Source organism: Schistocerca gregaria, chromosome X (assembly GCF_023897955.1).
Source record: "Schistocerca gregaria isolate iqSchGreg1 chromosome X, iqSchGreg1.2, whole genome shotgun sequence".
NCBI lineage: Eukaryota > Metazoa > Arthropoda > Insecta > Orthoptera > Acrididae > Schistocerca > Schistocerca gregaria.
Window position 1 is genome coordinate 177,676,698 of NC_064931.1, and position 288,358 is coordinate 177,965,055.

The 288,358-nt window shown below is 41.1% G+C and overlaps 1 protein-coding gene and 3 non-coding genes across 5 annotated transcripts; all 4 read right to left on the minus strand.

Moving 5' to 3' along the window:
• Window positions 1-83,367: 83,367 nt before the first annotated feature.
• LOC126298850 (rab11 family-interacting protein 1) lies at window positions 83,368-204,602 on the minus strand. Of its 2 annotated transcripts, none has more exons than XM_049990360.1 (12): window positions 204,442-204,602; window positions 196,766-196,804; window positions 163,717-163,822; window positions 163,472-163,609; window positions 153,501-153,664; window positions 125,563-125,631; window positions 112,149-112,291; window positions 108,839-109,064; window positions 100,726-101,019; window positions 94,781-94,938; window positions 93,864-94,001; window positions 83,368-92,027 (listed from the first exon to the last, which is right to left on the minus strand). In XM_049990360.1, the coding sequence occupies exons 1-12, from the start codon at window positions 204,470-204,472 to the stop codon at window positions 91,980-91,982; spliced, it is 1,554 nt and encodes a 517-aa protein (XP_049846317.1). In that variant the 5' UTR covers window positions 204,473-204,602; the 3' UTR covers window positions 83,368-91,979. The 2 variants fall into 2 exon arrangements, with proteins under 2 accessions (XP_049846317.1, XP_049846316.1); XM_049990359.1 differs by having other exon boundaries at window positions 93,835-94,001.
• Trnas-cga (transfer RNA serine (anticodon CGA)) lies at window positions 173,481-173,555 on the minus strand. The gene has a single exon. It is a non-coding gene; the product is annotated as a tRNA-Ser (tRNA).
• Trnas-cga (transfer RNA serine (anticodon CGA)) lies at window positions 173,781-173,855 on the minus strand. Its single transcript has one exon. It is a non-coding gene; the product is annotated as a tRNA-Ser (tRNA).
• Window positions 174,081-174,155, minus strand: Trnas-cga (transfer RNA serine (anticodon CGA)). Its single transcript has one exon. It is a non-coding gene; the product is annotated as a tRNA-Ser (tRNA).
• Window positions 204,603-288,358: the final 83,756 nt, after the last annotated feature.

Below are 288,358 nucleotides of genomic sequence, written 5' to 3' on the forward strand. Positions count from 1 at the left end.
AAGTGCACGCTCGGGTGAGGGAAGGATGGGGAAGGAAATCGGCCGTGCCCTTTCAAAGGAACCATCCCGGCATTTGCCTGAAGTGATCTAGGGAAATCACGGAAAACCTAAATCAGGATGGCCGGACGTGGGATTGAACCGTCGTCCTCCCGAACGCGAGTCCAGTGTGCTAACCACTGCGCCATGTGCTCGGTGAAGAAAATTCACTTTCTAGATAAAGTGTGTATCTCTCTTCATGTATTAAATGACTGGCTGTGTACAGAGAGGCCCAAAAGGGCCTTTGAATACAGGCACCTATAAACAGGTAGTACTTCCAGAAACATATTGAGGAGGCCTCTAGCATTATAATCCCCATCCTCAGCGAACTCTACAAGCTGTGTATAATAAATATTTACCTTCACTCTGCAAGAGGAGGATGTGAACAAATAAAAAACTACATAGTTTTCAAAAAGACAACGTCATTTGTTGATAATCAGCTTCAAAATATTTGTACATTTCCTGAAGCATATATACACTGCAGAACCAAAGAAACTGGCAGACCTGCCTAATATCGTGAAGGGCCCCCACGAGCATGCACAAGTGCCACAACACGACGTGGCATGGACTCGACTAATGTCTAAAGTAGTGTTGGAGGGAACTGACACCATGAAACATGCAGGGCTATCCATAAATCCATAAGAGTATGAGGGGGTGGAGATCTCTTCCGAACAGCACGTTGCAAGACATCCCAAATATGCTCAATAAATTCATGACTGGGGCGTTTGGTGACCAGTGGAAGTGTTTAAGCTCACAAGAATGTTCCTGGAGCCACTGTGTAGCAATTCTGGACGTGTGAGGTGTCGCATTGTCTTGTTGGAATTGCCCAAGTGCTCCAGAATACACAATGGAACATAAATGGAGGAAGGTGATCAGACAGGATACTTACATATGTGTCACCTGTCAGTCGTATCTAGACGTATCAGGGGTCCCGTATCACTCGAATTTCACACGCCCCACAGCTTTTCAGAGCCTCCACCAGCTTGAAGAGTGCTCTGCTGACATGCAGGGTCCATGGATTCCAGAGGTCGTCTCCATACCCATACACGTCCATCCGGTCGATACAATTTGAAACGAGACTCGTCCGAGCAGGCAACATGTTTCCAGTCATCAACTGTCCAATGTCTGTGCTGAAGGGCCCAGGCAAGCCATAAAGCCTTGTGTCGTGCAGTCGTCAAGGGTACACGAGTAGGCCTTTGGCTTCAAAAGCCCACATCGATGACGATTCATCGAATGATTTACACGCTGACTCTTACTGATGGCCCAGCATTGAAATCTGCAGCAATTCGCGAAAGCGTTGCACTTCTGTCACGTTGAAGGATTGTCTTCAGTCGGCGTTGGTCCCATTCTAGCAAGATCTTTTCCCGACCGCAGCGATGTCGGAGATTTGATGTTTTACCAGAGTCATGATATTCACGGTACACTCGTCAAATAGTCGTACAGGAGAATCTCCGCATCGCTACCTCGGAGATGCTGTGTCCCATCGCTCGTACGCCGACTACAGCGCCACGTTCAAACTCGCTTTAATCTTGATAAACTGCCATTGCAGCAGCAGTAACCGATCTAACAACTGCACCAGACACTTTTCTTATATATGTGTGGCCGACCGCAGCGTCGTATTCCGCCTGTTTACATATCTCTGTATTTGAAAACGCATGCCTTCACCAATTTCTATGGCGCTTAAGTGTATAATCACTTTTGTGGCCGTCACTCTTTTTCCTGAGTCTCCAAATACCAGGCCAGTCATAAGCGTAAAGGTTTCTCATTGATGCATTTTTTAATATGTCATACAGTCACAACATAGACTTTGACATAAACTGTGCTGCCTTTATGATTGTAGATTCTGAGCGATGTCCCCATTTCTTCTTACTACAACGTATCATCATTCCTCCACTTTCCGTGGTGAAATTGAGTCAATGAAGCTGCTGTCTGCCGAGTCTTGGCACTCTGTATTGTTTTAACTGGTCTTGGTGAAGCGACAGTAGTGGAGAACATCATCAGTACTCATCCAATTTTGGTCAATGCAACGAATGCAACATCTTTAAACACAAGCTGCCGTGGACATTACAGGAATGTTTGCACTTCAATGGACCACCATAAAATGCCTTGGGTGTGAAGCAGCAGTGCTACATTTATGCTAATTGGTGTACTATTTGTATGAGAGGCGAGTAATTAATAACACAATCACGCAACATTAATCCATATGCGATTGTGCCTGGAGGAAAACTGTTTGGCGGTTCAAGATCAGTACGGATGTCTATAGGACCTGCCTTAATACTCTCGTTTTGCTCTGAACAGTCCATCATGACCTGGCGCTAATTCTTTAAATTTCTATGGGCTGGTCATTCATCTAAATTCATTGTCCTCGTATCAAGAAAAGCGAAACCTCGAGAATATATCATATAGTAGCCCAATATTTTCATTGTTTCAGTTAGGTTGTAGATAATTGTAAAAGGCTTCGTATGTTTGGCATATTTTTTGATTTAACTAAGGCATTTGATTGTGTTGATCACAATATATTGCTCCAGAAGTTGGACCCTTACGGAATACGGGGAGCAGCTCACCATTGGTTCACCTCTTTACTTTTACTTTAGCAACAGACAGAAAAAGGTCATTATTCGCAGTGCAGAAAATGGTTGTGATGTGAAATCTGGGTGGGGTATGGTCAATTGGGAGGGTGTCCCAGGGATCAGTGTTGCCGCCGCTTTGTTTCTTATTTACATAAATGATATGCCCTCTAGTATTATGGGTAACTCTAAAATATTTCTGTTTGCTGATGACACTAGCTTGGTAGTAAAGGATGTTGTGTGCAACACTTGCTCGGTTGCAAATACTGCAGTTGATGACATAAGTTCATGGCTTGTAGAAAATAAAATAACGCTAAATCACAGCAAGATTCAGTTTTTACAGTTTCAAACACACAATTCAACAAAAACTTAGTTTCACAGAATGGGCATATGATTAGTGAAACTGAACAGATCAAATTTATAGGTGTTCAGGTAGATAATAAGCTGTCGTGGAACGCCCACGTTCAGGATCTTGTTCAAAGATTTAATGCTGCTATTTTTACTGTTCGCACGGTATCTGAAGTGAGTGATCGTTCGACACGAAAATTACTCTACTTTGCTTATTTTTATTCGCTTATGACTATAGTATTATATTTTGGGGTAACTCTTCCTATTCTAAAAGAATATTTTTGGCACAGAAACTAGTGGTTCGGGCAATAAGTGGTGTAAGTTCACGAACCCCTGTTCTCGAGTCTGGGTATTTAGACATTGGCTTCTCAATATATATACTCCTTACTGACATTTCTTGTTAATAATACTAGCTTATTCCCAAGAATAAGCATGTTTCACTCAGTTAATACTCAGCATAAATCAAACCAACATTTGGATCGGACTTTCTTAAGTCTTGTGCAGAATGGTGTGCAGTATACTGCTGCATCCATTTTCATTAGCTACCACTCGAATTCAAAAATCTTAGCAGAAATCCATGTGCTTCCAAATCGAAACTGAAGAGTTTCCTCATGGGCCACTCCTTCTACACTCCTGGAAATGGAAAAAAGAACACATTGACACCGGCGTGTCAGACCCACCATCCTTGCTCCGGACACTGCGAGAGGGCTGTACAAGCAATGATCACACGCACGGCACAGGGGACACACCAGGAACCGCGGTGGTTGCCGTCGAATGGCGCTAGCTGCGCAGCATTTGTGCACCACCGCCGTCAGTGTCAGCCAGTTTGCCGTGGCATACGGAGCTCCATCGCAGTCTTTAACACTGGTAGCATGCCGCGACAGCGTGGACGTGAACCGTATGTGCAGTTGACGGACTTTGAGCGAGGGCGTATAGTGGGCATGCGGGAGGCCGGGTGGACGTACCGCCGAATTGCTCAACACGTGGGGCGTGAGGTCTCCACAGTACATCGATGTTGTCGCCAGTGGTCGGCGGAAGGTGCACGTGCCCGTCGACCTGGTACCGGACCGCAGCGACGCACGGATGCACGCCAAGACCGTAGGATCCTACGCAGTGCCGTAGGGGACCGCACCGCCACTTCCCAGCAAATTAGGGACACTGTTGCTCCTGGGGTATCGGCGAGGACCATTCGCAACTGTCTCCATGAAGCTGGGCTACGGTCCCGCACACCGTTAGGCCGTCTTCCGCTCACGCCCCAAAATCGTGCAGCCCGCCTCCAGCGGTGTCGCGACAGGCGTGAATGGAAGGACGAATGGAGATGTGTCGTCTTCAGCGATGAGAGTCGCTTCTGCCTTGGTGCTAATGATGGTCGTATGCGTGTTTGGCGCCGTGCAGGTGAGCGCCACAATCAGGACTGCATACGACCAAGGCACACAGGGCCAACACCCGGCATCATGGTGTGGGGAGCGATCTCCTACACTGGCCGTACACCTCTGCTGATCGTCGAGGGGACACTGAATAGTGCACGGTACATCCAAACCGTCATCGAACCCATCGTTCTACCATTCCTAGACCGGCAAGGGAACTTGCTGTTCCAACAGGACAATGCACGTCCGCATGTATCCCGTGCCACCCAACGTGCTCTAGAAGGTGTAAGTCAACTACCCTGGCCAGCAAGATCTCCGGATCTGTCCCCCATTGAGCATGTTTGGGACTGGATGAAGCGTCGTCTCACGTGGTCTACACGTCCAGCACGAACGCTGGTCCAACTGAGGCGCCAGGTGGAAATGGCATGGCAAGCCGTTCCACAGGACTACATCCAGCATCTCTACGATCGTCTCCATGGGAGAATAGCATCCTGCACTGCTGCGAAAGGTGGATATACACTGTACTAGTGCCGACATTGTGCATGCTCTGTTGCCTGTGTCTATGTGCCTGTGGTTCTGTCAGTGTGATCATGTGATGTATCTGACCCCAGGAATGTGTCAATAAAGTTTCCCCTTCCTGGGACAATGAATTCACGGTGTTCTTATTTCAATTTCCAGGAGTGTAGTATATTTACTGAAAGTAACTGCCTCTGTTATCCTGTTATCTACATCTACATCCATACTCTGCAAGCCACCTGACGGTGTGTGGCGGACGGTACTCTGAGTACCTCTATCGGTTCTCCCTTCTATTCCAATCTCGTATTGTTCGTGGAAAGAAGGATTGTCGGTATGCTTCTGTGTGGGCTCTAATCTCTTTGATTTTATCCTCATGATCTCTTCGCGAGATATACGTAGGAGGGAGCAATATACTGCTTGACTCTTTGGTGAAGGTATGTTCTCCAAACTTTAACAAAAGCCCGTACCGAGCTACTGAGCGTCTCTCCTGCAGAGTCTTCCACTAGAGTTTATCTATCATCTCCGTAACGCTTTCACGATTACTGAATGATCCTGTAACGAAGCGCGCTGCTCTCCGTTGGATCTTCTCTATCTCTTCCATCAACTCTATCTGGTACGGATCCCACACTGCTGAGCAGTATTCAAGCAGTGGGCGAACAAGCGTACTGTACCCTACGTCCTTTGTTTTCGGATTGCATTTCCTTAGGATTCTTCCAATGAATCTCAAACTGGCATCTGCTTTACCGACGATCAACTTTATATGATTATTCCATTTTAAATCACTCCTAATGCGTTTGTGACCTGTACTTTGAACTGTTGTACACAGAAATACTATTAGAGCGAAGAATAAAATTTGTGATCCGTACACTGGACTCGCATTCGGGAGGACGACGGTTCAATCCCGCGTCCGGGCATCCTAATTTAGGTTTCCCTTGATTTCCTTAAATCACTTCAGGCAAATTCCGGGATGGTTCCTTCGAAAGGGTACGACCGACATCCTTCCCCATCCTTTGCTAATCCGATGCGACCGATGACCTGATAGTTTGGTCTCCTCCCCCAAATCAACCTAACCCTCTTTTAATCTGAAAGGAACAAAAACATCCTTACATAGCGCTCCTCCCTGGTATGCAATGTTTGAATAATGTGTATAAACAGTAGGACGCACTGGAAAACAAACAAGAAAGGAGCACAATGCCTCAATTGTGCAAGAGAGAGTGTAGGGAACATATGTTTCAGCACCATAACGCCACCGCAAGGGTGACTTAACGATATTCTGTTAAGGTGAGCCGGAACAATCCATCTCCACCATGTTAATTTTAGCAAATAGAAGGAACATTTTTTCTAATACAATTAAACATATTGCTCTGGAATTTGGACTACATGTTCAGTGAATATTTCTCTACAAAGTTATAATGCCATGTTAAGAAATATTTATTGATCTTTGTTTTACAATTTTTTTGAACAGATGCTTATTTTTTCTCTAAAATTTTGCACTTTTTCTTCTATAAGTCTTGAACTATACAATTTTTTTGCAATATCTTATAAAAATGAAGGAAAAGAAGTAAACAGTATTGCGTATAAATTTCATTGATATACTGTGAGCAATTTTTGAGAAAATGTTCCACAAAGATGAAAATTTTAAAGTTATGGGAAATGGCTTCCAAAGTTTTTTTAATACATTCCTGCCTCATATATTGGATTATTAGCATCCTCTTCTCTTTCCAGTGTTAGTTTCGTTTTCACTGGTCTTTTCTTCCCTTTTGCTGCATGCTGTAGGCTTTTGTCTCTCCTTCCCGCACCTCGTAGTCTTTCTTCATCAAATAGGCGCACTGTGGAAATGGTGTTGTGTCCTGGTTGGAAACCTAAACGTTTCAACACGTCACATTTGATAATATTTCATTCATTGTATGTTACCACTGCATTATACACTCCAAAATGCAATGTTTTTGTCTGTACATACACTCTTTTGGGAATCCTAATCCAAATTAAATTTCTACACTTTCATTTGGTTTTTGTGTTTTCCCATATAAACACTTTTCCAATAAACTCAGCTGTGATAAATCTCTGAATACGGGCTTCGTTTCATCAATTACAGCATTTGGCAAACTTTTTTATGGGCATATTCTTTTCCTGATTGATACTTACACCATGAGTCATCACCTGTGGGGCACAGTGCATGTTGTCGGTGCTCATTTTTTGATGCAGTATGAAAAAATAATGCCCACACTGCTCTCCTCATATGCTCAATGCTTCTTGTATTTTGCCTAATTGCACACCCATAATACCTGTGCAGTCTATCAATTGCTTTGTCTGTCAATCTTCCTCTTCCTCCAAGGGTCTTACCATCACTAAGCTTCCGGGATACTAATGTCTGCTTTAGTTTGTGCAAGCAAGCCCACATGCGCTTCTGCACATGGCCAACGCACTCCTGTTTTTTAATGTGAATTTCATTGCCATAAGGTTTGAGTTCCTCTACAGCTTTATATCCCTTAGAATCAACATCTTCTAGATAGTTAATGTATCGTAAATTACACCACTCCTGTGAATGGAAAAAATTGCTTTCACTTCCTCTACTTTCATCGCTCCACTCGTGCCGTGAAAATTTGCTTCACAGCTTTCACTATGTTCGTCCTTGGTATTGCCCTTACACCTACAATGTTTTGAGAGAATAGCAACATCAGTTACTTTGCAACCGTCTCCACTGGTAGCTGTCATAACTCAATTTAGACATTAATGACCTCTACATTGCCATTATCCATCTAAAGCAACAGTTAAATCTCTACAATTTCCATTATCTGTCACAGCTTCTTCAACTGCTTTCTTCATTGTTGCTTGATCAATATCTTCAGCACAAGATCTCGCCAATTCATTATAAAATCTTAACTTGGTTGGTGGTTTTGGCAAGTTCATAATCCCTCATAACATTGTTCCTGCAGCACTGCCCTTGCCAATGCAATGCAAACCATACACTAGCCTAACATTTATATCATACACGTTCTTTCCACTATCACCACTACGATGAATACTGTTAGAATTAGAAAACGAAACTTCTGCAGCACATTTGTTAAACTTCAATAACATTTTATATTTCAATCCAATGTGTGAAGTTATTTTCAACTCTAGTCCTCTTTCTTTGCAAACTTGGCATAATATGTTATGTTTCAAACTATTAGAGAGGAAGGAAATGTTAATTATTTCATTCACATCATTACTGTCACTTTCATTGTTTTCAAATTTTTCTTTGCTGTCACAAAGTTTATTGCTAGAAGAAGTTCTATCACATTCATTTGGAGTAATTGGCGAGGCAGTCTGAGCAGCATCTCCCTTCATAACAGCAAAATATTTCTTCTTCCTCTCATTGAGCCTTTCCTTAAACACTCGATTGCTGAAACGGGGCATATTGATACCCACAAACCAATTATGTAAAACAGGTACGAGCAAAATTCGTCAAATACCCAAAATTGAACAGTAAACAACATAAACCAAGCTCCACAAGTCCACACACACGGTATAGCGTTTATGTTTACCAATATGAACAGTCACTTGACACAGAGATAAAGCCATACAACATTGGAAAACAAAACAGTGTCTAATTCCGCAAAGATATCCTGCTTGCAGCCAGAGAGCGGCGCCGTCAGAGGTGACACACCAAGTCGCTACAACCGTTTAAGCGTCGCGTCAACTTTGCAGCAATAAAAAACACACTTAGAATTTACGTAGAAGAGTGAAACTTGATTTGTTTCATTCAGAAAACTCCAAATAATTTTTAATTAAAAACACCAAAAAACGTTAATTTTGTCATTTTCATCGTTCAGGCTCCCATTAAGAGTTCAGCGTAGTAGCTACACCTAAAAACTGTGCAATAACGCCTTTCATACTGAAAACCTTGCATGAAAGAACGTTCTGAAGCTCTGAAACTAAATATTAGGATAACAGACAATGCTGACAGGCTCAAAAAACTGGTTACCCATGTGGTGAAGAATTACATCATTGATCACTATATAACTGACCTCTTCCTTCCACTCATGATTATAGTCTGCATCACTGATACCGATGAAAGACCATCTCCATTAGTTGCAGGATGACCTGTTGACATGTGATGAGACGATGCCAGCTGCTACCACATTGGAGTCTGCTTCTATGAGTCCCCAACCATCTGGCTCCCTGCCAGTCACAACAGTGACTGACTGAGGATGAGGGCCAGGCAGATGTTCCATGGATGAAGAACTAGCCGGCTGGAGTGGCCGTGCGGTTCCAGGCACTCCAGTCTGGCACCGGGAGACCGCTACGGTCGCAGGTTCGAATCCTGCCTCGGGCATGGATGTGTGTGATGTCCTTAGGTTAGTTACGTTTAAGTAGTTCTAAGTTCTAGGGGACTGATGACCCGAGCAGTTAAGTCCCATAGTGCTCAGAGCCATTTGAACCATTTTGAATCATTTGATGAAGAACTAATCTGTCTGACTGCAGGCTGTTTGAGTTGGAAGCACCGTGTGTGGTGCTGTGAATACTCAGCAGTGCATGCACTGCCTTACTAGCTGTACGCTGGGACTCCCCTTCAGTCAGTCCTCTGTGTCGCTGCTGGAACTTCCACTTACTCACCATGATGACAACTGTCGTCATGGGTACTCTGATTTCTAGCGTAACCCTAAGCACAACTATGTTCAGTGAGAGTGCTGAGACTACGACAGATGTTCACAGTAATGCCAGCCTGTGAGGCGATGCCGGCCATCGTTCCACCCTGCACGAGGCCACAGAACTGACTGCAGGCAGCACCAGGAGCTACATCTGCAGATTACACGATGGACACCAATGCACCACTCAGCATGTTCTTGTGACATAGACACATAATGGCTGCTACCAGGCCAAGCTGAGAAGGGTATGTTAATTTAATGCTGTCTCATTGATGCCTTGGGAATGACACTGGTCCTCGCCACCATCTCTTCACCCAACTGTCCTGAACTGTCATAGTAGGTCATATTCAGTGAACCCCTACTCGACACTGTAAATATCTCCATCGACCAGTTTGGCAGGTAAGATTTCTCGAACACAGTTTTTTATTTCAAAATACGTACCAGATCACCTACAATGGATTTCTTCTTCATGGATCCACCGTCTTCATATGACTGTATTTGTATTTAGAAGCTCATTGTCATGAACATCGTTAGTTCTCATTTTAATTTTGTGATGTTGAGCTCGATTGTACTTCCCAATAATTTGGAAGAATGCCTAATCACGTGTATGAGGCATGAAGATTAAACTGCATCCTCATACATTTTCTATAGTACTGTTCAGAAGCTCCACAATATTCACTTTCATATGGAAGAATGCTGAGTAATTTCGTATCGTTCCATTCCTGACTTGAAACACCGTAAAATTCGCCTCCTTGGTCGGTTTGTAGGTTTTTAGGACACCGATTCGTCCCAGTCTGCAGCAGTTGTTCAAACACCTGCATAACATCCTTCCCAATCTTTGCCTTCACCGGAAGGGCCCAGCCAAATTTGCATTACATGTCTATGATCATTAAAATAGTTAAATCATTAAATAATTATATCATTAAATAAATAAATTATCAAATAAAAAATCATATGTTTGAAACCTTTCAAATGGTTCAAATGGCTCTGAGCACTATGGGACTTAACATCTAAGGTCATCAGTCCAATGGAACTTAGAACTACTTAAACCTAACTAACCTAAGGACATCACACACATCCATGCCCGATGCATGATTCGAACCTACGACTGTAGCGGTCACGCGGTTCTAAACTGAAGCGCCTAGAATCGCTCGGCCACCCTGGCCGGCTTGAAACCTTTATTCGATTTGAATATTCTGTCATATCCACAATACTGGCCTGCCATAAACTATCCTAACCTGCATGAGAATGTTTTCTGAGGAGTGCTGTGGAGTTCAGGGACCACGTTTACATAATTATTATTCAATAATGTGTCTTTCTTAAAGCTCTGAAATGACAGACGTTATTTTGTTCGTGTGAACTGTATCTCCCGCGCTAGCTGATGCCGTGAGTAGTCATAGTCAATCCATGATTTCGTTGGAGTCGTCATAACACATGTACTCCAGAGGTAATGTGTTTAGTTTTTTATGCTGAATGTCAGTGTCTTTGCTATGCACACTGTTTATTGCTGGTCTAATAATGCTAATGTTTTTCCTACTGTTTGCGCCTTTTAATAGTCCTTTTGGAGCACAGTCTTGCCTATGTGAGTTCATCATATGTAATACTTCAGCATATGATTGCTTCTCTTTCAGCAAATACTTTCTGGGTTTCGAAGTTTTTTAAATTATTAGTTCCACTAAATCAGGTGTTTGCTCAAACTCCAAGCCTCCAGCCTGTATGGTGCCCTTCATTAAGCATATTGATAGCTTTCCCACCATATACAGTTTATTTTGACCGACTCCATATGTTGTATCTAATTCACTAGCACTGTCATGGTTGATGAAATTGGTGATATTACATACTTCTTCTTCTTCTTACACTCCTGGAAATTGAAATAAGAACACCGTGAATTCATTGTCCCAGGAAGGGGAAACTTTATTGACACATTCCTGGGGTCAGATACATCACATGATCACACTGACAGAAACACAGCCACATAGACACAGGCAACAGAGCATGCACAATGTCGGCACTAGTACAGTGTATATCCACCTTTCGCAGCAATGCAGGCTGCTATTCTCCCATGGAGACGATCGCAGAGATGCTGGATGTAGTCCTGTGGAACGGTTTGCCATGCCATTTCCACCTGGCGCCTCAGTTGGACCAGCGTTCGTGCTGGACCTGCAGACCGCGTGAGACGACGCTTCATCCAGTCCCAAACATGCTCAGTGGGGGACAGATCCGGAGATCTTGCTGGCCAGGGTAGTTGACTTACACCTTCTAGAGCACGTTGGGTGGCACGGGATACATGCGGACGTGCATTGTCCTGTTGGAACAGCAAGTTCCCTTGCCGGTCTAGGAATGGTAGAACGATGGGTTCGATGACGGTTTGGATGTACCGTGCACTATTCAGTGTCCCCTCGACGATCAGCAGAGGTGTACGGCCAGTGTAGGAGATCGCTCCCCACACCATGATGCCGGGTTTTGGCCCTGTGTGCCTCGGTCGTATGCAGTCCTGATTGTGGCGCTCACCTGCACGGCGCCAAACACGCATACGACCATCATTGGCACCAAGGCAGAAGCGACTCTCATCACTGAAGCCGACACGTCTCCATTCGTCCCTCCATTCACGCCTGTCGCGACACCACAGGAGGCGGGCTGCACGATGTTGGGGCGTGAGCGGAAGACGGCCTAACGGTGTGCAGGACCGTAGCCCAGCTTCATGGAGACGGTTGCGAATGGTCCTCGCCGATACCCCAGGAGCAACAGTGTCCCTAATTTGCTGGGAAGTGGCGGTGCGGTCCCCTACGGCACTGCGTAGGATCCTACGGTCTTGGCGTGCATCCGTGCGTCGCTGCAGTCCGGTCCCAGGTCGACGGGCACGTGCACCTTCCGCCGACCACTGGCGACAACATCGATGTACTGTGGAGACCTCACACCCCACGTGTTGAGCAATTCGGCGGTACGTCCACCCGTCCTCCCGCATGCCCACTATACGCCCTCGCTCAAAGTCCGTCAACTGCACATACGGTTCACGTCCACGCTGTCGCGGCATGCTACCAGTGTTAATGACTGCGATGGAGCTCCGTATGCCACGGCAAACTAGCTGACACTGACGGCGGCGGTGCATAAATTCTGCGCAGCTAGCGCCATTCGACGGCCAACACCGCGGTTCCTGGTGTGTCCGCTGTGCCGTGCGTGTGATCATTACTTGTACAGCCCTCTTGCAGTGTCCGGAGCAAGTATGGTGGGTCTGACACACCGGTGTCAATATGTTCTTTTTTCCATTTCCAGGAGTGTATATTCTTCTACACACATCAAAAAAATTTTGCGTCACCCCGGTTCCCAGGACTCCCGAATATAGACGTTGACTGTGGATATCGTATCACAGACACAGTCCCTTTGACTGTACATAGATGTCACTAAACCCGCCCAAAGATTTAAACAGCCATGCATGTGCAGCGCCTATTAGACGGAGGGGGTCCGACAGCCGATCAGTTCCAGTCATTCCACCAGGAAGGAGGTACACGGCTCGTGTTGTCTGTAGTTCAACCATGCCTAGATGGTCAATACCGCGGTTCGATCGCGTCCGCATTGTTACTTTGTGCCAGGAAGGGTTCTCAACAAGGGAAGTGTCCAGGCGTCTCGGAGTAAACCAAAGTGATGTTGTCGAGATACAGAGAGACAGGAACTGTCGATGACATGCCTCGCTCAAGCCGCCCAAGGGCTACCAGTGCAGTGGACGACTGGTACCTACAGATTATAGCCCGGAGTAACCCTTGCAGCAACGCCACCATGTTGAATAATGCTTTTCGTGCAGCCACAGGACGTTGTGTTACGACTCAAACTGTGGGCAATGGGCTGCAACTTCACTCCCGACGTTCATGGCGAGGTCCATCTTTGCAAACACGACACCATGCAGCGTGGTACAGATGGGCCCAACGACCTGCCGTATGGACCACTCAGGATTGGCGTCACGTTCTCTTCACCGATGAGTGTCGTTTATGCCTTCAATCAGACAATCGTCGGAGACGTGTTTGGAGGCAACCCGGTGAAGCTGAACGCCTTGGACATACTGTCCAACGAGTGCAGCAAGGTCGAGTTGCCCTGATGTTTTGGGGTGGCTTTGGGGCCGACGTACGCCGCTGGTGGTCATGGAAGGCGCCATAACGGCTGTACGATACGTGACTGACATCCTCCGACCGATAGCGCAAGCATATCAGCAGCATACTGGAGAGGCATTCGTCTTCATGGACGACAATTCGCGCCCACATAGTGCACATCTTGTGAGTGACTTCCTTCAGGATAATGACGTCGCTTGACTAGAGTGGCCAGCATGTTCTCCGGAAATGAACCCTATCGAACATACCTGGGATAGATTGAAAAGGGCTGTTTATGGACGACATGACCCACCAACCGCTCTGGGAGATCTACGCCGGATCGCCGCTGGTTAGTGGGACAATCTGGACCAACAGTGCCTTGATGAACTTGTGGATAGTATGCCACGACGAATACAGGCATGCATCAGTGCAACAGGACGTTCTACTGGGTATTAGGAGGTACCGGTGTGTACAGCAATCTGGACCACCACTTCTGAAGGTCTCATAGTATGGTGGTACAACATGCAATGTGTGGTTTTCATGAGCAATAAAAAAGGAGGAAATGATGTTTATGTTGACCTCTATTCCAATTTTCTGTACAGGTTCCAGAACTTTCGGAACTGAGGTGATGCAAAACTTTTTGGATGTGTGTACTACTATCCATTGCAGTGAGTGAGAGCTGTTTAATACTTTCTGGTATGGGCCTAATAACTTGAGAGAGACTGTTCACACTCCAGCTTTTCTGGTTTTAAGAGTCGTTGTTTGTTATGAATAACTTTCTGTGTCTCTGCTGTGACTTTGCGTTTTGTCGACATGATGTCACATATTGATCACTCTTCAAGAACGTGTACATAAAGTCTAATACACAGTTTTCTTAGTCTTGTCAATCATTTCATCTGGTACATTTAGTAACCTCAGAAGGGTTTCATTGCTTTATGCCTAAGCTTTCTTTCCGCAATACTCACAGGAGAAGATTTCATTAACCTTTAGTTACCACCTGCATTTCTGTAAGAGCATCAGTGACCTTTGCGATTCTCGCCTCGATGTACAATTGTATTTTGTCATTCAACTGCTGCACCTGAAATTCATCTTTCGTAGCTGCTGCCTTGATAATGCTATCCAAATCCGTTAACCTAGAGTCGATCGCTTGCTTACTTCACTGGATTCTGTAATTCGGCTGTTCCACCTGTGATTCACGTTTCACAGTTTCTGTCTTGACACCACTATCCAATTCCGTTAATCTTGCATTGATTGTCTTGATCTTTCTGTCAATGTATAAATGTATGTTTGATTTGTGCTTCATCCCATCAGATGAGCACACTGCATATGTGTAAATTTATCCATAGCCTACGACGTACTGACACAGCTACACATTGATGCGCTACCCTTAATGCATTATTTCCTGGAAGTTTCGTCTATATCGACTTCCATTCAAATTCCTCATTTTATCAATAACCAGAAAGCCATACTGCGAGTTACTCCATCAGTCCCGGCACACAGTAACAAATACATTGAATAACACGTTGGTTCCTACAGGGTGTTTCAAAAATGACCGGTATTTTTGAAACGGCAATACAAACTAAACGAGCAGCTATAGAAATACACCGTTTGTTGCAATATGCTTGGGACAACAGTACATTTTCAGGCAGACAAACTTTCGAAATTACAGCAGTTACAATTGTCAACAACAGATGGCGCTGCAGTCTGGGAAACTCTATAGTACGATATTTTCCACATATCCACCACGCGTAGCAATAATATGGCGTAGTCTCTGAATGAAATTACCCGAAACCTTTGACAACGTGTCTGGCGGAATGGCTTCACATGCAGATGAGATGTACTGCTTCAGCTGTTCAATTGTTTCTGGATTCTGGCGGTACACCTGGTCTTTCAAGTGTCCCCACAGAAAGAAGTCACAGGGGTTCATGTCTGGCGAATAGGGAGGCCAATCCACGCCGCCTCCTGTATGTTTCGGATAGCCCAAAGCAATCACACGATCATCGAAATATTCAGTCAGGAAATTAAAGACGTCGGCTGTGCGACGTGGCCTGGCACCATCTTGCATAAACCACAAGGTGTTCGCAGTGTCGTCTAAGGCAGTTTGTACCGCCACAAATTCACGAAGAATGTCCAGATAGAGTGATGCAGTAATCGTTTCGGATCTGAAAAATAGACCAATGATTCCTTTGGAAGAAATGGCGGCCCAGACCAGTACTTTTTGAGGATGCAGGGACGATGGGACTGCAACATGGGGCTTTTCGGTTCCCCATATCTGCCAGTTCTGTTTATTGACGAAGCCGTCCAGGTAAAAATAAGCTTCGTCAGTAAACCAAATGCTGACCACATGCATATCGCTGTCATCAATCCAGTGCACTATATCGTTAGCGAATGTCTCTCGTGCAGCAATGGTAGCGGCGCTGAGGGGTTGCCGCGTTTGAATTTTGTATGGATAGAGGTGTAAACTCTGGCGCATGAGACGATACGTGGACGTTGGCGTCATTTGGACCGCAGCTGCAACACGGCGAACGGAAACCCGAGGCCACTGTTGGATCACCTGCTGCACTAGCTGCGTGTTGCCCTCAGTGGTTGCTGTACGCGGTCGCCCTACCTTTCCAGCACGTTCATCCGTCACGTTCCCAGTCCCTTGAAATTTTTCAAACAGATCCTTTATTGTGTCGCTTTTCGGTCCTTTGGTTACATTAAACCTCCGTTGAAAACTTCATCTTGTTGCAACAACACTGTGTTCTAGGCGGTGGAATTCCAACACCAGAAAAATCCTCTGTCCTAAGGAATAAACCATGTTACCCACAGCACACTTGCACGTTGTGAACAGCACACGCTTACAGCAGAAAGACGACGTACAGAATGGCGCACCCACAGACTGCGTTGTCTTCTATATCTTTCACATCACTTGCAGCGCCATTTGTTGTTGGAAATTGTAACTACTGTAATTTCGAAAGTTTGTCCGCCTGAAAATTTGCTGTTGTTCCAAGCATATTGCAACAAACAGTGTATTTCTATCGCTGCTCGTTTAGTTTTTATTGCCGTTTCAAATATACCGGTCATTTTTGAAACACCCTGTACACGCACTTGGTAAATATGCTTTAAGTTCATATTGTCCTGTTTGAAAGCGATAATGAGGTTCACATTATCCTTAACCAATTACTTCGGGACCATTGAGTACGTGTGGTTCATGCAGAAGCCATCGGATATTATATGGCAACAAAAACAGATCTCATTCCTGTTTTCCACTGTGCTGTAGCCAAGTATGAATACACTGTTGGGCTTTACTTTTTCAGATAGTGGCATATCTGTGCTTTTACCGAACGTCTGGTAAATTACTCTGTTGCTGCCATGCATAATCTCGTCCAGCAGCTGATATTTTGACTGAAACGATGTTTTTGAAAAAGTGAAGCGGATCCACTCAGGATGTGTAAACAGTGGTAGAATAAGATTAGTCTTCGTGCAGTATGAATGTCCAACAATTAAAGCACATATCTCATCGAAAACTAATTATCCATTCTTTTTATTCTTCTTACAGTTTCCAGTTTCATTGCAGGAAGGGTCGGTTACTGCAAGACTCTTGTGACAGTGACGTTTCGTTTACTCCGTCATGACAACGATTACACGCTCACATTGACATACAGATAATTTCATAGACAATACATATGTAACTGTTAAACACAAACGTGACAATAGCTTCGACAAGAAAAAAAGAAAACCTCAAGGTGGTACATATAACCTGTGGCCACGAGCTCGACTCCAGTCCACCGCCAGCAGTGGAGAATGAAGCTTTGACAATGTCAGTCACTCGTGCAGCCAAAAGTCAGAAAAATCATCAAACAAACGTCGGCCAAAGAACCTTACATATTGCAAGGTATGTGAACAGACTTAAATACAGTCGCAGTTCTGTATCTACATCTGGCACACCGGGGTCATAAATTTCTACCTCTACGGACGTTCAGCATGAATAATAGAGCTGAGCTACGGTTTCTTCCAATGGGTGAAGAGTCTGGTGAGCTAACTCCAACAGATCACTCCTCAATGCCTCACAGAATAGGGACGATAGCCAACTTAGCCGACACTGCAGCACACCGTATTGCATAAATGCTGTAAATTAGGTTCTTAAACGTCCGCTCATGTAGATGTGAGCACTCTCTACTGTTAAATATTTTAATTGTTTAAGAGAAGTCACTAGCTGTGGCTGTATGATCTACCAGCATTACTGACGGAGAGTGAAAGTTTCGGTGGAACAAAGCAGAAATCTGCATTGACGTACCACATGGTCGAACCGACGGACCCATTCATCTTTGGGTAATATCACTTTGGCTAAATCATGGATTTCCGAACACAACCACCAGATAGAACTCCCGGTTCAATATCGTGCCCACACTGACACGTCTACAGACGGTGTTATTTACATCGTAGCTAACATTACACAACATAATTACCGCGTCAAGTGGCTGCAACGACTTCACCTAACCTGTTATGCATCCGAGATTTTCATCTTTTGCCGGTTCTCTCACCACTTGAGTGGACTATTTATCGATCTCTGTTCAAAAATAAATAAATAAATAAAGTTCAAATGTGTGTGAAATCTTATGGGACTTAACTGCTAAGGTCGTCAGTCCCTAAGCTTACACACTACTTAACCTAAATTACCCCAAGGACAAACACACACACCCATGCCCGAGGGAGGACTCGAACCTCCGCCGGGACCAGCCGCACAGTCCATGACTGCAGCGCCCTTTGACCGCTCGGCTAATCCCCACGGCCGATCGCTGTTAATATACATTATTTGCTGAAGTGTATGCAACTTTAAAAAAATTCTTGTCTTTGGTTTCCGTATAAAAGATGATTACGCTGGGACCTACTGCCACTTTATAGTCGGAATCACCAGGGTCATTGTCCTTTGGACATCGATGGTGCTCGTCGTACACTGCTTCAGTCACTTTTTATTTTGTTCACCACCACGTGTTTCGATAATTTTTTGTAAGGAGCAACATATCCTTACCATCTCTGGTGTGTGAAATTACTGTAGAAGTTGACCACGTAACATCCACTGCATTTCTAGTACTGTTTCTTCCTCGACGTAGATTAAGTCCGATGCACGCATGTCTCAACTCACTTCTCATTATAAAGTAGCCAATCCAGTGCTTCCGCTAACAAACAGTACCAAAGTTCGAAGTTCACTGTGAACGATGCGATCTTGGTCGTACCGGAGCTTTGTTTGCGCTGCGGTTTCCTGGCATAGCTGCTGTAAACACTACTACCGATTCCATAGTCAGTCCTTACTCCGAACTGTGTTTACTGTCTGTGTTTCTAGGTATTATCTTTTAATCGAAACACCGAACTGAAACCTATGTTATTTTATCATTCTCCTTTAATCCTTCCTTTAAATTAACTTGTAGTATTAGACAACGCTTAAACTATCTTGAGTGCTTGTTAAATCTGAATAAGTGATAGTTGTTCATTTCGAAACTGTCTCTGCCATTTGTCTGCAGTGTATAAGGCATAGACAACGATCTAATGGAAGGTGAAGGGGTGATATCAGGAAACAAGTAGAGTGTACTTGATGCGTGAAGTTGATAATCGTAGTAAAACGAAGGAAGATCAGGATTTCGCGTCCCGTCGATAACGAGGTCATCAGAGTCGGAGAGGGTCGCAACTTATAGAGAAATCTGGGAAGGGTCTTTTATCGAGAAGGGGATGAAGAATACTACTCACAATGATGATATTTATTTTGTGAGCCAGAACATTACGGCCGCCCTTATACAGCGTAAATGAGCACGGGTAGATGTCAAGGAGGCCCTGTAAAGCGATATGAAGAGTATACAACAGATGTCAAGGATGCAAAGAAGGAATTCGTTTGAGTCTGCGTGTGGAGAATGGGGAGAGATTCGGATTTAAATGAGTATCGGAAAAGGCAGACTGATTACGAATGCCTCTGGAGCGGCGAGCCTCGTCGGATTTTTACGTGCTGTCGGCATTAGCATTGGTAAAACTAGATGAATGTCAGCGAAACTTTTAATTGATTACAAGGGTTTGGACTTCCATAGCTCATCCAAAAACTCGGACATCGCAGAAATTTTCACTCTATACTGCATAAAAAGTGAAAGCCTATGACGGAACTGACAGTGAAAATTTCCTATTGCCTATTGATGCAAATGGAGCTTCGTACTTGTTAATGTTATATACGGTGTTTCTCAGCACATATCATCAGATACAACTGCAGTGAGCGCAGTGATTGAACCATGGACCAATGTCCCGAGAGAAATCAGGATTTCGCACAATATATGTGCGTACGTCAATATTTTTGCCGGCAAGCTGCAGCCTCTCCTGTTGTCGTCTTTCCCACAATTTTTTTTCCCCAGGACAACTTTACTTGTCAGAACGCCAGAATTGTACTAGAGTAATTTGAGGGATATAGCGATTAATTGTGGGTGATTTCCCACCCCCCCCCCTCCAAAAAATTAACTGCGTATCAGCCGTCACAAACATGTCTTTCACGTCATCTAGCGCTAACTAAGAGCTAAATATCCGACTGCTCGTAATATACAGGACTTCCGTTACCTGTGAGTGAGAATCTGATACTCTCTCTACGTGATCACGTGCCACGTACTTGGGGAGTTCATGCCACGAGAAACTGAATATGTATGCCAGTTGTACCACTGCGCTTTTAGGTGATTCCGACTGATCTGAATTAACGTCGGTACACATTCCAATGATATAACTTTGGTAAATGAGTGACAAATCAGTTCTGGTCTCTTTAAGGTGGGAAATAGGTATGGCCTCTACCTGAAAGTTCAATAGAAATCTACCGTCAGAAGCAATATAGGCCAGAGAAGGTGCCATGATGATAGTGTAACCTGCACGACACACAGGCCAAACTTATAAGTCACAATAAGTATAAAATGAACCGCACCTGCATGAAATCAAGCTAAAAATAGAGAGCTGCTTCTACATGTTAATCGTGCCCATAACTTCTCGTATAGCTACGCACCCTCACAACAGATATTTATTTAAACTTGCCCAAAGTATATAACCCAAGCAATGTCTGACTTTTCCATGTTCCAGTTTGTCAGGAAAAGAAGACGTAAGCCACACGAGATATTCTGCGAACTTAACAGCCATGCTCAGAAGTGTCTCACACTTTCTTATCACAGGCGCAGCAAATTTAGAGAGAATTTTCATTGTCGGAGTCCGCTTTTGACCTGAGCGCTGTGGCTCGAAAAAGCTTGGTCGCGATTAGACGTAATGACAAAATTGCTTGCGGCAGGCAGTAGACGCGTAGGCTTCGGACTCACTGCTGTAATATGTGCAGAGGCGCCTCGCTGTGCTCTACTGCACGTGTAGCAACCCACACTAAAACCTAGAGGCTTCGTAAGCTGAACTGACACGCCACAAACTGGTTAGAACCTGTCAGACGAGAATATTAACGATGAGTATTTTCTGTTGACCTTTAGCATAGTTAACGGAGATCCGGCGCTAGTGCCTAAATAATTTTTGCTACAATGTATGCTGACTGTTTTGGCAACGTTAGTCTATCGAAATTATCTATCACGTTTGCCTCATCGACGGAGGGGCATTTGAGACGGATCACAGTCTCGTTTAGGGCAAGGATGGAGAAGGAAATTGCTCGTATCCTCTTTTCCAAACGAAGCATCCAGAAACCTAAAACCCAAATGAGGATATTCGGACAAGTATTTGAACCCCCCTCCATTTTTCTATTAAATGTGAGTCCAGGGGGCAAACCACAGCGCCTCCTCGGTCTGGACGCGTTTGCAAGATGATGATATAGGAGGTAATACTGTTATAACATCAACAGATCGGAATAGTAACTTCTTTTGGATCTAGATTTGTCGGGAATAGTATAGCACTACAACTACTGACGCGCTATTAACGGTATATCTGCTAGAATTTACAATGATGGAGAGATGTGCACAGTGTTGGCTTAAAATGGCGGTGAAATTAGAAGAAATGCATGTTGCTAGAACAACATCCAACAAATAAATCGAGAAGTTCGTTAATACTGGTTGTCAATCAATCCAACAAAAAAGGGAACAGAACTTATCAACTCTCCCCTAATATAAAAGGAAGGCTGAAAATGAGTTATTTGATGGCATTTAAAGAAATGGTCCATTATTTGATACACCTCCGAAGAATCCGGGAAAGTACATAGACAGCTATGATTGCCGAGAAATTAGAAACCCAGAGCATATCATCTTGGTTTGTGCCAACAAACAAGACATCAGAAATCAAGAGACGAACTTCCTGCGAAAGAGCGCTGCCCACCAGACGCTAAATAAACAAGATCTTTTGCGCAAGTCTAATACTATTATTATTGTTCTCACATCAGAAGCACTTTGTACAAGATTAAATTCCACAATAAACCTAAAAATTATATAATATTTCTTTTAACCACCAGTTTACAACATCTAGTCCATACTGCTACGTCTGACACGTTTCCCGAGGAGAAAGAATGGAGAGCTGAACACTGTTTCATAGTACAGTCATCAACCATCATTTTGGGATCATTGTAGTCCCTTCTCACTAGGTTGGCTGTTTACTCGTCTACTCCTGTCCTCTGTCTGTTCGCAGATTTTTATACGAACTACTTTTCGTTGGAACCATGTAGAAGTGTTCCGCTAATGACATTTCCTGAGATTTTAGGTACCCTGATCTGCCAGAATCTGTGTTCTCTTGCCGTTTTAGGCGGTTCAGTCAATTGCTGTAATGTGTGCATAGTTGAATCTCTTAGTAGTGGGTGAACCTTTTCTCATTTAGACATCGTGTTGCATGCTGGGGTTTGGAGCGAAGTCGACGTTTTAACTTTTTCCAAAGCTGTTCCACTAGGTTCAAGCTGGAACTCTGAACAGGCCAGTCATTTTAGGAATGTTATTGTCCACAGACCACTATCTCACACGTACCGGTATGACAGAAGCAATCATCTTCTCCGAATTGTTTCTCCACTGATTCAGTACAAAATGCGCTGAAGTCTGTTCATATCCTCTGACCGTGTGGGGTAGCCGCGTTGTCCTGGGCGCTTTGCCATGGTTCGCGCGGCTCCCCCTGTCGGAGGTTCGAGTCCTCCGTCGGGCATGGGTGTGTGTGTCTTGTCCTTATCGTAAGTTGGTTTAAGTTATATTAAGTAGTGTGTGTAAACATAGGGACCGATGAACTCAGTAGTTTCGTCCCATAGGACCTTACTACAAATTTCCAAAATTTCCATAGCCTCTGGAATTTAGCGTTTTCTTAAGCACAATAAGGAGACCACACCCTAACGACGAAAACCACCCCCATACCATAACACCACTTCCTTTGTACTTCACTGTTGGCACCACACATGCTGGCATGTAACATTCTCCATTGCCCTTCCATTGACTTGGCACTGGATTAGTGTTATTCATCATGCCAAATCACTCGATCCATTCATCTACTGTCCAGTGACATGGCTCCTCACACCACCTCAAACATTGCTTAGCTTGACTACTGGAATGTGTGGATAACGAGGAGTTGATGATGATTGGTTTGTGGGGCACTCAACTGCGCGGTCGTCAGCACCCGTACAAAGTCCCAATTTTTACACAGTCCAATGTTTAACTCAGTCTAGTCTAGCAACTGTCACGAATGATAATGATGATGAGGAGGAGAAGGACGAGGAAATGATGAGGACAACACAAACACCCAGTCCCTGGGCAGAGAAAATCCCCAACCCGGCCGGGAATCGAACCTGGCACCCCATGATCCAGAGGCAACAACGCTACCCACTAGACCACCATCTGCGGACAGTAACTAGAAGCTGCTCGACCATTGTACCCCATTCTTTTTCACTCTCAATCCATAGTCATTACACTAGCTGGTACGCTGGGAGTAATCTGGATCTCACAAGTGATTAGTTCCGCTGATTTAATGCGATTTTTTACAGCCACCAGTATTGGCGTTATACCACTTTGACTGTAATGCGCCCATTTTTCTTATTGTGCAGACGGACAAGCCGCTATGACAGGGATCCTTATGTAAACAAGTCGCTCACATGTGCTCGTCAGTTATGTTTATGTAAGTTTAAAAAATGTTCAAATGTGTGTGAAATCTTATGGGACTCAGCTGCCGAGTCCCTAAGCTTACACACTACTTAACCTAAATTATCCTAAGGACAAACACGCACACCCATGCCCGAGGGAGGACTCGAACCTCCGCCGAGACCAGCCGCACAGTATGTAAGTTTAATTTATGATCAGATGCTTTTAGCTTTATCTGAACGGTCATAGTTTATGACCTAAGACACCATCTACTCTACTTCCCCACTCGTCTAGACCAATTGTCTGTTGAGAATGGGCTGAATTACTACAATTTATGATGCCATGGTCGCCTAAGACGTTTCCCCCACCACTCCTCCAGGTATGGTGAAACTGACTTTCATATTTGAATGTAAATATTGGTAATGAACTTATTATTGCATCATCAGTGTGTTAAAATACTTAGAACTGCACCTACTAAGATACTAAGAACTCTTCTACAGACAAGTATGCACACACACACACACACACACACACACACACACACACACACACACACACACACACACACACACTTACACACATCACTAAGTTACACTAAATCCCACGTTTTCTCAATTTCACACACTTGTGCTACTACCATAATTACTGGTATAGGACAGGTACGATAACATCATCCTTATTGAAAACAAGTAAAGTATGGGAATGTATCTTCCACGGTATGCTCTGTCTACACCATGCTGAACCTGCCCCACTTTGAATAGTCATTGCCACTGCAACAGCTGCACCTGCTATGACAGCCAGCAGCCACCGAATGCAATCACATCTTCTCAATTCAGATATGGAGTCTGGACTGATTTTAATAGCGTAACCAGCAGCATTGTGGGAGGATAAGGGAATGGACGAGGGGCTACTGCATGGACAGGTCGCCGCACCCACCAGCAGCATACCGTGGAAGATACATTCCCATACTTTGTTCCAGTCCACCAAGCACGCCACCTTAGGGACCAGCCCAAGACAGCATATAAAATAAGTTCTAATACTCATAGAATGCCATATAATGCTCAACAAAACTTAGTTGAGAAGTTGCTTCCATCTTAGTAATTTGTAGTCTACGTTCGGTATACAATATATGATCAAAAGTATCCAGACTCCTACTAGCAGAAATTAATATGGGGTGTGCCTACCAGTTGAATCGTACAACATATTTAAAATAATAAAATGATTACTGGGGGTGGAAAAAATATGTTAATTTGTAAACAAACTCATTACTTATTCATGTCGGATTTGTGACCATTTGCCTCTTACATGGGCCAAACTGAGAGTTAGTTGGACATATGAATTTGCTGTCCCCAGGCAAGTTTCTCATCTCCACAGTAAACGGGATTCCACGAAAGAACAACAAATTAGTTCTCTTGTAACTCTGTTGAGTAACTTTAGTGAATGGGACAATACTATATCCCACATAGAAGTTTAGAACTAAGACAAGAAAGACTAGAATGTGTGCATACAATCACAATTCTGCGTATAGGGCAGAAAAACCGCTAAAATATGTAACAAGCACCCTGTGCCATGTACAGTGATCTGAGGTATATATGCGGATGTAGATGAGGTGAAAAGTGAATTTACTACTTCAAGGTCTACATCGCTTAGCAATATTACACATAGAACAATGGGATATGTAAAAATTAATGGGTTTAATACAGACATTGCTCATTATCCCAGTTCACATTCAAGAGTCGAATGGCTTTGATATCAAATTTAAGGTAGGGTAGCATATATCTCATCCATCTGCTGCAGGAACAGAGAAGTAATTTCTTTAATAGGGTCATGATTAAATCTATTCCATAGATCACTTCGTATTCTTAAGACCTGTGGAATAATAGCATTTGTGGAAGTAGTAAGACTGCCTGTTTTTTTTTTTTTCTTAAGACCTACGGAATGGCAAGATGTGCACTGCTGATACAATATAACTACCCCCTTTTTTAAGCAAATCCACATAGTTATTTCATAATACCATTAAAACTACAGTCTTCGTAACAGCATATGCAACTCTCGTCTTCTGGATTTTGAAATGCAGGTTGCTTAGCATCATCAGCACTTCTCTTTCTGTAATTGTTACATCACAGTTTGGCAATCGTCCAACAATGTATTAATCCATCAGCTTTTTCTCTATAGTAGTAAAGTCCTTCCACAACTATTAAACTGGCAGGTTGCTATAACTTCTGCATCACAGAAAATAACTGCTATATTTTATAAAAGTTGGTCTGTACTTGATAGTAGCTGCCATTCCAACACCAAGGTCAAGGACGTATGATAAACTGACTGGCTTTCCCTCAATTAAGCTACAAAATGCTAACATTACTGCAGTGATAGGAGATTTGTAATCACATTAGTGTATCACAATAAGCAACCTACATGTATACTGTTGGAACTTAAATGAGATTCCACAGAAAAAAGACAACAGCTTCCCAAGATGATCCCACTGTCTATACCGAAAATCAGATACGTAACAACTTACGGTATGTGGTGGAAAGTACATCCAACATTTAACCATCATTTATGATAATTTTTATGAGGAAAGGTCCCTTGTCATCATCATTTTAAGAGGCACATGTGGATGGAAGTAATATATTGCCACAATATACTCTCTCGGATTTGCAACATCAAAACCACTCCATGATGCACAACACCTCTTTTGTAGCATCTACTACAGGAGTTGCACTGAGTAAACAATCGCCCACATGCTGCTCCTCGTTGTATCTTTATTAATCCAACCTGGTGTGGGTTCCAAAAATCTGTCGAACCAAGGGTCCTGCAGCATATGCTTTTGCTTTACGTAATCATTCCACCATAGATCACTCTGGACAGTTGCTCTCAGACACTATATAGCTGTTACTGTTTCCACCAATAGATTTCTTCTCCTATGAATGGGTGATATATTATCCTGCGACAGGACCTACATCCATGAAATTCAAAATAGCAACCTCTCCCAACACTCCATCCAATTTGTCCACCCTGGACTGATTGGTTTCAACTTGACATCCCAATCCCATCGCCCTTGACTGACGGGTTTGAGCTTGCTCCAATTTATCCTTCCTGTACCTCTGGTATCAACTTCATAGCCATCTCCACCACTCCAGACTGACATGGGCTATCAGGATTGGTAGACAGCAGCTGGTGTGTGTGGGAGGGGTGTTCACTCATCTAGTTAATTCTCAAAGTGATGTTGGTGTTGACAAGTAAATTTCATATGATTGCTTGCAGATCGAAATGTATCAGTGTTGAAATTATGTCAGACCTCGAGTTTGCCATCATAGTTGGATTAGAGAGTGTACAACAACTTAGAAATGTTTGTTATGATCAAATAAAGTGCAGGTACTCATGTGAAAATCTGCCAATCATCGAAAGTTATCTCACTGCAGAATACAATCCACACAAGGTAAACATTAATGTTTCCTCCCGCAGGGGCATCAACACCAACAGTGGTCATGTTACCACTTAAATAGTGAGAGTGTTCAGTGATACGACAATGAAACCACTGGTTTGTAGGATTGCACAGAGGATATGTTTAAAAAACCAAGGTGTTTCTAATATTTTAAGTGTATTTGATGCTGTGTATTTTGCCACAGACAGAATATTCCAGTTAACTGACAGAGTAAAAGAAGCATTCAAAAATGTGGTAGACTGTGTAATGCAACATGAAGTTTGTGTGGTCATTGAAATGGATGACTACATATTTACTTCTGAGTATGATCACATAAATGCAGAATTTTGTGTGCACAAAAGACAGTATTTGCTAAATATTGCTATATGGCGAATGGTTGTGATGAAAGAGGAAGAATAACCATGTACTTATAAGTTAGTATATATGTCAATAATAAAATTATTAATGATTTTTAAGTTACATCACATATTTAACTTCTAGTGACGCATATTAATATATTTACATTTATTACTTTTATATATGAGACAAAACTCCACATTATTATAAGGGCCAATCAAAAAGTTTCCGTTTGAGGGTGTTGTTAGAGTGTATATGCAATACAGCATGAGTATGGTGTGGGTATATAAGCACTGACTAGTAGCCAAGTGATTAGTGTGACATTCAAGTCCTTCTGAAGTATGTGCAATAAATGCAGAAATGTAAACTATGGCGCCATTACTACCAATGGCGTCCACACCATTCTGCTGTTATTGATCTCTTGCCTACTGAAGGGAAAACACCGGTAGACATTCATCAGAGAATGAAAAATGTATATGGGGCAGCATGTCTGTCGAGGACCTTGTGGAACAACTTCTGAATTTAAGATCGTGATAATGAAGGAAACTAACTACAGTCAATATTTTCTGGATATGTATCAAAATCTGAAAGAATTTCAAGATAGTGATTCCACACGGGCAAAGGTAAAGTTACACCTCACTCAGAGAAACAATAATAAAGAATGGCAACACTATAAATTTCATGAAGATGTGTTGATTTTTATAAGAATTTTCTCACTTATATTCGGTGTGTTTGTATACCTGCTGCATGTCAGGATGTTCTCTTCAAAAATGGTTCATGTGGCTCTGAGCACTATGAGACTTAACATCTGTGGTCATCAGTCCCCTAGAACTTAGAACTACTTAAATCTAACTAACCTAAGGAGATCACACACATCCATGCCTGAGGCAGGATTCGAACCTGCGACCATAGAACCGCAAGGCCACACCGGCTGGCTGGATGTTCTCTGATCTGTCATACTCACCACATTATAAACACACAGTTTGCTCACCTTTTCTAGTATAAAAGGTGAACAAACCCAGTGTCTCACACATCATGTGTTGAACTGCACAATGCCTTTGCTTCAAGAGATGAATGCAGGCGTATTTTCATTTTGTGCAGGCTATGATTATCATACATAAAACAGTTCAACATGTAACATTTGACTCATCACGGACTTAGTTTCACAGGTGTAACTCAAACATCTCGAACATCAACTATGTTAGAGAGACTTCCTTTCAGAGCTTCTTATGTACACTAAAGATTCCAGATGGTGACACTTCTGGTCACATGATCATGATGTTACTTCTGGTTACTGGTTCCTCCTTTTACAATTGCCTGTAAATGCATACCAACTGCAAACACCCAGCCCAACTGTGCTATTTTGTGAATGTGCTGGTGTGTCACAGGGGCTCCTAGGATACAGGATAGGTCTGGAATATTGTTTCGAGGAGGAACAATCTGCATTGTGTCCAAGGTAGCATCCAGAGATGGATCCACCAGCGTTACGTCTTGGATAGCATCTGGAGGTGGATCCATCGACAACGATAAGTTTGTTCAATGCGGACAAGCTCCAGATATAGAGTAAAGATACATACAAAACTTACATGAGAAATCACGAGTACAGCAGTGAGAAAAGTTGTCAGTAGCTGTTTTACCAATGTTTATAAAGTAACCTGAAACTCGGCTGTAGAGGCCGTCTCGAAATTAGACACCCCAAGGTCGCACCCGGTCCCTGCAGTTCGCTAGTGTTAAGTTCTGTGGATCGCCCGCCCCATAGCTTTTTGTCGTTAAGTACACTGCAATAGTTCAGTGGGTCAGTACCAACTGAATGTTGTGTGTTTCCGGTTGATATCACGTGTTGTTTCAATCTTCAATGGAACAGTGCATCAACGTGTGTTTGATAGTGAGGGAAATGCAGGAGCAAGGGCCTGCAGATCGTGCTATTCTGGTCGGTGTGTGTAAAGGGAAGAATGCAGTTCGAAAAAAACCTAGAATTTACCGTATCGAACATACTGAAGATTTTTTTTACTGATCTGTTCAACAGTGAAGAAACCAACAATAACATAAATTTTGCATAAGTTCATAAAATGACAACAAAACTTTGTGGTATTTCCGAATCGACTGTATTCCTTATTAACAGTGCAGTAACATCAGCAGAATCTCTAGACGTGAGCAAATGTTTTGATTCTCCAAAAAAGGAACATAAATCGAAACGGAAATTATGGAATTTGGCGATTTTGGCAAAAAGCTAGTGCATAGAAATACGACAGAGGAGAGTATTCGACGGCTGGTAAAATAGAGAGTTATCTCCATGAAAAAATTAATTACTCTGGCTCAGAGATCTCCGTTCTTTGTCTGCTTTGCGCGCTAGGTTCCAATCTGAAGATAATAGTCTCTTCGGATGCTTCGATAAAACTTGAGTTTTACAAAACCAAATATATATTTTGCTCCATTTCAACAAAAACGTTGGCCTGAAGTACCTGCACTTACTTTTGTATAGTGCTTATCGGCGATAAGGTGATAGGCACGGTGACAAAATATCATTAAGAGCTGCAAATAAAAAAATTTTTGGGACGTACGGAATACTATCAGTCGCATTAGGCGAGTCTTCGAAACTAAAATCCTGGCGGTGGCATGTAGGTAAGGACCCACACACAGCCGCGCACGAAGTCTCTCGTAAATAAAATGCGTTCATACAGGACACGATACAATAATGTTGTCTCAGATGTTACCAAAATTAAACTCATAGTTTTCTTAACAACTTTCTCTCTGGAAGTTTATACAGGGTCCGGCAGAACGCAAATTCATCAAAGATGAAATTTTTCGTTATACAGCAGAACAGTTCACACCTCTTACGGTATTTTATTTTTTACCCAGGAATACTTTTATGTTTTCATGACAAAATATGTATTACATGCATCTAGAAGCATTCAGACGTTTATATATTATTTTTAGTCAAAATATGTCAGTGAGTCCGTTTTTCCCACAGGTTAAATTAAAAAAAATTCTTCAAAGCTTCTTTTAACTTTAATTATTACTTTTATCGTTGCAGCTGGCATCAATTTCCTTTTGGAAAGTACTCCATAATGCACTAGACTAAACATAGAGATGTCTAATATGTCTTACACGAATTTTTACTGACATCTGAAATTATCACTAACTGGCAATGCTGTAGGACTGTGAGATGAGATTAAGGTGATTATTTTCATGATGGGCGCTGTAGTAAAAGATTTTACATCTTCCCTGGATAAATAGCATTGTATTATCAGAGCACAAGCTATCATTTATAGCTGTGGAATGGAATGCGCATGTTTGACCCTGTGGAGGACTGTCTAAATGCCAACAAACAGGTTTTTTTTAACATGCTATGCTGTGCTCTGTGCCAACCATGTCAATGTGGTGTAAATTATCAGATAGCTGATAAAACAGGTGCAGCACTGTATTTCACAGTGTTCTGCATTTTGTCTTCTGGCAGCAATAAGAGCACACAGAAGTTGACTGGTGTACAAGTAAATCTTCCACACAGTCAGGAACGAGAGAAGATTGTAAAATACACTCCTGGAAATGGAAAAAAGAACACATTGACACCGTGGTGTCAGACCCACCATACTTGCTCCGGATACTGCGAGAGGGCTGTACAAGCAATGATCACACGCACGGCACAGTGGACACACCAGGAACCGCGGTGTTGGCCGTCGAATGGCGCTAGCTGCGCAGCATTTGTGCACCGCCGCCGTCAGTGTCAGCCAGTTAGCCGTCGCATACGGAGCTCCATCGCAGTCTTTAACACTGGTAGCATGCCGCGACAGCGTGGACGTGAACCGTATGTGCAGTTGACGGACTTTGAGCGAGGGCGTATAGTGGGCATGCGGGAGGCCGGGTGGACGTACCGCCGAATTGCTCAACACGTGGGGCGTGAGGTCTCCACAGTACATCGATGTTGTCGCCAGTGGTCGGCGGAAGGTGCACGTGCCCGTCGACCTGGGACCGGACTGCAGCGACGCACGGATGCACGCCAAGACCGTAGGATCCTACGCAGTGCCGTAGGGAACCGCACCGCCACTTCCCAGCAAATTAGGGACACTGTTGCTCCTGGGGTATCGGCGAGGACCATTCGCAACCGTCTCCATGAAGCTGGGCTACGGTCCCGCACACCGTTAGGCCGTCTTCCGCTCACGCCCCAACATCGTGCAGCCCGCCTCCAGTGGTGTCGCGACAGGCGTGAATGGAGGGACGAATGGAGACGTGTCGTCTTCAGCGATGAGAGTCACTTCTGCCTTGGTGCCAATGATGGTCGTATGCGTGTTTGGCGCCGTGCACGTGAGCGCCACAATCAGGACTGCATACGACCGAAGCACACAGGGCCAACACCCGGCATCATGGTGTGGGGAGCGATCTCCTACACTGGCCGTACACCTCTGGTGATCGTCGAGGGGACACTGAATAGTGCACGGTACATCCAAACCGTCATCGAACCCATCGTTCTACCATTCCTAGACCGGCAAGGGAACTTGCTGTTCCAACAGGACAATGCACGTCCGCATGTATCCCGTGCCACCCAACGTGCTCTAGAAGGTGTAAGTCAACTACCCTGGCCAGCAAGATCTCCGGATCTGTCCCCCATTGAGCATGTTTGGGACTGGATGAAGCGTCGTCTCACGCGGTGTGCACGTCCAGCACGAACGCTGGTCCAACTGAGGCGCCAGGTGGAAATGGCATGGCAAGCCGTTCCACAGGAGTACTTCCAGCATCTCTACGATCGTCTCCATGGGAGAATAGCAGCCTGCATTGCTGCGAAAGGTTGATATACACTGTACTAGTGCCGATATTGTGCATGCTCTGTTGCCTGTGTCTATGTGCCTGTGGTTCTGTCAGTGTGATCATGTGATGTATCTGACCCCAGGAATGTGTCAATAAAGTTTCCCCTTCCTGGGACAATGAATTCACGGTGTTCTTATTTTAATTTCCAGGAGTGTATGTTCTGTCTGATTATAGTATTAATTAATTGCACATAAGCTATGTGGAGATTGCTAATGATACTCCAACAAAGATGACATGAGTATCATACACAGTTGTTACACAATTACAGAACAAAATCGCAGCACTAAAAAATAATTACACTACTGAACATTAAAATTGCTACACCACGAAGATGAAGTGCTACAGACGCGAAATTTAACCGACAGGAAGAAGATGCTGCGATATGCAAATGATTAGCTTTTCAGAGCATTCACACAAGGCTGGCGCCAGTGGCGACATCTACAACGTGTTGACATGAGGAAAGTTTCCAACCGATTTCTCATACACAAACAGCAGTTGACCGGCGTTGCCTGGTGAAACGTTGTTGTGATGCCTCGTGTAAGGAGCAGAAATGCGTACCATCACGTTTCCGACTTTGATAATGGTCGAATTGTAGCCTATCGCGATTGCGGTCTATCGTATCGCGACATTGCTGCTCGCGTTGGTCGAGATCCAATGACTGTTAGCAGAATATGGAATCGGTGGGTTCAGGAGGGTAATACGGAACGCCGTGCTGGATCCCAGCGGCCTCGTATCACTAGCAGTCCAGATGACAGGTATCTTATCCGCACAGCTGCAATGGATCGTGGAGCCACGTCTCGATCCCTGAGTCAACAGATGGGGATGTTTGCAAGACAACAACCATCTGCACGAACAGTTCGACGACGTTTGCAGCACCATGGACTATCAGCTCGGAGACCATGGCTGTGGTTACCCTTGACGCTGCATCAAAGACAGGAGCGCCTGCGATGGTGTACTCAACGACGAACCTGGGTGCGCGAATGGCAAAACGTCATTTTTGTGGATGAATCCAGGTTCTGTTTACATTATCATGATGGTCGCATCCGTGTTTGGAGACATCGCGGTGAACGCACATTCGAATCGTGTATTCGTCATCGCCATACTGGTGTATCACCCGGCGTGATGGTATGGAGTGCCACTGGTTACACGTCTCAGTCACCTCTTGTTCGCATTGATGGCACTTTGAACAATGGACGTTACATTTCAGATGTGTTACGACCCGTGGCTCTACCCTACATTCGATCCCTGCGAAACCCTACATTTCAGCAGGATAATGCACGACCGCATGTTGCAGGTCCTGTACGGGCCTTTCTGGATACAGAAAAGGTTCGACTACTGCCCTGGCTGCCTTGTCCAATGAATACTCGTTTATCATCTGCATTTCTTCTTGGGCAGCAATTTTAATGGCAAGTAGTGTAATTTAGAATAATGAAATCTAGGGATACATTTGCCTAGGTAACATGAGTAAGTGATTAACATAGCGCCGGCCGAAGTGGTCGTGCGGTTCTAGGCGCTACAGTCGGGAGTCGAGCCACCGCTACGATCGCAGGTTCCAATCCTGCCTCGGGCATGGATGTGTGTGATGTCCTTAGGTTAGTTAGGTTTAATTAGTTCTAAGTTCTAGGCGACTGATGACCTCAGAAGTTAAGTCGCATAGTGCTGAGAGCCATTTGAACCATTTGATTAACATTGCAAGATCACAGGTTAACGTAATCGCGATATAAGCCACTTCAAATGTGGAATGCTGGTACATTAATAACCGACTTAACCACCAGATGTTGAATGTTAGCTTGTAAATGTGTTATACATGTGCTGGATGTCAGTTTGTGGGATGGTGTTCCATGCCTGTTGCACTTGGTCAGTCAGCACAGGGACGGTTAATACCGGTTCAGGATGACGGTGGAGTTGTTGTCCAATGATGTCCCACATCTGCTCGATAAGAGACAGATCTGTGATCGAGCAGGCCGAGGCAACATGTCGACACTCTGTAGAGCATGTTTGGTTACAACTACGGTACGTTGCCGAGTGTTGTTTTGGTAGAAAACACCCCCTGGCATGTTTTTCATGAGTGGCAGCATAACAGGTCTAATCACGAAATTGATGTAAATGTTTGCAGTCAGAAAGCGTGGGATAACTACGAGAGTACTCCTGATGTCATACGAAATTGCATCCAACACCACAGCTGCAAGTATAGGTCCGACAGTTGGTTGCAGGCCCTCAACTAGCCTTCTAACCGACACACGGCCATCACTGGCACCAAGGTAGAACCAGCTTTCAACAAAAAAAACACCACAGACCTCCAACCTACAATCCAATGAGCTCTCGCTTGTCACCACTGAAGTCACAGATGGCGGACATGTGATTAGGGTCTCCCATCTGGTAGACCGTTCGCCGGATGCAAATCTTTCGATTTGACACCACTTCGGCTACTTGTGCGTCGATAGGGATGAAATGATGATGATTAGGACAACACAACGCTCAGTCCGTAAGCGGAGAAAATCTCCGACCCAGCCGGGAACCGAACCTGGGCCCTTAGGATTGACATTCTGTCGCGCTGACCACTCAGCTACCGAGGGCGGACCACAAATGGCGGTGGTTCGGCGTCAATGGAGTGCACGCTACAGCGCACGTGGCTCGGAGCTCTCCTTGAAGTAACCGATTTGTAACAGTTCGTTGTGTCACTGTGGTGCCAACTGCTGCCCAGACTGCTGCTGCAGATGCAGTACGATGCGCCAGTGCCATGTGCCGAACACGATACTCTTCCCTCTTGTTAGTGCCATGTGCCTGTCTGGAGCCCAGTCTTCTTGCGACCGTACATTTCATGACCATCGCTGCCAGCAATAATGTAGAGAGGCTACATTTCTGCCAAGTCGTTCCGCAATATCGCAGAAGGAACATCCAGCTTCTCATAGCCCTATTACACGACCTCTTTCAAACTCAGTGAGGTGTTGATTGTGGCGTCTCTGTCGCCTTGAAGGTATTCTTGACTAACATCAACTCGTCATATCCGATCTCAAAGGTAACTAACGCTCACAACTGTTACAACGTTTACTTAAAGCAAACTAGCGCCACTCTTGTGTGACTGGCGCGAAATCTGAGTAGACATGATCTTTCAGATCCAGAAACATGTGGCTGATCCCTGCAGAGGTTCGAGTCCTCCTTCGGGCATGGGTGTGTTTGTTTGTCCTTAGGATAATTTAGGTTAAGTAGTACCGGGTCATCAAAAATTCAGTATAAATTTGAAAACTGAATAATCACGGGATAATGTAGATAGAGAGGTACAAATTGACACACATGCTTGGAATGACACGGGGTTTTATTAGAACCAAAAAACTACAAAAGTTCAAAAAATGCCCGACAGATGGCACTTCATCTGATCAGAATAGCAATAATTAGCATAACAAAGTAAGACAAAGCAAATGTGATGTTTTCTACAGGAAATGCTCAATATGTCCACAATAGCTGTAGTCGAGGAATAATGTTGTGAACAGCACTGTAAAGCATGTCCGGAGCTATGGTGAGGCATTGGCGTCGGATGTTGTCTTTCAGCATCTCTAGAGATGTTGGTCGATCATGATACACTTGCGGCCATTCAGGTAACCCCAAAGCCAATAATCGCACGGACTGAGATCTGGGGACCAGGGAGGCCAAGCATGACGAAAGTGGCGGCTGAGCACACGATCATCACCAAACGACGCGAGCAAGAGATCTTTCACGCGACATCTGTTGGACATTTTGTGAACTTTGTTTTTTTTTTTTTTGGTTCTAATAAAACTCCATGTCATTCCCAGCGTGTGTGTCAATTTTTACCTCTCTATCTACATTATTACGTGGTTTATTAAGTTTTCAAGTTTATATTGGCTTTTTGATCACCTTGTATGTAAGCTTAGGAACTGATGACCTTAGCAGTTAAGTCCCATAAGATTTCACACACATTTGAACAGAAACATGCCTACCAACTTCCTTTTATGTCGCACAACTCCTTCTTGGCGTTGCGATTTTCTTCCCATCAGTGTATTAAATCTGGAGAAACATATATTTTCTCAATCCAGCACATCACACCAATTTCCCCTTCCACACAACCTTCCCATTTTTTTGAGGGGGGGAATACAATAGTTCGCAGCACAGTATTGCACTGCACTTAGTGGCAGGATAATGTGGATCTTTTACTGTTTTAGAGAAATTCCTTTCCAGAGCGGGTATACACATGTTAAGGAAAAGGTCAAGGTCTATGTAGTCCACAACAGATATATTTATGTGGGCATATGAGATCCGTTCTGTAATGCTGGCATGTGACTGACCTGGCCCAGTCCCAGTTCAATAGAATGGGCGAAGGAGCTATGGCTGGCCAGCTGGTGACCATAATTAGATGACCGCTGGCGAGGAGATGGCGTCGCAGATGGGGAACGAAGCCATGGTGATGTCACAAACAGAGTTTGCATCCATTAGGACCCTGCACACAGAGACTGCAACTGTGATGGTCTCACACGCGGGTAGTGCATCCTTGATGGTCCCAGGGGAAGTGACAGCACCATAAACAGGAGTGCTGCATCCATGATGGACACAAAAGAGGAGGGTGCATTGGTAAGGGGTATGAACGTCTTGGCGGCACAGGAGGCATTACCAATGGGTTAGGGGGCAGTGTTGTTGCTGACTCCAGTCTGCCTCTGGATCTATTTGTGGGCCACCTCAGAGTAGCATTGCCAGCTCATAATCACAACCATAACCATCACACCCTTACCGTTATCGAACACATACAGAAACAAAGGAACCTGTTACAAGCATTGCATTTAAGTATGAAAAGTTACTGCAGCCAGCGGAAGAAAATTACTCAAATTACATGAGGTATTTCTATAAAACAGAAAGCAAATGATATTGTGTAAGTACCACACATAAAAAAACTCAAACCCAGAAGAAGAGGAGAAATCGCATTAGGATGCAACATGTTGTGGAGCCAGGGGACTGCCTGCTCCCAATGTGTCAGCTTGCCAGGTGACCATGCTCTTGAGGCACTCAGCCATACGAGGGCTGGCTCGTCCTGGGCAATATTCGCCTCTGAAACTTCACTAAAAGGAATCTGCGAGGAAAAAGAAGAGAAATACGTTAGATAATCGTAGTAATATCCACACACTTATAAGTAGGGTGTTTTTTTTTAACTTGAGACAGCTAAAAACCTGGAGAACAACGCACTGTGCAAAAAAAAATGTTTAGGTGAAAAATTAACATTAGTAAAGAAGACATCTGTCTGTGCTACAACTGGCCACCTCCTAACCACCCTTCCTGTGTGAGATGAGTCAACTTTACATTTTCAAATGGGAACCACCAAATTTTATTACAAATTCGCATTTTACGACAAAAAATACATTTGGTTTACTCAAGCCATTGTTTTTCAGTAGTGTTAGATGGTGCTATTAACGAGAAATTTCATGTGTGCCTATTTTTGCAATTAAGAATCAACACATTTGATTATACATTCAATTTATGATGTAAATGTAAACCTTTGTAATCTAACGGTTGATATTTATGTTTGAAATTTTTCTTTAGTGTTGCAAATTTGATTGTATAGTACAATATGTTTAGCCATTTCAAGGCCTGGTTAGAAACTACGTTTAACATAATTCTAGAACAACAACGTGGACGTACAATAGCTTTCCGTTCCCGTCGGCATGCTTGATATCAGTGAGCCCCTTTCCTCTCATCATTGGGGTTCCTGATTTCGATGAGTCCTCTTGCCTCTCACCATTGGGGGCTTGTTTTCGGCGAGTATCCATGGCAGATGCGCCTGCCGCTATCACTTAATGGACATGCTACCCTATTACAATGGTTGTGGTTTGTATTCAACCAGTAGCTGCATAGTGGCCAACGATAGGGTTATAGCGGTTGGATGAGAACACACACCGAAATCAGTTACTCTGATGGCGAGTTTTGAGTGTGTCCACAGAAATCAAGCATACCGATGGTTTGGGAATTCACCACAATCAACCTGTAGGGAACAGAAAACCACGTTATCATACAGATAGCGTATTTGCCAGAAATTTCAATGTCTAGCCATATTATTTACACTGTTCAGTCACATTTTCAAGACTCAAGCAACAGTTTGAACATCAGTATCAACCGTTAGAACATGAGAGTTTACATTTAAATCGTAAATGAATTGGAAAAACAGGCACACTTGATATTAGTCGATTACAGCGCCATCTATCACGAATGCGACACATTTTTTTTAATAAACCATTCTTATCTTTCGGCATAGAATCCGAATATGCAATAGAAATGAATGATCTCATTTGAAAATACGAAGTTGACCCTGCCCATGTAGGAAGGGTGGTTAGCAGGTAGGCCACTGTAGTACAGACAGATGTCTCCGTTACTAATATTAACTTTTCACCTACAACATTTTTTCGTAAGATACTTCCTTTTTGAGATATTTAGTTATCTCAAGTTAAAACAATCAGCCTGTATAAAGATGTGCACTAAGCATTACAGAAGTCTCCCATTAGCGGTTCTTGAACTACAGATCCTAACCAGCAATGATCAAGTAAACAGACACACATGAAGCTCTCGATACATACCACCATCAGTGCAACCTCTCTTGCCTGTCTCTGCGTCAGAGGAGGGTCAAATAGACTGCTAACACTTCATCACTTCAAGTGGTTCTGGTGGCTGTTTGATCAAGATTGAAGTGTGGTCCCACAGTACGACCTATTAAGAGTACACTGCTGGGGTCACCTAGTGTCTGTGGTGGGGTCAGATCGGATCAATTGAGCTCCCCCATTACCATATTTTCAGCCAATCGGAGCAGAGAACGCTGTAATCAACGGAAAATTGAAATGATCATATGGCATCAGTGGCCGGGAGTTCCCTTGCGGGAAGTTTGGCCGCCAAGTGCAAGTCTTATTGAGTGCGATGTTACATTGGACGCTTGCGTGTCGACAATGGGGATGAAATGATGATGAGGACAGCACAACACCCAGTCCCTGAGGGGAGAAAAGCTCCCTCCCCAGCCGGGAATCGAACTCGGGCCCCCGTGCGTGACAGTCCTACGTGCTGACTGTTCAGCTATTGGGGCGGATACTGACATCAAATGTCCAGGTCAGTTAGAACAGAGAACAATGATGTAGCTGCGGGCTGAAACAGTTATTTTCGCTTTTTATATGTGGTACTGTACGATTATTATGATGTAGTATAGCCCAGATATGGGCATAATCTGTAGGTATAGTGCAGGTTTTGCACAACACATATTGGTCAAAAACAATCTGAAAAGCTTGTAAGGGTGTTGCAGGGTAGGTTGTGCTGAGAAATAATTGTTATGAAAAAATTCGGTAAGTTGTGCCATTTCCGAATTAATTAGTATCTAAATTAACGAGTAGTGCCGTTGCATGTGCAGATTCAAGTAGCCCACGAGAGATAGTGTCGCCAAACGTGTTCTTTCTTTGGTTTCCTTAAAGTGAACAAAAAGGCGATACAAAAACTGAACATTAGACAGGATAGAACCCAAGCCTAAGGGTGAACACTCTTGTGCACTATCATCTATGCTACGCTGAAGCGCCAAAGAATCTCCTATAGGAATGCGTATTCAAATACAGAGATATGTAAACAGGTAGAATACGGCGCTGCCGTCAGCAACGCATATATATAGGACAAGTACTTGGCGCAGTTGTTAGGTCGGTTACTGCTGCTACGATGGTAGGTTATCAAGATTTAAGTGAGTTTGAACGTGGTGTTATAGTCGGCGCATGAGCGATGGGACACAGCACCTACAAGGTAGCGATGAAGTGGGGATTTTCCCGTACGACCATTTTACCAGTGTACCGTGAATATGAAGGAATCTGGTGAAACATCAAATCTCTGACATCGCTGAGGCCAGAAAAAGATCCTGCAAGAACGGGATGAACGACGACTAAAGAGAATCGTTCAACGTGACAGAAGTGCAAGGCTTCCGCAAATTGCTGCAGATTTAAATTCTGGGCCATCCATCAGTAAGAGTCAGCGTGTGAACCATTCAACGAAACATCATCGATATGGGCTTTTGGAGCTGAAGGCCCACTCGTATACCCTTCATGACTACACGAAACAAAGCTTTATGCCTCATCAACACCGACATTGGACTGATGACGACTGGAAACATGTTTCCTGGTGAGACGAGTCTCATTTCAAATTGTATCAAGCAGCTGGACATTTACGGGTATGGAGAAAACCTCATGAAACCATGGATGTTGCATGTCAGCAGGGGACTGTTCAAGCTGGTGGACGCTCTGTAATGGTGTGGGGAGTGTGCACTTGGAGTAATATGGGACCCTTGATACGTCTACAAATGACTCTGTTAAGTGACCTGTACGTAAGCATCCTGTCTGATCGCCTGTATCCATTCATGTCCATTGCGCTTTCCGATGGACTTGGGCAATTCCATCATGACAATGTGACAGCCCACACATCCAGAATTGCTACAGAGTGGCTCCAGGGACACTCTCCTGATTTTAAACACTTGCACTGCCCACCAGACTCCCCAGACGTGAACATTATTGAACATACCTGGGATGCCTTGCAACGTGCTGTTCAGAAAAGATCTCCATCCCATCGTACTCTTACGGATTTATGGACAGGATTCACGGTTTCAGTTCCCTTCAGCACTACTTCAAACATTAGTCGAGTCAGTGCCACGTCGTGTTCCTTTACTTCTGTATGCTCGCGGGAGCCCTACACGATATTAGGCAGGTGAACCACTTTCTTCGGCTCTTCGGTGTATGAGAACAACTAATACTAATTGTATCCGGTGGGCCACTTGAATTTGCCTGCACAGTGGCCCAATTGGCCAGTGCTAAATAGCTTGTAAACGGCACAAAGTACATAATTTTTTTCTTAATAATTATTTCTCAGCATAACATACCTGACAACACCCTTAAAAGCTTTTCAGACTGCTTCTGACCGCCCTATACACTAAACTTACTATCAGACATACTGTCTGTGGGAGCAGACACATCTAGTGCTGGTACAGTGAGCACTGTGTGTGATATATAATAAATTTTATAGAAGAGAACGTCCACCAGAGCAGACACTGCTCCACACTGAAGTCCTATCCGCTATATAATAAATTTTTGTACCCGGCAAATACTATCTGCTAGCAGAAGACATGACTGGCACTGATGCACGCATAGTAGGGTACTCTGCACTATATGAGAAACATTTGTACCTCATAACGTCTGCCAGAGCAGATACTGCACCACCGCCAAGTCATGTGTTGCATAAATAGAGGGGTGGGGATAAAAAAGTTTCCGTTCGAAGCTCGTACAGTACAAAATCGGAATGCCAATCAGACAAAATCGTCGTAAGCATGGAGGCAATCATTCCACCAACACACCAGCTTGAAACTACCCATTTGGTAAAACATTGTGACCTACTGCGTGAAGAAGTCCATAATTGGCTGCTGAACATCCTCATATGACAGGAATTATCGACCCTTCAAGTTCTCTTTTAAGGGACTGAAGGCGCGATAATCAGATGGGGAGAGGTCAGCACTAAAGGGCTTGTGATCAAGTGTCTCCCACTTGATTTGGCGTAACTTCTGCATTACGACATTTGCGATATGGGGACATGTATTATCATGAAGGAGCTGTACCCCCTGTTACTCCATTCCACAGTGATGGGTTTTGACACACATGCTGCCCTACACGCATTCTTCATTCTCCGATGGATGTCTATATTTGTTTGTCCTTCAGCAGGCAAGAAAAGCATAACGGCACACCGGTCGTGTTTGGACACATTACGTAATAATGTCGCCATAGTTCACATTTCTGCACTTACTGCACGCATGTCTGTGCTTATATAACCATATCAGAGACGTGCTAGATTGCACATACACTGCAGTAATATCCTCAAATTGAAACTCTTTGATCGCTCCTTATAAATTTTGAGGCAGACAACCTCCACCAGAGTACAATGATACAGGAAGAGCAGGGTCCTCCAGTAAATTTTTGTACCAGACATACACAAACTCCATATGCCAGAGCAAACAGTGCTCCATACAGCACACTAACTGGATCTCTCTTATATTTATACTGGTGTGCATCTTGGCACAGTTGGACACGGTAAGTTCTTAAGGCGGACGCTGTTGATCATTTACACACACGTGGGCCCTCCTTAACGCTTCGCTGTGTATGTGATCTTAACGAATGCACTAGTCATATCTACACGTGACTACGAAGAAGTGATAAATGCAGTGCATGTACTGCTGTTATTCGGTACAATTACGTCAGCAGGATGCATCACTCCTTAACGAAAAGCAAATGCTGGGAAACGTGAAAGACGTACAGAGAGCAGTGGTCAGTGTGCTCCTTGCAGCCCCCTCGCAGTCTGTGCATAAAGCAACCGACTGTTCTAAACATACAGACATGTCTGCCCCGATGCAGCGCACTGCACCGTAAAAATAGCGGCCGCTGGCCACATGGTCACTGCGATGAACGCAGATAATTCACATGGTGGATTTGCAGACAAATGTAAGACAATTCAAGAAATGATTACTTGGTCATACATTACCCGGCCAGCTCATGTCAGAATGTGAGAAATACAAGCAAGTGACTGACTCTGCTTCGGAAAATGTATTAGAGAACTGTCTGAAATTCTGTCTCGAATTCTAGAACCAAACCACAGGCAGCACATGTGGTGGTAGTTACATACTCACCATTGAAATTCTGTTGGTGTAAGGGGAAGAGAATAAGTCAAATGCAAAATTTTGCTTAAAGAACTCATTTTTTGGTCACCCAACTTAAAACTAATTTCACAGTATTTGAAGTGGAAATAAAAGCATTGGTTTTTCCTCCCCCTTCTTCTCCATACATCTTCTTGAGTTGGAGGATTCCTGGAAACACATCCAACCCGAGATCGCGTATTGAAGCACATTTGAATATTTCCCCCATCCAACACACCGTCTCACTGCCTTTGATATAAACAACGCTATCGTTGTGATCGAAATTCCGAAACGTCGACAGTGTATGATCCAGAGACAGGTCAGGTTCATCCCAGTTCTTTGATTGGTGGTCTAGCGTTAACCATAATACAGACCTCTGAGCTTTAGCAGAGTTAATGGATTTGAACGGTTAGGAGCTTCAACTTTCGTACAGAATGTCGCTGTTACACGTCCAGTGTTCGCAAAAGCAAGTATGTTTGCAACAGTGGGTTTCTTTATAGAGATGCACAGACTGCGAGAGAGATGCAAGGAGCACACTGGCCCCTGCCCTCTGTACGTCTTTCACGTTTCACAGCAAGAAATGCCAGCTCCTTAAGCACGAACCGCTTGCATTCCTCGTAAAAAAAACTTAGTGCATCAGCAATAATGTTCGGTTCGCAATCTGAGATCCCATCGTGAAACGCCACGGATGTGATGCATCACTCGTTAATTTAAACTGCTCGATGTACTATTCCATTCAGTGGACAATAATTCACCACCCTATCATGCAACAACAATGTGCACGCGGCAGTTTGTATAGGAAAATTGTCTTAAGACTTAAATTCTATACAGACATCAACTGGTGTACCCTTAATGCGCTCGTTCTACTTCGAGGGATCTATAATGATAATAGGCGCTAATTCTTTAAACCTATTTGGATTCAGTATGCACCTGGATCCATCATCACCCTCATAGTAGAGGGAACGAAACTTCGAATACATATCGTATAATGCACTACAGGCCATTAAAATTGCTACAATAAGAAGAAATGCAGATGATAAACGGGTATTCATTGGACAAATATATTATACTAGAACTGACATGTGATTACATTTTCACGCAATTTGGATGCATAGATCCTGAGAAATCAGTAGGTACACAGGACAATCACCTCTGGCCCTAATAACGGCCTTGAAACGCCTGGGCAATGAGTCAAACAGAGCTTGGTTGGCGTGTACAGGTACATCTGCCCATGCAGCTTCAACACGATACAACAATTCTTCAAGAGCAGTGACTGGCGTATTGTGACGAGCCAGTTGCTCGGCCACCATTGACCAAACGTTTCCAATTGATGAGAGATCTGGAGAACGTGCTGGCCAGGACAACAGTCGAACATTTTCTGTATCCAGAAACGCCCGTACAGGACCTGCAATCCCTTAAAACCCACATCCTTTCGTCTTTCCCTCTCCTTCCTGAAGAAGCAACCATCGGTTGCGAAAGCTAGTAATTCTGTGTGTGTGTTTGTGTGTTTTGTTCATGTGCCTGTCTGCCCGCGCTTTCCCGCTTGGTAAATCTTCTTTTCTTATGTCTAAAACTCACTCAATCTCATCATCATCATATTTGCATTTGCTGTATTGATTAATCTCAGAATGGTTCTAGCACTTTCCTCCTGTGCATTTCTTTCCTATACAATGACAGGAAAAAGTTCTTTTTCTGTCTTCGAATGCTGTTTTTCCCATTTCATGGGTCTTTACAGTTATCATTTTGAGGGCCTGTGTCAATATTTGCATTTCTGGGGTATGATGTTTAAGAGTTTTGGTGATCGTTCCAAAAGAGCTTTTAAGACTTCTGTTTACTGCTTCAATTTTTGTATCAACAGATAGATGGATGTATGGCCTGCACATCACACCATCAGAATGAGTGCATGAAATCATTGTAAATATTGTCCATAGTGCAGCACCACTACCTAGTTTTAGGTGAAATTTGTAAGCTATTGTGGAGTGATGTGTTAGCTATCACTGGCTTCTAAGTGCATTGTAGCAACATGTAGATTATAGCAACATATATGCAAAAAGATTGCAAGATGGGCTAGCCATGTTCTACAAAACTTTCACTGGACAGTTGTAATAGCCAGAATGGTCAGGACTGTGTCCACCACAGCAGGGCTGGAAATATGCTATGAGATATATGACCAGATGCCAGGCATGGGTGTTCACAGTCAGAGGGTGGAATCAGGAGCAAGTTGGATAGCACTGCTGATGTCACAGCCTTGGCCTACTGGTGGGCCGCTGGCTCTCTTCCCAGTTCGGATGTCAGCATTTCTGGGTGCGGACACCACTACCATCCACCTGGGGAAGGGGCCAGCCGCCCTCCCACTGTCGCCAGCCAGCTGCATTGGAATGGAGCACAACTGCTTCTCATTGTCAATGGAGAAATGTTATAATTAAAAGCAATAAAGTGTCTTTTGAACTTCTAGTCTGTCACTGTGCCCCACTAGCCTGCCACTCAGTCCCACCCTAAGCCAGCCAGCCAGCCACCCCTACAACAGCAAACAATATACCAATGCAGCTTTGTGTCGGTATACCATCTTTTAAACAGAAGCTTGTGGAAGTCTCATCTGTTATTGATCATCATTCATTTTTCTCGTTTTGTCAGTTATAAGAAACCTACACTAGACTGATTCCAGCAGTCCCTACACACCACTATAAATTTATTGATTGCCATTTCAGCTGCTACAAGCACTTGAAAAATGTAAATTAAAGGGAGATCTCCACTGTCAGCTGCAGCGGGACATTATGTGGAATCAGCGGTGACGAGTGAAAATGTGTTCCACACTGAGATTTGAAACCAGGATCTCCTGCTTAATAGGCAGCTGTATTAACCACTGTACCATCTGGAACACAACATTATCACAACTACACCGACTATGATTGCACACCTCATGGATGATCCACATTCCCACCAAGTGCCACCTAGATGCAGTCCTTGTCCATTGACTCCATGTTTACTACTCTGAGATTCCACAGGAGATCAGATGTATTTGTGCATCCACACTGAAGAAGATGGTTCCACTGCCCAGCTATACATATCAATTATTTGATGGCACGGTGTCTGTTCCTTTGAACAGGACTGAAACAACAGACACCATGCAGAATCTGCAGCTGTGAAACATTATATCTAAATTAAAGGGGGATCACTCCTGTCAGTTGTAGCAGGACATTACACGGAATCAGCAGCAATGAGTGAAAATGTGTACCAGACATGGACTGGAACTCGGAATCTCTTGCTTACTAGGCAGGTGCATTAATCGCAGCACCATCCAGGACACAGTGTTATCACAAGTGTGCGGACTGTCATGGTACACCTCACTGTTAATCCACATTCCCAACGAGCACCACCTATGTGCAATCAATGTCCATTGACTTCATGTTTGCTACTCTGAGATCCTCACAGGAGATGGGGCGTATTTGTGCATCCGCACTGAAGAAGGTGGGTCCATTGCCCAGCTAGACATATCAATAATGTGATTGCATCGTGTCTGTTCTTTCGGACATGTCCAAAAGAACAGACATGGTGCAGTCATATTATTGATACACCTAGCTGGGGAATGGATCCACCTTTTTCAGTGCAGACGCTCAAATACATCTTATCTCCTGTGGGACTCTCAGAGTAGCAAACGTGGAGTCAATGCACAGTGACTGCGCATAGGTGGCACTCAGTGGGAATGTGGATTGGCTGTGAGGCATGCCACAATAGTCCGTGCAGTTGCAATAATGCTGTGTCCCAGATGGCCCACAGGTTAACATGCCAGCCCAGCAAGCAGGAGATCCTTGGTTCGAATCCCAGTCTGGAACACACTATCACTCATCACCACTGATTCTGCATAATGTCCTACTGAAGCTGACAGCAGTGATCCCCCTTTAATTTACATATAATGTTTCACAGCTGCGGATTCTGCATGGTGTCTGACCACTCCATCATATGCGTGATAAATGTGTTTCAAATTCAAAGGGTCCTGTTAGAAAACAATAATAAGATATGCATTATCCCTGAACAACTGCTTTAGATCCTTGAGAATGTTCAGCTCAAATAAAACACACTGACTTTCATTTGATGGCCAGAGCACAAATATTTTCAGATCTCAGCCTACTTTTCTGCTACAATGTTGTCAAATAGCTGATACTTGGGCTGAAATAACGTTTTCGAAAATATACACGTGTCCGAAGCAGACCTCCTTCCCCCCCCCCCCCCCTCTCCCCCCAAGACGTATTAACAGTGACAGAACAACATTAGTCTTCCCACAATCAGGTGGTTCAATAATTAAAGGATGTGGTTCATTTCTTTTTCTTCTTCTCGGTATCAGTGTCACTGCAGGACCAATCCATTATTGAAAAGTCCCTATGATGGGGATGTTTTGTCCATTCAGCCATGGTGATGACTAAAGGCTTACATTAGCATGTAAAGAATTTTGTAGAGAAAGAAAACACATATTGCTCTTGGACTTTTATTTCTTTATAAATTCTTACATATGCAAGGATAAATACGAATGCTTAAATTGGCTCATAGTTTGGTACCCATACCAGGCATGGCTGGTTCATACAAAATTCTGCATATCAACACACAGCATGCATCATAAAGTTCAGTAACAATTTCTTCTGACAGATTAGAAGTTTGGCACCCCAACTCCATCAAATTGGTGCACATTTTCTTGTATAATATGTACGTATATGGCTGTAAGCTTAGAGCATGCTGAATTGCATAACTGACATACAATGATTTTTTTTTTTTTACATGCCTGCTCTTGTAGATGAGAGCATTCACTTCTGGTTATAAATTTTGATCTTGCCTGGGAAACCTCCTGAGGCAACTGTATGGTTACCTAGAGTCACTGAGAGAGCTTGACCAATCCCATTGAACATGATGGGAACTGCATCAAAGGTTCACAAAAGCAAATCCATTCATTCAAGGATAATATGACTTTGGTATCATTATAGTGAGGATTTTCAGAAACCAGCACTGGATAGAACTCATGACCCAAGATCTACTCCACACTAACACATTTGCTGTCACTGATGTTTAAACTGTAGATGGTGTTATCCTACATAATCCCAACATCTGGTAGCTGTTGTGAAGGCTCTGCCTCACCTATGGGATGAAGAAGAAATGTTTTAGAAACACATATATGGTCACATTCTTCTACCATCTCCACCAGCACTAATACTCATCTGCCATCTGCAGCATGCAGGCATTGAGAATGTATGATTCGACATTTTCAAGGGGGCACACCTTTTTCTATTTGGAAATACCATATTGACTGTGCTAAACCAGAAGCATGTGTTTCAGCACTATGTGTTTGATATACATCATGCAGAGAGAAGAGAGAGAGAGAGAGAGAGAGAGAGAGAGAGAGAGAGAGAGAGAGACTTAGCTTGCTGCTGTGAGATTGGCTGATGTGTGTGTGTGTTTACTCAGGTGCCTGAAGAGGAGGAATGGAGCACGTAGAGTGACTGGTGGTAGTCTGTGCTGCCTGTGTAGAGCTCACTCCACTAGCTGATAAAATGCATAGTTAACCTATCCCAGTGTTGTTTACTATAACATTATAGTGTCAAAGTGTCAATAGTGTATTTCTGGTCCAGTATGACAATAGTTTGCTAAACATTTTTACACATGATTGTGGGTTATGCACCATGGCATTAGTTGCTAGATCCCATATTCTTGTGCAGGAACATTTTTACTATAATATTAGAGTGTCAAATCAAGAATGTATTATCAAGGCACAATGATAAGTTCCATATCTATATCTGAATTCTTTTTAAGAAATCGATAAATACCTTTGGGGTGCATTATTGTACTGGAAATTGCAGACTATTCACGATTTTACTAAAGAAAAGCACAGACTAAGAATGCCAAGTCAACCCTCAGGGCACTGGATACACTAACAGGGGTGGTGGGGAAAGGGCCAATAGGAGCACACTGCATCAGTGGGAGAGGGGAGACGCCATTTTGGGCCATACATTACCATCTTTATGATGACAGTTATCACTTTAGGATAAAGGCATTTGGCTATTAACTAACACATTGGTAAACATGAAACAAGTTCACGGCTCGACTGCCATAATGCCTATATAACTTATGGTAATTTTAATAACAGTTATCGACCATTAATGCTAATTGCAATGACAGTTATAGCCAGCCAATTACATTGTAAATAAACAAAACAAGAGCCCTAGAGAGCGGTTTGTTTACATAATAACTCTAAGGCAAATGGCTGGTTTTTTCAGTTAAGGAGAACAATGAACCCTTTGTCACTATACTGTCTTAGTGGCCACTGCAGATACTGTTGGGGGAAATATTCAAGTTAAACCAGAGAGATCATTGCAGTCATGAGTGTTTGATCAAGGTGACAAAGGAAGCAATGGTTGTAATGTCTCCTTACTACATGGCAATATTGAAAGCAGTTTGCAGCATCCACCAAAATGTTACCACACTCCTGCCAAAAACTATTCCTCACATTGCATTAAAATGGTGGCACTTTATCACTTGCATCATTACATATCACTGTCCACTGTCATGAACAGCACCCTGTAAAAAGACTCAAGGCAGCAAGAGCATGGAACTAAATGTGATGGCCATTGGTCTCTTCGAGGCATGCTATCTAACTGCAACCACTGATATCCAAACAGGAAGAATGGAGCTGAGACAATCGCGTTCCAGAGTTTTATGAAGTCAGGGATACCACTCCTAACTAAGCTCACGACATCAAAAAAAAAAAGGCCTCCTGTCAACTGCTGAGAAAGGCAGTCACCAAGTGCTACCTCCTGGGACTCCGAAAACAGATAATGCCTTCATTCCTCCCTAATTTTTCCAGCTTGCCTTGGCGCCAACCAAGGCAACGGTGGATATTACACCTTTATCAAAAAGGCGCCTGTTTGAAGGGTAAGGAGATGTTCATATTTTCAGGGGATTCTAACAATTGTTGCCATTTTGGAGAACTGTTACATTCTCTCATGATGATCAAATCATAGATCAGGTTCTGGGATACTGCTTTGCAGTATGTAGGGAATCTGGCTATGATTGTCTCTTTAATGTTTATTTTTCATTGAAATGGTCTTAGGTAGTAAAACCACAGCTCTAATCAAGCAAACACTAACCAACACCCATTCTAAAGTGAAATTTAGAAGAGAAATTTCTGGAAGTTCTGAAATCAAAACTGGAGTCAGACAAGGAAATCGTCTCTACCCACTGCACTCCATCTCTAAAGATGGCACTGTGAATGGGACATTAAACTGTACTCTTCCTTCCTTCCTTCCTTCCCTCCTTCCTTCAGCTCCTCTTTAATTGTGTTCTAGGAAAAGTCAAAAGAGAATTGAGACTATCAGATCAATGAGGGAGTTATATTAGGTTATAAAAGGAACAACCTACAGATAGACTGTATAGTGTCTGCAGACAACATAGTTGTTTTCTCAGACTCATTGTAAACAGCCACTAGACAGATAGAATTGCTGAAAAAGCAGGCTTACTAATCCCCTTTGAAGAAACAAAATTTATGACAAACATTAAGGCAGTTGCCAAGATAATGAAAACTAAATATGGAAAAATTGAGAGAACTAACAAGTCCAGGTACCTAGGAGAAGCAACTGAACAAGACATTTTGGCGAGAGAAGCCACTGAAACAAGAGTTAGTAACATGCAAACAGTGTACTACCCCACCAAGAATATAAAAAACAAAAATTTACTATCCCCCAATGCTATATTTAAACAATGCTGTACAGGAATTCATCAAGAAGTACTTTATGCAGCAGAATGTTTAAACAACAATACAATAATTGCAGCATTGGAAATCACAGAAAGAAAAACACTACAGAAAATTTTGGGCCAGTTAAAGAGTACTCAAAATTCATGAGACACCATAACAGTGAACTTCATACACAGCTAGAAAAAATTATGGGCATGTTTAGGAAAGGAACAGATTTCTATGGTGACATCCAAATGTATTCCGAAAGGCTAACAAAAAGGCTCTTTACTTGTTTCAATAAATTAAAAAATGGATGGCAAGTGGTGCAAACAAGTTGGAAGGGATGTGCAGGGCCAGTTTAAGGCCCAAACGACACAAGTTCCCGCTTAGGGTGTCGAGCTGAGAGCGGTGCCAGATGCACCCCAATTGTAAGATTTTTGAACAGGACATATCACAGTAGTCGCTTGGGGTGCCTATCTGACAGGGGTACCAATGTGCAAGATCTGTATACAGTGTGTGTTACAGTTTGTACAGAAAACTGACACTGTTGAAAGTACAAGGGTTGCCCAGAAAGAAATGCACCGCTTTTTTTCCTTCAACAGTTCTTTGTTGAATATACTGAGAATTACACATTTTATTTACGCACCTCATTTTTCCACATAATCTCCATCCCATTCTATGACCTACCTCCTGTGTGAAACATGGGCATATATGCCCTGTCTTTACCAATCCTTCTTCTGGTGGCAGAGCCAGTGCTTCACTGTGTGAGTCACCTCCTCATCATCCTCAAAATGTCTTCCATAAATGACATCCTTTAATGGCCCAAGCAAGTGGAAGTCCGAGGTGTCTACGTCAGGACTGTAGGTTGGATGGGGTAACAATGTCCACCCATGTTTTGCAAAGTGTTCAGCAGTCCTAAGAATTGTGTGGGGCCGAAAGTTATACTGTTGCAGCAAAACACCCCTGGGTTGCTGTGGCACCAAAGTCACCAGAAGCATGTCTTGAGTTTTGTTAATGTGTTGACATATGCTTCTGAATTAATCGTATTGCCTCTTGGCATCATATCAATGAGAGTCACACCTTCACAGTCCCAGAACGTTTTGATTGTCACCTTAACCAGCAGAAGTAGTTGCTTTGAATTTTTTCTTCTTTGGGGAGTGGGAATGGACCCAGTTCATCAACTGTCATTTTGTTTCACACTCAAAATGGTCACAATCCAGGACAAGAAGGCCTCCCCCTCAGCTTCAAATTTTTTTTTCTGTACCATTTGTGATCCACCGTTAAACACCAAGGGACCCATCTTGCACACACTTTTGAATATCCGATGGTGTGGATAACTGCAGCCACACTTCCTTTGCTCATTGACAGATGCAGCACCAATTGCCGAGTTGTAATGCATCTGTCCTCACGAATGACAATATCAGCTTGCTGCAATGTGTCAGGTGTGACAGCCATGGATGGTCTTCCCAACTGCTGCAAATCGTGGAGCTCTGCCGAACCACCTTCTGATGTCCTCACCCTCCGTGCCCAGTGACTAACTCTACTTCTGTTAACAGCTGATGCTTAACAGACTTTGCACAGGCATTTGTGAATATTCCCCACAGTTTCTTTCTTTGCAGTGAGAAATTCAACGACGACATGTTGCTTGTAACATACGCACCTACAGACGCTATTTTGAAATTGCTCTATGTTATCTGTTGGAAGTGACGGAAACTTGGTGCACTCACTCAGGAGACTTCAAATAATACATATGTAACATTTTGCATTTGTAGCATTGTTTTCAGCAGAGAAAACAAAATGCAGTGGATCACTTTCTGGGCAACCCTCATATATGACAGAAAATGGCAGGGGGGAGAGTGCCAAATGAAAAATCGCTTCTGTGGAAAAATGTCCTCTAACAGGCCCCAGGTACATGGACGAACTGTGAAATACTCCACACAGTATTTAGTAACACTTGTAACATTCCAATAGTTTCCATGAAGAACCTATCTACAAGTAATGTGAATGAAAACTGTGATTTTTCTTCAGCATTTACGAGAACTTACTGTCTCTCATAGTTACAGAGCTGATATGTGCACTATTACAAAGTGACCATCAAAACTTTTTTTTCAGGCCCAGTTGCCCACTTTTCGTGAGCAGCTTCTTTTACCTACGAAAAGCTGAACATTGTACCATTGTACCGACAGATTCATACACTTAATGTCACATGTGTTAGCCTCAATTTTTCTCCGACTGTACATTCGGTGTTAAAGAACAGAGGTATTCAATTACAATAGCAGAGTTCATTGTGGGATCATACAGCTCTGTTGTTTAATCAGTCGTTCATGATTCCATCCCCTCTGCTATGCTAGTTACTGGACAAGTTCTAGTTACTCGTTCGGAGAAATACGAGCCATGAAAATGTGACATTGAGAATGTGAACCAGTCTGGGTAGCATGCTTAGGTGGCCTTAGTGAAGCCGAGCACTTGCAGAAAGTGGAAAAAACTGAGTTCAAATTGCGTGTGGCACCAATGTCACATTTTAAATAGCGATCTCTGTTGTTTTATTATGTTATGTTATTTATTCTCTGTTTTCTCTCTTCTTGTTGCAGTTTTATTTTCTTTTGGAATGACAGCTGCATTGTTAGGTGCATAATTAGGTGCAGAACACTGCAGCTGTGCATAGAAGAGGAGAAGATTTTGGCTATAGTCCTGCTGATCACAACACACTAGGTTTCTCCCACAGTGTTATGTATAAATTGTGAAAAATTTAAAAGGAGCAAGAGAGATTAAACTTAAACGTGGCATCAAAGACGAGGTCATGAGGGACAGAAATCGTAAGACGAGAGGGACAGAATTGAGTCTGAATCCACCTCCTTCCCCTCTCAGGAAGAAGTATTGTTGTGATCTACTTAACTGAAAAATGCTTATACTCTGTAGTTTCTTTAGGTCATTCAGTACGTGGCAGTATCACAGGTTACTTTCCTATCTGAAGAGAACATGAGAAAAACCACCGCAAAACATGTAATTTCAGTATCTTGCTGCATGGTAAATCTAATGTAATTGAATATCAGCTTCAGAGCAAGAGTTCTACAGAAAGCTCAGAAGAACTTTGCGATGTAAATTAACAAAATGCTTTTAAAGTTTAGGAGTTTTCTTGTATTATACCAATCAATTCATGGAAGTGTCATTCGACATCCAACAATTAAAGAAAAGACACTGTGTGTAACAATACATTTTCCACACAGCAAAATAACTTCCAGAGTTTCTAAAAACTGTCAAGCCAGGTAATAATCCATCTGCCCATGGAATGTTTCCTATTGTGATAGCTGAAGAAAAATATTGATAGTGTCAATAAGAACAACAGATAACTTAGAGATGGAGAGTTCATCATTCAGGCATCTCACCAAACAGGATGGGTTGTATACTTACTAAAACTAGATGAAAGCAATTTTCAGCTAGCTGTGAGGCGTAAGAATCTAGAGTTGATGGTAAGGCTCATAATGAAACTTGGAGCATCTGATATCTAGGAGATTAAAAATGAATATGGTTTGGAGTATTTTGCATTGAGTAGTGCTCCATGGGGACTCAGGGTCTTACATTGGACATATTCCACAATTTAAAAAATGTTTGGCAAAATTAATCTTCTAGGGCAATGTTCACCTGACACAAATTGCTACTCTTCCACCGCCTCTGAAACTCTATGTAAACGTCATCCCAGATGTGTCTCCCCCAAAGGCAGTTTGAATAGAGATCCATCACTGAACTTTAGGGGAGCTGTCATTTGGTGACTTTGTCACTATAGATATCTTAATTAGGTAGGTTTAGATGAACACTGAAAACTCTAAGATGATGACAGATATTCACATAAAACATAAACACAGATTACACTTTCACAAAATGAATTCCACTGTGATATTAAATTTGTGATTCTGCTTGAATTTCATTCGATGCATCAACTACGACTAGCAAACTGGCGGAAAATATTGTCTTGCTGTATCTGATCTTTCGGCATCAACCACTGGTACTCTTTGAGCTCACAGGAGAATATATTTCCAACAGATCTGCAGATCAGAATAGGGGCAGTGAAATATTAGCCTAAGTAGAATTTTAATGTAGTTGAGTGAGGGGCCCAAGACTACAAATCGCATATAAAATGTGACAGTGTCTCGTAGGCAAATGAGGAAAGAGTGCCACCTGCACCAAATCATGTCCTGTAGTGTTTTTCTGAAGACTACCAAATCATGGGTGACAGACAATCAGAAGGAGCAATGGGAAACAATGAAATATCTGATTTAATTAATAAGATTACTGAAAAATCTAAAAAATGTCTGTGGACAAATACACCAGGAAGAGTATCTATCAGTAAGTGCAGTAGGGGCGAGTTCTTTGAGGGATCGCTAGAATCTTTGGTCGTGAGATCCATCATTGAGTTCTGAGTACAGGTTAAGAACATATGGTGAACCTGAAGTGATTTGTTAATATCCCCTGGCCTCGACAAGCTGAAATGACTGCTGAGATCTGTCCTTAGAATGAAATGCAAACATTAGCACAAAAGAGAAAGCAAGAAATTAAATTAATGAATTAAGACTCCATAAAAACTGGTTTATTTGCTTTATTGCTGTATTTTTTTATGTGCTGGTGATCCAGAGACTACTCCTGCTAGAGTGTGAATGTCATAGGACAGCTGGACAGGAGCAAAAGGTTTATCTAACTTGTATTTGTCCAGACATGCAAAGACTCATTAAAATTATGCAACAATAAATAGAGCCCAGCTATTGATGCCACAAGGAGGAGGATCCCTGCACTACATCACCAACATTGCTATTGAAATGAGGAAGCTCCAAGCGAGAGTGGGCTGAGACACTGCTGCCAGCCATCCTATATCATGATGGCAAAGGGTGCTCAAGGTACTGAGCTACTAGAGCTATGGCTCAGTGGATGTGCTCCATTGGGCCTGCCGGATCCCGCACAACCGCTATCGGCATCTGAAAGAAACTTGCAATTCCATTGCTATTGATGCTTGTGGGGTGATACCACAGAGATCATGAGCAAAACATAATATGTATGACTGTTTCTAACACTTTTTGGTCAGAAACTGTCGATACTTTGATATGTTTTGATCATTCATTACACACAATATCAGGCAATACGAAGCAACTGCAACAAATTCTGGTCCATTTCTGTGATACATGTGATGAAGATGAAAACTATCATCATAGGTGATGTGGCCCATTTCTACAAGTTTGATCCAGTGCAATGCTAACAATCATTACATACCTATTTATTAAAAAAAATCAGGTAAAAATTCTGTCCACTTCCATGGATGACTTGTCAGAATGAATGACTGTCACACAGAAGGCTGAGGTTCCATTCCCTGAAGCACAAAGCATTTTCTTTTGGATCTGGGAGAATTGGAACAAGTTCTACTCAGCCTCACAAGGAGTTACTTCAATGAGAACAAATGAATCTGGTTCTATATGGCACGATTAACAACTGAGAGATTGATGTACAGACCACATGTAACCCTAGTTCTTCCATCAACTGATGCCTCAGGCAGATGATGAATCAGCAGTCAGTTGGTAGACCAAGGTCCTGCAATGGACAGCAGCAGCAAGCAGTAAGGTATATAATTTGTTGGGGCCATAGCCCACTAGGTTATGTACCACACCTCTAGTATAAATAAATGCAGTAAGGAAGCTCTTGTAGCATGTAATTACTTTTGAGATAAAGGAGACCTCTAACTGAAAAACAGAAGCATTGAGTTGTCAATAGACACACATAATAGAAAGAAAATGAGCTAGATTTCAGAGTTATCCATTGACAAGTTAGAGTAAAACACACACACACACACACACACACACACACACACACACACACCAGGGTGCAAGACCTGCACAATCCACCCACCCAGCACCTCCTACTCCAGCCCTGTCACAGGCCTATCCTACCCCAGCAGAGGTTGCGTCACCTGTGAAAGTAGCGATGTCATATACCAAACCTGCCACAAACACTGCACAGCTTTTTAAGTTGGTATGACTACCAACCAGCTGTCCACCTGGACGAAGGCCAAACTGTTGTCAAGAACAAAGTTCACCTCCTAGTGGCACATCATGCAGCTAAGCACAACGTGCTCAATTTCAATGGTTGCTTCATAACCTGAGCCATCTGGATCCTTCCCTCCACTACCAGATTCTCTGTGCTATACAGATGGGAGTTACTGTTACAACACATTCTCCACTCTCATAATCGTCCTGGCCTCAACCTCAGGTAACCTACTGACCCTCCACACTACATTCAACCATTTCTCCTTCCTCTGTCCTGTCATCCACTACAAATTCATGCCCCATGTTGCCTTTACAATGTGCCACTTCCCACCAGTTTCTACGATTGCACCAGCCTATATACCTGCCATCCTTCCCTCACAATAATGAAATTAAGTCAGATTAGAGTTTAATTTCTCATGAAAACTCTGATTATTAGATGCAGAGCACTAGATCAGTTTAATAAGGATAGTTGGGGAAGGAAGACAGACCTGTTTGGCCTCAACATCTGCCTTAAGTGAAGAAGGATAGGAACTGTAATGTTATCAGTTGTAACAGCATACTGACTCCTTTGGAGACATGATAAAAAGAGGATGAGCATACTGTAATCTGATTTTTTAATTGTAAGGGTGTAAAATCAGCAGATATTCATCAGAAGATGAAGATGAACTACAGGGATTTATGAATTTTGCTGCAGCTGGTGTACAAGTGGCACAGAAAGTTTGAAAGTGGTGTGCCAACAACATCTGTGCCAATATGCTCTGGCCTCTACAATGTTGTGACTGCAATGTATGTCATTTCAAAGACTGAATGATGTAACAGATTCAACAGTTAAGAATGGAATTAAAATCTAGTTCACAATATGCTGAAATATCACAGAAGCCACTATTTCTGAAGAAGAAAATGGATTTAGATCAGGTTGTTCATCTACAGATGATGTGTTTGTAATTAGAAACATAGAATAACACAGACTATTTAATACAGAAAATCATATGGCCTTTATTGGCCTGTAGAAGGCTTTCAACCATGTGAGCTGTGATAGATTATGGAAGATTATGTGTGAATGTGTATACCCTTACTACCTAATAGAGGTAGTGAGAAGTCTTTGCAAGAATACATGCATTGTAATGAACACAGGTAGAAATCAATTAGAAGAAATAATTATTAACCAAGGTGTAGGGCAAGGGTGTGGACTATCACGTACCCTTTTTTATATTTACATTGACTTCGTTCTTCAGAAAGGAAAATGTTAAGTAAACAAAGGAATTACCATGAAGAATACCTGAATATGCTTTTGTTAGTGGATGATATTGTTATTTCTCAAAACAATGAAGATGACCTCCAAAGATCAGTACACTAGCTCAATAAAATATGCAATAAAAACAACTTTAAAATTTTTAGTAATAAAGGGAAATATCCTGCCAGATCAAAAACCATTTTGGGTAACTCAGTTTCAGAACATGTCTCTCAAATCTCTTATTTAGCTTGTGTTATAAGTTTTGATTTTGATTCTGATACTGAAAATAAAACACACAAATTCCAAGCTGTCTGTGGTATCATTAAAATTGGAGACCATACATCATGAGAGTTCCAGGTCACATTCTGAATTACAAGCTAAATGAGAAAAGAGACACTAAAAGACCTTGAAAAAGGTGGGAATGATTCTGTTTGTGAGTTTGGATCAGACAACAGCCTAATCCTTGACAGGAAAGTGGTGGTGAAATGCTAAAATAGTACAAAGTTCCTGACAGTTGGGTTATGAAACAATTTGTACCAGAATTAAAGAATATCATGTGAATCACTATGAAACTCTTCTACAACTTTAGAAGACTGAGTAACATTATTTCTTGCAGTTACCTGTGAAGACTTTTCAGTAAACTTTTATCAACCAAAGCAAAGAATCAAATAATAAGTTATGATTTTGCCAAAACCCTGATACTCTATTCAGCTCTTTCTGTTAAAAAAGTGAAGCTTCTGCTCTGTTTGGCATTTAAAAATGAAACCATGTAACCCGCTACTGACAGAATATGCACATTTAACATTAGTCATGTTGTAGCAATCTGAGACTAGGATCTGATCAGAATGTCAGTTTGCTGAGCATAAGCATACTGTTGCAGCATGATACTGAAGCACACACAGAGCTCAATTAATGGCACAATGAACACAAGATCTTCATTGATAGCCTCTACCACAGACTGCATATGAGCAAAAAATTCTGGAACAGTCCTAATTTCGTGCCAATGGTTCATTGGAGCAAAATGCAGTTGATACACCTGCATAAGCCTGTACTTAATGTGTAACTGCTGGAAGTTTCATTGTTGTATGTCTGTTAGTGATTGTTCAGTGCTGTATTGAAAACAACGTTGTGTCGCACAGTTTATGAATTTCGAAATCGCAGAGTTAGAGGAGCGATGAGTCTGCATTAAATTTTGCGTAAAACTCAAGAAAACCTTTACAGAGACACACAAAATGATGTATGAAGCCTATGGTGATGAGTATTTAGGCCATACTTGGTGTTGCAAATGGTTCACATGGTTTAAAAATGGCCAGATGGAAGTTACAAGTGACCCTCATTTGGGATGCCCTATGACATCTATAGATGATGCTCATGCCACAAACATTAAGGAAATCATGCTTGCTAATTGAAAAATGGCTGTCCAAGAAATTGCAGAAGAATGTAACATTTCAGTTGGATCATCCTGACACAGCATCTTGGAATGCATCGTGTTACTGCCCAGTTCATCCCATGGCTCATGAGTCAAGACCAAAAAAACCTTCTCCTTACAATCTGTGAATAGCTTTTGGATCTTTTGGATTGTACAAATGAGAATGAGATGTTCCTTAAGAGAATTATAACTGGTGATGCGACATGGGACTATAGTTATGATATTGAAACCAAGGTTCAATCTCCATATGGGTCTGGAAAGGCTCTCCAAGACCAAAAAATGCTGGGCAGGTCAGGTCAAATGTCGAAGCCATGCTGATAGTTTTCTTTGACTTTGAAGGATTAGTTCATCAGGAATTTGTGCCACAGGGAGAAACTGTTAATCAATGGTACTATAAGGAAATGTTGCAATCCCTGCAAAAAAACATGAAAAGGAAACGGCATGAAATGTGGTGAGACAATTCATGACTCTTGCATTCAATAATTCACCTGCACATTCATCCCTGTTGGTGCATGACTATTGCACAAAGAACAAAATCACTGTGCTGCCTCATTCTCTGTATTCTCCTGACCTGGATCCTGTGGACTTCTTTTTATTTCCAAAGTTAAAAACACCATTGAAAGTATGAAGACTTGCAACAATAGATGAGATAAAAGAAAATTCACAGATGGCCCTTTGCGTGATCCAGCAAGAGGCGTACCAAGATTGCTTCCGGAAGTGAAAATGGCATTGGGAGCAGTGTATCAGTTGTGGAGGAGAGTATTTTGGAGGAGACCATGCACAATAAGTAAAAGCTAAGTGTAGAAAACTTTTGTGGACAAAGTCCGGGAATGTTTTGAACAGACCAGGTATTTGCCTAATCTTACATCAAACGACTATCAAATGTATGAACCCTTCAAAGATTCATTAGGTTACAAGAAGTTACAGGGGAATGATGAAGTGGAAGTAGTACATAAATGGTTATGTAGCTATCATGAAGATTTTTTTTCAAGTACTATTAAAATATTGGTACACTTTGGCAAACAGAATAAATAAAATTTTGAAGGATCAGAATTTCTGTCCTATCTAATTGTATGCATTCAATGAATAAAAAAAAGTATTCAGTTGAAATGACACAACTTCAGAAACTTTACTGGTCTCATACAGATATGATTTTATGTATAAGTACCTGCACCTGGGTTTCAGGCTGGATCCCCCATTTACGTTTGATGCTGAGGTGCTGTTCCAGAGAATAGGGAGCCTTGGCAATTCTGTTCGTGTGTAAGGGGGATTTTAAAGTAGACTGGGATGGCAGTGAGAATTTGGATGAAGGAGGGAGGCTTCCCAGGGTGATCCATGCAGTTGTGTGAACTGGCTTAGTGGCTAATGCACCTGCCTAGTAAGCAGGAGACCCAGATTCAATTCCCTTGGTACAAATTTTCACTCGTCACTTCAGTCTATATACATAAAAAATATTAAGGTAATGTTTACCCCTGCCTCACCTTTTTTCTTTTTACTTGAGTATTATATATCTGATTGTATTTCAAAATATGTTTACTATGTGATTCAAGTATATTCCACAGTCAACTGTTTTCTGAATCACTTGTTTTTACATCTTGACTTGCCAATAACTGTAATTTATTTTTTGTGCAATAGTGGAAACACTTTCCAAAATACACTGCCTGATTAAAAAAAAAGAAAAAACTGAAGCACCCAGAACAGGATACGGAAATTAAATGAAACTTCACACATAGAGAAGGTATGTGATGTTGTTTCAGTGATTACAAAACTAAGTCCAATTTACAAAGAACTTGGCAGTATGAGTCCACATATCAATATGGTTATGCACCCCTTGTGGTCTGGATACATGCACTGTTTCGGTCAGGAAGGGTTGTATCCTCTCTTGAGGCAACTTTGCCCACTGCAGTGTTAACTGGCCCTTGATATCCTGGGTATTGGCACTGGGATGGAGTTCACAACTGAGCTGGTCCCACACATGTTCTATTGTGGACAGAACGTTGGATTTTGCTGGCCATGGGAGTACCTTATAATGCACACAGTTCATAAACACATGTTTGTGTGGGCAAGCATTGTCCTGCTGAAAAATGCCACCACAATACTGACACACGAGAGGCAATACATGACAAAGGCAGGCTGTTTGTGACCTACATTTCTACCATCATAGTGTCCTCTGTCATTGCCAGCCTCACCTGACATTATGCTTAATGGCCCCTCATACTGTAACACCAGGAGTAACATGCCGAGCCTCTATAAAACATTGGAGGAACTGCAACTCTCCCCAGGGTTATCGCCAAAGTTGCCAATGATGGTCATCCATGGTATTATAGAACCGTGATTCATCACTGAACACAGCGCAATGCCATTCATCAACAGTCCATGCTTCCCAGTCATGGTAACACTTCAAATGCAGCTGTTTGTGTTGCACTGTTAAAGGAAGCCCACGCATGGGACACTAGTTCCCCAGTCTGGGTGCTCCTAGTCTTTAGCCAAAACTGCATGAGGACACACAATTTTGCAGGAAGTCCATTAGTTGTTCTCAGCTGGCAGGCACAGATATGAAGGGGTTTGATGTGCTTGGAGCATAATACAGAGATCAGTGCTCATGGTGGTCAGACATAGCCAACCAGAACCTTGATGAGTATGCATGCCCCCACATACCATGCATGATGATGATGATGATGATGATGATGATGATGATATGGTTTTGTGGACACATGAGAGGAATGTCTTTAGCATGCATACAAAAACATAATCAGATGAGTGTGGAAGAATATCATTAAATTACTGAAATGAGAACTGTGAACAAAAACACGAAGCAAGTCTTGAAAACTTGCACACACACAAATGAAAATCATGTGAAATCTCACGCATGGTAAAAAATGGAAAAAGCAGTGGAAAGAATTAAAAGAAGTCAGCAGGCACCTGAGGATGGCTGATTGTCAGAAGAAAAGGGTTTCAACCAGATTCTCTACAATACACTAAAATCTCCTGCTTAAAAGCTTAGGCATGAGACCAGCCATATCAAAATTTTAAAAGTTTGACCACATTCATCTCGTCATCTGATAGAATAGAGGCAGATACCAAGCTAAATTTGCTTCTTCCCACTTGCCAAAAAATAAAATGCTCTCAGTTAAAATGTGGTGTACACTGACTTGCATGCCACAGGTATCACAGGCAGGGTGTTCCTCTCTCAGGAGTAAATAGCCATGTGTGAGGGGACAGTGCCCAATGTGGAGGCGGGTCAGGGCAGTGACCAGCATGAGGAGTGCCATGGCTGGATAGTTCACTTCACTAACTGCAACTTACTGTCCATCATTGCCAGCCATTTCTCCTCCATAAATTGCACGTATGTGTGCCCCCCCCCCATGAAATGACAGTCTGCAAGGGAATGGCGTATTCTGTAATGTATGTTCCCCAGAGGCCCCTTTGGTAGCTTTGTTGGCCTGTTCGTTTCCTCATATTCTCATGTGCCTGGTACCCAGCAAAATGGTGCCTTATTCCCCACAACTGCAGGATGTACAATTGATAGTTGATAGTGTATGAGCTGCACCTATTTCTCCACTGGATACATGTGCTGCAATGACTGTAGGGCACTAAGGAAATCAGAGCAGATGATTAAGTGTGTATCCTGAAGATGCCTCATGTGCTCCAATGCCTTCAGGATTGCATAGAGCTCTAGTGAAAATACAGAACAGCTATGGGGAAGGCAAATCCTTAAGACACAATCGGGAAAGACAACTGAATAGCCATGGGAGACCCCTTGTTGGGATCCATCTGTATACACAACTGTAAAACTGTCATGCCTACCTAAAATGTTAAAAAATAGAGATTGAAAAATAAAATTGGGAGTGCAATCTTTTTTAAAATTCATCAAATTTAAATTAATTACAAGCCTCTGTACGGGCCAAGGTGGAGATCTGCTCCAACCTTTGTGTAAAACATTAAAACCAACCACACCCATCTCTAAAAGGCAATCATTCATGCAAATCCCAAAGAGCCTAGTTGCTCTATGTCAAGAATGGAAAAGCCCTTCCATTGATGTCCACGTAACAGTATGGTATGCAGGTGTGTATGGCATGGACAGTGTTTTACAGGTCTGTTGCACCATGAGGAGTCATTGCTGAATGTGTCAGTATGGGACTGGTACAAAAGGCTCCAGTGGCCAGCCATGTATGGGACTGGTGCAAAAAGCTCCAGTGGCCAGCCAAAATCCTTCACAGAGCACTGCCTCCAACAACTTTAAAAAAGACATTTGTGCAGACCCATATACTGTGCATCCATAATCAAGCTGAAATCACATTAAGGCCCTGTAAACCACAGCAGACAAGTCCAGTTTGCTCTCTCTGCTCCCCATGAATTGTGGCTAAGACATTTTGCTGAGTGCTTTCAGGGAGCCTCTTTCCAGGTCCCCCAGATGTGAAAACCATGTATGTTTTCAGTCAAAGGTATGGCCAAAAATCTCACCATGCTTTTAAAATTAAGAACAGTGTCCCTCATCTGCAACTCAGGAACATTTAAAACTGAATGGGAATTGATGAAAAGGATACACACAGACTTCTTGGTTTAGAATTTAAACCTCTTCTCTGCCCATTCATCCACCCAATGAAGGGTCAGTTGCAACTGATGAGTTGTTGTTGCAAGGTTTGCAGAGGAACAAAAGACAGAAATTGTCAACAAACAAAGAGCACTGGATAGGACATCTAACAATTGACATCATACTATTACTATCTATGGCAAAGACAGCCACACTTAAGAGACTACCTCGAAGGAAACCATTCTCCTGTTCAAAGCGGTCAGAGAGACCGTCACTGACTTGATATCTAAAATAATGCGATGAGAGGAAGGACCACATATAGTTGGGAAGACATCCTCAAAAACCCCATTCACAGAGCTGCCCAAAGGTAATATGCCGCTAAATAGTCCCATAGGCCTTCACAATGTTAGAAAATATACTCAGGAGGTGATGCCAGTGCAGGAAAGCCTGTGGTACAGCCACTTCGAGGAGGACAATGTTATTAAAGGTGGATCAATACCTGCTGAACCCACACTGAAAACGATTAAAGAGCTGTCTGGATTCTGTGATCCAGACAAGGCAGTGGTTGACCATCTACTCCAAAGTCTCTCCCATGTAAATAGTGATAGCAGCACTACAATAACTATTCAGATATGTTAGGTCCTTCCCAAGTTTTAAAATTGGAATTAAAATGTTCTTTTGCCATGAGTCAGTAAAGTGACCTGATGCCCAAATGAGGCGAAAAAGGGTGAGGACCATTTATTTCCTAAACCCTGTGAGGTGCTGTAACATACCATAGTGGATCGCCATGGCCGGGTGACACATCATGAGCTGCATCTCATGTGGAGTCAAACTCCCATATGGAAGACAGAACAGTTATATTCCTCATCAGTGGTGGAACTGAAGTCCCAACTGCCCCTCTCAGCAGCCACTCTGTAGCACCGGAAAACTAAACCCTAACTGGCAGTGGTGATAACTGTGGCAAAACAGGCCATCATAGTCTGGGAATTGTTTCTCTGAATAATCTGTAGACTTCCATTCCCCATTACAGCAGCCACTGAACACCTTTCCTCTTGCCCACAAATCCTCCTGATGGTCTTCCATACAACTGTACTTTTAATGGAACAGTTTATGGTGGGCACCGACCACCATAATCTCTTTTTGCTCTCCCTGATAATTCAGCAGCATTTTGCCCTCTTTATCCAAAAGACTGCAAGGTTCTCTCCAGTTGGCCAGCACTTGAACCTACACAGAGCCACTGGCCTGACCTGAGTACAGTGTGGCATTCGTCACCAAGAGCAGGTTACCTTTTCAGCTGGCCTGAAGACTAGAGAATGTATACTTCAGCAGCATGGTGGATCATTTGCATAATATAATCCAACCATTCCTGGATGCTGTCATGGTGACCAAACACAGCACATTGGCTGTAAAGCATCCCGTCTACCCTACAAAGCAGCAATCATGGCAAATGTCATTCTGGCACCACTCTCTCTGGCAAATGGTTTCAGACTGGGGAGTGGTTACTTGAGTGGAAGTCATCAACCACTTCCCATTGAGTAGTGTGTGCGAGGGAGGGGAGCATACCAAGAGATCACTGAAGGAGAATGAGACTGAAGCAGTGCTGAAGTGTGTGTTCCACCCCATGTCCAGCAAACACTCACATGAGGACAAGAGGAGGTTCTCAATTGATCTACCATTGGGGCAGGTGGTTGCAGAGCCCAAAAACACAACACAAGATAAAGAGGTGGGGGAACTGGGTAAGGAGTTCATGGAGAGCCTCTTCATCTAAATATGTGGAGGCACATAAGTGAACACATTGTCAACTGATGATGCATACGTACCAATACAGCAACTGCTTGCAGGCCGTTTGAGGGGGAGAGAAATGAGGGTGGTAGATGTTGTTAATGAAATCAGCCAATCCTCTCTCTCTCTCTCTCTCAACTAAGGTCAACCCTTTTGTGAAGAATGTAGCCACATAGCTTAGCTCAGGGCATCAGAGAATTTAAAACATGTCTCTTGAAGACACATACTGGTCTACTCTGAGTTACCAGACATAGTTCCTCTACATGCATCCTGAAACTGTTCAAGTTCCACTGCAGCATGGAAGCCATTTTAATGGTGAGGGTTTTCCCTGTCTTTCCCCTTGGTGCTCCTCCGTGGTGGAGAGACTGCATCATCTAAGTCACATTGTCTGATGGCTTTGGACCTGAATGTTTTGCCTTGATGGTTTTTGTCTCCAGCTCAGATTCTAGGGACAGTGGGAAGGCCGTTTTAACGGAAACAGTTTGCTAGGTCTTGTCTGCTGTCTGCCATGAGGGTCTGTTATCCTTTTCAATACTAGGCTCTGCAGCCACCACTATTACTATAGTGGGTGGGCTGGCTTGTTGGACCACCGATACAGGTTTACAGCTGCATTTACAGTTGCAGTGGAGATGCCCTGGTCAACTGTCAGGGTTTGGGTGCCAACACTGGTTTTCAGCACAGGCCACTTCAGCTATGAGTCAAACTACTGCACAAAAGTGGGTATCTGCAAGGCCTTAAATATCTTTTTCGCATCAGAGTATGAGTGGCATTGTGCCATTTTAATCCCCTGTTTTTTCTCCTCTTCTGCAAAGACAAGATATTCTTTGCTCCAAATGGGATGGGACTGGGAGTAATTGACACATATGGGTGGGGCAGTAATGAATGCTGGGTTCATGGGCAGTGGAGCCGAATTTTCCACATATTGCCTGACGGTTGCAACCAATAGTGGTACGACCAAAGAGTTGACAATTAAAGCAAAGCTTTGACTTAGGTGCATAGGGCCTAAATTTAAGGCACACAAAGCTGGCTGCAGTATATTCAGGCAGCTATGGTAAACAGAAAGTCAGAATAAAAGATGCTGACTTCTGGAGCTCACCATTGCCTCTTTTCATAACATGCTGCACTTCAATGACCCTTGCACTTGCCCATTCCTGTTTCAGTTCTTTGGTATCCATATCCATAAAGTCCCAGTGAATTACAACTCCTTTGCAACAATTGCGACCAGTGTAGAGCTCATTGTTGACAGGATATTCTCCAAGTAATTCAGCATTCAATAACTTGTTTACTTGATTAGCCTACTGTGTCTAAATCAGGAATGTGCCATAACGAAACCTCTTGATTGATTTAAGTTGCACCACAAGTCTCTCTAGCACTTTATGGATGTAGAAAGGTGAGAACTTTTCAAATGAACCTTATACATGCTTTACAGCAACAAATAAATTATTAACCACATGATGTCTCTTACTATCATTGGATGCAGTCAGAGGCATGTCAGGTGGACTAGCCACTCAAGGTCTCTTTGAGCTTTGGGTGTTAATGCTGCCCAACTGATGACCCAAACCACTGGGAGTAGAAAAAAACAGAACAGCTACAAAATTAAGTGTCAACTCAGAGTGGTTAAGCTCTATATAACTAAGGCATGGCAGGTTCCCCAGATGTTGCCAGATAGCAACTGTTCAGGCTCAATAGCCATGCATCTCATAAGCACATATCACACTTTAGAACTGAATGGTTTGACGTTTCTACTACTCTCGTGATCCAGGCGGTAAAGCCAAGATCTCCATTCTCCAAGGCACACAATGTGCCCCCGCTGTGCTGTACAGTAGTCACTGAAGTATGCCCAAAGCTTATGGAGACCTAACTAACAGAGCTTACGTTTCCCCAGTTCAGGATCCCCACATTCATACCCAGAAAATGAATGATGAGCCCCTGAGGGCTCATGTCTCTTGCAGCTCGACATCAGGCCAATGTCACACTGAAATGCCCCACAAATCTGGATATTGCACCATTCAGCCTGCCAGATGAATGGCAACCCACAGGGAGACCCCTTTCAAACTATCACCTACTGATAGACAACTAGACAACATATCTGCGACCTTCACAGTGATCAAGATATATCTGATACCGTTGCCATCCCTTACATACGCTACCAGACCCAATAACAAAATTAAAAATGAACACCATCAAAGCATTTTGATGGCCATTCTACTTGTCAAAGGGAATTGCAACTCTAATCACTTACATATCTACTGGTTGTGTGTACATGTAAAAGTTACATTGCCATCTGACCATTTCTTTGAGTTGCTCCACTTTTTTGTCAGGCATTGTACACTGAGGTGACAAAATGGATTTGATAGTGAGATGCACATATATAAATGACATTAGAATTGCATTCATGAGGTATGAAAAGCCAGTGCACTGGCAGAGCTGTCATTTGTACTCAGGTGATTTATATGAAAAGGTTACCAATGTGATTATGGCCACATGATGGGAATGGTGGTTGGAGGTAAATGCACGGGATATTACATTTAAAAAATTTCTTAGGGAATTCAATATTTCAAAATCCATAGTGTCAAGAGTGTGCCAAGAATACCAAATTTGAGGCATTACCTTTCACAAGGGACAATGTGGAGGGAAGGCCTCTATTTAACAATCAAGAGCAGTGGCATACGTGTAGTTGTCAGTGCTAACAGACAAGCAGCGCCATGTGAAATAACCCTATAAATCAATGTGGGATGTACAACAAACATATCTATTAGGACAGTGCAGCAAAATTTGGCATTAATGGGCTATGGCAGCCAATGACTGACTAGTGTGCCATTGCTGGCAACACATCGCCTGCAGCACCTCTCCTGGGTTCATAGCCATATTAGTTGGACCCTAAATGGCTGGAAAACTGTGGCATGGTCGGATGAGTCCCAATTTCAATTAGTAAGAGCTGATGGTAGGGTCCACGTGTGGTGAAGACTGCATGAAGCCATTGACCCAAGTTGTCAGCAAGGCACTGTGCAAGCTGCTGCTGGTTCCATAATGGTGTCAGCTCTGTTTACATGGAACAGACTGGGGGCCACTAGTCCACTTGAGCTGCTCACTGACTGGAAATGGTTAAGTTTGGCTACTTGGAGACCATTTGCAGCCATTCCTGGATTTCACGTTCCTAAGCAATGATGGAATTTTTATGGGTGACAATGCGCCATGTCACCGGGCCACAACTGTTTGCATTTGGTTTGAACATTCTGGACAATTCAAGTGAATGATTTGGGTATCCAGATCATGAGACATGAATCCCATCAGACATTTATGGGACATAATCAAGACATCAGTCCGTGCACACCATCCTGAACTGGCAACACTTTCACAATTATGGTCTACTATAGAGGTAGCGTCCACTGCTCATGGTCTCGCAGTAGCGTTCTCACTTCCCGAGCATGGGGTCCTGGGTTCGATTCATGGCGGGGTCAGGGATTTTTCCTGCCTCGAGATGACTGGGTGTTGTTGTGTCGTCTTCATCATCACCATTCAGCCCCATGACGGTCGGAGGAAGGCAATGGCAAACCACCTCCACTAGGACCTTGCCTAGTATGGCGCTGCGGGTCTCCCGCATCGTTCCCCTACGTCACAGAGTATGGGACTTCATCATCATCATCATCATCATCATCATCATCATCATCATAGAGGTAGCATGGCTCAATATTTCTGCAGAGGACTTCCAACAACTTGTTGAATCCATGCCATGTCGAGTTGCTGCACTATATTGGGCAAAAGCGGGTCCAATATGATATTAGGAGGAGTTCAAAGATTTTTGTCACCTCAATGTATGTTTTCATTTGTCTGTTTTGTACACCTAAATTGTCAAAGTCTTTACAGGTTTCAGACGCTTTTTAACAATCTTCCTGGACATTAAAGTAGCATTTAAAGGTGTAATACAAAGTTCTGCCACAACCAACATCCCCAAATAGTATTTATGATGATGATCACATATGTCAAATGTGTGTGTCCATATCGTTATCACAGGAAACTGCATCTCTATTGCTATGTATTTGGTAACTACAGATTTTGTCATCAATGTCTTTCATCAAATCACTGTAATTAAAGTTTATTACCGAAAAACCAAGGTCTGTGACTCAACACTGGTTTGGTCAATCATACTATCACTTTTCTTGAGCAATCATTAATGAATCGAGCAAATATACTCTTCTACAAAATCTCATTATGTACGTATCTTTTCTCAGTATTACCACAACTACTAGTTTCAAGCATTAAGTTCTCTGCATTGAACAGGACAATGTTTTAGCAATTCCATAAGGCAGAATAATTTGTTCAGTTAGTATTTGTCACATTTCTGTGTAGGTATGTAAAGCAGCCAAATGTCTTTCCCTTATTCATTTATCAATACTTTTATTATCTCCTACTGTCAATTGTAACTAATTTTAAAATGATTCTTTCACTGTGCAGCAGAATGTTATTTTGACACTTTCTTATGCTTAAAGCTGTGTTCCAGACCAGGATATAAACCCAGATCCTTGTGTTTTTGCAGTCAGTGCTCTTACCAACTGAATTCTCCACTTTAATTCCATCAGTACCTCTAGTCTAACTTACTAACATCTCAGAAATTAGCCTGTACACTTTGCTGGACCTGCACTTCTCAAAGGAAGGATATCATGAAGAAAGGGCTCAGTCACAGCCAATGGATTGCTTCCAGATTGAATCTTTCACTCAGTAGCAGAGTAATCACTGCGCTGAAACTTAGGGGCAGATTAACGTGTGTATGGTGCACCAGCTCTTGTATGTAGAACCTTACTGCCTTCACAGCACTGCCTTTACCAACTGGGTTATTCAATAAATGTTAGTAAGGCAATGTTCAACAACAGAAGATCTGTGAAAAACAACAAAATTTAATGTGGCATTGGTCCTCTGTACACTATTCTGAATTGTACATATGGACAAGTCTGCTGTTGCTGAAAACTGTCTCACAGACAGACAATTACGTTTGATGAAATAAAATTTTCCCCACGCATTTGTTTACAGCAGGGCTTCTCAATATGTGGTCTGCGGACCCCTTAGGGGTCTGTCGGCTCTTTCTAGGGGGTCCCTGGCCACCTTTTACGAAATCGTGTAAAATAATGAGTAAAATTGGTGAATAAAAATGTGAAAATCAAATTCATCACTATTTTTTTGTGTGAAAAACATGTGTACTTTTACTTCAGGTCGTATTCCCAAGCAGCCTTTGCAGTTCCTAAGTGAGAATGCATACATAGTTTAGCATCGGAGAATGCGGCTTCTCTGATCGACTGTTTCGCAACAATATGGGGGTCGTTTGTGCACCGGCTCACAGCACTAGATGCGCTGAAACCTTTTACTCATGCGCAGAGCAAGTTTTGTCGACCAATCACAGCGCTCGCTGGCACGTATCAGGCCCCAGGCATCATTAAATGTTAAACTTGCTTTGTCAGTGCACTACCTATTTCATAAGTCGATTTTTGACCAGTTTATTACTTCTAATATGGATCAGTAGCTGAAGTCAGGATCATTGAAGAAGGGTGCAGTTCCTTCATTGCCTTCACAACAAGGGAAGTTTCCAGTTGAAATGAATGAGGATGGAGGACGACCAAAGGAAGAACAATCACAAGATGCTCCACATTTATTATGTGAAAACGCTGCAAGTACTCTGTTGGTTGCAATATCCTGTGGAAGTGGAATAACCAAGAAGCTTAAGTACAACGAAAGCTAATTAGAAATGGGCTTCATGGAGACAAAGGAGGGTAACACTCAGTGTGTAATTTATGCACGAGTCCTTCCGAACAGTTCAATGGTTCCAGTTAAACTGCGCAGTCAGTTTGAAGGTACTCACCAGGATTTCCAGGCTAAAGACACCGATTTTTTCAAAAGGAAGAGTGCTGAACTAGCTGCTTTTCAGAATTGCATGAAAATTCATGCAAAAACAATTAATGAAAATTCATTAAAAGCTTCTTTCTTGGTTAGTTATCAAGTGGCAAAAAGAGGCAAAGCTCATACCATTGCAGAAAATCTCATAAAGCCCTGTGTTGATGATATTGTTTCTTGCATGATAGACGAAAAGACAGTAAAGCTTTTATCTTTGGTGCCATTATCAAACAATACTGTCAAGAGATGCATTGTTGACATGTCAAATGATGTGAAAGACACTCTTGTTTCTTGCATCCAACACAATTCATTTTCTCTGCAGATAGATGAATCCACTGATGTTGCAGGATTAGTGATTTTATTGGCTTTTGTTCATTGTGAATATTCTGGATGTTTTGAGGAGGCTGAAATATTCCGTCTATTGGATGATTTTTTAAGGACTAATGAAGTTGCATGGTCTAGCTGCATAGATGTGTGCACAGATGGTGCAAAAGCTATGACGGGTCCTACAGTCGGAGCAAGAATGAAAATAAAAGAAAACACCAAGAATTGCTACAAAACAAATGCCTGTTTCGTTCAATAAAGTTTTAGACGAATCCATTTAAATCATTAACTACATAAAATCAAGACCGTTGAAGACAAGACTTTTCACAATAGTGTGTGAAGATATGGGCATTGTTCCCTGCTGCTCCACAAAGAAGTGAGGTGGCTCTCACGTGGGAATGCACTCTTTCGGTTGTACGAATTAAGATTGGAAGTCTTAGCTTTCCTTTTGGAGCATAACACCAAATTAGTAGACATTATTAATGACAAAAATTGGCAGTGTATACTTGCCTATTTGTCAGATATTTTCTCCAAAATGAACTAAATGAATATTTCACCCCATGGGCAAAGTGAAACAAAAAAGGTCACTGCTATCGACAAAGTTTGAGCATTCAAGAGGAAAATCAGTTTTTGGGCAGAGTATTGAGGAGGGGGAGGTTAAGTGTTTTCTTCTTATCAAGGAGTTTTTGAAAAACAAAACATTGGTGCTTGGGAAGAATTTGCTCATCAAATCCTGGAACATCTCTGAAGCTTGATGTCATTGTTGGAGCATTATTTCTCGACAGCTGAAGATGAGAAGCTGCAGAAATACGAATGGGTGGTCAACCCATTCACTGTATCCAAAAAGCCAAACATTCTATCATCAAATGAATATGAGTTGTTGATAGTTATTGACACACACCCTACCTTGAAATCAAGTTTTTACATTGACAGTTACTCACACTTTTGGATCAGTTTGGATAACAAGAAATACTACCCCCTTGTTGAAAAGGCAAAACATGTAGTTCTTCCATTTACCACAACATACATGTGTGTATCTGGATTCTCTATCTATGCTGCCCACAAAACTAAGTACCGCAGCTGTCTAGATGCGGAACCAGACATCCAGCTCCAGTTGTCAAGAACTGAACCCAACTTTTCAAAATTGTGTCAGCAGAAGCACCCTCAACCATCACATTAGGATTCAATTATTATTCCTACAGACTCATCCATAATAAAGAAGAAAGCATTTTTCTTTGTAGATGCTCAGTGAACGTACCTGAACTATAACTCTGTAGGAATTTTGTTTCTATCTTCTATCATTTACAAAATAATTATTAATTGAATTCTGTTGGCATTGATATTTTTGTTACAAAAATTAAAATGATCTATAAAGCTACTTTCTTTTCTTTATACTATATTCCGTCCTCTCAGTTAAAAATATGGCCTGACTATACTTCAATTACAATTACTTGCTATTACTCTGACACTATATTGTGGCAACTGGCGGCTGAGAGCATAAACAAATGAGGACTTTTCACGTGCCACCTTGTGAAAGGTAAACCACCTCTGCCACAATTGTTTCCTTTGAGAAAAAAAGTCTTACGTTCTGTGGAATGCTTTGTCTTCTGTTTGTTTGGTTACCTAATTTGTTTACAGTCGAGGCTGACTGCCACAATATAGTGTCTAAGTAGAAGTTGAAGTTGTCAGCTGTGGCTAAACTGTTGCCACACCACCTGCCAGTCGCCAGCTACCAACCGACAGTACACTGTTGCAATGCTGTCTGCTAACTGCCGGCTATGTACACAAAGACATAAAAATAACTAGACTTTCCGAACTGTTTACATCGGCACGAAAATTGATTGTGGAACTGGAAAACGGCTTTATAAAAGCAGATTTCCAGAATCGATTTTGAAGTGTTTACCTGACCAACCAAAAGCAGAATTGGGACATCGGCTTACGAAATCCGGTTTTGGAAACACATGTAAACTGGGTGTATGTATTCCCACACATTGCACAACACGTCACAATAGTCCTTTAAAGGCAATTCCTTGGCCTCTTTTCTTTCGTGATGTGTTTGTATCCAGAATCATGGGTCTGTCTCTTTTCTTCACAGCCGCGCGGAATGGCCGCGCAGTCTAAGGCACCGTGTCGTCATGGATTGTGCAGGTTCAGGTCCTCCCTCGTGTGTGTGTGTGTGTGTGTGTGTGTGTGTGTGTGTGTGTGTGTGTGTGTGTGTTTTCTCCTTAGCGGAAGTTAAACTTAGGTTAATAGTGTGTAAGACTAGGGTCTGATGACTTCAGCTGTTAAGTCCCATAGAGTTTACATACATTTGAACATTTTTCTTCAGATTTCACACACACACACACACACACACACACACGAGACTGTTACAAAATATGCATGCTCCTTACACAACAGTAGCCAAACAGTGGAAGTGAACAGACCTCAAGCGGTTGCTTGTCAACAGCGAACAGTTTGGATGTGACACTGATTGCTCTTGGAGGAACGCAGCTCCAACACGTGCAATATCAATTACCAAGTAATTTTAATCAGGCTATAGTGTGTAAATCATGGAATTCTTTTAGATAAGCTAAATCATTATGGTTTGAGTGGGGCAGTGCACAAATGGTTTAATTCATACTTAACTGGAAGAATGCAGAAAGTTGAAATAAGTGGTTCGTGTAATGTTAAAACAGCTGATTCCTCAAACTGGGGTGCTATCAAGCACGGGGTCCCACAGGGTTCGGTCTTAGGTCCTTTACTGTTCTTGATATACATTAATGACTTACCATTCCACATTGATGAAGATGCAAAGTTAGTTCTTTTTGCTGATGATACAAGTATAGTAATAACATCCAAAAACCAAGAACTAAGTGATGTAATTGTAAATGATGTTTCTCACAAAATTATTAAGTGGTTCTCAGCAAACGGACTCTCTTTAAATTTTGATAAAACACAGTATATACAGTTCCATACAGTAAATGGCACAACTCCAGTAATAAATATAGAATTTGAACAGAAGTCTGTAGCTAAGGTAGAATTTTCAAAATTTTTAGGTGTGTCCATTGATGAGAGGTTAAACTGGAAGCAACACATTGATGGTCTGCTGAAACGTCTGAGTTCAGCTACGTATGCTATTAGGGTTATTGCAAATTTTGGTGATAAGAATCTCAGTAAATTAGCTTACTATGCCTACTTTCATTCACTGCTTTCGTATGGCATCATATTCTGGGGTAATTCATCGTTGAGTAGAAAAGTATTCATTGCACAAAAACGTGTAATCAGAATAATTGCTGGAGCCCACCCACGGTCATCCTGCAGACATCTATTTAAGGATCTAGGGATCCTCACAGTAACCTCACAGTATATATATTCCCTTATGAAATTTGTTGATAATAATCCAACCCAATTCAAAAGTAATAGCAGTGTGCATACCTATAACACCAGGAGAAAGGATGATCTTCACTATGCAGGGCTAAATCTGACTTTGGCACAGAAAGGGGTAAATTATGCTGCCACAAAAGTCTTTGGGCACCTACCAAACAGCATCAAAAGCCTGACAGATAGCCAACTAACATTTAAAAATAAATTAAAAGAATTTCTAGGTGACAACTCCTTCTACTCATTGGCTGAATTTTTAGATATAAAGTAAGTAAAAAAAAAAAAAAAACTTAATCATTAGTGTCATGCAATATTTTGTGTAATGTAATTTCTTGTACAGACATCTTTTATTAACCTGACACGTTCCACATCATTACGAAGTGTCGTATTCATGATCTATGGAACAAGTATTAATCTAATCTAATCTAATCTAATCTGTTGAACAAAGGGAGTAAATCCATTAGTAAGTGTCTGGAACAGCGGTAATTCAAATTGGATCATTCATTTCAAGTTGTTTTCATTCATCTCTAAACCAAAGACTATTGATACTTGGGCGGTGGGGAGGAAGGGGGGGGGGGGGGGGGGGCGGTCATTGGAAACGTGGCACTTGCACTCAGAAGCTTTCAGTTCCCATGAGTTTCACTCTGAAATTTAAATTTAAAGTTACTGTGCTCTTGACTGACTAGGGATCCGCCATGGACTTTTGACTGAAGAAGGGGTCCACCAGCTGAAAAGGTCGGGAAGCCCTGGTCTACAGGAATTCAGTCATCAAGGAGCTCTTGAGATCAGAATGTGCAAAACTTCAACTGGGACAGCAGTTATATTTTTAATGCTGCTTGGAGATGGGGGCTCAATGCTGAAAGTTCACAGAGATGTAAGCTGAGTTATCAGCGTTCGATCCTCCACCGTAGACATTGATATAATCTTTGATAGCATATGGCAGTTTCGTGACTGTGTGATGTCTTCATGACCTAATTTGGCCAACTACATATGAAAGTGCCAACAGAGAAAGTCATTGAAAGCTTGAATACACAAATGAATCTCACGAAGCGAAAAGATCCAAGAAACATTTATCCAATATCTCTGTTGGTAGGGCATTACCTGTAAAAGGCAGCAAGGTTCTGGGTTAAATTCCTGATCCACCAAACACTTTTTAATCTGTGAGAAAATTTACAATCCATGCAGACTCTGCAGTAGTGTGAAAGATTCATTGCGGGAACAACACACAGGTTGTGGCTATGCCATTTGTCCATGATAGCTTTTCTTCCACAAGTGCTAGTCCAGCAAGATATGGAGGAGAGCCTACATAGGGTTTGGAAAGCAGGAGAGGGACTGGCAGAACTGAAACTGTAAGCATGGGTTGAGTCACGCCTGGATAACTTATCTGACAACAGAATGGCCCATAAAATACAAGGTTCTGTTTTAAAGTCCTGGACTTTAACCATTTTTTTTGCAATTTCTCTCTCCAATATATATTGCCATGTTATAGCATCTCTGTAGACTCTTGTTAATAAATTGTGAAAACAATTCTGTTTCTTAAAATTTAGTGCATTGAGGGAACCCTCTGTTGTTGAGCATTACCCAAGAAATGATTCCTAGTTACTCTGCAGTTTATTTCTACCGCCCTTCCTGTTTGTCCCACATGCCACTGCTTGGAAACCTACTCCTATCTGAAATTATAATTTTCTAACATTCCTCTGCCTCTATGTCCACAGACCACAAACTCAGCCTTCTGGCTCATTTCAATAACTACTACTCTGTCTGTTTTCTGTCCTTGTACCCTTTTCATTTCACCTTTCTGTTGATATCGTAGCATGTGCCCTCGATTGGTGAAGACTGAAAGATGCTTCATATGAAATCCCTTTACGCCAGCTTTATTCATCTTAATTTTACCAAGGAATATGGCACAGCATAAGATGGCCCCTTTAAGCATTTTATGAATTACTTCTCTCTGGTCTAACTTTAAAGCTGATATAATATTTGTTAAATGAATTTGGGATAAAGTCAATACTGACAAAGTTAATACTAATCAGTAGTGCTCCAATTTGTTTCCCTTGTGCAAAGTAATTTTCAGGGTAATGTCACAAAGTTTGCTTTTTGAAGTCAACTATATTAACCTAATACTTAATGTTCATCATTATTCATATTTGGCATAACATCCATACTCCATCAAATACTACTGTAGCAGTTCTTTTAAGCCTCCACATCTTTCTGATATATACTCCTACATCTGATATATACTCCTAGATAAATTAAAGTTTTATGGGGTTGAAGGTATAGCCAACCAATGGATCGTATCATATCTAACTATAAAAAAATGGAGAAAGTTGTACGATGGTAAGTCAATTATTATCCACAATTTAGTTATATTTTTGTTTATTTTGGTAGTACTGTCATTTTACGTTGATAATGTGTGCTTTGATTATTTATTGTTAAACCTTTGCAATTTTCAAGCTGCTAGGTTAGTTTCATCATCACTGCCATACTGTTAATCATGGCTGCTTCGCTTTCTATTTGCACCAAAGAAAAGCAACGTTCAGTCATCCATTTTTTTTTTCTTTTTTTTGTGGTCAGAAGGCGTATCAGGGACCAAAATTCATCGAAAGCTTTTGGTACAGTACAGAAACAGTGTTCTGTCACAACGAAGTGTCTATGAATGGATTGAAAAATTCTGAAATGGTCGCACAAGTGTTACGCACGATGAAGGAGCCAAATGACTGTTTACCACCACAAATGAAGAAACCTTTAAGCGATCACGTGAATTGATTCTCTTAGACAGACGATTAACTATTGACGAAGTGGAACATTGTCTGCAAATTAGCCATGATTCTGCCAATAAAATCATCCACAACAGACTTGGGTTTCATAAAGTTTGTGCAAGATGGGTCCCAAAACAACTCACACAGTTGCATAAACAAAAGCACTTGGACATCTGCAAAAAACATTTGGATCACTATGGTAACGAAAGGGACAGCTTCTTAAACAGGATCATTACTGGTGACAAAGCATGGATCTACATCTACATTTATACTCTGCAAGCCACCCAACGGTGTGTGGCAGAGGGCACTTTACGTGCCACTGTCAGTATATCCCTTTCCTGTTCCAGTTGCATATGGTTCGTGGGAAGAACGACTGTCTGAAAGCCTCCGTGCACGCTCTAATCTCTCTAATTTTACATTTGTGATCTCCTCGGGAGGTATAAGTAGGGGGAAGCAATATATCTGATACCTTATCCAAAAACACACTCTCTCAAAACAGGGCGAACAAGTTACACCGCGATGCAGAGCACCTGTCTTGCAGAGTCTGCCACTTGAGTTTGTTAAACATCTCGGTAACGCTATCACGGTTACCAAATAACCCTGTGACGAAACGCAAAGCTCTTCTTTCGATCTTCTCTATCTCCTCCGTCAACCCAGTCTGGTACGGATCCCACACTGATGAGCAACACTCAAGTATAGGTCGAATGAGTGTTTTGTAAGCCACCTCCTTTGTTGATGGACCACATTTTCTAAGGACCCTCCCAATGAATCACAACCTGGTACCTGCCTTAGCAACCATTAATTTTATATGATCATTCCACTTCAAATCGTTCTGCACGCATACTCCCAGATATTTTACAGAAGTAACTGCTACCAGTGTTTGTTCCGCTATCATATAATCATACAATAAAGGCTCCTTCTTTCTATGTATTCGCAATACATTACATTTGTCTATGTTAAGGGTCAGTTGCCACTCCCTGCACGAAGTGCCTATCCGCTGCAGATCTTCCTGCATTTCGCTACAATTTTCTAATGCTGCAACTTCTGTGTATACTACAGCATCATCCGTGAAAAGCCGCATGCAACTTCCGACACTATCTACTAAGTCATTTATATACACTCCTGGAAATTGAAATAAGAACACCGTGAATTCATTGTCCCAGGAAGGGGAAACTTTATTGACACATTCCTGGGGTCAGATACATCACATGATCACACTGACAGAACCACAGGCACATAGACACAGGCAACAGAGCATGCACAATGTCGGCACTAGTACAGTGTATATCCACCTTTCGCAGCAATGCAGGCTGCTATTCTCCCATGGAGACGATCGTAGAGATGCTGGATGTAGTCCTGTGGAACGGCTTGCCATGCCATTTCCACCTGGCGCCTCAGTAGGACCAGCGTTCGTGCTGGACAGGCAGACCGCGTGAGACGACGCTTCATCCAGTCCCAAACATGCTCAATGGGGGAGAGATCCGGAGATCTTGCTGGCCAGGGTAGTTGACTTACACCTTCTAGAGCACGTTGGGTGGCACGGGATACATGCGGACGAGCATTGTCCTGTTGGAACAGCAAGTTCCCTTGCCGGTCTAGGAATGGTAGAACGATTGGTTCGATGACGGTTTGGATGTAGCGTGCACTATTCAGTGTCCCCTCGACGATCACCAGAGGTGTACGGCCAGAGTAGGAGATCGCTCCCCACACCATGATGCTGTGTGTTGGCCCTGTGTGCCTCGGTCGTATGCAGTCCTGATTGTGGCACTCACCTGCACGGCGCCAAACACGCATACGACCATCATTGGCACCAAGGCAGAAGCGACTCTCATCGCTGAAGACGACATGTCTCCATTCGTCCCTCCATTCACGCCTGTCGCGACACCACTGGAGGCGGACTGCACGATGTTGGGGCGTGAGCGGAAGACGGCCTAACAATGTGCGGGACCGTAGCCCAGCTTCATGGAGACAGTTGCGAATGGTCCTCGCCGATACCCCAGGAGCAACAGTGTCCCTAATTTGCTGGGAAATGGCGGTGCGGTCCCCTACGGCACTGCGTAGGATCCTACGGTCTTGGCGTGCATCCGTGCATCGCTGCGGTCCGGTCCCAGGTCGACGGGCACGTGCACCTTCCGCCGACCACTGGCGACAACATCGAAGTACTGTGGAGACCTCACGCCCCACGTGTTGAGCAATTCGGCGGTACGTCCACCCGGCCTCCCGCATGTCCACTATACGCCCTCGCTCAAAGTCCGTCAACTACACATTCAGTTCACGTCCACGCTTTCGCGGCATGCTACCAGTGTTAAAGACTGCGATGGAGCTCCGTATGCCACGGCAAACTGGCTGACACTGACGGCGGCGGTGCACAAATGCTGCGCAGCTAGCGCCATTCGACGGCCAACACCGCGGTTCCTGGTGTGTCCGCTGTACCGTGCATGTGATCATTGCTTGTACAGCCCTCTCGCAGTGTCCGGAGCAAGTATGGTGGGTCTGACACACCAGTGTCAATGTGTTCTTTTTTCCATTTCCAGGAGTGTATATTGTGATAAGCAATGGTCCCATAACACTCCCCTGTGGCACACCAGAGGTTGCTTTCACGTCTGTAGACGTCTCTCCATTGAGAACAACATGCTGTGTTCTGTTTGCTAGAAACTCTTCAATCCAGCCACACAGCTGGTCTGATATTCCGTAGGCTCTTACTTTGTTAATCAGGCGACAGTGCGGAACTGTATCGAACGCCTTCCGGAAGTCAAGAAAAATAGCATCTACCTGGGAGCCTGTATCTAATATTTTCTGGGTCTCATGAACAAATAAAGCGAATTGGGTCTCACACGATCGCTGTTTCCGGAATCCATGTTGATTCCTACAGAGTAGATTCTGGGTTTCCAAAAACGACATGATACTCGAGCAAAAAACATGTTCTAAAATTCTACAACAGATCGACGTCAGAGATATAGGTCTATAGTTTTGCGCATCTGCTCGACGACTCTTCTTGAAGACTGGGACTACCTGAGCTCTTTTCCAATCATTTGGAACCTTCTGTTCCTCTAGAGACTTAAGGTACACGGCTGGAGAGGAAACAGCACAGTATGGAAAGGAAATATAGACAAAAAATCGCTGTGCAAGAAAAAGTTCCAGACCCACCCGCCTGCAAGAAAACTGATGCTTTTGGGTTTTTGGGATGCACAAGGTCCAGTACTGGAACATTATGGGGAAAGAGGCACAACAATGAACAGTATATGTTACAGTGAGATGCTTACTGCCAGGCTAAAACCTGCAATTCGAAGCAAATGCCGACGATTGTTGTCAGAAGGTGTTGTGTTGTTGTTGACAATGCCTGTCCACATACTGCTGCCCACACTGCTGAAACGCTCCAGAGACTCAGTTTTTAAGTGCTGGATCATCCTCCATATAGTCCCGATCTTGCCCCATCCGACTATCACTTGTTCAGTCCACTCAAACAGGCATTAAGGGGCCGTTGATTTGCCTCAGATGAAGCAGTGAAAGAAGCAGTGCATTCCTGGCTTGTGGCTCACCCGAGAACCTTCTTTTATGAGGGCAGCAGGAAGCTTGCACAATGATGGACCAAGTGCATTGAAACACAAGGAGACTACGTAGGAAAATGATGTTCTTGTAAATTTCTTATTTGATTACAATAAAATTTTATAACTACTTCACGGATAATATTTGACTTACCCTCGTACTTAGAAGTAATCCAAGCAACAGAATCCAGGGACATAATTCTGACTGGGAAGAAATCACGTATGGGGTTCCCCAAGGCTCAATCTTAGGTTCACTACTGTTTCCCATATATGTAAATGACCGACCATCTAATGTACAGCAAGCACAATTAGTTCTTTTTGCAGATGATACCAGTATTGTAATGACTCCCAGTATATATACAGAAATGGAAGAAATGGTGAACAAAGTTCTCACGTGTATTATTGACTGGTTTTCTGTGAATGGTCTGACCCTGAATTTCACAAAGACGCATCATATTCAGTTCTGAACCTCTAGGGGTACTGCACCCGTGATAAGTGTAACACATGGTCATGAAGTAATACATAGGGTGGAAACTTCAAAATTTTTAGGTGTCCATATTGATGAGAATTTAAACTGGAAAAAAACACATTTGGAACTCCTAAAACAACTGAGTTCAGCCACATTTGCACTTAGAATCATAGCAAATTTTGGGGAGAGAGAAATCAGTAAGTTCACAATTTTGCTTATTTCCATTCAGTAACATCATATTGAAAAATGTTTTGGAGTAACTCATCTTTAAGAAAGAAGGTCTTCATTGCCCAAAAACATGCTGTAAGAATAATACATAGTGCTCACCTGCGGTCATGTTGTAGACATCTGTTTAAGGAGTTGGGCATTCCGACTAATGCTTCACAGTATATTTATTCCCTCATGAAGTTTGTTGTAAATAATACACTACAGTTCAAAAGGAACAATGAGGTACATAATTACAATACTAGAAGAAAAGATCACATTCATTACTCAACATTAAGGTTGTCTTTAGCACAGAAAGGGGTGTACAACACTGCAACAAACATTTTTGACCACTTACCCAGCAATATAAAATTCTTAACAGACAGCAAGGTAAAATTTCAAAGTAAATTGAAAAAGTTGCTCCTTGACAACTACTCCTATTCCGTAGAAGAATTTCTATGTTTGTAATGTGTGAAAGGTGGTGGGCTGAATTTGCTAACTCAGTCTGTATATGTTATTTTCATTTCAGGGGGGAAAAAATAGGGCGATGTTTAGAGTACAAATAATGTACAAATTAACTTGCAATATGAATGTAAAATGACTCATTCCACATCATGACAATTTATCATGCAAAATGATCCATGGAACATGAAAGAAAGAAACTAACTAACTAACTAACTAACTGTGGAAAGGAAGGTTACGGTTTAAGGTTTTGTTGACTCTTTATTTTAATATAGTACTAGCATATCTGGACAATAATAATAATAATAATAATAATAATGACTATCAGCTGCGACTTGGGAGAAGGAGACACACTAGGATTCACTCTAAGCTATTGACAACAGCTATTCAAATGCTAAATCATGGTGGGAGAAATTATCTGAAGACTCTCAATCACAAGTAAATAGGGCAACTGAAGGTGAATACTAATGTTTCTGAGGAAAATATCTTGCAAAAATTTCACACAAATTTGCTAGTAACAGTTTTATTTCCTATAAAAATATACATTGCATCAAAACATATTCTTCACCAAATAAAAACTTTTTTTAAATTTTTTACATTCATGGAAGACAATACTATTTTACATTGTTATTTAATGTCTTTGTAAGAAATGCGGCACTTAAATCTATTGAACATACATGTTGGTCAGAGCATACACAAATTCTTATACAAATTAGTAACAGTCAGATATTACCTCAACCATGTTATCACCATGAATTTTTCAATTTATGGCATTTTGATTAGCATAAAATGTTACGTAACTCTTAATAGTCAGCAGAGCAATTCAACATTGTAAGGCACTATTAATGCCACAGTTATGGTTAAATATCATATGGCAAGAAGCTGATATAATGAGTTAGTTGCCTCATGCTTTAATTTTTGTCCAACTCCTTGTTCATGTCACAAACATTTATCTTGTTCTAAACTTGTGTCATCATGTGAGTCTTGAAAACTGTGCACACTATCTCCAACATTGTACATTAAGAGAAAAGAAAACAGAAATGGAAGCAAAAGGTATGTAAATTGGAACCCAACTGTCTCAAACTCTTCTTATGGCACTGAATGTGCTATCAAGATAATATAACATTCTTTTACTACAAAATGGGACACAATTCCATGAGGTTTATCTAGCCACTGAAATCACACACCAGACTGATTGGTCAAAAGAACTAGAACTGTGATAAATGTGCTTCATGTTCCTGGAGGGCTACTATACTTCCTCACAATACAACTGAAAACTAGTTTTTCTTGCAACTTTCCTCCCGTTAACACGGTTTGCAAAAACTGTCTAGAAACAACATTAAGAAAGTGTTGAGTCAAATGCTATAAAGAAGTTCATACTTCGTTAAAAACCAAGGTTTTGTATGTGATAAACTAGTATGTGGCAAAGGGAAGCACGCGGAAAAAGACACTCACAGTTCTACTGTTCCTTTTCACATCTCAGTTCATTAAAAATATGGATATTAATACATTTGCACGTGTATTCAGTTTTCACAAAATGATTGCAGCTATTTAAAAAAAATCATTTTCACAGTCTCTAAAACCTAGTACTGGCAGATAAAAACCATCTAAATCACTGGGAGAAGCTGTGACATACTTAACAAAATAGAGAGACATCTAAAGCAGGAGTTTATTAATGAGAATGAAGGCGTTCCCAGCAAACTCCACGGATGAAATCTTCTATGGTTATTGTCCAAGAAACAGTGTCTTCTTGAGGCAACTTTTTGACAAGTTTCTTGCTCATCATCTTCAGATGAAGAAGGTGTCTAAACACCCAATGAGCAGGAAATTTGTTGAAAACTGCTTAAGTCAATACTGTTACTCAGCCGATAAGCCAAGAATAATCAATCAGGAATTTCTTACTGTACCAAAACCGAAAATGGAGAACCATTAAGTCACATCTTTTGATGCCCACCTTAATGACTTCCTCTTTTATCTTTATACTGTTTCTTTTTGTAACATTTATCCTTACCAAAATTTAATAGTATAGAAAACAATGCAAATTTATTATAAAACTTCACAAGCGGACATATATAATGAGCTAAATTACAGTTATTTAAAAGGGTTTTACTCCTGGCATACTTTGAAGCCAGTTATAAGGCATTCCCTGAATAATGTTTATGACACATTAATTCACCAACATTATTCTGTAGAGAATCTTCGGTGAGAACGAGTACTTTGCGATTTACAGGCACAATCTGATTAGACAATCATCGTAAAATGCAACTTGCTCATTAAAGTGGGTCTCAATGCACTGATTTATTAGACTATTTTTTGTATCCTTTATAAATAGTTTAATATGCTGTTTACAATAGGTATGATTGTGAAACATGAAAATCTCTAACAAATAAATTAAAGTATTTTGCTAAAGCAGAAATAATACTGAGATAGACTGTAAACAATGATACAATCAGTAGTCAGCTTTTTATATTCCTTTTGCCCTACAAATGACATTGGAACATTTGTCTTTAACAGATACTGATTTAATTTCTACTATTCTAAAAATGTGTTTGATAGTAAACAAAGAATTGTTGCAACTCTATCAATAAGTTTTTAAGCTGACATACATTAATAAATGCATTCCATATCCAAGAATGCAGACATAATCATTAAGAGAAAATTTAGGATGTCATATAAACTGGAGAGCCTTTCAATGTGGTTTGTAAGCCATTCATTCAGGCTTCTTCAATGCAATGTGTAAATTCTAAAATTAAGTTTTGAGACTGAATATATTGTTTTGGTCTTCCAAAACTTTGACGTAACAGTTTAAGTTTATATATTTTCACATATATTTACAGTGAGAGGCAAGCAACATATTTCAGTATACCTCAACATAAGCAGCAGAAGCTGTTTCCTCTTTACTATATGGGCGTAAGTAAGAAAATTAGAATGATAAGAACACATTTTCAAATAAAGGCAATTGTTAATTGTTCTGCAACCTGAACTGCCCAGTGAGACAAGAGAATTAAAAGGGCAAAAATTCTCCATGGCTCAGTATCCAAAATGCATTATATAACAATAAGTAGACAAAACAAATGTAATTGCTGATACCATTATTGTTCACAGTGTAATTCTAACTAATAAATAGCAGCTATCAAATAATACTGAGTGAGACAGTATGGCTACCGTTTATGAAAAAAAGCATCTTTCTGAAGAAAAGATTACAAACATCCTATCCACCACAAGGTCATTAACAGATAAGGATGTTTTTAAGAAGAACACCAAGTATAAATGACTACAGTACTTGGGACAATACACAAAGCACTTATATACTGATATTCTAACATTTAAAAAATATATACCTTTATTTTAATATATACAACCACACATTGCTCCTTTATCTGTGATGGGAGGGAGGGAGGGGTTATATGAGTAAAGAAATCTCTGCTAATGTAGTGACTCAGATAATAATCAGTAGCTAATAACTTTTTTTAACACTACAAATCTCCAGGTCGATTTCAACACTTTTTTTCTACACTGGAGTATACTTTCATTGGTTAATCGAAAACAAAACAGAAAACACCCACACGTTCATAACTCAACCAGAATATTATTCAGTGACACCACAGTAGTTATGTTATTCCTTAATATATATATTTTTTAAATAGTGCTTCTCTCTATATAAATATATTTTTCAGTGCTATTTCATTTATATTCTCTACAGCTCACTGCACATCTAACAGAATCTAGTTTTATTACCTTACCCTAAATATAAACTGGAAGCTGCCAGTCATTATCATCTAGCCTTCAGACATCTATAATTGGATAAGTCATAACTGTATATCGTCAGTTTGTTTCGTCTGGTATAAATCATTTAATGCTAGTCAAAGTGGCAATTGAACTTCATTGTTCACATCAATAATTTATCTTCCTTTTGCTCAGAGACACACACAGAGATTGCAACTGCATCCATATTTCCATCCAGAGAGTAGGACCTGATTCAAAGCCCCCAATCATATCCTCTGTATTATCTGAGTTCTACAAAACTTCCACCACAACTGGTCACACACACTACTGATATACTTCATATTCCTAGGACTATCCCAACTGGTTGGTTGGTTTGTGGGGTTGAAAGGACCAGACTGCAAAGGTCATCAGTCCCGACTATCTCAACTCATTTATCCTCTTGGATAATCTGACCTTTGTATCATACATATGTTTTGCAGATAATCACAGTTGTTGTGAAGGGTATTAATATTTCCAAAGAATAAGGTTGTGGGCAAATGAATCATCCTATAAAGTTAATCATATGAGTCCTAAAAGGATGAGGATGCTATGTAATGTGTCAGGGAAAAAAAGGGATCTAACATCAATCAATAGCAAAATATGTTTTTCCATTTAACACTTTTTTACATATCACAGAAGGTAATTCATGAACTAGCCAGTGTATTCTGCAATAATTTCTGTATACAAGAAAAGGAGGATGTGGATGGGAATGTCCCATGTGTTGCTGCTGCTGGCGATATTGAATTTCCTACATAAGTGATCTCCATCACAATCATCTGTAATGAATATAAATGCAGCAGCTTGTTCCGCACAAAAATACATATTTGTTTGAGCAAACGACAAAAGATGAAATTAGGTTCTATTAGGAAATAACATAAGACAACTCAGTCACTTGTGCCAAAAACTTCATATGCCCCAAGTCCAGCATACAAATAATTGTCAAAATACAGCGTATAAGAAAATGAAGAGATATTTTAATAGATAACTGACGCAAAATGAGAGAACTACAGTTGAACATAGTATCAACAAACTGTATAAGTAAATCTGTAAAACAAGCAAAGAGAGACACCAAATGATGTGAGGAGGCTATAACTGGACAGAAGATGAAGAAAATAGGTGTGATAACTTTGAGACAATGATATTTAAATGGGCTGTATTACATTTATGTTACTGTAAAATATATATTAAAGCTGTCTAGAGTGCTTTCTTAGCATGCTTTTTATTTTATGACAAATTATATTTAGATATCTTTGGTTCTGATCCTATATCACAGACTTATCCACTTCCATAGTTGATAGTTTAATTCATGTTTCAAAACTGAGATCTGAATCATCAAGAGTGCCACCTTTTGCCAAATCATTGTGGCATAGGGGAGGACACAATATAAGCAGTTTATTTGAAATGTAGATTTGTTTTCAGCTGTACACTCAACATAAAACTTTTATCTAACATATTTTATTGCGATTGGAAGATTTTTAAAGGTACACTACAAAGGGCCTTAGTGCGACAAATGAAGATGCTGCTCATATGTCGCACTAAGGCCCTTTGTAGTGTACCTTTTAAAAATCTACCAATCACATTAAAATCTGTACTGTATTATTTTATTAACACTATTATCTTTACTTCACCTCATTTTGTCTTTGTAAAAAATCTCTATCAGCACTCATACCCAAGTTTTTCCATCTTTTTTGTGTGCCTGTTGTTGACTTAACACTTCTGCTATATTTGGTGAGTTGTCTCCTTTATTCCTAAATTATTTACTTTGGGTTTATCTATTTCACCCTCCTCTGCTAACCCTCCAACAGATAAAAAGTCATGCTAATAAAGAAAAGTTGATGCAAGCATAACAGCCACAGAAACCCTATCAAATCATGTTTCTAACAGTCTTCAGTCAGAAACTTAAGAAAGAATCTGGGGAGGGGGTGGGGTGAGAATAAAAGAATGGCAAAGGCAAAACAGTACAGGTGACAGGACATGAAGATACTGATAAAAAAGACCCAAAAATGAATTAAAATTAGAACAAAACAATATCACACTGCCACATTTTTCTACAACTCTTTGTCCCCTTCAGCATTCTGCAAAAGGATTATCAGTTCCAGCAGTTGGACATTTTGTGAATAGTGGTCACCATATATTTAACATCGTTTCATTTTTTTTTTTTTTATTTGTTCCATATGATTACTTGCGTATCAACTCATTATGTATCTCTCTCTCTTTTCTGTTTTTGCTTCTGCTTTTTTTTATTTTTTGCCCTATTTCTTTTTAGATTCCTGACCTTCCCCTCCCTCCCCCAAAGTTGTTAATTCAGTTCTTTTCTTTCAACATTTTCATACAGGCCAGTCATCTCATCCAGGCCAGTCATCTCATCCAGGCCAGTCATCTCATCCACCTCCCAGCTGAATGCCATCCACTGACTAAAATCATTCTACAAATTGTGTGGATTGCAGGTAAGACATGCATCTCCTTAAGCTACCATCTTTGTGGAGAGTAGATTTAAAATCTGCATCTTACAAGCAGTTCTGAGATTATCAGAACCATGAAGGAGTTTACAATACACATGTTATTTTATGTCTCATCAACCACATACAAGCTAACAGTACCACACTGGCACTATCCCATACCCCATTTTGAGACATTCAGGATCTAAGAAGTCGATTAAAAGTTACATTAGCTAGATGTCTACTAATGAACAAAGGCAACAAAACACTAACACTATACATGGCCTAGAATTGGGTTCCAGAATTGGGTTGTTTGCCATTCACATATTTCAATCACTAAGTGTATCATACATGCATATTCATTCATCTTTAATGCCATAAGCATGAACTACCAATATGAAGTAAATGCTAATGTTCTATCTGTGTTCATATATTTTTTGAATACAGGAGTAAGTCATTAAGTAAGTAACAAATTGACATGGGGTGCTGAATGTCTGAATTAGGCACCACAGGATATGGATATATTAACTAGAACAGTGCCAAGTGATATTTGACACAAAAAGAGTGTTTAGGAAAGCATAATAGCAGTTTAAAAATGTACAGTTCCTCTGAGAAAGTGTACAATTCTTAAGCAGCATTCTTTTATGCATTTCTTGCTGGTAAAGAATACGTAATCACAGAATATCCATAAAGAGGAGCTTCCTATGTGAGGTGAAGGTTGCCTGTCATGTAGCACTGTTTACAATGCGTGTAGCAGTTTTTTGGTACACACTTATAAAAAAGAACATCACACTGGATGACAAGTAGAGATTAAGAGAGGTAACAGACTGAAGAATTAATCCAAACAAACAGAAGTGTACAGACAATGCATCAGCTCCATCAGTTATTCATATGGCATTGCACACCTTATAACACAAGACTGGTTGATAGCATTGAACTAAGCACACAGAAGCAAAAGAATGGTATTACAGTATCCCAATCACTATGATGATTAAAATAGATGACAATAAGCCCTTGATTCACTATTACCAGCATAGGACAGTGTCCACAATGTAATAAAAACATCTTGTTCTGGTTGTGAATAAATATAAGGAGACATCTGTTAAGAAAATTATATGCAGTGTTCAGGATTATAACAGCATTTACTCACCAGTTTCCAGCATCAAGATGAAACTGTAAATGTAACATCATCAGGAAGCTTTGAAAAGACATTTAACGAAACTGTCAAATGCTCCACGCTAGGGCATGCTGGTGTGTCACACCACCACCAATAAGTCAAGCAAGCTGCTGCAAAATTTCAAGTTTTAACTCCCCAAGAATCTTCTAAGGCAGTATGATCTAACTCTAAACTACTTTCATTTGTTCATACCTGTATATTTCTTACTCTGGTAGTCTAAAAGGTTACTGGATGAACAGGTATACACCTCAATGTACAGGGAGATTATAGTGGGAATTGTAACTATTGTTTACCTCAGTATTCTTAATTTTCTGATTTATGTAGACCTGTATCTTATTTATTGGCTTATGCCAGAAGTTCTAAAATTTTGTTCTGGTACCAGGAATACTAATATGTAAGTACCAATACCATCATCAAAGTGGCAAACAGTGTTGATGGTCTCCCTGTAGGTAATATTTTTCCTGAGAGAGAGAGAGAGAGAGAGAGAGAGAGAGAGAGAGAGAGAGAGAGAGAGATATTTAGAAAATTTCCCAGAAGTGAATAACGAAAAATGGCGACACCAAATGAAGCCCTATTACTGATAAACTTAAAGGCAGTGAAGTCTATCTAAAGTCTTAAAATTCACCTTTGTTTTGGAAATTAAAGCTACATTACCAAATAAGCTATCGCTATCTCTCTCTCTCTCTCTCTCTCTCTCTCTCTCTCTCTCTCTCGCTCTCGCTCTCGCACTCGCACTCGCACATTAATAATTTCCAGTGTTAGCTGTGCTGCATTCTTGGCTAATGGAAACGATTCTATTCCGTATAGTGTGTATGCCCATATGATATACCACCAAGTAAGTATACAGATGACCTGTATAGTTATGCACTACTGTTACATTTTTCTCTCATTTAATTATAATCCCAGTTCTGATGTTCAGTCTTATTGGCAGGAGCATTGCTTATCAATCTAATACATTTCTAGCAAAAATATAAGCTATATATGGAAGGGCATAATAAGCCTGAAAAAACATTTCTTACCACCATTCAATTCAAAAGCTTTCTCACACAGCATCTTAAAACACAGGCTTATATGAACCACTAAAAAGTAGCAAATATTTACAGCTTGTGGTTACTGTCTAAAACTGACAGACAATTTTTCTACAAACATCACATTGAGTATGGACAGATTTTTGTAACCCTTATCTTTTAAAAAGCATAGAACAAACAAGAAATCTTCCATTATGAGTGACATTGCTAATAATTGCAGCTGACAATTAATCAGTCTGGGATACACAAACTTTAAGATTATTATGTAATAATTTTTGGAATAAAAACTGAGCAAACCTATTACGTGTGTCCCGAGAAATATTTGCATTCCTTCCTGGGCAAAAGGAAACAGTATCTATGTGATTATTTATTGTCAACATAAACTTCGGTCCATTACATAACAGACACCTAGTAATACAACAAAGAGGCTCAAATCTTAAGAATTCAATTTCTTTTTGCGTCACTCTGAGAAAAACATTTCTATTTACAAAGTAAATGAAATAATATATCGCGAAAACTATGCCGGTGGAAAATTCATGAAAAGAACTGAATAACAAATTACAGTAAAATAATTTTCTGTGCTATTTTTGTTACAAAATAAATCAGATTAATGACTGTTTTTAACACATATTCATGTCATGCAACCTAAGACATAAAGAGGCATGAAATATCTATTAATAATGCCAGTTTGGAAGATTTATAAACACACATTTTCCAGGAAGAGAGAGTGAATGAATCACAAAAAATATATAAGAATGGTAACAAAGGAAGAATAGCAGTAACAATAACAAAAACAATAACAAAACAACAGAAATAACAATAGTAGCAAAAATAACAACAATAAACATGTTAGCATAAAGTAACAGGAAGAACTTTTCACTGTACCAATACATTAAAATCACAGATTTAAATCATTAAAATACTAGAAGCTAAGATTTTCTTCACCAGATGCTGGCAGCTATCATCATGTTTAAGAAACTGACACTAATGTAAGTGTATTTCTGGATTCTCAGTAGTTTCTTAATAAATACTTTGCTCTCTCACAGAAACCATGTTCCTGTAACCCAAAAGAAGGAATTTTTCCACATTAGGTAAATGTTCCAAAGTGGTGGACATGATAAGCGCACAACCTATAGTTTTAAAAAATAAGGTAGATACACATACGGAACGACATTTTATCCATTTATGGTGCTGTAGATTACTGTAACATCATGGCTTTGTTTTTCTGGTTGCCAAATGCATTACCAGATGGACAGTTTTCACTGACAAATTGGAATTTAATTTATAAGGGAGTTCAAGACCTATATGTCATAGCATCAAATCAAAGTGTAGATAAAACATATGCCAAGAATTTGATGAGAGTTTTCACTGAAATCCTTTTTAAGTAGTACAGTTCATTAATTTACTCTTAAGTCAATCAGTTTTAATAGTAGAAGCTCAAGGTTTCTGAAAACTTTACAGTGGAAAAAGATTAAAGCTCTCACTTCATGATTCATTATTATGATAGGATAAATTCATTTACATAGACAATATCACATTTATTTTGTGAACTAATCAGTTAAATAGCACACTGCTATACACAAAAAAAATATTGTTCAAATTGAATAAGAGCTGAATAAAGAAATTAAAAAATAAACTTTTTGTTATAGTGATGGAAATGGTTCTAATAAATTATGTACTACAATGAAGTTATTCTATGAAAAAAAAATCCAACTGCTGGACGGCATATAGCAATGCAGGTACAGGGACAGGGGCAACCAATATTATAGAAAAATTAGAGAAATCTATGGTGGGATAACTAGGTCACTCCTAAGAAACAAATTGACCACCAAATTACTTAACAAGTTACGCTATAATAAATGAACTTTTGGTTTCAGTTATGAGAATTCAACTTCCTGCGTATCTACATGAAGTTAGCAGGAAGCTGCACACTATTGTGACTGGGGATGAAGATACATAGTTGCCGTGGCAAGAAGAAAAGTATATGTCCTTTCTTCAAGAGGGAGACTTTTTCTTTGTAACTATCTTCAATTGTTACTCTATTTATTTCTCTAACCACTCGCCATTTTTTTCTGTCAAGACAAAGCATGTAAAAATGTGACACAATGAAGTGACACAGGCTAAAATGCAATGTCAGATAAACTAACACATGAACAACAGATAATATGGCAAAAATGGTCATACAATTAATACATTGTAAGATTTCTTGTTTACACAATGATAGTCACAGTCTTAAGCCATAAAAGCACTCGTAAAAAAGCCTCACTGTGTACCACAGCACAAAAAAACAAAGCTGGTTATCTACTTTTCTACTGTTTCACAGACAAGTATCTAACAACAGTTTTCTGTCAGATCCTATGTAACATTCATGTTTACATATGGTCATGAATTATAATCTAAAAAGTACTACAGCATGAGGAAATACTGCTTTTCCACACACAAAAATAAAATCACTACAACACAATTTAAAACAGCATATAAAGGTTTTCATTTGAACTTTCAGGATAATCACTGTTCTCCTGAACAGCAATAGTGGGATAGCAACAATTTGTCATTCAATGTTCCACTACAAGTTTACAGGTAGCTGAAGTATTTGTATAAACTACTTCAATGGAAGATTGTTGCTGAGATGACTGATTCCCATGAAGCAGGCTCAAGGGACAGACATTGCTTCATAAGAGTCAGTCTTTTCAGTAGCAGGCTAGATAAAAACCTAATAAGCTGTATCTTATAAAACCTGATTAAAACTGTTTGCCACTGGCCAATGACTAAAACATATTGATGTTTATACATGCCATTTAACACTTGCTCAAAAAATATGTTTTTGTGTAAAAATTATCACGTCAACTGATTTATTTGCCTACCTAGAGTCTATTTCTGTTTTGACACTCACATACGGATTCTGGAGGATACGAGGAGTTGTTTCCATTACTCGCAGCAGTAAATTATCCAGATAGTCTTCAAGATCTTTCACTTTCTTGTTTTGGTCTTCAACAGTGAGCTGAAGGTTATATATTATTGAAATCAATTCCTGGAACAATGATTAACACATGAAAAACAGTATTCATGACAAACTGAAGTAGAACATCATTTCTAATATGAAACAAACTAATCAATTGTCTTATTAAGAAGCAGGGAAATATCATCTTATGGAAAACTACACAAGACACTAAAATTCAAGTTTTACGCACAGAATTTTAAGTTTTTACAACCAGAAAAAGTTCTGGAAATACAATAAAAGAATCTGAAAAAATATGGCATAAGACAAACAACAGTAACATTATTTTGCACAAGCATAGCAAAAAAGTCAAAAGTTTAGGTTGACCTAGACAGATGCTGCAGCTTGCACATTTTTCACCACATATTAGTAAACAAATGGTTAACAGTTTGTGGACTTTTCTGAGTGAAGCAGTCAAGTATAAAGAAGCTACTCTACTCATCTGTACAAAGGGCAAAGAGACAATGACAGATAACATGCAGTTCTGACAGATTAAAACTGTGTGCCGGACTGAGACTCAAACTTGGGACCTTTGGCTCTTGCGGGCAAGTGCTTTACCATCTGAGCTACCCAAGCATGAGGTACTGGCAAAATTGAAGCCATGAGGACGGGTCATGAGTCGTGCTTGGGTAGCTCAGATGGTAGAGCACTTGCCCATGAAAGGCAAAGTTCCTGAGTTCAAGTCTCGGTCCAGCACACAGTTTTAATGTGCCAGGAAGTTTCATATCAGCACACACTCCGCTGCAGAGTGAAAATCTCATTCTAGACCCCTACTGACAGCACAGTATAATGACACATTAAGAATTACTTACTTCTTTGGTATTATTTTCATATTTTTGGATAACAGAATCTGGTGTTTTATTCCCACAAGTACGGACTTTTTTATCATCATTTTCACCACCTATAATTATTCGCTCTTCTGCAGTAGGAGTTTTCACCTCTGGTATAGCTTCCTCATTCTTCGGATCACCTATGATACAAAGAAGTTAAATACGATAATTTATAATCAGTAATTATAATGAGATAAGTGGCAGTTTATACGAAGAGGGCTTACAAGCAGTACACATAAATAAGTTAAAGGTATCACTATCAACATTTGTTTTATAACAACATGCTAACGAGCATTACAGAATCCACACAAATTACTGGTGTTGGAACTAACCACAGAAGTCAAACAAAGTAAGAGAAAGACTTGATGTGGAGAGCCACCTCACAACTGCACCTCTGGCTTACTACAGCACACTGTTTTTGTTTTTAAACTTTTATATTTCTAACAGTTCTGTTGATGCCTATGTATCACATCCTCCATATTATAATATTTTTTTACTTTGGTAAAATGCAAACACTGACTTCTGCCATTCTTTTGAACTAGCTTTACCTTCTTGCTTCACAGTGATTTTTCTGTTGTGACCACTATATCCCATTCTGCCTGGCTCCCTTTCTCACAACTCTTGTAAGCTACACCATCTACCTTATCATGGCTGGATTAACTGGCACAAGTACTTCAGGAATTTTAATAAGTTGCTTGGGAGATCAATATTACTGGCCTGCATTTAACACAGAAAGTTCCACCCCCCCCCCCCCCCCCCCCAAAAAAATGTTTCCTGACTCACAGTACTCTGAACTATGTTGGACAACTACAGCTCATCAAGGACAAGATGGGTCATCAATTGAAATTAAATTAGCATAAGCTACTTGTATTTATGAGTAAAATTGTATACTGAATGAGAGTTCCTTTAATGTTGAACATGACAGTTTTATGTAAAAAGTGTTCTCACAAGTAATACACAATGAGAAATTATGAACATACACCCCCCCCCCCCCCCACCACCCCCAGTCCCCTTTTCACATACATCTAAGGTTGTGGAGCAGCCTTCAAGTGTTATGCAAATATTTCAAACAACTGTATAGCTCTATTAATAAAGTAGGATACAATGACTGTTTTACATATTTTTAATCTTCACGTTTTTCTTGAATATATATGAAGTTGGCCTCTATAGCAGAAGGAAATGGTCATTATCAGCTACATAATTTAGCAATTGTAAATAAAAAATCAGTTTTAACTCATTGACAGTTGCTGTTACTCTCTAAGAGGATATGTCTCCCCTTAGAAAAATGTTGTGTGAACATTATGGTTTTTTCCAAAACATTTAAAGCAAAAGTACGACATAGCCAAATCATATCCAAGAATCCAAGGTTTTTGAATTCAGAATGTATGATGGTAGTCTTCTAAACCAAATATTAATACACTGAGGGTAGTTACTGTCTTATTTTCTCAGCCACATGCAACTGGGCACCTTTCATTCATAACTTGTCCAAAAATAAAAATCTACCCTCTCCCATTAAAAGCCTGCCAGAATCGCACATGAGTACACTTCAGTTGAAAACAGTTGTTCTTACTGTCTTCATTCCAACGTCTAGTTCGATCCAGCTCTCTATGCAAGTTTATCCTGTGCAAGTACCTTCACTTCTGCACAATTGTTGCAATCAACATCCATTTTAACCTGCTTCCTGTGGTCACACCTATATTCATACTTAAGAATGTGTCCTATCAACCCACCTCTTCTTTTAGTCAAGTTGTGTCACAATTTTTTTTTCTCCACAGTTCGATTCAGCACCTCTTCTTCAGTTATCCCATGTACTCTTCTAATTGTCAGATTTTTCTGTAGCTCCACATTTAAAAAGCTTCCATTTCCCAATTGTCAGCATTCCTTTACACACCACATTTCAAAAGCTTCCATTCTTTTCCCATATGAACTGTTTATTGTTCACATTTTGCTGATGTATAAGGCCACACTCCAGACAAATACAATATGTAACCAGTTTGTTTGTACCTTCATCAGATATTCTGCAACTCAAATAGCGAAACTTGTCTGCTACCACTGTAGACACTACCCATTCTGTTCAGCTGATCTTACAAGTTCTTTACTATCCCTGACAAAATTACAGTATCTTTGGCAAAACCTTAAATTATTATTCCTTCTCCCTGAACTTAAATCCACATTTTTCAAATTTCTCTTTCCTTTTCTTTACTACCTGCTCAATGTACAGATAGTAAAATGGGGGAGGGAGTGGGCTACAACACTGTCTCATTCCCCTCTCAACTACTTCCTTTTAATGCCCTTTGACTCTTTATGCCACTGAACAGTTTCTGTCAACAGCCTTTTCCTCCTTGCATTTTATCCATACTATCTTCAGAATTTCATAATGTGTATTCCAGTAACCTCCATCAAAAGCTTTCTCAAAATCTGTAACTGCATTAAATGTATCTTCTAAAATAAATTGCAATGCTCAGCTTGTTCTTTTATTTTTTCAGAACCCAGAGTGATTTATCCAGAATCAGTTTCTTAAAGTCTTCCCATTCATCTGTAAATAATTTGTGTTAATATTTTGCTGTCATGTGATACTGAACTGATTGTCTGCTAATGTGCACATGTTGGCACTTGTTGTTGGAATTGAAATTACTGCATTCTTCTTGAAGCCTGAGGATATTTCTCCTCTCCCATCTCTCACATATACACTGCACACCGGGTGGGATAGTTTGGTCATGCTCGATTCTGACAAAATCTCAATAATTCTGAAGGAATGTCTTCTACACCATATGTCTTGTTTTCACTTAGGTATTGCACTGCACCATCAAATTGTTCTCAGAGTACTATATCTCTCATTTTGTAACACTTATGCCTGTTATTGGTTATGACAATTTTTAGCAACCTCCATGTTCCCCGTGGGTACTGTAACATCTATGTTATATATGTTCTTTGATTTTAAACATATGGAAATTCTTTAGCGTTATGTAAACAGAATTAATTTGTATTTTTTTAAAAACTATGTTCTTTCATACTATAATGAAATATAAAAGGCGGAGTAAGTCCCTCCACAACAAAAAGGATTAGGTGAAGTGTGAAAGGTGGTTTTGGCACAGAGTAGCGAGAGATATCTTTGTGGAATATATAGTCTGTGGCCAGCAGCCACTGAACTAACATCCTGAGTGCTTAGTGAGGCAGGGACTGCATTGAAAGTGGAAGAAATATGCGTGAGATGCGAATTATTATTTGTTGTTATATGATGGTATTTATTGATTTGCTCTGAAACAGGAAATTCTGACACCAAGAAGATATTACAAAGAGCAGTTTACATCAAGAGCCATGATTGTACAATATGGCTTTGCTCTGATGCCACAGAAAACAGCCAATGCCACCACATTCAGTCAAAGTAGGTGTTAACGTTGTATTTACATTCTTGGACCAGAAGTATGCCGAAGTTACCAATAACAAATTTTCCTGTTTTAAATATGTCATGAATATTTGTTTATCCTTAATCATTTACCTTTAGAGGGTCTATTTCCTGTTACTGAGATATTCCAGGTTTTTCTCAAAGTTGATGAACTATATAATCAATATTGTTAAAAGTTTTTGCTAACGTTGGGGAAGAATAACTTTGTTAATTGATTAATGAACCTCTTCTATGAAGTGTTCAACATGGTTATCAAAGTACCTCAGGGAAAGCACAGAAAAACAATAATTGTTAACAAATACTAAACTGATGCCCGAAATTTCAATTACTATTCAAATCATTGCACAGAAATTAAATTTTGCAAAGTAAAGTAGTTGAGTACAGAAAACAAATGTAGGCTGTAACATTTCAAAGTCCCACACCTTTCTGCTTTACTTTACAGGTTTGCAGTAACGTTTTTGTTTGTGAATTTATGACCGTGTGTATTATTACTGTGTATTATTAGTAGTGTTCGCATAAAACCCAATCAGTAAAAAAACAACAGCTTCTAGGTTCCCCTACATCAAATCTCTGATTTAATAGACCTACAGTAAAAATTTATATAAGGTTTAGAAATTATTCTGGAAATATTTGTGCACTTGATAAAATAACTGGCACTAACTGATTAAAACTGTAACAGATTAAGGGCCCATAAAAACAAAGAGTGCTCACGTCAGTTAAAATAACAGCTTGGTAACTTTTTCAAAATTACTGTCTTTCAGCAGTAAGTGTTAGAACCATCTTATATCTGAATTGTTCCACCTGTTGGTTGGCACATTGTGTTGAGTATTGGTGTTACCAAACCGACTTCATATTCGTGTATAGCAGTTAGTTTACTTTGTTAGCAGTATATTTACTTGGAATTACTTTCTCTAATTAGGCTGATGGCCATATTCATTTGTATGATCACAGATTTACTTTCCAAATGTAATAACTTAGGTTCGATTCCCGCCAGAATAATTGTTGCCTCCTTTCAATACACAGCCTTTCAGGTGATGAAATGCTGTCCAGTTACTTTCCATTAACACACGTCAAATTTCAAATCCTGACAAAAAAGTAACATTGTAACTGACTCGCTCATACAGTAGTAACCTAAAGTGTTACAATTTCATCTTTATCCATGTCTTCCTCCCGTTCCGTAACACTGACTTCATGTTTCTTTCCTTTATATGGCCCTTCTCTATGTTCTTTCTCGCTGCTTTCCTTTCTTTGCTTAGTACTGGTTTGCCATCTGAGCTTAAGACATTCATACAGCTGCTTCTCTTTTCTCCCGAGGGTAAGCTATAGATGGCATCAATCTCTCCAGTCAAGCATGCTTCTACAAACTTGCATTCGTTCTCTAGCCATTCATCTGTTGCCACTTTAAACTTTGTCAAGTTAATTGTTTAAATTTCCATACTCCCTTTTGACTATTTCATCTGAAGCATTTTTATTATTTATCCTCTTATCGATTACATCAATATTTTGTGTGTTATCCTCAGATTCTATTGTACGCTGTCTTTCTGACTAGTTGATCTTCTGCTGCCACTGTTGATTTATCTTTAAAAGTAACCCACTTTCATTCTATCATATTCCTTTCCTCTGTTTCAGTCAAGCGCTGCCCAATACTCCCTTTGACACTCTGAAGAACCCCTGGTTCTTTTAAATTATCCAAGTCTAACTTCCTATCTTTCCAAAATTTCTTCAGTTTCAGTCTGCAGTTCATTAGCAACAAATTATAGTTGGAGTCCACATCTGCTGCTGAAAGCATTTTGCAGTTTAAAATCTGGTTTTGAAACAACTGTCTAACAATTATACACTGTATCTGAAACATTCTGGTGTGTCCAAGTCTTTTCCACTTATATAACTTCCTTTCATGATTCTCTGCAATGATTAAATTGTGCTCTGTGCAAAATTCCACCAGATGACTTCCCCTCTCCTTCCTTCTTCCCACTACTTTTCCTTCATGTCTTTTTCCTAAACTACTGTCCAAGAATAATGTTTTATGGAGCATCCATTCAGCTAATTAGTACCAAATATTTGGTTAATAGGTACCTCAATATTATGTAATGAATGGCACTGAATAATTTGTAACTAAAAACATGCACTTGGAAACCAAATACATGTTTCATATTTCTCTTTACCAACACCAACTGTTGTCTTTTCATTTCACCTGCTCTAAGTTAATTTTTCCATCAATGTACTGCTTGTCAAACAGCATAAACATCTACACTAGTCCAGCCAGTCATCAGTGCCATAACTTCTTGAATCACCAAACATCTTACCCTGTTATCATCAATGGGATCAGATAACTGTTACATATTTTTCCACACACTTCTATTCCCTTCATTGGTTTCTTACCCAGCTGTGTGAACACCACAAGACAGCACTATACTCATAAGATATATAAAGCAGCTACTATTAAACAGCACCACATGAACAAAGTTTAGTAGATACTGGAAAGAAATGTAAAAAACACACTTTATCTGTGCAGAAAACTCACCTTTACGAAAATGTTTATTAAAGCGTCTTGCAAGTTTTGAGATATCTTTTTCTTTTGTTTTTTCCTTTTCTTTATCATCCTGTGTGATGGTTTCAGTAACATTTCTTGGAATATCTTCATTAACCTTTCTTAATGCTGCCACTGGAGTGTCTATTGTATTTGCACGGACAATTGCTGGTGTGCTTGCATGAGTGATGTTATCAAATTCTTTATCTTCACACTGACTCATAGTAAATGACTTCGATGTATCCCAAGACCTTCTCTTTAGTGTATCTGAATTATTAATAACTGAATCTGTTCACAGAAAAAAGCACATCAGCTTCAGTAATATAACAACAATATGTATAATTTCAAACATAAATTTCCAGTACACACAGATGATGATTGTAATTATTATGAATCTCACATCAGCTGAGTACCTACTGAGCTTGAAACAACTTGTAACAATAAAACCTGAGAATATGACAGCTCTAACTATAGGATGGTAGACTGATGAGCAACTTTAGTGATGAAGTGGAAGCAATGGATGTTAAATAACAAAACACTGTAGGTTGAATTCACTACTGAAATTGTCACATTATTTCTGAAATTATGGAATATTCCCCAAGAAAAAGAGTAAGTCAACTTTTATGTATACTCCAGTCCACCTGATGATTCTGATGATTTTATGGGAGTAAATGTAATCTTTATTAAGCCCAAAAACACTGGGCAGAAATTAGTCTTCACTTGAGTATTACCAATGCTGGCCATCTATATCTGATTACAGGACAATCAGATGCAGCACATGACTGATATAGATGACTTAGTGAGACAGTGTATTGATATGGTGACATGATTTAGCAACTCCTGCATATTATTCCAGTTATTTGGATGGTCATCTGCCAGTAAAGTGTGTTGTTTGCCCTTCTAAGTATCCATTTTCCCAATTTTATTTTTGTGATCACTATCCAGCAGATTCCACCACATAGAAAAGTGGTCAGGGACGATCATCAACTTCTCCTTTTGCACAATTTGGGAGTTTACGACAAGACAGTGGCAGGTTTACATATAACTTAAAAGACTCTTCATTAGAGTTACAGTGTGTTATGTCCAACACTGAGTAGTCTTGTTTAATTTTATGACACTCAAAAACTTTGGCTCCAGGTGGTGGCAGAGGGAGCTCCACAGCAATCACATACAGTAATTTTTCAAGAAGAAAGATGATGATAGGGTTCAGCAATAGGGACATTGACAGACATTATGTTACCAGAGTCATGTAGTGAAAGACAGGTGGACTATATCTTTTACAGCCACTTGTATGTTACAACATGTGGGTAGCAGTATTCAGACCCAATGGTCGCTACATGATTTAGAATGGGTCTAATGAAAACAGATGAAAGTTTGTTTACTTTGGTCCACAATCCATTTAAGCTCTGCATAAAAATGAGATCACATTAACAATAATGTCTATCATCATCTTCACAATGTTTGTTCCTGTAAAACTATCATAACAAGCAGACTGCATGTTTTTGGATTTCCAACCAATTTGACAAAACCATTTTTTTTTTTTGTGGCCTAACCATCACCTTAGGCTGCACCACATGGCGGCCTTTCATCTTACACGTTCTTGTTGATTGGCCTCCAACTAGACTTTGAGATACTGTCATTCTCCCACACCTTTTTATAGGAGAGTTCCAGTTCTAATGTCCAGCATGTCCTTTAATATACAGAATGATTATAACTAAATTTTTGCTATTTGAGCCAGGCAGACAGAAAACTATTTACCGTATGGGTTCACAACTTTAGAGGAATGATGTTCAGACAGCCAGCAGTAGGATTCCCATTGTTGTTAGTGCTAGTGTCATGACTTGCCGTGATGCACTGGCACTGGTATAGCGACGTAGGGTTGAAACACAAACATTAGTGTTCATTACAGTTGCAGGCAGTCGACACAGGTCTGGACAATGTGAGCAGGGCTGTACCTGTAAAGCTGTTTTATGAAAACACCAAGAATAGTGTAGCTGCTCTTTGTATTAATGCATTAAAGGAATATGGAGAAGTTCTCTTTCTGCAGCGAGATTGAAGAACTTATTCGGAAGTTTGAATTAGTTGGCAATTTGCGAATTCCTTCTGAGAAAGGCCCACAGCCAAAAATTGTTGAAAAAATTACTGTTGCCATGGATGAGAACGATGGGTGCAATATGTGAGCTTCAAGCAGTGTACAAGCTGTGCCATGACAGCTGAACACTAAACGGTCCACCTTTCAAAAAGTGCAGTAAACTGGGAAATAGTACTTCTAGTGCCATTTCAGGCTCTTGTAGATACAAGTGGTTGTCACATTGAGCTATGTGTGTAATCTGGAACATAAACATAGTGTGCAATTGCCTCTCATGTGGCAGTTAAATTGTATTTCTTTCAGTGGTTTATTTGTATTTCTCTTCCACATGTTCCTACAAATGTTTCACAAAGTTTCATTGTCCTACACCATATGTTTTTCATGGGGGCTCTCAGAAGTAGTGGAAATTTAATAATAATTGTCGTCCACATTCGTTTTTCTGTTATCATATCATTAAGCCTTGCTCACTGTTTTAAGGACTCCGATGAACTGTGTGGCAGGTGAGATCCTAAGCCTTCCTTAAATTTTGAATGTGTGTATTTTCTTTATGTAGGTATATCCACTCTTATCTTAAGCCAACAGAAGCAGCAAGGCACATCAGCTGTTAATGAGTATTGCCTGTGATATAATTAGGAAATCAGAAACAAGGCCAGTATTGTGGCGAGAACTCTTGAAAAGTTTCCCATACAAGATTGGGAAGTAGCCTCCTGAAATAATTAATGGCAAACATCATATAGAGAGGGACTGAGGTCTCAGATTCACTAATTTATGGTATCCCCAACTTAATTTGTTGAGATCTTCCCAGCAATCTCATCTGAAAGGACATTTTTCCGTGGGGGGGAAAACTGCAGCAAGGAGTATAGTGAGCACTGACAATTAACCTCTGTTGTACATATGGACACAATAGATGAAAGGCAATGAGCACAAATAATACCACTATTTGCAGCACCTGAAGGGGAAGACTATATTGGTCGTCAGAATATTGTCGCAAAAATGTATCAGTGTTATGTCCCAGAATGATACCCTGGGCAGTTGTGAAACATTTTTGGTTTCCTCTCACTGTAGCCAGTGCCAGAATTGAGCCAAGGCAGTCTAGTACGTAATATCAAGATTGGAATGCCGACAAACAAGAATGGGCAACATTGCATGCAGAATGGGTAAAACGGATGTACCAACAAATTAATTGCTGCACATCATCTGAGCTGGATGATCGAAGCGCCGATGCAGCAGAGTGACCTCAGAGACAAGAGAGTGTAGTGTTATTCTACTGATCACACACAGTGAAGTAACAATGTGTAAGTTGTATGCAAAACTGACTTGCAGCATACATATTCTGCAGAAATAACTCAATTGAAAGTCCAAAAAGAAGAGTTCTGACACTTCGATGCATTGCAGAGCACTGTCGGGTCCAGAAAACTAGGCCACAACTGGTCATTCTTGCCACACAATAACATCATTGGCATAGGATGACCAGTATGAACACTGTTGACTTCCAAAGGCCAGTTCTCACTTTGCATCTAACCAATTCAGAGAGGGACCTGTGACACGCCGTCTGTGGTCCAACAAGTTGACTTCAGTATACAATACAACAGCCAGGCCCATCTGAAGTACTTAGCTGCCAAGGGCTGCTGCCATCTCATCTTTGCCTTTTCTGATGAGATGACTTGTTGCTTTCTACCACCACGCCTGCTTGATGTCTAGCTGATTGTACCTGGTGAGCTGCTGAACCATCATCAACCTGTGGGATAGCAATACCTGGCACCATCTGACCTGCATCTATGAGCAAACACTGGCACCAAAACAGGGAGAAAAAGGTCATTTACAACTTGTACAGTAACTCAACTGCAGTTTTAAAAGTTGGAGAACCCATAGAGGAAGTGGTGGCTGAGAAGGGAATGAGACAGGGATGTAGCCTATCCCCACCATTATTCAAGCAAGCTGTGAAGGACAGCTAGGAGAAATTTGGAAAGGGAATTAAACTTCAGGAAGAAGAAATAAAAACTTTGGGGTTTGTTGATGACACTGTAATTCTGTCAGAGATAACAGAAGGCTTAAAAGTGTGGATGAACGGAATGTACAGTGTCTTGAAAGGAGGATATAGGATAAACATTATCAAAAGCCAAACAAGGGTAATGGGATGTAGTCAAACTAAAACAGATGATGCTGAAGGAATTAGATTAGGAAATAAGACACTAAAAGTAGTAGACTTGTTTTGATATTTGGGCAGTAAAACAACTTATGATGACCGTGATATTTGGGCAGTAAAACAACTTATGATGACCGAAGTATAGAGGACACAAATGTAGAATAGCAATGACAAGAAAATAGTTTCAGAAGAAGAGAAATTTTTTAACATCAAATATAAACTGAAGTGTTAGTATTTCCTGAAATCATTTGTCTATAGTTGGCCTTGTACGAAAAATGAAACATGGGTAATAAGCAGTTCAGCCAAGAAAAGAATAAAAGCTTCTGAAATGTGCTACCGAAGAATGCTGAAGATTAGATGGACAGATCAATTTACTAAAGAGGATGTACTGAATAGAATTGAGTAGAAAGGAAATCAGTGGCATAACACATTTTGAGACAGCTGTTTTAGTATAGGAGGGAAGTGTTGGGGGTAAAATTAGCAGTGCGAGACCAAGAGACGAGTACAATAAGCAGTTCATATTCAGAGTTGAAGAGGCTTGCACAGGAGAGAGTAGCATGGTGAGTTGCATCAAACCTGTCTATGAATAGAAGAAGAAGAAGAAGACCACCACCATCACCACCACCAGAACAACAACAACAACATCTTTCCATTTCATAATCAACTACTAAATAACAACAACAACGACAACAACAACATCTTTCCATTTCATAATCAACTACTAAATAACACCAAAAGGCAACACCAAGGGAAGACCTAGTGGTAGCATATTTATCTGCTGACATTACATTTCTTGACACAATACCACAATTAATTGTACTACAAGATGCGTTCTGGAGAGATCTTTAATGCTATGTATGTTAGCTTTGATTCATGCTTAACATTTTTTGTGTTTTTAATTCTAAACTTGAGAGATTTAATGATTTGTGTGTATACAATCTGCAGCATTTATGAAATTGTGCAACAAAACAGTGATGTTCCCATTTGTTGGTACATATTCCCTTGTATATATGTTTACTCAATGGGACAAACTCACTCCTGAGAGAGAGGGAGAGGGGGGGGGGGGGAGAGAGAGAGAGAGAGAGAGAGAGAGAGAGAGAGAGAGAGAGAGAGAGAGAGAGAGAGAGAGAGGGTGGAGGGGGGGGGGGATTTTTTCACATAAATGTGAAAACTCTTAAACATTCTTTAAATAAAACAACATGTCAGCCTACAATTTTGGAGCTCTCTAGCGGTAAAGGGCTGCAAATGAAGAATAAAGATGCAGAATGTTAATAATGTTAGTTTTATTTAAAAAGCTTTAAGAGTTCTCACAAAAAAATCAGAAGCAGTACTTTTCAGCATTCTCTTGTAATATTATACAACATATTTCTATTAAATTAATAAGCAAGCCCCAGCAACTTTAAGAAAACACAGAAGTGCACAAAAATTTTGGAGAAAGGAGGATACGAACAATCTCTCCTTTACATTTCCGCACTTATGTATCTTACGTTATATGATCCCTAGAAAGCATTAATCACCGTTACGTTGTTAACTGACATTTAATTAGAACATATCATACCAAAAACAATGCATTTTTGATACACCTTCAATGTGCCATTACTTTGAAATGGCATACTTCCCAACACACAAATTGCAATTCAAAAACAATGAAATACCAACATTCTTTCACCACCAATATGATGTTTCCCATCATTTTCTAACGACAAACCATGCAAATAATGATGCATTTTTATGAGATCCTTAATGCACTGGTGCTTTAAACTAGCATATATTCAAAGGATATGCATCATAATATAAACTCCACAATATACACACTTAAAATAATTAGGATGAAACCCAATATGTCACCATCTACATTCTGCTTGTGACACAGGAAGGCTAGGTTGTAAGGACTGAGCCAACAGGAGGCCCATAAGAGCCGTACTCTGTAAAAGCCACACTCCCAAACCTCTGCTGCATAGAGCTAAGTGGAATTTCAAGGAACAGCCTTAAGACTAATTACTGCCTGTTCACAATCATCATTTGACATCAGTTCCCCCAGTGGAATTCTCCGATATTTTCCTAATTTCCAAACAAGTTTTAGCATTTTCCCCTGACAAATTTTGAGATCTCAAGGGTAAGTAAAGACATAAGTTGAAAAAAAAAAAAAAAAAAATGACTTCTGCACTTCTCCCTCATGTGAGTAAAAAATCTTAAGTACTAACATCAACATCTTTTGTAGTTAACTGCTTTTAGATGGAGAAAGCAAGCCATATGGTATTATATTCCAGTAAGACCACTGTTGTTATTTTATTTCAATAAAACAAAACACATCCGGTGACAAAAATACGCATTTCCTTGGAGTTGCAAGAGAGATTTAAAATACCTTCACTGATTTCAGAAATAACCTCAGAAAAAGTAGGTCTCTTGAAAGAAGTGCATAAGGCAGGGAAGAGTTATGTACACCAACACTATAGGTTACCACCAATAAAATGTTAGTTCTACTATGTTCATTATTGTCGGCTATTGTCCACTGCGTTATGTCTATTATTTTACAGATATTGTGTGATTTTTCTTTAAAGAAATATATGAATACATAGTGTACAAACCACCAGCAACGGTCACAGTTTCCTTCTTCTTATCGTTCATAATTTCTAATATATAAACTACGTTCAAAGAGCAAAAATGTGTTACAATTAATAAAATGGCTATAAAATGTCACACTGTACAATGCACTTGCAGTGAGACAATCACAATTCCTTAAATCCATCGCCTATGGCCTCTGGCATGCTGAGGAGCACCTTGGTCTTGGTCCATGGAGAAACCACACAAATCCACAACATTATGCCAAACACAGACAGACCTGACCTGCAAGCATATCTGTCAGACTACATCTGACAGGCATGGCCTGCACATTAGAAGGAAATGATGGGCTTCAGACTGGCAGGCGATCCGTTACAGACATCCACAGAAATGGCCTGCAGTTTTGGTCCATCACAGGAATCCACTTGTGTGGCCAGCTATCCACTTGTCACATGCGATGAAGTGAGATTCCAGTGATCAATCCATGCAACAGATAACTTGCGCAAATACTCTGAGAATCAATACTAATGAGGATGCATAGCAATTCACCATAAAGATGATTTCTGAGTTGCAGATGGGCATGTAGGAAAGACAATCACACTCTCATAACTAAATTTTCGGCCACAGCCCTTGTCAGAAAATGAGAATATATACACATTCCCACAATCACTCAGACGCAACTCATGCACACATGACTGCCATCACCAGCCACTGCATCAACAATCTCTGAGAATCAGATTCAAACAAACCACTCCTTGTGCTTCCCTGCCTCTCGTTGGTAGTTACTAGGCTAGTGCCAAAAAGCGGTGGCAGCACTGACTGCAAGCTGAGAGATGTGGTAGGAAGGGTAGAAGCAGTATGAATGAGGGAATAGGTAAGTGGCGCATGATCTCAGCTGCACCCAGCCAGTGGCGATTCATGACATCCCAGTAAACAAACCATTCCATCTACTGAGACAAAAAGAGATTTTTTCCATTTTTTTTTTCAAATTTCCCAGACGCATTTGAAATTCCCTGATCTTCACTTATTTCCAGAACTTGTAGCAACCCTGGATATGCATTCTGAAATTTAACTTCTGTAATCCATTATTGAGAAATGTATCTTCATTTAACTATGAGCCATGCCTGCTGTAACACCAGAATATCAGTATTTTATGGGCTCTACTTCTCTACACATCACAAATGTTACTAATAATAAGACATAAGAAACTGCTTATTCAGGTAGTTGCTCCACATAATTAAAAAGTCTCAACTTAGATTAAGAAGTAAACCGAACTACAAGTATAAGTACTACAGCTATTTTAGAATTACCTTTCCCCTGCTTTCCATATAATTTCTGTTCCCATTCATCAACAGTCTTATCCTGTGAAACACTTCTTGGTGGCTTAGGTGGAACAGAAGCTGTACCAGTCATGTTTGTTCTTCGCAAAAATTCTCCTCCTGCCAAATTTTCAAGGGATCCAGCAGGTGGAGTTGCTGCCGTTTGCTGACTTGTACTCAGAGAACTCAGGGAACTTTTGTGAGACAGGTCATCAAACTAGAAAGAAAATGTTAAGATACTGTAGACTAGAAAACCAGTAACATTTTACTCAACAACAAATACAGGGTAGGTGTGTGAGGAGAAAGAAGGGACATGAGAAAAGGTATGCATGAGGTAGTTTGTGGTGGTGGTTTTGTTTTTAAGATGATAATTAAGCAAAAGAAGAGTTAATCACAGCCACATGGTAAGATTAATATTATTTTTTAAATTGACTGGTAAATCATGGGCGGAATAGAACAATCTGCAATACAGTGGGAGTCTTGAGCGACAGATATGCTCATTAATGACATGGTGAACGCTACAGAGCGGGTCTGTCCTCTAGTGTAAACCAATTTGTGTGCCAATCTACTGTTCAATACTTCCTGTACATAGCAACTGACATTACTGATGAATTGGACCAAATATATGAAATGGGGCACATGATTCTGTAAGTTTATACTTATACTATGAAGTAACCAGCTAGAGTGCACAGAAACATTCTAATGCAGCAATGAGCTTCATATGTTAAGATCTTCTCACTCAGAGAAATGTATGAATTTTTCAAATACAATATTTGCTAATGAGACTGACGGCAACATACTTTTGTGTAAGAACAATGACCATAAGAGAAATTAGGGATAATATGGTGGCATATAAACAGTCTATTTGCGAGTGGAACAGTAAAGGGAATGACAAATAGTAGTGCAAGATACACTTCACCATGCACCATATAGTGGCTTGCAGACTATGTATGTAATTGTAGATGAGAGCTCAAACCCAAACACGACGTTTTGAAATTTTTAACATGATCAATAAGAAAAGTTCTGAGAGACCATCTTAAAAAAAACTATCAAAAGTTTAACCTTGTAAAGAAAAATGACAGCTGACCAATCATGTAAGAACACCATTTATTGAAGTCTGTTTACCCACTCTTTGACTTATGAAAATATTTATTTCGGTTGTGGCAGATACCCCACTATGAGAATCTAATCTCAGCATTTCTCATCAGAATATATATTCCACAATACATTCAAACAATAAAACAATATAGACAACTGCTTACCATACAAAGGAAGTGTCAAAATAAGTGGATAACTGCACAAAGAAAAACTCAATTCTGTCAGTGTACTGTTCAACACCACCACCAAACAGTGGGTTGTTGTCATTATCCACTTATTTCTTGACATGTATCCAGGATTTTCCATTACCACAGCATAATCATTGTATTTACATAAACTTTGTACATCATGGAAGTAAATTTACTAAGTATCATCACGCACATGATTAAATACCAGATCAAAATGTAACAGAGATTAGAATAGAAGTAGCCCATCACAGTCTATTACTAAGGGGCAAATTTAGTATGATAAGCTACCACACTCCTACATGTCTCATCCCATCAGCCCAAAGTTTAACTGTGATGGTGGTGGTAATAAATATTTATATTTGATTACTTATGAACCCCATTGTCACCCATGCATGTTAAAACAACTTTATGATATTTTATTTTTGGCACAGGTTGCTACCGAACATTGAATTATTTACTCATAGAGATTAGAAAGTTACACAATGAACTAGTTTAGGCATTTTGCCATTATCAAGCATACCTGTGAAGATAGTATAGTGTGCATAATATTGTTTCTTATGTCTGTGTTATGTATTATGAGTATGTATGGTAAATAATGCTTATGTATTAGCTGGTACAACAAGGTCCATATTGCATCTTGGAGTGTATCAGTTGTCTTTCTTTTATGTTATGATCACGTTATTCCTATATACTTTTATTTGATGATTTCAGTAATTTTTCAGTTTTATTTATTTATTTATTTTTTGACGGCTCCAGGGATGCTGTATTTTTACAAAGAAAATAATGTTTCGGGGTAAGTCAGTGAGAATGCTTAATTTCACTGATTGTATTTTTTGGGTTTTACATGCATAATGTCCTATTGTTTGTCAGAACAATTTACCCTTTTTTCTTTTATACTGTCAATAAAATTTTTCAGGTATTTTTATGTTTAAAATCTGTTGGGTATTTTTCTGTATAATGTAAGTAAAATATGGATTGCTTTCTGTTGCAGTTTTGTATCTGTTCATTAAATATCATTCTGAAATTCCTACCTATTTGTTTGATATAAAATTATTTGCAATTTTCACAAGAAAGTTTGTAGATGCTTGGATTTGAAAAAGTGGAGATATATTTTTTGGTGACTGTATTTTGGCCCTCAAGTTGTTATTTGCACAAAATGCTAATCTTAATTTTGTTTTCTTGAAGATGTTGTTCATCTTATTCAGAATTGGGCCTACGCATGGCGCTGCAACATAGGTAGGTTTATTTGTGGTTTTTCCTTCTCTTTTTAATGTTATTTCTTTGGCTATGGTATGTTTTTGGTTTTTTATGCTGTTAATAGAATTTTAGTACTATTTTGGAGTTTTTTGTTGTGCTACATACTGTAGAGTTTTTATTTCATATTGTATCACATTATTAGCAAGATGTAACTTTAAAATTCTGTTAATCACTGATTTGAAACATGCATAGGTCTTCAGACTTGGGCAACAAGAATTTTTATTTATGATGATATCTGTGGTAGTAGGTTTTTTTTAAATGTATTTCAAACTGGTGGTGGCTGGTTTTGTTGCTTACTTCCATTGTAAACGTAAGGCATAGCTTGAGCCAAAGCTGTCAAACACTTTATGATAAGAAGTGAAACACCCAAGTTGAAGCCAGATACTTTCAAACTGCAATTTATGTTCACTTAATGTATTTAAGGGGCCAAAGACGTTTATTATTAGCCAAAATAGAATATATGTACGGCTTCGGCAGCCAGAGGCAATGGTCGTGTGCTCCTGGGTCTTTGAAATCAGGGAGGTTTGGGTGGGACACCCTGTATATCCCTTTCTTATATTGCATTATTCCATCCCTGATTTTCCATTGTTTGATATCTATTACTCACTTGCCTCTAGTCCCAATACAAGACTGAAGAAACAAACAGCTATGAAACATGTAGAGATTATAAACACTATATAAATTGAAAACATTTTAGTATGCGATTCCTATTTCCATTAGTCAATTAATCGAAATTTGGTACATAATATAATATTTACAGTGAATTCATCCTCATCTTCACTGATTACACCAGGGTCAGCTTCTCCTGCGATCTGGCCAATTCTTCGGTGGCTGGGACCAAGATTTCCATCAAATGACTCTTCCTTCAACTTGCTATTGGAGCCTTTTCCCACTTTCTTTCCTGAAAAATAAAATGTACATCTGAAAATCGAACTCTCCATTACTTGTGTTCTTCAATATCTACTAAGCATTCAGCTTCTAAATTATTTACACTCATTCACATACTCTGCTGCAAAAAATGAATCAACAATTACTGCAGATAAAACTAGACAATGCCAGTTTCTTTATGTCTGATAACAGTAATTGCATTTTCCCCTCCAACCTCTTACTTTAATTGAAGACTTGTTCACAGTTATTAAATCATGAGGCCAGCAAGTAAAATGAGCCATATTAGTAACCAAATTACTTATTCTGATGATGAATTACTGTTTCTATCAGTTTGTATGTATGTACGTATTTTTGAAACCACACAATTTGTTCCTATAAATACAGCAACAGTGCTATTATTTTTATCTACTGCACATAAAACTCAACAATAAAAGCTTCCCTACTGCATCAAACAATTAAAAATAAAAGTAGAATGTTAATTTCGCAACCTTAATATTCCAAAACTGGCATCTGATTTTGTCCTTCATACAAAATTTCTATACTGGAATATTTTCAAATATTTGTTGGAAAGCTTTAAAACATTTACATTGATGGTCAGATGCATTAGAATAGGTAATAGTGTAAGATAACAGCATAGAGGTAGCGAGCAATGCTGTAGAAACCACTGGAACCTAGGCAAAGATGGTCACTGACTGCAGGAAAGGCTGGCTGCCACTAACAGAGTTAAAACATTGACATGCAGTGGTTTCCTTTGAAAAGTACTGGTAGCTACAGAACTGTGTGCCAAAGTAAATATGTTTGATAAACTGATATAACAGAGTAGTACAGTTTAGTTTCACCCTATCTTGGTGGTTTGGCAGTTTTGAGTCTATGCTTGTTGACCATTATCACAAATACATGTTCTGCTACAAAATGGATGTTTTAGAGTTGAGGGTTTGACAAACTGAAAAAGCTTAATTCTCAACAGATTTCGTATCTCCAACCAATGTGATAGACCTCTGATTGTGAAAGAGGGTGACAATACTAGAATCCAACAACACTACCAGTAGATAAATGATGGAAATTGGTAGCATCTTCTGAGGAGAAGTATGACAAATCCAGGGGGAATGGTAATGGCAATAGGACTTGCAACACAGTGTGATCAGAATCTTCATTGATTGTGGAGTGAAAGAGCTATAGATGAGAATTACTGAAAAAACAGAAATAGATCGTGTCAAGGGGATCCTGGTAATGGACAGAAATGTGGAACTTATTTTGGACACACATTTCGCAGAAGGTAGCAACACTAGTCAAATGGGCAGCCCAACAGTGAACTGAATGGACATTACAGTATGGTACAGTACAGACCATCGTTGCAATTAAACACGTTAATAAACATAAGCTTTAGACATGAGTATTTCCTTCACTCAGACATCACACTCCACACCAAACTGCCACCCACCAACCACAGCAAGGCACTCCTATTGCCATGGGAACCTTATATTAGGATTGTTTTGCAATACAACTCAATTTATAATGCTTTTTCTTAATAATCTCCAATACAGACAATACATTGCTTCACTTTCCAAAACAAATCATCACACTATAATTTCCAATTGCCTTCTGGCAGTTACTCACAACCTTTTTTCCAGATCTGATGGAGCTCTTCATCCAGAGAAAAGTTTGAATCTTCCCAACTATGTTTTCACTGATGGAGGAGGATATTGGTGTTTAATGTACCATCGACAACGAGGTCAATAGAGACAGAGCGCAAGCTCGGATTAGGGAAGGATGGGGAAGAAAGTCGTCCATGCACTTTCAAAGGAACTATCCCGGCATTTGCCTAGAGTGATATAGGGAAATCACGGGAAACCTAAATCAGGATGACCGGACGCGGGATTGAACCGTTGCTCTCCCGAATGTGAGTCACTGATTGAGACAAGGCAAAATAATACAAGGGTAAGATCTGAGCTGTAAAAAATATCTATAAAAACTTTGGAGTTCACTGCAACCAAATAGTAGTTATACACAGAAGCACCAAAAAAAATTGGTATAGGCATGCATATTCAAATACATCTACATATTTACTCCACTAGCCACCAGGCAGTGTGTGGCAGAGGGCACTATTCACGCCGAAGTCTTATTCCCCCCCGCATTCCACTTGCAGGTTGCACGAGGGAAACTGCTGCACATTTCAATGCTGGACCATCAACAAGTGTAAGCGTGCAAACCATTCAATGAAACATCATCGATATGGGCTTTTGGAGCTGAACGCCCACATGTATACCTCTGATCACTGCACTACACGAAGCTTTACGCCTCACCTGGGCCCAACAACACTGATATTGGACTGTTCGTGATTGGAAGCATGGTGACTGTCTGGTTTGAAATTGTATCAAGTGTATGGATGTGTACGGGAATGGAGACAACTAAGCGAATCCATGGACCCTGCATGTCAGCAGGGGACTGTTCAAACTGGTGGAGGCTCTGTAATGGTGTGCAGCATGTGCACTTGGAGTGATATGGGACCACTGATATGTCTATATAGGACTCTGACACATGACACATACATAAGTATCCTGTCTGATCACCTGCATCCATTCATGTCCATTGTGCAAACCGATGGACTTGGGCAATTTCAGCAGGACAACGTGACACCCCACACACCCAGAATTGCTATAGAGTGGCTCCAGGAACACTCTTCTGAGTTTAAACACTTCCGCTGGCCACCAAAGTCCCTAGACATTAACATTACTGGGCATAGCTGGGATGCCTTGCAAAGTGCTGTTCAGAAGAGATCTCCACCCCCTCATACTCTTACATATTTGTGTGCAGCCCTGCAGGATTCACGGTGTTAAGTTCCCTCCAGTACTACTTCAGACATTAGTTGAGTCCGTGCCAAGTCATGTTGCGGCACTTCTGCATGTTCACGGGAGCCCTGCACGATATTAGGCAGGTGTACCAGTTTGCTTGGCTCTTCAGTGTATTTTGTACACATGTATTTGCTCCTTGTCATGATAAAAGAACAAACTGTTAATCATTGATCTTGGACTGCTTAGTGGATGATTCTAAAAGATGTGCTGAAACTTGAGGCAGCCATAGTTCCCCATAACACCTACCAGTGTGCGAGTCAAGAGTATGTTCTTACATCTCATATCCCTTATGGCGATGAAAACAGCCTCCATTTTCTTCATGGCAGACAAATGTTCTGACAGCAATGGTTGTGCCTTCAATTTAAAAACTCACATTTGATTTGTTATAATAATTTAATAGTGAAACTAGGCTTGTCACCGACAACAATGTTGTTCACGTAGTAAGATAAGCTGCTTTCAAATTTTTTGAACATTTATTTGCAACACAATGTGTTGTAAACTTCTCTGGCATGAAGCATATCATAATCGAAGGTTGTGAGAACTTCAGGTGGAGAAAGGCATTAATATTCTTTCTTTCAGTGATGTAATAAACAGTTTTTTCCCTCTGTTTCTGTAGTGTAGTACCAATCCCTTTAATGACCAAGGAATTAGATAAAGGTAAAAGGAAAGCATTCTCAGGCCTGAATAACTAGTGAGATTTCCTCTGAGCACTGATTTAATGTCAGCAATAAAACTGGTTCACTAGTCCCCTTTGGATGATACTATTAACTTATCCACACACTGTATAATGCCCAAAACTGATTAAGACCTCTGACTACGAAATATGCACTTGCATATATGACATGAATATCTTATCTCAATAGCCAGATAATTTCCATCTCTCAAAACTTGTGATAACTTCCACATAGATCATACATCATTATAAGGCTGATTACAGTAACATAACTCTAAAGGAAAATGAACAAACTGCCACCACAATATTTAACTGTTGAGAAGCAGATTATGTTGGCTCACCTTCCGGGAATGATTCCAGCAGGTTGCCAAAGGTACCTTGCATCTTGGTCCTCGCAAATGTAAGGGCTCAATGTACACAAAACTGTCCTGTCATCTCTAATGCTGGTCCTTTTTTTCTATTTTTAGTGTAATTTTTCATGCCATTTACATCCCCTCAACAAACTCCTGCAGTCTAGCTGTACACTAACATCTTCTAAAACTTGATATTCATTATTTTCTCTAGATTGCAGGTTGACAATCAAACATTAGATGGGTACACAAAAGTGGACAATTAATATTTCATTTCACTTGTCTCACCAGCTCATCTTTAGGGTCTTCCTCACCATTTTCACTCTCTCTCTCTCTCTCTCACACACACACACACACACACACACACACACACACACACACACACACAAAACCACAAACAGCAGCATTGGTAAGAGTTTGGTCCCACATTAAACCCAAAAAAACTATACCCTCCACCACTTGCATGGACTATGATATATTGCCAAGCAGGATGCACCACCTCATATGGTTTCCAATGACTGATAGCCTGCCAATTAAACTGATGTTTTTTCTTGCTCTTTCAATCTGTGACAGTCTAAAGTGAAACCCGTCATTAACACACTATTGTCCCCAGTAGCTTATACTGGTAACACTAGTTTTCTTCAAAGTGTGGTACTCAAGGGACAATTTTGTCATTGGGCAGGGGAAGAAATCTGTGGTTGCACAACCTCAGAGACAGTGTGTCATATGGCTTATTTGATATTCTAGAATGGCAATACCAATTCTGACAGGACAGCAGAGACACTACTAGTTATAGAGTCATATTGGGTATTCAAGTGCGAAATGAGTACAATAGCCTGTGCCTATGACAGACTGGTACACACTGTGGCTTTTGTGTATGAAGCCATCATTAATCAACATTCAGATACCTGTATACAATTGAGCTCTTCTTTGTTTATAGCATGGACTTTGATTTTGGATTCTCAACTCTACTTAACAAGATTCTTGAATATGTCATTGTCTGTCACATCTTCCTTGTAAACATGTAATCATCAACAACTGTCCCAGATGGTAGTCTCTTAGCAGCACTTCTGCAACTCCTAACCAAACTTCTGCAGTTCCAGCGTTAACAAACATTAAAGCTCTGCTGCCTTTACAGTGTTCAGAACTTTGTTTCTCTCAGGTATAACAGAAAAGTGTCAACAAGGACAATTCCTACAATATGAATCAACCCGATGAAGTGGCATAATTGTTGTTAATTCAGCCTTTGAGGCATTGCAAGTGGTATTTCTGATATTACTCATCAGATCGCTACTTTACTTTCTTAAACTAGTAAACAATATGAATTATTTCACAAGCCATAACTGAGCAAGTTCATATAGTGATAAGACACTGCACTTTCCTTCAGGAGGACCATGGTTCACATTCCCATATGGTCATCCTGCTTTAGGGTTTTCATTGTTTCCCTAAACTGCTGAAGTCAGACACCAGATCAGTTCTTTTGAAATGGACATAGTCAATTTCATTCCCCATACTTGTGTTTCCCCTATAATGACCTCATCACTGATGGGATGTAAACAGAGGCATATGCTGCAGACTTCTAGCCCGCCTGAGTTCTCCACGGTGGGCTGACCTGTCTTGGGTGGGGTGGCCACCCACTGGTCGGCCAACTGACCTCAGTATCGCTTCAACAACAGACTAGTCTGTTAGTCTGGCCAGTGCATCCAGCCCAGCCAACCCATAGCTCGGGATCCACAGCAGGTCCAGGTCCAGGCTCTAACGCTAACTCCAAGTGCCAAATTTGTAGCTTCACTGCAGTGCTCATCTCATCTCATTTCATCTACTTTATGAAAAGTCATGTAATCAACCAAGTGTGTGGTACAAATTAAAGCTGCAAGAACTATGTTATCACAGCATATGCAGTTGCACATATTTTTACATTTCCATATGAGAAAAAAATACTGCAATTACAAACATAGCTACCAAAAAAGCTCTCATTTAGGTAACAATCTCAAGAAGCAGGAAGCTTTTGTCTCTTGTGAGCTCTCTGCAGCAGGTTCAAGCTAAAAATAAAAATGAAGAATTACTTATTTTTTCTGTAACTACATGACAGAAAAGTCTGCAATTTTACAGTAAATAATTTTGATGAGAATCTTACCAAACAACTGTGTACAAGTAGAGCACAATTCTAATTCCGAGCACTTATTGTACCCTTTTTCTGTGAAGTGACAAGTCCTGCGCAACTGAAATTACATCCTGCTTAGGCACTACATCTGCATCTACTTGACTAATCTGCAATTCACACTTACATGTCTGGCTGAGGTTTCATACAACCAATTTCAGACTCTCTTCTGGAAAAAATGAATATCGAAATCTTTCTGGGAGAACTTTGATTTCTCAAATTTCTCCCTTTATAGGTGGAAGTCAACAAAATATTTTTGCATTCAGAGAAGAAAGTTCGTGACTGAAATTTTATCAAAAAATTTCATTGCAAGAAAAAACACCTTTGATTTAATGATAGCTACTCTAACACACTTATTACATCCATGGCCATTCTCTCCTGTTTTTTGATAACACAATACCAATTGCTCTTCTTTGAACTTTTTCTATATCCTCCATCAACACAATCAAGTAAAGATCCCATACAACATGGCAATACTCCAGAAGAGGACAGACAAGTGTAGTGTACATAGTTTCTCGAGTACAGTTGTTACATCTTCCAAGTGCTCTTCCAATGAAACATAGCCTTTACTTCACTTTCCCATAAGATTTTCTATGTGATAGATGCATCAATAGATCACTTTCTTTGAGGTATTTTATAGTGGGGGAACTCAGTATACGTTCGAAAGTCCTGCTACAAACGATGTCAGTGATATGGGTCTATAACTCAGCAGATTACTTCTGCCTCCTTTCTTGTTCATTGGCATAATATGTGCAGCCTATCAGTATTTACATATTAACCTTTCATCGAGCAAGCAGTTGTATGTGATAGGTACAAATTAAGTTATTTAATCAGCATACTATGAAAGGAATCAATTTGGTACATAATCTGGACTGTAAGATTTGTCTTTATTAAGTGGCCTAAGTTGCTTTTCTTTATGAAGGGTACCTACTTCCAACTTACTCATGTTGGCAGCTGTTCTTTGTTTGAATTCTGGAATACTTACTGCTGCTTCTTTGTTGAAGAATTTCACAAAACTGTGTTCAGTAACTCAACTTTAGTTGCATTGTCATCAATAATACTACCATTGCCATCACACAATGGAGATATTGATTGTGTCTTTCTGTTAGTATGCTTTTCATACAACCATAATCAATTTCGATTTTCTGCCACATTTGGAAGAGAGTTTCAGCTTGGAAACTATCAAAAGCATCTCACACTGAAGTCTGCACTAAGTTTTGAGCATCTGAAAACCATTGCCAATCTTTGAGATCTTACATTATTTTAAATCTAGCATCATCTCTTTGTTGCTTCTGCAACAATCACTTTATCAGTTTTGTGTACAATGGGGGATTTGTTCTGTATCTTATTAATTTACTTTGCACATAATTTTCAAATGCTGCCAACACTATTTCTCTGAATTTACACCACATCTGGTTGAAACTTACATAGTTAGTATGGAAGGAATGGAGAAAGCCAGCAAGAGAGTTTTATCTGCTTTTTTTAAATAGATATCTTTCATATTTATTTCTGGTGAATTTGGATGGTACAGCATTCCATCTCGCTACAACCACCTTGTGGTCACTAATTCCTGTATCCATCTAGATGCTCTCTGCTCAGGATTGTTTGTCACCAAGACGTCTAGTATGTTATCACAATCACTTACACTTTGTGTGAGCTATAGAACTAATTTCTCAAAATAAATTAGTAACTGGAACAGCTAAAATCTTGCATTCCAGTCTACAAAGGTAGCACTGATGCCACACTCTCCAGTTGTAAAGCAACATATTTGGGTCTTCACTGTCTGGCTTTTTTGTCAATAGGTACAGTCTTGCCTTCAAAACATACTGACATTCTCAAGAGTGTCATTCTCAGAAGCCCAGTTTCCAAATCTGTTGTTCTTGAATGACAAGCATTTCTTCTCTGGTGTAATTTCATTTTGAAAATCTAAAACAAAATCACTGTCAAATGATGTAATAATAATTAAAACATCAAAGTTGAGACTTTATTCTAACCTTAAGTGGAAAATTAACAGAGAAAATTTTACCCACAAATATCTCTCCGTCCTGATCTGTTTCCTCCGAGTACTTTTTTTCTTCCACTATCTAAAGTTCACAAGTTAACACACAAAGATGAACTCAGTAGCTCTCCATAATTTTATTTGAAATATAAGTGTGTTCACAGTGTCCATACATTAACACTTTGTGGTTACAGTAGCTCTCACTAGATTATGAACACACATCAAATCAAACCAACTTAAAATAGTAGCAACTACAATAATGCCTTCTTTAGTAGCTACATAGGCATGACAATGTTGTTGCACTACACGTGTGATTCAATCTATGGGAAGCACAGAGTTCGAACCTACATAGAGATGAGCATGGTCTTGCGCACACAGCTAATGGCTAAGCATTCAGTACAACACACAGCACGATATTTCTAGGCGAGGTTCGCGGTGGTCGAACTCCAAGTAAGCACTGACCCAGCCGGCCAACTGCCACCCACAAGTAAACACCTCCGCCAGTGGGTCTGCCCATAGTACACATCCCGTGCATCCTCCACGGCAGGTTATCGTACTATCCGACTGCGATACCCATCATGATGTCCGCTAGCAGCGATACTAAACCAACATTCATTGATACTACATACACAACTAAATTGGTAGTTATCCTTTTGTTTATCAAACAGATTCTTCATCTGACAAGGCTAAAGCTCTATGGACATGCTGCTTTGCCTTTGTCTCACAGCAGAGCATTTACACCAACTTCCTAGACCTATCACTCAAGGACTGGACCAAGTTGCAATTTCATCCCACGAGTCCAAGATGATGCTCTTGTTATTTCTGCCACCAAAACTGCACTTACTCTCACACAAGGCAAAATATGTTTACAATGATTATTAGTTTATTTTTCAGTCAATTTAAATGCCCTTAACAACCATATTTACCACACAATAGCATATTCTGTTAACTGCTAATGCTCCACAAAACGAGATATTCTAATCCATAAGGAGCTGCAAAAAGTGAATGGTAACAGTTTATCGTAAAAGAAATTAGGAAAAGAGTTTTAGACAATCAATTATTTGTACTACTACTTAATTTCATCCAAATAAATGACATTATGAGATAATGTACACATTAGAGATCATCTCATTTTAAGATTGTGGGTGACATTGGCTCTCCAGGTTCATGATTCAATCAGCGTCCTGCCTGTGCCGCGATATATGAGGCATTGACAGCCCAGTGACCCGGCCTGGTAAAAGCACAGCTCAGCGAGTGAGACGTGGTACGGTGATGCCCGGTGACCCTTATCAGACTGAGCCCACTCGTGCCGCATAGGCTAGCCTGTCAGAGGTGGAGTAGCACTGGCTTGCACCATGTGAACCATATTTATGGTTGTAAAACCTGCCTCTTCCTTCCTTCCCTTCAATAGTCACAGGTATTAGGTAATCCTATTAACTTTGTATTTTCTGAAATTTATGATATGAAAACTAGTCCTTATAGTAAGCAAATTAACATCATAGCTACAAGGCTAAAATTTGACCACAGCACCAAACAACAGGTTCAGTCTTGTGTTTTATACGCCGCTGAACTTCAAGGTCTATACACACAGTGCAATTTTTTGTATGAATAGGAAGTTTATCTGGAAGAAGAGGGAGACTACATCGTGTGCAATGAGTTCGTTCTTGCAATCTGGGAAAGCCCCAGGAGTTGATGATATAGCAGCAGAACTCATTGAGGCTGCTGGGGAAGAGCTACGTGAAGAACTGTTCCATCTCGTACAAGTTATATAAGAAACTGGGGAGCTCCCAAAAGACTAAAAAATTTGTCACAGAAACCATCTGCAAAACAGATTTGAACAATACAGTGGTCTCAAGATATTGACCTCTCATTTCAAACCAGTTAGAAGGCAGAATGAATGCAATCATCACAGATGTGCAATGTATCTTAAAAGAAGTGCAGGCATATGAGAAACAATACTCTTGAGGAAACACTACAGAAGACTCAATATATTGTCTTCATTGATTTAGAAAAGGATCTGACAGGGTAGACTGGCGAATACTTTTAAGATGCTGAGACAGAGTGGCATAAAATACACACAAACAGATGAGTAGTGCAGAAACTATACAGCGAAGAGGTGGCTGTGATAAGGCATTGAGAACATCAAGAAGAAGCTACTGTAATATAGGGTATATGACAGAGCAACTCACACTCTCCTGTCTTGTTCAATGGATACATTTCAAGGGCAGATGATGATGTTAGGGACAAACAAGAGACTATAGAAGGAATTAAAAATCATGGTAAGAAAATAGACATGTTGAGAGTTTCTGCCTGTATCACAGTGTTAACTGAAGTTGCAGAACAATTAGAAGCAATGCTGGTCCAGATGGAAATCACCATAAATTCTTCCGATAATTGAAAATTAATAAAGGTGAAACAAAAATCTTAGCGGTGAGCAGACAAAACATTGTTGCCCAATGCTCATTTATTAACGAGCGCCTGAAGACCAGTGAATTCTTTGCCTGACTACAGAGTAAAATTACATCAGACAGAAGATCCAGTGAGGATATTGCATGGTGAAACCACCAGGCAAAAGCTGCTTTTAACAAGAACACCTCAGGAAAGACCTCTTAAAGACATTTGGAGTGTGGTGCTGTACGGAAGTGAAACATGGACACTGGGACAAGCATAAAACACAAAATAACTAACTTCAGGATGTGGTGTTACCACAGAATGCTGAATGAAGAGGTGCTCAACAGAGTGGAGGAAGGGAAGCCTTGTCTCCTGAAGCTTATCAAACACAGAAGGGACACGTGGGTTGGCCACCTTCAGAGACATGATGGTATCATTAAAAGTATCACTGAAGGCATAGTAGAAGCAAAGAAAAAAAAAGAGGCAGACCAAGACTAGAGCACATCAACCAGATCATAGAAGATACCACAGGGTTGCCACAAGTTTCCCCAAGCGAAATTGCTTGATATTTCCCTGGTTTCCAGACAAGTCTTACATTTTTCCCTGGTGAATTTTGAGATCTCAAGGTTGAGTTCAAATGTAAGTTGACAATCTGTCTTTGCAGCTACGGTAAACAAGGAAATATCTAAAAAAAATTCAAGCAGATGGCGTTTCCTGGTATGAGCAAAAATCTTAAGTACTAATAACAATTTCTTTTCTAATGAACTGTTTTTAGGTGGAGAAAGCAAGCCAAATGGTATGTGTGTTTCATTAAGACCACCAATATTATTTTATTCCAATAAAACGAAACATACTGGGTGAAAAAAATATGTATTTGCTTGGAGTCCCAAGAAAGATTTGAAATACCTTCACTGATTTCAGAAATAACCTCAGAAAATAAAGTAGGTCTCTTGAAAGAAGTGTACAAGTTGAGGAAGAAATGTGTAGGTGACCGACAATAAAATTTGTTTCTAATATGTTCGTTGTTATTACTTACAGGTATTTTTTGACTTTTCTTTTGAAAATATATCAGTATAGAGTGTACAAACCCCCAGTGACTGAAGATCTTCTCTTCTTATCGTCCATACTTTCTAACACAATAATAACGTTTTAAGTGCCAAACTGTACTAGAACAAATGAAATATCTATAAAATACCACACTGTACAGTGTAATTGCAGTGAAACAGTCACAATCCCTGAAATCCATCGCCCGTGACCTCTGACCTACTGAGGAGCACCACAGTCCTGGGTCCATGGATAAACCATGAATATCCCCTACATTACACTACACACAAACTGATCTGGCCTGCGGACAGATCAGTCAGACTAGATCTGATGGGCAGGGCCTGCTCATTAGTGGGAACCGAATGGCTTTAGATTGGCAGGCTCAACCTGTGACACATACCTGCAGGAAAGGCCTGTGGTTTTGGCCCATCATGGAAATCCACTCGTGTGGCCAGCTATTCATGAGCCACAGTCAGCATGTCGATGAAATGAGACCACAGTGATCAATCCATGCAACAGATAACTTGTTCAAATACTCTGAGAATCAATAATAATGAGAATAAGTAGCAACTCACCGTAAAGATGATTGCTGAGCCACAGATAGGCACGTTGAAAAGAAAAGCACAATCTCACAACTAAATTTTCAATCATAGTTTTTGTCAGAAAATGAGAACACACACATTCACACAATCACCCACACACAACTCAGATACACATGACAGCCATCTACAGTCTCAGAATCAGAGCCAAACAAAACACGACTCATGCCTCCCTGCCTCTCGTCAGGTGGCAAGAATTGGTGGCAGCACTGACTGCAAGCTGAGGAGAGTGGTAGGAAGGGAAAAAGCAGTAGTAATGAGGAAGTACAGCCAATGACGATGCAAGACACCTCAGTTAACAAACCATTTTGTCTACTGAGACAGAAAGAGATTTTTCCAATTTTTTTTTCATATTTCCCTGACATGTTTGAAATTTCCTGATTTCCAGAACCCGTGGCAACCCTGTACCAGCTCCACCACCTATACCACTCTCAAGAGGGAGGCTGAAGACAGTAATGTATGGGAAGCTGCTGTGAACCAATTTAATTTTGAAGACCTACAAAAAAAAAGTGTAATGTGTCTTACAGTCTCTTATTCACGACATAGTGATTAGATTAGTCCCTCATAAAAATGTAAGAGTAAAGATGCTGGGACCATCAGACCTACACATCGGTGAAGTCCTGACAAAGCATTTTGTTCCCTGGAAAAACCCAAGCAATCCTGGGAGTGTATATTTGTTAATTCTGCTGGGACTATTCCAGGGAGCAATGTAGCTACTAGTGGTACATGCGGTCTAAAATTTCCTTGTGAGGCACAGAGGTCTACCACCTCACTGCGCACTATGATCCATGCCCTGACCACCATTTCTGCAATTGAGGATAATTCTTTTGACGTAATGTCTGATGCTGGTGGCCTGTTCCCGGTCACAGCTGTTGCTACAGACCAACCCCAGCTGTACTACTCACACACCACAACAGCATTATGATTTGAGATTACACCATCAGTAACAATAGTTTTCTAAGGTTTATACAGAGCAGAGATGAAAGCCATCAAGATAGAGCTCCTTCCGCCACTAGTGCAACTCCCAGAGGCTGACCCAAGCAACGCCACACAGTCTGTAGACAGACTGATTTCATTACTGCCTCCTGTGCTGCCACCTGTTTCTTCACACATTGAAATATCACTAGATCCCACAACAGTCCTGGCATTGTCATGGCCACTATTGTTTCCATCACTCATCAGCATACGTAAATGTTGATTAGTACAATTACTAACCTATACTTTTGGCTATTTTCTTCAAGCTCTTCCTCTTTTCCAAACTTCCAATACTGAGTAGACTGCCACCTGCAAAATACAAAAAGAACAATACAATGAAGGTTTTCACTGCTCATCATCTTTGCTGCTGATGAATTTTCCATGTTGTATGGTCATGATTCATGAAACAGACACAACCATACAAACCTGGTGATTCTCTGGCAGCTACAAAAGTAATTACTGGCTTTAGCCAAAAGCTCAAATAAAAGCAATAAATTATCATGAAATCTCCATTAAGTAATTTAAGGCAACAGTCAACAAAAGTATTTATATTGACAGCATCACACAGTACTCATTGCATTTTAAAATACTTTAATGATTTTCTATGACACAAAAGGACTTGTTAGACTACAAGGCAAAATTTGGAAACTATACAGTTTGCATGGACAAGCTGGAGTATGTTTCTGAAGCCTCATATGCAGACTGCAAGACTACGCTGCAAACTGTACTCACTATGTCGTTTGCACTACTGCACTTGTGTTTCTCATATATTAGATATACACTGCATATAATTTAATTATCATTGAACTACTAGTGAAATATTATTTTCCCCAACAAAAGTCAACAGTCCAGATACAATACTCTTGATGTTTCTTAAGATATGTCTCAATTCGAAAAAAGACTTCAGGGTATGATTAATACAAAAAAATATTGATATTATTCTGGGACTATTGACATGTTTGTGCTGTATGAATTACTGACACAAATAATACACTATACAGAATTTAAATTTTTCATGGAACTTTAGACTTTCCTACAATGTGATGTGAGGGAAGGCAAACTAACTAACATGTCACATACCAAGCTCAAATTGCATATTTCATTCATATTCATTTTATACGTGACAGCACAAGAGATAAATAGTACATGTTGTTAACCGCCAAAATTGATTTAATCTTTGAAATTATATTCAACTTAAGAATTTGCAGAAATGTTGCTGACGTCTGTTGCAGTAGCCACCAGAAAGATCGCGGAAGGCGCATATTGACACGGCATGTCACGGACAGTAGTTGCCGCAAGTAAAATCCCGTCCACCAGAGGGCACGCGATAATTTGGCCGCACCCTCTGCCGGTGGAACAACAACTACTCAGGCACCACAGGCCATGGCCAGTCAGTTTTATATCGGGCATGCCTAGCAGACAGTTCCCGGTCTACACTATGTGAAGTGCGACGGACAACGTGAATCGTGTTAATACAACTGTGCTATCTACAGCACCATATTTTCAATGATCATATGAAAAATACAAAGAAAGGTAAAAAGAGAATGAAAATGTGTGGAAGACACAAAGTTCACAGTGTGGTAGTTATTGGACAGCAGAGGAAACGAGATAAAGGTAAATATTACAAGTAATATGCAGGAAAAATGAGGTATAACCAAAATGTGAATGAATATTGAAGAGACAACATGACCATAACATGCAGGAAGACTGTGATGGTGAAAAACAAAACACAGAATTCAGGAATGCAAGCAAAACCAAATGTATCAGCTCAAATAAATAATAAGTAAAATATGAAAAATAGATGCAATAAACAAAAACAAAAATTGCATCTTAAAACCTTCAGCAGGCAGACAGAAAGGAGCAAGATATATGAAACTTGCATTATTCGATTACAGTTTCAAAATGGTTAATGAATAGTCGTTCAAGCTGCTAACTTTCTTCCCCTCCACAGTTTTGGCTTTTACACTGAAGCTATTTACTAGTGGATCTGAAAATGGGTTCAATATAAAAGCTGAAACTGACTGTGGACTAATATAAAGAACATTGCAGCACCTGGGGCAGCTATTCATTAATTCAGTATACTGTTGCATACCAGCGGTTCTCTCCAAATAAGGGGCAACTAATAATTTAAAATATTTATCATGGGAAAGGCAGGAAAATGATGTCACATAGGAGCTCTTCATTTTTTCAAATGATAAATCGCTTCATGGTTAGCATTACTTTCTTTCCAAACAACAACATATTCCTCAAATTATCACACACACACACAAATAGAGAGAGAAAGAGAGCGAGAGAGAGAGAGAGAGAGAGAGAGAGAGAGAGAGAGAGAGAGAGAGAGAGAGAGAGAGAGAGAGAGAGCTGATCTACTTTGTTAAATAAAGCTTCCTACAACAAACAGTCTGCTTTGGTTTGGACATAGTATGTCATCTTGAATCCCAACAATGAGATAATTTTGTTTCTTCTTCCCCTATTTGATGTTCAGCTGGATGCTAATCATATACTGCCATACTCTTTATTACCCTTTACTTAGTTTTGTTTGTATACAGACTACCTTAAAAGAAAAGAACAGGCTAAAAGAACCTGGTTTCCATAAAATTGGGAATAACCATGAGAACTATAACAATTTGCAAAAACCGTAAACTAACAGACACAAATACTTATGTGATTATCACAGTAAACATCACTTGCAAAGCAGAGGCACTAACAGCTAACTGACTGATATTATGAATGTAGCAGACAATTCTAAGTTTGAAAGCAGGATGGTAATCGCAGCTGTGCAAGTGAAGAGAACAGGTAAGATGGAAAAGCTGGTTAGGTAAGAAGGGAAAGCTGGTTGAATGGTATCACGCCATTAGTTAGTAGGCATACTGTAATGAATGGCCACAGGAGGATTGTGAAAGTAGGTCAGTGAATTGTTCATCTCTCACTGACTTTGTAAACAACTGTATCACGGGTTCAGTACAGACAAGGTTTAATTAGTGACAATCATGGTATGACAAACACCAATGATCAATATTTATGTTACATAATTGAAAGTGTAAGATCCTAAGCCATCCAAACTTTAGTGAAACTTTGTTGCAGCCACTTGTGGAGTGACATGAACTATGATGCTAAGCAGAGAAGGCTTCATAATGTTAAGATGGAGGACAAAAGATAAGGGTTTAATGTCCCATCAATGGCCTGATCATTACAGATAGAGCACTATCTCAGATTGGAGAAGAATGACGATGAAAAGCTGCTGTGTCTTTTCAACAAAACCAGCCCAGCATTTACCTTCTGCAAAATTAGGGAAACCATGGGAAACGTAAATCTAGGTAACTGGTGGGGGATTTGAACCCACCTTCTGAAAGCAAAACCTTCATGAATGTAACATGTATGTTTGTAGAGTTTAAACCCATCACAGGAGGGAGCATTCGCAATAGGTACAGTGACATGTACAATGGAGTGCACATCATTTAACACTTGTTCTCTTGACAGAAAAGTTACAATTACGTTTGCAAAGTGACAGCAAAAGATTTCAATTTGGCGAGAAGACAGAACCAGTTAATAATCACAACAGTGAATGAGAAATAGAAGCGGGTTCGTTAGAGGGAAATGAACGTGTCCATCTTAAGGACGAAGAAATGCAATGTCATGAAAATGATGATGTTGGTGACAATGATTTTGATTTTATTTTTGAGTCTTTTGTTGGTACAGATGGTAAAACTAAATGATGCAAGGAAAGTATTATAGCCAAACCTGCAAAAACACAACAAAAATCCTTCTTGGTCCAAAGAGGTCTTCTGAGGATATTACAAAGGAAGTGATGCCATTCACAATGATTATTAGTGAGGAAATGATTGCTTCATTGTGGAATACAATACTTGCATATTAGAAACATGATATCACAAAACAAGTATATATGAGAGAGAGAGAGAGAGAGAGAGAGAGAGAGAGAGAGAGAGAGAGAGAGAGAGAGAGAGAAGTACAGGAGACTTCAAAAGAAGAGTCTGTGCTCTTATTAGAACCCTTATTTTGACTGGCTTGAACAGTGAAAATAAAGCAAATGATGAATATCTATGGAGTAGTTATGGCACTGGTATGATGATTCTCATGAGTTTGTATGCCATGCAAACAGTTCTTATTTATCTTCAAAAGTGTTAGATTTGATGATGGAGTGACAAGAACTTGGAGACATGAGAAAGATAAATTTGCACCGATCCTGTTATGTTTGGATAAATTTGTTACAAATTGTAAGGAAAGCTATAGTTTGGGAGAGTTTGCTCGTTTGTTCGTTCCTTCAATACATACCAAACAAACCAGCCAAGTATGGCTTGTAATTCTTTGTTATTTGCAATGTCAAAACATTCTACATGGCATCAGTTGAGTTATACTGTAGAACACAATCAAATGGCCTTTACAAGATGTCAAATAAACTATATGGTATTGTGCATCAACTAGCAGAGACTCTGAATGAGTCCAATTGGAATATTACTTTTGATAACTGTTATATTAGTTATCCATCGATAATCTCACTTTTGCAGAAACACATCAGTTGCACTGGAACTCTGGGGGGGGGGGAGGGGGGACAAATAAATAAATAGAAGGGAAATCCCCCTGGAATTCCTACTACTGAAAGCCAGGAACATTGGTTCTTTACTGTTTGGATGCCTGACAGATGTCACAATGGTGTCATATGTGCCCAAAAAAAATAACTGTTTTGTTTTGCTTAGCATCACGCACAGTTAAGGCACAACTGATGAAGAAACCAATAAATCACACATTATCATGGACTACAACACGACAAAGGGAGGGGTCATTGCAGTCAACCAAATGTGTAGTAAATACTCTGTGGCTTGTCAATTAGAAGATGGACAATGGCTGTATGGTTTGATTTACTAATGCTCGCATCAATGTCCAAATATTGTTTCAGTCCAACGCAGAAACCCCAAGAAAACCAACGACAATATTTCTGTAACAGCGGCTTCAACGCCTTATTAAAGCTCATTTAGTTACAAGATTTCACATAGCTGCATTTCCTAATGGCATCAAAATATTTTTGGCGCCTTATAAACTAGAAGAGCCTCAACAACTGACAGAAACTCCAAACAAAAAGAAGAGTTGCTGCATTATGTGTGAAAGGAAAAACAATGTTGTTAGCGCAATTTGTTGTTATCAGTGTAAGATGTCTGTGTGCAAAGAGCATTCTTCCCTTGTCTCTGAAAAGTGTGCATGTAACATTGGATGAAGTGGAGGAATAGAACGAGTAACATTTGTTTATACATAATAACAATAACATATTTAACAAATAACCAAAATATAATGTAACAGGATAGATATAAAACCTACTCATCAAGTGGCAGTGACACACATAAAAGAAGGTTGTAATTGGGCAAGCTTTCAGAGCCAATGGCTTCTTCTTCAGCCAGAAGGGTTGAAGGGGAAGGAATAGGGATGGAGGAAAAGGAATGAAGAGGTCTAGAAAAAGGGTTAGATTTTGGAAAAGTCACCCAGAACTGCAGGTCAGGGGGAGACTTACCTGATGGCATGAGACTCAGTCCCAAACAGTCAGTCTTTCCTTCTCATCCCATCTGGTGGCCCCAACAATCAGTCTTTTCTTCTCATCCCATCCGGTAAATCTCCCATGACCTGCAGTTCTGGGTAACTTTTCCAAAATCTATTCCTTTTCCTTCACCCCTTCTACCTGAAGAATGAGCCACTAGCTCCGACAGTTTGCCTAATTATTACCTTCTTTCATGTGTGTGTTCTATCACTGCTTGTGAGTAGATGTTTTTATCTATACTATTACAACATAACAACAAAAATTATTGTTTTCTTTGTTAAATAACACAAATATGATACAGTAAGTGTTACATAAATAATATGCACTGTGCAACAAATGTAGGCTGATTGTGATTTTAGATTATTGTGTGTGTTAGAAATTTGATGTTAATTAAAAGAATAGGGCAATTTTATTAGATTCTCTAACTACCTACTATGAGGAAATTAAGTTCAAAAATTAAAATATATGCTTATGTATGTAAAAAACAAGATAAAGTTGTTTTTTTCAATGCCAAGATTATTAAGCCAGTATTTTTTGTGCCTCTAAAGAACACAATGGCTAGGTGATAAGAGTCAACCATGCGACCACTGCTGTTGCAAAAAATGACACGACCACTTGAGGGTTAAAAGAGCTCTTTTTTTACATACTGCACAAATAACAGAGCCATTTCACATGCAAATGTAGTGACATATATCTATGGAGATGAGATAATTCATGCTTGTCTGTCTCCTGAGGGTGGCACATAAGCCAATGATTTCATCCTATAAGAGTTATTTTTAAAAATCTCATATTTTTTTAGGGGCATAGAGAAATAGTTAATATGGTTGTTGGCCACTATGCTGTGACTGCATTGCCTCTGCTTTCAAACAAGAATGTGTGCACTTTGATTGGGTGCTCAGTCTAGGTTTGGCAGTCATTCAATATCGAGTTCCCATTCAACAGTACTATGAAGTAAAAAGCTTGCACAGTTATTCAATTTTTGAACACAAAGGCATTAAACCAGTTAAATTCATCCCCGATTGACTGAAGTGAATTGACAGTCATGAATGGATGTCAAAAACATTTGCCAGAGGTGTAGAGAGTTTACAATTGGTTGTACTGAAATTCATGATGGAGAAAGGAGCAGCAGGCTGCCAGTTCTTGACAAGACAAGTCATGAATGCTGAGGAAACCATGTGTAAAGATCAGAGGATCACTCTGAATACTCTCCAAATATCATTCCCTAGCTTTACTGTAGCATCATCTACAGGATTTTAACAGAAAAGTTGCAAGTTAATTCTAGTTATATCGGTGAAACAAATGGAATGTACCTATTTCATACAGAAGAATTTCTGCTGAAAATTGAGCTAGTTTTGTTGGTTGTCTAAACAATGGATCATGGTTAGAACTGATTTCACAGTCAATTGCTAACAATGCTTATGATGCTTTCTGTTGAATATTTATGTGAAATTTTGAAATGTGTTTTCCTAAGAAACTAACTGGAGCCCATTTATGTCAAATAACTAAATCTAGTTCCTCGATTATGTCAGGCATTAAGATTTCCTGTATGACTTTAAATATGCTCAGTTCTCAAATGAAAAGGCCCACAGATTCCCAGTTTATGGAATATGGAAAGATTTATAAGACAATATACTGACAAGTAAGTGTAAAGGCAACGCTTCTTAGAAACGATATAATAAGAATGTCGGGCAACTAATCAAAATCTGTATGGAATACTGTAAAAACTGGAAGATGGAAGATACATGAAGAGCAGGGAGTTAGATTTAAAAATGTTGTTGTTATCAACAGTGCAAAAAAGGCCTGCCAAAACTGCTTCCCAAAAACTTAGCTTAAATATCAAAAATCAAGATAAACTAAGGTTTTGCACAGAAGCATACAGCATGAGATTCATTCCAACTAGTGAGCATCAAGTAGTAAAATGTCGGATGGTGTAGATGATGTACCAGTGTCACCTATAATCCACACCACTCACTTTGCTAATTTATCATTCACTGAGGGAAGATTAAAAATGTGGGGAACATTACATAAAGTTGAAAATTCCCAACAAATTTCACTTCTCTCAGCATTCTCTAAAGTAACAAAGAGATTAATGAAACAACGAATTGTCAAGTACTTGGACAACCCCAGCCTTCTCAATACTAATCAGCATGGCTTTTGAACAGGTACAAGTACAGAAATAGTGATAAATGATTAAACCGATGAAACAGAAATCTGGATAACAACAACAGTGTTGTAGGAGTTAATTTAACCATCCTTTCAACATGGTTAGTAATGAAATTATTTTAGATAAGCTAAAAGAAATGATGGTAAAAGGAATAGAAAACAAGAGGGTTCAATCACACTTGCAAAATATCATCACAGGTTGTGGAGTTCACATCAGCTCATGGTAAGCATAAAATCAGATTAGTATCGGATGTGTAAAAAAAAAAAAAAGGGGGGGTGTACCCCAGGGCCCCAGGGTAGTGTGTTATGCCCCCTTCTGTTCCTTATTTATATAAATGACATGCCTCAGAAACTTCAGCCAACATCATGTTGTTTGCAGATGACACTAGTGTGATAGTTACATTAAGGAATCTCTGTCCACTACAACTGATCAAGTCCTCAAGTCCTTGCATTCATGATTCAATACCAATAGACCCTTAATGCGAAGAAAACAATCTATGTAGAATTTGGTAAGATGAATCAAAACCAAGATCTCCGCCTGTTACAGGGTGGAAGTTAGTTAGGGAGGGTATATGCAAATAACATTGAAGAACATATGTTGACCAAGACTTACGCAGGAAAAACCACATAACTAAACTCTTCCAGAGTGTCAGTTTTGTGTGCTTTGCTCTGATAATTATTTCTAAAGTTTGCTACTCAGATGGAGCTAGAATGGCTTATTTTGGTTGCTTCCAGTCCCTTGTAGCTCATGGAATAATTTTCTGAGGTAAAATTAATGGTCAATTAAATGAAATTTTTGCATTAGAGAAATGGGCTATTCGAATCATGTCACACAGCTCTACTAGGGCTCACTGCAAGTCCCTATTTAAGAAGTTGTGTTTGCTTACTATACCCTCCTTCTACATATATAAATATGTGTTGATACCAAGAGCTGCACTTGGTGACCTGCAAACCAACTCCAGTTATCACAGCTATAATGCTCGCAACTGTGGGTCCCTCCATATGGAACAACTTACAACAACTTGTAGTCAAAGACATGTGAGCCAATTTTGTGTCACTCTTTATAATGCACTGCCAACATACATAATGAGGTTGCAGTCACAAACAGCTTTTAGAGCAGAGTTAAAATCATTTATTGTTGAGAGGTGTTCCAACCAATTTTAATGATTATGTTAGCTTACAGGTTTACAAGACCATCATGTATTGTTGAGTTCTTTTGATTCTTTTAACTGATACACCATGTGTGCTGTCTTTGCAAAGAATGTTTCTGCTGCTGTTTGTTTTCAGTTTCCTCTCTTTTAGATGCAGTGCAACACACATCCTCCTAGGAAGGATGTAATTCTAGCATAATTGTGATGGGTACAGTGTCGGCAAGTTTTCATGTATTCACGTGTTATACTTCTCTGCAGTGCTACATAATGAGTTCATGTATTTTTATTATTTCAGTTGAGTTTTATATCAAAGCTTCCTTATTCAACTGCATCAATGATTTAATTATTGGGCATATTGCACTTTTTAGTATGGTCATATAATGTTTTCAAATGTTTATACTTTTTCAGCAGTGTTTTTATTATCAAAATTTCTTGTACATTGATTTAGTTCTTGTGCAAGTTGTACTCTCAATGTACACTATGTATTTGTGATTCCCCTTCCAATCATGTACTGAGTGAGATGGCTGCACCAGTCTTAATGTCGCAGACTTGCATACAAGAAGACAACGGCTATTCTCCATCCAGCCAGACTGAATTAGGCTTTCCATTGTTTTCTAGCTTACTACAGTGAATGCTGGAATAGTTCCTTTGATTAGGTCGCCTAATCCTATCCTACCCTGTTAATGTTTTATATATGTATATATTTTTTCTGTAATGTATCTGACATGTCCAACACTATTGTACTAAATGGTCAATGGATGAAAGACTAAATTAAATAAATAAAACGTCAGAAGGTGTGTGCCAGATGGGTACCGCATATGCTGGCAGAAGACCAGAAACAGCAACAAGCTGATTCTTCCTGCAAATTTCTTCACTGCAGACAAAAAGGAAAACTTCTTGGGTGTGATTGTCATGGGTGATGAAACCTGGGATTTCATATTACACATGAGATGAAACAAGTAACTTGGGTGGTGGCACCCCTATTTGTCCAAGCCACAAAAATTCAAACACATACATTCTGCTGGGAAATTCATGGCAGCTGTGTTTTGGGACCAGAAGGGGACACTGCTGGCTGAATTTCTGTCCACTAGGGGTAACAATAAACACTGAAAGGTACAATGATGCACTCAAAAAACTGAGAAGGGCAATTCAGAACCAGAGAAGACGAATGTTGACCAAGGGGATAAGCATTCTCCATGACAACACCAACCTGCATCTCACTTGCCACACGACTAATCTCTTGCAGAACTTTAGTTGGTACATAATCAACCACCAATCGTTATAGCCCAGACTTGGCACCAGGCAAATACCACCTGCACCTTCAGCTGAAGGGATATTTGTCTGGATGGCAGTTCTGCTCCAACAAAGAGGTGAAAGATGAGTTTCAATACAACCTGAATGACCTGGTCATCGTGACACTGCTGCTGCATCTACAAAAATGCATTGCCTAAAACCACAATCAAGCAGAAAAATGAAACATTCTTCAACTTTTAAAATGGTGTAACTATTATAGAAAATAAATGGCTGCTTGTATATATAAGAATATAAGGTCCCTCACAGTGGCACTGCCCTTATGGAAGCAGACCACGCTTGATGACAGCACACAGTTCACAGCATTATTGGGCAGCTAGATCGACTAATGTTAAACCCATAAGTCATATTGAGATTGCTCTAAAGGGACCTACTGCTGCACGGACTGAACCTAGACAGATCTCTGCCATTCTGAAAGCAGCTTTGGAAGACAATTAGAATTTACCTCCAATGTATAAAGGTCTGTGTGGATGCAGACATATGCTGTAGTAAATATTGGGTAAAAACCTGTACAGGTGTAGGCAAATACCGGGTTTACCTCATAAGAGTCTTCATGCAAATTTTCATCAGCATTTTGGCAGAAAATTGCAAATTTTGTTTTCACAGTGCATAGTGGGAGTCAGCCCAAACACATACTGCTTATCACATCTTTCTTGCAATGCCCAGTGATGATGGAAAGCTTCAGTTCGTTTCCTATTGTGAACAAAATTATTTTTAAAGTGGAATTTTGCGTGCCGATTCGATAGAGTGGTCTGAAATTCATCTACTACAATACCAGTTTTATCAGTATGTATTAAAAGCAACATTAAATCATGCTGCCCTAGCCCACGCTGATTGCTACTGCCATGCAGCAGCGATGCTCAGTCGCTGCTGGCATACTGTCTACTCATTGTGTTGTAATACTCCTGTTAATAAATATTGATAAAATTGATATTGCACTTGACTAATTTGAGACCACTCTACTGAATGGACACATAAAATTCCACTTTAAAAACAATTCTGTTTGCAATGGGAAACAAACTGATGCTTTCTGCCAATGCTGGTTGTCAGATGAGACATGCAATGAGCAGTATTTGTTTGGGCTGACTCCAGCCACACATTGCAAAAATGAAATTATAAATATCTGCCAAAACACCAGAGGTAATGTCCCTGACTAACCTTAGGGACACCATCTATACCTGTGAATTTTCACAATAAAACTACACTGTATTTAAAAGGATAGTGTCAATATTAAAAATTATTTTCATTTCCTTGTATTTCATATACTTTATGTATACCCACATTTGCAAGAACTTTTACAACACATTGGCATAGAGCATTGTTTTGATTGATTTATTTTGTTTTAGGGTGCAAATAAACTAAGGTCATATGAGCACATATCAGAACTGTAGGACATTAAGACAAAGAGAGGAGTTAAAAATGGCTACATGTTAATCCTAATCAATGGACGAGAAGACAGCTAAAAACAGGGAGGTAGAAAAAGGTCTATAAGATACTCCACAGAGAAACTGAGGTCCTGAACTAAAAATTAAATGTCCTTCGCCATATTGCTTCAATGGATAAAAAGTAAAACGCAGTCAACAGCCCGCACATTGTTTGCTGAAAATGGCCAATAACTCAGACGGCAAACATAAATGGTTAAAAGAAAAAGGGCATTTCATCAGGAAATGGTAGGCCGTCAAAGACTGAGCACAATCAGGACAAAGTGATGAGGGAGAACCACTTAACAAATGGTGATGGCTAAAAAGACAGAGCCCGATATTCAACCTAGCTAAAATGATCTCCTCATGGTGAGAGGGCCAAGAGGAGGTCGTCCAAGCCACTAGAACAGGCTTAGGACCTTGTTCTCATGAAGGGAGGACTCGTGGTAATGCCAAAGTGACACTACCTGCTGACAGAGGGCAACACACAGATCATCAGGGGGAATGTAAGAACTAGCGGGATGAGGTACAAGGACTGCAGCCTTGGCAGCAGCGGCAGTGGCCTTGTTTCTTGTCACACTGACTTGACCAGGAACCCACAGAAACATCGTAGTGGCTGCATATAGAGTGAGCAAGTGACAGGTTTCCTGAACCAGTTGCACTAAGGGATGGATGGTATACAGCACACAGAGGCTTTGAAGGGCACTGAGAGAGACGGAGCAAATGACGTAATTCAAAAGCCTGTGTCACTGGATGTACTGTGTGGCCTAATATAGGACAAAGAGCTACGCTGTAAAAACTGTGCAGCCAGAAATTCATAAAAAAGGTTTTCACAGTGTAAAAATGAAAGCTATTGTTGATGCTTCATAAGCAAAGACAATTGAGACATCACTGAAGACGCCACTCAAGGAGACAAGTCCATGGAGAACTGCAATAGATGACGAAATCGTCATCAAAAGGGGAGCCAGAGATGCCGAGCAGGAGACAGGCCAAGTTAATGGCGATAGCAAAGACAACAACACTCAGGACGAGCGCTGAGGCACACCATTTTCCTGGAGAAAGCTGTTCGACAAAGCAGAACGCACATATATTTTGAAAACTCCCTCTTTTAAAAATTCCTGAAGTAAATGGGGCATGCAGCAACGGAAGCCCCACTGTAGATAGTACGGAGAATACCAGTCCTCCAGCAGGTGTCTTAGGCTTTCTCCAATTTGAAAAACATGGCCACAGTCTGAGATTTCTGCAAAAAAACATTCATGACATGGGTGGACAAAGTAAAGAGATGGTCAACTGCAGAACAGCATGCTGGAAATCCACCATGTGCAGTGGTTAGTAAATTGTGAGACTCGAGCCACAGTACCAGCCGGGTATGAATCATATGTCCCATCACCTTGCAAACACAGCTGGTGAGAGAAAGGGGGGGGGGGGGGGGGAGGGCATAACATTCTTAGGTATGGGTATGACAGTGGCTTCATGCCAGCATCTGGGAAACACGCCATCTGCCCAGATGCGGTTGTATGTATGAAGCAGAAAGTGCTTGCCCACAAGAGAAAGGTGCTGCAACATCTGTCTGTCTGGCCATGGGGTGGAGGATCAGGATGAAGTGAGAGCAAGATCTAGCTCACTCATAGTAAAGGCAGCATTGTAGCACTCACGAATCTGACAAGAGGAGGGTATCGCCCGAGCCTCCTCCACTTGTTTCCAGTGGAGGAAGGCAGGGTGATAGTGGGAGGAGCTCGAAATCTCTCCAAATTTGCGGCCAAAGGTGTTGGAGATAGCAATAGGGTCCACTATGATGGCATCTGCTACTGCCAGGCTGGAAACTGGGGAATGGATCTTCATCCCAGAGAGTCATCAGAGGTTGGCCCACACGGCGGAATAGGAAGTGGAACTGATAAAAGAACTTGTAAATGAAATCCAGCTGGCTCTTTTGCTATCCCAAAGAACGCGGCGACACTGTGCAAGCAACTGTTTATAATGAATTCAATTTGCCATCATAGGACAATGGCTAAAAAAGTGGACAGCACATCTCTGCGTGTGAATTGCGTCACACCATGCCTCAGTCCACCAGGGGATCTGAACACGGCGTGGCACAGAGGAAGTGCAAGAAATGGAACATTGTGTGGCGGGTAACGATAACATTTGTAAGATATTCTACCTGGTCATCACAACTGGGGAAATATTGTACATCAAAGGCCTCCAGGGAGGAGTAAAGCCTCCAGTTGCCCTTAGTAAGCTGCCATTTGGGTGTGCACATAGGTGAGGTAGGAGTCAGCAAACGGGTAGCAAACAGGAAATGTTCACTCGACCATGTGTCAGAGAGAACAGACCACTTGAGAGGATGGGCAAGGTGAGAAGTGAAAAAAGGTAGATCCAAATGGCGTGCGTGCGTGCGTGTGTGCATGGAGTCTGAAAGGAACGTGAGTGCTCCTGTGTTAAGGCAGAGGAGCGTAAACTTATTCGGAACGTGACCCACAAGGGCACCTCTTGGACAGGTTCTGGGAGAACCCCAAAGGGGATGATGTGCATTAAAGTCACCGAGCAGCAGAAAGGGGTGAAGTACTTGCCCAATAAGCTGGAGGAAGTCTGCCCTGGTAACATCAAATAATGGAGAGATGTAAACAGTACAGAAGGAAAAGATCAAGTGAAGAAGGGAAAGGAGAACTGCAACAGCTTGAAGGCAGGTAGACAGGGAGATGGGTTGACTATGTACGTCATCCTGAATGAGCAGTGTGACTCCCCATGATATGGAATGCTGTCCTCAGGGTGAACATCAAAACAGACCGGGAAGAAATGCAAGAGCTCAAAGTGGATGCAATTTTGTTTCCTTGAGGCAGTGAACAAGCAGACGCTGCAATTCTAAGAGAAGCCATAAATCCTCTTTGTCGGTTCGAAGACCACAAACGTTCCATTGGAGGAGAATCATGATGAGAAAAAAACTAATGGGTGTCACCTCAGCAGCTGCTGAGAGCCGGTCTTCAAAGACTCGCTGCTACAGGGCACAGAGGAAGGAGGATCCTCCTCCATGAGGTCTAAAGAAGCATCAGCATTCTCCTTCTGTCAGCCTGCAGAGTCCAGGGCAGAAAAACAATTGTTGGTCGGCCGGGAGAGGATATCACATGGTGACACCATCATAGAGGATCATTGAGTTGGTGAAGGAGAAGACCATTTGCCTTTGTTTCACTTCTTGGAGCATTTCCAGTTGACTGAGGAAGACTTAGATGTTGGCTGGCTGGAAGGACATAGGAAATCTTCACAGGAGTATTCTTTCTATCCTTTCCGGCCTGCCAGTTGTAGCAGGTGACTTCACCCCAGGACACAAATGTTTGCGGGTGTGTTGCACAGCTCCAAGAGGAGACATGGATACTAACATGATGCTGGGCGATTTCACAATGACAGTGCTAAATTTGAGGATGCATGTCTGCATGGCCATGTCCTTCATGGAGCGAGATGTAGCAAGGACAGTACTGTACGTTCCTAATGGTAGAACGCAGGGTTCCCAACTAGCCAACAACTTGCGAGCAACCAGTTAAGGCACATTTCCTTCACTCGGATCTCCTCAACAGCCTGCTTATCAGACATACGGGACAATCACGAGAGATGTCGGCATGGTCACCATTGCAGTTGATGCAGTGGGAAGGAGGTGGACAATTGCCCTTGTGTGTATCCCTACGACAGGTGACACATTTTTAAAATTAAGGGTGTCGATAAGATATCTTGAGTGTCGTCGTAACGACGACGCTGGTAGCAGGGCACTGGGTATGGAATATACAGTCTGAATGTGATAACTTCATAACCTGCTTTGATATTTGATATTTTACGGAAGAACCACTACATCAAAAGTGAGAAAGAGAGTGCATGTGAGCACTAAGGAGGTATCTGCCCTTCTCATCACCTGACGGACTGCGATGACAACCTGATCAGAGAAGTATGTTAAGACTTCTGCCTCAGACCATTGAGCAGCCTAGTGTAAATAACACCACGGCAAGGACTCAGCATTTCATGAGACTTGACACGAACAGGGCAGCATCAGAAGAAGTCTCCAAAAGCAAAGTGCCATTGCATAAATGAGAGTAGAATTTCACAGGCCCAGCAATTGCATCAACACCTTTCTGAATAATAAGCGGATTTACCGTAGCGAAGGACTGACCGTCTTCAGTACGTGAAACCATGAAGAACCATGGAGAAGCTGACAGGGTCTTTGAGTTGTTAGCCTCATTCAGTTTCCGTTCTGTAGATGTTGATTGTGAAGATGATTGGCTTATTGTGAGAAAATCCCCATGATTGCCAGCATCTCTGATGGTGCACTCCTTCTGACTGGGGGGCCCTTCAGAATGGAGTGCACCTAATTGTTCACACCTCCCGAACATCTGAGTGGGGGGCCAATCGGAAATTTGGGAAAGTAGAAGCTCAGGAAATCACTCCTCCCTGGGCATGGCCTGCACCAGGGGGTACCTGCAGACGCTACCTGTCAACCCAGAGTTAGGAATTATGCATTACCCAGTTACCCGTTATGGGTCAGAACCATGAGCTTGTTTTCAGGAACGCACAGGGAGGAAGAAGAAAAAAGGACCTCTAACATCAAAGTGGAGGAAGGATAGGAGAAGTGGTACAAAAAAGAAAAAAGGAACAAAAAACAATGGAGAGACTGTTATAATATTGGCCACTGAAAATGCAGAGCACAGTTCCAAAAACATCCCAGACATGTTCCCTAAGGGAGGGGAAATGGAAAAGCAAGTGGATAGACATGCAGTACAGAAGAGAAACTATGCTCCAAAGGCTGGGGCCCCATGGTAGGCAAGCACAAACCCGTCAAAGAGTGGCGAGCCCCGTGGGGGGCGGGGAGGGGTGGGGGGACGGCGGCATTGTCGTGATACTGTAAACAACATAGACTTGTGTGTTTACTTCCTCTATTGTTATGAGAAATATACTATGTATAAGGGGGCAAACTACTAAGACAAAGTGTTATTACTATATATATATATATATGAAGCCTGGCAACTTCTTGTGGAATTTCATAGAAACCTATAGTATTACCATTATTGTGTTGATAGACCTCTTTCATTGGAAAACAACAGCTGACTGAACAGAACTTTCAAAATATAAAATAAATCTTTTAATGAACAGTTGTTACATTTTATGTTATTTAATAAACTCTTTATTTATTTTGATTCCAATGAACCCTTGTGTCTATGACACATGGTCACAGAATACATCCTTACACGTCTAGAACTGTTTTAAGAAAAAAATGGTCACACCTGTGGGGACAGTATGAATGTAGCTCAAACAGCAAAAGACAGTTTCATGAGTAGGAGGCATGGCTCAATACATACTTTTCACAGCCTACCCCATGAGCTTGGTTTCAAGAGGCCACGCAATGCAATAAATAACAGTTAGAATTTCTCATACTCAAAGTTTTTCTTTAATATAATACACATGAAACAACACGCACTGTGTTTAACATACCACTCTTTTACGGGTGTAGATTTTTACAAGAAAATAATGTGTTAAGGTTGAAATAAGTACTTGCTAATACGTTTCTTGACTAAAGACTCTTAATTTTAATACCTAAAAGATTTTGGCAACATCTATAAATGGGAGAACACTGTTCTAAAAACTGATAATGATTCACAATAATTAATTCTTTACAGCGACTGGTTACTGGATTTTTCTTAAGAAATGAAATGGTTGTTTTACATATTTGATAGGTCTGTACTGTGTGAGTTGAATGACGAAACCTTCCAATTGTTAGCCTGACCATATTGAAATGAATAATAATAATAATAATAATAATAATAATAATAATAATAATAATAATAATGTAAAAATGAATATCTAATGAGCAATGTTTCCTTTATTAGGAAAGATATAAGGTGCAGTCAAATGAAAATGACGTAGATGGAAAAAAGGTAGGTAAACTGTTTATTATTTCAAAAGTAATCACTGTAACTGTTCATACATTTATCCCAAATCGAAGGCCTGCCAAAGTTGTTACGAGTATGGGGCAGAATTTTTGGTGGAAAGTCCTTACACATTCTCCATATAGTCTGTATCCTTCCTCATGCAATTTCCATATTTTTGGAGCCCAGAAGAAAGTCATCAATTTGTTTTGGATGATGAGGTGCATCCCTGGGTACAATCATCATTCTGTAGGCAACTGAACACATTTTTACACGAAGGCACTGAGTGTCTCACAGTGGGATAAATCAACTAATAGTTATGGTGATTATTTTTTAAATAATAAGCAGTTTACATACTTTTTCCCCGTGGCTCATTTGCAGGATATATCATAATGGAGTGGAACAAGTAATTTATCATGCACACCACAACTCAATTTTTTAAATGTGGCTACATGCTGAACATTTATAAAGTAGTTTTTTCTTTCATTTTTCTTCTTAATACCTATAGATATGAGTAAGTTATTCGTACCCACCACCTTTTAAACATTACAACAACAGAAATTTTTCTACAGAGTAGACCAACCTGTCAAGGAGAAACTTTTTTAGTTTGTTTTCAAATTTTACTTTGCTACCAGTCAGACATTTTTTATCATTGGATGAGTTCTACAAAATTTCGTTGCAGCATTATGCACCCTTTTTTGTGCTCCAGACAAGCTTAACGTGGAGTAATGAATGTCATTTTTCTGTCTGGTATTGTAATTATGTACGTCACTGTTCTTTTGAACCATAGTGGATTGTTTACAACAAACTTCATGAGGGACTAAATATACTGTGAAGCAATAGTCAAGAGTGCCCAAATCCTTAAGCAGATGTCTACAAGATGATCATGTATGTGCACTGTACATTACTCTTACAGTCCGTTTTTGAGCAAAGAAGACTTTCTTTCTTAAAGATGAGTTACCCTAGATTGTTATTCTATATGACATTATTGACTGAAACTATGCAAAATATGGTAGTTTATTGATTTGTCTCTCCCCAAGATTTGCAATGATCCTAAGTGCAAATGTGGCTGAACTAAGTTGTTTTAGGAGTTCCAAAACGTGGGGTTTTTCCCGTTTAAATCATCATCATCAATGTGAACACCTAAGAATTTTAGAGTTTTCACCCTATTTATTATTTCCTCGCCATGTGTTCTACTTAACACTGGTGTAGTACCCTAAGATGTTTGTTTGTGGGATTAAAGGGACCAGACTGCTACGGTCATCGGTCCCTTTTTTCAAATACTAAAAACACCCACAGAGAATAAAAACGATCAACAGAATAGATGACAGACGACACAGAACAAGAGAAACTCAGACAAAGACCAGACAAGACGAACTAAAATCACAAAGAGTGTGACAGTGGTTGGCCGACCATAGAAACAATAAAGGAGAAGCCAACCACCGAGAAACACATTTAAAAAATCAGTCTAAAATCGTAGGCCATAAGCCAGAATCAACACAAAAAGACACACACTTACATTAAGCGATAAAAGCCCCCTGCCCGAATAAAATGCAAAACTAAGTGCGCTATTGCAGAGTCATCAGTTAAAAGGGCAGGGAGCGTATCAGGCAGCGCAAACGTCTGCCTGAGCACAGTTAAAAGGGCGCACTCCAACAGAATATGGAACACCGTCAAGGCCGCCTCACAACGACAAAGAGGTGGGTCCTCACGACACAGTAAATAACCGTGTGTCAGTCAGGTATGCCCAATGCAGAGCCGACAAAGGATGACAGAGTCCCTGCGGTTGGCTCACATAGAGGACAGCCACACAGTTGTCGTCTCCTTTATGGCACGGAGTTTATTGGGCATGGTCCGATCGCGCCATTCAGCATCCCAAAGTGCAAAAACTTCTCAACAGAGGACTGCTCACAAATCAGCCTCTATGAGGCCAATGTCCAGAGATGGTTCACTGATGGCCTCTTTCGCCAGGCGGTCAACAATTTCATTTCCGGGTATCCCAATATGGCCCGGGGTCCAAACAAAGACCACAGAGAGGCTGCAAAGGGCAAGAGTATGCAGGGACTCCTGGATAGCCATCACCAGACGAGAACGAAGAAAACACTGGTCGAGAGCTCGTACACCACTCAGGGAATCACTACAGATCACGAAGGACTCACCTGAGCAGGAGTGGATATACTCTAGGGTACGAAAGATGGCGACCAGCTCAGCAGTGTAAATGCTGCAACCAGCCGGCAATGAACGTTGCCTAGAATAGTCCCCTAGAGTTAGCGCATAACCGACACGACCAGCAACCATCAAGCCGTCAGTGTAAACAATGCCAGAGCCATGATACGTTGCGAGGATGGAACGAAAGTGGCAGCGGACGGCCTCCGGAGGGACTAAGTTCTTCGGGCCCTGTGCCAATTCCAGATGAAGGAGAGGACGAGGCACACACCACGGGGGTGTATGCAGAGGTGCCAGGAAAGGAGGCGGAAGAGGTAAAGCCCCAGGCCTGGAGAGCAGCTCTCGGATGTGGACCGCGATCGTACATCCAGCCCTGGGCCGACGTTCAGGGAGATGGACGACTGACTGCGAGAACACGATATGATAACTGGAATGCCCGGGCAAGCTAAAAACAGGGGCAGCATAAGCAGCCAGTAATTGTTGGCGTCGTAACCGCAGTGGAGGAACACCTGCCTCCACAAGTATGCTGTCCACAGGGCTGGTCCGGAAAGCACCAGTGGCAAGGCGTATCCCGCTGTGGAGGATTGGGTCCAGGACCCGCAATGCAGATGGGGATGCTGAGCCATAAGCCAGGCTCCCATGATCCAGATGGGACTGGATTAACACCTGGTAGAGCCGTAACAGGGTAGATCGGTTGGCGCCCCAGTGGGTGTGGCTCAAGCAGCGCAGAGCATTTAGATGCCGCCAACACATCTGTTTAAGCTGCCGAATATGAGGCAGCCAAGTCAACCGAGCATCAAAAACCACCCCCAGAAACCTATGTGACTCCACCACTGCAAGGAATTCGCCCTCAAGATAAAGCCGCGGCTCCGAGTGGACAGTGCGTCACCGGCAGAAATGCATAACGCAGGTCTTGGCTGCCGAAAACTGGAACCCATGAGCTACACCCCAAGACTGCGCCTTACGGATAGTGCCCTGTAACTGACATTCAGCAGCTGCAATGCCAATAGAGCTGTAGAAAAGGCAGAAGTCGTCAGCATACAAGGACGATGAGCCGTTCCCACCGCCGCAGCAAGCCCGTTAATGGCTATTAAAAAAAGGCTGACACTTAAAACAGATCCCTGTAGCACACTGTTCTCCTGAACTCGGGAGGAACTATGGGAGATCGCAACTTGCACGCGGAAGGTACGATACGACAGAAAATTGCGGATAAAGATTGGCAGAGGGCCCTGAAGACCCCATCCGTGAAGCGTAGAACGGATGTGATGATGCCATGTCGTATCGTACGCCTTCCGCATGTCAAAAAAGACAGCAACCAGGTGCTGACGGCGGGCAAAGGCAGTACGAATGGCCGACTCCAGGCTCACCAGATTGTCGGCGGCGGAGTGGCCTTTACGGAACCTATCCTGAGATGGAGCAAGAAGGCCCCGAAACTCCAGAACCCAATTCAAGCGCCGGCTCACCATCCGTGCAAGCAACTTGCAAAGAATGTTGGTGAGGCTAATGGGACGGTAGCTGTCCACCTCCAAAGGGTTCTTGCCTAGTTTCAGAATGGGGATAACGATACTTTCCCACCATTGTGACGGAAACTCACCCTCGACCCTGAGACAGTTGTAAAGGTCGAGGAGCCATTGCTGGCAATCCACTGAAAGGTGTTTCAGCAGCTGACAGTAGATGCCATCTGGCCCAGGAGCAGTATCAGGGCAAGCGGCTCGGGCACTGAGAAATACCCACTCACTGAATGGAACATTGTACGATTCTGGATGGTGGGTGCGAAACGAAAGGCTCTGACGTTCCATCCACTCTTTAATGGAGCGGAAGGCCAGGGGGTAATTCGCAGAAGTGGAACTCATAGCAAAATGCTCTGCTAAGCGGTTTGCAATGACGACGGAGTCAGTACAAACTGCTCCATTCACTGAGAGCGCAGGGACGCTGACAGGGGTCCGATAGCCGTAGACGCGTCGAATCTTGGCCCAGACCTGCGACGGAGTGACATGGAGGCCAATGGGGGGCGGGGAGGGGGGGGGGGGGGGGGACATACCGCTCCCAGCACTCCTGCTTGCGTTGGAGGATAAGGCGGCGGGCTCGCACACGAAGCTGTTTGTAGGCGATAAGGTGTTCGATGGAGGGATGCCGCTTGTGACGCTGGAGCGCCCGCCGGCGATCGTTAATCGCTTCAGCGATATCAGGCGACCACCAATCCACAGTCCGTTGCCGATGGGACCCAGAAGAATGGGGAATGGCAGATTTGGTGGCAGTAACGATGCCGGTGGTGACCGATTGAACCACTGCATCAATGTCATCACTAGAGAGAGGCTCAATAGCGGCAGTGGCGGAAAACAAGTCCCAGTCAGCCTTACTCATAGCCCACCGGCAAGGCCCCCCAGAAGACTAATGCTGTGGCAGTGACAGAAAGATCGGAAAGTGGTCACTACCACACAGGTCGTCATGCACACTCCAGTCAACAGACAGTAAGAGGCTAAGGCGCTGCAGACTGAAAGGTCGATGGCGGAGTACGTGCCATGCGCCACGCTGAAGTGTGTGAAGGAACCATCATTTAAAAGCAAAAGATCGAGCTGTGCCAATAAATGCTCAATGGTGGCGCCTCGACCTGTTGCCACCGACCCACGCCACAGAGGGCTATGGGCGTTGAAGTCGCTCAGTAACAAGAAAGGTGGCAGCAATTGGGCTATCAGCGCAGCCAGGACATGCTGCGCGACATCACCATCCGGTGGAAGGTGAAGACTGCAGACAGTAACAGCCTGTGGCATTCACACCCGAACAGTGACAGCCTCTAAATGTGTTTCTAGAGGGACAGACTCGCTGTGAAGAGAGTTAAGGACATATATGCAGACGCCACCAGACACCCTTTCATAAGCTGCCCGGTTCTTATAATAACCCCGATAGCCACGGAGGGCGGGGCTTCGCATTGCTGGAAACCAAGTTTCCTGAATAGCAATGCAGAAGAAAGGGTGAAGGCTGATAGGTTGTTGGAGCTCAGCTAGATGGTGGAAGAAACCGCTGCAGTTCCACTGGAGGATGGTATTGTCCATGGCTGAGAAGGGCATGAAGGGACTAGGAAGGCAATTTACGCCGCTCGTTCACTCGCTGCCACCGATTCAGTTCCCGCGCGAGTGACATCCATGGTGTCTGAGGGACCGGTGAGATCAAGGTCTTCAGCAGACGCCAGAATCTCGACCTCGCCCTCAGACGCTGAGCTTGTAGGAAGTGGTGGGACGAGTGCCACCGCAATGTCAGGATTCTTGGGTACCTTTTTCTTTCTCGGCTTATCTCGCTGTGCCTTCGGTGGTTCAGGCTGGGAGGGCTACACTGGGTCAGTCTCTGGGACGGACGATGACCGCGAGGCCCTACGACCAGGGACGAGTGGTTGTTTGAGCCACTTGCGGGTGGCCGCTTGTGTACCAGTCAGAACTTGCGAAGGGAGGTCCCCAAGGGACCCCTTCCTGGCAAGAGGAGCCGAATAAGTCTTACACTTCTCTGGCTGGGAAGGGGGAACTGATGTCCCCGATGGTTGGGGGGGGGGGGGGGGGGGGGGCTTGCTCCTGAAGTAGATGGAGCAGGAGCAACAGGGAGTTTAATACCCCCCACCATCAAAGGGGCAGGTGTGGTCCTTCGACTCTGAGAGCTGACTGGAGCTGGTGGAACTGTAGCAGGAGTGACATTTGCGGCATAAGAAGATGTCATACGCACTGGATGAAGCCGATCATATTTCTGCTTAGCCTCAGTGTACGTCAGTTGGTCCAGGGTCTTGATTTCCATGATTTTCCGTTCCTTCTGCAGAATTGGACAGTCTGGCGAGCAAGGCGGATGGTGCTCTCCGCAGTTGACACAGATGGGAGGCGGGGCACAGGGAGTATCAGGATGGGATGGTCGACCACAATCGCGACATACGAGGCTGGAAGCACAGTGTGAAGACATATGGCCGAACTTCCAACCCTTGAAGCACCGCATCGGGGGAGGGATATATGGCTTGACCTTCTCAGGTAATGTGTCACCCTCGAATCCCAAGATGAAGGCACCGGAGGCAACTTGATGATCTCTCGGACCCCAGTGACACGCCGGACGAAATGGACACCTTGTCGCTCTAAGTTGGCGCGCAGCTCGTCATCGGACTGTAAAAGGAGATCCCTGTGAAAGATAATGCCCTGAACCATATTCAAACTTTTATGGGGTGTGATAGTAACAGAGACATCCCCCAGCTTATTACAAGCGAGCAAGGCCTGCAACTGGGCGGAGGATGCCGTTTTTATCAACACCGATCCTGACCGCATTTTGGACAAGCCCTCCACCTCCCCAAACTTGTCCTCTAAATGCTCTACAAAGAACTGAGGTTTCACGGATATAAAGGATTCCCCATCAGCTCTGGTACAGACAAGATACCTGGGCGAATACGTCTCACTTTCATTCAATGCCTTTCGTTCCTCCCATGGTGTGGCGAGGGAGGGGAACGATTTGGGGTCACAAACGTTACCTTTAAAATGGGCCCTCGAACGCTTAGAGATTGCTGGTGGCTGGCCACCAGCAAGAGAAGATGTGCCACACTTCAGTGCGTGTCATCCACCCTGATGCCACCTACTCCGACCAAGGGGCCTTCCCATGGGCACCACCCAGCCACAGCAAAGGCCACCTGGCAGGATGGCCATTGCCGGGAGTCCCGATGCCCCAGGGTGATGGGCATCTACTCCTTGGCATACGTGGGGAGTTAACGGCGCAGGCATCAGTAGAGCGATCCCTGTGTTGTCAGGGGGCTACAACCAACAGGGTACATGGCGGCCCCACCACAACGGACTGGCTACCGTGCTGGATGCTAGGTGACATGTGGTCCATGGTCGCCGTCAGTGCAGAAAGTGCACGCACGAGCATATCCATGCCCAAGAGATGGAGAGCGGGCAGGACTGCAATGCAACGATGAATAAGCTGACGAAAGTTCTCAACGCAAGATGGAGACAATGCACCAAGTAAGGCGCCCTTCCCCAATCGGCTCGCTCTTCAGAAAAATTTTGAGATATGGAGATCAAACCTGACAGGGGACCATCACATAAGGCCGAAATGTTTGAGACTCCTTTTAGTCACCTCTTAAGACAGGCAGGAATACCGCGGGCCTATTCTTACCCCCGAACCCGCACGGGGGAGTACCCCAAGATGTGCAGAACTGAATATGCAGTGTCTTTTTAAAATTACGGGCAGGACCATTCACAGAAAACCAGTCAATGATACATTTAAGAACACTGATTATTAATTCTTCTGTTTCTGTATGCACTCATAAAAATGGTCTTTTTGATTGGATTTAATGGAAGCAATACATGTATGGAGCTCCAAACATGCAGAAGGGCTTTCCATGGTTGTGACTTCAGCTATGTCCGAGACAGATACTTGATTGTGACTGTTACTTGATTTTGACTGTATGTGAGTACAAGAAGCAGCAGCAAAGATCGGCGGCAAGGACGGATAAAAACTGGCACTACTCTCTGGCACCAACTGCTTTACTGTCAGTGGACTCGCATTCTGGAGGATGATGGTTCAAACCCGTGGCTGGCCATCCAGATTTAGGTTTTCCATGATTTCCCTAAATCACCTCAGGCAAATGCAGGGTAGTTTCTTTGAAAGAGCACAGGTGATTTCCTTCCCCATCCTTCCCTAATCCGAGCTTGCGCTCTGTCTCTAATAACCTCATTGTCGATGGGATGTTAAGCACTAATCTCCTCCTCTCTCTGCTTTACTGACACACCATGACTGTGTTTGCTGAGATCTTATCTGTCATTAAAGTTGAAGTTTGTTCCTTACTGCTAACTTTCTGTTTCCCTCGGGAAATGTTTTATAGTGCTTGAATGAGCCTGAAAGTGTGTATTAAAGCTAAGATTACTGAGAGCACATCAACATGGATGAAATTTCACACAAGGTGAAGCAAGGTGAGATATATATTAACGAATGAAAATAAATTGAAACCGACAATTTGAAAGAAGTTTGGCTCTATTTTTACAGGAAGGAGAAAATCGTATGCACAAACTTTCTTCTTCAAAATGTCTTAAATTGTGCGACACAGAGGCAGGTTAATGGAGATGGAGATGAATTCAGCTGTTAAATTACAGCAACGCTTCACAGAGCAGTGTGTGCACTTCCATGAAAGATCAATCAGGTCCAAGTGCAATCCTACTATTAGAACTGCAGTTTAGAGAACGTGTTAAAATTGTTCACAAAATTTCAATATCCATGGATGAAGATCAAAAATTTGCAGTTGCCATTTTGAACAGCAACTTATGGATGTAGATAGCATTTCACTCAACCCCACAAACTTCTATTTATATAGCTAACACGAAAATCATTACCAGCAACACACATTAATTGTATGTGCAACACTCCTGTGCAGGAACAAATCTGAAGTGCAAATATGAAGTCCATGTCTGAAACTGTGTTCCCATCTGATATGCACTTTAAGTTTAGCTGCAGAAAACGCAAATTTTTGAACTGTCATTTTTGTAGTATTCTGTGATACATGGAAATCCTAATTCAATGTGTTTAGTTGCCCACTGGCAATAGCAGAAAATCATTCTCTGCTGTCCCACACCAGGGCGCTCAGTGCATATTTCATTTCATCATGAATGTCATATGATTTTCCTTCTTCAGGTTCAATGTTTCACACTCTGCAGATGGTAAGAGACAAATAAATATACAATAATCAAATCATACACCTGCGTTTAGTTACCATTAGATTTTTTTTCCTGTCCTGCTGTTACACTCTTTCATCTTTTTTCATCACTGCAATCACCACTAGCTCTTGAAGTTATAAAATCTCTCCAATTCATATCGTAATCCACTGTTTTATCATTTGCCTAATTCCTTTACTCTTTACTCTTCCACAAAAGTGACTGATACTACCTGAAATTTAATCTTGCTGCTTTGCAGACCACAGTCTTAAACCCATTTTTCTTCTGTAAGTCCCTTCTCTTCCTCTCTCCTCATTCGATATTATTTCCAACTTTTCCTTTTCCAAATCTATCAAGTTTAATGCACTATTTCATCTAGTTTAAAAATTATATAGCTTTAGTTCTAGAATGCCAAAAATCAATATCCATTCCCTTTCCTCCAGTACATAAAGTTTATGACTATTTGATGGTACGGTCATTTAATCAGTGTAACAATAATATAAATTTGGTGTAAGATCTACAACACAGATAACATCATGATGTTAAGGTGAATTAAATATAAACTGGAAATTTTGTTTTACGTGTCATTTACTGAACAGAGAGCAGCACGATCTTTGCTAACTGCTAATTGCTGCTTTTGTTTCCAGTGATTGTTCTGCCCAGTTAGAATGTTGTTGTGCCATTTCTTTAGTCAGAATTGCAATGTCAGACCAAGAGGTACCATCATCTGTTGTGCAATGCATTATTACAAAGTTTCTCACAACAGAGAGTGTAAAACTGTATGAAATTTTGAAGAGACTTGCAGCACAGTTCAGAGCTGAGAAAGATTCATGTGTACATATTGCACAAACAGTTTTCTAAAGGACAACAAACAGTTGAGAACACAGCTTACTAACATCACCAAAGGACCAGCATGGCTGAGGAAAGTATTCACATTATTAGCCAGTTTACTGAAGGCGATTGCCAAATAACAGTTGCCGAAATTGCTACTGAGGTTGGCATCAATTACGGTAGTGCTCAGGCAATTACTACTGACAACCTTGGATTTCAGAAAGTGTTTGCAAGGTGGGTGCCTCATCTTCTCATTGCAGGGCACAACTTTCACTATCTCGTGGTGTGCAAACGGCTACTGACATGCTACCAAACTGAAGGGGAACATTTTTTTGCACTGGACTGTGACCTGTGATGCAACGTGGGTGCATCACTACACCCCAGAATCAAAAAACAGTGGCATGAAATGGTGTAAAAGGACATATCTGCACCCATCACAGACAGAAACCATCTCTCTGAGGGAAAGGTTCTTAGAACAGACTTTTTTTCATTTCAAAGGAGTTCTTCTCATTGATTTTCTCCCAGAGTGTCGTACCGTGCACACTTATCATCAGAAATAAAGTGTACTTTCAATCTGGGATGTGATCATGCTTCATGGCAATCTTGACCCCACATACCTGCCTGAACTCAATAAAAAAATTTCAGAAACTGTTCTGGACCACACGAGAACATCCTCTGATAGTACAACTTATTGCCCTGCAATTTTCATTTCTCTGGTCCACTAAAGCAAGCAGTCAAGAAGATACAGATTTAACAATGAGGACACTATTGAGTTGTTCATGTGCAACTGCCTGCTGTTGCGACCATGCTCATTTTACAAAAATGCGATCAAGAAATTGGCTATCTATTGTGAAAAATGTGTTTCCTGTTCAGGAGACTATAAATAAAAATGAGTTCTTGTGTATGACTTTTTCTCAAGATTAAATATTAATAAATTTATTACAAAATCTGGTTTATATTTGATTCACTGTAGCAGTATACCATGATAAGAGATTACAAAAAATAAATAGGCAAAACAATAAACATACCGACAGATTGTGCCATGTGAGACAACTGTCCAAGGGACTTGTGTTTTTCTTTTTTACTTAGATCGGTGAGGCTTCCAGCTTTCACTATAAATGTTACTTTCACTTCAAGTTCTCCCCTGTGCTTCTGTTTCTCCTTACCAGGCTTACTTTTTAGCTCATACCATCTGAAAAGCATGAAAAGTGATATGTTCCGTCACTGCACATAACCATGAAATTTCTTTTGTTTAACACATGCAGAAATTTTGTACACAAAATGAAATAAGGGGAAAGAAAACTTAACTTCTACTAATAGTACAGCACATGCGCCATATTCCACCTAGAACGTTTGCGCATCCTCTCTTTAACATCTTTCAGATTATCTTCATTCGTTAAAAACAGTTACATGGCATGGATACCGTTTCATCTTATAGTATAATTAATAATTTCTTAAAATTTACTAATTCTGATGCTTAATCAAACATTGCTACATATGACTGATGTATAAACACAACACTTTCACATTTGTACCAGAGATGGACAAAAATCCCCAAAAATCAAACTGTATACCTACATTTAATATACGTGGTTAAGTCAATTATTATCCACAATTTAGTTATATTTTTGTTTATTTTGGTAGTACTGTCATTTTACATTGTTGACACATGCTTTGTTTATTTGCTGTTATATCTTCGCAATTTTCAAGCTGCTAAGTTAGTTTCGTTATTGCTGCCATGCTGTTAATTATGGCTGCTCTCCTGTCTATTTGCACCAAAGAAGAGCAACATTCAGTGATCCATCTTTTTGTGGTTGGAAGGCATATCAGGGACCGAAATTCATCGAAGACTTTCGATACAGTACAGAAACAGTGTTTTGCCACAACATAGTGTCTACAAATGGAATGAAAAATTCTGAAATGGTCACACAAATGTTACGCACGATGAAGGAGCCGGACGACTGTTTACCGTCACAAATGAAGAGACTATTGAGCATTCACGTAAAATGATTCTCTTAAGCAGACAATTAGCTACTGATGAAGTGGCACATCATCTGCAAATTAGTCACTGTTCTGCCTACAAAATCATCCACAACAGACTTGGGTTTCATAAAGTTTGTGCAAGATGAGTCCCAAAACAACTTGCACAGTTGCATAAACAAATGCGCTTGGGCATCTGCAAAAAACATTTGGATCACTATGGTAACGAAGGGGACAACTTCTTAGACAAGATCATTACTGGTGACGAAACATGGATCCATCATTACGAGCCGGAGAGTAAACGGCAGAGTATGGAATGGACACATCCAAATTCACCATGCAAGGAAAAGTTCAAGACCCAACCATCTGCAGGAAAACTAATGCTTACAGTTTCTTGTGACGCACAAGGTCTAGTACTTGAACATTATGGGGAAATAGGCACAACAATAAACAGTGTAATTTACAGTGAGATGCTTACTGCCAGGCTAAAGCTGCAATTCGAAGCAAACGCCGAGGATTGTTGTCAAAAGGTGTTGTGTTGTTGCACGACAATGCCCATCTGCATACTGCTGCCCAAACTGCTGAAACGCTCCAGACACTCAAATTTGAAGTACTGGACCATCCTCCATATAGTTCCGATCTTGACTATCACTTGTTCACTCCATTCAAACAGGCATTAAGGGGTCGCTGAATTGCCTCGGACTAAGCAGTGAAAGAAGCAGTGCATTCCTGGCTCACAGCTCAACTGTCACCCAAAACAGATTACGTGAACAATGACACATTGTTCAACCAAGAGATGAAGATTTTCATCAGTTTCCCTAAACCTGCTATTATGGTTTGTCAGAATAGGCCACAACTAATTTTCTGCATCATCTTTGTCTAAAGTGCTCGGTCTCTGTAATCGTGTCATTGAAACTTCCTGATACATTTAAACTGTTTGCCAGACTGGGACACAAACCTGGAACCTCGTTTCTTGCACACAATGTTATTAACCACTGTGCTATAGAGGCATGATGCATAACTGACAATCAAGGAACTAATTGTATCAGTGCAGATTTACTTTTCAAACTTCATAGAAACACTTCTAGCTGGACTATCACTCCTAGAAGAATGTGAGAAAATGGGCCACAGTTTGAAGATTGATTCCAAGCATAGTTCCTGGTTTGGGTCATAGTCCAGCACATAGTTGTGATCTATCACAGTTTCAAAACAGCATACACTCTACTTGAAAGTGAAAAAATTATTCTGCAACCTTGTAACCAATGGAAATTGAATTTTGATCCTTTCCTGTTGTTTGACTAAGAGATTTGACATATGATGTAAATTTAAAATGCACATCACACTCAGCTCAACAGAAGATCCATTGCAGAAACACAACATGCAAGAGAGAGAGAGAGAGAGAGAGAGAGAGAGAGAGAGAGAGAGAGAGAGAGAGAGAGCAGGTGGAGGGGAGGGGGGAATTAGCAAAAAATGTGGTGAATTAAACTGATGATGATGATGATGATGATGATGATGATGATTATGATTATGATTATGATTATGATTATGATGGTTTCATGATGCCCATCTCTCTCTTGAGACAGTTGCCCATTAGCATATATTAGAGATTTAACAGATTGTGTGACAATAACAATCACTTGCTTATCAATTAATTAAAATGGGTAGTAAAAAGGACGAATAGGGTGTGGGTGTGGGTGTGGGTGTGTGTGTGTGTGTGTGTGTGTGTGTGTGTGTGTGTGTGTGTGTGTGTGTTTCACAGCTTAATAAAATTATAACACAGTAATAACAAAAAATGCTGACAGAAAATGACAATTAGTTGAAAAATGTAGTTAAGTTTTTCCCCAGGTACATGCATCTGGCTGACCACTAATAAAAGGAAAGAGCAAGCCACTCTGAGAACACGTAAAACTTGGTTAACAGTTCTATACATGCACATTAAAAGAAACTTAATAAGCATTAAACAAAATAAATGAACACACAGTGAAAATTACAAAGCTTTGGTTCCAATAATTGTGACTGGTTTGATCACTGACTGAAAACTGAAAACTGATGCACCAACCACTCTGAGACCCCTTAAAATACCCCATTGAGTAAACTGAGCAGGAGTCTTCTCAAGACACAAAACTTTAAAACCTTTTCCACATTCATCTCATTGTTACTTAAAATAGTGGACAAATTGTTATCAAGAAAAACTAGTGTCCTCTTGTAAAAATATAAAATGCAATTTGGTACATGAATGTGCCACAAGTAGTGCAAACTGATAGGTCCTCACACCACAGGAGGTGCCTGTATCTGAGGATACCATTATATTGTCAAACAGATTAAAGTCCCCTTTTTCAGTCTTTGTGTCTGGAGGGATGATTATGACAGCAAAACTGTTGCCAACATTAGTCTTAGTTCGTTGTTTTCTACCTCCAGCCACTCAATTACATCACTGGCATGTAACTCTCCTCTTCAAAGGTGAAATAATAGTACCCAATAGGGAGTACATTATTTTCCTAGCATGTATCCCTTGCTGCCATGTAGCCTGATCATTTCACTAGATTCTTGTATGGCTCAATACCCGGCAGAATGCCACTTATTTCCCTTGCCATTGTAGTACATGATGGGTGTCTTGTATGACTTGTATTTACTTCAACTGTTGGATACACCTGCTGAATGGTCTGTAGGGCACATAGAACAGACACAAAAAGTATTCCATCGACTGCACATGTGCTCCTGTGCCTTTACGACTGCAAAGGGCTCTGCATTGAAGACTAAATTCATCTATTAATCAGGGAGCATACTTGCTTCAATTCTGTGTTAAAACATTTAGGTCCACCACACTGAGGTTCATAAGTTACTCCTTGACTTTAATCACAGTCTTCTTGCCCTTATTCGATTTACATACAAAGTTGTGCTGCTGGTCAAACAAGAGGATCAGAAGCTGGAGACTGTACGAGTGACAGGATCTTATATGCATGTCACACAAAGAGAAACTTCCACAGGGTGGATAAAAATGGTGACCAAACCTCAGCACAGAGGTTGGGAACAGGGTTGTTCTGAAGACTCTTGCAGCCATCTAATACCCACATGATGAGTGGAGTCCAAGGTCTTTATCTTTTAAAAACCATTCAAATTCCAATATCGAACAATTCCCCCCCCCCCCCCCCAAAAAAAAAAAACAACTGGTTTCAACAGTCTTAGCTGTCATCTTCAGGTCTTAAACATATTAATTTTTTCTTTTTCTTTTTCATTTTCTTTTTGTAGTAGTAAAACATGTTCATTTTACACTGAACCTCATGCACAACATGTCAAGTGGATAGAACTCAGCACATTATAAACATCTGTCAATGCTAAAATATTTAATAACTTACAGCACCTTGTCCAAAAGGCCATGTCCATATACATGTTGCTCACAGATGCTTGTTACATGATACAAATACAGTAGACATTAGCACATCTGTTTACATATGCTGACACATATCAAGTGTACTATGTTTGTATCATATAACAAGCATCTGTGAGCAATACATACACGCTGTTTGGTATGTGTCAGCATATGTTAACAGATGTGCTATTGTGCACCGTATTTGTATCAAGTAAGAAGCATCTGTGGGCAATATGTATATGGAAAAGGTGCTGTGTGTTTTTAAATATTTTAGCGATAACAAACATTTATAATGTGCTGATACCAGAGAAGGAAAGTGCTACTCACCATATAGCGGAGATGCTGAGTCACGATAGGCACAATAAAAAGATTCACACAATTAAAGCTTTCGGCCATTAAGGCCTTTGTCAGCAGTAAACACACACACACACACACACACACACACACACACACACACACACACACAACTTGCACACGCATCAGTAGTCTCAGAGAGCTGAGCTGAGACCACACTGCGAACAGCACCACCAGTGCATGATGGGAGTGGGGGTAAGGAGGAGGCTGGGGCAGGGAGGGGGAGGGATAGTATGGTGGGAGTGGCGGACAGTCAAGTGATGCAGTTTAGACGGAGAGCAGGAGAGAAGGTGTGGAGGGGGGGAGGGGGGTAAGTAGTGGAAAGGAGAGAAATGAGAGAAATACAAGAAATTAAAAGACTGGGTGTGACAGTGAAATGACGGCTGTGTAGAGCTGGAATGGAAACAGAGAAGGGGCTGGATGGGTGAGGACAGTGAGAAACGAAGGTTGAGGGCAGGAGGGTTACGGGAACGTAGGATGTATTGCAGGGAAAGTTCCCCATCTGCGCAATTCAGAAAAGCTGGTTTTGGTGGGAAGGATCAATATGGCACAGGTTGTGAAGCAGTCATTAAGATGAGGGATATCATGTTTGGCAGCATGTTCAGCAACATGGTGGTCCACTTGTTTCTTGGCCACAGTTTGTCGGTGGCCGATCATGCGGACAGACAGCTTGTTGGTTGTCATGCCTACATAGAATGCAGCAGAGAGGTTGCAGCTTAGCTAGCAAATCACATGACTGGTTTCACAGGTAGCCCTGCCTTTGATGGGATAGGTGATGTTAGTGACCGCACTGGATGGTGGTGGTGGTTAGTGTTTAACGTCCCGTCAACAACGAGGTCATTAGAGATGGAGCGCAAGCTCGGGTTAGGGAAGGATTGGTAAGGAAATCGTCCGTGCCCTTTCAAAGGAACCATCCCGGCATTTGCCTGAAATGATTTAGGGAAATCACGGAAAACCTAAATCAGTATGGCCGGAGACAGGATTGAACCGTCGTCCTCCCGAATGCGAGTCCAGTGTGCTAACCACTGCGCCACCTCGCTCGGTGACCAGACTGGAGTAGGTGGTGGTAGGAGGATGTATGGGACAGGCCTTGCATCCAATCATGTGATTTACAAGCTAAGCTGCAACCTCAGTGCTGCAGTCTATGTAGGCATGACAATCAACAAGCAGTCTGTTTGCATGAACAGCCACCGACAAACTGTGGTCAAGAAACAAGTGGACCACCCTGTTGCTGAACATGCTGCCAAACATGATATCCCTCAACTTAATGACCGCTTCACAGGCTGTGCCATATGGATTCTTCCCACCAACACCAGCTTTTCTGAACTGCGCAGGTGGGAACTTTCCCTGCAATACATTCTATGTTCCCATAACTCTCCTGGCCTCAACCTTTGTTAGTCACTGTCCTCACCCATCCAGCCCGCTCCCTGTTCCCATTCCAGGGCTACACAGCTGTCATTGCACCATCACACCCAGTCTTTTAATTTCTTTTATTTCTCTCCTTTCCGCTACTTACTCCGTCACCTTCCGCATCTTCTCTCCAGCCCTCCGTCTAAACTGCAGCACTTGACTGTCCACCAATCCCACCATACTATCCCTCCCCCTCCCTGCCCCAGCCTCATCCTTATCCCCACCCAGTCGCCACTCCCATCATCCACTGGTGCTGCTGTTTGCAGTGTGGTCTTGCTCTCTGAGACTGCTGATTGTGTGTGTGTGTGTGTGTGTGTGTGTGTGTGTGTGTGTGTGTGTGTGTGTGTGTGTCTACTGCTGACGAAGAAGGCCTTAATGGCTGGAAGCTTTAATTGTGTGAATCTTTTTATTGTGCCCATCGCAACACAGCATCTCCGCTATATGGTGAGTAGCAACTTTCCTTCTCTGGTATTGTTACATTCCATCCTGGATTTTCCATTGTTTGATTTATAATGTGCTGAGTTTTTTTCGCTTGACATCTTGTGCATGAGGTTCAGCATAAAATTAATGCATTTTACTTTTTAAAAAATGTTTAAGACCTGAAAATGACAACTAAGACTGTTGAAACTGATTGCCTTGAATAAAAAGTCTTTTGTGTGATCTTGGATTTTTAATGGTCTTTAACAATTGAGGGGCTCAGTGGAAAAGGGGCACATGCCACCAGAGTACGTTGTGTCAGGAAATAGGGATTAAGGAAATATGATTTTGTATAGTAATGTGAATTCCTGCTGTGATATCAACAGTTGTTACAGTAACTAGATGGTGTTTTGCTAATACTATTAAATATTAAGCAACTTTATTACAATTTAATGTACAGAAAATGAAATCCTGGATATGTAGACATGTTACATAGCATGTCATTAATAGTGAAATTCCTCATCAATGTTTTCCAGTTCCATTGTATCGTCACTACCATCACCATCACTTATCAATGACTGATAAAAACTTGAATATATTGGAGGCAGAAATTGCAGTAAGCTTTGAAGGTCCTTGAACTTTGTTGCCTTAATTTGACATCCATTTGGATACTTAGGAACTAACTGGCAGTCTGCAAGCTTCATAAATCGTCCATGACACTTCTATACACTAACTCGTACAGGTTTTGTCAGTTTGACTGTGTGAATATTTGATATATACAGAATGTTCACCACACACTAATCTAAACACCATTGCATTTCTGATGTCTGCAGGCTTTTTGTCAACAGTAACGTTACGTTTGATGATAACTGTTCATTATAGACGACACAGACACAAAGTCGTCTTTCTTCATTTCAACCACAATTAATGGGTTCTTTTGCTTGCTCTTCAACCCATTTTGCTGGACTGTACACATCCTGTGCCTTTCTTTTCAGCTTCTCAACTGGAGAAACTTGTGCTCAACTACATCAAAACAGTTTTTATCAAGGAGGTACAACCGTAGACATAGGATAATATAGTTTTTATTTCTTTCAACACACAAATCAGAACAAATGATGAGTGTTCAATGATGTTCTTCCTTCACCATGTCTAAAGCCTTTAAAATGCAGTTACCTACTTCTTCATTGGCCCCTCTAGATGCAACATTCTCAGACCAGACACACATCACTGTCTTCTCATCACTACAATGGTGAATACAGAAATTATACATCCAAAGTTGTGTATATATATATATATATATATATATATATATATATATATATATATATATATATATATATATCTCAGTTTCCATCAAAATATATGGTGTTGGCAATGCTTGTTGTCCATGCACAAAACAAGTGCATCACTACCGTCCTGTTTTGATTCATTTGAATCACTTTTCGGGGCACTATATGCAGCTTCAGCTTTCTCAAAGTGTAGTTTGATGTCTGTGGATTCGCTGTTATTATGTGCCTTAGCAGAATCACAAATACGACATGTATCACTCAACAGCAATTTAAAACCAATATTATATTCCTAGTTGAAAACGGTTTCATACACATGTTGTTGCACTGGGACTTCATCTGTATTTTTAACATCTTCACAGTCCAAAGGATACATTCCAGTAATCGATTGAACAGAGGTTATGTAGGACTTGTTCAGATTCTGTGTTTGACTATAATGTGATGTGTACCTTGGAATCATTTCAATGTGATTTCTAAATTTATTTTTTCTCTTGTTATCAATGCCATGAGGTCTGTTAGAATGCCTGCCTCTTCTATCCCGTCTAGGTGTATGTACAGATACATGTGTTGTAGATTCGTGACTCTCAGTGTCACATTCTTCATTGCTATGGACAGTCCTCAAACGTGTAACAGAAATGGCATGAAAAGCTAAAAATGCAGTCCTACACACTTCAACCTCAGTAAATGAAGTGTTACAAATAAAATACCTGAAAGAAACAGTCCTCTGGCTTACTGTTGGAACCTTCCTCTTCTTTGGATACACTTTTTTGCACTTATTAGGCCACACTAATCCATATAAATAAGTATTTTGCTTGTTATAATGTCCCAACTGATAAAACTCAATAAATATTGCCTCCTTCAGTTCTTCATTCAATGCTGAGTATTTGCAGAAACTAGTTTTCAACATGGATCACTGGCACTACGAAACACTTTCTAGGCCACAATCTTATTTTTTCAGGATATATTGTTTTCCACTGTTTCTTAACCCCTTCGTTTCATTATCTTTCCACTCATTTCTTTACGATTTTGTTTTGTTTACATTACTATTGCATTTTCTTCATGCGTAACATTAATAGCAACACCTATTGCCACCCTCTTGGAAACACATGAACAACATCTGAGAAACACGTTCTCATTGGCTTTCCGAAACAAGTCAACCAATGAGACAAATCGACTCATGAGACACAGAGATACAATTGGCATGGGCCTCTTTTTCACTGGGAATGCGTCAGTCCCAAATAACAGCAAATATAACACTCTCTCTTTAAAGGAATCGGCACATGTCACTCTGCTAAAAGTTCCCACCTCCGATGCTAGATGGCATTGGCTGTCTTCCTGTACCAAAATCACAAAATCACTGCGCAGGTGGTATGTGCCCCTTTTCTACTGGACCCCTCAATTTAAACAAATAATTCTTCAAGACTCTCATAAGGAGAAAGTTCAACCAAGGCTTTACATAGGATGGACATGCTGATATCAGATTTTTCTCTGATAAGTTTTTTTAATACCAGTTTTTACAGTTCAAGGGCTTGTTACTGTTCTCCAGATATTTAATTATGTATTGACTGATTTATAATGCTTTACTAGTTCCTTAAACCTTGAACCTATGAGACAGTAAACCATACGGAACCCCATAATAAGCATCCTTCTCTGAGGAATATCATACTTACAAAGATGTGCTGAAAAGTAATGTCTCCAACTTTTTAATGTGAAAACTACTCAATCTTTTTAAACAAATGAGGTATGAGGTATGTTTGGCACCAACAACATGAAGGTTGTCCATTTCATGACAGCTGTGCAGCACTTTTCATATACGGCTGACCAATAATTTAAGGTGCATTTGTTGCACATAGAGTACAGCTTCTTCCTGTGTCACACACCACATGTCTGATACATGCATTCTACAACCACTAATTGCACTGCAGTGTGAGAATTGATTCTCTCTACATCTCATTACTACGGCATCATTTAGAAACTTCAGCAATAATGCACTCCCTTTTATGAATGGTGAGTTAACTTATCACAGTATTCACACAAAACTCCTAAGCAAAGCATATGTAAATTAAAGCTAGAATATAAAATTCCATCAAATCAAAAATCAGTTAAACATGAAGAAACTGCCCTAATAATCAATTTATTTACACAATGAGAGACTGGATAAATTATATGCAGAAAAACTTACTTGCATCTTGGCCTTTCATACACATCAAAGTCTGCCAGAGGAATGTTAATTACTCCTAGGAATTCATCTACACCCATAAAGTTGCGGTGTAATGCTGTCAAGACAATTTCAGCTGTATTTCCTTGTTTAGGTATTGGCCTGAAATATAGATGTGTTGAAATATTAATGCTTACATATGAGTACAAACACTTATAATTTAATTACAATTTCAACAATTGTGGATTGCAGAAAAAGTGATGCCTTACAGTTCACATTCTTCATGCCATTCGACATCTTTGTCTGCCTTCTCCTTGACTGACGTCTGATACTTCTCCTTACCAAGTGCAATAGTAACAAAGGCATCATTGGTTCCTACAACCAAGTAAAAATATATACATATTTTATGCCAAAACATATTCATCTTTAAATGAAGTAACATACTACCAAATAAGTATGTATTACTTAAAAATAAAGGCCACATTTATCTGCAATTTCATTAGGAGACTGCAGTGAACATCTACATAACAATCATTACTGAGGAGATCTTCTACATTCATTCTTCTAAAAACAGATTAACTATGAACTTTGTTATTACTGCCATATCTTTTTCCACTTTTAAATCATTTTATTGTAACACAGTACACGACCCACAACACAAATACCATGTATACAATAAATATGTGCTTGTGGAATATCAGAGGAGGTATGTGACTGCATTGAAGAGTACACAGTTAGCAGATAGTTTTCAGTAAAGACAAGTGGCTACTCAAATTCCTGGGATAATATGGTGCCAAGATGCTTGTGATAAATTAACTGTGATTGGATGGGGTGGGGCAGGGGGGGGGGGGGGGGGCAGAGTGGCCGCATACCACAATAATGACTTTTCTTTCCTCTAAGCTAAGCTACATAGCAGCCATACATCTACATCTACATCCACATCCACATCCCACAAGCCACCTGACGGTGTGTGGCGTAGTGTACCTTGAGTACCTCTATCGGTTCTCCCTTCTATTCTAGTCTCGTATTGTTCGTGGAAAGAAGGATTGTCGGTATGCTTCTGTGTGGGCTCTAATCTCTCTGATTTTATCCCCATGGTCCCTTTGCGAGATAAACGTAGATGGGAGCAATATACTGCTTGACTCTTCGGTGAAGGTATGTTCTTGAAACTTCAACAAAAGCCCGTACCGAGCTACTGAGCGTCTCTCCTGCAGAGTCTTCCACTGGAGTTTATCTATCACCTCCACAACGCTTTCGCAATTACTAAATGATCTTGTAACAAAGCACACTGCTCTCCGTTGGATCTTCTCTATCTCTTCTATCAACCCTATCTGGTACCGATCCCACACTGCTGAGCAGTACTCAAGCAGCGGGCGAACAAGTGTACTGTAACCTACTTCCTTTGTTTTCGGATTGCATTTCCTTAGGATTCTTCCAATGAATCTCAGTCTGGCATCTGCTTTACCAACGATCAACTTTATATGATCATTCCATTTTAAATCACTCCTAATGGGTACTCCCAGATAATTTATGGAATTAACTGCTTCCAGGTTCTGACCCGCTATATTGTAGCTAAATGATAAGGGATCTTTCTTTCTATGTATTCACAGCACATTAAGCTTGTCTACATTGAGATTCAATTGCCATACCCTGCACCATGTGTCAATTCGTTGCAGATCATCCTGCATTTCAGTACAATTTTCCATTGTTACAACCTCTCGATATACCACAGCATCATCCACAGAAAGCCTCAGTGAACTTCCGATATCATCCACAAGGTCATTTATGTATATTGTGAATAGCAACGGTCCTACGACACTCCCCTGGGGCACACCTGAAATCACTCTTACTTCGGAAGACATCTCTCCATTGAGAATGACATGCTGTGTTCTGTTATCTAGAAACTCTTCAATCCAATATACTCTTACTTTGTTCATTAAATGACTGTGGGGAACTGTATCGAACGCCTTGTGGAAGTCAAGAAACACGGCATCTACCTGTGAACCCGTGTCTATGGACCTCTGAGTCTCGTGGACGAATAGCGCGAGCTGGGTTTCACATGACCGTCTTCTTCTAAACACATGCCGATTCCTACAGAGTAGATTTCTAGTCTCCAGAAAAGTCAACTATACTCCAACATAATACATGTTCCAAATTCTACAACTGATCGACATTAGAGATATAGGTCTATAGTACTGCACATCTGTTCGACGTCCCTTCCTGAAAATGGGGATGACCTGTGCCCTTTTCCAATCCTTTGGAACGCTACGCTCTTCTGGAGACCTACGGTACACCGCTGCAAGAAGGGGGCAAGTTCCTTTGCGTACTCTGTGTAAAATCGAACTGATATCCCATCAGGTCCAGCGTCCTTTCCTCTTTTGAGCGATTTTAATTGTTTCTCTATCCCTCTGTCGTCTATTTCGATATCTATCATTTTGTCATCTGTGCGACAATCTAGAGAAAGAACTACAGTGCAGTCTTCCTCTGTGAAACAGCTTTGGAAGAAGACATTTAGTATTTTGGCCTTAAGTCTGTTATCCTCTGTTTCAGTATCATTTTGGTCGCAGAGTGCTTAGACATTTTGTGTTGATCCTCCTACCACTTTGACATAAGACCAAAATTTCTTAGGATTTTATGCCAAGTCAGTACATAGAACTTTACTTTCGAATTCATTGAACACCTTTCGCATAGCCCTCCTCACACTACATTTCGTTTCGTATAATTTTTGTTTGTCTGCAAGGCTTTGGCTATGTTTATGTTTGCTGTGGAGTTCCCTTTGCTTTCGTAGCAGTTTTCTAACTCAGTTGTTGTAGCATGGTGGCTCTCTTGCAATCTTGCTAGGCACATACTCATCTAACGCATATTGTATGGTTTTGATCTTTGTCCACTGATCCTCAACACTACCTTTACTAAGACAAAACTTTCGTGTTTAGCCATCAAGTACTCTGAAATCTGCTTTTTGTCACTTCTGCTAAACAGAAAAATCTTCCTACCTTTTTTAATATTTCTATTCACGGCTGAAATCATCGATGCAGTAACCGCTTTATGATCGCTGATTCCCTGTTGTGCGTTAACTGTTTCAAATAGTTCGGGTCTGTTTGTCACCAGAAGGTCTAATATGTTATCGCCACGAGTCGGTTCTCTGTTTAACTGCTCAAGGTAGTTTTCAGATAAAGCACTTTAAAAAAATTCACTGGATTCTTTGTCCCTGCCACCTGTTATGAATGTTTGAGTCTCCCAGTCTATATCCGGCAAATCAAAATCTCCACCCAGAACTATAACACGGTGGGGAAATCTACTCGAAATATTTTCCAAATTATACTTTAGGTGCTCAACCACAACAGCTGCTGAGCCAGGGGGCCTATAGAGACATCCAATTACCATATCCGAGCTTGCTTTAACTGTGACCTTCACCCAAATTATTTCACATTTTGGATCCCCGTCAGTTTCCTTCGATAGTATTACACTTCTTATCGCTATACACACGCCTCCCCCTTCACTGTCCAGCCTGTCTCTGCGGTATACATTCCAATCTGAGTTTAGGATTTCATTACTGTTTACGTCTGGTTTCAGCCAACTTTCTGTCCCTAGCACTATATGGGCATTGTGAATGTTTATTAATGAGAGCAGTTCTGGGACCTTTCTATAGACGCTCCTGCGGTTTACTATTAGCACATTAATATTGTTATTCCCTGTTGCATTTTGCCTACTACTACCTTGCCATGTCTCAGGAGGTGTCTTGTCGGGCCTAGGGAGGGAATTCTCTAACCTAAGCAGTAGTTAGACTACAGTTTTTAAACATCGATAATTTATATGCAACAGTTTTCATATTGTCGCAGAAGAAGCTGAGTAGCTCAGTCGCCGTAGTGTAGTGGATATTATACTAGACTGATGCATGGAGGGTTGTGAGTTCAAAACTCACCTGAACTATAAGATTTTAATTTCTATATTCGTTTTGAGTACATTCTAGAAGTATTCACAAATGGCAACAATAATTGAACTGGAATGTTCTGTAGCTGTATATATACCGTATGTGTTCTGGCTGGAGGCAGTTCGCTCCGTGCTCTTACACGTGCAAGTGCTAAATAAACCTTCATTAAGTGAAGTTAGTGTTCGTCATTCATCTACTTACACATTCCTCTTCGTGACATTATTCTGGTGGAGATGCTGCGTATTGGTATGTGTGATACCGACACAGTGGCTCCCATCAGGCCACAACAGAGTCGCTGTTTACTTTGTGAGAAACCCGAGTTTGAGCCATATTCAACAGATCGCAATCAATTGGAGACAGAAGAAGAAAAAGACATTACTATGACAGCAACTGTGTGCCACCACATGAGACATCCTTCTGGATTCTCTGGTGATAATGGCTAAGATCCAAACAAGTGGCTGAAGGTATATGAGCGTATAGCCAAATTTAACAAATGAGATGACACCGTGTGTTTGGCTAATGTATTTTTCTACTTGGAGGGCACTGCAAAGCACTGGTATGAGAACAACGAGGAGAAGTTCACAAGCTGGGACGTACTTCAGGCTGAACTGTGCAAGTATTTCGGTGACACACAACGACAGAAGTGCAAGGCTTAAGATAAATTAAAGTGCAGGGCACAGCATCCAGGAGAAATGACAGTACCCTACATTCAAGGTGTCTTGGAGCTGTGTAAAGTAGTGGATTGTAGAATGAAGGAGAAAGATAAGGCTGCACATCTCATGAAGGGTGCTGCTGAGGTTTCAACAGCAGACGAACTTCATAAAATGGTGCCAGTATATTGAGCCAATGCATCAAAAAAGAATTACAGTCAAGAAGTTTTAACGGCTTCCAAACATTATATCAATGTCTGAGATGGAAGAAGAAACTGATTTCACAAGTGTTCTATGTCAGATAGTTTGGGAGGAAGTTCAGAAGGCACTTGGATTGCACGGCGAGCAAAAAATCGAGACGCTTCAAGAGGTCATAAGGGGGGAAGTGGGACAGACATTGAACCCAATCTCCCTTCCTCATTTCCCTTTACAACGGTGAAAACATTGAGACCCAGGCGAAATTACATTTCTACAATGCCGCATGAGGAAGCTGTTCGGGCACCAAGGAAGACTGACGTCTGGAGGACCCAGGATAACCAACCAGTGTGTTTCCACTGTGCACAACCAGGACATGTGGTTCCCTTCAGGAAGAAGGATGGCAGATGGAGTTTTTATGTTGATTACAGGAAGCTTAATAAGATAACTAAAAAGGAGTGTGCTCCCTGCAGCCATTAGATAAACAGCTGTCAGCAGCAAGTAGTATACTCTTAGCTCACTTATTTGTTGCATGGTTTAATTATTAATTTCTTTGCGTGTTTTTGGGTACTTGCATTGTTTAATTCACAAATTTCAGGTGTATTATACTATTTGACAGTTGTAGCATGGCGTTTTAGTACCTGAATAGTGTAAATTCGTGTAGTCTCGTTCTGCTGCCGGGCAGCGTGTCAGGAGTGTGCAAGTAGCAGCATTACTGCATTTACTAGGCAATCTTGTATTTTAATAACCGTTTAAATTTTGTGTCGAATTGTTTGTGCTTTCTGTAGATTAGTTCAGATGTTCTTTGCAAACAGTATTTAGCATGTAAGGGACTGCAACTGCTGTGTTTGGATGCGGACTGAGTTGGCACCCCTTAGCTCCAAGCTTCAGGAAGTGTTGGCTTCGGTCACACAGCTTGAGGCTGTTGCCAATGGGCATCACTGTGGGGGTCAGGACGGGGGTTTGTTGGGGACGGCCAGCTCGTCCCACGCATCCCCCCATCGGACTATGGCTGTGGCTGCCCGGGATACTGCCAACATTGAGGCTGACCCCTCACCCGTGGTAGAGTGGGAGGTCATCTCGAAGTGTTGCAGGGGGGGGGGGGGGGGGGGGGGGGAGATATTTCGGAGGGCTGAACGAAAGGCCTCTCCAGTTTGTCTGATGAACAGGTTTCAGTCTCTGTCTCAGGCTGATACTGATCTTCGGCCGGACATGGCTACTTGTCCTGTTCGAGAGGTTGCCCCCTCAGTCTGCAAGATCCAGGTGGTCGCAGAGGGTGGGAGCTCCAACATCAGGCGCATGATGGGGCCCCTTAGGGATATGGCTGCAAGGGAGGGGAAGAAAACCAATGTACCCTCTGTGTGCATACCGGGAGGAGTCATTCCAGATGTGGAAAGGGTCCTTACGGATGCCATGAAGGGTACAGGGTGCAAGCATCTGCAGGTGGTTGCTCATGATGGCACCAATTATGTGTGTCGCTATGGATCAGAGGAAATCCTCTCTGGCTTCAGGCGGCTATCTGATTTGGTGAAGACTGGCAGTCTTGCTAGCGAGATGAAAGCAGAGCTCAACATCCGCAGCATCGTCGACAGGACTGACTGAGGAACTTTGGTACGGAGCCGAGGGGAGGGTCTGAATCAGGGGCTGAAACGGTTCTGTGACCATGTGGGCTGCAGATTCCTCGACTTGCGCCACAGGGTGGTGGGGTTTCAGGTTCCGCTGGATAGGTCAGGAGTCCACTACACCCAGCAGGCGGCTACACGGGTAGCAGGGGTTGTGTGGCATGGACTGGATGGCTTTTTAGGTTGGATGGCCTCGGGCAAGTACAGAAGGGGCAACAGCCTGATAGGGTGCGCGGCAAAGTCAGGACATGCGGGGACCAAGCAGCAATTGGTATTGTAATTGTAAATTGTCGAAGCTGCATTGGTAAAGTACCGGAACTTCAAGCGCTGATAGAAAGCACCGAAGCTGAAATCGTTATAGGTACAGAAAGCTGGCTGAAGCCAGAGATAAATTATGCCAAAATTTTTACAAAGGCACCAATGGCATTTAGAAAGGATAGATTGCATGCAACCGGTGGTGGCGTGTTTGTCACTGTTAGTAGTAGTTTATCCTGTAGTGAAATAGAAGTGGATAGTTACTGTGAATTATTATGGGTGGAGGTTATACTCATCAACCGAGCTAGGTTAATAATTGGCTCCTTTTACCGACCTCCCGATTCAGCAGCATTAGTGGCAGAACAACTGAGAAAAAATCTGGAATACATTTCACATAAATCTCCTCAGCACGTTATAGTCTTAGGTGGAGATTTCAGTTTACCAGATATAGAATGGGACACTCGGATGTTTAGGACAGTTGGTAGGGACAGAGCATCAAGTGACATTATACTGATTGCACTATCCATAAATTACATTGAGCAATTAAACAGAGAACCGACTTGTGGAGATAACATCTTGGACCTACTGATAACAAACAGACCTGAACTTTTCGACTCTGTAAGCGCAGAACAGGGAATCAGTGATCATAAGGCCGTTGCAGCATCCCTGAATATGGAAATAAATAGGGATATAAAAAAAGGGAGGAAACTTTATCTGGTTAGCAAGAGTAATAGGAGGCAGATTTAAGACTACCTAACAGATCAAAACGAAAAATTATGTTCCGACACTGACAATGTTGAGTGTTTATGGAAAAAGTTCAAGGCAATCGTAAAATGCGTTTTAGACAGGTACGTGCCTAGTAAAACTGTGAGGGACGGGAAAAACCCACTGAGGTTCAACAACAAAGTTAGGAAACTACTCCGAAAGCAAAGAGAGCTTCACTGCAAGTTTAAATGAAGCCAAAACCTCTCAGACAAACAGAAGCTAAATGATTTCAAAGTTAGCGTTAAGGAGGGCTATGTGTGAAGCGTTCAGTGAATTCGAAAGTAAAATTCTATGTACCAACTTGACAAGCATATCCAGACACTCTGGGATGATGATGGCACTGAAACAGAGGATGACACGCATACAGCTGAAATACTAAACACCTTTTTCCAAAGCTGTTTTACAGAGGAAGACCGCACTGCAGTTCCTCTTCTTAATCCTCGCACAAACGAAAAAATGGCTGACATCGAAATAAGTGTCCAAGGAATAGAAAAGCAACTGAAATCACTCAACAGAGGGAAGTCCACTGGACCTGACAGGATACCAATTCGATTCTACACAGAGTACACAAAAGAACTTGCCCCTCCTTCTAACAGCCGTGTACCGCAAGTCTCTAGAGGAACGGAAGGTTCCAAATGATTGGAAAAGAGCACAGGTAATCCCAGTCTTCAAGAAGGGTCGTCGAGCAGATGCGCAAAACTGTAGACCTATATCTCTGACGTCGACCTGTTGTAGAATTTTAGAACATGTTTTTTGCTCGAATATCATGTCATTTCTGGAAACCCAGAATCTACTCTGTAGGAATCAACATGGATTCCGGAAACAGCAGTCGTGTGAGACCCAACTCGCTTTATTTGTTCACGAGACCCAGAAAATATTAGATACAGGCTCCAAGGTAGATGCTATTTTCCTCGACTTCCGGAAGGTGTTCGATACAGTTCCACACTGTCACGTGATAAACAAAGTAAGAGCCTAGGGAACATCAGACCAGCTGTGTGACTGGATTGAAGAGTTTTTAGCAAACAGAACACAGCATGTTGTTCTCAATGGAAAGACGTCTACAGACGTTAAAGTAACCTCTGGCGTGCCACAGGAGAGTGTTATGGGACCATTGCTTTTCAGAATATATATAAATGACCTAGTAGATAGTGTCGGAAGTTCCACGCGGCTTTTCGCAGATGATGCCGTCGTATACAGAGAAGTTGCAGCATTAGAAAATTGCAGCGAAAAGCGGGAAGATATGCAGTGGATAGGCACTTGGTGCAGGGAGTGGCAACTGACCCTTAACATAAACAAATGTAACTTATTGCGAATACATAGAAAGAAGGAGCCTTTACTGTATGATTATATGATAGCGGAATAAACACTGCTAGCAGTTACTTCTGTAAAATATCTGGGAGTATGCGTACAGTATGGTTTGAAGTGGAATGATCATATAAAATTAACTGTTGGTAAGGTGGGTGCCAGGTTGAGATTCATTGGGAGAGTACTTAGAAAATGTAGTCCGTCAACAAAGGAGGTGGCTTACAAAACACACTATCAGTGTGGGATCCGTACCAGGTCGGGTTGCCAGAGGAGATAGAGAAGATCCAAAGAAGAGCGGCGCGTTTCGTCACAGGGTTATTTGATAACTGTGATAACATTATGGAGATGTTTAGCAAACTCAAGTGGCAGACTCTGCAAGAGAGGCGCTCTGCATTGCATTGTAGCTTGCTGTCCAGGTTTCGAGAGGGTGCGTTTCTGGATGAGGTATCAAATATATTGCTTCCCCCAACTTATACCTCCCAAGGAGATCACGAATGTAAAATTAGAGAGATTCAAGTGCGCACAGAGGCTTTCCAGCAGTCGTTCTTCCCGCGAACCATACGCGACTGGAACAGGAAAGGGAGGTAATGACAGTGGCACGTAAAGTGCCCTCCGCCACAAACTGTTGGGTGGCTTTGAGTATAAATGTAGATGTAGATGTAGACGTTTACCCTCTTCCACAAATTTATGATACATTAGATTGTCTGAAGGTGCCTCAGTTTTTCTCAACCCTGGACATGTACTCAGGATACTGGCAAATCGAAGTAGATGAGCCTGATCATGAGAAAACTGCATTCATCACCCCTGAGGGCCTGTACGAGTTTAAGGTAATGCCGTTAGGTTTATGTAATGCACCAGCAACTTTTTAACGAATGATGGATAATAATCTTCTACGGCACCTGAAGTGGACAATGTGTCTTTGCTATTTATATGACATTATAGTGTTCTCAGAGACATTTGATACACACATAAAAAGACTGAGGGCTGTTCTTAAGTGTCTCCAACAAGCCAGACTGAAATTTAATCCAAGAAAGTGTCTCTTTGGAGCAAAAGAAATCAAAATACTTGGGCACCTTGTGTCAAATGAAGGCGTGCGCCCAGACCCAGAAAAGGTGAGAGCTATAACGGAATTTCCTATTCCTAAAAGTATTAGAGATGTGAGAAGCTTCCTTGGATTGTGTTCTTATTACCGTTGTTTTATCAAAAACTTTTGTATCAAAGCCAGACCACTCCAAAAGTTTCCAGAATGAGATTTTCACTCTGCAGCGGAGTGTGCGCTGATATGAAACTTCCTGGCAGATTAAAACTGTGTGCCCGACCGAGACTCGAACTCGGGACCTTTGCCTTTCGCGGGCAAGTGCTCTACCAACTGAGCTACCGAAGCACGACTCACGTCCGGTACTCACAGCTTTACTTCTGCCAGTATCCGTCTCCTACCTTCCAAACTTTACAGAAGCTCTTCTGCGAACCTTGCAGAACTAGCACTCCTGAAAGAAAGGATATTGCGGAGACATGGCTTAGCCACAGCCTGGGGGATGTTTCCAGAATGAGATTTTCACTCTGCAGCGGAGTGTGCGCTGATATGAAACTTCCTGGCAGATTAAAACTGTGTGCCCGACCGAGACTCGAACTCGGGACCTTTGCCTTTCGCGGGCAAGTGCTCTACCAACTGAGCTACCGAAGCACGACTCACGTCCGGTACTCACAGCTTTACTTCTGCCAGTATCCGTCTCCTACCTTCCAAACTTTACAGAAGCTCTTCTGCGAACCTTGCAGAACTAGCACTCCTGAAAGAAAGGATATTGCGGAGACATGGCTTAGCCACAGCCTGGGGGATGTTTCCAGAATGAGATTTTCACTCTGCAGCGGAGTGTGCGCTGATATGAAACTTCCTGGCAGATTAAAACTGTGTGCCCGACCGAGACTCGAACTCGGGACCTTTGCCTTTCGCGGGCAAGTGCTCTACCAACTGAGCTACCGAAGCACGACTCACGTCCGGTACTCACAGCTTTACTTCTGCCAGTATCCGTCTCCTACCTTCCAAACTTTACAGAAGCTCTTCTGCGAACAGTTTTAATCTGCCAGGAAGTTTCATATCAGCGCACACTCCGCTGCAGAGTGAAAATCTCATTCTGGAAACATCCCCCAGGCTGTGGCTAAGCCATGTCTCCGCAATATCCTTTCTTTCAGGAGTGCTAGTTCTGCAAGGTTCGCAGAAGAGCTTCTGTAAAGTTTGGAAGGTAGGAGACGGATACTGGCAGAAGTAAAGCTGTGAGTACCGGACGTGAGTCGTGCTTCGGTAGCTCAGTTGGTAGAGCACTTGCCCGCGAAAGGCAAAGGTCCCGAGTTCGAGTCTCGGTCGGGCACACAGTTTTAATCTGCCAGGAAGTTTCACTCCAAAAGTTGTTAAAAGCTGAAGCTAAATTTATCTGGGGTGATGCTCAACATGATTCTTTCCATGTGCTGCAAAAAGCTCTGATGACTGACACTGTACTTGGTCTGTATGATGAGAGATCACCTACAGAATTACACACAGATGCCAGTGGGTATGGGATCGGTGCTGTGTTGGTGCAGATTTCGGTTTTTTTTTTTTTGGGGGGGGGGGGGGGGGGAGAGGTTGTAGCCTATACTTCTAGGACACTTACAAAAGCCGAGAGAAACTACTCAACTACAGAAAGAGACTGTCTTGCTGTGATCTGAGCCATGTGCAAATTTTGACAGTATCTCTGTGGAAGGCCATTCACAGTTGTTACAGATGATCATTCACTTTGTTGGTTGACAGGTCTTAAGGATCCAACAGGACAACTCGCCAGTTGGGCTCTACATCTTCAAGCGTATGACATTACCATATTGTACAAAAATGGAAGAAAACACCAACATGCCGACTGTCTCTCAAGAAACACTGTGCAAGACCATCAAGACTTTGATGAAGATAGTGACTGTCTCGCTGCACTCCAGGATCTCTCTGCTGAGGATAAGGACGCCAAGATATCTCAAATTATGCTTGCCTTAAATTGGTCAGAGGATGTGAAAGGACAATTTAAGGTACTTTGCAAGAAAAACTTTGATCCGTTTGGAATTTCCAATGCTAACAGTGATTCCTAAACACATGCGCTTAGATGTTCTACAGAAATTCCACGACATGCCTGTGGCTGGACATTTAGGATTTATTAAGACATATGAAAGGATATGCAAGAGATTTTTCTGGCCAGATTTCTTTAGGAGTGTCCTTCAATACATATCACATTGTTGAGAGTGCCAGACGATAAACACAGTTCCTCAGAAACCACCTGACGGACTCATACCAATCCCATCAGCTGAAACGCCTTTCCAGCCTGCTGGGATTGATCTCCTCAGGCAATTTCCAATGTCTGCTAGTGGCAATAGATGGATTATTGTTAGCAATGATTATCTGACGCGCTAGGCCATTACAAAAGCTGTGAAAACAGCCAAAGCATTCGAGGTAGCCAAATTCATCGTGGAAGACATTGTATTAAAACACGGTGCCCCAAGATCATTAATTACAGATCAAGGGAAAGTTTTTCAACCGAAACTTGTGGCAGAGATAAACCGTTGGTGCAACATTACGCATCACATGACAAATCCCTACCATCTGCAAACTAACATGCTTGCTGAATGTCTTAAGAAGACCTTGGCCGACATGCTGTCAATGTACGTCAATCTTGAGCAGAGCAACTGGGATGAGGTGCTACCTCTCGTTATGTTTGCCTAAAACACTGCCAAACAAGACACCACAGGATTTACGCCATTTTTCCTGGTGCATGAGCATGAGGTGACTACAACGCTGGACACTGTGTTTCCGTTACATCCTGATAACGTGGATGACGACTACATCGGCCAGGTGTTAACCAGAGCTGAGGAAGCTCGGCAGTTAGCTCAACTCCACACGCTGCAGACTCAAGAAAATTATCGCCGAAGGTATGACGTGAGCCACTGCCCTGTTGTCTACCAGCCTGGTGCCCTCATCTGGATCTTCACTTCTGTTCAGAAGGTTGGTCTCTCTGAGAAGCTCCTCAGGCACTACCTTGGACCTTACACGGTTGTAAGACAGTTGTATGATGTTACTTATGAAGTTGAAGATCTCGACCCCAACACAAGATGACAAAATATAAGAGATACGATCCACGTCCTTTGAATGAAGTCCTATAAGGATCCTGCAACCCAGGATAAATTTGAAGCTCCAGTGACAGGCAACAAGCGGAAAGGTGACGAAGAACGTAGCGGCAAGGGAAGTTCTAAGAAGATCACTGCCAGTGCGAATATCAATCATCGTGAACCGGAGTATGCAGGACCGATGACTCGTTCCCGGACTAAGAGTATGTAACACCAAGACGCTGTTCTCTTAAGGAGGGAGGATGTCGCAGAAGAAGCAAGGTAGCTCAATTGTCGTAGTGTGGTAGATATGATACATGGAGGGTCGTTAGTTCAAAAACTCACCTGAAATATAAGATTTTAATTTCTATATTCGGTTTGAGTACATTTTAGAAGTATCCACAAATGGCAAGAATCATTGTACTGGAATGTTCTGTAGCTGTATATATACCGTATGTGTTCTGGTCAGAGGCAGTTCGCTCCACGCTCTTGTATGTGCAAGTGCTAAATAAACCTTCGTTAAGTGAAGTTAGTGTCCGTCATTCATCTACTTACACCTTCCTCTATGTGACAATATAATTAACTCACTTTGAGATATTAAGTATTTTAAATTCTGTGATTTATAAAACTCAATAAAATTCAATTTCAACACTAGGTTAACAACGCAAAATTCCCAGAGATTTTGTGAAATTCCCTGAGTTTTACAGGTTATATGTAATTCCCTGAGAACTCCAGGTTTTCCAGAAGAATTGCCTCCCTGGAAGAGAAACTAACAGAAGTGGACATTGTATCACACTTAACTCAAAAAAAGTGTGATACAGCTTACTATTCTTGATATATGTGGAACTAAACTAAACTCTGCCTGAACAGGCCATGAAGGCCCAACGGTACCAACTGGCTGCCATGTCATTCTCAGCCTACAGGCATCACTACATACAGATATAGAGGTGCATGTGGTCAGCACACCACTCTCCTGGCCGTATGTCAGTTTACGAGACCGAAGCTGCTACTTCTCAATCAAGTAGCATGATATATGTGGAAGTTACCTGATAATAAAGGCATGTCTCTCATACTCCTTGAGATTGGCACAGTTGTATATTATGAGGGTTGGTTGGTTGGTTGGTTGGGTGTGGGATTGAAGGGACCAGACTGCTAAGGTCATCGGTCCCTTGTTCCACGATAAAATCACACGAAATAAAAACTGTCAGTCGTGAAAAAAGGAGAACTGAGACAAAGGACGACACAATACAAGAAAGACAGACAAAGACCAGACAAACGGAACCAAAATCACACCGAGTGTGAAGGTGGTTGGCCGACCACGAAAATAAGGAAAAGCCAACTACCAAATGACATTAAAACCCACAGTTTAAAACCACAGGCCAAAGGCCCAAGTCAATACAGGAAATAAAAGGACAAACACTCAAATCATACGATAAAAACCCCCTGCCCGAATAAAACTCAACACGAGGTCCGCCATAGCAATGTCATCACATAAAAGGGCAGGGAGGGTATCAGGCAGCGCAAACGTCTGCCTGAGTCCTGTTAAAAGCGGGCAGTCCACCAAAATGTGGACCACCGTCAGAGCTGCCCCGCAGCGACATAGCGGTGGGTCCTCCCGGCGCAACAAATGGCCGTGCGTCAGCCACGTGTGGCCAACGCGCAGCCGGCAGAGGACGACAGAGTCCTTCCGAGAGGCCCGCATGGAGGAGCGCCACACACCGGTCGTCTCCTTCACCGCCCGAAGTTTGTTGGGCGTGGGCAGGGTGCGCCACTCGTCACCCCAGGCTTGGCACCAAGCACTTTCTGGCGCAAAAGCGACAGGAGATCACACTCCATAAGGCCGAGTTCCAGAGCCGGTGAACTCACTGCCTGTTTAGCCAGCGTGTCAACCCGCTCATTGCCCGGGATGCCGACATGACCTGGGGTCCAAACAAAGACCACGGAGCGGCCGCAACGGGCAAGAGCATGGAGCGACTCGTGGATGGCCATCACCAGACGGGAACGAGGAAAGCACTGGTCAAGAGCTCGTAAACCACTCAGGGAGTCACTACAGATGACAAAGGACTCACCTGAGCGGGAGCGGATATACTCTAGGGCGCGATAGATGTCAACCAACTCGGCAGTGTATACACTGTTCCCGGGTGCCAGCGACCATTGCTCACAATGATCCTCTAGAGTAAGAGCGTAACCAGTGCGACCAGAGACCATCAAACCGTCGGTATAGGCCACGGCAGATCCGGGAAACTCGGCAAGGAGAGAAACAAAGCGGCGGCGGAGGGCCGGAGGAGGGACCGAGTCTTTCGGACCCTGTGCCAAATCCAGCCGAATGCATGGTCGGCGCACACACCAAGGGGGCAGACGGAGATTGGCCCGGAAAACAGGCGGGAGAGGAAAAAACTCAATCCCACACAGTAGAGCCCGGATGCGAACCGCGATCGTACACCCTGACCGGGGCCGCCTGTCTGGAAGATGGACGATCGAGTGCGGGAACAGGAGACGATATTAGGGATGCCCTGGCAAGCTACAAACGTGGGCAGCATAAGCGGCCAGAAGTCGGTCACGCCGGATCCGCAATGGAGGAACACCAGCCTCCACAAGTAAGCTGTCAACAGGGCTTGTCCGAAATGCTCCTGTGGCGAGTCGGATCCCGCAGTGATGGATGGGATCCAGCAATTGCAATGCTGATGGCGATGCCGAACCATAAGCCACACACCCATAATCAAGGCGGGACTGGATCAGCGCTTGATACAGCCGGAGAAGGGTGGACCGATCGGCACCCCATCCGGTGTGGCTAAGGCAACGGAGAGCGTTTAAATGCCGCCAGCATGTTTGTTTAAGCTGCCTAATATGAGGCAGCCAAGTAAACCGGGCATCAAATACCAGTCCCAAGAACCGATGCGTCTCTACCACAGCAAGAGGTTCACCGTCAAGGTAAAGGCGTGGCTCAGGGTGAAACGTGCGACGCCGGCAGAAATGCATAACGCAGGTCTTAGCGGCCGAAAACTGGAAGCCGTGCGCTACAGCCCACGACTGCGCCTTGCGGATAGCGCCCTGCAGCTGGCGCTCAGCAACTGCAATGCCAGCGGAGCTGTAGTAGAGGCAGAAGTCGTCTGCATACAACGAAGCTGCGACGGACGATCCCACCGCCTCAGCGAGCCCATTGATCGCAATTAAAAACAGGGAGACACTGAGGACAGACCCCTGTGGGACCCCGTTCTCCTGGACCCGGGAGGAACTATGGGACGCAGCAACTTGCACGCGGAAGGAACGAGACGACAGAAAATTCTGAATAAAAATCGGGAGCGAGCCCCTAAGACCCCACCCATGAAGTGTGGCCAGGATGTGATATCGCCAAGTCGTATCGTACGCCTTCCGCATGTCGAAGAAGATGGCAACCAGATGTTGGCGGCGTGCAAAGGCTGTACGGACGGCAGACTCTAGGGAGACCAGATTATCGACGGCAGAGCGGCCTTTACGGAACCCACCCTGAGACGGAGCCAGAAGGCCTCGAGACTCGAGGAGCCAACTCAACCTCCGGCTCACCATACGTTCTAGCAACTTGCAAAGAACGTTGGTGAGGCTTATGGGGCGGTAGCTGTCCACCTCCAGCAGGTTCTTGCCAGGTTTCAACACGGGGAGGACGATGCTTTCTCGCCATTGAGACACACCCTCAACCCAGATGCGGTTGAAAACATCTAGGAGGGGTCGCTGGCAATTCACAGAGAGGTGTTTCAGCATCTGGCTGTGGATGCGGTCTGGCCCAGGAGCCGTATCAGGGCAAGCAGATAGTGCACTCTGGAATTCCCAGTCGCTGAAAGGAGCATTGTACGACTCCGCGTGGCGCGTGTGAAAGGAAAGCCTCCAACTTTCCAACCGCTCTTTCCGGGAGCGGAAGGCCAGTGGGTAATTCGTAGATGCGGAACACTGAGCAAAATGCGCTGCTAACCGGTCCGCAATCGTGTCGGAGTCAGGACACACCACTCCATTCAGCGAAAGCCCAGGGACAGAGACAGGCGGCCGATAGCCATGGAGTCGCCTAATCTTAGCCCAAACCTGCGATGCAGAGGTACGGACGCCAATGGTGGAAACATACCGTTCCCAGCACTCCCGCTTCCGTTGGGGAATAAGGCGTCGGGCACGGGCACGGAGCTGTTTAAAAACGATGAGGTTCTCCAAGGACGTGTGCCGCTTATGGCGTTGAAGAGCCCGCCGGCGATCTCTAATCGCCTCTGCGATCTCGGGCGCCCACCAAGGCACAGTCCTCCGCCGAGGGGACCCGGATGAACAGGGAATCGCAGATGCCGCCGCAGAAACGATGCCGGTGATGACCGACTGAACCACCGCATCAATGGTGTCATGGGAAGGAGGTGCGATAGTGGCGAGAGAGGAGAACAAGCCCCAATCAGCCTTATTCAGAGCCCATCTGGAGGGGCGTTCAGAAGAGTGACGCTGTGGTAGTGACAGAAAGATGGGGAAATGGTCACTACCACATAAGTCGTCATGGACACTCCAGTGGATGGATGGTGAAAGTCCGGGGCTGCAGATAGAAAGGTCGATGGCCGAAAATGTGCCATGGACTACGCTGAAATATGTCGGCTCTCCCGTGTTTAAGAGGCAGAGGTCAAGCTGCGAGAGAAGAGTCTCGACATCTCTACCCCGGCCAGTAATCGCGGCGCTACCCCACAGGGGGTTATGGGCGTTAAGGTCGCCCAGTAACACAAAAGGAGGAGGCAGTTGTGCTATCAATGCAGCCAACACATGACGCGAGACATCACCATCTGGCGGAAGATACAAACTGCAGACAGTAATAGGCTGAGGCGTCCACATCCTTACAGCGACAGCCTCTAAAGGTGTGTGAAGAGGTACACATTCGCTTTAGACAGAGTTAAGGATGTAGACGCAGACTCCACCAGATACCCTCTCATAAGCTGCCCGGTTCTTGTAATAACCCCGATACCCACGTAGGGCAGGGGTCCGCATTGCCGGAAACCAAGTTTCCTGTAGGGCAATGCAGAGGAAAGGGTGACTGCTGATGAGTTGGCGAAGCTCAGCAAGGTGGTGGAAAAAAGCGCTGCAGTTCCACTGGAGTATCGCTTTGTCCATGTCCGAAAAAGGCGTGAAGGGGCCGAGGAGGCAGATCACGCCACTGGGTCACCTGCTGCCACCGATGGAGGACCAGTACAATCTGCTTCCATGGTGTCCGAGGGTCCGGCGAGATCCAGGTCCTCAGCGGACGCCCGGATCTCCACCTTATCCTCGGACGCAGAGCCTGTAGGGAGCAGTGGGGTGGATGCCACCGCGTGTTCCTTGGCCTTAGAGGTCTTCTTCTTCGTCTTGTCTCTCTGGTCCTTGGGTTTCATTGGCTGGGAGGGCTCCAGCGAGTCAGTCTCCGGGACGGAGGAGGAGCGGGAAGCCCTGCGACCAGCCGCTGGTCTGCTTTTCTTCCATTGGCTGACGTCACCCTTCCCAGAGGCGGAAACCTGGGAAGGAAGGGACTCTTTCCGTGCTACTCGAGCCGGGGAAGTTTGAGGCTTCCCCAGCTTAGAAGTGGGGACTGATGTCCCCGATGGTTGGGGGGTTGCTGCTCCTGAGGCAGGTAGTGCAGGAGCAGCAGGGAGCGAAGTGCCCCCCACCATCAAGGGGGCAGGTGTAGCATTCCGGCTCTGAGAGGTGGCAGTCTGAGGGAGAGCTAATGGGGCCATAACAGTAGTAGCCGCGGTGTAAGAGGCAGTCATTCGAACAGGATGGAGGCATTCGAACTTCTGCCTGGCCTCAGTGTATGTCAGGCGGTCCAGGGTCTTATACTCCATGATTTTGCGCTCTTTCTGGAAGATCCTGCAGTCCGGCGAGCAAGGCGAGTGGTGCTCTCCGCAATTTACACAGATGGGAGGCGGAGCACATGGAGTATTGGGATGTGATGGGCATCCACAATCTCGACATGTGAGGCTGGAAGTACAGCGGGAAGACATATGCCCGAACTTCCAGCACTTAAAGCACCGCATCGGGGGAGGGATATATGGCTTGACGGCACAACGATAGACCATCACCTTGACCTTCTCAGGTAAAGTATCACCCTCGAAGGCCAAGATGAAGGCACCGGTGGCAACCTGCTTATCCCTTGGACCACGATGTACGCGCCGGACGAAGTGAACACCTCGCCGCTCTAAATTGGCGCGAAGCTCGTCATCGGACTGCAATAGAAGGTCCCGATGGAATATTATGCCCTGGACCATATTAAGACTCTTATGGGGCGTGATTGTAACCGGAACATCCCCCAGCTTGTGACAATCGAGTAACCGGCGGGACTGGGCGGAGGACGCCGATTTGATCAAAACCGAGCCCGAGCGCATTTTGGACAAGCCCCCCAGCTCCACGAACTTGTCCTCTAAGTGCTCGACGAAGAACTGAGGCTTCATGGATGTAAAGGATTCACCATCAGCTCTCGTACACACCAGGTAGCGGGGCGAGTATGGTTCGCTGGCATCCTTAGTCTTTCGTTCCTCCCATGGTGTAGCCAGGGAGGGGAACGATTTGGGGTCATATGTAGTTGCGTTGTATTGAGCCCTGGAACGCTTAGAGACTGCTGGCGGCTGGCCGCCAGCAAGAGATGATGTACCACGCTTCATTGCGGGTCATCCGCCCTGATGCCACCTACTCCGACCAAGGGCCCTCCCCATGGGCGCCACCCAGCCTCAGCAACGACCACCTGGCAGGATGGCCATTGCCGGGAGTCCCAATGCCCCAAGGAGATAGGCATCTACTCCTTGGCATACGTGGGGAGTTAACGGCGCTGGCATCAGCAGAGCGATCCCTGTGTAGTCAGGGGGCTACAACCAACAGGGTACATGGCGGCCCCACCACAACGGACTGGCTACCGTGCTGGATTTCAGGTGATGTAGTCCAATATCGTCATTGGCGCATAAAGCGAGACAGCATAGCAGACTGCAATAAACTGCACCCAAGAACAAATCCACGCCCAAGAGATGGTAGGTGAGCGGGACTGCTAAGCGATGACGACAAACCTGGCTAGAGATGGTAATGCATGATGGACACATCGCTCCTTGTAAGGCGCCCTTCCCCAATCGGCTCGCTCTTCGGAAAATTTAGAAGGATGGAGGTCAAACCCGTTAGGGGACCATCTCACAAGGCCAAAACGTTTGAGACTCCTTTTAGTCGCCTCTTACGACAGGCAGGAATACCGTGGGCCTATTCTTACCCCCGAACCCACAGGGGGATATTATGAGGGTTGTATCATTACAAAATTATTGGAAAATGCACAAAAACATGAAAAGCATCCGTGCATCATACAAAAAAAAAAGGCAACTGATCCCAAATATAAGTATATGTAAAACAATGTCTGCCAATAGGCTACAGGACTCAATATTGTTTGATTATGTCAGACTAATCAAGCAATGGAATAAGTCAGAACAAGTCAAATACTTTGAGGTATTCATCCAGAGCAATTTAATATGGAACAATCACAAAAATTTAGTTGTGGGAAGGCAGAGGGACTGAAATTCATAGGTAGAATCCTAAAGTAGTGTAATTCGCCAATGGAAATCATTTAGGAAACTCTCATTTGATTATTTTTGACAGGTGTTCATCGCTTTGGGACTCTTATCAAGTTCAGCTAACAGGAGGGGGGGAGAGAGAGGGAGAGGGAGAGGGAGAGGGAGAGGGAGAGGGAGAGGGAGAGGGAGAGGGAGAGGGAGAGGGAGAGGGAGAGGGAGAGGGAGAGGGAGAGGGAGAGGGAGAGGGAGAGGGAGAGGGAGAGGGAGGAGAGGGAGAGGGAGAGGGAGAGGGAGAGGGAGGAGAGGGAGAGGGAGAGGGAGAGGGAGAGGGAGAGGGAGAGGGAGAGGGAGAGGGAGAGGGAGAGGGAGAGAGAACAACAGTGTTACGAAATATAACAAGAGCGTCTCAGATACATTCAACAACTGCAGTGGGAGACACTATTAGAAAGACTTTCACTACTATGGAAACACTTACTCCGTAAATTCCAAGAGGGATTAAAATGAGGTAAAATCAGTTTTACATCAAAGTCTGACAGCAGTCACCTCATTCATCCTATGAATGAGACAACAAGGCGGGAAATAGTACTGGTATTAGGAAGGAGCAACAGTGATAATGGAGAACTATTTACTTCTTGCCACACATTATCATGGTTTGGTGTGTACAGATATATATGTCAAAAGTAGCTATAAGTGTGTCATCAATAAAGAAAGAGAGCTGGATCTTTTACAAAAACCAAAACTCAAGACTAAAGAAAAAATTTTCTGGGTTATAATTAATGACAGAACAAGTAAAAACTGACACACATGAGCTTCCCTGACTAACTGTATCATATATGGAAACACTAAAATCTTTGGCAAACAAATTAAATAAAATCATAATGACAGAAGAACAAATAGATAGATTACATGTAAACAATGAAATAATGATTTAATTTATTAATGACAACACAGTAATTATCACAACAACGCAAATATCTTTGAGTAAATAACAAGCTGTCAACCTTGAATTTCTATGACTGTCAGACAGTAAAAAAGTATTATAGCACCATGTGCCACAGCAAATTATCAAACAGCTTTAAAACATCACAGAAAGTAATATTACAACCATGAACTACAGACAGCAATAATCATTTACTCTAAGTTGACAAATGTCCATCTACGCTAGGACATGAGTAAACCATCAAATATAAAACTTTTATAAATTATATATTACGTAAATTATAAATAAATGCAATTGTTTGCAGATGTAATGATGAAGGCAATAAAGCTGAAAGAAATTTATATACCAAAATAAAAAATTAAGCAGCTCTACATAATGTCCTACTCTGACATAATATATGCTGCAGGTCCCACAATAAAGAAACAATATATTTAACATAGGTTTACTGCAGAATCCTTGAACATATTCTCAGTTCAAATATAATAAATTTTCTTGAGGGGGGAAAAGTTTCCATGCACAAATCAGTAAGATCTCAGAAAGCATCGCTCATGTAAAACTCAGCTTTCTCTTTTCTCGCACAAGATCCAGTGAACCACAAGGGCAAAAGGCAGATTCCATATTCCTAGTTTTTCATAAGGCATTTGACATGGTGCCACACTGCTGACTGTTAACAAAGGTACAAGCATACGGAATAGGTTCCCAGGCATGTGAGTGGCTTGAAGACTTCTTAAGTAATAGAACCCAGTACGTTGTCCTCGACAGCAAGTGTTCATCAGAGACAAGAGTATCATCAGGAGTGCCACAGAGAAGTGTGATAGGACAACTGTTATTTTCTATAGACATAAATGATCTGACTGGACAGGTATGTAGCAGTATGTGGCTGTTTGCTGATGACGCTGTGGTGTATGGGAAGGTGTCATCGTCGAGTGACTCTGGGAGGATACAAGATGACTTACACATAGTTTCTAGCTAGTGTGATGAATGGCAGCTAGCTCTAAATGTAGAAAAATTTAAATTAATGCAGATGAGTAGGAAAAACAAACCCATAATGTTTGAGTACAGCATCAGTTATGTGCTGCATGACAGCCATTTTGATTAAATACCTAGGCGTAATGTTGCAAAGTGACATGAAATGGAATGGTTATGTAAGGACTGTACAAGGGAAAGCGAATGACTGACTGACTGACTGACTTCGGTTTACTGGGAGAATCATAGGAAAGTGTGGTTCTTCTGTACAGGAGACAGCATACAGAACACTAGTGAGAAACCACTATTGAGGACTGTTTGAGTGTTTCCTATCAGCACCAGGTCAGATTAAAGGACAACATCAAAGCAATTCCGAGATGGGCTGCTACATTTGTTACCGGTAGGTTCGAACAATGCACAATTATTAAGGGGATGTTTCAGGAACTCAAATGGGAATCACTGGAGTGAAGCTGATGCTCTTTTTGTGGAGCACTACTGCGAAAATTTACAGAACTAGCATTTGAGGCTGGCTGCAGAATTCTTTTACTGTCAGCAATGTACATTTCCCATAAGGACCATGAAAATAAGACTAAGAGAGATTAGGGCTCATACAGGAGTATGTAGACAACTTTCCCTTGCCCTATTTGCAAGTGAACAGAAGAGCAATGACTAGTAGTGGTACAGGGTATCCTTTGCCATGCGCCATATGGTGATCATGTATACAGAAGCAGTTGTAAGTTGACTTACTTTCATGAAACCCATCAGAGCATAAGAACACTGTTCAAAGTCAAAAAAACCAGTGCATACTAATATTGCACAACAAAAGTTTCACTAGTTTCTTTTGTGATGGACCTGTTAGTGGAGAACAATTCTGGGGAAGGCACAACTACTTGGAGATCATCATTTACCACACACTGCCACAAAGGGTCATCTCTGTTGCAAATGAGCAATATGTGCATTCTCTTTGTCTAAACGAGTCTATTATTTACATCAGCAGATTGTGATTGTGCCATGGAACAATCTCAACATGCAGTCTTATCACAGGAGCAATGCTTCTCTCACTATGGATGGTTATGACATGGTAAGTCATCCTCCAGCAAACCCATGCATAACAAGTACATTCTGGACACCTGAAGGTGAAAAGTGGCATTATTACATAATGAGGCCATTTCACAGTATATAGGATGCATATAACTATTACAAAAGGCGCTCTGAAAGCAGATTACATCACTCTTGTCAAAGACTAATGGCATCCTTTAATGAATGATGGCTGCTCAGTGGGCATGGAATTTTCCTGAAGAACAAACTACTCATATGACAAGGCTTCTATAATGCTACAGTTGTCTGAAAAGCACTTTGGTCTATTTGGAAAGCAACCAAGTGTACGCTCAGAGTTCACATACTACCTCCTCATAATATACTCATAATGGACAAATGGTGTCTCCTGTCAATAGCCACTTCTAAGCAACAAAGGACAGAAGGTTATGGTTTAACATCCTCTTTGTTACGGCATAAGGTCAAGCACCAGCATGCCAGTTGGGATCAATAGAGAAAAGATGACTGTGAGAAGAGTTCAGCCAATAGCATGCTGAGTGACCCCTTTCCAGAACGATAACGCAACAGTAGTGCCCCTAGGTGAAGAGGACATAAGTGCCGTGTCCGGCTGGTCACAGACTTGTAGAAGAGTAGCTTCAACATTAGGCACTTATATAGCAGCGACTTAGGAATTGTTTATACTGAAGAAGCTTGTTTATTTTGTAGGTCGCCTTTTGCTTGCGACACATCTGTGTAATGAACAAAGTAATCTTTACCATTTGTAATAAAACTCATTAATACAATTTGTTTGAATGCTGTCTAGCGATCCGAGAAAGCAGGTTTCCTAGACACCCCATATTTGACGATTAGGATGAATTTAACAATGTTGATATCAATATTGTTAAAGACTGAGCACAAGCTCTGATTGTGGGAGGAAGGGGAAGGAAATCAAGCATGTCCTTTCACAAGTACTATCCTCAAATTCACCTTGAACAACTTAGGGATATAATGGAAAATTTAATCTGGATGCATAGACAGGGTCTTTAACTGCAACCCTTCCAAATACATGAGATGTGTCTTATGATTGCACCACCTTGCTTGGTGCATACTGGTCACATTGTTGGAGTCCATGCGGGAGAGCCATGTTCAAAACACTCTAGTTCCATATGTTTTTTCCTTCATAACATTATGAACTGCCCATCTGGTCACTGAAATATTTGCTCTCTTTCTGTAGCCTTGGCAGTTGTCATACTATACATTGGTTATAGAATATAAGCCATGTGGTACAAATATATTACTGTCACAAGTAAATGTGATGAATAGTGAGAGCAGGCGAGATATGACATAAATATCTTACAGAAATGAAAACAACAAATAAACATGTGTGAACTATGTTACAAAAAAAGGAATTCAAGAGTCAAGGCTTCCAAAGCAGAACACAACTCCAAAAACGTTAAAAACATATGTTTTGACAGAGCACAGAGAAACTGTGTGATTGTGTAACTGTTTTACACGTTTGTTGCAGCTTATTTGGCAAAATGTTATGTTTTCATCATTTCCCTGGAAGTGATCACATCCACATTCATAAAAACAGCTATATCGGACACAGTAGCACCCACCATGCAAATTAGATGTGTCTATACGAGATTCCTGTTATGTAACACATGTACTGCCACTAATGCCATGTACTGCAATTCTGTGACATTATAAGTAGTTGACCCAATTTTGCGAAAATCCTTTTTCTTGTCCTGAAACATTTGATTTGCTTCAGAAACTTGCTCTGTTAATGGACATTGCAGCATTGTTGTTTTCTCGGGTATGTGAGTTGCTCAGTGCTTATTATCTTAAACAAATCCACATTGTGGTTTCCCATATGATGTTTCACCAGCACAAAAGAAGCCTGGCCAGTCCTATCAAGTGTGAGAAGCTGATCTCTGGGGTTTAAGTCGGAAGTGCTGGTTTATTTGTGCTCATGTAACCAATCATATGCCAGCTTCCAGATATGTGACACCACACAGTCCATTCTGCTCCAGGCAGAGGGGTGCAATACTTTTAATAGGTAGTACGAGAAAAGGCCACACAGGAAAGTAACCAGCTAGAAGAAGCTGATAGCAGTACATGAGAAAAACAAGTTTCCTGATTTTCTTGCTGTAAACAGTAAAAGCTCACTAAACTCTCCATTTCTTTCCAAAATTAAAAACGACTTGTATCACATTTGTACATCTCCTTCACTACTGCATATATCATCTCTCATTCGATCCCGAGGAAAATAATTGACATACAAAATTGATTTCTTTTGTCTCTTATGGTTTCATATCACAGCTTGATGAAGAAGTGTCTACTTGTTCTTTATGTATCATAGTTACTGTAATACTTAATTTCCAAGCACTCTGCAGTGCAAAATTTGAATGGTCTGCACTAAAGTGTGGTCACTGGCTACTTGGTACGTTTGGTTCATTTTAGGTGCACATTGCTGTATACTAAATGTAGCTAACACATCATAACTGTTTTTGAAATTGGAAGGAAAGCCAATCTCACCCTGTATGGGGAAAATGGAAGTTAAAATATTTTATTTTAGGGCACTGCCTGAGCACACCACACACAAGTTGCCTGCAGCTCACAAACAGATTACCGGTTTTATCCAAATTTATAGTATGTGCAGCGTTTGGCCTGAAGTACAAGAGACAGAAGTGAGAGTTTCACATGGCCAGGCATTTAAAAGAAAACAGCAATTTTGGTGTGGCTTGGGTGAGGGATGAGCCATTTATGGTAGCACAAGTTGTAAGCAGTGTGTGGCGTAGTGGCAAGAGTGTGGAATGGTCAAGCATGGGTCACAGATTCGATTCTGTCCGTGGAAGCTATTTTATCTTTCCTGTTTCCAATTTTTATGTTACTTACACTGCAAAATAAACAGAAATAATGTTTACTGTATTGTATTTATTAATACTTTCCCAAAAGGCATGAAAAAGAAAGGCAAACAAAAATTTGGGTTTGCATATAATTTTACAGGAAGCTATATAAGCTGTACGTGAGAATGTCGAATATAAAATTAGAAGCTTTAATTACTTTACAGTTGGCAATTCACACTTAGCGGGGTCATATTTATCATAAAAACAGTTGTGAACAGTTCATGGAAGCAAATGCACGTTTCTCAAACTAGTAACCACAAGTTATTGTAGTACTTACAGCTGAAAGAAAATGAAGAAAAAGAAGACATCCTACACCAACAGCTACGTAATGGAAAAGCTGAACACATCTCATATTTTGGACAAAGTTGACAGAAGTTTCTTTGCGACACTTATCAATCATCATTTATTACACAAACATGATTTATATTAAATAAAATGTTAGAACGAACTTACAGGTCTGGGCATAATTCAAAACATCTGTGAAAAATTAAATTTCAATCAGCCTACAGTCTTAATTTAAAGTAATGCCTATGCGTTACTTTCCGGTTCAAAACACAAATGAAAACTCCAGCACTGAGGTATACCCTGAAACCTCTGAAGAGTGTTCAACAACAATTGTTTCTGCTGGGAGTGAAGTGCATTTATTAGTTCACAGTCCAAGAGAGGAAAAACTAAGGAGTAAAATAAAACTGCTGCAAAGAAAGAACTGATATTTACAAAACAAAGCAGCTTCACTGTCACCCGAAGCTCAAGGCACTGGCAGTTCACTGTATGTAAATGCAAATAGTAATTAATTTAAAAGCTCGAGCGATAAGTTTTTAACTAAAGATTTATCACAATTTGTTTCATTAGCATTTCTTTTCGTAAAAGTATTCATTTACTCAGTTAGCTTATTTCTGTTCTGTAAGAATGTCTATTTTGAACCATAGTAGTAAGCAGCTATCATTTCGCGTTTACTTGGTTTCAATATGGCTTCATGTAAATCAAAGGAGTCACCCTCAACTTTCCTTTCCATCTACTCTCTAATCTGTGCCCCAGATGTGGACACGGAGTTTCTGGAGTATCACAGCATCGCACCACTGCACAGCTGGGACCTTCACGTTTACCCCGCAGTCACAGTTTTTAGGTTTCAAATTCAGTGCGCTGTGCATTTCATTTCTGACTCCACCCTATTCCAAGCATTGGATCACCTCTGCCTTGAGTTCTGACTCCAACTCGTTCCAGGCACTGGATGACCTATGCCATGAGTTAAGGTCTTTTGTTTCTGATGGGATTGGGTGCTGCCAAAGATTCCAAGGCCCACATAACCCTGAAGTTGACTGCCATTGCAAGTTCTGTCATGTTCAGCCTATTCTATTTGCCCTGTAGCAAGGTTTCAAGGAAGAACTGGACAGGTTGCATGGCCAGGGCATCATTGAACCCATTCCTTCCAGCCAGTGGGCTATGCCTCTGGTTGTTATCCAAACGCCTATGAGAGGATTTTGTTTGTGGGGAGATTTTAAATCTGCTGTTGATGCACAATCAGTTTTCCTGACCTGCAGAAATACTTGTGAAACTGCCTGGTGGTGAGTGTTTTTCAAAGACTGACTCGGTGGAGGCATACCTGCAGTGTCAGCTAAATTCTTCCTCTCCACAGATCGCAGTTACCAACACTCCCTTTGGGTTGGACTGTTATAAGCACCTGCCATTCAGCATCATGAGTGCTCCCACCATTTTCCAAGGATTTTTAGAATACTTAATGCAAGGCATTGCTATCTGTGCAAACTATCTTTTTGACATTATTGTTATGGTTTCCTTACAGCTGGACCATATCGCTAACCTATGGATTCTGTTCATTAAATTGCAAGAGGTGGGCCTACACTACAATCAAATTAAAGGTTTCTCAGATAGAAATCGAATATTTGGGCCACCTCCTTTCGAAGGATGGCATCAAACCTACAACTTGCCAAGTAGCAGCAATCAATAACCTACCTAAACAGCAGAACCTGAAAGAACTCCAATTGTTTATGTGCAAAGCCAGTTATTATTTGAAACTTCTACCTATCAAAGTGGACATCATTCATCTGTTGCACAAGTTTTGTAAAGGAGGGTGCTCCTTTTGTTTGGTCTGTAGACTGCGACAGTATTTGCCCACATAAAATCACTGCTAAAGACATGCCCTGCCTCATTAACTTGACATTGGGCAAACTGCTTGTGCTTGCAACAGATGCTTCCCAACATGGTGTTTGGGCAGTTCGGAGGAATGCTGGAACTTCCAAATAGCCTATCACATTTGCCCCCAAAACACTGACAGCCACTCAGTGCGAATATTTACATATAGAAAAGAAAGGCTCAGCCTTTATGTACACAGTCCAGAAGTCGCCACTTGTGGCATCCTTTGGCTCTCGTTCGCAACTTCTGAGCAGGACTGCAGAAGGATTCCAGCACTGAGCTTTGTTTCTGAGTGAGTATCACTATGAGATTCATTATACATCTGCGGCATAGCATGCTAATGCATACCTGTTGTTACACTTGAAGGGACCCAACCCAGCTTTTGATGAAAGCCAAAGTTCTTGCCCCCCCCCCCCCCCCCCCCCAGATTGATTATCACTTCCAGCACATGGTGGTTAGACAGGCTGTAAAGGTCCATCACAAAGTACAGGCCACTTGGAAAGATCCCATACTCCAACAGATGGTTGATCTTTTGCACTGATTCAAGTGACCCCTGGCTCATCGTCCCTCTGGTCCTGTGGGTTTGTATCCTCCTCCTCTTACACTGTGGCCACTGGGGTATGAACTGCATGAAGGTCTTTCATGGCATTTTGTCTACTAGCCTGACATTGTTTTGACGATTGAGAAGAATGTCCACATGCCAAACAGCAGGTGGCCAACACACAGTCAGCCATGAGCCATGGGACTCCTTCCACCTGGACTTTACGGCCCATTTCTGTAATTCTGTGTGGTTGGTGATGGCTGACACACTGTCCTATTACTCACATGTCCTCTATATGCGCTGTGTCACCACAGAAGCTACTGTTTAGGCTCTCAACAAGGTCTTTGGGATTTACGGGCTGTTCGAGATGACTGTCTACAATAATGATCCACAGTTCATACCTACATCTATATGATTACTCTGCTATTCACAATAAAATGCCTGGCACAAAGTTCAATGAATCACCTTCAAGCTGTCCCTCTACCATTCCACTCTCGAATGGCATGCAAGAAAAATGAGCACTTAAATTTTGCTGTGTGAGCCCTAATTTCTCTAATTTTATCATGATGATCATTTCTCCCTATATAGGTGGGTGCTAACAGAATGTTTTTGCAATTAGAGGAGAAAACTGGTGATTGAAATTTCATGAGAAGATCCTGTCACAACGAAAACAGCATTTGTTTTAATGATTGCCACTCCACATCATGTATCATGTCTGTGGTACTATCTCCCCTACTTCGCAATAATACAAAACAAGCTGCCCACCTTTGTACTTTTTCGATGTCATCCGTCAGTCCCATCTGATGCAGATCCCACACTGCACAGCAATAATCCAGAATAAGGTGGACAAGCGTGTTGTAAGCAGTCTCTTTAGTAGACCTGTTGCACCTTCTAAGTGTTCTACCAATGAATCACAGTCTTTGGTTGGCTCTACCAACAACACTATCTATGTGATCGTTCCAACTTAGGGTATTTGTAGTTGTAATCCCTAAGTATTTAGTTGAATTTACAGCCTTTATATTTGTGTGACTTATTGCATAATCGAAATCTAGCAGATTTCTTTTAGTGCTCATGTGAATAACTTCATACTTTTCTTTATTCAGTGTCAACTGCAACTTTTCACACCATACAGATATCTTATCTAAATCATTTTGCAATTCGTTTTGGTCGTCTGATGACTTTAGAAGATGGTAAATAACAGCAGCATCTGCAAAAATCTAAGACTGCTACTGAGACTGTCTCCTATGTCCTTAATATAGATCAGAAACAATAGAGGGCCTATAACACTTCCTTGGGGAACATTGGATATTATTTCTGTCTTACTCGATGACTTTCCATCTATTACTATGAACTGTGACCTCTCTAATAGGAAATCACGAATCTAGTCGCACAACTGAGGCGATATTCCATAGGCACACAGTTTGGTTAGAAGACACTTTTGATGAACAGTGTCGAAAGCCTTCTGGAAATATAAAAATATGGAATCAATATGACATCCCCTGTCGATAGCACTCATGAGTATAAAAAACTAGTTGTGTTTCACAAGAATGATATTTTCTGAATCCATGTTGACTATGTGTCAATAAATCATTTTCTTAGAAGCACTTCATAATGTATGAATACAGTATATGTTCCAAAACCCTGCTGCAAATCGACATTAGTGATACAGGTCTGTAATTCCACAGATTACTCCTACTTTCCTTCTTGGTTATTGGTGTGACTTGAGCAATTTTCCAGTCTTTAGGTACAGATCTTTCTGTGAGCAAGCAGTTGTATATAACTGCTAAATATGGAGCTATTGTATCAGCATACTCTGAGAGGAACCCGACTGGTATGCAATTTGGCCCAGAAGCCTTGCTTTTATTAAATGATTTAAGCTGCTTTGTGACCTCGAGGATATCTATTTCTATGTTTCTCATCTTGGCAGTTGTTCTTGATTGGAATTCAGGAATATTGACTTTGTCTTCTTTGGTGAAGGAGTTTTGGAAAATCGTGTTTAACAACTCTGCTTTAGTGGCACTGTCATCCGTGACTTCACCGTTGTTATCGTGCAGTGAAGGTATTGATTGTGTCTTGCCACTAGTGTGCTTTATGTATGACCAGAATCTATTTTGGGTTTTCTGCCAGATTGAGAGACAGAGTTTCATTGTGAAAATTATTGAAAGCAACTCACATTGAAGTACGCACTATATTTCAAACGTATGCAAAACTCTGCCAATCTTGGGGATTTTGCATTCTTTTTTCACTGCTTCTGCAACAGTGATCTGACCCATTCTGTGTACCATTGGGAATCAGTACCATCACTTATTAATTTATGTGGTATATATCTCTCAATTGCTGTCGATACTATCTCTTTGAAATCATTCCACAACTTTTCTATGCTTACATATCAGATTGGAAGGAGTGCAAACTGTCTCTTACAAAGGTGTTAAGAGCATTTTTATCAGCTTTTTAAATAGATATACTTTGCGTTTCTTTTTGACGGTTGTAGGAGTTACGCTATTCAGCCTAGCAGCTATTGTCTTGTGGTCACTAATCCCTGTATTCGCCACGATACTCAGTATTTGTCCAGGACTATTTGCTGCTAAGAGGTCGAGCATGCTTTTGCAACCATTTACACTTTGAGTGGGCTCATGAACTAATTGTTGAAAATAATTTTCTGAGAAAGCATTCAGTACAATTTCGGATGATGTTTTATGCCTGCTGCCAGCTTTAAACGTATAATTTTTCCAGCATATCAAGTGTAGATTAAAGTCACCACCGATTAAAATTGTATGAGTGGGGTACCTATTTGAAATGCAACTCAAGTTTCCTTTGAACTGTTCAGCAACTATATCTTCTGAGTCAGGGGGTCGGTAAAACAACCCAATTAATAGTTTAGTCCGATTGTCAAGTATAACCTCTACCCATACTATTTTGCAGGAACTATCTACTTCGATTTCACTACAAGGCAAACTACTTCTGACAGCAATAAATACTCCACCGCCAATTGTATTTAATCTACCCTTTCTGAACACTGTTTGATCGTTAGAAAAAATTTCTGCTGAGCTTAATTCCAGCTTTTTATTGGTGTTGTTTCACGATATCTGCTCCCGCTATGTTATTACCCACTTTGTGTAAGCATGAAGCATACAGTACAGTTAAAAAGTGCTGGACTGACTCTCGGAAGACTTAGTGTTGCCTCTGTTTTTCAGTATCTAGGACCACACCACTGCATGGCAGAAGCCAGGTGGAGATACTCTATGGCTGGCAGCTCCTGACTCAGTTGCACCTGCTGTGCCACGGCCTGAATTGTAAATGCGCCCATTACGATACATTCTGGTCACCCATCTGGGCATGTACTTTCGGTTGGGGACCTGGACAGGCACTGGCAATGGTGCACAGTCAGCAAATGTTCACCGTGGATACTGGTGAGGTGTCGCTCTCCCACCATCAGAATCAGTTGTATCCCCAGTGGGGAGCTAAGACACCCCACCTGCAAGCACAGCTCCTGAGGCGCTGCCAATTGAGGAGCTTAATGGCACCAACAACGCCACGAGGATTTGGTCCTTCCACCCGAGCACACGTCAAGCCTTCCCCCCCCCCCCCGCCCCCCCCATCTTATTTATAGCCTCCGTCCCAAATAGTGTGTTTCCCCTGTTACCCATATGCACTGCTATGCTTAGCTCACCATCATACAGGTCCCTCTGGCCATATGCACAACTGGGGCAGCGGCAGCTGACAGCCCAACCCTGCTACAGTGATGCCTCATCAGAGGCTGATGATTCAATGGAGGTGAAGTCATCAATATGCAGCTGCAGCCATGCTGCTAACACACGGTCACGTTGCGGACCATGTGGCCTCTTTGGCCAGATCAGTTTGTAGACAACAGCCCTACCAGTTTGGCTCTCTGCCTTCTTCCATCAACACCTGCGGTGCCACCTCCCTGAGGTGGGGGGGGGGGGGGGGGGGGGGGGGGGAGAAGGATGTGGCAGTGTGCCCACATATGCAGTCACCACAACCACAGAGCTCATTTCTTGTGCCAACAAAGAGAGACCAAAACAAGAGCACATGTTTTGCTTGGCTGCCAGCACCTTTGCTGACCACGTGGAGACAGCCATACATCAGCAGCACAGCTCAGGCTGTCTAGCATAAATAGTGCTTAGTGAAGGTTCTCCTTACCATCTAGAACTGTTCCATGATTTTGCTATAACTAACTTTGCTTATTACTGGACTCTTCCTGGACTGTTCCTTCCTCTGTTTCAATGTTCATGTGCAGGTGTAATTCTGATGCTAAGACAATGCTGCTGTTATGTTATGTGTACTTGGTTGTTGTAATAAAATTGCACATATTACACAATCATCATATATAAAATTATCTGTTTGCAAACACATGCAAAACTGATTGCCTATAGAACTACAAAAAGCTGAATACTGTAACAAGCATTACCATTCCTGCCTTTAGTCAGCAATCCTCTGGCTCTATGGACTGCAAAGAAAAGAAAAGAAGAAATTATTAGATTGAACATCCCACTGTACAGTGTAATTGATGACACAGAACAGTACAAAGCACATGACACTTCTATTTGCAATGAATAGTATGGTTATAATTAAACTTCACTACTTACAGGCGTTAGTAGGACAATGAAACTTTGTGAAAACATTTATAAGCACATGCACAAGAGAAATAATGAATAAATCATTGAAAGAAAGAAATTTTTATTTCCACATGAGAGATTAACATTCGTTAACTCTGTACCACGTTTACATTCCTTGTCACGACCATCTGCATCCACGATAGCCTGGAACTGTACTAGAGTTTGCTCTACTACTGCCCATAACAGCTCAGATGAGATAGTGGCTATCTCCCCCACTATCCCTTTCTTCAACCTCTAATGTATGTTAGTGTCTCATTTATAAGCCACGTCCTTCAGGAAACCACGGGGCCAGAAACCATACGGGTTCAAATCTAATGGTGTGGGTGGCCACGCAGTTTGTAATGATGGATCAACGATTCAGTTTTCTCCAAATGTGTTACAGAGTGACCTCACAAGCAATGTGAGGCAGAGCTCCATTATCCATCAAAACAGTTGAGTCCAAAGCATCTCCTCCCATAGAACAGAGACCATATGTTTGCAAAGCAGGTCACAGTAACATGTCCTGCTCATGCTGCATGTCCTTTGTCCTTAAGGTCAGAGTTCCTCAATGAAAAATGGACCAATTATGAACTGTGCCATAAAGCCACACCACTTGGTGATGCGTTCACTATGCAGGGGAACTTAATGCATATTTTTTTTCTGGTCATGATCCCCAAATGCGACAGTGTGGAAACGACTCTCCCGTATCCCCTTCATGTGTTGATTCTCACAAAGGGCTGCACCACTATTCTTGTTGTTCTAAGAAAACAGCTTTATGATTAAAGCCCTGCTCACCTCATCCATATCCGTGTTGACTGTCTGCAATTGTAACTCACATTGTTGTCTGATGCTTGGGTTTCCACCCTACATTGTTGTACATGTACTGGTGCCGAATGGCAAGTCATGCCACTAACACTACTAACAATGCAAATCCTGCAGCACACAGTCTGAATATCATTCCTACAAATTTGGGACTCTCAAATTTTATGTTGTTATTTTGCACTGAATTTTTCTGATACAAGCTTTAAAAGCATCTCAACAAAAAACTGACACCGAACTGCAAATGGCTAAAAGCTGAAATTGTCCATTAGTGGTTACGCACCTTTTCAAAAAATTCTGGCTGTGGAAATTAACCTAACTTAATTCAGCAGATTATGTTCTTGAAGTCGCACCAGATAATCTAACATTTCTGAAAACAAGACCAGCCCGAATGAATCCAAACCAAGAGGATTTATAGAAACATGTGCCTGCAAATAAGTGTTTCAGAACGCAGAGGTTTACCTGCGGGGTCCTGTCGTAAGTGTGTAATGCCTAATGCCTCACAATTACATACTATTCCTATGTACACTTAATCCATAGGCACAGTATCATCTTTTGCAAGTCAAATGCACTAAAAATGGACAGTATTCAAACTACAGAAAAGGACTAAACTAAAGACAAAAGTTGGGTTCATTATAAAAAAAAAGCTGTTTGAGGAACTGAGGATTCTAACTGCACCATCTGTTTACATCTCCTAATCCATTATGCACATTACTAACAACTCAAGTAATTATTACTATTGATGATCAAGGGAAAGAGAGGATGCATTGAAAGAATTAAGCTACAAATTAAAGGCAGTATTTTCTACCAGGGACCCAAACTCCACAACAGACTGAAACTTGCTGGTAGATTAAAACACTCTGCTGGACTGGGACTCAAACCTGGGATTTCTTCCTTTCACAGGCAAGTGACCTACTATTGAGCTGTCCAAGCACCAGCCATGATCTGACAACAGACTGCCCATGGAAATAAGAGAGATAACTAAAATCAACATGTTTAAATAGACGGTGAAAGCTATTAACTAGTGCACACTATACACTGAGGAATTGTGATCCAGTTTTTCATATAGGGGAAGGAGAATATGAGACAGTGAAGTCTTCAGTCCCTTGTTCATGAGGTAGGCCATCTGGAGCTAGTAATATCAGCCAGAAACCTGATAGAATTGTGACAGTATATGTGTAATGAACATCAGTAGAACTGAACATAATTAAAAAAGGTGAGAGATACAATCAGGTTCGTAGGTGGGTGGGCACAGTTACGCTCAGCATGCAGCAGGAGTTGTTCCTACCACAACTGTCCCATCCCCAATCTGAAATATTCAAAGCGTTCATGATGGGAATAGAACCCACTCTCCTCATGCAAGCATAAAAATATGTTGAACTGTTCCTTTGTGTCACTTAGCAGCAAGGAGAAGAAAGGTCTTTCATTCATCAATGCTTTTATATGAATGGACAACCCTGAAAAAGTAAAACTGGATAGAGCAGCAAAAGAGAATACCCGTAAATAACAGTAATTATAAACAAAGTAAAAGGTGGACGATCTGAATGGCTGGGAGAGGAGGAGGGATCCCCAGGTCCAGCATGCTGTGAGAAGCATCCCATTACCAAATTCCTCCTACTCCACTCCACCCCGAAAGCAGTTTAAAACTTCAGATCTGAGAATAAAATCTCTGCTTCATTGGAAACAAAGAACCAGTTTAATTGTATGCATGCCATATGCCAAAGTTCTATGCAAAAAATCTGGAAGACCATTCTTGGCACAGAGGCAGAAGAAGGGAGCATTCCATTATCCTCGTTTTGCTTTTGTCGATGTTCATCTTATATCCTCCTTTCAAAACACTGCCCATTCTGTTCAACTGCTCTTCCAAGTCCTTTGCTGTCTCTGACAGAATTACAATGTCATCGGCGAACCTCAAAGTTTTTATTTCTTCTCTATGGATTTTAATACTTACTCCGAATTTTTCTTTTGTTTCCTTTACTGCTTGCTCAATATACATATTGAATAACATCGGGGATAGGTTAAAACCCTGTCTCACTCCCTTCCCAACCACTGCTTCCCTTTCATGCCCCTCGACTCTTATAACTGCCATCTGGTTTCTGTACAAATTGTAAATAGCCTTTCGCTCCCTGTATTTTACTCTTGCCACCTTCAGAATTTGAAAGAGAGTATTACAGTCAACATTGTAAAAGCTTTCTCTAAGTCTACAGATGCTAGAAATGTAGGTTTGCCTTTCCTAAATCTTTCTTCTAAGATAAGTGGTCGTAGGGTCAGTATTGCCTCACGTGTTCTAACATTTCTACAGAATCCAAACTGATCTTCCCCGAGGTTGGCTTCTACCAGTTTTTCCATTCATTTGTAAAGAATTTACGTTATTGTTTTGCAGCTGTGACTTATTAAACTGATAGTTCGGTAATTGACACATCAGTCAACACCTGCTTTCTTTGGGATTGGAATTATTATAATCTTCTTGAAGTCTGAGGGTATTTTGCCTGTCTCATACATCTTGCTCACCAGATGGTAGGGTTTTGTCAGGACTGGCTCTCAGAAGACTATCAGTAGTTCTAATGGAATGTTATCTACTCCCGGGGCCTTGTCTTGACTGAGGTCAACGTACAGGCAATAATCTGTTCACAACATAAAACTTTTTCACAGCTGATGTAATCAGTATGGAGGATGTGAATACTGAAGACCCAGCAACTGAGAAGAAGATTTAGTTTTCAGAAACATTTCATGAATATGACAATAAAGGAAGCTTGCTTCCTTTCGATTTAAACATGGGCATCTACATACTGAAACTGAGTTTCTCAACTTACATCCAATATATACATACATTCCTCCCCGTCCAACAACAATGTTCCTACCCTCAGACCACACAGAAGCATCCCCCTTGTCACCCAATATTATCCTGGCCTCGAATATATCAATAAATTACTCCAACAGGGATATGACTTTCTCAAGTAAACCCCTGAAATGAGATCATCCCTTGACAAAATTCTCCCCACATCACCCAGAGTTGCCTTTCGTCGCCCCCCTAACCTCCGTAACATCTTTGTTAAACCCTCCAATATTCCCAGACTACATTATCTACCCAGCGGTTCCTACCCCTGTAACCGACCCCGCTGCAAAACCTGCCCCATGCACCCCCCAAAACCACCTACTCCAACCCCGCTACTGGTAAAACATACACAAGTCAAGGCAGGGCCACGTGTGAAACTACACGTCATTTATCAGCTGACATGCCTGCACTGCACAGCCTTTTACATTGGTATGACAACAACTAAACTGGCTGAGCGCATGAACGGACACAGACGAACTGTCTGCCTAGGAGATGTCCAATACCCAGTAGCAGAGCATGTCCTCCAGCATAATTCTAGGGACATAGGAACCTGCTACACCGTATGTGCCATTTGGCTTCTCCCACCCAACACCAGTTCCTCTGAACTGCGGAGATGGGAACTTGCACTACAACACATCCTTTCATCCCGCCATCACCCTGGACTGAACCTACGTTAAACAACCTCACTCCCATTAACTCTTCAGTTTTCTCCTCTTTCCCTTTCCTCTTTAGCCATTCATGCATCTTTTCAACCTACATCTTTATACTATATACCTCTTTACTTCTGTATGCATCCACTTTGGTTTGAAGCTGACACAGTGCTTACAGTAGAATATCTTTGGCGTCCCTCTGACAACCATTTTGCTACCCTCCCTGTTTTCCTTTCCCTGTTGCTGCATAACCTGGGTTGTGAGTAACTAAATCCACTTTCCCTTCTTCCCTTTCTTTCCCCTCTCTCCTCCCTGATGAAGGAACATTTATTCCAAAAGCTAGGAATGTAAATTTTCGTTTTTTTTTATCTATCGGCTGTACTGAGCTGAGGTAAGTACTGGCCAGCCCCTCTATCTCTTTGTTAGTATTTGTTTCACATCTTTATATGAGATTTTCCATTAATTATTTAGATCACCAATATACACTCTCTCATCTATGCACTTTCTGAGATAACTGATGAAGGCCTGCAGACACATTCCTCAAAGAAGTTGCAGGATTAGAACCAGCTCTCAAAGAGGTCATGCCAAGAATATTAATTTGGTGGAGTTTCAGATTGCAAGAAAGATAACAGACAAATACAGGGATGCTGCAATTCCACGGGGCTCATTGTAGGTGTTCAAAGTTGATGAGAAGGATGTATCCTACATCAAGCTTGAATAAGTTCTTGCTATTGTTCGAAGTGTGGGCACCAAGCACATTAGAAACACAAATTTTCCAGAAATTTAGACTTTTTCAAATTTCAGCGAGTAGTAATCTGCATTTGATAGCTTTTTTGATGGTGGATTTATTAAATCAAATAAACAGGTACTCAGACTTTAAAGTAATACTGTTCAGAAATTTATCTTACTCACAGGTAACAACACACTACAACGTTATTTAAAAGAGGAAGTGGTCTTAAATCTTTAACTGCCAATTCATCTACATATTAGTGCACCAAATTAATTTTCACTTATGAAAACAGATTCTAGTTCACACTGTCCCACCTGTGACAATTCCTATCCGCTCGTGACAGTCATTGATTGTAATTTTTATAAGTAGCCCAAATATTAATAGTCTTACATTCATTGATATTGTTGTAATTATGTGAATTCAATGCCTTCCAAAGAAAATATAGACACATTTCAAAGAGTTTCTGTGAAATGCTGCTGGGCATTCAATGCTATGCCCATCTGGGCATTCAATGCTATGCCCATTTGCTGTCCCATAGTGTCAAGGTTTTAAAGAGGATTAACAGCTCATATCGCAAAGTTGTGATATTCAGTTTTAATGAGAAGGTAAAGCAACTATGCACATGATCAACAACACATTATTAATTTATTTCTATTTCTCTTTTTTTGTTATATTAGCTTTTGAGTTTTGAAAAACACAATGCAACTGTTCTACCAATGACGATGGAACCACCTGTTCCCGTTTCCAGCTGATCTAAGTTTATTTTTATCTTATCCCAACAATTATAGTGATGTTGTTCTACTTCACATCAAACTGGCAACCTACTACCATTCCACATATTCTTGTAGCACAACAGACATTCTCACCCTTGCTGAACTTGGATGTTTCACTATTTCTGGCTGTATGGGTACAGCCTTAGGCCTTGTTTCCCTATTCTGAGTTATATCAGACTGTTGTGAGATCTCATTTTGCTGTGGAGACAGGCATGAAATCACTAACACGAGTTGGCTCTATCTGAAGACAGAAGAATAGACCATGATGAGTGATGTAATATCTTCAGAACAATGTAAGACAAATAGTGGCTTGAAAGACATATAAAGTAATTAAGTATTTCTCATCCACAACAATGAATTAAGGTCACAGCCAGCCATTCAGGCAAAATGGGCCTCTCAATGCCTGATGTCTTCATAATGTGGCATGTAAAGGTAAATGCACATGAACAGAAAGAGAAGAGGACAATGACACTACTATTTTTGCATCTATATCAGTTTTCGGAATGTGGGTTGCGGTGACACACTGATCCTATCTTGAGATCTAGGTTATGTCAGAAGGTGATTGGTCTTGTTTATCCACTCCTAAAACCTGAAGTGTGATGATGAAGTACTTCAACACAACACAAAGGCTTCATATTAACACACAGTGTCATTGCTAGATCAGTGGAGAAATTGCTGCGCTGACGACCTCGCCGTTTAGCGCCCTAAATCACAACACTAAATGGAAATCTGTCAGTAGAAACAGTGTGGTACACTTGATTTTTTGGGTGCTTATTAAAAATTATAGGATTAAAAAGTCGAGAACACGCGAAATGATGTAAAACTTGTTAATATGATCATTTAGACTTTTCTAAGCCATCATAGCAAATACTGTAATGATTCTCTGACTCTCACATCTGATTACACACATTTCTCGTAAAAAGCGAACTAGTGTACCCCTCTCCAATAACTTCACTACCAGCAGTTCCAGAAAGAATGGCAAAAAACGTACATAAAGCAAAAAAGAATCTCATTTTCTCAATAATGTCTAGCAAATTTGGAAATAAATTAACTGCAGTTTCTTTTTCCACGACTGACTTTGTTAAGCAAGTAGTAATATTTTTGACAACAGTTTCATAACAAAAACACTTAAGTCTCGTTGCAGTATATGACAAAGATAACAAACGCAATCAGCTATACTATGGATACTTTTATGCAAAGTGAAAACACATAGTGAAAAACAAAAGTTATCTGGCAACATTTGTTTCACATACTAATTTCCATAACACAAGTCATACACGATATTGCAATGAAACACGCGTAACAGAAGTAATAACTATCGATGTCCCCAATGTAGATCTACATAATTCTTAGTAAGCGTCTGTAATTATATATCCATAATTAATGCTTTCACAGCTTCCAAATACATAATGAACCAGCAAACCTACCCAACCCAAATACATAGGTTCCGTATATACGTTCTAAAGTTGAATATCAGTACACGATACAATTACGTTTTTATAGGACATTCCAAACTTGTAATGCATGCCATCGCAAGTACATTACAGACACAACAAAACATTGCTGACGGTTACGGAATCCCAAAGGTTCATACCGTAGCATTACAAACGACAACGGAAATTTATGCATCCAAACATTAAGAAATATACACACTTCCGTAAATCAAACATAACAGACGCACCTGTAACTAAAACGTGAGTTGGACTCCACATTTTGTATTATTTATTGCCAAACTACAACACCACCTGATACTATAAACAACGCATCACCCGATGTACTGTTATCTCTACCAATTGCTCACATTATACGTCAAAACACTAAAGTGACACAATTGTCAAAGATAACACACAACTGACAGTCGGCAAACTTATCGATAGTACATCTGTGGTCGAATGATATCCTCACATGGGAAACTCCCCATGGCACAGCCCTCAGATTTACTGGTAAGATGGCCCAGTAGACAGCCCGCCAAGAACTGAACACAGATCAAGCACGAAACCAGGAAGAAGGTATACTGAACTTTAAAAAAAAGCAAAATGGAAACAGTGAATAGTTCATGAACAAGAAGTGCCATAAAGTAGCAGGCGTTGTGGGTAAGTGGTCTCAGGGTTGGAGCACCATGCGGGCGAGCCGTAGCCAAAACGCCTGCGTTCCACTGTTTTTTTTTCCTTCGCAACATAATGAACTGTCCGTCCAGTCATTGAAATATTTGTTCTCTTTCTGCATTCTTGGCAGTTGTCATACTATACATTGTTTATACAATATGAGTCATGCGGTAAGAATACGTTACCACCGCAAGTAAATGTAACAAATAGTGCAAGCAGATGAGATACAACATAGAGGTCTCATAGAAATGAAAACAACAAATAAGTGGGTGTGAACTATGTTACAACAAGGGAATTCAAGGGTCAAGATTTCCAACATGGAACGTAATTCCAAAAACGTTAAAAACATATGTTTTGACAGAGAAACTGTGTAATTGTGAAAATGTTGTGCTCATTTCTTGCAGCTTATGTGACAAACTACCATGTGGTTATAATTAAACTTTCCCTATTTAAAATGTTATAACATGGAAACTAATCACCGCATGAGGACCAAACTTGGTATCATTTATGTCAAGGACATGGGGAAGAGAAATAATGCAGAATCAATTAAACTGAAACACTTTTAATATGCTGCTAGCAATCAGCAATACCATTACATACTGGTACCATTACTGCTACAAAATTAGCTCAATATTGCGCCATCAGTGTTCAGAAGAGCTTGAAAGCACAGCACAGCAGAACGAAGCATGTCCGTAGGTACGCTGACTACCTCTCTTGATATTCTGCGCTTCAGATCAATACATGTGTAACTGTTCCCCTGGTAAACCCTATCCTTCAGGAAGAACCACAACCAGAAATCACAGGGAGTGAGATCAGGTGATCATGCCGGCCAAGCATTTGGAAATGATTGTCTGATAATTCGATGGTTTCCAAGTGTGTTTCGGAGAAGCGCTTGAACTTCATGACCGATGAGCGGAGGGGCCGCATCTTGTATTAAACCTGTTGAGTTCAATGAATCTCTCTGCTGTAGGGGGGTGGGGGGTACGACATGCTGGAGAAGCATACTGCACCAATGCTGGCCATTCACACTGCACGTCTTTGGTCTTTGAGCGCCAACCTGTTCAAAAGAGAATGAGGCAGTGATGAACGTAGTCGTGAAACCACACCATATGGTGACTTGTTCACCATACAGAGGAACTTCATGCACAGTGACTGGAGGTGGAGATCCCCCACTCGGCAATTCTGCATGTTCACTTAATCCATCAGAGAAAAATGAGCTGCGTTTGTCCATAGGATGGTCAAGGGCCAGCCCTCATCAACTTCAACACTTGTGAGAAAGTGGAGAGTGAAGTCAACACGTCGTTGTGCGTCCTGTGGTGCAAGCTGTTGTACAGCATGGATCTTGTACGAAAACCTTTTGTGAATGGTTCGAAGCACGTTCTGTACAGTGGACCACAGTATGTTCAACTCTTGTGATACAGCACAGGCACTGTCTGACGACAGGGAATTGCAAGCGGCGTTGTCTGCCATAGAACTGGAAGGTCTTTAACGCCACAACTTGTCTCACCCTGGCATCAAATCCACAGTGAAATTCGTGTCAAACAAGGTGGTATGGCTAGATGTTAAGAAAAGCAACTGTATGAGGGCATCCTCCTGCACTTTGTGCCAGATAACAAAAATTTCATGGCATGTGTACCCAACGATTCAGGATTTCCGTCTCCCAATGGCAGTTTTTGCATCCACCCATCTAGATCTCGTTGTATAGATGGTCACCATTACTTACCTGCTACTGTTGATCATTGTATCAGGTGGTCAGAGACTATATCAATTGCAAATATCATGGCTGAATTCATTGCCAAAGCACTAGTGGGCGCTTGGTTCTCTCGTCATAGAATTCATCTTCCAATTACAGTGGACTGTGGCTACTGGTTTGAGAGTTCTCTGTTCGACGAACTCCTTACTCTTTGAGATATCCATCACAGTCATACCACACCCTTCACCCTACCAGTAACTGCATGTTGGAGTGCATGCACCACTCCCTGAAATCTATTCTCATGTGCCACACAGCTGCTTGGGGCAATTGATTGACAAGGGCTCTGTTCAGTCTACAGTCAGCCAGCAACAACGGTTTGTCTTGTTCACCAGCTGCATTTTCCTGGTGACTGCATCAGCACTCCCTACAACTCAGCCCTCCTGTGACCACACTGGACTTCTATAAAAACTGGAGTTGCTAATACAAGAACTTCATCTACATAGCCCACAATGCAATGGACAATGTCATCCTTTCCTTTTCAAAGATTTGAAAACCTCAATACATGTTTGGCTGTGTGATGACGATGTATGTCCGCCTCTTACTCCTCCATATTCCGACCCATATGAAGGAATATCGAGTGGAATGAACACCTTCACCATCCATAAAGATAGCGGGCAAGAAACTATGTTCACAGAGTGTTTTAAACCTGTTTTCTTTGATATTCCAACAAACGAGCCTGAAGCGATTCTCCAGCACTGACACCAACATGACAACAACATGCAGTAGCTATGCCACCCATCACTCTACATTTGACAATTACTGCGCTGTGTCTGTTGTCCTTTCCTGTCCCCTCCCTCCCTCATATTTCTCCTGTAATGACTCACATAACCAGACAGATCATATGTAAGTGCCTGGATGTTCTCGGCACAGCAAGTTATTATGCACACAGACAGTGGCAGGACAAGTTGCCCAGCAGGCCAAGATTCCTACCAACATTTCTGAGCTCTCTGTTGGTTGCTCCCTTCTTCCACCATGGATTCATTTTGAAATGGCCCGGCATGGCCTTGCTGCATCGACCTGCTGCTGGCTTATGTTGGTTGCCTTCCCCAAAGTCCTTGGTGAGAGCAGAAAAAGACTGTGGCACAACGTACCATTTGTTCTACCTTTAGGCTCTACAGTTTTTCAAGGGGGGGGGGGGGCGAAGCTACTGTGGCGGCTGTAAGATCTATTGATCGAACTGCATTGTGCACTTTGGTTCAAAGCATTGATATCTTTATGTCTCTAGTGTCTTTTGTCTTGAGTGTTTGTAATTTGCTTATGCTACTTTTTATCTTCCAAAGTATATTTTCTGAATAAATCACATAAAACATACCATTTCGTCAATCGCAATTAGGATACCACCAAAAGAGGAATCTACATCTGCATCTACATGATTACTCTGCAATTCACATTTAAGTGCTTGGCAGAGAGTTCATCGAACCACAATCATATTATCTCCCTACCATTCCACTCCCGAACAGCGCGCGGGAAAAACGAAGACCTAAACCTTTCTGTTCGAGCTCTGATTTCTCTTATTTTGTTTTGATGATCATTCCTACCTATGTAGGTTGGGCCCAACAAAATATTTTCGCATTCGGAAGAGAAAGTTGGTGACTGAAATTTCGCAAATAAATCTTGCTGCGATGAAAAACGTCTTTGCTTTAATGACTTCCATTCCAACTCACGTATCATATCTGCCACACTCTCTCCCCTATTACGTGATAATACAAAACGAGCTGCCCTTTTTTGCAACCTTTCGATGTCCACCACCAATCCCACCTGGTAAGGATCCCACACCGTGCAGCAATATTCCTACAGAGGACGAACGAGTGTAGTATAAGCTGTCTCTTTAGTGGACTTGTTGCATCTTATAAGTGTCCTGCCAATGAAACGCAACCTTTGGCTCGCTTTCCCCACAATATTATGTACGTGGTCTTTCCAACTGAAGTTGTTCATAATTTTAACACCCAGGTACTTAGTTGAATTGACAGCCTTGAGAATTCTACTATTTATCGAGTAATCGAATTCCAACAGATTTCTTTTGGAACTGATGTGGATCACCTCACACTTTTCGTTATTTAGAGACAACTGCCACCTGCCACACCATACAGCAATCTTTTCTAAATCGCTTTGCAACTGATACTGGTCTTCAGATGATCTTACTAGATGGTAAATTACAGCATCATCTGCGAACAATCTAAGAGAACTGCTCAGATTGTCACCCAGCTCATTTATATAGATCAGGAACAGCAGAGGTCCCAGGACGCTTCCCTGGGGAACACCTTATATTACTTCAGTTTTACTCGATGATTTGCCGTCTATTACTACGAACTGCGACCTTCCTGACAGGAAATCACGAATCCTGTTGCACAACTGAGACGATACCCCATAGGCCCGCAGCTTGATTAGAAGTCGCTTGTGAGGAACGGTGTCAAAAGCTTTCCGGAAATCTAGAAATACGGAATCAACTTGAGATTCCCTGTCGATAGCTACCATTACTTCGTGCAAATAAAGAGCTAGCTGTGTTGCACAAGAACGATGTTTTCTGAAACCATGCTGATTACGTATCAATAGATCGTTCCCTTCAAGGTGATTCATAGTGTTTGAATACAGTATATGCTCCAAAACTCTACTGCAAAACGACGTCAATGATATAGGTCTGTAGTTCGATGGATTACTCCTACTACCCTTCTTAAACACTGGTGCGACCTGCGCAATTTTCCAATCTGCAGGTGCAGATCTATCGGTGAGCGAGCGTTTGTATATGATTGCTAAGTAGGGAGCTATTGTATCAGCGTAATCTGAAAGGAACCTAATCGGTATACAATCTGGACCTGAAGACTTTCCCGTATCAAGCGATTTGAGTTGCTTCGCAACCCCTAAGGTATCTACTTCTAAGAAACTCTTGCTAGCAGCTGTTCGTGTTTCAAATTCTGGAATATTCCATTCATCTTTCCTGGTGAAGGAATTTCGGAAAACTGTGTTCAATAACTCCACTTTAGCGGCACAGTCCTCGGTAACAGTACCATCGGGCCTGCGCAGTGCAGGTATTGACTGTGTCTTGCCGCTTGTGTGCTTTACATACAACCAGAATTTCTTCGGATTTTCTACCAAATTTCGAGACAATATCATATCAAGACAGAGATTATGAAATCAGAAATTGGATTTATGGCATTTAGAGGAGCAGATATAGATCCAGACCATAATTTAGCAATAATGAAGAATCAATTTAAGGTTAGATAATCGTTTGAAAGAATCTGTAAAGAGGTGGATTATTGAAGTACTGAGGAAAGATAAGATGTGTTTGAAGTTTTCTAAGGCTATAGAAGTTTCCATAACGAATACAGCCATAAGCAGTTCAGTAGAGGATGAGTGGACACGTCTATAAAGGGTAATCGCAACAGTTGAACACACAAATATAGGTACAACGCAGATGATTGTGAAGATCGCTCTGGTAACAGAAGAAACACTTCACTTGATCGATGAAAGAAGGCGGTACAAAAACGTTCAGGCAACGAGAGGAATATAAGTCACTCTACAATGAAATAAATAAGAAATGCAGGAAGGTTAAGGTGAAACGTCTACAGGATAAATGTGAGGGTATCGAAAAATGAAAGATTGTTGGAAAGACTAATTCAGCCTATACAGCTTCTGGCGAATAAAAAGCAAGTGCATGAGAATGGATATGTGAAGATGGCACAGTACATGCCTCTATGAGGAAGAGGAAATTTCTAATGACGTGACATAAGAAGAAAGAACGCTAATATGAAAGACACAGAGAATCTATTATTAGATTCAGTGTTTAACACAGGTTTCGAAGACTTGTGAGCAGATAAGGTGGAGGGAATGTCTTCAGAATTCTTAAAATCATCGAGGAAAGTGGTAATCAATCTAGTCTGGAGACATACCATCAGACTTTCGGAAAAAAATATCATTCACACAATCCTGGAGATAACAAGGCCAGATAAGCGAGAAAACTATCGTACAGCCCACTTAATAACTCACGTATTAAAGTTGGTAACAAGAATAATATACATAAGAGTGGAAAAGAAAATTGAGGAGCTCTTAGCTGGCAGTAGTTTGACTGAGATGCAGTTTCGCTCTTGCGCTTGACAGTGACTTAAGATAAATGAAGACACACTCATAGCGTCTGTTGACATAAGAAAACGTTTGGCAATGTAAAATTCTGCAAGATGTTCAGTATTCTGATAAAAACTAAGTGTAATCTGTAGGAAAAGACATGGAACATACAGTATGTATTAAAATCAACAAGGAACAATAAAAATTTAGGACTGAGGAAGAAGTACCCAGACTAAAAAGATGCAAGGAAGAGATGCAGTCTTTCACCGCTATTGTTCAATACAGGCATAGGCGACCTTTCGTGACCTATGGCTCTGATCGTCATACCCACTTAAGCTCACTGGCCACCTCGTCACGTGGCACAACAGCAGCGCTCTTAGCACATGAAGTCAAAGCTATAGTGTCCGTGATGTTAATATTTAAGGCGTAACGCACCAATATAAATTGCGTCCCTTTACCGACGCATCACACCAACAAATTATGCCCTAAAAGAAGCGCTTTTGTCAGTACATTCATTTTCTGTCCACACTGTCTGCAGATACTTATTTATTTATGCTTTGTCAGCACTGTTACTTTAGTAACGACGTTTTACACTGACTGTCTTAAAAACTTCTGTTGCAGGATTCTACATCACCTTACTCTCTCACCCATAAGTTTCTCCCACAGGCCAGGCGAAACCAATCATGGGCCAGATCAGGCCCACAAGCTGCTAGTTGCCCAGCTGTGGTTCAACATCTATAGCGAAGAAGTAATGAAGGAAATTAGAGAAAGGTCCTGGAGTAGGACTAACATTCAGAATGAAATTGTATCAGTCATACGATTCACTAATGAAATTGGTATCCTGAGTGAAAATGAGGAAGAACTACAGGAACAGTTGAATAGAGTGCATAGTTTGTTGACCACACACTTTGGATTTAGAGTAAACTGAAGAAAGACAAGACTAATGAGAAGTAACAGAAATGAGATTAGCAACAAAATTAACTTCAGAATTAAGGACCACAAAACAGATGAATTGACAGATTTCTGCTACATCATAAGCACATTAACACATGATAGAAGAAGCAAAGAGACAATAAAAAGCAGGTTAGTACTGACAAAGAGGACATTATTTGCTAAAAGAAGACCGCTAATATTTCTGATAGTTTGAAAAGTACTGATCATCAGAATAAAATCGAGCAAAGTATGGACAAGGTGTGCAACATCGTTGCATTTAATCTGGGCAGAATTTGGGTGCCCAATGTATGTGATGTTCAATCCACAAGGTTGGATAAACACTGGGCTTTCTATGTAACCTTGTCCTGGGGGTATAATGTGGGTACCTAATTTTGACATAATCCAATTCCACCGGAATGAAGCTGTGGCCAACAGCGTTCTGATGACAGACACTAGCATTGCTATCATGACATGTAACAACCATAAGGGGAACTGAGAGGGCTAGGACAGTGCACTGTTGCCACATCGTTCCCAAAGTCAAGTTCAAATTAACTCCCTGCCCATCCACCTCGGCCCTCGCCCCTTCCTCTTTGCCCAGCCCTCTGAGCCCATTATTCTATTGGTGGAAAACTGGAAGAAAATTCAAAGTCTGTTGTATTTGTGGAGGATGCACAGACAGCTTGGATGGCTGTCAGATTTCCCTCAAGGTTAAAGGGTCATAACATAAACATGCAAAATAGTGATCAGAGATGTCAGAATGAGCCCAATCCATGTCATATAGGTCTACCAGTCCAATGTGGTGGACTCACTGGCGTCATAATTCAACATTGCCCGCTTATGATATCTATAAAATGACAGGAAAATTAAAAAAAAACATATTTTCCTTTTTCTATGCATTGAAACAATTACTGACGTGTTTTACTGCAGTGATGTATTTATTTAAACATTGTAACAATAAGCAGTATTAAACATGAAGGAGGAATTTTGTTGGAACTTTTTATTTAGATCGAAACATAGCTGACAACTCTTGGAAGGTGCTCAGCCACCCACCAAGTCTTATGGTCACGCCAGTTGTGTGCGTGGGTAACATTATCAGGACTAGGAGATGTGTGAATCAACTGGGGATGCTTTATTTAACATTTATACCACTAAGCCTACGTTTGCATGCTTCAAAAAGACGCGAAACACAGTCACAGTTGACAGAGGGGCTTGAATGTTTGCATGTTTCAAAAAACATTGCACGCCTGCTGCCACAGTTTACAGACATGGATGGCAGCTGAAACAGTGGTGGTGGTGATGGTTAGTGTTTAACGTCCCGTCGACAACGAGGTCATTAGAGACGGAGCGCAAGCTCGGGGTAGGGAAGGATTGGGAAGGAAATCGGCCGTGCCCTTTCAAGGGAACCATCCCGGCATTTGCCTGAAACTATTTAGGGAAATCACGGAAAACCTAAATCAGGATGGCCGGAGACGGGATTGAACCGTCGTCCTCCCGAATGCGAGTCCCAGCTGAAACAATGGCACACTCATCACAAAACTGGCTTGCATGCCCTCACAGTCGCATTTGGACAAATGGCAGTAGCAGTATGTGCCCCTCACTACTAGATACATCACACTGCCATACCACCAAACTAGTTTGCAGTGTCCCTCACTGCTCCTCGTTAGCACCATGGTCAGTAGTGTGCCTGTGTCTACCTGCACCAGCATTCTTGTGGCCACCCTTTGACTCTTTGGCCACATTCCTTACATCGCCCAATGTGTATATCACATTAAACACGCCAGATCACACACAGTTCTTACACCAGGGAATAAAAGGCTGACAGTGGAATTAATTGTGTTGCCTTCAGACATGTAATCTGAGAATTTCAAGTAGACATTCCTTACACCCCTGTCAAGTTAAATTAGTAAGATCACACACATTCCATGTATCTGGGAATTTTAGTTAACCCTGCCCAGTTAAATATGAGTTGGGGTGTAGGACGACACATGTTCCCTATAGCTGGGAATTTTAGGCAGTTAAACTTGTCTGGTTAAATAATGTTGGAGTGATTCGTTCCATTCGATACAAGCACTCAGCACTCATGTCAAGATAAATCTATAAGACCACTCACACTTTCTGCATACCTCTCTGAATTAATTGGCCTTCAGTAAATCACAAAGGGCAAACCAAGATGGCAACATTTATTTTACCCCCAAGATCAAGCTCCCTGATCGTCGACTCACCATTTAAAGCAGGGAATTGGTTTGGAGAAACTCTTTTTCTTATCTTGGCCTTGAGAGTGATCGACGGCTAACGTGGAACAAACATCTCGCCACTCCAGCAAACAAAGACTTGCTCTTTTCTTAAAATTGTATCTCACCCTGAAAGGTGACAGACTAACCGTTTGGTGCAAACTCCTCTTCTGGCATCAGCTCATACTGCTGGTCATCCTGTGGCATCATACACAGCACTAACAAGACTGCAGCGTATCCAAAACAAAATTTTCCCAGTCAGCTCAGGTGCTGGCAGACACATCCCAAACATATATACATGAGACCTTTTAGGCTAACGAAAAATCTACATACTTATTCTGGATAAGACCATAAAATTTTATGAACGAACGCAAACCTCGCCTCACATTCTCGTACAAAGTTTAGGATAAGAACCACTGGAAGCTTCTCACAAACGAATAAAATTAAACCTTGCGCACCACTTTAGGGACCAATAACACAGACACAAAACATAAACCCATTATTACGCACTCGGAACACGCACACAACCCTAATTCTTCATCTTTATGAAATCCCCTAGCGAATTCTGAAGTATACAGGCACAACTCAATACATTGTCCCTTGCTCGTGTCTGTTCATGCACGTGTCTGCTTGTATTTATCAGCACACAGCATGAAAGCCCACAAAGTCTATATTTGCTGCATGCACGTGATCGAATTTCTTGCAAGCTTTTTCCAACTAATTAATTCCCTTTTCATCATGTGCTAACAACTTTCACAACTTGTTTCCTCGTCTGCAGTAGTTACATTAGGGAATATGTCATTGTTCAGGTAGCTTGTCGAAAATACCGCAGCTAACATGTGTGTTGTACATCCTACCAGAAGTTATGGCATGGTTGGAAGGTTTGCATACCTTGTTACGAGTATATACCAAATTTTTAAATTCGACCCAACTGTTTTGTGATGAACCAAGCCACTGAACCAAGACCTTATTCTCCCATCGCCTTACGACAGGCACTATGAGAAACGTGTCTGATTCACTGTTTCTCTGTACTTCTTCTGTGTAAAAGCTACCAGTTATTTGATTACACTGCCATTCTTTAAGACTTAAGATCTAGGATTCGTTCGTTACGCTTTGGAAATAGCAAATACTTCCACTGATCAGTTCAGCATGTATGATTTCTACAGCTACACCTGCATCAATACTCCAAAGGCCACCTGACATTGAGTTGCAGAAGGTACTTCTGGTACCACTAATTAATCACTCTGTCCCTCTTCCACTTACGAATGGCACACGGGAAGAATGATTGTCAGTAAGCCACTAATTTCTCAAATTTTCTAAAAGTGGTCATTTTGTAAGATGTATGTGGGAGGCAGTAATGTTGTTCGACTCTTCCTGGAAAGCACTCTCTCAAAATCGAGTTGAGCAAGGTACTCAGGGCAACTAAGCGACACTGTGACGAAATGTGTCGCTCTTTGTTTGCTCTTCTCTATCTATTTTATCAGCTCTACTTGATAAGGGTCCCAGCTTGATGAGCAATGCTCAAGTACTGGTTGAACAAGCTCCTTCTAAGCCACCCCTTTTGTGGATGAATTACATTTACTTAAGATTATTTCTGATATGCAATCTTCTACTCTGAAATACATTAAATTTCTGTTTGCAAGGTTCTAATATTTTATACTATTGTATACTGTATTTAAAAGCTAATTATTCTGAACATCAAACTGTTGGATTTCTATTCTTCAATTTATAATTAGGTTATACAGCTAAGTTAATTATGGAGGACTATCTGTCTGTTTGCATGATCTATGAAAATTAAAATGCATCCAGATGTGGATTTTTATCATTCTGTTCAAATGTTCCATGATACTTGCTTTGTTGTGGCTGAATGTTGATTAGTGATGTATTCTGTGATGTTATAGTGCCGCCTTGAAATATCGAATATAAAATTGACCACCACAATCAGTTTGAAGGTTTCCAAGAGATTGATTTGTTCCTGTCTGCATCAAGTGCTGCATCACCCGTGCCACTTCCTTCCAGATATTTGCTTTCTCTGGTAAGGTGGAAGAATCTGTGGAAAACGTATCAATGACTATTAAAATTTATTTGATGCGTTCATTTACTGAAACTTCCTGGCAGATTAAATTTCTGTGCCCGACCGAAACTCGAACTCGGGACCTTTGCCTTTCGCGGGCAAGTGCTCTACCATCTGAGCTACCGAAGCACGACTCACGCCTGGTACTCACACCTTTACTTCTGCCAGTACCTCGTCTCCTACCTTCCAAACTTTACAGAAGCTCTCCTCACTGTGAGTACCGGGCGTGAGTCGTGCTTCGGTAGCTCAGATGGTAGAGCACTTGCCCGCTAAAGGCAAAGGTCCCGAGTTCGAGTCTCGGTTGGGCACACAGTTTTAATCTGCCAGGAAGTTTCATATCAGCGCACACTCCGCTGCAGAGTGAAAATCTCATCCCGTTCATTTACTGATGAATATTGCAGCACATCTACAATACCTTCTTGATATAAATCATCTGAACCTTCTGCAACGTCGCGAGTCAATATGCGATATCATTTATTGCACTACTTCGCAGTACAGCTCATAGCTTTGGAGCTGTTGGCAGTGATAGAAACAGCCGCTTGTATCTTATTGTGACTCATTCTCACCTATTGCTAGCCTAGCTGTGGGAAGCAGTACCAGTGTCAATTCAAAAACAGAATATTCAAGTCCCTAAGAATCTAAATAAACTATATTAAATATTATTCAATTTAGTTAAAAGTTAATATACTGCCCTTTGTTATTAAAAAGAAGATTGTGTAAAAATCTCAACTTTCTAGCTGGCATACTTTCAGAGTTAGGGAAAATTACCTAATACATCCCAAACCGACACTTGTAAGGTTAAAATCAGTTAGCATTCATAACAGTTTGTCTTTAATATCATTAGGAATCACTGATGAAGTTCACAAAATGTTATGTCAAATTGTTTGAATTTTCATAATTAAAAATGTTAACTGTTTTTCATTTTTGCTATACAAAATTCAATAAAGATCAGTATTTATTTAATGTGTTGTTGTGTGAGTAAATGAGAATGGGAGAGAGTGTGTATGTGGGACATACGAAAAAATTCAATATTATCTCATGTTAAACATTATGTAACTATGTCATGGGAAAGTGTTAAACGTGCAAGTTGCAATGAAAAATGCAGTATCATCACTGTACTGATGACATATGTCCAAGGGTACTTGCTTTTGTAAGAAGGCAGCCAGAATAGTCATTTGCAGAGCAATAGTTTCCTAAAGTTATTTCAAAATTAGTTTTCTTTTCATTTGGTTTTGTTAGACATTTTATTAATATTTGCATGATGAAGTGACGTAAATGCATCTGTCAGTGTTGATTGGCGTAAGACAGTTTTAGCGCGAAAATGATCTCAAAGGATTGTTTTGATTGGTTGGTGATTTTGAACAGCCAATCAGAGTTAAGCATTTCCCGCGCATTTCAAGTAGTTATAGGCCCTGGAAGGAATGGTAGTGAGTCAGTCGCTAGTCAGCTATTGGACGTTCAGGTCGTGTTGAATGCTTCCGCCTTTATTATGTGTAAAATGAAGAAATAATAGGCTTCTCGCGTCCAGGCTGTGTGGCTGTAATAGCAGTTGCATTTAAGGACAGTTTCGTGAATTTTGGAAGTTTTTGGATTGTTTTGTCGGAAGGAGAACCGCTTGTGAACTTTCGGCCTTTGTAAAATTCCGTGTGGCATGCTTCATATTCACCTATGGAATATTTGGCAAGCATTTTCTTTATTAGATATCCACTGAAAAAGGACCGAATGTGTATGTGTGCCAAGAAACTTTGTAGAATGGCTGAAAACAATCAGGAAATAGTAGATAAGAAACTGAAGGTAGAGTTAGGTAATGTAAATTATGAAGATGATTCAGTGATAGGTAATTTCAGTTTTGAAGTATCACAAACAGAGGACGGTCTTTTATCTGAGTCAATGTCATCAAACTATTGGGTAGATAATGGGCTAAGTATGGTGGAAGCCAATGTTAAATAGATGCCTGCAGCTATTCTTAAAACGAAATGGGAATCAGTATCAGTAGCTTGTGAACCAAGAGATAGCGTTTCAGGTATGTTAGGTCTGTTAATGAATATTCTAAATAATATGCTTTAGATGAATATTAATATGAAGGAAAGTGGTAGTAAAATTAAAATGTCATTAAGTGATGATATTGATGATAAAAAAATAAATGCCACTAACATTGATAGTAGTTTGGATAAATTGGGTTTTGAAATAAATTTGTTACACACTGAAGTTGATTAGGGTTTTTAATAACTTGTCAGTAGAAATGGAAGCTTAAATGGAGGATAAAATTTGGAATTTAAGAGATTCTTGGAAAAATGACTTGACTTTGTTCAGTAACAATGTTAAAAGTGACATTAATCAGGCCATACAAGAATGTAATACTGCTATTGTGACAGTGAAAAGTGAACTAACTACACAGGTTGAGCAAGTTGCTGATGACAACTAACAGTTACATTTAGAATTAGACAAAGTTAATGAACAGTTCCATAAAGTACCAAAGCACTGTGAGGAAAGTCACACTGCATTAGCAAATAAAATCAAAGAAGGTAAAGATGTGTGTGCAAAGTTTGGTATGCAAGCTGCTATACCCAGCAATTCAGCACCAGTGTGAATGAGCAGTTTTGAGAGCATGAGGGTAGACTAACCAAAGTGGAGCAAAATATTAACAACCATAGTGGCTGTGTAGTAACTAATGGTGTAGTAGAATCATCTAAATTGCTTATGCAACACATCGCCAATTTTTGAGATTTGATCGTAGTAAAATTGTTCATCCAAACGAAATTTGGATTGATTTTGATGAGGTTTTGCCAAACGTATGGAGTGATAAGCAGAATATGATTCATTAGTTCAAATTTGATGGTAGAGGCAAAAATTTGGGGAAACTTGGCCCCAGATAAATACAACAGATAAGTGGAGTTCAAACAGGCTTTCTTCTATGAGTATTGGGGAAACAGAAAGCAAATGGAGGTTTTAAATAAATTTTGGCCAGGGGGAAAAGACGATCCCAAGAAAGATAGCATAAGAAGATTTTTACAGAAGTGGGTTACGGCTTTTTCCTATTTGAATGCCAAAGTAGAAACAGAGGAAATTATTGTGGGAATTGAAAATAAATTGACATTGTATTGGCGAAATAAGGTAATTTCTGCACCCAGGGACAACATTGACTGGTTTGTGCATTATTTGGATTATTTAGAAAGAGTTGAAAATATTTTAAAAGGGGAAGAAAATACTAGGAGAGATTTAAGGCCTCCCACTACACTAAATGACAACAGAGCCGATGTTAATGTAGACAGAATAGGCATACAACATGTGAACAGTTATAGAGGCAGATATTGGGGGAGAGGTGGTTCTGCTGGAAATAGTTTCAGTGACAGAGTACAATATGTTGATTGCCGTCATCTGCAGTCTAATGGGTAGGTGCGGCCTGACAGCTGACAGAAACGTCAGAGGTAATGATGTCACACAGGAGGAAAACTGTTAGCAGTCTGTAATGGCTCTAGCGTTTGCAGACTGAAACCATACAGATTAAACCCGCTAGCGATGCCCTTTGTAAAAAAGGAATCTACTAAACACCATGGGGGTAGCATAATAGAAAATAGAAGGGTAGAGGAGAATGACACTGCAAAACAATTTGGTTATTCAGTAAATTTATTGGTTTTTTGTGAAAGGGAAAGCGCAAATAAAGATTGCAGGAAGCATATTAAAAAGGAACTAAATACAGAAAGTGAAGACTCAGATCAGGAGATGGGGATGAATCAGCACTGTGAAACAAACAACAGGCTACCTATAGATGGTGGAATGAACTCCATGAAAATACAAGAGGAGGATGTGCATAGGTTGAATCAAGTAGTTTCCGAGAATGAGGAAGAAGAGTTGGAAGAGTAAGAAGATGGAGATAATTTAAATAATTCTGGCAATACCTTGGATGCAGTTGCAGAAACAAAAGTGAGTACAGAGGGTGAAAAGTAAGAGAGATGTTTCGATTTATCTATAGTAGACAGGACAGTAAAGGCCGCCACTATTAATGAAGCAAAAGGGGATCCAGTAAACTGTACTTTCCACAGAAAGAGTAGGGTTTGAGATACGTGAAGTAGTGCATGATTTACTTGGGGAGCCTTAGTGTGTAATCAGAAGGGAATATGTTGGACAACCTATCATTGAAGTCACTGTGTTTAAAGAAAAGGTTCCTTGTTTAATAGATAGTGATTCTCAAGTTTGTGAAGTGTCTCAGAATTTTTTGAATGCTCTCCCTAAATATAAGCAAATAGTGATGATGCCCGTGAGTAGACTAAAAATTGTGGTGTCCACTGGGAAAAGCAAGAAGATGGTTAAACAGGAAATATTGTTACCAATCACAGTAAGTGGAGTACAAATAAAATTATTTTTTTGATTATTAATGGACTTGGTGCTGAAATGTTGGTAGGGGCCGATTTCTTAAATAAATTAAAAGGAAGGTTAGACTGGAAAAATTCAGGCGATAGTAAATGTACAGGGGAAAATTGTATCCATTCCTGTTGTTGGAGAAAACGGATTTATTGTCAAAGATCTGCCTATAGATTATTGCAGGACCATGGAAAACACTGAAGAGATAGATGATAATGTAGAAGGGAAAGATGCAGGTCCTTCTGGGATAGGAGAAAGTCATTATGTTGATATAAAATCATTCAAGCGGTTGGGAATCAAAAACATACCGGACCTGAAAAGATAGTTAATGGAGCAGAAATTAAACAGCGGGAACTAAGAAGTCTCAGGGGGCACACATTCTTTGCGTTGTCATGTGTTTAACGAACACCAGGCGTCCCGAGTTTTTGGCAGTACTATTTCCTTTCCTTTTCGTGTTGTCAGCCTTCCTCTTCATCATTCAGGACTTCTGCTATCATCTTTCCTTCTTCCCTATCAGTAAATAGGGTACATAGTGTTATACAAAGAATGGAGAGGCAGGAGAAAGCTAGTGTTTCAGTAGATGATTAAAACACTAATTAGAATGAGAGAGAAGTGAAAATGAGATGGTGAAGCATACACTAATGTGATTAATTTTCTGAAGTTGCCATATGTAGAGACATTGATGTAAGAAATGTGTTCAAGGGAAGAGAGGATTGCCTGCATAATGAGTAAATGAAATGGTATATGAGGTTGACTTAAGTGGAATTTAGTAATTTCAATAATGTGTATTTTTTTAAATATTGTGTACAAGATGTGTTACAGAACTACTGAAGTGGGCATGAGTAATTTTCAGCAATTTGATAAAATGGTTTTGTATTTTTTATATATAATGTATATAGGAGGAGTTGCAGAACTACAGAAAGTTGGCTGAATAGTTTACAGTGTTCAATAATTTTCTATTTCTTTACGTAATGTATAATGATATTTTGCAGAGTCACAGATGGTGACAGAAATTTATTTACAATATGTTTAATGATTTATTTTTTCCTTGTGTATAATAGCTTACTTGTGTAAAGCCAAGCAGTAAATTTTCTGAAAGAAGATTAACAAAGAAAGTGTAAATTGTTGAATCAGCAATATTTGTGACAGTAACTTTCTTGATGATTAAAACAGATTTTAGGAAAAAAAATTCAGTAGTATTACCAATTTTAGGTACTGTTGGCTTTTTTTAGGGAAACAGTTAACTCATTTTTCACTGAGTTAATTAATTCTAAATGTAAAGAAAATGTTCCTACAGTAAAGTTAGGAAAATTTTTTAAAAAAGTTTTGAAGAAGTTCTTTGAAGAAATTTTTACTTTTGAATATGAGAGTCAAGCTTTGAGAAACATTATTTATTAGGAATAAATGCGTGTGTTAGGTTAGAACGTAAATACTAGGGATGGACGCTTAGACATACTGTATATTGCAGGTACAGAAAAGGGGACAGAGCCGCCTATGGGAGTGAGAGAGAATCTGATGTTGAGACAAATCCGGATGCTGTACCCTAGTGATAAGCCTTTATGTGATCCAGGTGTAAGTGTTTGTGATCCGTACACATTTGCTTCATCTGTGAAAGTATTCGAAACCCCCAATTTCCTGTGAGGGCAGTGTAAAATTTAAAGACGACCCCAACATCGCCGTGTAAGGTTTAGGAAAGGACACGATTTGTAGTGCCTGAATTATATTTCAGTAAAGTTTTTGGACGCTACTTAAGCAACGAACTAGTATTATTGTTTATGGTTAAATTCCACGTGGAAAATGTAAAAGTTTGATTAGAAAGAGGTGAATGTTTCAAGAACTTATGTAAAAATTCTCTTATACTATTGTTTTGTAAATTTAAATTGAGAGAAAATGTTGTAGCATTGGATTGTGGAAAAAAAGAATTGAAAATTTTTTGTATAAGAATTTACTGTATGACATCAAGCCATAGCCATTGACTGTTGATGTAACTGTATATAATGTTATAACGTAATCTTAGATTTTTTTTTATTCGAGAAAGACTTCATTTCAACATAAATTTTAGGAAGAACAATTTAGATTTGACAGTGTCGGTGTAGCTATCGAAATCATTCTTAAATAACATTTATGTCATTAATAACCATAAAATATTCTCAAGAGAAATTTTAGGTTCTTAGGAGATGTGTAATGTCACGAGTCAATACGCAATATCATTTATTGCACTACTTTGCAGTATGGCTCGTAGCTTTGGTGTCGTTGGCAGTGATACAAACAGAGTTAAGCATTTCCCGCGCATTGCAAGTAGTTATAGACTCTGGAAGGAACAGCAGTGAGTCAGTCGCTAGGCAGCTATTGAACGTGCAGGTCATGTTAAATGCTTCCGTCTTTATTATGTGTAAAATGAAAAAATAATTGGCTTCTCGCGTCCAGACTGTGTGGCCGGAATAGCAGTTGCATTTACGGACAGTTTTGTGAAGTTTGGAAGTGTTTGGATTGTTTTGTTGGAAAGAGAACCGCTTGTGGACTTTCTGCCTTTGTAAAATTCCGTGTGGTATGTTTCATATTAGTCTATGGAATATTTGGCGAGCAATTTCTTTGTTAGATATCCATTGAAAGTGGTCCGAATGTGAAACTCGTATATTGCAGCAGAGTAATGACTGTAAATCGCGTCATAATTTGGGTTGGAGTTAAGTGCATTCCTGGCTGCCTTGTGTGTGTGTACTGGATTGTCTAAACTGTGAGCTGAGGACAGTGATATTATTAGTTAATTAAATATTGGCTGATGGCTAGTTTTATTTTGAACCTAGAAAACAAAAGAACTTGTTGCAGAATTTTTAAATTTTTTAAAAGAGATGAAGCAATCGTCCTCCATCCAAAAATTGTTATAAGATATTACAGGATAGTTTGCTACCAGAGTTTGTGCAGACTTTGCAAACATAACATGGTGTTTCTCTTCAACGCTGGTTTTAACGCCATCTGAACAATATCTCTGTATGCAGAGAAACGGGCTGGTGATCAGACACCATACTGAACTAGGTGGAACTTGCGTAAGACAGTTTTAGCGCGAAAATGATCTCGAAGGATTGTTTTGATTGGTTGGTCATTTTGTACAACCAATCAGAGTTAAGCATTTCCCGCGCATTGCAAGTAGTTATAGGCCCTGGAAGGAACAGCAGTGAGTCAGAAATAGTGATCAAACATATTATGCAGCATTTCTAACCCACCCCACCCCACTTCTATTATATCACATATTTGAGGCAAGTTTTTTGCATTCAGCTTTGTGGAGTTCTTGAGCTACTTTCTCATAATTACTCAGTAATGCATCTTCGTCAAAGCTCTGTAATGAGTGAAACGATTTCATTCATGTGGACTGTAATCCTGGTTAGCTGGCAGCTGTTGCTGTGAGCAGTCTAGACAGTTACAGTATTTCATATATATTGGGTGTGTATTGCAGAGACAATTTGATTGCTCATTTTTATGCTGTATGACGATTCCCAGATGATGCTATGTATGCCCTCTTACAGACATTTTGTTCTTAACCGATTGGCTTTCAAATATACATCAGTGATACATAATCGCTGAGTATATTTTCTAAATCTTCTGAACGATACTTGTTGAGGTTTGATGTTTTTACGAATATTAGATTCATTAAACCAGCTTCTCTTTCAGATTTTCTACCCAGAAGTGTATTGCATGCTCAGTTGTAATTATGGGTTGTGTCCACAGCATGTTTGGCTTTCCCCTGGTGACTCCATATATTTTATTAGTTTAGTGTTGTTGTAATGATTAATGATGTCAGCAATAGCTATTTTTTCTTTGCCTGCATCTGGCTTCTTGCTCACTTGAAAATGTTAATTGAGAGTGTCAGCAACAGGTTTAAGGGTTTCTGGAAGAGAATGATCTCACTCCAACTGTTGTAAACTTAACAGTCGAAATTTATGTACAATTGTCTTCTGCACCTTGATAACCTTGCATTTTGTTGATGTTCTGTTGCATGTTAAACAGAATCTGAAATAGTATTCAGCTTATATTCTCTCATATTTGCTGCATGGGAGATTTTTTACATTTTCACAAACATTTATTGTTAACCTATAGATTAACCTAAAAATGTCTGTAATATTGCCTTGATTCCCATCTTTCATGTTTCTATTACACTTGTTAGTGCTCTCTTCTCAAGCAGTTATATCCTTGATACTTTACTGATGCTTCTTGAGCATTTGTACCCATCGCACGTTTGGTGAAGTTATTTTTATCAAGCATTTATATCACTTATACCTTTGCTCATTCTTTCTTCCTGAGGATTCATATCCTGGATGGTTTTGCTGAAGCTTTCTTCTTAATTATTTATACCTCTGATTCTTTTACCAATTCTTTCTCCTCAGGTATTTACATCCTTGATACCTTTGTGGACATCTTCAGCACAGAGTATTTTTGTATCTTTTTTTAAGTACAACAATCCTTGCAGCTAGCATATTGATTATCTTCCACGTACTCTCAGATCTTACATTTAACAGTTGCTCAGTCTTATCATAATATGTGTTAATATGCTCATCAGCTCGCTCAGGATTTGTCTTAACATTTCTAGTAAGTATTTCTATTTCTGTAGAACAGCTTTTAAGGTTTTCATTGCAGTTTTTCTACTTTGACTTTTAATTCTTTCATTGATAGAATCCATTTTCACATCAGTGGCTGTTTGGTCTGTGCATCACGTTCAAGGAATGAATGCATGACAAGCATACAAAAATTTTCCATAGTGTAATTAATAATGACGTAATTACCTTTTAACCTTATCTTCCTATATAGAGGCAAGTGTAGTTTCAAGGTCCATCATCCAATCTGGTAACATATGAAATTCCATAGTTTCCTAATTCTCGTTTCATGTTGTGTGGCAACATACTGAATAGTTTTGCATACATCTACAAGAATACTTAGTGATTTAGTTCTCAAGCCTGCTTACATTTACCTCTGAAAAGGCACCATATGACCATATTTGCCCAGCGTATGCAGTTAACCGACACTGTTACATACTGGTGCATTATATTTTAAATAGAAAACCTCAAAATTTCGTTCATAGCTCCAGTCATAAATTTTTTTTATCAATAACAAAACACCTGTATTATGTGTGGTTCCAGCTATCTCAGTATATGGTTATAAATTCATTGAATGTCATGTCAGTTCCTAATGTGCTTCATTATCGTGAATCTCTCGCCCAACACAAATTCCCAAACGACTGAAAAAATGTGCAGATGACTCATGTATATAAGAAAGGTAAAAGAAGTGGCCTGAGAAATTACAGACCAATATCCTTAACATTAGTTTGCTGTATTCTCAGTTAGAATACAATGCATTTCCTTGAGACAGTCCTGTGCCAATTCAGCACAATTTTAGAAAGCATTGTTCAAATACGAAACTCAGCTTGCCCTTTTCTCCTATAATATACTGCAAACCATGGATGAAGTGCAATAGACATGTCCCATATTCCTAGATCTCCGGAGAGTGTTTCACTCAATGCCTCACTGCTAACTAACGAAGGTATGAACAGATGGAATAGGTTTCCAAATACGTGACTCCCTCGAAGACTTCTTATTGATTAGGTTCTAGTAACATATTATCGATGGTGAGTGTTCATCAGAGACAAAGGTATTGTCAGGAGTGCCTCAGGGATGTGTGGTAGGAACACTCTTATTCTCTGCGTACATACATGATCTGATGGACAGGGTGAGCAGCAATCTGTGACTGTTTGCTGATGATACTGTGGTATACGGAAAGATGTCACCGTCGAGAGGCTGTAGGAGGATACGGGACGACTTACGAAAAATTTCTACTTAGTGTGATGAATAGCAGCTATCTCAAAATGTAGAAAAATGTTAATTAAAGCAGATGAGTAGGAAAAACAATCCCATAATGCTTGAACATAGCAATAGTAGTGTACTACTTGACACTGCCAGACCGATTAAATATCTAGGTGTAACGCTGAAAAGTGCTGTGAAATGGAACACGCTTGTGAAGATTGTATTCGGGAAGATGGTGGTCAATTTCGGTTTACCGGCAGATTTTTAGGGAAGTATGGTTCATCTGTGAAAGAAACCGCATATGGAACACTAGCGCCACCCAGTCTTGAGTACTGATCGACTGTTTGGGACCACCACTAGGTCAGATTAAAGGGAGACATCGAAGCAATTCAGAGTCGAGATGCTAGATTAGTTATCTGTAGATTCGATCAACATGCAACTCTTACAGAGATAGTGCAAGAATTCAAATTGGAATCGCTGGAAGGAAGGTAACGTTTTTTCTGAGAAGTGCTAATGAGAAAATTTAGAGAACTGGCATTTTAAGGTGACTGTAGAACGTTCCTACTGCACCCAGTGTACATCTGACATAAGTTCCAAGTATATAAAATGAGAGAAATTAGGGCTCATATGGAGACAGGGAATTGACTATTATTGGTACAACAAACCCTTCGCCATCCACTGTACAGTGGCTTACGGTGTATGCATGAAGATATAGATTCAGAACATGTTTTAAGTTCGAATTGCTTTGTCTGAAAGCGATAATAATGTTTGTGTTATCCCTCATCGATTACTTTGCAATCCTAGAGTATGTGTGACTCAAATGAAAGACGTGTACCTCCATATGACGACTGAAACAGAAATGTTTCTTAATAATTTTTTGTGGTATTCAAAAAATTTAAAAACGTCTCTCACACCGGCCTGATTTATCTTCACTGATCAGGATAGTAAAAACACACGTATGTTAAGGGAATTTCCATTCACAAAGCAGGGTTGTCACATTCGCACAGTTCAATACTGTTCTATCCTGATTAAATTCCATAAGGCAGTGAAGCAATTTCGAAGTCTCGGTGCGACAAAAATTGTCAGTCGATCTCCTGAAAACATTGGAAATAATTATTAACTTTCGGTGATCACATGGGGAAGACCGGAGATCTGCTGGTAAGACCGTGTTACCCTATTTATTTGAAGTAACTGGATATCTTGAGCATACAAAACGGCAGGTTCGTCCAGTGTAAATCAGACGTTCGCTACTGATCCCGTGCAACACAGTGTAGTAAGCAGACACTGTCAATAATAAGCAGTTAAATAATACGCGAGCACACTTACTTTAGTTTAGTTCATGTATTAAATTCCTTCTCATACAGAATCTCATCAAGATGGCGACTAGCTCAACAATACATACATATACATCCTCCTTCTTTCACTGCTAATCGGCAAGCATTGTCTCATTCTTTTCGTAAGAGAAAACAGATAGCAGAGAAGCTATTCCATGGAGTAAATGGACGCTCCAAGGAATAATAGGGCTTGAAACTACTTTGCAATGATACTCATCGTATATTAAAGTTCAGGAATCGGTAGGATAAGAAGAGATAATTTATAAAATTTCTGAAAATATCGCGGAGAAACCGCTGCAAGAGACATTCCAGTTTCTTTATTTGATCCTGGTTTTTCACAGCAACATTGTCTAATATAAATATAATGTTTGGCTTTACTTTTTGTGGCGATGGGATACTGCTCCTTTTGCTGAATGTTGTGTATGTTCCACATGTAGTATTCAGGTTGAAATAATGTTTTAGAAAATACTTATATGGACCCAAAGCGAATTTCATACGATTGTGTTAGCTGTCATAACAAAATTCATTTTGCCACAAAATGGTGGACCTACAATTATCAGCCATATATTTTAGGTCAAAGTTTGCATTCTTCTTCGTCTTTTGGTTCTTAGTAATAGTGCATGACCAATCAGTTACTGCAACACCCTTGTGACAGGATGGACACCATGTGTCATAATGTTGAGCGACAGTTTCTTCTGTAGAACGTAAAGTGCGGTGCACTAACACCATAAAGTTGGTTGATATTTTCTCATAGAAGCTGTACACATATGGCTGCCAAATGTATCACTTGTCTAGAGTATGTAACATAGCGTACATGGCATCCATTAAATTTTTCAATTTAAAGTTCAACCTTCAGTGGGAAGTGTCCTGTAGTGATCGTATGATATCCCAATACTGCTGAATGAATTGTATACTTCAGCTGAACATTGTAGCAATTCGCATTGAAGTATCACATAGACAAATTCACTTATCCAATGATAATGTCAATTTCATTTCACTATGTCAAGAATTTTCGAGAGCCATCACTGGGTAGAAAGCATCATCTGACATTATTCCCACACTAATATTATTGCTGCCGTTGACATTTAAACTGAATGTTGAAGTAAACAGAACTATCTTCACCTCATGTGGGTGTGATAGCTTTGCCTGACTTATCTCATCTGCACAAAACCGCCAAAAATGAGTCACACATGCAGATATTTGACATCCTACTGTCATCATCACTGATACCTACATGAGAGTTTTTTTGTTGCTGCTGTGGTGAGAATGGGAATAGTGCTACTATACGTTTCGACATGTTCACCATTTTAGAGTTATTATGTAACTGGGAAAACGCTTTTCCAGCTATTTTAGTAAATATCATATGCAACAGTGAATATCACTCTAAAGCACAAAATGTACAGCTGTATCATCACTGCTCATATCTCTGCTTCAGATGTAAAATAAGAATACTGTGGGATGTACAGCTATTTCACCACTATCATTACTGCTGTCCCAGCAGACATAGCTGAAAATGATATATGTTATAATACTTGACACCACATCTGATGAAGTTACAGTATTAGTTGATAATTTAATTGGTGGAAAAAAGTGTATGCTACAAGTCCTGAACTTATCCATTCAATCACTGCAAAAGGAGAAAGATCACAGCAAGACATTGACGTTTTAAACAAATCTACTGTACCCTATGCTCCTCATTATTCTGGAAAAAATCGCCCCTGAATGGGTCACAATGCTGCAGCTGGAAGACTATGGAGAATGTTAGTATTTATACCTTATTTGAGTCTTTTTATACTAATCATAATTTGAATGCAACTGAAAATTATTTACTTTCTAAACAATTGCTACCCTTTCAATGTGATATTTCATTCACGTTTTATAAGTTTCATCAAATGCTTCTGAGTGGTGTGCTTATTCCTAAGCATGAACATTTTTATAAGCATTACAGGATGTCAAATTGATAGGCTTCCTTGTATTAAATTGCATTGTGTGGGCTGCAAAAAGGAACAAATAAAATAATTATTGCCCATGACATATTTTCCATACAAATAAAAGCCTTATCATAAGCCTCAGTCATAATAGCTTAGACAACTAGGGGAAGATAGTAATGAGACCACTCTTCTTTTATATGAACCTCTGTTTAAGAATCATTTACCTTATTGACTGCACTACAATTATTTCATCTTTATAAACTTTTAGAGTTATTAAATGAAAGTAGGTCTGAGGGGTTGAAGTGAAACATATTACGACATAAGTATTTATCAAATAATGTATTTTGTAAGCTATAAATTTGGCTAATTTCTGCTGGGAGTAAATTTAGCACATGTAGATTTAATAGACATAGAAGCCCCTGTACACATGTCCAACTCCTCAACTGCAAAAATTGTATGTTGTATCATATGCTTGGCAATATTGTAACATATGAAAATCCATCATGATCTGTATGGCATCGTACAAACTGGTAGTTCACAACACCTACAAATTTTCAATATACACACTGCCCTTTGTATTAAGATGATAACTTCAATGTGGCATTACCATGCACATGAATAATGGGTGCAGTGATGGTCCTGAAGTAGATATTTTGAGCTGGTTCAGTGTCACTGCATTCCTCTTCGACATGGTTCAAATTGCTGTATAGTTCTTCCCACTCCTTGTCATATACCACCTTCATAGGTCAGGGAACATTTTGAACATCCACTATATCTTCAGAATATAGGTTTGGTGCCTATTCCCATATCCATGTATGTCGACCTGCTGGTGGTCCCACGACACATACTGATGAAGAATAACATTCTGAAATTAATTTGGATGGGTCAACTGCCTGGATTTATTGACAAACATTCCAAGTACGCCATCTTGGATTGTGATGTGATAGACACCATAATCTTGAATTGCCATCTTGTATCTGCCAGTGTGGATTGTAACATTATTATCTTGAATCACCATCATGGATTACGATGTCACGAATCTTTGATATTGAGTGAAATATGGAAACTATAAGGACTATCCCAGTATGATTCACCAATAACGCAATAGCTCTTACATTCCATGCCATTTCCCCACCAGTAAGCAAAGTGGCTAGAGTAGTTATTGAAGGGGAGTGCATATGGGTGGGGGAGATGGGGCAGGCAGGAGGGGAATTGACATTGACCTTGGGGGGATATGGCAACAATGTAGTGTCCTATGTCTTTCAGTTCCTATTCCTAACACTGGATATACAGAATACAGTGCACCAAACTACTCACCAATTCAATGCTAGACCACAATTACTAGTGAACACCTGTTCCATCCAAAGCAGCAACCTCTTTGCTGTGTAGTAAAGAAAATGCTACCACTGCATGCCTTGTATGACCGGCACCATTGGGAACTTGAAGCATGGCACATTGAACATGGCACATTGTAACAGAAAAGTATGGGTATGGCGAAAAACATTTGCTAACAGGGCACCAGTCAGGCAGGTAGTAGAAGTATTCTTGTGCTGAGGATGCTATGTTGTTTGAAATGGGTTAGGTAGTGATCGATCAGAATCACACCTCAACATTTACAGTGCCTTGTTTGTCACGTCCATGCCATTAGACACTGTTGCCATCATTGGGTTGAAAGTACAAGTTAAATGCCAGGTAGGTGCAATTTTACTTCTAGTGGAAGTCACTCAAGACTTTTATTCTCAGTTTAAACAGTGTCTACCAGTCACAGTCGCTGCTGGTACGAGTCTCACTCAGTTCTACATGGTCCCTGCCAGGCACATTAATTAAAGTCACTAATGCATGTGTTATTTTTCTGCAGATGGTACATGGACTCCATGCAGCGGTTGCTGGTGCCAACAAAATGATTTACTCGTTGTAATGAAATGTACTGAAGCACTCCTGTAAATTTCAGCTGCCAGGGTTATGTGTCTCAAAGTAATAAATAACACACAGGAAAGTTATGCTGACATCACCATTCATGCACCGTGGATGTTAGAGTTTTATTTTTAATCTTAGTGTTTTATGCAAAGGTGTCAATTTTTTCTGAATACGCCGTAAACCAGAAATTTCAATCGTCCCAGTTTCAGGCTACCGCCGCAACGCAAGCTCCCGCAGCCCTCACAGAATCGTCCAAGGAAACCAGCCACATATATTTTATCACTGTATTTACAATTAAGTATTAAAAATGAAGTCTCAATCTGACAACATTCGACAATGATCGAAGTATTATAAAGACCCTGTCCTGACGACTGTAGCTATGGAAATATAAATATCTGTACCATTCCTATAACTGGACATAGTTTTCCACATAGAAAATCTTTCATCTCCTCTTACGGCTATCCCAATTTTCCACATCAAATCCATGCCTTCCTTAAGACAGGACATGGTCATTTTCTTTGCATATGTCAGAATATTGACCACAGTAGCCATAAGCCTGCTGATCACATCGAATCTATCATACATCCCCTACTAAGTATAATACTTCTCCAATAACTGAATGCTGATTATAACAAACCATACTGCTCGAAAATCTGAGATAGATGTTAAGCGACCAGCTATTAAGAAAATACGATTGCAACAGCTATGATACTGTCACAAGAGGTCTTGGTTCTACAACTGCACACAAGTATCACTAACGATATCTATGTTAAAAACTATATAAGCTTTATAAATTGAGGTATGGTACTGCCTCGAAATAAACTGGTCTTCCAGACAGATACTGTGGCGTTGAATATAGAATATGATCGCTGGCATGTGTGTTAACAGACAGAAAGCCCGTGGTGAACGTCGCCGGCGATGTAAGATCATAGCAAAATCACTGAATTTAGAAAGTGATTCGGCTAAGGAATGTTGTATGAAACCAGTATTTGCAAGTCCCTCATGATACCGCTAGATATTCCCCCAGTATCCCGATGCCCTGTAAGAGGTTCTGCAATACATCCACTTGGTTATAGGCGAGGGAGGATGATGCTTGATATTGATCACATATTCTAGATGGTGTGCTATGCAAAGAATCACTTTTTAAAAAATGCAACGATAGGTTGTGGTCGTAAGAAATGTACAAAATCCTATATCTAATACACTGCCTTTTCAGATCTATCGTATAACACTTTCTGGTAGAAATGCTGTCTGCGATTTGGAATCAAGTTTTTCCATTCAACCACATACTGGCATTGGATCCTATGGAGAGGTCTTTTAATGATTACAACCACTAGTGAATCATATTCGTGACACTCTCATATCACAAAGTGAGTCATCTTTTGCGCACCTATCTGCTATAGTAAAACCCCAATGTGGCTTTTTTAGTCAGTCCTACGCATCTTGTAACTGTTCCTCAGTCCCTGCATCTTTGTGCATGTGGTTGATCCAATTTAAGTCGGAACGGAGTAGATGTCGGAGAGCACTGTATGTCCCACCGTCTGCTACCTGTGTAGAAACAGGGTCAGTTGAGTTAATGTGACAGGACCATATTTTGATCACTTGGTGGAAATGGAAACATGTTGTTGTAGCTCCACCAACCATTTAGAACGTGTAAGGCCAACGCCAAACGTTGCTTTCTCCTGTAGAATGAGGTAATAGTAGAAAAAGACAGTACGAGAACTGGGAGAATAACGAGGATTATGCTCCTGCAGTGCGATGCGTCTCCAAGCTGCATACAGGTACTGCAGTCTGGAGCAGATCTGTGTTCCTCAGGGTTCATTCACGTCTTTCGCCGAAACATTCTCTCTACCATCGTTATTTTGTACCATCCAGCAGAGAACAAAAAAGCTCAAACCACAAAAAAACCTGCTAACGTCATCTGGCAGAGAACTCAATAAGATTTTACCACGACCCTGTTCCCCAATATATATACGAAAACAAATACCATCCGTGGGCTGGCATCGAGCATGTGCGCTGGCCGCCATTAAATCCACTCAGTCGCTGCACAGACCAGTGTAAAGTGTCATCACCTGTTCTGTAGGAGGACCATATGACAGACTGTTAGTCGCAAGAGAGAGAGGGTCCCTGTGTTGTTGTTTGATACATGGTTCTTTTCCTGCTATAACAAAACCAAGCAGCATTTGCCATACATCTGGTTTTTTCCTTAACGACTTTGAGGTGTATCAGGTTCTAAACTAACATTGACACATTTCGATTCATTGGTTCTGACTGAAAGCTGGATATAACATGGAGTAAATTACGCTGCTGTCCCCTCAACACACACAGAGGATGATTTTTAGTAAATGACAGTCACAACATAAGGAAACTGGAAGAGTATGTGGCGTTGTGGCGCATTTACAAACAGCTGTTTGAAGGCGATTGATGACCTCATGCCATTATTCAAGTCGACCAGAGCATCATAACTCGACAATTGGATCTACAACTGTCGGTACAGTTGATGAGACTGTCGGTCTTGCTGTCAAAACAATGTTATGGCTACAGGACAAGAGCTTTTACCAGCAGGGAATCATGTTCTTCCTCTATGTTGGCGTATGGCCATAGGACATGGTGGAGACTACATAAAAAAATAGGAATGGGCAACACAAGTTGAAATATATTGTCACCAAATCCTGACTCTTAACAATATATATGTTCTGAGAAAAAATGTGGGACATTACGTATTGAGCAACCCTTGTATTATCAATGAAATGAATAACAACAACAATGAAAATGAAAAATTGTACTGTAAAAGAACTAAAATATAAAGCAAAAGAACTAGGAACTGAAGAATATTATAAAATGGAAAAGAAAAAGGTATTGCATTTATGAATCATAATTTTGAAAATTTACCTTTTAATGAATTATGTAAATTGTATATGAGAACGAAACTTCCTTACAGATTAAATCTGTGTGCCAGAACAAGACTCGTGCTTGGAACCTTTGCCTTTTGAGGGAAAAAGTGCTCTACCATCTGAGCTAACGAAGCACGTTATATGACCCATTATCACAGCCAGTACCTTGTCTCCTACCTTCCAAACCTTAGCTCAGATGGTAGAGCACTTGCCTGTGAAACGCAAAAACCCTGAGTTCTAGTCTCAGTCTGACATAGACTTTTAATTTGCCAGGAAATTTCATATCAGCACGCACTCCACTGCAGAGTGAAGATCTCATTCTGTATTCGACAACTACTGAAACATATCAAATTAAAAGTGCTGAGCATATTAAAAATTATATCAATTTGGTGTATCTGGATGGAAATATATACCAGGAGATTATGAATTATCTGTAGATTTTATGACAGTATTTCAAGATGAATTAGTATGGAAAACTATATGAATACTAGAACGGAATTTGCCTGAAGGTTTTACTACAGAATTTCGATGTAACCTAGATTGGGATATTTTGTCAAGATACAAAACATCATCTGAATATTATATGAGGGAATTTCAAGACAGATTACATTGGATAGCGACAGAAACAGTCAAAAATTGTCTGATGATTTTATTATTGATGAAATTTCAAGTGAACAAATATTATATGAAGATTTTATAATAGAATTTCAAGATAAATTAAATTGAGAGTATATTTTAGCAAAATATATCTGAATCATTTATACAAAAAGCTAAAGTGTATGAAATAACAGAACAGGCTGAAGATAATGTTTTTTCTATATGTTTAAGTAATGAAAATCATCAATTTGTGAAAAGAAAGTGTACTCATATTTTCCATAAAGAGTGTATTTATGAATGGTTAAAATAAAAAGTTATTTGCCCATTGTGTATAAAGTTATTAAAAATATAGTTAGATGCAGTTAATTTTGATGAAGAGTAATTGTACCATTAATCGATTGTTCTTGAGTGTAATCATTTAAAATATTGAAATAATTGTGACAAGAAATAATTCTGAGTGTTTCTTTCATTCCTTGATATACATTTACTGAATTAGGATTGTAATTAAATCACAACATTTCTTCATTGTTTGAATGTTTATCTCTAATTCTACAGAATAGTATTCATAATTATTTTAGTTGTGTCCTAATTATATAACAAGTATATTCACCATCATTGTCAAATAATTTTAAAAGAACACAAGTTGGTCTTAAATTTTCATTAATTATTTGAGAAACAATATGAGTTAATAAATAAATTAATTCTTTGTTTCTTTCATGCAAACTCTCTATTGTACTACCAAATAGTGCATTTAAATTTTGAATGTTATGTTTTCGAATACTGTTTAATTTCTAAGTGAGTTATTTGGCCTTTATACATCTCTTGCATTTACTTTTTGATATTATATTCTCCATATTTTCGAATTGATCTCAAAACTTCTTTATAAACCAAATCTTGGAAATTTTCTTGAAAATTCATTTTGGATCTCAGACCTAAAGGATATAAACCAGGTTCATTGAAAAATTTTGTTGAATTTTGTATATATTTAGGTCGTTCTGTGAAGGGACTAACAAAATATTCAAATAGTTTACAATATTTTTGATTCACAAAATATTGCATAGCTTTCCTAGGATGAGTCATCCTAAACGATCAGCAACTTGATTTCCATAAAACCACAGATTGTTCTTTTCATTAGTAATCTTAAACACTTGCTTATTATGGTATGTAAGCTTTTTGTGGATTATATCTATTATTGACTCTATTTAACAGATAATTTTTATCACTTTTTTACTTTTATTTATAAAAGTCATATATCTATAGACTAGACACAGACACAGGTTGTATGTCAGAAGCGGTGCTGTTGTGTAGCCCTCCCATACCTTCATGTTAACTAGATGTGGATCCATTTTGGGGTCCAACTACATCTGACAGTTTCCTTTTAGAGTTTAATATGAAAGAATGTAGACCAGACTTACTAATACAATTAGAATAAGGGGTTTTATTCATATTAAAAGGATGCCCCAAAACAGAGCCTCTTAATAATTTACAAATCCATACAATATATATTAAATAATTTTAATATGTTTTATAATATTTTAAATGTAGATAAATTCTTCTCAGGTTGACAGCTGAGTCAATGCGTTGTTCTCCAGCAACGTTTCAGCAAGTTTCTTACTTGCCATCTTCAGGTGAAGTGTCGGGTTCACGTCTCGTCCGGGTCTTTATAGCCGCTGGACCACGGGCATCTCTGCATCCTTGGCGCGGGTCGGGCCAATCAGGCGCGAGCGGAATCGGCGCGGCGGTGCGTGGTGGGGTGGGAGCTGCGGGCGCCGGGTCCTGGCGTCTCGTCTCGGTGCGGCCTGTTTATTCCATATGCCACCACCGACCTACCTCCATTGGAGCGCTCTCGTCTCATTCTTGATAATGTTGTATTCCACGCGCTGCTGAGTTGGAAGCCACTGTCCCGATTGACCAGGTTGTCACTAACCCGTATCTCCACTGCCTCTTTAATAACTGAGTCCCAGAAACCTTTCGCTCTACACAGTCTCTTGGTTTCTTCAAACTGAAATGTGTGTTCTTCACTGAGGCTGTGCTCCGCTACCGCAGATTTTTCCGTTTGTCCGAGGCGGACGCTTCTCACATGTTGAGAGATGCGTTGCGTTATGCAACGCTGCGTCTGCCCAATATATTGTTTCCCACATTCACAGGAAATACTGTAGACACCCGGAGTTCTTAGACCCAAGTTGTCCTTCATTGAGCCCAGCATATTTCTGATTTTTGTTGGAGGATGGAAGATGGTTTTTATCTTGTTTTTCTCCAGTATCCTGGCAATCTTGGCCATGGGTGGTCCTGTGTACGGGAGGAACGCCAGACTTTTGTTGTTCTCATCTTCCTGAAGGTTCTTCTCCTTCTTCTTCTTGCTCATATGGAGAGCGCGTCTAATCTGCGTGTCGGAGTATCCATTCATCTGGAAGGTTTTCTTCAGGTGCTGAATCTCAGCAGATAAACTGTCCTTGTCGCATATGTCATGAGCTCTGCGGACCAGGGTAGTGAACACGGATTTCCGTTGTGCTGGGTGATGGTATCTGTTGGCGTTGAGGTACAGGTCTGTGTGCGTTTTCTTTCGGTAGACCGAGTGTCCCAGTGTGCCGTCCGTTTTCTTCTTTATAAGGATATCAAGGAAGGGTAGGCACCCATTTTCTTCCATTTCCATTGTGAACCTGATGTTCTCGTGTATGCTGTTCCGATGGTTCAGAAATTCCGTTAGAGTGTCTTCGCCGTGCGGCCAGACTGCGAAGGTATCGTCCACGTAACGATAAAAGACCTTGGGTTTAAGGTGTGCTGTTTCCAAAGCGATATCCTCGAAGTATTCCATGTACAGATTAGCGATACATGGTGCCAGTGGGGATCCCATAGCGACTCCATCCACCTGTTGGTAAAACCTGCCGCCACACTGGAAATATGTGGTCGTGAGTGCATGGCGGAATAATTCCACTGTGTCTTCGTCGAAAAGATTTTCCAGTAGTTTCAGGGAGTCCTCTAACGGTACCCTTGTGAAAAGGGATATACCGTCAAAGCTGACCATAATATCATTTTTGTCAAGGCGCCACTCCTTGAGTGTCTTAACAAACTCCGCAGAATTCTTGATGTGGTGGGGACATTTACCCACGAGAGGCTTAAGCAGTAGCGCCAGGTGTTTGGCTATACCATAGGTGGGAGAGTTGATCGTGTCTACTATCGGTCGTAATGGTACCTCCCTCTTGTGTATCTTGGGGAGGCCGTATAACCGTGGTGGAACCGGAGCTCTGGGGTAAAGCCTTTTTATCAGGTTCTGGTCCAGACCTGAGTTGTTGAGAAGAGCGATGGTCTTTCTAGTTACAGCTTTTGTAGGCTCCTTGTCCACTTCTTTGTAGGCCTGGTCCTGCAGCAGCGAATTAATCTTGTCCCAGTAATCATTCGCTCTTAGCAGCACTGTCGAGTTGCCTTTGTCTGCTGGTAGGACGACAGTGTCCTCATCTTCTCTGAGGCTGCGTATCGCCCTGCGTTCCGCCGCCGAGATGTTGGTTTTCGGCATTCTCGCTTTGTCCAGTATTCTGCAGGTCTCCTTTCTCACCTCTTCAGCGGCTTCAGACGGCAGCCCACGTATGGCATGTTCGACGCTGCTGATGATCTCTAGTTTGGGTAATGTGCTCGGAACCGGTGCAAAGTTCAGTCCTTTGGATAGCACGGAAATTGTCGCCTCATCCAGTTCCTTGCTGGCCAAGTTGACGATGGTCCTCGAATCCTCGGTGTCAGCCTCCTGCCGTTGTGCACCTGGGAGTCGCTGGAAATTGTTGTGTTGTTTCGTGGTGGCCTTCCACTTGCATAGTTCACTGGATGCGAAGGTATTGCCATCCACCCACTCCCATGTGAAAGGTGACAGTGTCGAAGCCAGTTTCAGATGACACGCGAGTAATGCGCGACCACTTTTGTCGAGTTCAGACCGTGTGATGCGTATGTGCTCCCTCACCAGTGCCGAGCTGGCACGTTGCAGGATGCGTTTGGTTCTTGCTGTATTTATAGGATGTCGCAGGTGTGTCAACTGCGGCAGTAAGTCCTTGTCCCGACAACGCTGCAAGAACGCGAGTCTGCTGAGGAAACTTGCCTTCTTGATCTTGCAGCGTTGTCGGGACAAGGACTTTACGTGCCACTGTCATCAATTCCCTTCCTGTTCCAGTCGCGTATGGTTCGTGGGAAGAACGACTGTCTGAAAGCCTCCATGCGCGCTCTAATCTCTCTAATTTTACATTCGTGATCTCCAGGGGAGGTATAAGTAGGGGGAAGCAATATATCCGATACCTAATCCAGAAACGCACCCTCTCGAAACCTGGCGAGCAAGCTACACCACGATGCAGAGCGCCTCTCTTGCAGAGTCTGCCACTTGAGTTTGTTAAACATCTCCATAACGCTATCACGGTTACCAAATAACCCTGTGACGAAACGCACCACTCTTCTTTGGATCTTCTCTATCTCCTCCGTCAACCTGATGTGGTACGGATCCCACACTGATGAGCAATACTCAAGTATAGGTCGAACGAGTGTTTCATAAGCCACCTCCTTTGTTGACGGACTACATTTTCTAAGGACTCTCCCAATGAATGGCACCCGCCTTACCAACAATTAATTTTATATGATAATTCTACTTCAAAACGTTCCGCGCGCATACTCCCAGATATTTTACAGAAGTAACTGCTACCAGTGTTTGTTCCGCTATCATATAATCATACAATGAAGGAACCTTCTTTCTATGTATTCGCAATACATTACATTTGTCTATGTTAAGGATCAGTTGCCACTCCCTGTACCAAGTGCCTATCTGCTGCAGATCTTCCTGCATTTCACTACAATTTTCTAATGCTGCAACTTCTCTGTATACTACAGCATCATCCGCGAAAAGCCGCATGGAACTTCCAGCACTATCTACTAGGTCATTTATATGTATTTTGAAAAGCAATGGTCCCGTAACACTCCCTTGTGGCACGCCGGAGGTTACTTTAACGTCTGTGGACGTCTCTCCATTGGTAACAACATGCAGTGTTCTGTTTGCTAAAAACAAGATGTACAAGATCCATTTGGTTGTGTATCACAAGTATGTCTAAATGTAATAAGAAAAATTTAAACTGGAATTATAAAGGAGCAAATAAAAAATGTTAGACATAACAGAGGCATCTTTTCGTTTATGGCAAAAATATAATGATATTCAGTTTTTTGTGATATTAATAATGCTGATATTTTAATTACAGTTAAAAGACAGGTACATGCACATGTAATGTCTGGTCATTGATGTTCAAAAGATGGAAAAAATGTGTTATGTCATGCACTTGTTTCAAATATGAACAGTGATCCTATAGAACCACATATGGATTCGGATGAGACCCTCTATACAGAAATTGATAAAAATGAAGCAAATTATCAAACTAATTTACTTCACTTTTGAAATTAATGATGTGTTAGGTTTACATCATTCAGATGTTTATGAATCAAAAAGGTTCGCATTTAGAATTATTTCAAAATAATATTGATGCTATTCAAAGTTTATATGGTAAAAAATATTAGCATAAACGACTATACCAAAAACTGCACCATTTGTATAAAAGTTAATTTAAATGAATCAGTAAAAGCACCATGTGAAATTAATAAATTTCATTGCTTATTAATTATGAATGAGTTTTATATGTATTTTATCAGAAGTGAGTATGAAAATGTGATGATATGAATTCACAATTAACAACTAACTGGTCAAAACTTTTACTCGAAGATTTACAAAAAATAGATGGAATATATCAAATACCAAGTGGTGAAGTTGTATTATTTATTGATAAAGTGACATACATGACAAATTTACAAACAGTACCATTAATTCAGGGATATACAAAGTCAATATCTAGTACAGAATTATGTAAAAACTTTTTATTAAGTGCCGATTGGAGTGGCCGGCGGTTCTAGGCGCTACAGCCTGCAACTGCGCGACCGGTATGGTCGCATGTTCGAATCCTGCCTTGGGCATGGATGTGTGTGATGTCCTTAGGTTAGTTAGGTTTAAGTAGTTCTAAGTTCTCAGCAGTTGAGTCCCATAGTGCTCAGAGCCATTTGAACCATTTTTTCTATTAAGTGTTTTAGTCAACACAGGTTCAGGTAGACCAGTTTTGTTCTATAATTAACTATTCCACATAGAACTAGATGTATGTAATTTCACATATAAAAACAAGGACTTATAACTAAAGAATATCCAGAGTTAACTACCAGAATTAGTTCATCATTCAGATATATTTATGGATTTTTTTCAAGGACATTCCTTTTTCTGAATATAATGAATTGACAAAAAAGTAGTTAGAGCTAGTACAGTTGATTTATCTTTATTTGGTATTATATGTTCAATATTAGTGGTTTAGGTAATAAATACATTAAAAGATACATTAGAAATATTAGCAAATCTTCGTTTTTCACATATCTAATAAATTTATTTCTATATTAATGGAGCAAATTCAACAACTACTACAGCAGTCCTGCATCAAACCAAAATTTTTAAATACTGTAACACTGAGAAGTCAATTCATTATCTGACTTCAGAGAAATATACAAAAGATGGAAACAAAACAATGTGTATACAATGCGTGAATGAATCCGTGTAAATAATTACAACCAGAAACAAATTCTATGTGCATGTGGAAAAATACTTCTAAATATAATAATAAAAAAATGTGCAACGAATTCAAAGTTAAGAACATTAGCAAATGTCATTATCGATGAATAATAATGAAAAACACAGAACCAATATAAAAAATATATACAGCTTGTCAAGAGATTGAAATGTTAGATTGTTTCTGTGTTAATCAATCACATAATGATAAAAAATATGAAACATGAAAAAGTTTACTTTAGAATATATGAAAAATAAAAAGGAGAAATATTTCGCACTTAATAATTAAATATCTATTAAGTAAGGATTCTTACTGCTCGAATTCTGAAAGTTATCTTTTACATAAATTTGATTTTCTACAAATAAGTGGGTCAGTTCTTCAACTTCATGGCTATTGTAAATGTTGATCTAATTAGATTTGTTAATGGACATCATCTAACGTGAGATGGAAGTGTTAGCAAACAATTACCTTATTGCAAAATTGGAAGAGGTGATGAAATTTTTCAAAATAATAAAACTAAACCATTGAAAGTAATATTTCCATTTTCTACTGGCATGTTTGTGACATAAAAAGCTACAACTAATGATGAAAAATTATTTCCTTTTTATACTGATTTATTTGAGAAGCCAAGCGACAGAAGAACAGTTCATGATTATCTGAATGATACATTTGCAAACAGATTAAAAACTATAAATTTTGAAAATAATATATACTCAGTTGCACTTAGTCATTTATTGACTGTAGTGAAACTGAAAATTATGATAATTGTAAAAGACAATTAAAAATTTAAGAATTGCCAACAACATATTTTACCAAGAATGTGTAATTTTCAAGCACTAGGAGCATGATGGACATTCGAGAGAATTATTGGTTTACAGCTAGGAATTAAAAGATATGTTCCATTGAGAGGATTATTTTACACTGTATTATCCAATAAAATAAACAATAAAAAGTGTTTATTAACGTAAAAAATAAAGTACAAACATGAATTTCTGTTTGCTATAAAATCTGGGTTATAAACTGTAGATAAAAATTGAGAACAAAATACCATATATAAAAATGTTGGTTTTCTTCTTGATCAGAAACTCGAAAATTTTGAATTTCCTTTAGTGGCTGATCATATTCCAAAAATCAAGGGTAGAAATAATATATCTATTAACTTTTATTCATTTGGTGAAAAATATCAAGTGTATCCATTTAAAGTAACTAAATTACAAGTGAGAAGCATGCAAATCTTCTTTAGCTCCTGGATGGAATTAATTCACATTACTGTTATATAAAAAATGTATCTAGACTACTATAGAGTCAAAGTAGTAAACATGAAGAAGTAAAATCTATTTTTGGTTTATGTGTACTAGATCCACTAGTAAAAAAATTAGATAATCCCAAATCAATCCGCTTAGTTAACATACCATTAAAAGTAGAAATGCCAAAGAAAGGTTCATATTATCATTTTATAAATTGTCAAGATACACAAAAGCTCAATTTGTTATTTATACTGATTCCGAATGTTTGCTATTACATATGAACATATGCAATGAAATACCAAAACCATGAAACCAATAGATTCTGATATTATATGAAATATATAGATGTTGTTTATAGAGAGCTCAACAGTCATAAGAAATTTATTGAGTATATAAAACAAGAAGTAGAATAAGTAGGCAGGATTTATTCTGAAACTGAAGAAATGAGAGGAACCAGGATATTCAAGATCGAAAAAGTGTACATTGTGTGTATGTCATTATTTACAGAAAAACAAAAAGGTTCACCCTCATGATCATTTAACTGGAAAATTTATAAATCCATGATGAAATAATTGTAAGTACACTTAAAAGATCCTAAATTTATACAAATTTATCTCCATAATTTATCTGGATATTATTCGCATTTGTTAGTAAAAGAGTGTGGTTATTATAAAAAGAAATAGATTTATTTACTGAATAATAAAGGTAGATGCATTAGTTTGACAAAAAGTTCGACAGAATGTTTGAAAATTAGGTATATTGATACATTTATATTTATGTCTTTATTACTTGACAGACATTCATCAAATCTGAAAAAAAGCAAATGAAAAATATTAAAAAGGATTATCTCAGTAGATTTGTTCAATCTAGTGATCAGAAAAGGTGTATATCCATATGATTATATGGAGTCTTGTAAAAAATTTGAAGGCAGGCACCTATCCAGCAAAGGAATAAATTTACAGTAAATTGAGTGGCTGTGAAACAAGTGTGAAAATTATAAACATGCAGAAATAGCTTAGGAGAAAAATGGCTCTTAGCACTATGGTACGTAACATCTGAGGTCATCAGTTCCCTAGTAATTTGAACTACTTAAACCTAACTAACACTTCGATGCCCGAGGCAGGATTCTAACCTGCGACCATAGCGGTCGAGTGGTTCAAGACTGTAGATCCTAGAACTGCACGGCCACAATGGCCGGCGCTTAGGAGAAATTTAATATTAAAAATCTTGGTGAATATCATGGTCTATACCTTAAAACTGATATATTGTTATTGGCTGAAAATTTTAGAAAAACATCTATTGAACCTTAAGATCTTGATCCATATTTGTATGTTACTGCACCTGGTTTATCTTAGGATTCTATGTTCAAAATGACTAAACAAGCACTTGATTTATTACTTGATTATGATATGATTTCCATGGTTAAACAGGGGATAAGAGGAGGAATATCACAGAGTTATAAAATATATAACAAAGCAAATAATAAATATATTAGAAATTGTGATGTTAAAAAGACATTGAATTATTTAGCATATTATGATGCAAATAATTTATATGGTTATGCTCTGAGTCAATATTGACAATATGGTGGATGTGAGTGGAATTAACCGAATAATTTTGACTGTACAAAAATAAGTGACATGTCAGTTACTGCTAAAACTGGATATATTATTGTAGTAAATTTTGAATATCCAAAAGCATTACACGATTTAAAATAAGAATAACTATTAGCTGCTGAAAATGAAATTGTACTAGGTACTAAAGTAAGCAAGTTGTTGACTACTCTGAATGTTCTTTATAGAAATCTTAAACAGTATCTGTCACTTAGAATGAAAATAACAAAAATATGTAGAATCTTAAAATTCAGTCAATCAGATTGGATGAAGAAGTACATAGATTTAAATATGGATATGAGAACTAAAGCCGAAAATGATTCTGAAGGAGATTACTATCAATAAATGAATGATTCAGTCTTTGGAAAAACGACAGCAAACATGTGAAACAGAGAGGATATAAAATTAATGTCAAATGGAGAAAATGTGACAAACCTATAGGTAAATCAAACTGTAACTGAACAACTATATTTAATGAAAATCTTGTTGGTATTCATATGAATGAAACAAAAACTGCATTCAATAAACCCACCTATGTTGGTATGAGTATACTTGATTCTTCTACAGAACTGATCTATGATTTTCACAATAGAATAATGAAACCAAAATATGGATAAGATATTGAGTTGTGTTATAAAGATACAGACAGTTACATTCACAATATTAAAACTGAAGATTTTTATAAAGATATGAAATACATGATTGATTACTTTGATACAAGTGATTGTCCAATGGATAATATTTGGGAATTCCACAATTAATGAGTAAGTTTCAGGAAAAACTAAAGATGTATGTAATGGAAAAAGAATGGATGATTTTTGTGGTTTAACAGCAAAACAGTATGTTGATAAAGTTGGTGATAAAATAAGGAAAATCTAAAGGATTTACGAACTGTATTATTAAAAACAGTATAAGTTTAAAAGATTATGAAGATAGTTTGTTTAATAAAAGAGAACATTACAAATGGTTCAAATGGCTCTGAGCACTATGGGACTTAACTGATGTGGAGAACAGTACAGAAAAATTAATATGTTTTAAAGTGACAAACACGAAATCTATACAGTTGAAGTAAACAGGATGATAAAAAAAGTTTTGTAAAATGAAGTAGATACATTACCATACAGACATTACAAATCATAAAACAATTAGTAAAAGTCTTTCTATACAAAAGGAGACTCTAATCAAGAAGCCCAACACTGTAAGTGCCTCAAAAGAGATAAAAAATGAGTGTGTTAGATATTAATGTGTTTACGTAATAATACTGGATGTGATAATTTAAATAATATATGTGGAGAAAAAATTTGTAGGACCTTCATAATGAGCTTAAGTTTATTTTACCAGATAGAAATAAACTGAAATGAGCATATGTCATTGTTGGCCAGGAGGCACAATCTGAGGAAGTTCAGCGACCAAGTGAAATTCTTATTTCAGTCGACACCACATTGGGCAACATGTGTGTCAGTGATGAGGATGAAATGATGATGATGACAACACAACATCCAGTCCATGAGCAGAGAAGATCTCCAACCTGGCTAGGAATCAAACCCAGGCCCGCTTGCATGGGAGGCAAGCATGTTACCACCCAGCTAAGCATGTGGACACCAGATAGATATTCTAAACTAATTACTGAATGGGATTTTCGACTAGTGGAAGAAGGACAGATGAAACTGAAATATAAAGGAGTGAAGAAACTTAAAAACAATATCTTGGATTATGTTGCGGGAGGGGAGAGTGGCGGGAGGACAATGTGCTCTGGTGGTGGTGCTGCGAATTAGGTCAGTTGGACTCCAGACCTTATGGTGAACACACTGGATTGAGCTACTGTCTATGACACTTCAAATTGCTTAAATAAACAATGCATACAAAATAAAATCTTACATACATTCTATCTGGCAGCCCAGTCCTTTTCCCACCAATTCCAAGATAGGCAGATAGAGGAGGAGAGAAGAGAAGAAGGGGAGAGGGCTTAGGTAGCCCACCTGACCTATTTTCCTGCCCACATTTGAACTTACCGCCATGACGTCGTTGCAACGTTACCACATCTATCATCGCCATCTTGGATATGTCATCTTGAATAAATTTGGGAACAGTGCAGTGTGTGGTGATGCTAACTTTGCCCTACTACTCTGGGAGTGGACGACCATGTATGACAACCAACGAGACTCATCAGAATCGGATTGGTGGACTCTGTCAGAGAAAATCGTCAGATAACACAGACACAGCTCTCAGATGAGTGTGGCGTATCACAAGAACGTGTAGAAGCCATAATTGCAGATCTGTGGTACAGAAAACAGTGTACACTGTTGGTGACTAAATGCTCATTCCTCAGGTGAAACAGATATCTGACAATTTCTTTTGCGTTTTGAGCGCGAGGGTGATGGATTCCTTGACAACATTGTGACAGAATATAAAAGCTGGGTTCATCATTTTGACCCCGAAAACAAGAGAGCATCCGCCATAATGGATCGGCAACGTCAAAAACTTAAAGACCATGCCATCAGTAAGCAAAGTCATGGTCAATGAATTCAGGGATTTTCAAGGTGTGCTGTATTTGTTGTTCATGCCTGAACACACCATCATAAATTCTGCAACGTACTGTGAGATTCTCAGAAAAGTGAAAGCATGAATTCGATGAGTTTGTCCACACATCCGTCACCCTCTCCCTCAAGTGACAATGCCAGACCACAGACGAGCACTGCGACATCTGCAACAATTCGACGGCTTGGGTTCACTATCATCGATCATCCTCCATACAGTCCCGACTTGGCCGCATCTGATTTCCATCTATTTCCAGAAATTAAAGGACACTTTCGCTGATTTCACTTTGATAGTGACGAAGCGATACATGCAGAAGTGAGGCAGTGGTTCCCTCAACAAAGTCAAACACTCTACAGTGACGATATCAACAAACTGGTCTCTCACTGGGAGAAATGTGCTCGTCTCCAGGGCGATTATGTTGAGAAATAGACATGAAGGCACGAAGGGGAAATATGCAGAAATTTAATAACTTTAGTTTCATTGGAAAAGCCTTAAGAGTTTTCGCATAAAAATTCGGAGGCATTGCTTTTCAGTATGCTTTCGTAGTTTTGAGATTTCGCGACAAATGAATCTGAATACACATGTTACTAGTCAGTATGCATTACATATACTGTAATTCTTCAGACTGATACATCTACATCTAGATGGATATTTTGTAAATAACATTTAAGTGCCTGGCAGAGGGTTTATCGAACCACCTTCACAATTCTCTATTTTTCCAATCTTGCGGAAAGAATGAACACCTGTATCTTTCCGTAGGAGCTCTGATTTCCCTTATTTTATCGTGGTAATCGTTCCTCCTTATGTAGGTCTGTGTCAACAAAATATTTTCGCATTTGGAGGAGTAAGTTAGTGATTGGAATTTCGTGAGAAGAACACCTTTCTTTTCATGATTTCCAGCCCAAACCCTGTATCATTTCTGTGACACTTTCTCCCATATTTCGCCATAATACAAAACGTGCTGCGTTTCTTTGAACTTTTTCGATGTACTCCGCTAGTCCTATCTGGTAAGGATCCCACACCGCGCAGCAGTATTCTAAAAGAGGACAGACAAGCGTAGTGTAGGCAGTCTCCTTAGTAGGTCAGTTACATTTTCTAAGTACCCTGCCAATAAAACGCCGTCTTTGGTTAGCATTCCCCACAACATTTTATATGTGTTCCTCCCAATTTAAGTTGTTCATAATTGTAATACCTAGGTATGTAGTTGAATTTAGGGCTTTTAGATTAGACTGATATATCGTGTAACTGAAGTTTAACGAGTTCCTTTTAGCACTCATTGGGATGACCTCACACTTTTAGTTATTTAGGGTCAACTGTCACTTTTCGCACCATTCAGATATTTCTTCTAAATCGTTTTGCAGTTTGTTTTGATCTTCTGATGACCTTATTAGTTGATAAACGACAGCGTCATCTGCAAACAATCGAATACGCCTGCTCAGATTGTCTCCCAAATTGTTTATATAGATAAGGAACAGCAAAGGGCCTATAACACTACCTCGGGGAACGCCGGAAATCACTTTTGTTTTACTTGGTGACTTTCCGTCAAATACAACGAACTGTGACCTCAATGACAGGAAATCACAAATCCAGTCACACAACTGGAACGATATTCCATGAGCACGCAATTTCACTGCGAGCCGCTTGTGTGGTACAGAGTCAAAAGCCTTCCGGAAATCCAGAAATACGAAATCGATCTCAAATCCCTTGTCAATAGTACTCAACACTTGATATGAATAAAGAGCTAGTTGTGTTTCACACGAACGATATTTTCTAAACCCATGTTCTAAAATCCTGCTGCATATCGACGTTAACGATATGAGCCTGTAATTTAGTGGATTACTCCTACTAACTTTCTTGAATATTGGTGTGACCTGTGCAACTTTCCAGTCTTTGGGTACGGATCTTTCACCGAACGAACGGTTGTATATGATTGTTAAGCATAGAGCTAATGCATCAGCATACTCCGAAAGGAAGCTAATTGGTATACAGTCTGGACCAAAAGACTTGCTTTTATTAAGTGAATTAAGTTGCTTCACTATTCCGAGGATATTTACTTCTACGTTATTCATGTTGGCATCTGTTCTCGATTCGAATTCTGGAATATTTACTTCGTCTTCTTTTGTGAAGGCATTTCGGAAGGCAGTCTTTAGTGACCCTGCTTTGGCAGCACTGTCTTCTATAGTATCTCCATTGACATCGTACTGTGAAGGCATTGATTGTTTCTTGCCGCTAACATATTTCACATATGACCAGAATCACTTTGGATTTTCTGACAGGTTTCAAGACAAAGTTTCGTTGTGGAAACTGTTATAGGCATGTCGCATTGAAGTCCGCGCTAAATTCCGAGCTCCAGTAAAAGATCGCCAATCTCGGGGATTTTGCGTCAAGTGAATTTTTATGTAATTTTTTGAATAGGTATATTTTTCGATTATTTTTCGAGGATTTGGGGATTACAATATTCAATCTCGCTACGAAAACCTTGTATTCACTAATCCCTGAATCGGTTTTGATTAACTCAGGATTATTTGTTGCTAAGAGGTCAAGTGTGTTTTCACAACCGTTTACTATTCGCATGGGCTCAGGAACTAACTGCTCGAAATAATTTTCAGAGAATGCGTTTAGCACAATTTCTTATGATATTTTATGCATACCTCCCGAATTAAACATGTATTTTCGCCAACAAATCGAGGGTAATTTAAAGTCACCACCAACTATTATCATATGAGTCGGGTACGTGTTTGAAATCAAACTCAAGTGTTGTTTGAACCTTTCAGCAACCGTATCGTCTGAATTGGGAGGTCGGATACTGAACTGTTACGTCTGTCTGCTGTCTGTGTGGCAGAAGAAGGTTTGAGTTCGGTCTGTGAAGATCATTTCTTTCACTAGGGTGGGAGGGAGGCTGGAGGGCAGCTGTTCACACGCCCCTTTCCAATACTATCCCCCTGCAGCCCACACCCACCCCCGGTCACCCTGTCGGGCACGCCCAAGTCTGTTTGTCAACAGTGTGCTGAATTCCCACTTCATTATGCCCACCGCTCCACATTTTAAACACATATGTGTATCCATGTGATGTAATCTTTATCATCGCGCGAGCTCGCAGTGCTTAGCGGCAGACTTCGTAGTGAGTAATCGTAGTGAGTCACCGACGGTGTTGGGTAAACGGAAGATGGTGAGAGCTTAGAAGGCTGCCGTATACGACCGCCAGCATCAAAAGCTAGCAGTTCGACAATTGCAGTTGTGAAACGACTGCTTGAAAGTGAATCAAAGCACTACTTGTAGCCACTATAATTCAAAGTGTCTGGTACCACTTCCTGTGGAAATTCGTCTGGAGGCCCTATTTCATACAGTATCCTGTGCCATACATGTTAACAACGCGAGGCGCAAAACAATAGATCTTTAATTGTGCTTGGAACAGCCTCTCAGCTCGTATGGGCTGAATGCAGCTTCAAGCACCGTTAACGAAGGAAAACGTCCCAAAAAGTGATAATACAAGATCTACAAATTTCTTTATGATTACGTGCTTTGCAATTAAGTTTTAAATTTCATCTAAAATCAAGAAGAGAAGAGACGTAAAGAAAGCAGCTTCAATTAGTCACAGCCAGCAACTATTGCTACAGCTGTAAAAAAATTTTGACTACGAGAGAGTGCTAAAGAAAGCGTCATGCTCTAGAAGCAGTGCAAAAGGTTCAACAACGTTCAAGAGAACTTGAGTTTCATGACGGAGATGTAAAAGGTCGATGTCCTGCCGTTGCTCGACGTCCTCGTCTGTCCAAAGCTTGCAAATTTCTTACAAAGAATAGAAAGTTATTCTCGCAGAGCTATATCATCAAGTTCACAGTGACCTACAGTTGGCATACCAGCGCACTTTCTGAAAACTTTGATAAATAAGGCAAGCTGTTTCGGATATTAGAATCCAGTTCCATCTACACATAGTGTTCAATATAAACGGCTAGAACACACATACGGAAAAATAAGGTCAGAGTTTACCATCTCCACAACATCGAGGTTTTATTCAGAAGCGATGCAAATTAAAGGAGAAGGATGGGAAAGAAGATGCTCCACGACGTTGCTGCAGGAATTTCGGAATCTTCATCTATTAAGTTGGGGTATAAGTTCTCAGCGTTTTCGTTTAACATATTGGTATTCTGGTTGCTATAGGTTCATTTATCGATTGTCATTTTTTATTTGTGGTTCACTGTTGCTGTTTCAGTTTTATATTTTGTCATTTAGAGTTAGTGAGTGGACCTGTGGACGCTCGAAAATGGAGTGCCAATGGAATAAATCGGAATATTTGCGACATGTTCTTCTGTTTGATTTCAGTGGAGGGGTGACAGCAGCGCCAGTGGAGGGGTGACAACAGCAGAGGCAGCCAACCGTGTATGAATATAGTGCCACTGGACATAACACGGCAAGAAAATGGTTTTCTCGTTTTAAGGATAATCGCTTTGACATTAGCGGCTCTCCACATTCAGGAGAACCATCGACCTTTGATGAAGTTCGTTTAATTAATTCACAATGATCGACATCAGTGTAATCATGAACTGGCAAGTGTGATGAGCTGTGATCATTCTCCCATCGTGTGAAATTTTCATGCAATGGGTGAGATTCAAAAATGGGTTATATGTGTACCGCATGATCTAAATCAAAATCGTAGAAATCAGCGTGCATCTCTGCTTGATCGTCATCAGTTGGCTCGTGAAAGGCCTCGACGGTTCCTATCCTGTATCGTTGTTGGTGACGGGAAATGGCGACTTTAAGCTAACATAAGGGGGAAGAAAGGGAATGTTTGAGCCCAGACAAAGCAGTAATTCCCTGTGTGCATCCACAAAAGATAATGTTATACATCTGGTGGAACAGAGACTGTGTGGTGTACTGTGAACTGCTTCCCCAAGGTGTAAACATCACTGCTGACATTTATTGTCAACAACTGAGACGTGTTGCAGATGCACTCCAAGAAAAAAGGCCAGGAAGACTGCACGAAGTGATGCTCCTCCACGATAACGTCCGTCTACATTCTGCTAGGCTGACAAAAAACACTACACAGGAGTTGGGTTGGGAAGTCATTCCGCACACATTTCATTCATCTGATCTCGCGCCCTCAGATTTTCACCTTTTCCGTTCTCTATCGAACAACCTTCAAGGAACTTCCTTTTCGCATGAAAATGTGCTCCGAACATGGCTCGATGAGCTCTTCGCCTCGAAACCACGTGATTTCAACAGTCGCGGAACCGAAATGTTACCACAGCGTTGGCATACTGTGTAACTAGTGACGGAAAATGCCGGGTGATCAAAAAGTCAGAATAAATTTGAAAACTTAATAAACCACGGAATAATGTAGATAGAGAGGTAAAAATTGACACACAAGTTTGGAATGACATGGGGTTTTATTAGAACCGCCCTATATTGCTAGACGCGTGAAAGATCTCTTGTGCTCGTCGTTTGGTGATGATCGTGTGCTCAGCCGCCACTTTCGTCATGCTTGGCCTCCCAGGTCCCCAGACCCCAGTCCGTGCGATTATTGGCTTTGGGGTTACTGAAGTCGCAAGCGTATTGTGATCGACCGACATCTCTAGGGATGCTGAAAGACAACATCCGACGCCAATGCCTCACCACAATTCCGGACATGCTTTACAGTGCTGTTCACAACATTATTCCTCGACTACAGCTATTGTTGAGGAATGATGGTGGACATAACGAGCATTTCCTATAAAGAACATCATCTTTGCTTTGTCTTACTTTGTTATGCTAATTATTGCTATTTTTATCAGATGGAGCGCCATCTGTCGGACAGTTTTTGAACTTTTGTATTTTTTGGTTCTAATAAAACCCCATGTAATTCCATGCATGTGTGTCAATTTGTACCTCTCACTCTACATTATTCCGTGATTAATGCAGTTTTCAAATTTATACTGACTTTTTGATCACACGGTATACTCGTATTATTGATGACTAAAGTCTCTGTTACGTTTATGTGTTGTGTTTATTAAACGTATGGAAAAACGCTACGAACTTATGCACCAGCGTATTATAATGAAGTCTCGATGTGAATACGGGAGTTTTTCTCGACTTTACAGTTGTAAGTAGTCAGCCAGGGGAGAACATCCCCTCGAAACTGGCCACAGAAATGTTTCTGATAGTACATACATCTGTCAGCACTTCTGTTGCCAGCTGAGCAGTACCCTCGTAGAACAGCACTGAACCAAGTGTGGCACACTTTGGCCATCCAGACGCAACACTAGTTCAGCAACAGGTGGCATTACTTTTGAAGTGGTTGAAGCAACCATCCTGAATCCGTCCGAAGTCATGTAGACAAACTATGGAATATCTGGATTAGTACAACCGGATGGGAATTGCTCTAACTGCGACACGGAGGTTCCCAAAATCAGAATAGCTTAAATCATTCCAGCAGAGACACCAATCTGTATTTCAGGCAGAACACAAGCTCTGACGAACGTAAAGTGGGACTGAAAGACCGGCAGGAGGAAACTACTTCTCTATATATGGTGACGCAGATGCCGGCGGAACGCTTATCGCGTCAGCGTGAATCACTGAACGCATGTATAAGGACGGCGAAATGCGTCAGTTGCCGTGTAGATTTTTATCAAGGTATTGTCTTATCACTGATAGCGTTGCCAATAATCGGATACGCTTAAGCTCTGCAGAGCTTCCGTTGTGTGGTAACAGCGGATAAGCTTAACATCATAGTCATAGAACTGGGCGTTGGAAAGGCAGAACTCTTCCAAAGCTTTTAGTTACTGAACAACGTAATGCAAGTATTAATGAAACATGGTTGTGTCATTTTACATTGTTGCAAGAAAACTATATTCTTAAAAAAAGTTTCTTCTGTAATTGACTGTATAAAGAAAAGTGCGTGAGTAAATGTCAGACCGCTTATCCAAAGGTTTGAAGTTCGGAAGAAGGATACCTTCTGGCACATAACAAAACTTTCACCTCTACTATAATCTTAGCATGTGAATAAAGCCAAATTGCACCGTGGCTTGAATTCTAAGTTAACTACGTACAGGAACGTACCTACAGCTTTTGCACGGGGAGGGGGGAGGTGTGAGGGGCCCAACACTATCACACTGGAATCGAGTTTTGAAAAGTTATTATTGACAGAATGCTGTCGGCTTTTAAATTAACGTTCATTTAGAATAGAGAAAGTGGCGACAATGAAATCAAATTATTCTGCATTGTCATTCTTGTCTTAACGATTTTACACTCCTGGAAATGGGAAAAAGAACACATTGACACCGGTGTGTCAGACCCACCATACTTGCTCCGGACACTGCGAGAGGGCTGTACAAGAAATGATCACACGCACGGCACAGCGGACACACCAGGAACCGCGGTGTTGGTCGTCGAATGGCGCTAGCTGCGCAGCATTTGTTCACCGCCGCCGTCAGAGTCAGCCAGTTTGCCGTGGCATACAGAGCTCCATCGCAGTCTTTAACACTGGTAGCATGCCGCGACAGCGTGGACGTGAACCGTACGTGCAGTTGACGGACTTTGAGCGAGGGCGTATAGTGGGCATGCGGGAGGCCGGATGGACGTACCGCCGAATTGCTCAACACGTGGGGCGTGAGGTCTCCACAGTACATCGATGTTGTCGCCAGTGGTCGGCGGAAGGTGCACGTGCCCGTCGACCTGCGACCGGACCGCAGCGACGCACGGATGCACGCCAAGACCGTAGGATCCTATGCAGTGCTGTAGGGGACCGCACCGCCACTTCCCAGCAAATTAGGGATACTGTTGCTCCTGGGGTATCGGCGAGGACCATTCGCAACCGTCTCCATGAAGCTGGGCTACGGTCCCACACACCGTTAGGCCGTCTTCCGCTCACGCCCCAACATCGTGCAGCCCGCCTCTAGTGGTGTCGTGACAGGCGTGAATGGAGGGACGAATGGAGACGTGTCGTCTTCAGCGATGAGAGTCGCTTCTGCCTTGGTGTCAATGATGGTCGTATGCGTGTTTGGCACCGTGCAGGTGAGCGCCACAATCAGGACTGCATACGACCGAGGCACACAGGGCCAACACCCGGCATCATGGTGTAGGGAGCGATCTCCTACACTGGCCGTACACCTCTGGTGATCGTCGAGGGGACACTGAGTAGTGCACGGTACATCCAAACCGTCATCGAACCCATCGTTCTACCATTCCTAGACCGGCAAGGGACCTTGCTGTTCCAACAGGACAATGCACGTCCGCATGTATCCCGTGCCACCCAACGTGCTCTAGAAGGTGTAAGTCAACTACCCTGGCCAGCAAGATCTCCGGATCTGTCCCCCATTGAGCATGTTTGGGACTAGATGAAGCGTCGTCTCACGCGGTCTGCACGTCCAGCACGAACGCTGGTCCAACTGACGCGCCGGGTGGAAATGGCATGGCTAGCCGTTCCACAGGACTACATCCAGCATCTCTACGATCGTCTCCATGGGAGAATAGCAGCCTGCATTGCTGCGAAAGGTGGATATACACTGTACTAGTGCCGACATTGTGCATGCTCTGTTGCCTGTGTCTATGTGCCTGTGGTTCTGCCAGTGTGATCATGTGATGTATCTGACCCCAGGAATGTGTCAATAAAGTTTCCCCTTCCTGGGACAATGAATTCACGGTGTTCTTATTTCAATTTCCAGGAGTGTATCTCATAGCACAGTTTGGTCAAGTAATCCAAGCTAGTCAGTTTATCACTGTTGTGTTTAAGGTATAAAGCTTGTCCGCTTCATAGTTTTTTTTTTTTTAACACGACTCTTTTAACAACTAAACACACAAACGCACAGTTTAAGCTGGCTAAACACACGACGCCCAAAACTTCATCACTCTAATTGTGACTGCCCAAGGGGAAGCGGCAGAACACACTGAATTGATTCCGTTCAGTGTTGCCAGCCAAAAATAAATTAATTCCGCTACGAGCACATCCAAATTCCACTACAGTTTCAAATGTAATTTATGATATAGTCTACATAACTCCTGACGATATACAGGAAAAATAAATAATTTAAGCTATAAACAAATATATTCCATAGCTTTCCAGCTGGGGCATTTAGCTACCAGCGACAGCTAGGACGACAGTGTCCAGTGATGGACCTGAATATCGTCCCTCATTCAAATAGTTTCTGTTAATATAGTAACTGTAGTTTGATGCGACATGTAATTTTCCTCTTTATATGGAATCTGAACTGGCTAAGGTTTCAAATGGCTCTGAGCACTAATGGACTTTACATCTATGGTCATCACCCCTAGAACTTAGAACTACTTAAACCTAACTAACCTAAGGACATCACACAAGACCCAGTAATCACGAGGCAGGGAAAATCCCTAACTCCGCCGGGAATCGAACCCGAAACCCCGTGCTCGGGAAGCTTGAACGCTACCGCGAGACCACGAGCTGCGGACCAACTGGCTAAGGCGTACGGAATAAATTTACAAGTTATTGTTTAAACACTGTGTGTGTGAAACGTTTCAATGTTTATTAAAATCACAGTGAAATGTATGAATTTGTTGACGCAGCAATATTTTGATCACCTTCAGTTCTCAGATAATAATTGATACGTTTTTCAGACTTACCGAACTGTTTCTCCATAACTGTGTATGAAGTATAATAATGATCAATAACGGTTCTTGTTTTGGATGTCTCGTCATACTTTCAACAAGTCACTTAACGTTTCTGCGAGTAGCTTAAGAAGTCTGCTAGTTTTAATGTCTGTCATCATGGAGAAAGACTGTTCGGCATCTGCATTCCCGTGCATATATTACATGTTTTGTACTTGGCAGTGAAAATTTACGAGGGTTTTACATTTCACCAAAGAAAGTTGAATTCCGCTACATTTTTAACAATTTCAGAATTTCGCCGCTACGCTACGAAGGCCAAAAAACTCCAATATGTGTAGCGGAATTCCGCTACGGTTGGCAAGATTGCACTCACTTCCGTTGCACACATAGTGAGGGTGGAGGTAGACACCCCGCCACAGGGCACAGCTATTTTTTGCAGCCTCATTCCTCCATGGCTTTGTCACTACGTCAACCAAGCGCAGTGCGCATCTATTTTGTGGCACGGGGTTTCAAAAGATAGTATTCTTCTAATATTGACGTATTTTGTTTAAACTAAGGAAAAGGGACGCGGGGGTCCGGACCCCCGTGGAACCCCCCCCCCCCCCCCTTATATATGTCCGTGACTACATATATCCATTCCCCAGGCACAGGGAGGCTTGCACGTATCATGCCAGGACCATGCATTTGAAAACACAGCAGCGTATACACGAATCTTCATGTTCAGGATAGCTTTAAATTTTAATTATGATTATTTCAGGTATTGTGTTAAAAACTAGGATTAACCGGACATACCACACGTTTACTTCAACCGTCTGGAATAATCAAGTGTTCCTAGATTTAGGAGACATATGAGACGTACTGGAAAGCAGTGCCTCAGAGTTTTTATGCAAAAAACTAATATGTTACTAACATTCTGCATCTTTCTTCTTCATGTCTTAATCCATTTCTCAACATAGTCACCCTGGAGACTAACATATTTATCCCAACGAGAGACGAGTTTGTTGATAGCATCACTGTAGAATGTTTGACATTTTTGACGGAACTACCACCTCACATCTACTTGCATCACTTCGTCACTATCAAGTGTAGGTCTCGAAGCTGTTCTTTAAGCGTTGGAAACAGATGAAAATCGGGTGGAACCAAGTATGGAGGATGAGCGATGACAGTAAATCCAAAGAGTCGGCTTGTAGATGTCGCAGCGCTCGTGCATGTTTTGGCATTATCATGCTGAAGAAGAGGATATTCCATTTGTGGACGAGCTCTTCGAATTAGAAACTCGATTACAGCACGCAATTTCTCACCCACCGACGTAATTACGTTGTACACCGCCATGTTACACGCTAAAATTAGGTTTCTAGCGGCGGAGGACTGCAGATATGTAGACATGAAGAATAAAAGATCTAGCATGTCAATGACTTTTGTTTTATTTAAAAAGCTTTAAGAGTTTTCAAATAAAGAATTCGGAGGCTCTACTTTTCAGCTCGCAGTCGTAGTTGAAGCTTCCTCGTAAATGTTCACTAGAAAAAAATTGTCATCTAATTGTCTTCTTGTAGTATTACATACACATTCGAGGGGATGATGACAGTAATAAACCGCCGTAAACCTGAAGGAGGAATGATCATATAATTCATAGACAAACGACGATCAACATCCTACCCACTATATCAAGACAAGCTACAATTGATCTTATAGGACTGACGAAATCACAGTAAAAAGCTCCTTTCGTGTCAAATTATAGTACAATGTCGTTTACATGTCTCTTTATAGCTGAAAAAAGTACTAGGAATAAAAGCTGTTGCTGTAAGACTCAAAATGATGCTTGAAATAATTTTTAGATAATCATAAATTTTAGTTTTGAGCAGTAAGGTTTGAGCTGTTTAAACTATCCGCTTTATTAGGGAAGTAGACTTAAAAAGTTATATTTGCCCAAGGTCTGGGAAGCTATGACTCACTCTGCTGTCGTGGTACCGCTGTTATTGTTCTCATACAGCAGTTTAAAACGAACTTATTCCTTAATTATTCTCAAAACTTGGTGCCACTTTTCATCATTGATGATCAGAACCAAGGACACAACCTGCACAGAATGAAAACTAGACAAAAAAAATTCTTGATAATCTAGCGATAACTATTTCCTTTGCTGTTGCGTTTCAGTACTAAATACCGAACCCGACCCTTACTTCGACAGATTATTAACTATGGACATGCTACTCAATCTTGTATAATCACAATCAAAACTAGGCACACAGGGGAAATTGACTGCTACGATTCACACGCAATCCCGAGTAGCAACAGCCACTCTCTATGGGACTAACAGTGGGTGATTTACTGAGCCAGTCGAGATGCAGTTGTGTGTCTGAGTGTCTATCAGACCAGGAACGTACTCGTATGTGTGCAGATCTGTGAACAAGGCAGTTGTCATCATGGAAGACGAGAATCTCCACAGCGTACACATCATGAATTTGTAGGAGAAAGGGAAACACTTTGTCATCGAGAATGTACAAGAGTCGTTGAATAAGTAATGCAACACATTGTTTTTCTGAAAGCAGGTTGGTTTTATTCAGGATTCCAATACACCATATCATTCCGCATTCTTCTCGCTACAAAACCCTATTTTGTAACATCAACTCCGTTCAATGCGACGGCCTTACGTCACCTTACTGGGATGTATGTCCGCATGGTACCAAAGTTTTGCTTCATCAATAGCCTCCCATCAACCACCTGCTGCTTTACGTGAAGTGCATACTTTATTGGGCCAAAACGATGAAAGTCGGCAGGTGCGAGATCTGGGCTGTTCAAATGGTTCAAATGGCTCTGAGCACTATGCGACTTAACTTCTGAGGCCATCAGTCGCCTAGAACTTAGAACTAATTAAACCTAACTAACCTAAGGACACCACACACAACCATGCCCGAGGCAGGTTACGAACCCTGCGACCGGAGCGGTCACTCGGCTCCAGACTGTAGCGCCTAGAACCGCACGGCCACTGCGGCCGGCCTGGGCTGTAGGGTGGATGAGGAAGAACAGTCTAATGAAGCGTTGTGAGCTACTCTCTTGTTCGCAGACTTGTGTGAGGCCTTGCGTTGTTATGGAGAAGAAGTTCTTTTGCATTTCGGTGGCTACGAACACGCTGGAGTCGTTTCTTCAGTTTCCTGAGGGTAGCCCAATACACTTCAGAGTCGATCGTTGCACCATGAGAGTGGACATAAAACAGCATAACCTCTTCAGAGTCCCCGAAGACCGCCGCCACGACTTTACCGGCTGAGGGTGCAGCCTTGAACTTTTTCTTCTGAAGAAACATGGCGTGAGACCACGCCACGGATTACTGTCTTGTTTCCGGTTCGAAGTGATGAACCCATGTTTCATCGCCTGTGATGACGTTCGACAAAAAAATTGTCACTATCCTACGTTACTGTTCGTGGTTTTCTATTAGGCAGCGAGGAACCAAGCGGGCAGACACGTTTGAGTACCATAACTGATGGACGAGCGTGTCAGTACTACCAACAGAGACGTCTAGTTGTCCAGCGAGATGTTTGTGATCCGTCCATCCCCGCGAATGAGTGTCCGCACGTTCCAACATTGCAGAAGTCACAGCTGTATGTGGCCAGCCGGCACGCGGGTGATCGGATAGGTTTGCGCGACCTTATTGCGATGATGACAGACGCCTCGTCGGCATGTGTGGCCGAGCTGTTCTAGGCGCTTCAATCTGGAACCGCGCGACCACTACGGTCGCAGGTTTGAATCCTGCCTGAATGACAGCTCTCTGCTTGAAACGCACCTCCGTTGTAGTTGTTGTGGTCTTCAGTCCTGAGACTGGTTTGATGCTGCTCTCCATGCTACTCTATCCTGTGCAAGCTTCTTCATCTCCCAGTACCCACTGCAGCCTACATCCTTCTGAATCTGCTTAGTGTATTCATCTCTAGGTCTCCCTCTACGATTTTTAACCTCCACGCTGCCCACCAGTAGTAAATTGGTGATCCCTGGATGCCTCAGAACATGTCCTACCAAACAATCCCTTCTTCTGGTCAAATTGTGCCACAAACTCCTCATCTCCCCAGTTCTATTCAATACCTCCTCGTTAGTTATGTGATCTACCCATCTAATCCTCATCATTCTTCTGTAGCACCACATTTCGAAAGCTTCTATTCTCTTCTTGTCTAAACTATTTATCGCCCATGTTTCACTTCCATACATGGCTACACTCCATACAAATACTTTTAGAAACGACTTCCTGACACTTAAATCTATACTCGATGGTAACAAAGTTACAAATGCTATTTTAAAGGCTACGTATAGCACCACCACTTACCGGAACTTAATGAAATTATAGGGGCTCAAGTGGGAATATTCCACGATGTTCCAGAACAAATTCCGCACTTTGCAACTGCAACTGGCAGAGAAAGGAAGTGTTGCATCATTTATTGAACGCCTCTTGTAGAAATTAAAATCTTATTTCTTGTTCACGATAATTTGAATGATTACGAAAAACGCCACCAGAAATCAGAGAACCATCTCTGGACCGAACGACACCTTCCAATCACTGTGAATTAAACGCCTTATTGAGTAATGGAAGCACTCGGCGCCTTATATGTTGTGATAAGGGGCAAAAACGTGACTTGTCGAACTAAACAACACCCCTTTTGTGTTGTTTGGCCTACTGAAAATGGCAGCTTTACGTGCCACCGTGAGAGAATTCCTTTTGCAAGATATACGACTCCAAATGTCCACTGCATGCAGTTACCTCAGAAACTGGTTAAGATAGACCTGAATTCACTGACAGCAGCAGTTTAAACTGTACGGACAGTTCCAGACGTACAATCATTTAAAGAGACTTTCTAGGCTTCATACTGAGGAATACTCAAGTCACATACTGATAGTGAGTGATAATTTTACGATGTCGAACAAGTATTGGAAGCCCCCTGCATTTCCTGTAAATAGTTGAAACTCACTTTCTTGCGAAATTGTACATTTTATAATGAAACCTTTGAGCAGCCCGAGTAGTGACTAACACACGAGAAATCTATCTTAAGCCGGCCGTTGTGGCCGAGCGGTTCTAGGCGCTTCAGTCTGGAACCACGCGACCGCTACAGTCGCAGGTTCGAATCCTGCCTCGGGCATGGATGTGTGTGATGTCCTTAGGTTAGTTAGGTTTAAGTAGTTCTAAGTTCTAGGGGACTGATGACCTCAAATGTTAAGTCCAATAGTGCTCAGAGCCATTTGAACCATTTGAGCCAAATCTATCTTAGACTTCCTGTGCAAAGATAGATTTCCATAGATTTCAACAAGGTAGCTTGAGTAGAGCACAGAACTAGCGACCTAAAGGGCTAACATAAATATTATGGTGAATAACACCCAGAAATGGTTTCGGGAAACTGACAGAAAAGATGTCTGGTTGATCGCAGAAATAATTGCGAGTATCAATTTTTGCTCATTATTTCGATGTCCAGTGACGTCCTAAACTATCTTTCTAAGTTATGAAGCTTCAGTTACACTGTTTGACAAAAAACTGAAGTACCAAGCAGACATGGTCGGATGTCAGTGTAACTTCGTACACGTACACACCATCGGCAGGGATGTAAATGATTAGATTTGAAACTGTCTGTGACAGGTAGAACGGCCACCAGAGTATATTAGTATTGTTCGTGTTTAATGTTGTTACCAGATAGCTGGTGGGAGCATGCCGTGACCAGATTTGTAGAGCATTCGGATATGACAGTGTCTCAATGCAGGAGTAGATAGGGGCGAGAGGGCAGGCAGGCATACTCGTCGTCAACGTTCCGATTGGCGACGTCTGACCACCACAAGGAAGGGTCGCCGTACACATTGAAATCCGTTCACATCTGCACCTGCGATTCGAGAACAAGTAATGGACTTCTTGCAACGTTCTGTGCCTGCTCTCACCATGGCACAGAAACTGGCAACAATCTGACTAGGTCAAGCGTAGACTGCCATTACCACAACACACTCCGTTGCGTTTGGAGTGCTGCCGTAACCGAGAAGCATAGACTTTTGACGAGTGGTGGTGCAGTATGTTCGTGGCTGAATCGCGTTATTGCACTATCTTGGATGACCATCATCGATGAATATGTCAGTGTGTCAGCGACCTAGGGAAAGTTCCCCTTCTTCAAATACATAGTGGTGTTGCTGCTGGCGTCATGTGGGGAACAATTGGGTATGACTTCAGGTCGCGTCTAGTACTGATTGAGGGATCTCTGGCGGCACAACGGTAGGTCAGAGACATCCTGCGTCCTCATGTATTACTTCTCATGCGATAATACTGTTATGCTATTTTTAAAAAGGGCAATGCCAGTCCACATGTCGCACGTCTCTCTATGAACTATCTGCATGATGTTGAGGTACTCCTGTGGCCAACAAGTTCCCCAGATATGTCCCTGATGAAACGCGACAGAGTAGCTCGGACGTCAACCCCGTTCCAGTCCCAGTATCCAAGATATCAAGGACCATATACGACAGTTACCGAGCTGGGTAGCGCAGAGGTTAGCTCTCTGGACTCGCATTCAAGAGGACGACGGTTCAAACCCACGTCCTGGCATCTTGATTTAGATTTCCCGTGATTTTCCTAAATCGCTTAAGGCAAATTCCAGGATGGTTCCTTCTCCATCCTTCCCTAATCCGAGCTTGTGCTCCGTCTTTAGTGACTTAAACACTAATCTACTTGTCCTCGATTTAGCACAGTTGTTGGCCGTCTTACCTCAGGAGAGGATGCAATGGGCTTATGACAACTTTCCAATCGAATCAGTGCATACATCCAGGCCAGAAGGGGTACAACGACATGCTGACAAGTGCGCTCATACTGCCAAGTTATTTGTATATGTGACACGATATTGTAATCACTGAAGTAACATCAGATACCCTCTCAACCCGTGAAGTTCTATTTCTTTCCTCCTACCCTTCTGGGTACTTCACCTTTTCGTCAGGGTGTGTATATCCGAATAATGTATCAGTTAGGAAATATATAATGGCGCATTACTAGCCTATTATATTGCTGCTGGTAAACGCATATGTTTTAGAATAAATCAACAGACAATTCAAATTCATGTAAAGAAGCCATAAAGCTGAAAGAACGCAGATTGTTAGATCCGAGAAACTTCGGTCAAATCACTAGGCACATTTGACACGGAACTGGAATTTGTGGTAAGGTCCTATGGGATCAAACTGCTGAGGTTATCGGTCATAGGCTTACACACTAGTACTTAATCTAACTTAAACTAACTTACGCTAAGGACAACACACATACCCACGCCCGAGGGAGGACTCGAACCTCCGACGGGGAGTCCGCGCGAACTGTTACAGGACGCCTGAGACCACGAGGCTACCCCGAGCCACCCATTCGACATGGGATATGAAATAGTGGCATATAGTAACAACAAATCTAAATAAATTTTCAGCATCATTCTTTGCCAAGATATGTCGTACACGTCCGTAAATGCTCAGTACTGATACTACTTTGAGGCCGCGCGGGATTAGCCGAGCGGTCTCAGGCGCTGCAGTCATGGACTGTGCGGCTGGTCCCGGCGGAGGTTTGAGTCCTCCCTCGGGAATGTGTGTGTGTGTTTGTCCCTAGGATAATTTAGGTTAAGTAGTGTGTAAGCTTAGGGACTGATGACCTTAGCAGTTAAGTCCCTTAAGATGTCACACGCATTTGAACTACTTTGAGTTAAAATCTTCTCTCATATTATCTTACTGATGGTTTACACTCAATAACCACTTTTTATAAAATACTTTTATTCACATCTGTCTTCTACATGTTATTTAAATGAATTTCTTTGTAAATAATTACATCTTCACTTCCACATAAGAGTTGTTATATTTGAAGATCCTTATAGAACATGTTTGAAAGACACAGAGCGTCTAACGTATTCATTATACATCCGAAAACAGATCCTTACCAGTTGCAGTATCTGCCAATATTGGGATGCGACAGTGGCCCAGTGTTGGACTGCATAGAACGTGAGGACAGGCACACATCGTCAAGGTCCCGTCAGCCACATCTGACTCCCGCAAGGAAGGATCTCTGTAGTGCGCACCAAGCACATTGTAACCCATTCCAACCAGCACCTGTAAACCGAGAACAAGTAATGGTCTCTCTACAGCATTCTGTGCCATCCTACACCATTGGTCAGAGACTAACAGCATCCAGATCATAGACTACTGATCGATGCATAGGCTGTCGTTAACACCACAGCACAATCGGCTGCATTGGGAGTGCTATCGTGACTGGGAAGTATGAACTACTGGTAAGTTGCATCGCACTGTGTTCAGCGATGAATCACAATTGTGCGCTATCTGGATTGTCATCGTCAGCAAGTATGGCGGTGACCTGGGAAGAGGTCGCATTCTTCCAGTGCTTTGGGTTTTGGGGAGACAGCAGTGTTACTCGTAGTGTTATGCTTGTAAGGAGTCATCAGGTATGACTCCAGCTCATGGGTGGTACTAACTGAGGGAACGCTGATGGCAACAACACTATGTCAGGGACGTCCTGCATCCTCATTTGTTACCTCTCATGCAAATCTATTGAGGTGCCACTTTTCAACAGGAAAATGCTTGTTCACATGTGGCAGCTGTCTCTATTAACTGTGTGTGTGATGTTGAGGTGCTCCCATGGTCAGCAAGATTCCCAGCTCTGTTGCCAACAAAACATGCATACCGGATGTCAACTCCAACCCAGTGTCAGTATCAGCTTCAATCTTTCGAGGCATAGAATTGACAAGTCAATGGAAAAAGTCCTGATTCGTGGCAGTTCTCTCCCATGAAGAATCAGCCAAATCGCAAAGGGCGTTCACAATTCTAGGAGGAGGGTCTGGCCAATTGTCCCTCAAAGTCTTCTTAAGTTGAGCTCACAGTGTTCTATAGGACTGAGGTCAAGTGACTTTGGAGGCCACGGAGGGCACTGAATAATGTTCTCACTCCTTCGAAGCCAAGCTCTGAATCCTAATGCTAGTGTGTGATGGATGATTATGATGGTAAGTGAGACGTCTTCAAGGGGTACCAAAGTCGAGCTGCATGGATGATAACATTTTCAAGGAAATTTTCATAGTATGCTGAATTGAACTTGCCTTGGATATGTTGTAAAGCTCCTGCACGCATGTAAGACATCCAGCCCCAACATTTCACACTCATGTGTCCGCTTCTAGAGCTTGTGGCCACGAAGCGGAAGTCATATCGTTGCCCATCTGTGCAATAAACAAGAGCAGGACCTCTGCTCGTCGACTCACTTGCGTACTAGTCGCAGAAAATGACTTTCCTCGCCGGCCGGGGTGGCCGAGCGGTTCTAGGCGCTACAATCTGGAACCGCCCGACCGCTACGGTCGCAGGTTCGAATCTTGCCTCGGACATGGATGTGTGTGATGTCCTTAGGTTAGTTAGGTTTAAGTAGTTCTAAGTTCTAGGGGACTGATAACCTCGGAAGTTAAGTCCCATAGTGCTCAGAGCCATTTGAGCCATTTGAACTTTCCTCCAATCGACATCTTCCTAGGAACTCGCAATTGCTAGGCTATCCATGGCTTGTGCGTTTGACAACGGTTCTTTGATAAGCACACGAGGGCACCTCATTCCATGATCCTTCAATCTTTTAAAAGCAGTTCTCGACGAGCCCAGGAAATGTGAAGCTCTCCTTAGTTCCCTGATGAGCGACAAAGGAACATTCAGGGCCGCCTTGGCCAATTGTTCATCTAGTTTCCCTGTAGAGACTCCTGGTCTTCCAGGTATTGGATGTCTCGCTACCTCACCGTTATCTCTAAATTGTCTAAGGCTCGATTCACACGGTGGGCAACGTCACGTCAACGTGAACGTGGGGCACGTGAAGTCAAAATATTCGTCCAATGCTTTCAAATGGCGAGGTTCACACGGTGGGCAACGTAACGTCAACGTCAGTTTGCCTGACGGCCGGTATACTTCGAAAGAATAGTTTGACGTTGATGGTGGGGGTCACGTGGTTGGCGAACTGCTTACGATTGGCTGTTACTTTTCTCTCTGTTCTGCGGCTGCTCGCATGGCACGAGTTTGATTCTGCTAGCAGTGTTCTCCACATCGAAAATATCTACTGAGTTTTTAGTTATAAAACGTTTTTATATAAACATGAACGACGAGAAGTTAATCGTACTTGTTCGCCAAAATGTGGAGTTGTATGACATGAGCTGCAATAAATACAGCGACACTTTGTTTAAAGAAGAAATATGGAAGAAAACTGGATTGGTTATCCGTCGCTCAGGTAAATAACTGTATCCATATTGTAGGCCTTCTGCAGATTATATTTGTTTTGTATGTAATGTAGTTAGATGTATAACATCGCACCTGCATGTATTTATGTATGTATGTACTCACGATTAGGAGGTGAAAACGCTTAGCAGAGGTTAGAGCCTTCCTGCTTTCCGATTTCACAATTATTTTCGAGTCGTGAAAGTTTATTTCGGCCATGTTTATATGTCATACTTATCATTCCGAAGCAAATATGAGTATTCTACGCCACACAGTCATTTTGGTTAGTAGTTTACTTATGTATAGTATTTATTTACATACTTTCTGGTACTGAGCCTCATTCAACATTTCGTATGGATACAACTTATTAAAGTACAACTGCAGTAAAAAGTTCGATGTTCCACATTAATATACAGTGTGCAGTTGGTTCTCTGCATTTGCTTTGCCGAGAGAGTTTGTAGTGCAAATGCTACTACCACAGCTAGTCTATTTTATCTATAAGGAATTATATCAACTGTTTGTTTAATCACCAGGAGAAATTACACGGCGCATGTTTGTGTTTGCTTTCTTGATGCTGCTGCTTATCAAAGACAGCAAATTAAAAAATTGCTGTCTCGACATTCGTAAATATTTATAAAATGACGTCTCTTCTTCTAGCTCTCTATACAATGTGTGATATTCACCTTCACACATCCTTTTCAAAATCATTTTCTTCGCCCACGTTCGTTTTGATTGCCTTGCCAATTTACGCTCTCTTTCCTCATCATCTAAAGCAATTGCAATCGTAGCAAGTTCATTAAGACTAAATTTAATGTCCGCCATCCTCTCTCGTGAACAGTTTCCAACAACGCGCCAAAACGTGGTTGAAGTTTTGCCGTCGTTTGACGTTCCGTCCAGTGTGAATGCAAGTGGATTTTTTACGGTGTGTGACGTCACTGACGTTGACGTGACGTTGCCCACCGTGTGAATCGAGCCTAATCTATCTCCTTGCTGTGGAAGTATGAACACCATAACGACGTCCTGCCTCAGATGTACTAACACCATTTTCAAAAAGAGCAATTATTCACTCGCGAACATTCGCATCAGCCATTTTGAAGCAGACCTATGACGTATGACAATCAGCTGATACGTTTCTCTTAGTTGAAAAGTATAGAGACACAAGGTGGCGATCGAATCAATTACAAATAAATACATCAGTTTTCAGTTTTTTTTTGCTGTGACCATTTTTTTTAATGATTAGACTATTATAACATGGAATCTTTTGAAAGGACGTGGAAACTAGAAAAGCCTGCAATTGCACAGTATTGCTTGCACAGCTGTGAATAAAATAAAAGTGACAGTTGACATCACTTAGATTCGAAGGCTCGTCCTTTACGTTCGTAAACCGTCCGCTTGGTCCCCCCTTTTTTTATCTCAGTTTCTTCGTTGCATTTGTTCGGGGCGGCCGGCCGCTGTGACCGAGCGGTTCTAGGCGCTTCAGTCCGGAACCGCGTTGTTGCTACGGTCGCAGGTTCGAATCCTGCCTCGGCATGGATGTGTGTGATGTCCTTAGGTTTAAGTAGTTCTAAGTCTAGGGGACTGATAACCTCAGATGTTGAGTCCCATAGTGCTCAGAGCCATTTGAACCATTTTTTGTTGCGGGCGGTCATCCCGTAACACCCGTTCAAGTTCATCTATTGCCTCAGTTCTTTTACTGCAGAGGACAGCTAACCCTCTGACCGAAGACGCTGAGCTACTGTGCCGACATCCACTCCACCACTGAAACATGTATGAAACGCTCGTCGTTGTAGTAATTCTACCGACGCGGGTTCCTTCTATTTCAACCGTTTCTACGTGCTCGAATAATGATTTTTTAAAAGAAATTACACGATGAGTTAAATTGCAATGAATTTCGATGTACACTGTATCCTAACTATCATATTGCCTCTATCTGACGATGTAAACACGAAGCTGAAGCTCCACAGACAGGCACTGTGAACACTTGCACTTCTGAACTTGCGAATGCGCAACGCTTTGTTCTTGGACTCTAAATTATTCGAGTCTCTCATTGTACATCAAATTTAGTTCTTGATGGACGAAACGTTTCAAGTTTTTAGGAACCACTGAATCAATTATATCAAATCAATTTTAGACTCTTGCCCCCTCTTGTGAAAATTTCTGAGGTCGACCATGTCTGTAAATGCCGTCGACAAACAGTTATTTCTAGATTATCTAAATGCTTTCGAATCAGTAATACGCCGACTTCTGCTGCAGAAATACATTTATATGTGGGTTAGATAGAGCAGCAATCAGTCGTAGAATTAAGATGCTTTAATATGACATTTATAGTCACGACGCAGATCAGATTTCGACCTGTGTTAGGTCATTATCAATGCAGTGCGGAATTGTAGCAGTTGTTCGTGCTCAAGTGAATGCTTACACAGTTCAACCATTAATGTGCTTAATTCTACGACTGATTGCTGCTCTATCTAACCCAATATAACCACAGTCGTTGCGTGCACCTACCCATGGAGGGCAACCTGACATTTATATGTGACATCTAATCAGCTATGCGACTGGATTGCAACTTTATTGACAGGTGGAACACAGCACATTACCTTACATTATCTGCAGTCACAAAAGTTATATCTGGTACGCCGAAGGAGACTATAAAGAGTCCATTACTTGTCATGGTTACATCGATGACGTAGCGGATAGTATTGCTTGCAATATCAGAATTTTCGGAGATGACAGGTTATCTATTAGGACGTTTCATCCGACAAAAACTGTGATAGTATACTGTAAGATACTGACGAAATACTAACCCGGTGCGTAGACTGGCTGCTACTTAATGCCCGCATCTCGTGGTCGTGCGGTAGCGTTCTCGCTTCCCACGCCCGGGTTTCCGGGTTCGATTCCCGGCGGGGTCAGGGATTTTCTCTGCCTCGTGATGGTTGGGTGTTATGTGCTGTCCTTAGGTTAATTAGGTTTAAGTAGTTCTAGGGGACTGATGACCATAGATGTTAAGTCCCATAGTGCTCAGAGCCATTTGAACTATTATTTTTTGCTATTTAAAGTTGTGTGCTTCATGACGCGTAAAAATGTTGTCACGTTTTATTACATAATCAATAAATCACAGATACCTTCACAATTAAGTGGAAGTGGTAGCGTGTAGAAGTATGAAGCTCCGTTCTACGAAAATAAAATAACAAGCAACAAATAAATAGTAGGAACCTGCAGAGTTTCTTGACGGAGATTGCTAGCAAATCATTTGTATTATCTATAGTGGAATATTGCTTAGGTATATACGATCCTTATCGCCGGCCGGAGTGGCCGTGCGGTTCTAGGCGTTACACTCTGGAACCGCGCGACCGCTACGGTCGCAGGTTCGAATCCTGCCTCGGGCATGGATGTGTGTGATGTCTTTAGGTTAGTTAGGTTTAAGTAGTTCTAAGTTCTAGGGGACTGCAGACCCCAGCAGTTAAGTCCCATAGTGCTCAGAGCCATTTGAACCATTTTTTTATGATCCTTATCAATGGAGCATCGAATGTATATAAAGAGGTACGGCAGGAATGGTCACAAACTTGTTTAACTGGCCGGAGACTAAATCTAACTGGCAAGCACTCAAAGAGCGACATCTCGTATCTCGCGAAAATCTGCTTGAGAAACTCTAACAATCGACTTCCAGGGAGGAAACTACGAATGTTCTTCCTTCACTTGCGTTATCAGTCCAGTAGAGGCCATGGAGATAAAATCAGAGTATTGGCATTGATGCACACCTGTTGCTGTTTACAAGGCTCACCGCAGTTAAGTTTCATTCTAATGATGTTTGGGTTGTGGGGTGCTCAACTGCGCGGTCGTCAGCGCCCGTACAAAGGCCCAATTTTTTCACAGTCCAATCTAGTCACTGTCACGAATGATGAGGATGAACACAAACACCCAGTCCCCGGGCAGAGAAAATCCCCAACCCAGCCGGTAAGTTTCATTCTGTTGCTTATACCGACCCACTGAACCAAGAGGTAACGCTGTGTAGTTGTACGTGTATAACCTTTTCTTCCTTTTATTTGAATAGCTCACACTTTTTGAAAGCGAATCCTTAGAAGCGAAGTGACACTCCAAAAATATTTGATATCTCGCGCCGTCGAAGACCTACTTCTACCCTATTAGTAGCTCGACATTCCTCACATTCCAGTGAATAAGACTGTTGAGTCGTTGCCCCGAATAGGAGCTCCACTGCTTGAGCAATGCCTTACTTATCGGTCATGTGCCTGACGTGTCTAGCTGCCCCGAACTGCATTCCTCCCATGCCAATGCTGAGTAATTTTACTTCAAGTTGTTCCGTTACGAGCCGGCCGAGGTGGTCTCGCTTTCAGCAGTGCACTTTCGTAATAGATGTCGTAACGTCCTATATCCGTTGCTGGAACAAGCAAATATGAACTATTAATCAAACGTTTATTTTGAAAGCACTTGTGTTTATATACATACACACCCAACCTGTTCCTTTGTGTGACTACGGTAGATATTTTACACGCAAATAATAAATAACCCATCTATGTACAGATATTTCTTTATTTAGTACAAAAATGGGCGCGCGTAAAAAATACTGAACGTCCACTGACTTTCGTCCACTTCGCTAAATTGTAAACTCGGGCATGTAGTCAAGTGAGGTTCATAACAGATCATTGGGTACCGTCATAGCATTAAGACGAGACTAGTCCTTCAGTAAGTAGTGAAAATATGAGCAGGGCTGGGAAATACGAAGGGTTTTTTTAAAAAACGGTGAGAGACAACTGAGACGCACAATGCTAAGACCTCGTGGAAAGTTGCACATGTGGGGTTTCACAGCTATTTGACTTATCAGTGACAAGATGAGTAACGACAAATCGTCGATAGGGATTTGTGCCTAATATTTGGATGTGGGTAAGGAGAAATTTCTCAGCGTAGGAATCAAACACTACTTTTTAGCTCAAGAATGCACTTGTTATTTTTGAGGTAGTATCCTTTCAGGTCAGTGTATTTTGTCCAACGATTTTTCAATCAGTAGATTCTATTGTAGAAGTTAACTCTGGAAGGCCTACAAAATACCAATTTAAGACCTCTATAAACTCGTCATTGAATTCTAGACATTTTCCAGCCTCATAGAAGTCAGACAGCCCAAAATTCAACGAATAGAGCGAATATTGCAGCAATTCGTACTTTAAAGCCCTCACTTTGTAGAGCGACTACAGGCCGTACTACTGAAGGTTCTAATCACCGAGGCACCACTGTGTGGAAGTGCTTTGACATACCAAAATTCTACATCTACATCTACATCTATACCCCGCAAACCACTATGCTGTGTGTGGCGGAGGGTACTTTTGTACCAGTATCACTTCCGCCATTCCTGTTCCATTCGCGGAAAATTCGCGGGAAGAACGATTGCGGGTAAGCCTCCGTGTGGGCTCGAATCTCTCTAATATTACCTTCATAGTCTTTTCGTGAGATATACTTGAGAGGAAGCAATATACCTGTTGACTCTTCTAGGAGCGTACGCTCGGACCTTTAATAATAAACCACAACGTAACGCAGAACGCCTCTCTTGCAGCGTCTGCCACTGGACTCGGTTGAACTTCTCTGTGACGTTTTCCTTGTGTTCTAAATAAACCTATAACGAAATGTGCTGCTCTTCTTTGGATCTTCTCTATCAGTCCTATCTGGCACGCGTCCCATGCCGACGAGCAATATTCAAGTACTGATCGACCGAGTGTTTTGTAAACTACTTCCTTTGTTGATGGACTACATTTTCTGCAGGTTCCTCCAGTGAATCTCAGTCTGCCATCTACCTTACTGGTGATTAAAATTATGTAGGCATTTCACTAAAAATCGCTTCGTATGCATACTCCTAGATACACTACTTGCCATTAAAACTGCTACACCAAGAAGAAATGCAGATGATAAATGGGTATTCATTGGTCAAATATGTTATACTATAACTGACATGTGATTACATTTTCACGCAGTTTGGGTGCATAGATCCTGAGAAATCGGTACCGAGAACAACCACCTCTGGCCGTAATAATGGCCTTGATACGCCTAGGCATTTGAGTCAAACAGAGCTTGGATGGCGTGTACAGGTACAGCCACCGATGCAGCTTCAACACGATACCACAGTTCATGAAGAGTAGTGACTGGCATATTTTGACGAGCCAGACGCTTACAGTTGATGAGAGATCTGGATAATGTGCTGGCCAGGGCAGCAGTCGAACATTTTCTGTATCCAGAAAGCTTGTATAGGAACTGCAACAAGCGGTCGTACATTATCCTGCTGAAATGTAGGGTTTCACAGGGATCGAATGAAGGGTAGAGCCACTGGTCGTAACACATCTGATATGTAACGTCGACTGTTCAAAATGCTGTCAATGCGAACAAGAGGTGACCGGCACCCCATACCATCACGCCGGGTGATAGCCAGTTTGGCGACGACGAATACACGCTTCCAATGTGCGTTCACCACGATGTCGCCAAACACAGATGCGACCATCATGATGCTGTAAATAGAACCTGGATTCATCCGAAAAAATGACGTTTTGCCATTCGTGCACCCAGGTTCGTCGTTGAGTACACCATCGCAGGCGCTCTTGTCTGTGATGCAGCGTCAAGGGTAACTGCAACAATGGTCTCCGAGCTGATAGTCCATGCTGCTGCAAACGTCGTCGAACTGTTCCAGTCATTGGATCTCGACCAACGCGAGCAGCAATGTCGCGCTACGTTAAACCGCAATCGCGATAGGCTACAATCCGACCTTTATCAAAGTCGAAAATGTGATGGTACGCATTTCTGCTCCTTACACGAGGCGTCACAACAATGTTTCACCAGGCAACGCCGGTCAACTGCTGTTTGTGTATGAGAAATCGGTTGGAAACTTCCCTCGTGTCAGCACGTTGTAGGTGTCGCCACAGGCGCCAACCTTGTGTGAATGCTCTGAAAAGGTAATCATTTGCATATCACAGCATCTTCTTCCTGACGGTTAAACTTCGCGTCTGCAGCACGTCATCTTCGTGGTGTAGCAATTTTAATGGCCAGTAGTGTATTTCATGGAAGTAATTGCTTCCAGTGATTGTTCTCCAACTGTGTAATCGTACAATAATAGGTGTTTCTGTCTATGTACTTGCAATACGTTCCGTTTGTTTATGTTGATGGTCAACTGCCACTTCCTGCACCAAGCATCGATTGTCTGCAGGTCATCCTGCATTTCGCTAAAAATTTCTAGCATCGCAACTTCTCTGTATACAGCACCACGGTCTGTGAAAAGCCTCATTGAACTTACGACGTTATCTAATAGGTCATATATACACTGAAAAGCCAAAGAAATTGGTACAACTGCCCAATATCCTGAAGGGCCCCCCGCTAGCAGGCAGAAGTGCCGCAACATGGTGTGGCATGGACTCGACTATTTTCTGAAGTAGTGCTGGAGGGAATTGATACCATGAATCCTGGAGGACTATCCATGAATCCATAAGACTACGAGGGGGTGGAGAGCTCTTCTGAACAGCACGTTGCAAAGCAGCCCAGACATGCTCAATAATGTTCATGTCTAGGGAGTTTAGTGGCCAGCGGAAGTGTTTAAACTCACAAGAATGTTCCTGGAGCCACTCTGTAGCAATTCTGGACGTGTGGGGTGTCGCATTGTCCTGCTGGAATTGTCCAATCGACATGAATGTATGCAGGTGATCAGATAGGATGCTTACGTACGCGTCACCTGTTAGAGTCGTATCTAGACGTTTCAGGTGTCACTTATCACTCCAACTGCACACGCCCCACACCATTACAGAACCTCCACCAGCTTGAACAGTCCCCTGCTGATATGCAGGGTGGATGGTTTCATGAGCTTGTCTCCATACCCATACACGTCCATCCGCTCGATACAATTTGAAACGAGACTCGTCCGACCGTGCAATATGTTTCCAGTCGTCAGAAGTCCAATGTCGGTGTTGACGGGCTCGGGCTAGGCGTAAAGCTTTGTGTCGTGCCGTCATCAAGGGTACACAAGTGGGCCATCAGCTCCGAAAGCCCATCTCGATGATGTTTCGCACATTGACACTTGTTGATGGCCCAGCACTGAAATCTACAGCAATTTGCGGAAGAGTTGCACTTCTGTCACGTTGAACGATTCTCCTCAGTCGTCGATGGTCCTGTTCTTGCAGGATCTTTTTCCCGCCGCGGCGATATCGGAGATTTGATGTTTTACCGGATTCCTGGTATTCACGGGACACTCGTCTAATGATCGTACCGGAAAACCCCTTCTTCATCGCTACCTCGGAGATGCTGTGTCCCATTGCTAGGGACTATAACATCACGTTCAAACTTAAATCTTGATAACATCCCATTGTAGCAGCAATAACCGAGCTAACAGCTGCGCCAGACACTTGCCTCATATAGGCGTTGCTGACCGCAGTGCCGTATTCTGCGTGTGTACAAATATCTGAATTTGAATACTCATGCCTATACCAGTTCCTTTGGCTCTTAAGTGTACATAGTGTGAAAAATAACGGTCGTATAACACTCCCCTCGGGCACGCCTGAAGTACTTTTATGTATGAGGACTCCTCTCCGTTCAGAATTACATACTGTGTTTTGTTGGCCAAAATCTCTTCGGTCTAGTCACACAGCTGATCTGATATTCTCTACGCCCATATTTTGTTCATTTGGCGGCAGCGCGAAAATGCATCGAGTGCCTTCCAAAAGTCAAAGAACTCGGCATCTACCTGGGTGTCTTTATCTACTGCTTTGTGGGTCTTGTGGGCAGACAGAGCGAGCTGGGATTCACACTATCATTGCTTCTAGAATCCAGTTTATTCCTACAAAAGAGATTTTCGGCCTCCAGAAATGTAATAAAACGCGAGCAAAAACATGTCGCAAAATTCTTTATAGGGCTATAGTTTTGTGAGGCTGCTCCTCCTTAGCCGGCCGCGGTGGTCTAGCGGTTCTAGGCGCTCAGTCCGGAGCCGCGCGACTGCTACGGTCGCAGGTTCGAATCCTGCCTCGGGCATGGATGTGTGTGTTGTCCTTAGGTTAGTTAGGTTTAAGTAGTTCTAAGTTCTAGGCGACTGATGACCACAGATGTTAAGTCCCATAGTGCGCAGAGCCATTTTTTTTGTTCCTCCTTAGTTCGACGATCCTTCTTGAATACGCAAATCACCTGTGTTTTTTCCAATCATCACGAACACTTCGCTCCTTCAAAGACTTACGCTACGCTGCTACTAGAAGAGGGGCAAGCTCTTTCGCATACTGTATGTAGAATGATTCTGGTATATCGTCAGATCCAGTGGCAGACAGAATGTTACTTCCGAATTCGTTGAACGCTCCGCACAGAGTTCTCCTTACACTATTTTTGGCTTCGTTTAATTTATATTTGTCTGCGAGGCATTAGCTACGTCTAATTTGAAATGACACACTATTTGCTTTAGTAGTACTTTTCTAACACGGCTGTCGAACCACGACTGGTCTTTTCCATCCTCCATAACATTGTTCGGCACATACCTGTCCAAAGCGTATTGTCCAGTGTTCTTCAACTTTATATATTGATACTCAACGTGCCAGAGGTGAAAATTTTGTGTTGACCCCCTCAGGTAATCTGAAATCTGTTTCTTTTCGCTCTAACTAAACAGAAAGATCTTCCTGCCTTTGTTTGCGTTCTTATTTACAGCCGCATTCAGCGATTTTGTAACGGCCTTACTATCACTGATTCTCCGTTCTATGCTGAGTCGAAAAATTTGGGCCTGTTTGTCACCAGCAGGTCTAAGATGTTATCTTCACGAGCCGGTTCTCTTATTAGCTGCTAAAGATAATTTTGAACGATTTCACATGTTTCTCTGCCTCAAATAGCCGTATTAATCACTTGAGTCTCTCAGCCTATAGCTATAATATAACCAGAAAATTTACGCGAAATATTCTCCTAAGTTTGCCCTCAAATTTTCCACCACTACTGCTGCTGAGGCAGGGCGTGTATAAAAGCATTCGATGGCCCTGCTCGATCCAACTTTAACACTTGTAATCACCCAGATTATTTCGCATTCGAAATCTGCACTAATCTCACTAGATATTGTCATATTTTTCATGGCTATATAAACGCTTCCACTGTCACCATTCAACTTATCTCTGCGATGCACATTTCAATCGGAATTTCAAGTGCGATCAACCACTGCCGTTAGAGCCTACTCCACATCTCGGACGATAAGCAGACAGAGTGGACTCTGGCCATCTTTCCCGATCTGCCCACTATTTTTCTGAAGGTCTCCATCACCCGTCTAACAATGATAGGATTCTTTACTTTTGAAATCCAAACCTCTTCTCACGTATTTGTTCATCCAGGCGATTCAGAAGATTTGCATAGCGTTCAGCATTAGCAGTCCCACCTTTCGTAAGATAATAAATACAAAGAACTTTTTATCGTCCCATAAAAGACTGGGCGTAGCACTTCATGCTAATGAAACCAACTTCCTCCTTTTTGGTGTAAGAGCACCGGCTCAAATCCATTTATTTGATTGTTTTCCGTTTCTGGCGTGAAGCTGTGGAACCACATTTCATCCACAGAAACAGATCAATGTATAAAATCAATTGGAATCTATACAGAATGCTCCAAAACATTACTAAATAATTATTTTCCACATTTGCTTTTGGGTTATACTTAACAAAAGCGGCGTTCACATTGCACAAAGTTTTCTCATAGTCGATTGTTCATGTACACTGTAATGGTGCTCTTTGTTCTCACAGGCCTATGACGTCAGCTATTTCATACACCTTTAATGGCCAATCGTCCACTACCTTGTGTACTTTCTTAGTATTTTCTTCTGTCAGTACAGTTAATGTAAATATTGTATCTGGATCATCTTCAAGAGAAGTGTGGTATATTTTAATTCAGCCGTCGGTTTCTTGATTAGAAAATGGACCAGACTCCTTAACTGTGAGTGAATTTTCGTTGGCGGTAAACAGCACATAACAAATAATTTTAGTATGGCGAAGTATTCCAGATTGTCCACTAGAACGAAGCACATCTAACGCGACTTAGTTTTAAAGCGATATGAAATACTATTTTGTAGGTCAGGTTGACACTTGACTACCGTTATTTTGCAGACTGCACCAAGATAAAAAAAAAAGCAAAGTTTCTTTTAATAGAACCCCATTCCTGTGATGGGCCGAGGAATTTTCTTCTTGTCCAAACACCCATCAACAGAAGTATCACTGCGAGACTGGTAGCCACTCATTACAGTAGCGGTCAACCTGACAACGTAGCCTTTATGGCCATGCGTCGCATACTCGCACGTCCGGGCAATTACAGCACACGCCCACTACGCATCACGCACTTGCAACGGGTACGTAAGATTTCCGGCTCGTCTGACGCAACAAGCATGTGAGCTGCCCAATAGGCAACTTGAACAAAAGAAGGAACTATATTTGATTTGTACATGTGGACATGTCTACACGGCAATAAGTTTTGCTTTTGATTTCCATAGAGCATTTGGTTTATGACATCTCCAACCGTGTCCATTCGATTTTTTTTTCTTTGCTCTTCTTTCCCTTTATTTTCTTCAAACGATGATAACGCATTTCACGCCATAGGCATGGCCTATGTGCAGAGTGTTTCGACGATCTCAGAGCAGAATTTCTTCGTCTTCGGTTTCTCACTACTGAACATTTCGTGGATTGGAACATGCTGATTCTCTATGCACTCGTCGCCCTGTATTAACCAACAATAGATCATTCTAAGCGGCTTTGCAGCAAATTTTCGGTTGTGGGGTTCCACTGCTGTAGAATTGAACGATGATAAATAAGACCCCTTCAGTTGTACGATAAATCTTAATTTCTGATCCAACCAGTTATTTCCAACCACAAAACACGTAAGTGCAGAGGCCGTAGAAGACTCAGTATGACTATGAAACTGATATTCTCATACAGAAGATCAAACATCATAAACTTTTCTGCCATTATGCAGTTGGGCTTAGCATTATGTCACTCATCCCATTACAGTTTCAGGGGCTCAGCAACTTCTGTTGATATTTTATGTAACTCTGATTTTACCAAATTTTCGCCTTTCTTTAGCCGATATTGTGTTTCCTCAGATCATTCACCTATGCCGATTGGTCATAATGCCATAGTCGTAAATTGTTCCCCCATTGCTGTCAGCCTAATACTAACAATATGTAATTGGACTTACAAATGTAAATGTCGTGTGACTAGCGCCTCCCGTCAGGTAGACCATTTGCCGGGTGCAAGTCTTTCGACTTGCGCGTTGATGGAGATGAAATGATGATGATGATTAGGACAACACAACACCCAGTCCCTGAGCGGAGAAAATCTCCGACCCAGCCGGGAGTCGAACCTGGGCCCTTAGGATTGACATTCTGTCGTGCTGACCACTCAGCTACTGGGGGCGGACAGTCTTACAAATGTCAGACACGATGCAGGCGTCATATAGTAACACAAGCTCATGAAGAAGACAAATACGAGAGAAACAGTCGAGTTTCTGCCTGTTCGAACAATCTAAAGGCAAGGATGAATGAATGTTCACAGCTTCAAGAACCAGATGAAGAAAGCTGTGGCAAGGCTTCGACTGAGGCAGCTTTCACACGATTCCTCAGTATTTATTACACCACACCAGTCAATGCACGCAGATCAGCCGAGACATTTTGCGATCAGCAGCATCAGACACTGTTACTCTGCTCACATCCACCACTTCAGGCTTTCTCCTGCAAACGTCCTGGCCACTACAGCCAAGCAAACTGAACTAGGTGCACACATTTGGGTCCCTGACGTAGAAATCACCTAGCTTTGATCTGGACATGTGATGCCCTAGCCACATGTCATCATGAGATATTTCCTAAACAAGTGGACCACTCTCAACAGCTACTCCAGGAAAGTGTCTCCTGTCATTCTTACACGCCAGTTCAATGTGAGATGGGAGAGCACCAAATTTAACACCCTATAGGGGCACCATATGTCCTGTAGCCTTGAGAGGCCACTCCATCCCCACAATAGACTTCCCTAAAACCATTCACAGAGGTCTCCTGCAGGGCAGATTGATTGTTTAAGCCTGCTCCTGGATACTGATGAGCACCATCGTTACCACCATCACCTTCATGCAAGGCCATGAAGCATTTCAACCCTCAGGATGCAGTCAGGCTGGTGGACACTTCACAAGACACCAGGATGCTTCTGCCAGCACTCTCCGGCCTTGAACACTGAGTGGTATAAAAAAGCTTCTTCTGGTCACTTGTGTGAACTTAAAGGGTGTGGGGGGGAAGGCTCTTGTGACCTATCCAGAAGCAATACAGATTTCCTCCTGGAATTTAAGGAGACAAGCTAAGGCAGTGCCACCAGGGTGGTCATTCTTATGAAACAGAGTTACATGCCACTACTGACCACTGCCAGTTCCTTTTGGTCCATCTTATTGCTTAATTATTGTTTACTAGTACTGGAACCCATGAAATGTTATTGATTAGAGCATGTCACTATTACTCTGATTTTTGTGCAGACATGGTTTTGGATCTTTCATACTTTTTTTGTTGACGATACTAACTGTACTGTGCTGCCTGCATTCTTAATTATGTGTTTGTGCTCAGATACAGTGATGTGTTGAAGCTATATGTCATAAAAAGATAGGAGTGGTCAATAATAATACTGAGACAGTTTGCAGTTTTAAAAATGAATTTGAAAATGTTAACATTCCAGGAAAACATCAGTGAATATCTCCAGAGCATAAATAATCAGGTATGTTCATAGTACATGTGTCAAGCAGGGATTCTCTCCTGGAAAACGGAGCACCAAATCATGATAATCAATGTGCTGTAACATGAAGCTCTTTCTTCTGATCAGTTATGTCATACATTTTGAAATCTTTAATATCTCAAATAAAGTACTAAAATCCTGTTCTTCACACATATGTATTGTATTAAGTTGTGTTACCAGACAGGCTGAAATATGCTGTTGTCACACCCATTCACAAGGAAGCTTGGAAGATAGATATTAATAATTACCAAGCAATCTCATTACTTAACCTGCTTCTTGATGGTAATGGAGAATTATGTATGAAAGAACCATAACACATCTCTCAAGAATAAGATACTTAGTCCGTCTCAGTTTGCATTTCAGGAGTGGCTCTCCACAGAACACGGTTTTTCAGTCCATAAATCAGATTACATGAAATTTCAGTGAGAGTATATTGCCAGCCGGTATCTTCCGTGACTTGTCAAAAGCATTTCATTGTGCAGTTCACAATATTCTCCTAGACAAGTCCAAGTACAGACTCCACCAACAAGAATTTATATATAGTTTAAGGAACAAAAAATATTTATTATGTATTTATTTTACATTTAAAATGAAGTACTGTTTTCCATTAAGTACGTGGTTAGGTTAGATGTTCAAATGTCCACTGTTGATGGCCAGGCACATAGCAGAACAAAAAACAGTTGTTGCAACTACATCAGTCAGTGCAATGATTCAGTGGAGATCACTACACAGGCCACTGTAATCTCCTGGTGAAGGTCCTACAATGTGCATGGCCTGTGTCAGTTGATTTGATCTTTCACAGCTCCCCACAAGTAAAGAATCATAGAGATTAGATCTGGTGACCATGAGGTGAACTCAATGGGCCCTCTTCGTACAGTTCAGCGTCTCTGCAGATTGTCATCCAGGAAAGCTTGTATGGCTAGGTGCTAGTGTGGTGGTGACCCATCCTGTTGATAGAAGACCTCATCGTTAGTTCCATAAAGTGCACATGCACCTGATAAAACATTCATGTAATATTTTCATGTACAGTGCTCCACTGACAGTATCATCAAAGAAAATGGGGCCTCCTAAGATCCTAGATGACGGTTCACGCCACACATTAACTCCTGGTGGAGTAATTGCTTTATTCACATAAACATATGGATTTTATAGTGTCCAGTAGACATAGTTATGACAATTAATTGTTCTGTTAAGTGTTAACTGGATCTCATCAGACCACACACTAGATTAAATTTATGGGAACAGCTTGAAATTTTCAAACACTTAGAGAAAAATGGGGCTACATTTTAAATGATCAGCTTAAACTTGCAAGTAGACATTTCCTGGAAGGCTTTAATCATTTCCTTTTAGCCGAGTAGCTAAGTTGACCACTCGGTGCTGGCCTCCGTTAGTGTTTGTTTCCCTCAAAATTCTATGTTCAGTAAGAATACATCTCTTGTTATTTTAGAAAGTACTTTGTCATCCACACTTGGTTGCTGTTCAACATTTTAGTAACACAACATTTTAGGCCTATCCCCCCCTTTTTTTTAAAAAAATATTTTAGTGTTTTTTTTATTCTACCTACAACATCGTGATATCTTGTCATGAACACTTGTTAGTGAGGCTTCACTTACTATTTTTCTGTTTTTTTTATAACACCCTTTCCTCTCCTGGTTTATTTGTTCACACAGCATGATTTACCAGTAAGACCATTCCCCTCAGCATGACACTTTTATGGTTGTATATTCACTCACAAGCGCTTCTCATATGATATGCACATTTTGTGAAGATGTTTACCTGAGCCTGTGGGCTTTTTATAAGCTATATGACCTTAATGACACTCTTTTTCACCCCTGCTCCTCTACCTCTTTGCAGCTGTTTAGTTAATATGTTAATTATATTAATAATCTGCACTAGTGAAATCACACACGCTGCTCATTGCAGTTATGTGCATATAGGACGCACAGGAGTGCCACCTGCCAGAGGTAAATCTTCAGCCAGTCAGCGCATGTCACTAGCTCTGAATGTGACATATCAACACTCTATAGGATCTGATGCCACATTTTATATTTAAATTTCAGTTTCACAGAAAACTTTCAAGTGGCATACTATATATTGTTGTACATTGCATCAAATATGTTACTTTTTTTAATTAAAAGTGTTAAGACAAAGCTATACAGCAGATGGCTACTACTTTTATATAATGTATTAACCTGGTGGTTAAGTGGATGACTTGTACTATACAGAGTCAACGACTCCCACCTTGACTATAGATAATGTGATTTTACTTGAGAGTGTTTCTCTAAAAAAATTTTTGTAACATTTCCTGTAATTTTGCTTATTGTAATGTTACTATCTTTGTTCCATACACAATGCCGTAATCTTGTTTATAGGTCTTACATCTTCTGAAGAAGAGAGTTTTAAAACCATCAAAACAATGGTCAATGTTTAATAAACCTGTATTTTGCAACTGGATGGCCATTATTTCATGCTCAAAATCTTTAAAGTAAAAACTGAAAATAAAAAAGAAAAAATGTTCAGCATAGGGACACAAACCCACGGCACTCGAAATACCAGTGTGACTTCTTGATGTCATGCTAAGCACTGCTTGGAGGCTAAGCTAACACAAATGGCTCATGCGTCACCCAGCTTGCACCAGATATGCTATTTTTTTCTAAATGCTTGGTCCTCTGTAGTTCCCACTTCTGACACTTTCATTTCTGGCCAAGCCCTGCATATACCAGGAATCTGGATGAAACTGGTAATGACAAGTTTGTGAGGTCCCCTGTAAGTCTGAACCAGCTTAACATGCATAAAGTGCAAGTTACGTCAAACTGCTGGCAGACTAAATAAGAGCACTGATCACTGGGGATGTTTCTGAGTCTCCAGTAAGCCACCATGCAGAATATTCCAAGTGTTGTGACTATCGTCATGAAAAACCTTCTATATCCTAAAAGCAGGTGGCTCAGTCACCACCCAGATCAACATAGGTCCTGTCTCTTCAACTCCATACAAATAAGTATGAACGAGCAACACGGCCACCGCCTTTTCATAAGTTTGGCCCACCATACCAAGGAAACACCAAGCATCTACATCACGTAATGATTAGGGGCAAATTAAAAGTGCATATGGCATTTTTAGCTGAAGCCCCCTTCTGTGGATGATGATGATGATGATGATAATTCTGGTTTGTGTGGCACTCAGAAATGGAGTTATGAGTGCCTGTATAAATTCCCAATCTTTTCACTGTTCAGTCTTACCAATTTCCCAATTGATGATGTTGAGGACAACACAAACATCCAATCCCTGGGCAGAGAAAATTCCCAACCCAACCAGTAATTGAACCAAAGACTCTGTGATCCAGAGGCAGCAATGCCAACTACTAGACCATGAGCTGCAGATCCTTCTGGGGAATTCTCACTCTTGGTGAAAGTCTGTTTTATTTTATGCCACTTTAGTGATTTGTGCATTGATGATGAGGACGATAACACACATAATCAGTATCGAGCAGAGAAAATCCTCAACCCATGTTCAAAAGTCAGCAACACTAAGGGCATGACCATGAGCTGCTGGTGATCTGGGTAATCACCAGCCTTATTTACAGCTTTCTGCACCAGCCTTATGTACAACTTTCTGTACTATAATTCAGCCCTAAAACCAGATGCATTTTCATAAGCACACAAAGATCCAACCAAAAGAACATATTACACTTGATTCTATGTTAAGTAGTTTGCCCACAAATTAAAGTTCAAATAAATATATATTTTAACTGTAGTTATCAATTTCAGTCTTTGCCCTCTGTACCTTTAATAATTACTTTCCTCATACATATGGCACACCTTTCTTACAGGAAATGACATGCTATTTTCACTGCTGAAATCAGACTTCATGTATCTCTAACTATATATAAATCATGGGCAAAACTACACAAAAAAGTGAATGATTAATTAAAACTTGCAATTAAACATACAATTCTTATAATGAACATGCTACAGATGAAGCAAGTGTATATTCAACAACACAGATTGTCTCATTGAACTGTGGCTGTGGTTTATTAATTATGCTGACTTTTACTAAGTATACAAATTAACTGCCTCTCACAGGTTAAGAGGATATGCAATGAAACATGTATATAGCTCAATTGATGTTTATTGATTGAGGATGTGAAATGACAGTTATTATTAATTACTTACTGAAAATCTGTTACAGAAACCTTTAGTTCTGTATCTTGTCATAGACATTATGATCATAATATATCTACACATATGTTGAATCACCTCTTTCTCCTCTTTAAGGTGGTGCATTGTGCTGTACTATAAGTACTACTGCTTACACTGCATGTGTGCAAACATGTACAGTGTGATACAGTTCTTTGTGAGCATTGCTGAGGTGGACATGATGTGATGTCCAAACAGTGTATGGGGTTTGATAGTTCAGTGTGCTTCCAGTCTCACCCTGTGCGTCTGTCATGCCCCTCCTGGATGCCACCAGTGCAGTGCCAGCCTCTCTCTGCACTACTGCACATAAATCAAATGATATGCATGACCAAAATCAGTAAACTCTGAACTCTTTGCAGCACATCATATCACAATATCTCCATTTACTTGATCTTTCATGCATGCAACTCAGTACAAATGACTGAAAGTGCCAGAGCATGTTGGCAAAGGTCTCCCAATGGAGCACAGAAAACTGGATGCCACACTGTGTGAGGTTATCGTGAATATAACACCAAGTAGGCCTGGCCCTGCAACATGAGGCAGTTGAAGGAATAGGAAAATCCAGCGGATGTCAACTAGTGAGTGGTTATGGTGCACTTTAGTGGTGTTGTTCATTACAACATGGTCCAGAGACGATATCTGGATGACTTCACACTGGGAAAATGGAAGGAGGGCAAAATGTGGTGAGCGTAGCCCAGGAGTTTGGTATTGCTCACAACATTATGTGATGTGCATGGGGAGCATTCCAAATCATATACACTACTGCCCAAAGGAGAGGACATGGACAACTATGGTCAATTACAGAGCAGATGACCGCTACATTGTGCAACAGGTAAGAATGGATCCACACCCAATGGTGGGTGCAATTACAGCCACATTTCACAGGACTGCAATAATGTTTAAAAGATCTGCAGGTGGTAATTCTGTGTGGCCCCTTGCACATAGATGGCTGCTTTGACTAGCTTTTCCACTGTTCCATTGCCAGGTATGCCACAGTGTGCTTTTACACAGTATATGGTAATTTCCTGATTCCTATTTATGATCTAAATTAACAGATTCATAGTGCCATATGCTGCTGGATGGTTGGATTGTCCACTGTACAGATGTCTAAACAGTTTGAGTGCTAATCTGGAATCAGAAAGGGTACCAAATTTTGAGTCCAAGTGCTGCTCGGAGTATTGAAGGGCTTGAAGAATAGCCAAATGCAAAAATTGTGAGCTTCTTAGGTAGCTTGAATTTCATCTCAATATGACAGCTGCTGTCCCACTACACACAACTGCATCCAACTTCATTCTTCAAAGCTTCTGTGTACATGAACCTTGTGGTTTTATCTTTGGAGAGGTACTCTGCCAAAACACTATTACGAGGGTTGCCCAGAAAGTAATGCATTTTTTTCTTCAAAAATTCTTTATTGAACATAATGACAATTACTGTGGGAATCACCACGTCGTCATCCTCAAAATGTCTTCCATGAATGACATCCTATAATGGTCCAAACAGGTGGAAGTCTGACGGGGCTACATCAGGACTGTAGGGTGGATGGGTGTCAGGTGTGACAGCCGTGGATGGTCTCCTCGACTGCTGCAAATTGTGGAGCTCTGCTGAACCGCCTTCTAATGACCTCACCCTCCATGCCCAGCCACTAACTGTACTTCTGTCAACAGCAGATGCCCTATAGACTTTGACAAGTATTTGTGAATATTTCCCACAGTTTCTTTCTCTGTAGTGAGAAATTCAATGATGGAACATTGCTTGTAACATACATCACCTACAGACGCCATTTTGAAACTGTCCTACAGCTATACTATGTGAAACTTAGCACACTCACTCAGGAGACTTCAAATTATATATATATATAATAGAAAGAAACTTCCACATCCTTTCGTCTTTCCCTCTCCTTCCCTCTTTCTTGAAGAAGCAACCGTCGGTTGCGAAAGCTAGAAATTCTGTGTGTGTGTTTTATTTATTGTGCCTATCTACCGGCGCTTTCCTGCTTGGTAAGTCTTGTTTTTAATTTTCACATTCATACTTGAATAACAACAGCCAAAGTCTAGGTCGAATACAACTTGTTTTTCCAGTATAGTGGTATGATAATCTGCTTCAAGGCAGAATAATCATTGTGGAGATACATCTACACATGTTAATATTACCTTAAACCTTTCCAGTGTAACAAAATGACAGCCATAACATTCATGAACTTTATTCAAGATCAGGATGCAGTTCTTTAATCAGCTACTTAGCCATATGGTTTTCCTGTTTTTGGTTCTGTACAGTCCTTTCAGCTCAGTTGCAATGTTTCATGCCCTTGACCTTACTTTTCTTGATTACATTTGTGCAATAGTCACTTTCGTTACACTTACCATTAATGAAACACTATTTTTCTTGTGAACTGTTTGTTACATCTAGCTGATCTGCCACTTTGCCAGAACTCGCATTATTGGTTGTCATGTGTGCTGCCCTTCTGATACAACAGCACAGAAATGAGGTAAGTCACTGACCTACTCCATCCCTGAAATGACCATGTTGCATGTGGTAGACTTTTTTCTGCATTTAAAATCAACAGACATGCCCTATTCACACACAGAAACATGCATACTGGGTCAAAGAAAGCTATAGCATTCCGACTCATTTTAGTGATTTTCTTGGCTTTTCTCTTAACTGTGATGACCACAACATGATATGAAATCAAAGGGTACAGTCACCATTATCAGTATTTTACTTAGCACTAAGATTGTGAACACAAGTCAATAAACTATAGATACGCAAGTGTGTACATGGTGGAAATGTTGTTTCTTTCAGTCATTCCTATTGCTTTTGGGAAGTTGGTCTTCCTCTATTTTTCCCTTATAGGAGGGTCTTTCCCTTTCTGTCTTGGCTTACTCAACTTTCAATGGTTTTCTGCTTCTTCTAATAAAGCTGTGAATTTTTTGTTGGCTGCTGATACATTCAGCCTGTTAATGAGTACCTTTTCCTGGCTGGAATACTCTATGCAGGCCATCAAACTTCAAGCTCATCCATGTGAACAAGCCCTCACATAAGAAACTGAAAAGTATTGCGTGTTAAACATAGCTTCTTGTATATACAATTCCTTGCCATTTTGGAGACTTGTAGTTTTCATGCTGTTTTATTATCCTAAAGTTAGCTGAGAAATTTAGAAATAGCTGATGTATGTAAAAAATATTAATGATTTCACTGTTTTTGGGGGAGAGAGGGGGGTTGGAGGTGGGGAGTAATGATCTCCAGTGTCGCCCCCACCAGTCTGGCACTCAATCAGTGAATCAATTAAAACTCTTTAAGTATACACTACCTCCATACAAGTTATTTATCCTAGAAATTCCGGCCACAGTGTACATTTTATTAAATCATATTATTTGTCTGTATGGAAGAGATAGCACTTGGTGCCAACTGGGGGACAAAAACATAACAAGCTTTTCAGCATAATGATGCACAATACTGTTTGTTTCAATAAGACTTTGACATTGAATGTTATTTAAATATTACATTAATGAACTCCTTTAGTTTTACTACCTTGGCACTGCAAACTTCTGAATTCAAGAAGCACATCCATGAAAAGTGCACACTGAAGAGGTACATCAAAATTCTATTTGAATAGCGAATAGCCAGCAACTTAAGTGTGATCACCAGTCTCTCATACTTGTATCAGTCTTACTAATTCTCCGAGAAATTTCATTTATGAGATATTTAAAATCAAATTCTGATAGTCTGCTGAATTTCTGGACAAAGTGGGTATCTAGCATCAATCCAAGATCTAAATACTTGGGAAGAGTTTGCTTGGTGAAAAAGGAGAACATTCACAAAAACTGATCTCTATTCTTCTTTCTGTTTATTTTATTTTATTTTTTTAGAGTATTGATTTCAAAAGTAGGAAAACACCA

Bases quoted from the DNA above. Each gene is read 5' to 3' on its own strand.
- LOC126298850 (XM_049990359.1), bottom strand. From the start codon at position 204,472: ATGTGGAGTCCAACTCACGTTTTAGTTACAG. The intron at 163,610-163,716 runs GTAAGGCATCAC...TCTATATTTCAG, and splicing joins TGGCATGAAGAATGTGAACT to GCCAATACCTAAACAAGGAA. The intron at 94,002-94,780 runs GTAAGTAATTCT...TCATTGTTCCAG, and splicing joins ATGAAAATAATACCAAAGAA to GAATTGATTTCAATAATATA.